The 281,357-nt window shown below is 42.3% G+C and overlaps 18 protein-coding genes and 1 long non-coding RNA gene across 50 annotated transcripts in view; 5 read left to right on the forward strand and 14 right to left on the reverse strand.

Annotated features, from left to right (window-relative positions):
* The window catches only part of crfa4 (cytokine receptor family, class I receptor 4), a 17,615-nt gene extending 16,616 nt beyond the window's left edge, over window positions 1-999 (reverse strand). The window contains exon 1 of the mRNA XM_088998984.1: window positions 865-999. Within this exon, the coding sequence (XP_088855110.1) occupies window positions 865-929 (65 nt within the window). The 5' untranslated portion in view covers window positions 930-999. The remainder of the gene's footprint in view (window positions 1-864) is intronic.
* A 7,775-nt stretch (window positions 1,000-8,774) lies between these two features.
* Window positions 8,775-15,112, forward strand: cybb (cytochrome b-245 beta chain). Its single transcript, XM_088999035.1, has 13 exons — window positions 8,775-9,266; window positions 9,898-9,990; window positions 10,596-10,706; window positions 10,770-10,854; window positions 10,931-11,079; window positions 11,139-11,320; window positions 11,741-11,873; window positions 11,940-12,032; window positions 12,106-12,359; window positions 12,775-12,934; window positions 13,959-14,105; window positions 14,188-14,312; window positions 14,408-15,112. The coding sequence occupies exons 1-13, from the start codon at window positions 9,108-9,110 to the stop codon at window positions 14,523-14,525; spliced, it is 1,809 nt and encodes a 602-aa protein (XP_088855161.1). The 5' UTR covers window positions 8,775-9,107; the 3' UTR covers window positions 14,526-15,112.
* Window positions 15,113-16,438: 1,326 nt separating this feature from the next.
* Window positions 16,439-23,784, reverse strand: LOC148903277 (dynein light chain Tctex-type 3-like). Of its 3 annotated transcripts, XM_088999046.1 has the most exons (6): window positions 22,006-23,784; window positions 21,661-21,702; window positions 17,857-17,980; window positions 17,469-17,579; window positions 16,791-16,868; window positions 16,439-16,716 (listed from the first exon to the last, which is right to left on the reverse strand). In XM_088999046.1, the coding sequence occupies exons 1-6, from the start codon at window positions 22,024-22,026 to the stop codon at window positions 16,643-16,645; spliced, it is 450 nt and encodes a 149-aa protein (XP_088855172.1). In that variant the 5' UTR covers window positions 22,027-23,784; the 3' UTR covers window positions 16,439-16,642. The 3 variants fall into 3 exon arrangements, with proteins under 3 accessions (XP_088855172.1, XP_088855178.1, XP_088855187.1); XM_088999052.1 differs by lacking the exon at window positions 21,661-21,702; XM_088999061.1 differs by lacking the exon at window positions 17,469-17,579 and having other exon boundaries at window positions 22,006-22,056.
* A 1,328-nt stretch (window positions 23,785-25,112) lies between these two features.
* Window positions 25,113-36,002, reverse strand: rpgrb (retinitis pigmentosa GTPase regulator b). 3 transcript variants are annotated; one of them, XM_088999013.1, is made up of 15 exons: window positions 35,906-36,002; window positions 35,429-35,554; window positions 35,220-35,312; window positions 35,073-35,135; window positions 34,846-35,004; window positions 34,314-34,463; window positions 32,441-32,599; window positions 32,211-32,366; window positions 30,735-30,859; window positions 30,488-30,664; window positions 29,380-29,551; window positions 29,110-29,204; window positions 28,974-29,033; window positions 27,091-28,702; window positions 25,113-25,277 (listed from the first exon to the last, which is right to left on the reverse strand). In XM_088999013.1, exons 1-15 carry the CDS (start codon window positions 35,934-35,936, stop codon window positions 25,258-25,260), a joined length of 3,198 nt encoding a protein of 1,065 aa, XP_088855139.1. In that variant the 5' UTR covers window positions 35,937-36,002; the 3' UTR covers window positions 25,113-25,257. The 3 variants fall into 3 exon arrangements, with proteins under 3 accessions (XP_088855139.1, XP_088855147.1, XP_088855131.1); XM_088999005.1 differs by lacking the exon at window positions 25,113-25,277 and having other exon boundaries at window positions 25,291-28,702; XM_088999021.1 differs by lacking the exons at window positions 25,113-25,277; window positions 30,488-30,664; window positions 30,735-30,859 and having other exon boundaries at window positions 25,287-28,702; window positions 29,414-29,551.
* An 83-nt stretch (window positions 36,003-36,085) lies between these two features.
* Window positions 36,086-40,707, forward strand: LOC148903279 (uncharacterized). 2 transcript variants are annotated; one of them, XR_016115353.1, is made up of 3 exons: window positions 36,722-37,370; window positions 37,722-39,555; window positions 39,638-40,707. It is a non-coding gene; the product is annotated as an uncharacterized LOC148903279 (long non-coding RNA). The 2 variants fall into 2 exon arrangements; XR_016115352.1 differs by having other exon boundaries at window positions 36,086-39,555.
* A 250-nt stretch (window positions 40,708-40,957) lies between these two features.
* Window positions 40,958-44,601, reverse strand: LOC148903280 (tubulin alpha-1A chain-like). The gene is made up of 4 exons (XM_088999073.1): window positions 42,729-44,601; window positions 42,378-42,600; window positions 42,123-42,271; window positions 40,958-42,055 (listed from the first exon to the last, which is right to left on the reverse strand). The coding sequence occupies exons 1-4, from the start codon at window positions 42,729-42,731 to the stop codon at window positions 41,075-41,077; spliced, it is 1,356 nt and encodes a 451-aa protein (XP_088855199.1). The 5' UTR covers window positions 42,732-44,601; the 3' UTR covers window positions 40,958-41,074.
* Window positions 44,602-47,313: 2,712 nt separating this feature from the next.
* On the reverse strand, window positions 47,314-58,394 carry bin1b (bridging integrator 1b). 7 transcript variants are annotated; one of them, XM_088999092.1, is made up of 19 exons: window positions 57,957-58,392; window positions 54,689-54,769; window positions 54,530-54,584; window positions 53,693-53,787; window positions 53,512-53,547; window positions 53,213-53,308; window positions 52,720-52,827; window positions 51,993-52,085; window positions 51,430-51,515; window positions 50,985-51,060; window positions 50,843-50,898; window positions 50,724-50,765; window positions 50,239-50,281; window positions 49,634-49,729; window positions 49,361-49,381; window positions 49,010-49,192; window positions 48,247-48,300; window positions 48,081-48,182; window positions 47,314-48,001 (listed from the first exon to the last, which is right to left on the reverse strand). In XM_088999092.1, the coding sequence occupies exons 1-19, from the start codon at window positions 58,044-58,046 to the stop codon at window positions 47,900-47,902; spliced, it is 1,515 nt and encodes a 504-aa protein (XP_088855218.1). In that variant the 5' UTR covers window positions 58,047-58,392; the 3' UTR covers window positions 47,314-47,899. The 7 variants fall into 7 exon arrangements, with proteins under 7 accessions (XP_088855218.1, XP_088855237.1, XP_088855228.1 ...); XM_088999111.1 differs by lacking the exon at window positions 50,724-50,765 and having other exon boundaries at window positions 57,957-58,394; XM_088999102.1 differs by lacking the exon at window positions 53,512-53,547 and having other exon boundaries at window positions 57,957-58,391.
* Window positions 58,395-58,481: 87 nt separating this feature from the next.
* Window positions 58,482-68,986, reverse strand: LOC148903282 (indian hedgehog B protein-like). 2 transcript variants are annotated; one of them, XM_088999158.1, is made up of 4 exons: window positions 68,678-68,986; window positions 66,875-66,952; window positions 63,165-63,426; window positions 58,482-60,355 (listed from the first exon to the last, which is right to left on the reverse strand). In XM_088999158.1, exons 1-4 carry the CDS (start codon window positions 68,975-68,977, stop codon window positions 59,694-59,696), a joined length of 1,302 nt encoding a protein of 433 aa, XP_088855284.1. In that variant the 5' UTR covers window positions 68,978-68,986; the 3' UTR covers window positions 58,482-59,693. The 2 variants fall into 2 exon arrangements, with proteins under 2 accessions (XP_088855284.1, XP_088855293.1); XM_088999167.1 differs by lacking the exon at window positions 66,875-66,952.
* Window positions 68,987-69,309: 323 nt separating this feature from the next.
* On the reverse strand, window positions 69,310-82,282 carry nhej1 (nonhomologous end-joining factor 1). 5 transcript variants are annotated; one of them, XM_088999196.1, is made up of 9 exons: window positions 82,018-82,282; window positions 81,617-81,827; window positions 81,057-81,278; window positions 79,885-80,023; window positions 78,927-78,985; window positions 73,907-74,069; window positions 71,874-71,968; window positions 71,194-71,277; window positions 69,310-69,433 (listed from the first exon to the last, which is right to left on the reverse strand). In XM_088999196.1, the coding sequence occupies exons 2-8, from the start codon at window positions 81,800-81,802 to the stop codon at window positions 71,203-71,205; spliced, it is 939 nt and encodes a 312-aa protein (XP_088855322.1). In that variant the 5' UTR covers window positions 81,803-81,827; window positions 82,018-82,282; the 3' UTR covers window positions 69,310-69,433; window positions 71,194-71,202. The 5 variants fall into 5 exon arrangements, with proteins under 5 accessions (XP_088855322.1, XP_088855314.1, XP_088855339.1 ...); XM_088999188.1 differs by lacking the exon at window positions 69,310-69,433 and adding an exon at window positions 70,583-70,719; XM_088999213.1 differs by lacking the exon at window positions 69,310-69,433 and having other exon boundaries at window positions 70,746-71,277; window positions 79,885-80,002.
* Window positions 82,283-82,545: 263 nt separating this feature from the next.
* On the reverse strand, window positions 82,546-104,271 carry LOC148903284 (receptor-type tyrosine-protein phosphatase-like N). Of its 7 annotated transcripts, XM_088999224.1 has the most exons (22): window positions 104,068-104,271; window positions 99,768-99,818; window positions 98,732-98,842; window positions 98,560-98,656; window positions 98,344-98,473; window positions 95,803-96,142; window positions 94,234-94,377; window positions 94,023-94,057; window positions 93,030-93,166; window positions 92,876-92,940; window positions 92,706-92,764; window positions 90,078-90,293; window positions 89,486-89,761; window positions 88,598-88,745; window positions 88,435-88,508; window positions 88,126-88,203; window positions 84,874-84,993; window positions 84,548-84,714; window positions 84,105-84,158; window positions 83,722-83,786; window positions 83,562-83,635; window positions 82,546-83,386 (listed from the first exon to the last, which is right to left on the reverse strand). In XM_088999224.1, exons 1-22 carry the CDS (start codon window positions 104,144-104,146, stop codon window positions 83,315-83,317), a joined length of 2,592 nt encoding a protein of 863 aa, XP_088855350.1. In that variant the 5' UTR covers window positions 104,147-104,271; the 3' UTR covers window positions 82,546-83,314. The 7 variants fall into 7 exon arrangements, 6 of the variants coding, with proteins under 6 accessions (XP_088855350.1, XP_088855363.1, XP_088855371.1 ...); XM_088999237.1 differs by lacking the exons at window positions 82,546-83,386; window positions 83,562-83,635; window positions 83,722-83,786; window positions 84,105-84,158; window positions 84,548-84,714 and adding exons at window positions 87,400-87,500; window positions 87,666-87,909 and having other exon boundaries at window positions 84,952-84,993; window positions 88,126-88,273; window positions 88,377-88,508; XR_016115386.1 differs by lacking the exons at window positions 82,546-83,386; window positions 83,562-83,635; window positions 83,722-83,786; window positions 84,105-84,158 and having other exon boundaries at window positions 84,577-84,714; window positions 88,126-88,273; window positions 88,377-88,508.
* Window positions 104,272-105,520: 1,249 nt separating this feature from the next.
* dnpep (aspartyl aminopeptidase) lies at window positions 105,521-114,709 on the reverse strand. Of its 2 annotated transcripts, none has more exons than XM_088999276.1 (15): window positions 114,605-114,709; window positions 114,289-114,379; window positions 112,960-113,048; window positions 112,774-112,887; window positions 112,590-112,715; window positions 111,844-111,968; window positions 111,501-111,585; window positions 110,733-110,840; window positions 110,556-110,633; window positions 109,635-109,715; window positions 109,184-109,344; window positions 109,072-109,111; window positions 107,475-107,576; window positions 105,939-106,106; window positions 105,521-105,711 (listed from the first exon to the last, which is right to left on the reverse strand). In XM_088999276.1, the coding sequence occupies exons 1-15, from the start codon at window positions 114,608-114,610 to the stop codon at window positions 105,661-105,663; spliced, it is 1,425 nt and encodes a 474-aa protein (XP_088855402.1). In that variant the 5' UTR covers window positions 114,611-114,709; the 3' UTR covers window positions 105,521-105,660. The 2 variants fall into 2 exon arrangements, with proteins under 2 accessions (XP_088855402.1, XP_088855410.1); XM_088999284.1 differs by lacking the exon at window positions 114,605-114,709 and adding an exon at window positions 114,479-114,586.
* Window positions 114,710-124,848: 10,139 nt separating this feature from the next.
* On the reverse strand, window positions 124,849-148,436 carry tmem198ab (transmembrane protein 198ab). 3 transcript variants are annotated; one of them, XR_016115394.1, is made up of 6 exons: window positions 147,731-148,436; window positions 129,326-129,596; window positions 128,047-128,628; window positions 127,684-127,883; window positions 126,478-126,699; window positions 124,849-126,400 (listed from the first exon to the last, which is right to left on the reverse strand). XR_016115394.1 is itself a non-coding variant. In XM_088999306.1 (6 exons), exons 3-6 carry the CDS (start codon window positions 129,480-129,482, stop codon window positions 126,547-126,549), a joined length of 1,092 nt encoding a protein of 363 aa, XP_088855432.1. In that variant the 5' UTR covers window positions 129,483-129,596; window positions 133,179-133,399; window positions 147,731-148,436; the 3' UTR covers window positions 124,849-126,546. The 3 variants fall into 3 exon arrangements, 2 of the variants coding, with proteins under 2 accessions (XP_088855432.1, XP_088855421.1); XM_088999306.1 differs by adding an exon at window positions 133,179-133,399 and having other exon boundaries at window positions 124,849-126,699; XM_088999295.1 differs by having other exon boundaries at window positions 124,849-126,699; window positions 147,731-148,435.
* Window positions 148,437-148,721: 285 nt separating this feature from the next.
* Window positions 148,722-159,561, reverse strand: cyp27a2 (cytochrome P450 family 27 subfamily A member 2). The gene is made up of 9 exons (XM_088999402.1): window positions 159,061-159,561; window positions 157,015-157,205; window positions 156,509-156,708; window positions 156,231-156,428; window positions 155,164-155,327; window positions 153,654-153,820; window positions 153,442-153,523; window positions 149,843-150,058; window positions 148,722-149,771 (listed from the first exon to the last, which is right to left on the reverse strand). The coding sequence occupies exons 1-9, from the start codon at window positions 159,256-159,258 to the stop codon at window positions 149,652-149,654; spliced, it is 1,536 nt and encodes a 511-aa protein (XP_088855528.1). The 5' UTR covers window positions 159,259-159,561; the 3' UTR covers window positions 148,722-149,651.
* Window positions 159,562-160,094: 533 nt separating this feature from the next.
* Window positions 160,095-173,946, reverse strand: nr2c2 (nuclear receptor subfamily 2, group C, member 2). Of its 6 annotated transcripts, none has more exons than XM_088999362.1 (15): window positions 173,778-173,946; window positions 171,903-171,990; window positions 171,616-171,692; window positions 171,317-171,517; window positions 169,732-169,837; window positions 169,437-169,616; window positions 169,117-169,270; window positions 168,944-169,034; window positions 165,727-165,872; window positions 165,352-165,514; window positions 165,126-165,247; window positions 164,662-164,801; window positions 163,126-163,263; window positions 162,914-163,019; window positions 160,095-162,318 (listed from the first exon to the last, which is right to left on the reverse strand). In XM_088999362.1, exons 3-15 carry the CDS (start codon window positions 171,682-171,684, stop codon window positions 162,144-162,146), a joined length of 1,791 nt encoding a protein of 596 aa, XP_088855488.1. In that variant the 5' UTR covers window positions 171,685-171,692; window positions 171,903-171,990; window positions 173,778-173,946; the 3' UTR covers window positions 160,095-162,143. The 6 variants fall into 6 exon arrangements, with proteins under 6 accessions (XP_088855488.1, XP_088855469.1, XP_088855478.1 ...); XM_088999343.1 differs by having other exon boundaries at window positions 171,616-171,712; XM_088999352.1 differs by having other exon boundaries at window positions 171,903-171,994.
* A 464-nt stretch (window positions 173,947-174,410) lies between these two features.
* b3galt4 (beta-1,3-galactosyltransferase 4) lies at window positions 174,411-177,935 on the forward strand. Its single transcript, XM_088999414.1, has one exon. It carries the CDS (start codon window positions 175,741-175,743, stop codon window positions 176,854-176,856), a length of 1,116 nt encoding a protein of 371 aa, XP_088855540.1. The 5' UTR covers window positions 174,411-175,740; the 3' UTR covers window positions 176,857-177,935.
* A 133-nt stretch (window positions 177,936-178,068) lies between these two features.
* wdr46 (WD repeat domain 46) lies at window positions 178,069-192,917 on the reverse strand. Its single transcript, XM_088999389.1, has 14 exons — window positions 192,801-192,917; window positions 192,431-192,586; window positions 191,478-191,561; window positions 191,294-191,406; window positions 191,131-191,218; window positions 190,912-190,973; window positions 190,496-190,600; window positions 188,981-189,131; window positions 188,217-188,452; window positions 183,400-183,553; window positions 182,907-183,054; window positions 181,390-181,580; window positions 181,191-181,304; window positions 178,069-181,103 (listed from the first exon to the last, which is right to left on the reverse strand). The coding sequence occupies exons 1-14, from the start codon at window positions 192,855-192,857 to the stop codon at window positions 180,984-180,986; spliced, it is 1,779 nt and encodes a 592-aa protein (XP_088855515.1). The 5' UTR covers window positions 192,858-192,917; the 3' UTR covers window positions 178,069-180,983.
* A 6,574-nt stretch (window positions 192,918-199,491) lies between these two features.
* Window positions 199,492-207,911, forward strand: LOC148903291 (cytosolic sulfotransferase 3-like). 2 transcript variants are annotated; one of them, XM_088999441.1, is made up of 8 exons: window positions 199,492-199,638; window positions 201,611-201,755; window positions 202,003-202,131; window positions 202,257-202,357; window positions 202,451-202,577; window positions 202,661-202,758; window positions 206,961-207,135; window positions 207,226-207,911. In XM_088999441.1, exons 2-8 carry the CDS (start codon window positions 201,617-201,619, stop codon window positions 207,336-207,338), a joined length of 882 nt encoding a protein of 293 aa, XP_088855567.1. In that variant the 5' UTR covers window positions 199,492-199,638; window positions 201,611-201,616; the 3' UTR covers window positions 207,339-207,911. The 2 variants fall into 2 exon arrangements, with proteins under 2 accessions (XP_088855567.1, XP_088855574.1); XM_088999448.1 differs by lacking the exon at window positions 199,492-199,638 and adding an exon at window positions 199,758-199,811.
* A 41,712-nt stretch (window positions 207,912-249,623) lies between these two features.
* LOC148903292 (cytosolic sulfotransferase 2-like) lies at window positions 249,624-258,033 on the forward strand. Its single transcript, XM_088999426.1, has 8 exons — window positions 249,624-249,751; window positions 251,561-251,705; window positions 251,955-252,083; window positions 252,207-252,307; window positions 252,401-252,527; window positions 252,611-252,708; window positions 256,899-257,073; window positions 257,164-258,033. Exons 2-8 carry the CDS (start codon window positions 251,567-251,569, stop codon window positions 257,274-257,276), a joined length of 882 nt encoding a protein of 293 aa, XP_088855552.1. The 5' UTR covers window positions 249,624-249,751; window positions 251,561-251,566; the 3' UTR covers window positions 257,277-258,033.
* Window positions 258,034-259,860: 1,827 nt separating this feature from the next.
* LOC148903293 (proline-rich transmembrane protein 3) lies at window positions 259,861-279,899 on the reverse strand. The gene is made up of 4 exons (XM_088999322.1): window positions 279,578-279,899; window positions 264,204-264,942; window positions 263,805-264,119; window positions 259,861-261,898 (listed from the first exon to the last, which is right to left on the reverse strand). The coding sequence occupies exons 2-4, from the start codon at window positions 264,886-264,888 to the stop codon at window positions 259,920-259,922; spliced, it is 2,979 nt and encodes a 992-aa protein (XP_088855448.1). The 5' UTR covers window positions 264,889-264,942; window positions 279,578-279,899; the 3' UTR covers window positions 259,861-259,919.
* Between the last annotated feature and the right edge of the window lie 1,458 nt (window positions 279,900-281,357).

Here is a 281,357-nt window from a genome sequence, read left to right on the forward strand (position 1 = left end):
TTCGACAAACCCATTACAGTGTTAAACAACAATACGTTTTGTTTTCACAAGCAGCACTGTGCCGCTTTGCTTGCACCAAACATCTCATTTTGTAAATATGAGCACCCTGCTGATCATATGACAAAAGGCTCATCATTCTTCCTTGCAGGCTGAAAGAGTGAAGCAAAACATTTTCCGGTGTAGGATGCGCTGAAATAACAGTGACATTTTGATCTTCAATAAATAACTTATGGACCAAGGGTCCCAAATGTGACTTGAAATGGTCCTGAAGGACACAACGGCTCACTCTTTGGGTGTTTTTCGATGGAAGCGGCACAGAGCCGGTGCTGCTCAAAGAAGGCTCGGAACAGTTTATGCATGAACAGAGACCCATGCCCATATACAATTGCCTTGAAATGCGTGGAAAAGCTTCATGTAGCTCATTGTGCAGTAACTTTCAGAAAATGCCATCTAGCTGTGGTCTTCATTCCCCAACTCGCATTTGTGATATATGGGCAGCAAGGACGCTGGAAATGGCAGAGAAGACACCAGGAAGTGCTTAACGCAGTAACCACTCACTCAATTAGGGCTATTGAGAGTAGAAAACTCGTAAAAGAGATGAAGCTCCAAAGCAGTGAGGAGACTTTTAAAGAAGCCACTTTGAGTTGATGACCCACAACCAAACACTTAATCGGCTATGACTCTATAATTGACTTTGAATGATCATTAATGACAACAAACAAGGGGGACGCTAAAGTTACATCATCTTTCCAACAATAGGATGCCAATTGTTATGAATTAAATGTGGCAACGATTCATCTGTTAAGTAACTGTTTTGGGTGATGTTTTTGAAGCAAGTGAAGGACACCAATCAAGTGGACTCACCTGGCCTGTCGAACAATTGGAGAAGCGTCTGTTACCTCTTTGCGGGTCCAAATTCCCCAAGTCATTTCTCCTGTTGATGCAGCGGCAGAGCGGCTCTTGGGCTCGACTCTCCGAGGAGAGGAGCCCCCGCGCGCGCGCCTAATTAACTCTGCTTGGTGAGCTCGTGCTCGTGTGGGCGTGTTCAATGCACCGCAGTTCGACTCATTGGACGCGGCTTAATCGCCTCCCGTCTAAACAAAACCGTGAGGTCTACGTGATTCTCCCGCCTTCCAAAATCACTCCAAGAAGCCGCCCCTCTTATTTTTCAAAACACCAAAAATCTGCCAATTTAAAAGTTGTTTTTACTTTTCATACCACCCTGGATGACTCATCAACGCCAGGGTCAAAAGGACATTGCATAGAAAGTATGATGAAATGAATATTACAAAGGTAACACTTGAAATCCATTTTCTGTACTAACTTCGAGTGTCTGTTCAACAAATGTTTTTAGACAGGAGGGTGAGAGGGGCTACTGAAAAAAAGTATGGCGAATATTTGCTGAGGAAATTAATAGTATTACAAAGGTAACACTTGAAAGCCATTTTCTGTACTAATTTTGAGGGTCTGTTCGACAAATGTTTGGAGACAGGAGGTGAGAGGGGGCTACTAAAAACAGTCTGGGGGCAGGGATGTGAAATATACGGCCCACGGGCCAGAACAGGCCCCCAAGGAGGTTTGATCAGTACCGCAGGATAGATTAAAAGTGGAAAAAATGCAAAAACGATTCATATTTTTAACGAGGTGCAATTCAAGGATTGTCGAATAAGGGGTAGAGTTGTGCTGTTTCAATCAATGTAGAAGAAAACAGCCTCAACCAAGGTCTCTTTTCTCTACCACAGTTTCAACACCCTCATTAGCCAAGATTTAATTATCCAAACAGAGAAAAGTAGATAAGGAGTGTAGAATTTTCAATGAAAAATGGACCACGTTATATTTTTTTTACAGAGATGCGTGGGAAACATTTGTGCTTGGTGTGTTTTCAACAGTGGTTGGCCGTCAGGGCCAGCAAGGCCTTCTCTGCTGGCCTAACATAATCAGACATCATTATCATAATTATAATAAAAGTCAATTTCATTAAAAAAATATTTTTTCTAAATATATATATATATATATATATATATATATATATAATTATTCAACATACTGTTTTCTTGATGTTATATTATATCCATTTGGTTATGCTCCTTTCAGTGTTGTAGTTTTAGGTCAGAGTTTTTAATCCAATCAGAATTCAGCTAGTTTGTGTCGCCAGGCTGTATGAAATCTGACCGACGCCTTCAGAATCAACAGTGAGGGCGTCTGTGCGCTGTACATGAACGGGCACATGTAGTTGATATACAGTTGCGATAGCCAATCAGATCACGAGTTGGCACAGTAAGGCCAGCTAGAGGGCCTCGCGTTGAACATGACGAACGCGTCCTGTGATTGGATACTCACTTTACCTCAGCCCGGAAACCCGGAAACTTTAGCAGAAAAACCAAGTATATCTACTCGCTTTTTTAACCCACAATGGCTGAAGGAGAGGACAACTCGCTGTCGCATGTAGGTAAGCCTATTCTCAAGAACAAATGAAAAATATTTGTTTACTTTTATTTTCAACAAATAGTTTGTTTTGTGAACGTCTTGTTGTTTTTCTTATATTAAACTGACATTTTGTAATTTCGCGTAAAATCTTGTTAAAGATTGCATATTCTTGGTGGACTTCATAAAACTTTGTGGACAAATGATTTTAAATTTCCTTTTATTTTTAAGTGTTTGCAGTATCACGTATAGTGACAAGTTCGAATTGCTGATGCAGATTTATTGATGTGTAATTGCTCCGGAAAATAGCCTGTGTTGTAGACGATTAAGGTGATGCCACACCCAGTACTGCGTGCGTGTGCTTTTGTAAATGATATCTCCAGCCGTTGTGTCATAAATTATGGTATTACGAGGGATATTTGTTCAAGTCGGACTAAGCAGGACTTCACTGAAGGCCTAGGTGTGAAATGCACCGACCGCCACTGGTTTTCAACAAGTATTTAATCAATATTTGGTTATAGAATCGCTGAAAAGGTTTCTTCAGCCGTCATCTGTACTTCTTTGAAGAAACTTCGTCAGCAAACTAAAGTCTTAGTGGTAGTTTAGGCACTATATATATATATATATATATATATATATATATACAGTAAAGTCTCGTTATATCGATATTCAAGGGAGTCCGAAAAAATATCGATATAACCGGGACTATCGATATATCCGATCCTGTGCCGAACTGCATTAAACAAAAGCCGCCAAAAGAGGGCAGCCAAGCGCCATATAAGAAACGGAGCTGGCCATTAGCTCCCTTTTTTTTGGGTCAGAGATGTTCCCCCAATGTTGCCTCAAAATGGCACATATAATTCTTTAATGATTGTAAACATGTATGCTTTAATCTTCAGAACTACAGTGTATTTGAAACATATTCACAACTGGATGTGTAATAAGAAAGCATATTATCCGAATCTGAAGCCATTGTTTGGATTCACAAGCAATGCAAGACGTCTTGGCGTGAAGTCATTTTTATTTGCATTTGAATAAAAAGTGACATCGGCTGTCCTTTAATACACAGTATGGAATGTTAATAATTTTCAAAATCATCGCGCTTCAGCAGACAAAACAAGAAACATTGTTGCAAAAAACGATTGCATTCATATACAGTACAGTGGGCATGTACATAACACAACAGGGAAACTGCAACGCTTACATCTTACTGTATTATGTATACAATTTAAAAAAGTCATCAATCTTCTTCTGCTTCCCATTTTTACCTTTTAACACAAACACTTCAATCTCGTCTGCTACACACGAGCTAGCGTCTGAAAATGAAAATGGCTCTGCTGCACGGGTGCTGGGCACGTAACCAAGTCACCTGACCAAGTCGACCAATGGCGCGACTGATGGCGTGACACGTAACCAAGACACGTGACCAAGTTGACCAATGGCGCGACGGATATATCGATATAAACAACAAAAATGGCCGGCGGGGGATGAAAAGGAGCACCGTAATAACCGGATTATCATAATAACCGGGTATCGTACTAAACGGTACTAATTATACATAAAAAGACTAGAAATGTGCAAGGGAAATGAAAATAGTATCGTAATAAGCGGTACTATCGATATAACCGATATCGATATAACGAGACTTTACTGTATATATATATATATATATATATATATATATATATATATATAGAGTGCTTTGCAACTTTAATCAGTACCTATGCTCTCACCTCGGATGCTGACGATAACCTCAAAGATGCCTTCTACGGATCACTGGATGCAACCATATATAAAACTCCTGCCTCTGATAAACTTGTTCTGATGGGTGACTTCAGTGCCCGAGTAGGTACTGATGCCAGGCTCTGGAAACAAGTAATCGGAAGGCACGGGACTGGGAAAATAAACAGCAATGGCCTCCGACTCCTCACTCTGCTCTGAGCATCAGCTGAATTTAACCAACACTATCTTTCAGCTGAAAAAGAAATACATCACATCATGGATGCACCCCAGGTCCAAATATTGGCACCTACTGGACTACATCATCACAAGGCAACAAGACCAAAATGACATCTGCATCACGCGGGCCATGCGTGGGGCTGAATGCTGGACTGATCATTGACTGATCAAGTCCAGGCTCAAGCTGAGAATTTGACCTCCTCATAAGAAACAGCAACCCCAAAGGTGTTTTAAGTCTAGGGCCCTGGAGTCCCCAGAATGTGCAGCCAGCTACCGCAACAAGCTGGCAGAGGGACTTGCCAGCCTGGACAAGGACACTAGTAACGGTGACCTTGATGTTGAAAGCAGGTGAAAAAAACTGACGACAACAATTCATCAAGCTGCCTCTGAGACCACCGGCTTTACTCAGAAACGTCACCAAGACTGGTTCGATAACAGCTCAGCTGCCATACAGGAGCTTTTGGAAGCCAAGTGCAAAGCCCATACCACACTTCTCTCCAACCCTCACTCTCCACTTCTCCTCTCTCACTACAATGCCATCTGTGGTGAATCACAGAAACTGCTGAGGATTAGGGAAATCAAGTGGTGGCTCAGCAAGACCCAAGAAATCCAGAGGCAGACAACAACAACACACACACCTTCTATGATGCTGTAAAATCCCTGAATGGCCCACAAAGACAATACATTGGTCCAGTTAGATCTGCAGACGGTTCTGTACTACTGAAGGACAAACAGCTAATACTTGAGCAATTAATGATGTTCCGTCTTACATCGCACATTACCGAAGACATCCTGCCAGAGACACAATGCGGTTTCAGAGAGGACCGAAGCACTCTGGACATGATCTTCGCTGCGTGCTAAGTTCAGGAGAAATGCAGGGAACAAAACAAGGACCTCTATATCACCTTCATCGACCTTACCAAGGCATTTGACATAGTTGACCGTGACATTCTCTGGACCATACTGCTGAAATTTGGCGTCCCCTCCAAATTTCTCGGCATCCTTAAACAGTTCCACAGTGGCATGCAAGCAACTGTACTTGTCGGTGGCCAGCAATCTTCCCCTTTCCCTGTGGAAGTCGGGGTGAAGCAGGGCTGTGTACTGACCCCTGCTATATTCAACCTGTTCCTGATGGCAGCTACGCTCCTCTTCCATAAGTCCATCCAGGAAGTTGGCGGCGTACAAATCCAATTCCGCCTGGATGGTAGCCTGTTTAACATCAGACGCCTACAGGCCAAGACCGAGACCCTGATCAGCGGCATCCACGAGTTACAGTATGCAGATGATTGTGCTCTGCTGGCCCACAGCCCAGCTGCCATGCAGCATGCCCTTGATACCAAGTCCTCCATCTACCGATCACTCAGTCTCGTGATCAATGTAACCAAAACGGAGGTCATGGCAAAAGAGAGTTCTCCACGCCCCGTGTTCACCCTCAGTGGCACACCCCTCAAGGTTGTCCAGCAATTCAGCTACCTCGGCAGCACTCTAACACCCTCCTGTCTAATTGATGATGACGCCCAGGCCCGCATCAATCAAGCCTCAAAAGCTTTTGGCATATTGCGTACTCGTGTGTTCGAAAACAACCACTTAAGAACTCCAACAAAAGTCGCAGTCTACCAAGCAGTGTGTGTGTCCACGCTGCTATATATATGGTGCAGAGGCCTGGACCATCTATTGACGCCATGTGAGATGCCTTGATGCATTCCACATCAAGTGCCTCCAACGAACCCTTGGCATCACCTGGCAGGATCGTGTCCCACACACTGACATCCTTCAACGCACTGCCTCCACCAGTATCAAGGCTATACTAGCAAAGAGGCAACTCCGGTGGGTTGGACATGTCATCCGGATGCCTAGCTGCCGCTTGCCTCGACAGGTGCTTTATGGACAACTCTTGTTAGCGAATAGGAAGCCTGATGGTCCCGAGCTGCGATACAAAGACCAGTTTAAACAGACTCTAAAGAAATGCAACATCAATTTAGCAGTTTTTTTGACGATGATACTAGTGCAGCGTGTTCTACCGGAAACAAATTCCTTGTGTGTTCTACATAGTACTTGGCAATAAAGATGATTCTGATTCTGATTCTGATCAAGCCCAGCGATCTGGAGTCTGCTGCAGCTAACAGGCCACTCTGGCGTTCCTTATGCCACGAAGGGGTGATACAACTTGAAGACAAATGCACCCAGGGGAGAATTGTGCGGCACCAGCAAAGACGCCTTTGTGCTGCTCCAGTACCGCCCCGGCAGCCTGGTCCGGGCCTCACCTGTCCTGAATGTGGCAGGATTTGTGGCTCCAGAATCGGGCTTCATAGTCACCTACAGTGGCATCGCCGCCTGCAACAATAACGACTGTCCAATACCCCACACAAGAATGGAAGCTATGTCATCTTCGACTTCGATGGACTACCAAGAGAGATATGTATAATTTCTATACATATATATTACTGCTGTTAAGTGATTCAAAAGTGTAACCTAATCAAGCATGTAATGTAAATCTTTCTAACAAGTACGGCGAAAAAAACACAGTAAAATATTGTATTTAACTGATTTCAAAATAAAATTCCACTTGACTGCAATTTGTCTTCTTTGAACTTTTGTTTCTTCTTGAGACTTTTCGCACGGACTTGTTTTCTCGGTGGTCGGTTAAAGGACAACCGACGTCTCCGGACAAGTTATGTCCATAATTTGTAAAATAGCTTCAAATGACTTCTACTGAGCGTATTTTACAAAGATTCCGCCGCATATAGCTATATTTTACGTTTTAAGACTTGTGCTGAATATTCGGGAAGTCTTGTTTTTGAGTTGGTGACGAGTCCGTACGTGATGTCACTGAAGGAACGCCCCTGACCGAAAAAAAAGGACACATTGTAGCAGTCCTTCCATCACGTCAATGCTTGTTTGGTCTGAAAACCTTGTGTTGTACCAGAAAGAGCCAGAAGAGGGCGTCCAAGCACCATGGAAGGAATTTATCAGCCTGCGGAAACGGGCTGATTAATTCCTCACAGGAGGTCACCATTTTCTGCCTTTTTTTGGGTGAGACATTTCCCCCCAATGTTGCCTCAAAATGGCATGGAATAAATTATTTAATCGATTGCAAACATGTATGCTTTCCTCTTCAGAACTATTTGAATCATATTCATAGCTGGATGTGTAACAAGAAAGCATATTCTCCGAATTTGAAGCCATTGTTTTGATACTCCAGAAATGCAAGACGTCTTCGCGTGACGTCACGAACTGGGGGTGGGATTTTCTGAAAATGCCCAATTCGCAGCTCATTTTTTTGCATATTTTGGACACTTTAAGTCATTTTTATTGGTGTTTTGCATTTGACTAAAAATATACTGCGTGTTTTGGGTATTTTAGATGCTAGAAAACGTTTTTCGTATGTCAGTTAGGAAACAAAAAAGTGACGTCGGTTGTCCTTTAAGAGTACCGATATTTGTTATAATTAACATTAATTCTAATATTTAATGATGAAAACGGAATCGCACAAACTTTGTTGTATGCCGTACACATCTAAAATCGCAAAAATTGTCCAGAATACGACAAAATACGGCCGGTTGACAGGTACTTATAGGCTTATAACTGATATTAATTTGAAAACAAACTTAAAACTTCTCGCTGACAGTCAATTCTGCCACAGTAGTGCTTCGGCTAGAGGGTGCTATAACACCAGTATGGTTGTTTCACGCTGCAATTTCAGTGGGGGATGTGTGTGATGGCTTGTAGATGAGATCAATGTTTTCTAACCCTACGAAACATCTCAGAAACAGAATCATCATTATTGGCCAAGTGTGTAGAATACTAATGCTATAAATGCTAATCTAATCTAATTCCTTAATTTAAACGGTACCTCTCACGTCCTTCTTCAATGCGAAATATGGGGTTGCTTTGTTATTCTGTTCTATGAATGTCAACTTTTTAAAACACAGTTGATAACAAAAAGCATTTAGTTTGCCCTTCAAAATGTCACAGCCATGACTCGTTGAACAAAGATATCAGTACATTATTTGTAGTAAATAAAGGACTTCTAATTAATTATCCCATTGGACGCTGGATGATCACTCATGCTAGTGAACAACTGACATCCAAAATGTGACGGAAAAGAAAGAAACAACAAAACATTAGCAAGGTTTTTTTTTACCTGAACAATCATCGCGGCACGTTATAATTATGTACCTATTTTCTCCACTCAACATTAAATAGAATGACAATCATGCTGAATTGAAATGAAAGGTCACGTTAATAAGATCCCATACTTTGAAACACCAAAGCAATTTAAAGTGGCTGCCAGCCTCTGTGATTTACTGCCCGCATAAATAGAAAAATTACAAAAAAACAGGTGAAATACAGTCTACGTCCTTTGATTGTGCATTTATTGGCATCACTGATGTCTAGGTGCAGCTTGAAACAGGAAACCTAAAGCAACTCTGTGTTTGCTTTAGGTTTTGAAATATTCCACTTCCTCCACATCTTTAACATCCGATGTCACGTTCCTTCTCAACAGTCACTTAAAAGATGACAGCGGACATTCTAATGTGAAGAAGTGGTGCCTAATTGTCGACCTCACACATCAGACACTTAAGGCCGGGTGAAGTTAAAGTCAAAGGAAGCATGTTCACACTAACAGCTCCGAACCTGATCAGTTATGTCCGAGCTGTTCGTGTGTTATGCTGTGGGGGTTGTTACTCTAAATGACTCAGTGAAGAAATCCATCGACTAACATGACATCACTTCAGATCCACTTCCCTAATTGCTCCAAACAAGAGCTGAAACTTCAAGGGTGTGTATTCACTCTCCTGCTTTGCACCAGCACCAAGCTCGCACCCAGACTCAGCATGGGAAACTTGGCGGCCAACGAGGGACTCTCCGTCTTTGTCATTGTGAGAATTCTGCATTCGCTCAAAGGTTTTATGCGCTGTCAATACATTTTAAGATTCATGATTGCCTTCTCGTAGAAGCCTAAATGTTCTGCGTTGATTCCGGCCCATTTACCTCATCTAAGGTACCATTTCTAGGTGAAGAAAAGCAAAAGATCACCTTGAAACAATAATTGTATGGGGGCAAGGGCCATTCTTTGGGGTTCTTCTTGTTCAGATGAAACTCGGAAGGCCCAAGAGCAGTCACAGTCAACGTTAGCACAAAACTGCTTAAAGGACAAAAAAGGGGAAAATATGGCAGGGAGAACGATTGTTAGAACAACGGAATCTTTTTTGAGGCATTAATCAGTTATTTTAAAAGACATGTTCCAACTCAGTTTGAATTTCTTTCATTCTGAACACAACCGTAACCCAGTTATAACACGGGAGTGTGTTTTGTTTACTTATTACAGGCTTTTCCTACAACAATAATGTCGCATGGAACGTGGTATTTGTTCTCAGTTGAAGCAATCACATATTTTGTCTCGAGGCAAACACCAGACAAGCGCATGAACGCAGCCTAATTCATTAAAATTGTTGGAATGAAAGCAGTGTTATCAGATGAAGTCAATGCGTGTGTGGTTGTCTGCTTCAGCTGGTTTGGCTTGCCATTAATGCCTTCCTCTTCGTCCATTACTACATGGCCTTTCTCGTTGACAAATGGTTCTACACTCGTGTGTTGCTCGGGGTGAGTATGGAGCTTCTTCCTATGTCTTCATCCTCAAATTCACTTCAGCTTCACCACCGATATATTTTTATTGCCACATTTAGAACGACCTTGTTTTTTTTCTATTTCCTTTCCAAAATTAAAACAAATGTGAGACGAATAAATTCACTGCCAGACTTGCAAAAATGTGTCCACTCCAGAGTTTTTGTTATTGTCAGTCGAATTCCAGGACCCACAAAATACATATTGAGTTTTAGGACTACACAAACATTCAATGCAGCCTAATAAAACTTACTCACTTCTTTCACCAGAAAAAAAAAAATTAATTCCGAAGTTATATGGGTTTGGAGTTATCTGAGCTTAAAATTTGGACGGCTGTACAAAAGGCAGATGCAGCCCTCTCGTAGGAGGGAAAAACATTGCCAGAGGTCTAACTAGCGCTTTAGGCAAGCAAGAAAAAACAAAACCCGAACAAATTCGGGAATGGCGCTTCATGTCATATTTACAATTCCCGAATAGATTCGGGAATGGCAGTGAATGAGTTGAAAAGTAAATTTAGATCATTTGTCAGCTCAGTTGGTTGTTTGATTCCACTGGAGCTAACAAAAGGCATCTTTAATGTCCAGCAAGCTTTGTCATGGGCCCGAGCTCCAGCCGCCTGTCTCAACTTCAACTGCATGCTCATCCTGCTGCCTGTCTGCAGGAACCTCCTCTCCCTCATGCGGGGAACCATCCAGGTAGAAAACATTCCATCTTTGTTCAGCCTCTCTGAATTTTTCTGTAACCGAATAAGCGTTTAGTTCTGCAGTCGCACAGCCGCTCGGCAGCTGGACAGAAATATCACCTTCCACAAAATGGTGGCATACATGATCGCCTTTCACACAGGTATCGTTGTTGGCGGCTGTGAAAAATGATGTGTCGCGAAACCTCTTTGACCTCACGCTGTCCTCATTTTTTTTAGCCGTGCATATTGTTGCACACTTGTTCAACTTTGAGTATTTCATGGACGCTCAGCTGAACCGCAACGACAGCCTTCTGCCCTTCATTCTGTCTGAAATTGGTAACGGCGACAACGCGTCCTTCCTCAACCCCATCAGGTCCAATGAAACGGTGGGTCAAATGCTTCTCACAAAACGGTGCAGTCCTTAAAATGTACCTTTTTGTTCCAGAACCCAACCATTGTCATGTTCTCCACCATCGCCGGTGTGACTGGTGTGGTCATCACGCTGTCCCTCATCCTCATCATCACTTCTTCCATGGAGGTCATCCGCCGGTCCTACTTTGAGGTGTTCTGGTACACCCATCACCTTTTTGTCCTCTTCTTCATCGGACTGGTCTTCCACGGCTTTGGGTAGGAAGGCACTAAAATCAAATGTTGGCTTTCATGATCCATCCATCTATCATCTACCGGTTATCCGAGGTCGGGTCATGGGGGCAGCAGCTTCAATAGGGAAGCCCAGACATCCCTCTCCCCAGCCACTTCTTCCAGCTTGTCCTGGCGGATCCCGAGGCGTTCTCAGGCTAGCTGGGTGACATGGTCTCTCCAGCGTGTCCTGGGTCGTCCATTAGGGAAGCATCCAGGAGGCATCCTAATCAGATGCCTGAGCCACCTCATCTGGCTTCTGTCAATGTGAAGGAGAAGCAGCTCGACTCTGAGCCCTTCCCGGATGACCGAGCTTCTCACCTTATCTCTAGGGGAGAGAGCCCGGACACCCTACGGAGAAAGCTCATTTTTCATGATGTTCATCAATATTTGTGCTATGCCGATTAGGAGGATCGTGCGAGGACAGACATCGTCTAGCCTGACAACAAACAACCCACGCCTCTGTGCGGAGCAGTTTGAGGAATGGGGAAGAAATGATTCGGACTGCGCGGTTCCAGTCTTTTCCGGAAACCCACCAATGGTACATGACCAAGCCTGCTGACTTTAGACAGAACCCTGTGCCTAATTTCATCCTACCTTTTTCCAGACCTGGAAGTGGATCGTGGGACCCATGATTTTATACATATGCGAGAGGCTTGTTCGAATCTATCGATCCCACCAAAAAGTGGTCATCACAAAGGTAACCACATAGCAAGGAGAAATGTGAAATTGCCATGTCCTCAAAGTCCAATCTGACAATGTGGGGCCTTCAGGTGGTGATGCATCCCTCCAAAACTCTGGAGCTTCAGATGAAAAGGAAAGGATTCCACATGGAGGTGGGCCAGTATGTCTTCATCCAGTGCCCGTCTGTCTCCAGGCTGGAGTGGCACCCCTTCACCCTGACTTCAGCCCCGGAGGAGGACTACTTCAGTGCCCATATTCGAATTGTTGGGGACTGGACACAGTCGTTGTACAAAGCCTGCGGGGGGGACAAAATAGAGCCTCAGGAAGCTTGGAAATTGCCCAAGTATGAAAACACACTCTCTTTTTGATAAAGTGCGTCTGATTATGTTTGATTGCAGCAAGCAGCAGTTGTTGGGGAAGGCATCTAAGGGGCTCATCTTCACTCTTTGCGGCCCATTGTGCCGTTGTAATTCTTCCCGTTTAAAGAGAGCGTACAGACACAAGGGATGCCAGTAACCATCAATAGGAACAACCTGATCTGAGCAGCATCAAATCGGTGTTGTGCCGCAATCCCGCTTGATGACAAAAAAAAAAAAAAAAAAATCTGTTTGGACCAGAAAACATGAAGCATTTAGGCATGCAAAACATCATTCGGTTTTTAAAACGTTTGCACAGAAATACAAAACCAGAAGGATTGAAGCATGTTGATATTTCGTCTGCTTGCCTCAGCTTTAAAGAATTACAGTGGTTCATTCCAGGGTAGCCATCGACGGGCCTTTTGGGACTGCCAGTGAGGACGTGTTCCGGTACCAGGTGGTCGTGCTGGTGGGGGCGGGAATCGGTGTCACGCCTTTTGCCTCCATCCTCAAGTCCGTGTGGTACAAACGCATCCAGGACAAAGACGTCTTTACTAAAAAAGTAAGATGGATATTGCTAAAGTCCACCATTATAAAACGCTTAATACATTACAACAAGCATTCATGTGAGTGATCATTTTGAATTAAAATCAGCTACAAGCAAACAGGAAGATAATTCATGATTGCGAGATCTGCATGAGGGCGGGCTGTGGATTTCATCGCTAGGTAGTGCTACGTCTGAATCAATCCAGACTGAAAAAAAATGTGGCGTGATCTACGACATGTCTACTAGAGGGTACCATTAGCCAGGAAATAACTGACTGACCTAGATGACTGGACACTCTGACGAAGGCGGAAGTAGATGCCGAAACATGTCAGGTATTTGAACACCGACAATACACTGTCTGTAAGATAAGAATCTGTTTTAAATTAACTGACTGACCTTTCTTAATGATGTCTATTTTTTTAATGAAAAGTCGGTCTTGAAAATAGCTCCAACGGTAAATTGGGGGTTGACAAAACTGCAATTAAATCAACACAATGTATTTGCAGCTCACTACCAATAAAGTTTGCTAGCTCTAGGCAGTATGCACTTATCACTAGCGGAAAGTGATACTGAGATTGTCTAGTGACTAGCCAATCATCTGACTAGTTAATCATAATTTGCGAAAACTGACGTTGCCAGCGCCTTTCAGCAGGCCTTGGGTTACCAACTCAAACTCTGATTGGTTAAAGCAACAGCTTCATCGCCATTGATTTTTATGCTCCAGGGCCCGCAGAACTGATTGTGAAGGCATCCAGGTAGATTTCTGACCCCAGTAACAAATGATGACTGAAATGTGATTGGTTAAATGCTTACCGCTAAATCCGAAAACACACGTCTGGAAGCAGTGCAACAGTTGAAAAGTAATGAAAGGAAGCTGAAAGACACAAAATATAATTAACATCAGTGTGTGATTCAGATATTTTTAGGCCAGCAGAGAATGCTTTGCAGGCCTTGACGTCCACCACTGGCATGAGTGGAGGTGCTCGTGAACCTCTGTGAGACTAAGAAGCATAAACATCTCCATCATGTTCCTCTCCAGATCTACTTCTACTGGCTTTGCCCCGAGACTCAGGCCTTCGAGTGGTTTGCGGACTTGCTGCAGTCGCTGGAGAGCCAGATGGCGGCAAAGAGTGTAACAGACTTCTTGAGCTACAACATCTATCTGACCCGCTGGAAGGAGGAAGAGGTTTCTGGCCCCCAGCAATGTTTTCCTGTTCTGCGAAAGCAGAAGTGTTCTTTAAGAAACCCTTTTTTTTTTTTTTTTTAAGGCGGCACATTTCTGGGTACACCACGAGGAGGAGAACGACCCAATCACAGGGCTTAAGCAGAAAACTCTTTATGGAAAACCGAATTGGGACAGTGAGTTTACCAGCATCGCATCCAAGCATCCTGGGTGAGATTACATCTGTCGCTTGAAGGTCATCAATTCATTCTCCAGATTCCAAAATGAGAATTTGCAATAAGCATCTTCAATTTGCATTTCCGCAGAACCAAAGTTGGAGTGTTCCTCTGTGGGCCACCACAGCTGCGAAAGTCACTGGAGAAACAGTGTTTGTCCCATTCTGAGGCTGACGTCAAGTTCATCTTCAACAAAGAAAACTTTTAACACGGCCCTCAACGACTGGGTCAGTTGTCATAAAGATATGTTCGAACATGCCCGTGAATACTTTAATGAACCCAGGTTGCCTTCTCTGGGTATTAAATCGATCACAACTGGATTCTTCTCTTGGATGATGTGATGTTTTGCTTCGAATCTGGGCAGCGACAGCCTGCTGATGTCTTCGATCTGGAACTGGTTCCTGAAATCATAAAGCCCTCTCTGACGCAAGGCTAGAACATCATGTCTTCAAAAATAAGCATATCCAGTTGGGATCTAGTCGATGCCCTGAGAATTCATCTGTGTAAGCTCTCAGTCGTACAGGAGTGGTCCATCGATGAAAAGGTTTCTTCTCTGTGTGGAGTACAGATGACGGCTGAAGAAACCTTTTCATCGATGCCCTGAGAATTGTCTCTGAGGTAGCCTAAAAACGATTCGCTTGCATCAACTTTAACCTGGAGCGTTTCCTGACTACTTTTGACACTGATCTTTTCTTGATATTTTGCGGAAGCTCAGGCATCTAGCTCCCACCAGTTGTTTTGCAAAAAAAAGCCATTGTTGCACAAATGCAGAGCAATAAACTTAGTGGTACTTTCCACGTTGACGTTGTTCTGCTTTAGCACTGCATCAATTGTTGGTTGCACAACGACTTCTGTTTTTGTCATTCATTTGGCTCTCATGCACTGTTACGACTCATTTCTATCTCAGAAGCCATCCCACCACAACTTTCATCTACAAACAGGAAAACATTCATTTCTTCAGACCCAGGTGCAACAGAGTTCAACAATTTGATTGAGCAAAAAAAAAAAAAAACCTGATATCTACAGTTATACCCTATTTTCCGCACTATAAAGTGCACCGAAAAGCCTTCAAATTTTTGCACTTTATAATCCGGTGCGCCTTATATATGAAAATGTTTTAAACTACCGTATTTTCCGGTGTATAAGGCACACCCAAAAGCCTTGATTTTCTTCAAAAGATGACCCTGCGCCTTATATGTGAAGTAATATTGAGCCACCACAGGTCTCGCAACTAATGTCAGCAGCCACAGACTCAATTTCCCCCGGTAAAAGAAGTAGTGTGTACCCTCAGTCTATACTGTAACACGTTATAATGTGGTTTGTCTTATATTTGTATAACTTTTCGATATTTAGATACCTTCTTTCATTCATTGAAAGTGCACTCGACTCCGGTGCGCCTTACACACCGGAAAATACGGTATGTCATTCATTGAAGGTGCACTTTATAATCCGGTGTGCTTTATAGTCCAGAAAATATGGTAACTATGACAAACTGCCTCCAACAGCATCTTAGAGCGAGAGACAAAGATTGATAACAACCCTGGGCAAAATTTGGTAATAAAGATTGTTTTTGTAGTGAACATTTTTCAAAATAATTCTGAAAATAAAAAATGAAAGAAATGTTGGTGTATGGCTGTAAACATGTCAAATCTGCTTGCCAATAGGCCTTTCAAATGTCAAAGTTTGACGCATGAAACAAATAATCTTTTAACATGTTAAAATTGCCACTTTACAGAGAAACTAAATTTGAGTCCCTGCTAAAATCCTTGGGCACTACTTTAAATTGTTCAAAATCATCATGCTTGGAGGATTCAAATTGAATCAAACATTTAATATGATTTTTTGTGTGGAAGATTTTGCATTTTTTTCCCCTCTTGTCTGTTTAGATTACTGATATCAACCTCCAAAAAGGTTTTTAAAGCTGTTAAATTAGTTGAACAGGATCGTTACAAATACAAAAAAAATCCAAAGGAATGGAAACAGTCATTGAACAAATCTAAACCAATACACCAGAGATGCTCGTCCTTTTAATTGTAAACCACATGTCAGAAATAATATTCATCTTGATGCGCAGATGAATATTATTTCTGACATGTCACATGCCTACAAGAGACTAAAGTATAGAATATAAATGTTTTATTGACACTGTTACGTGAACAACAAAATTTAATGTGCTCCTGTACATGATCCCCAATTTTTTTCTCTTCAATATATACAGTACAGTCCCGAAACTTATACCCGTACAGTGCGTTGCCAGACTCTGTATGGACGTGGCACTGGGGAGATCCTCTTCACGTACCCAGAAACATGCTGCACTCTTGCATTCTATGTAGCGGCGACGGCAAAGACGCTGACCACACAGTACATGGTGCGGCTTTCCCACCGCACTGTGGAACTAACTGCAAACACGCAAGGGCATTAGTCAACATGCAAGTGGGATTTAAAATCAGCCTCACTGACGGTTTTAATGTACCGTCCACTGCCGTGTCCCAGTAGCAGGAATTTGCCGTGTGGAGCCCAGCACCAGTTTTCTGCATCAGGGCGCACGTAACTATGGAGAAACAATTTCATACAGTTGAGAACATGTCTCTTTTTTTTCAATCACAAATATGACATGCAAAAAGACAAAAGAGGAACAGGGAAAAAAATCTGTGGTCAATACAGTAGTATTCCAATAAAAGATAGTGTGACCGTGACTTGTACGTTAATTTTGCTGTGTGATGATGCTTGTAACTCAACCATGCAAAGTGTTATTTTCGTTCAAATGTTTGTTGCATTCAGTGTTATGACACCACATTAACGGGACGGGTGCTCTTCATACTTGCAGGTTGAGTGAACGCTAGCGCGTGTGGCAGCCGTTGCTCACCCACAGAACAACTGATCCAGAATTTTGAAAGGCGCTTTGAAATCAAATCAGAATCAGAATCATCTTTATTGCCAAGTATGTAGAACACACAAGGAATTTGTTTCCGGTCGAACACGCTGCTCTAGTATGGTGTATTATTATTATTATTATTATTATTATAGGACAACCGACACTATTCTTTTGGTTTCCTAACTGACATCAGAAAAATGTTTTATAGCATCTAAAATACCCAAAACATGCAGGCTGATATTTTTAGACAAATGCAAAACACCAATTCAAAATGACCTCGGAGATGGCGAGTTTCAGAAGGTCCCGGAGGCGTCGGTTGTCCTTTAAAGGTGCCATATGTCAGACTGCTGTTTGGAGAAATGAATGGTTTGCTGCCCCCATCTTGTGCTGAAATTGTAACTTTTATGCTCAAAAATCAAAGTGGAGAATTGATCGAGTGACATCCTGTATCTTGAAAATGTGCATATCAGGTTATTGAATACTCCCTGTACCACAGTATGGACTTTATCGAACATTTTGGCTTCGGAATGGCGCAGATTTTACACACACCACAACCAAAGCCTCGTCATTTGCTACTATAAATCAGATTGAATAAAATTTAAAAAATCAACCACTCTTGTGCATCATAAATCAAGGTCTCACTACGTTTCCTCATTAAACGCACCGATGAACTTATATTGTTTGCCAAGTTTGACCAGTTGTGTGAGGCAGCGCTCCACGATGGCGGAGGTCCATTTGTTCACCAGATTCTGGTTGTAGTCATCGCCGCCCACTACATTGTCAATACACTGAGAGACATAAGCACACCCACACACAAACACATACATAGATGTCAGATGGCAGCAGAGAGTGTATGACTCAACAGGGCAGATTGAAGCGGCAAACAGAGCGTCTTTTAACACATGCTTCAGGCCCTCTCGTTTAAAAATAAAATCCAGTGATACCTTGGCTTACGAACTTAATTGGTTCCCAGACAGTGTGTAAGGCAAAAAGTGTGTATCCCAAAAGTTAATATATACTTGCGGGTTGAGTGAACGCTAGCGCGTGTGGCAGCCGCTGCTCACCCACAGAACAACTGATCCAGAATTTTGAAAGGCGCTTTGAAATCAAATGGTGTATTATTATTCAGACAGTGTGTAAGGCAAAAAGTGTGTATCCCAAAAATAAATTTCCCATAGGAAACCATTAAAATGAGAATAATCTGTTCCCAGGTCCCCATAAAACATCATTTTCTACTTTCTAATTTTCTAAGCCTTAAAACTACACAAAATATACCTTATTTTATGTATAATAAATGTGCTATTGTATTATAATTAATGAAATAAACTATACAGTATAATAAAGTCGTTTTATTTACCTTTGTAATGGTCATTGATGGCTTGATGGAATGGAGTGGCCGGTTTCATCAGCATCAAACACTTGAGGAATGTAGCCATCTTTTACCATCTTGAGGAATGATCCCATGTAGGTGCTTTCTCTGTGATATTTTTACCTTTTTCCTCATCAATTATGTTCAGTTTAGCTGGGTTGATAGCTTTTTGCATTAAGAGTACAGATGGCTTGTGCGGGTTGTTTGTGGAGCTTGATTGATGGGATATTTTAACCTTGCAGTCTACACTCTGCGTTTGAACTCTCAAAATTGAAACTCATTGTCGTCTGCCTGTCTCTTTAATGTTTAAACCACCTCCCCTCACTGCTTCGTTCTTGACTAATCACGTGGCTTTAACCGAAGACTGGGGGCGGGGAATAGAGGACAAAAACAGTTGGCTGCAATTTTGTTGTTAGAACGGGCTCGTTCGCGAACGACACATCACTCATTGAGACAGCGCCGTGTACGAAGAAAGTTCGCCAAGGTAAAGTTCGTAGGCCAAGGTAATTTTTTCATAAATTTAACGTTCGTAAACTGAAAAGCTCATAAGCCAAGGGGTTCGTAAACCGAGGTATCACTGTAAAATAAAAATTGGCATATAATGGAAAAGGAAAATTAATATGGATGACAAAAGAGTCAAAATTAAACAAATAAAAATGTGAAAAAATTGACAAATAAATACTATGGAATTAGTGTGAAATAAGGTAATATTATTCAATCAAATATCACAGAGATTATTTTAAGCATGACACACTTTTGAAAAATACTTTACATCAAGTCAAGTTTTAATTTCATGATGACCTTTTCCACAATGGCCTTTTTATTTCATGTTTTTTTTTTCCACACAATGACTTGGTTTGTCGAACACATCACATGAGGGGGAGCCAGTTAAATAATTTGCTCATCCTTTACACAGACATGAGAAGAAGCAGTCAGGCCTTAGCGCTCACTAATACAGTAATGTACTGAGAAATCTGAAGGCCACAAGACAGAATGGCTGCAAGAGAGAAGCCAGTTTGAGAGCTATGTGGATATTAACGCATCAGCCTTAGAGCGGATTGAAGCACCAGAGCGTTTTTAATGGAGTGGTGTGTGAAAATTAACATAATAGTCCAGCATCTACGCGCCCAAATGCTAAGTGGTCATTGGGACCAACCTCAGAGGTTCAACCCATTAACTTTTATGGCCAGACCAGGTCTTTGTGCTGAAAAACATCATTATGATGGGAAAAGCCGAAAGGAAAAGAAGATGTAAGAAATACGGCGCTGTGGAAAGGACATTGTGAAAGAAAAATAGACAAAACATTTTATTTAATACATCTTGGAAAATAAATGTTATTTTTAAAACAAATAACAGTGTCAAAATAATCAATATATGACATATATACATGACATATATATGACATTTTGAGTCAAAATAGTGAAGAAGTCAGAACTTCTTCTTTTCCCTTCAGGCGTCGCCATAGCGAATCAGTCTCCTCCATCTAACCCGCTTTTGTGCATCCTCTTCTCTCACACCAGCTACCTTCATCTCCACTATGACAACATCCATAAACCTCCTCTTAGGTGTTCCTCTCAGTCTGACAGTTCAAGGCTCAGCATCCTTCTCCCGATATCGTCACTCTCTCTCCTCTGGACATGTTACATTCGCTGGCATCGGCCAGTCATCTGGAAGGACCTCTTGCCCACCCAGTGCTTGTTTTAACACCTTCCTGAAAGTCATGCAACACTTGCGTTTTCAACTTCCACCATTTTGTCCTCAGTTCTGCCGTTGGTTTCTGCATCTTACTGACTACAAGCGTCATCCTACTCACCACCTCCCTATGCTGTCTGGCTACACTCTCACCAACCACTACATTGCAGTCACTGATTTCCTTCAGATGGCACCGTTGACACAAAATGTAGTCTACTGTGTACTCTTGCCGCCACTCTTATAGCTCACCCTATGTTCCTGTCTCTTCTGAAAGAAAGTACAGTATTCACAATAGCCATTTCCGTCCTCTTAGGCAAGTCAACCACCATCTGTCCTTCAGCATTCCTCATCTGGAGTCCAAACCAGCCCATCACCTCCTTATCATCTTTGTTTCCTGCGCCAACATGTCCATTGGAGTCTCCACCAATTCCAACTCTCTCACTTCTCGGGATGTTCTGTATGACTTCATCAAAGTCCAACCAAAATTTATCCTTCTCCGCCAACTCACATCCTACTTGTGAGGCATACCCACAAACAACATTTAACATCACATCATCAATTTCTAGCTTCAGACTCATCATTCTATCTGATATTATTTTTACTTCAAAAACATTCCTAACAAACTCCTTTTTCAGGATAACCCCAACTTAATTTCTCTTTATGTCTTCACCATGATAGAACAACTTGAACCATGACCCTAAACTACTCGCCTTGCTCCCTTTCCCCTGGTCTCCTGGACACACAGTACGTCTACCTTCCTTCTCTGCATCATGTCAACCAGCTCTCGACCTCTATCTATCATTGTTACTACATTCAAAGTTCCTACTCTTAGTTCTACACTCTTGGCATTCCATTTCTCTCTTTTCCTAAGGGCACACCTCCCTTGTCTTCTTCTTCGACCAACAGTTGGCCATTTTTCACCGGCAGCCTGAAGGTCAACAGTGCGAATGGCGATCGTTAACCGGGGCCTCGGCCGATCCGGTATGAGATTCAGAGGTTTGATTTGCATATTTGATTTGGCAAAAAATTTACGTCAGATGCCCTTCCTGACACAACGCTCTGTCTTTATCAGGGCTTGGGACCGGCACAAAAAGACACTGGCTTGTGTACCCTTGTGGCTACATTGAAGAGTCAGAACAAATGTCATAACAATTTCTTAATTATAAATTAATGGTGACAACAAAATTGGCTGTTGTTTATGACAAAGGTATTTTTTCATAACGTTTATTTAATTTTGATTCGTTTGGGTTTCCATAGATATTAAAACCCAGTGGCAATGTGTTAAATATTGTGTACTGATTGATGCCCTTCCCAAAACAGCTGTCAAGTCTCACATAGTATAATATAGTACTATATACAAAATATTCATGTCTATAAATATCAATAAGGTGTTCAAAATTAAATTACCTCCTTAACAATGTTATCGGCTTCTTCGGTGTTGAATGTGCCCTGAAAACAGCAATATATGATGAATAGTAATTTTCGTGCAATACTGTCGAAAGTATTTTTCTATCACCTTTAAAGACATACGTTGGCCCACTATACATACATAGACCAAAAGCATTAGTAGTAATGTACCCTTTTGATATCCATGCATCAGACACAAAGAGCATGTCATTATTGAAGTTCCATCGAACTATTCCTACGAACTTAAAGGCTGGCTCACTGACATAAGCAAACACGCTTTTAGCTCTTCCACCGCGATAAAGGAATGACACAACTACAAACCTCGTTAATGACACAACTACAAACCTCGTTATGATATTCGTCCATTTTGCCGTATTAGACTCTCAGCGTTCACATAGGAGTTGTTCGTGAAAATTGCAGCAAAGCTACCGGGACTAGTCAACGACTTGCAAAGAAAGAAAGCGCTTTGTTCACTCGTGACACCTGCTGGTTGGAAGACTGTCGGGTGATTTTTTGTTTCGTAACGACTTTTAAAATACATTTACATATCATGAATTCGTAGTTTATTGGTGCAGTCTTCGTCTGTCGCCGCATCTGAGAATACATCGATGCAATCTCAAAACGTTTTCGTGCTTTTATTGCGCAGGGTGACCACCTTCAATCTCATCACATTTATTTAATTTTATGTAAAACAAGATAAGAGCTAATGTTATGATTAAATCCATGTGATTTCAAAGGGTTCACACAAAACGTTTTTCTCAACTGTATACATTTCATGTTTGTCATTCGAATGCTCCACAGGAAAGCCAGAATCAAATCCAACACCTCTATGCTGTGAAGTGGATGGACCAACCATTTAACCACCGTGGGGCGCCAAATAAAGATTTTGAAACAGAATGAAATCAGTCAGGTTGTGCGACATGTTGGTATTTTTTCTGGTTCGTATCAAAATGCTTTGCTGATATTGCCTTTCACCCATTAACAACCATCCACCCGTTTTTTCATATGTGGTGTCACACGTGCGCACCGCGGCGCTGACTTGTGTACGCCTTTCAAGTGCACCTTTCAAGTGCTTTGATGTCTTTCAAGTGCGTCAGCGCCCAGTGCTATAGAAGTAGCCTTTGCGGCAGATTGGACGGAGACAGAATCACACGGACTCACAGAGACCCGCACAGGCGTCAGACGGAAATCACAGCACGGAAGAATGACTTCTACGCCACGATTAAGCTCTGGCACACATTTAGTCTGCATGTCACTTGCCTGGGAGATCTGACAACCAACCTTCCATACCGCTTATTCCTCATTAGGGTCGGGGGGGGGGGGGGGGGTGCTGGAGCCTATCTCAGCTGTCTTCGGGCACGAGGCGGGGTACACCGTGAATTGGTTGCCAGCCAATCGCAGGGCACACAAAGACATACAACAGTCACTCACACTCACACCGAGGGACAATTTGGAGTGGTCAATAACTTCAGATTAAAGAGAAAATTCTAACTCATTACATACATCCCTTCTCTTCATCTAATTCTCACAAGAGTCGGGGGCATGCTGGGACCTATACCAGCTGTCTTCGGCCAGAAAGTAGGGGACATCCTAAACTGGTTGCCAGCCAATCATGGGACGAACAGAAGAACAACCATTTACACTCATAATCACACTTTGGCACAATTAAGAGTGTTCCATTAGACTGCCATGCATGTTTTTACAATGTGGGAGGCAACGGGACAAAATGCAGGCAGGATAACATACAAACTCCATACACCAAGACCATAGGCAGAATTGAACTCTGCATCTCTGCACTGTGAGGTAAACGTGCTAACCAGTCACTGTGGCGCCTGTAACATTGCAAAATAAAAAGATTTGCCAAATTTGACACATTTCAGTGAATAAAACTGCAGCAACAATACACATGCAGCTCATACTAAAAGTGCAAATGTGGTCCAATATGTAAAAAAAATGGCAAGACAATCAGTCTTAAGGCACGAAGACACACACACACGCGCACACGCACACACACAAACACACACACACACACACACACACACACACACACACACACACACACACACACACACACACACACACACACACACACACACACACACACACACACACACACACACTGGAGCTCAGAGGAGATTACAGGCTCCAGAGGACAGTCTTCTTGCTAGGTTTCTTTGTGAGTCAGTACTGCCGAGATAAACAGGCAATGGAGCCTGTCTGTGGTCCTGCTGTGAACTAGAGCTTGACAGACGCCTGAATAGTGACTGCTGAAAGAGAGCACACAGAATAAGAGTCACCTTTTTCACATTGATAATTAACCAATGTCTATATGGAGCGTGTCCTAAAAGTTTTTTAATTTTTTTAAATCGTTATTTGGCTCCTTGTTTATGGAGACAGACGTGAGGCTATCAGTATTTGACAATTTAGGCTTTGTAGTTTTTGAAAACCAATCATCAACTAACAACAGCGCTTCAAAAAGCCCACCGGACAAGAAGTTTTCTCATCCATGATTGCAGTTCAGCGTCAGTTTAAAAAAGATTAGCCTCCGGAGCATAATTTATGCGAGCAAGTGTCTCAAAACATGGTCTGTTCTTGACAAGTCAAGCAGCGGAGGCCTTCTCTGACACCAACACTGATTAAAACACCCAAATTCTAACGCGGGTGTTTTGTGCAAAGTTAATTCGGACGGCCGCACTGGAAGTCACCATGCGCAAAAGCTAGCCTAAGTCGACAGACGACTACTAAAGCTCAATACAATAACATGTTCAATGTGCCCACAATAAATATTTTGTGGTATATGAGTTAAGCAATAAAATCCACTTCTTTTTATCAATCTCAAGGGCGGCCATTTTGCCACTTATTCTAGATTGAAAATACATTTCTCAGGGTTCAGGTAATAACCAATCACAGCTCAGCTCACGTGTCATATGACCAAACTCATATAACAGGTGAGCCACGATTGGTTGACTTTGCCTGGCAATAGCAGGCCATTTACTGTGTGGTTTGTTTGGAGTGGCTTGCCATGGAAGGCGCCAATTGTACACGTGGTGAAGCAACGTGGTGGCCATTTGTAAATCTCAAACTTGGGCCGAATTACAGTTGGGGACAGAAATAAAATGTTTGCCAGGGAGCAATTTTACAACACTGCTTCAATATCAAATGACGTTAAGAGGACAAGGAAATCTGAAGTTAACAAAAAAACCCGACAAATTCTGTCAAATCCTACTAGCATCACACATCTGTCCAAATGATAATTGAATCCAAATCAAAAGGATTTGGAAAGTATTTATACTTTAAGCGTTCACCTTTTTTTTGGTAGAGCCTGACTGGCTCATTGAGACATCTGCCGTCCCATTGGCAGGTTGCACGTCACCAAATATTTTTTCATCGGTATTGTTGTCATCCTCATTGCTTTCTGGTGTCGTGCTGAAAAGCTCCGTCGCTTTGTTCTGCGGCTGTCCAACAGGGGGAAAGTCTTCCGACATCTTGACAACATTCTGCAGAGCTTCCCCCAATCCCCGCACAGGTATTCCTCCTGCATCGTCATCCGGATTAGGCTCATCTTCTTCATCTTCCTCACCTTCGCTGTCACTCTGATCAGAATCTTTGGTGAAGTCCTGACAACAGATTTTGAATCAAACAAAGCACAACAGTTAAGGACCATCTTGCATTTTCAATTGTGTTCTTAGTCAGACAGGGGTGAAGCTATGACACACACACACACACGCGCAGGCACACGCACACACACACACACACACACACACACACACACACACACACACGCGCACACACACACACAGATATTCAAGACTCCAAAGTATTTCTCTACCAAAGCTAATCACAACACAAGTACTGATAGAGTAGCAGCGGTTCACGCTACTGCAGGAATTGAAGGGAAATGACGAGAGGAAGGTGTTGGGATCATCAACAGAAAAATCTGGTTGAAGGAAGAAAACAAGCCCCACCTGCGACTGAATGCGGCCATTCAAAAGGTTCATCCTGCAGCAACGGCGTGCGAGTCCTGATTGAATTTTTACTCTAACATACGGCATGTACACAAAAAACTTCCCAAATCAAAGAATTACATCCACGCCAAGGAGTTGGGGCCTTCAAAGCCTTGGCTGCTGGCCTAAACAGGATCAGAAGCACCGACTGACCCAACATTTGCACGCAAGTATTTCAGGGCATTAAATGCATTTCACCCTGCACACCTTGGTTGCCAAATGATAAGGCGATAGCTGTTTTTTGTTTTCAGAATCACCACTCTCAGCTTGATGTCGATATGTTCCTGTCCTGCGTTGCGATATGCGACCAATCATATTGAAGCAGAATGTGTACAGCCTAGATCAAGTGGAAAGCAATCATAATAACATTCAGGTGAAAAATTATTATGCTTTTGTCATGTTGTTAGCTAAATATTTACAGACGCTCCCCAACTTTCGAACGAGATACGTTCTGACCGGTTGTTCGTAAGGTGAATTTGTTTGTAAGTTGCTTCAGTGCAATATTTTGTATGGAATTACATAGGTATATTTAAGGCTTGTATTAGTAATCTGTATTGGTTTGTACTGAAAAATAAACATTTAACAAAATATGTGCTTTATAAAGATATGTACGTGTACAACTGGAGAGAATACTACATACCGATATGTTACTACAAAAATGTTTGAATGTGCCGTTGTTCGTAACTCGAATGTTCCTAAGTAGGGGAGCGGCTGTATTGTGAATTTATATTTTGTAACATACCAAAGTGGTTTGGAGTTGTTCAATGATTTTTCTTGCTGTAGTAATGATCCATCCTTAAACGTGCAGCGTCCATTTGTGCTTTTTGTATTTAGTATTATTTCACTACTTCGAATATTTTCCGATGTATAAGGCGCACCATCAATGAATGAAAAAGGTTTTCTAAACATACTACATAGATATAAAAGTTTTCCAAATATAAGGCACACCACATTATAAGGCGCGACAGTAGAGGCTGGGTTTGCACACGACTTCTACAGGGGGAAATGGAGTCGGTGGCTGCTGACAGTAGTTGCGAGACCTGTTTTATATTACTTGACCTATAAGGTGCACCTGTGTATAGGGCGCAGGGCTATCTTTTGAAAAAAAACAAGGCTTTTGGGTACGCGTTATCCACCGGAAAATAGGGTAATGGTGGTATTAAAAGTGGAAGAGGATCCCTACGTCCCTAATCAAATCCCAGTACTAAAATGCTGGACCAATACTGAATGTCATATAATAATATAAAAAAGGATCCTTTATTACAAAATGCAGGTTCAAATCAAATAAAGCAGAACAGTTGCTTTGGTTACGGCATGAAGGTTTCCAATCAAAATAGAACAAAATTATTCCGTCAGGGTTATCTTAGGTTGAGGTACTGCGGAAGAACATCATCCCAGAACTCTTCTGACTCGCTAGCTGCATTACCTTTGAATCCGGACCTCGGTGCTCTTTGAGCTTTAGCCCGTTTCTTTTTTACGTCTTCCTCCTTCTCCTCCTCTTCCTCTTCATCCTCACTTTCTTGCTCCTCCGCTTCAGTCTCATCCTCGTCTGCAGTCTCCTGATCTTCACTCTCTTCCCCCTCCTCCTCGTCTCCACTTTCTTCCTCTTCACTGCCCTCCTCCTCCTCATCCTCCTCCTCTTCACTCTCTTCCTCCTCACTTTTATTCTCCTCCTCATTTTCCTCTTCTTCAGTCTTCTCTTCCTCACTTTCTACTGATTCATCTCCACTTTCTCCTTCCTCACTGCTTTCCCCCTCTTCTTCCTCATCTTCACACATGTCACTATCACTTTCCTTCAAAGAACCAGACTCTTCTTCCTTTCCTTCCTCTTCTTCACACATGTCACTGTCACTTTCCTTTGAAGAACCAGACTCTTCTTCCGTTCCTTCCTCTTCTTCCTCTCCTTCCTCTTCCTCTCCATCTTCTTCTTCCCCTTCCTCATTTCTATGCTCCTCCTTTCCTTCAGCTTCTGATTCATGACCTGACTCTTCCTCCCCTTCTTCTGTCTCTTCTTCAACACTCACATCTTTGCTCTCTTGCTCTTCATCCACTCTTTGTTTTCCAGGGGTTTGTGTTTTCTCCTCGTCTTCCTCTTCTTCCTCCTCGTCCTCTTCCTCGTCACCACTTTGGTCTTCCTCCTCCCCATCAGTTCCTGACTTGTCTTCTGGCTTAAGAGTGTCACTGTCATCTTGTTCAGTGACTTTCTCAGAGGTTTGACTTGCCGTCACCTCTCGCTCACTTGCACTTGTCACTTTGCTCATCCGCTCCTCTTCTTCCTCCCATGACTGTCCATCCTGGTCAGTGTCCTCCTTGTCCTTCTTGACTGAGTCCTGCAAGTTTTGTCTTCCTCTTTTGGATGAAGGACTGCTGCTGACGCTCAAGGTAGAGTGATTGCCGTCAGATAGGGTCACTCTGTCAGAAGTGACATGGTGGCTGCTCTCAGACGGTGAAAGCAAGGTGAAAGCCGCCACTTCCTGCCGCAACGAAGCGGCTCCAGAAACCAGGTGCAAAGGGGACGCATCTTTAGCATTTTTCCATTCTGCCTCTTTTCTGTTTCTCTCGTTTTCTGATGTTTGGGGACCTTTGGAGCAGATTTTCTTGGATTTGGTTTTCCCCTTGGGCCGCTCTCGTGGGCTTACTTCAAGCGCATCGCTCAAACTCAAGTCTGTAAGCTGCTTTGTGAGTCGTGGTAGTTTTCCTTTGGTTTGTTTTGAAATGTTCTTTTGTTCCCCTTCGAGTTTCCCTTGCTGAATCCTGGAGGTCGGAATCTGAATCTGCCGTCCGCCCGCTGTTTTCTTGAAGTCTGCTGAATCCTGCTTGGAATCTGCGATACGGTTCTCCTTGTCCTGCTTGCTCCTCTTCTGAGAGCGAACGCTTGAGCTCCTCGTGAGTTTGTTGGGTGCCGCTTTGCGAGCAGCCACAACCTCACGGCTACGGGATAGCGACGTTGAAGAGAAGCCGGGTCGCTCCGAGACTTTGCTCTCTTTTAAAGGTTTCTCTTTCTGAACCGTTAAGGTTTTACCGTGTTTACCCTTCTTCTATACCAGGAACCGGAGACAAAGAGGATAGAAAAGAGGCATGCATTAGCGAGTGAGGAAAGGCAAAACAGAAATATGAACATAATCTCAAGTCATAAATCTTGAGGATGAATAGCTACAAGGTGGGAAAGAGTCAGATGTTCTCTTGGAGCTGACACTGGTCAGTGACAGGACTACGAATTGATCCTCAGCAGAATACGGAAAAGATCTGTTGTATTGGAAGCTCACGTATAAAGACCTAAGAGGGTCACCCAAAAGACGTGTGAGTCACCTTGTGAAGTGGAGAAAGCGTGAGCGTTTTATCACCAGGACCCATCTTCATCAAATGGGTCTGTTTTACCGGAAAACATGAAAGTAGCCGTAAGCGCAAACACCACTTGGCTGATATTTGTTTTTTGTTCACTCACCATGTTGAGGAAATCCGTCGTTTCTCCCAAACCTTTCACACTGTCTGCGTCACTCAGACTCTCCACAACGTCGTCACCCTGGCCTCCAGTCGGTTCTATTCATGGATAACATGGTTTAAGGGACAAGTGTGAAAAAAGTGGTGAATTTCATTTTTAAGGATGTCTCGATAAGTAAAAAATTCAGCATATGTCTAATACTTTCACATTCTTTTTCATATTACTTAGTGTTTGCGGGTCTGTGAACCAGAAAAGATGGAGTGAGGTAGATACCCTTGTTGCCATGTCGATGAGCGCTATGGAGCACCTTTCTGTGGGCCAATTCTGATGAAGGCAGGTTGGGCACGGTGGTGTGGCTGGAGATGGGAGGAGGTGGCTGGAGGTAGCTTGATGTCACCGTGGGGGATGTTCTGGATTTGGTGCCAAACTGCTCCGGTAAATGTTCCTTTGGTGGTGCGATTGAGAAAGCTCAACATGTTGTAAAACATACTTTGCTTCACTAAATGGTGGCCTTCTGTCACTCTTTATAGCAAACTAAAAACTGGCTGAACCACCATTTGCTTGAACTAAATCAGAACATAACCGAATAAATGAATTTTAGCAATAAAGTAAAGCAGATTGTTGTTCGCAAAACCTTATGGCTCACCGTCGCCGACTCATTCACTGCCAGATGTGCCAGGATTTTTGTCATTTGCACTCAAATTCCAGGACCCACAGAATATTGAGTTTTAAGACTACTTAAACATTCAATGCAGTGTAAGAAACCTTAGACTATTTTCTTTCATCAAAAAAAAGTTAATTCCTAAATTATATGGGTCTGGAGTTATCTGAGCTGAGCTTGAAATAGGGGCGGCTGTACAAAATACAATACAGTAAAGTCTCGTTATATCGATATTCAAGGGAGTCCGAAAAAATATCGATATAACCGGGACTATCGATATATCCGACCCTGTTTGCATGTAATTTTCTCCGTGCGTGCATAGAAATAGTATCGATATAACCGGGACTATCGATATATCCGATATCGATATAACGAGACTTTACTGTATATACATATTGATTTATATAGTGCTTCAACAACTGCTGAAGCCGGAACATAGCACTAACATGGACAAAAGGCAAATGCTGCCCCCTTGTGGAAGGGAAATTTTTTAGCAGAGGTCTGACCAGCGCTTTATCGACACCACCCGAAGAAAAAAAACCAGAACAAATTCGGGAATGGCGCTCCACCTCACTCTTTTCAATTCCCAAATAAATTCGGTGAAATTCGGTGAATTCAATATTGTTTTGAGCTCCCTTGTGTGTGAAACACACAATACACTGTAAATAAAACTGCCTTACCATGCCTGAGCACAAGTACAGGTGCACGTGTTCAACCCACCCTTTCCCTGCGGCGAACGCGGGCCGGGTTGGTGGTGTCGCCCAAGTCCCCTAGTAGCTCCACATACGGCTTCTCCATGTAATCCTCAGTAACGTCATTATCTTCCAGCAAGACGGCACCGCAGCTCGCGTCTCTGGGTCGCGCCAGCACGACCATGTGGCAACCGCCGCAAACCGCCTGCAAGCGGTTCCATCATTCCAGCTTTGTGATGTCACATGTGTGAGTTTGTGTGAAGGAAATGACATACTTCCTGGACCTGGCACTTGATGAAGCGTGGACACAGAGTTGGCTTGAACTGGTTGGTGAAGTTTTCTTCACCCAAACCCAGTTTGCCATGTCTGCCGTCACCAAAAGTGTAAAGCAGACCCCCGTCTGAAAGCAGAAATGACCTTTATTTACATGGCACCTGAATGAAATAGGGTGGTAAGATAATAAAAAGTTAATTCATTCCCTACCATTCCCGAATTTATTCGGGAATTGGAACTATGACGTGGAGCGCCATTCCCGAATTTGTTCGGGTTTTGTTTTTTCATGCATGGGTGTCGATAAAGCGTTGTCCATGGCCTCTGGCAATGTTTTCCCTTCCACAAGGGGGCAGCATTTCACCTTTTTCCATGTTAGCGCTTTGTCCTGCTTCAGCAGTTGTTAAAGCGCTATATAAACCAATACTATGTATGTATTGCATTGTATTTTGGACAGCTACCCTCATTTCAAGCTCATATAACTCCACACCCATCTAATTTAGGAATTAACTTTTTTCTGATGAAAGAAGAGAGTCTAAGGTTTCTAATGCTGCATTGAATGTTTATGTAGTCCAAAAACTCAATATTCTGTGGGTCCAGGAATTTGAATGAAAATGACAAAAACCAAAAAAGGCGGCCCGGTAGTCAAGTGGTTAGCACAACGGCTCCACGGTGCAGAGGTTGCCGGTCGCGTCCCGGTCCGGCCTCCCTGTGTGGAGTTTGCCCGGGCCCGCGTGGGTTTTCTCCGGGTCCTCCGGTTTCCTCCCACATTCCAAAAACAGGCATGGCAGGCAGATTGGAGACTCCAAATTGTCCCTAGCTGTGACTGTTGTTTGTCCTTGTGTGCCCTGCGATTGGCTGCCAACCAATTCAGGGTGTCCCCCGCCTCGTGCCCCGAAGACAGCTGGGATTGGCACCAGCAACCCCCGCGACCCTAATGAAGAATAAGCGGTATGGAAAATGGATGGATGGATGACAAAAACCATGGCACTGGAGTGGACATATTTTTGCACGTCTGGCAGTGAATGAGTTAATAAAAATAAATTAATTTAAAAAAAAAGATTGTGTTTGTGCAACTTTTAAAAGGTGCTTAGATAGCTGCCACCAATTGTAAAAAAAATATTTTCCTTTGTTAAACTGCCAAAATATTCTCCTGTTTGTTTAGTCCTCAATGAGAGCAGAGTGATTATCGTTATGTTGAATGATTTTTTTAATTCCTTTTTACTGTGAAACAATGCTGAACATGTGTGCCTTTTGTCCTGATGTGTTATAAAACAAACTAGCGAAGTAAGTGAAACATAATTAATGTATGAAAATAATGGTGTGGATTTTTTTCATTTTTTATCCTGATTAATCAACAGACTCAGAGTAATTGATTATTAAAAGACTTAGCTGCAGCCCTAGTTTCAAATCATTTAAAGTAGTTTAAAATGTTTGCTTTTGCTTTCCATTTAACCGAAAATATGGAACAGAACCAGAACCTGTGATGACCGCTGAGTGGTTCTCGCCGCATGCCACTTGGCACACTCGACCTTTCTTGAAGTGCTCGATCTGGCGCGGCAGCCGTGATTCAAATATAAATGTGCCATGGCCCAGTTGACCAAACTGACCCAGGCCGAAGGCATAAACTCCATTCTCTGGAAGACAGAAAACTTGCGTGCTGCCGAAAATTCTACTCAACACAATGCTTTTGGTTTTTTTTTTTCCTTACCTGTAATGGCCACAGTGTGTCCGCCACCACAGGCCACCTGAGTGACCGGCTCAGGCATGCTCTTCACAATTTGAGGCAATCGATGACGAGCCAGCTGGTCTGTTCCGAGACCCAGTTTACCACTGTCTCGCTCTCCGAATGTGTACAGAGCTCCGTCCGCTAACAGTCACAAATACATATTTCCCCAAAACAAAAAAAACAAGGACTTCATTGACTAAAACACAAAATAGTGTGCACTAAACTACGTGGTAGTTTGCCTGACTGCATTGCTGAATAGACCACATGTAATATACAGGGGGGCCTTGGCTTACGAACTTAATTGGTTCCCACAGTGTGTAAGGCGAAAAGTGTGTATCCCAAAAATTAATTTCCCATAGGAAAACATACAAATGAGAATAAACCATTCCCAGGTCTCCATAAAAATAATTTTCAACTAAATAAGCCTTAAAACTACACACAACATACCTTATTCTACGTATAATAAATGTGCTATTGTATTGTAATGAAAGAAATACACTGCACTGGATAATAACGTCACTTTATTTACATTTGTGATGGTCGTTGATGGCTCTTAATTGAAACCTGTTGCTTTCTGACTTGTAAGGTCTTACGAAACTGAGGCATCACAGTATCATTCATCATGTTGATAATTCTCATAGCCACAGTCTTTTCTGGATGGAACTGTTCAATAAAAGCCTGCACATCACAAATTCTTCCATGCTGCTTTCAAGGATCGAAGGGTAACATCATGCCAAGCGACAAAAGAAGGCGGGCGGGGGCGATCCGTCCAGCCTATCAAGCTAGGAAAAATAAAATGGCACGCGGGGTTGAAAAAAACTCGCGATCCCGGAAAGCAACAAACTTATGCGATCGCGGCTAACAATCACCTCGGGCGAAGCAAACTCTTGTGCTGGCATGTCCAAACACTGGCGCGGCGCGAGGCGTCATAATCATGTCACTGGTGACAGCGACTCGTTGAAATGTGCCAGTATGGGTGACAAGGGGATTGACCGCAGCTGGCGGAGGAAGGGGCGGCAGCCCCACCCCAGCTGTCAACTCACACGTGACAAGTTCTGTGTCATTAGCCACGTGAAATCATCGCGTAAATAACGCCTTTGTGTAATCTTTGTTGTGAAGGATGGTAGCAATGGTGGACTTAGCATATCGGTACCGGGCTCTTTATTTGTAGAATGGTAGTAGCAAGTTACTCTCAGGGAAGTGACACACAGTGTGGGAAATGTGTCAGGCTGAGATTCATGTGAAAGCCGCGGTGCGCACCTGTGACGCCACAAACGCACACCTCGTTCGTGTTTATCAATGATATTCTCCTCGACTGTAATTTTGTTTTGTGTCTTCTTCGGCTGAACACGAGCCTGTGGTGGGGGTTTTTTCGGTCCGATAACAGCAAAAGTATCTGTAAAAAAACCTCTCTCTCTCTCTCTCTCTCTCTCGCTCCTCCCCCCCCCTCCTCTCTCTCTCTCTCTCTCTCTCTCTCTCTCTCTCGACGTGTGCATTCAGATAAAGGGGGTGTGGAAAGGCAGGCCGGCTGGGGCGCTGTTCGGTCGTGTGCTTTGGTGGTCTTCCGCCGAAGATTACTCCGCCAGCCGTGGTGGGGGGTGTGTATCGTGAAAAGTAGGGCTTAATCCAAGGTTTAATGTTCAGAAATTTAACGTTCGTAAACCAAAAAGTTGGTAAGGCAAGGCGTTCGTAAACTGAGGCCCCACACTATATACGTATATACATGTATATTTGTTTCTGGCATTTCCAAAATGTTCAGACAAGCAGAACGCATCCATTCCACCAATCTGCTTCCAAATATATTATTGTTACTACAAATATATTCGAGAAATAGTTTCTAAATAGTTTATCACACCTGTCACATACGCAGAGTGGTAGTATCCACAAGACACCCATGCGATGGGCTGTCCCGCACTGACTTCTTGTGGCGAACATGCATGGCTCTCCTTCCCCAAGCCGACTTGACCCTCTGAGTTGTCCCCCCACATGAACAGCTCACCACTCTCTTGAGATGAGGGAAAAAAAGAAAGACAAACACCATTCATCATGATTTGCTTCACATTTACAGGAGTGAGACAAGGGACGTTGATGTTGGAAGCGGGCCAGTATCATCATGGGAATTTTGCGCAATGTTGTCCTACCACTTCATATCGCCAGAGTTTCTTCCCAAGAGGGAGTTTTTTTTGTTCTCGCTGCCAAATGCTTGCTCATTTTGGGTCCAGTTGGTTTTATTTCACGTATGATGAGTGTGCCTTTTGAATTGTTCCATATGCACAATGATCATCTCTGATCATGGTGCTACGGAAATATCATTGACTTGACTCCCATGAGTCATTGCAGCTGTAACTGCCATCAACAGCTGACATGCCTGTCCTCAAGTGTCTCACCAGTGAGGGCAGCTGATGTGTTTGAACCAGCAGCTAGCATTTTGATTGGGCCGCAGGTATCAAAGAACTTCAGTCTCTGGAAGGATGACCGCTCATCGCAGTCGCCGAGCCCCAGTTGACCTTCACTGTTCCCGCCGGTGGCGTACACATGCCCCTGAGCTAGAGATGAAAGGAAGACATGAATGACAGTGACAAAAAAAACCTCCATGCGATTTTGTGATTTTGACCTGTACAAATGAGCGTATGGTTTCTTCCACAGGCCACAAGTCTGATGTTCTCCGACTTGAGAGCTAAACACAAACAATACACACGAAGCATTAATTGAGTGCACATTGGATCGGTCTGCTGGACACAGTTGGTTGATAAAGGCAGACCTCTGACACAAGTGGGCTTCTTGACTGTCATCTTGGATCCCAGACCGAGCTGTCCCCAATTATTGCTACCAAACATGAATAGTTTCCCATTTTCTGTGAAGATAAACACAAGAGTTTCTACAAAATATTTTCGCTTGTAAACAAAACTCGTAGTATTGTTTATCAGATGCCCAGGATACAATTGTTACAAAGGAGAGACAAGCGGGTACCTGTTAATAAGGCGGTGTGTTCATCACCACAGGCTATTTTTCGTGGAACATCATTTTTCAGCCAAAATTTACTCGGGACGTCGTCTGCAAATTTACTCTTCCCAAATGTGAAAACTGCGCCGGATTCTGCAAAATCATGATAGAGGAAAATGTTTTCGCTTATTTCCTAGTTTTGTTATTTGGCACGAATTCATCACCACCAAATGTTGAACACAAAAGCCAATGCCTATCACTTAGTTAAAACACAAATATTTTTAACAATCACGATTTTAGTTGGAAAACAATGCATCGTATTGAATCAAATGAACCTTACATGTGCGAGTCATTTTCTCGACGTTTCGACTTTAGCGCTGCTTTCAAACTAGAACTTTTTTTTTAAATGTACTGTATACAATTTGGCCGCTGTAATGAACGACGGCAGCTGAGAGGACTTTAAATCAAACACGAGTTAAAATGTAAAATAAGATTTCTATTTACCTGGAATGTGATCCATCTCCTTCCCAGCCATCTCTGCGGGACTTTAATCCGCTTTACTCAGCGCTCTGGGCGTGTTTGCGTCCCTCTTGTTTTCAGCCACGATAACCCGGAAGTAAACACAACATTGCCTTCGCTACACACACGTGACCATTAAAAGTCCAGTACAGCTCACCATTTTTAACGATCGCTGTCGCTGCTGCAAACTTCAAATTGAGCCAGACACAAATAATGTTCATTTTCATAACGCAAGGGGGTTAATTTGATTTCATAAGAAATGATTTTCGGAAGGGTTTATCATGTCAGAAAATGTAACAGTTTTCCTGAGGCGCACCAACACTGATGTTAATGTGTACAGTATTGTCATTGTTTTAATTCATATGGAGCAACTAATTGTGTCGTTTTAACAGAATGGCGGTGTAGTGCAGTAGCTGTAAAGCTTGGTGGTGATAAGATCTTTTAAATCAGATGTGTTGTAGGAGGTTAAACATCTAAAACTGTCAGGACAGGGGCTCTGTACCACTGAACTTTGGCAGACCCACTGTCGTGGTTCATTCTCCAAGTTAAAATTATGCTGTGTTTCGATGGTCTATCTGTATATAATTTATTAAATTATATGAAAACTATAATACATATTTTTTCCCCTTGATGCAATTGAAGTTAAAAATCAAGAGCGTCACACCGATCATGTATCATACTCAAGGAAAAGGGTCCAGTTCTAGATACGCCATCATTTTATACTTCTTCTAGCTGTCCATCATAGGTGATGATGACGCTTGCTCCCAGGGAGAGGATGTTGGGGCGGAGGGGGGGGGGGGGGTAGAGACGATGTCGCTGGTGCCACTTTTCATGGGCATAGAGCCCAATCCTTGAGCCGCAGACACGTCCGCAGATGGAACATGGGAGGCCGGATGGCAGGGGGGTACCAGCCGCCCGCTGGTGCCGTTGAATGCGTCTCTCTAATTGTCTGTCTATGTGGATTTGATGTATTTTAGAGACTATCCTGGCACTAATGGTCTGCCAGGTTTGTCGGTCTGAGGCCAAAGCTTCGAGCTCCGTGATGTTGATGTTGGCTCGTTTGAGGAGGTCCCTGGTGTAGTCCTTGAGGCGTCGCTTTTGCCCCCTTGCAGAGCGCTTCACATCTTTCAGCTGTCCATATGTAACGGAGTTGTGCGCTTAGATTATTAAATTATGGAGGAAGTGACGCAACGGCGCACAGTGTGGCACTATGTCCCGCCCATAGTTTCCAGAACAATCTCGAGGAGATTCAGGGTGAGTCGCAATTTTCTGTTGGTCTTGATTAACGCGCATTTTCATGACAATATCTTATTTTGTTTCCCCTTTTGTACTGTCTAGTGTTATCTAATTAGTTCCCTTATTCATTTCGAGTCCAGATTACTTTTTGTGTCATTATTTACTTCACGTTTTGTCGAGTGGAACTTTGGAGCATATGCGCTTTTCTATCGCAGTTAATCACAAGACGAAACCCATGCGACTTCACCCATCCCTTCTGCCATACTGTGTTGCAGGTAATAATTGTTTCATTTCGTTTTTATTGAACAATATTTAGTTTCTTGTGTCGTGTTTCATTTGCCCGTGAGTGTCCGTGGCTGGTTGAACTGTGCCCCAGCCATTACAAGCGCACCGCGTGTTCTGCCGAGTCTCCGCCCATGATGCGTTCAGGGACATCTTGTAAATAACAGTGAACTTGTGTTGTATTCTCTTTTTCTGTAAATAACCACTATACGATCACACGTTGTTAATTCTGTTTTGTTATCTACAATGTTTTGCATTTCGGAACAATCTCGAGGAGATTCAGGTTAATCACAAGACGAAACCCATGCGACTTCACCCATCCCTTCTGCCATACTGTGTTGCAGAAATAAAAGAAATGAAAAGACACATCCACGCGTCTCGTCTTCATTAATACGGCAGCATCGTGAAGATGAAGACAGTCACTGTTGTGACACCCGTGACATTGGTGCCGTGACCCGGATCACAAGTGACTCTCCACTTCGGACCGGGACCGCGATGCTGCACAATGAAGACGCTGTGCAGTCCCATCACTCGGTGGACGGTGTGTCGACCCCCGTTTTGGAAATACATGTAGAGTGTTAATTGTCTGACCTGCTGTTTTGCAATTAGTGTGGTTTTTTTTTTTCATGTACGTGTTTTTGTGTGTTAAGGCTAAGAATGAGCTCCTTACATGTAACAAGTAGCACACCTTTGAATGAGTGTGTTGGTAGAGGTAGAGGCTTCCCAACCGTGTAACAGTTGTGTAGTGCAATCCAGAGTGGTGTAGGTTGTACAGAGGGGAATGGGCAGGTTCAAGCTGAGGCCACTTATGTTAGTGGGGACAGAGTTCTTTCCCAGACCCAGTGCAGTGCATCTACGACGAGCGCACAGACCACTGATACACCAGCAACAGATACCTTTCTCCAGTCTGTCACAGTTATGTAGTGCTATGCAGGGTGATGTAGTTTGTACAGAGGGGAATGGGCAGGTGCGAGCTGAGGCCACTTATGTTAGTGGGGACAGAGTTCCTTCCCAGACCCAGTACAGTGCATCTCCGACGAGCACACAGACCCTGACACACCGGCGACAGATCCCTTACTCCAGTCACCTGACGTAGTTGGTCAGATGAGTGACATAATTAGACAGCATTTTTGTACATCCTTGCCCGATAACCTTGTCTATTGTGCCTGTTGGTCTTTCTGTTGTCTTCCGTGTGTATGTTGCCTCACTTCTGCATAATTTAAGGGGGGTGTATGTAACGGAGTTGTGCGCTTAGATTATTAAATTATGGAGGAAGTGACGCAACGGCGCACAGTGTGGCACTATGTCCCGCCCATAGTTTCCAGAACAATCTCGAGGAGATTCAGGGTGAGTCGCAATTTTCTGTTGGTCTTGATTAACGCACATTTTCATGACAATATCTTATTTTGTTTCCCCTTTTGTACTGTCTAGTGTTATCTAATTAGTTCCCTTATTCATTTCGAGTCCAGATTACTTTTTGTGTCATTATTTACTTCACGTTTTGTCGAGTGCAACTTTGGAGCATATGCGCTTTTCTATCGCAGTTAATCACAAGACGAAACCCATGCGACTTCACCCATCCCTTCTGCCATACTGTGTTGCAGGTAATAATTGTTTCATTTCGTTTTTATTGAACAATATTTAGTTTCTTGTGTCGTGTTTCATTTGCCCGTGAGTGTCCGTGGCTGGTTGAACTGTGCGCCAGCCATTACAAGCGCACCGCGTGTTCTGCCGAGTCTCCGCCCATGATGCGTTCAGGGACATCTTGTAAATAACAGTGAACTTGTGTTGTATTCTCTTTTTCTGTAAATAACCACTATACGATCACACGTTGTTAATTCTGTTTTGTTATCTACAATGTTTTGCATTTCGGAACAATCTCGAGGAGATTCAGGTTAATCACAAGACGAAACCCATGCGACTTCACCCATCCCTTCTGCCATACTGTGTTGCAGAAATAAAAGAAATGAAAAGACACATCCACGCGTCTCGTCTTCATTAATACGGCAGCATCGTGGAGATGAAGACAGTCACTGTTGTGACACCCGTCACACATAGAGGACTTGGCGGGGCAGGCGGTGATCGGGTATGCGGATGGTGTGTCCAATCCACCGAAGGTGTTTTTTTGCAACTGCTGCTTGCATGCAGATGGATTTCGTGCGCTGAAAGATGTCTGAGTGGGGAACTCTATCTTCCCAGGACAGGCCAAGGATCTTCTGCAGGCTCCGGATGTGGAAGGCCTCAAGGGTAGTTAAGTGCCGGCGGTTTGTGGTCCATGTTTCTGCCCCATAGAGGAGAGTGGACAGACATACTGCGCTGTATACGGCAATCTTGGTTCCAATTCTCAGGTTACGGTTCATAAACACTCTGCTGCGTAAACGTCTAAACGATGATGAGGCTTTATTTATACGATTGTGTATTTCAATGTCAAGGGAGTAATTGGTGGACAAAGTGGAGCCAAGGTAGGTAAAACAATCCACTACATTTAGTGAAATGCCATTGATGTGAAATTTTATACTACTACTACTACTACTACTACTACTACTACTACTTATAATAATAATAATAATAATAATAATAATAATAATAATAATAATAATAATAATACATTTATTTTATAAGCGCCTTTCAAAACTCTCAAGGACACTTTACAGTCACGTTATATTTTTTCTGCGGGTGAGCAGTGGCAGCCACACACGCCAGCTTCACTCAACCCGGAAGTAACAAAGTTTTAAAAAAGTAACAAATAATATGACAACACAAAGACACAGCGAGTCATTCATTCTATAAAGAGAGAGAGAGAGCGAGAGACCTTTGCAGGCGAGATGTGAATATCGATAGATATATTTATAGGTGTGTGTTTGTGTCTGTGCAATGACACATTTCAGAAGACAGCCCTTAAAATGATTACCTCTTCCCCCACATAGCTTAAAAAAGAAGAAAAAAAGACATTGACCCAAAAAAATGTTCCTTGAATGCAAAATTTAAAAAATCAGGTCGTTACCGTCTTTGGAAATGTGACCATAGACAGAGATGATCGCTTCACGTAAATTTCATGTGGCTTTTAAAAGCAATTTATGGGTTTAGGTTTGTTGTTAAAATACCAAAATTGTAAATGCTCTTCACTTTGGAAAATGTTGAGATATTGCAAGCATGTTGTGTAGATAATCCTCCTTTTAAGATAAATGTCATATTTGAACAGGTTTTACTGGCCTCTGTAGAAAGCCAAAACTATAATGTTTTCCATGACAAAAATGAGTTTGAGAACACTTTGTAGTTTGAAAGAATTTATTGGCAAATATAAAATTGTGTTGTGGAATCAAAATACAATCGTCAAAACAATGAACCAATTCATTCAACAAAGTTCTTGTGAGGTCTTAATTGCCGGTCACCAAGCAACAGACTTGTTGGTTCACCTGAGATGTGCTTTAAGCTTCTTGTTATGCAATCTTACAAGTGGAGGGGAGAAGGACAAACATGATATGGTTTTGCATTTTACATCAGGTGAACAGCTATTACTGTATGCCATTCAGTGAAACAAATTTAAAACCAAAGAATCACTTTACATGCGAAAGAACAAAAGCCTGAGAATGTTAGACAGTGAATTATAAATCATAAATAGTGTTGCATTTACAGTTAGTACTCTTCACCTTCTTCCTCCTCTTCATCCCCGATGGTGTCTGTGCCCACTTCCTCGTAGTCCTTCTCCAGGGCAGCCATATCCTCTCTGGCTTCTGAGAACTCACCCTCCTCCATCCCCTCACCAACGTACCAGTGCACAAATGCCCTCTTGGCGTACATCAGGTCAAACTTGTGGTCCAGTCGGGCCCAAGCCTCTGCAATAGCAGTGGTGTTGCTTAACATGCACACGGCTCTCTGCACCTTGGCCAGGTCTCCCCCAGGAACTACAGTTGGAGGCTGGTAGTTGATACCCACTTTGAAGCCGGTGGGACACCAATCCACAAACTGGATGGTACGCTTGGTTTTGATGGTGGCGATGGCAGAGTTGACATCTTTTGGCACCACATCACCACGGTAAAGCAGACAGCATGCCATGTACTTGCCGTGGCGAGGGTCACATTTTACCATCTGATTGGCTGGCTCAAAACAGGCGTTGGTGATCTCTGCGACAGAGAGTTGCTCGTGGTATGCCTTCTCTGCCGAGATGACGGGCGCATAGGTCGCCAGGGGGAAGTGGATGCGCGGGTAAGGCACAAGGTTGGTCTGAAACTCTGTCAAGTCCACATTCAGAGCACCGTCAAAGCGAAGCGAGGCGGTGATGGAGGAGACAATCTGACCAATCAGCCTGTTGAGATTGGTGTAGGTGGGACGCTCAATGTCCAGGTTCCTACGGCAAATATCGTAGATGGCCTCATTGTCCACCATGAAAGCACAATCGGAGTGCTCCAGGGTGGTGTGTGTGGTAAGAATGGAGTTGTATGGCTCCACAACAGCCGTTGACACCTGAGGTGCCGGATAGATGGCAAACTCCAGTTTGGACTTCTTGCCATAGTCCACTGAGAGACGTTCCATCAGCAGAGAAGTGAAGCCAGAGCCAGTTCCTCCTCCAAATGAGTGGAAAATAAGAAAACCTTGGAGTCCAGTGCATTGGTCGGCCTACCAGAAACAAAAGAGTCATGAGTCCAAAAATGTAACTCTGATTAGATTATCCAGAAAAGCTCACCAGTTTTCGAACTCTGTCCAGAACCAGGTCAATGATCTCCTTGCCAATCGTGTAGTGACCTCGCGCGTAGTTGTTGGCTGCATCCTCCTTTCCAGTGATCAGCTGCTCAGGATGGAAGAGTTGACGATAGGTTCCTGTGCGTACTTCATCTACAGTAGAGGGAAAACATTGACATTTGCGTATTTTGCATACTATAAATGACTGGTGGGGTTGTTCTCTTGTGGAACAACTTGCACCAGTCTTGTCTCATCTCACCGATGACTGTGGGCTCCAAGTCCACAAAGACCGCTCTGGGAACGTGTTTGCCAGCTCCGGTCTCGCTGAAGAAGGTGTTGAAGGAGTCATCTCCTCCTCCAATGGTTTTGTCGCTGGGCATCTGCCCGTCCGGCTGGATGCCGTGCTCCAAGCAATACAGCTCCCAGCATGCATTGCCAATCTGAGCCCCAGCCTGGCCAACGTGGACGGAGATACATTCACGCTGCAGAGAGATGTTCAGAGGTCAAGAACAAAAACTAAATTATAAACTGTCGTAAATCTTTTCAGAGTAACACAACTTCAGTTTGATTTATGTGTGAATCGATTGGAATGTTGGTGTTCACTTCTCACCATGATGTGCTGATGTGGTCTCTTGTTCACCTGAGACGAGAGCTTGGGGATGTTGTTTCATCCAAAAGCGGGACGCTGTTTTATAAGTGCCCCGTTGCCCGGTAACAACCTGGTATGTTGTGGCAACCGAACGAGCTACGGAAGCAAACGCTATTGGAGGAGGTGCGCCAAAAGGCTCACACAAGTCTGACCTCTGACAATGGTTGTTGTTAGTAACCAGCAACGAGTGGCCGTGCTGTGAAATGCGACACGCAACTTCTGCATCTCCTTGTGTTTCACATCGTACATACACTTCCCTAGCGAATTCTTCACACTTTGCGTTTAGTGTGTACAAGTTCAGATACTTAATTGAGTAAGAAAAGATTGAAAGACACGAGGCATCATGAAAGGTGTGATTCAACTGAAGCATAAGTAAAAAAGTACAGACTTGTAAGAATAAATATTTACTCTCAATTGTATACGATGCCCGTTTTCATAAGATTGCACAACATCTAACAATGTCTATGTAAATAAACTAGTTACCATCTTGGATTCGTTTCCATCGTGATCATACCGAGAAGAAGAAAAACAAATGTTCCCACTTCCATATTGTTGTTTAGAGCTAGCGAGCATCGGCTCAACAATGTGTCAATCAGCTTTGCTCATGTTGTGAACTGTTATTGTCAATACATGTGGTGGTTAGGTGTTTCCTTTTCTTCATTAAATTATGGACACATTGCGGACAAAGCCCAATCTACAGCCCTTTTAGTTACTTGACATTGCAATGTCCCGTAGGACTTGTACGACTATATTTAGTTAATTTCAAGCTCAGGATGTGGTGAACCAGTCAAAATAAAGACCATCCAATGTTTTCCTCTGGGTAGTTTTTTTTCACGCTGACTGCCACACTTCTTTTTGTCTTCTTGAAACAACGTCTCAATCAATCAAGAACATACATAGTTGCTTTTAACTCTTTCGATCAACAACAAAGAAAAGTAGGTTTGAACGTCACCGCGTTCAGATGTACCTGATGAGAATGTCTATTCTACATGCTCTCTGGACCTTCAAGACTGCTGAAGATGTTTGGTTTTGTGACCATTTCATGTTTACTTGACTTCAGCCTTCCAAGGTTAGCCAGCCGGGTAACAGTCACCATTCAGCTTCCCTGGTTACTTTTTGTTGACTTACACTGAAGACCTCCTTTTGGAGGACAATTCGATGCACCAATCCGTCAACATGGCCGTCTAATTTCACCCTAACTGAAATACTCTCCATTGTCCATCCTTCACAAGGTGGTGGGAACCATTCAATGCGAAGTTCCCAATCCTCCAGGGGCGGTGTAAACACTAACCAACTCTACCCCAAAACAATTGTAATGATAGTTTGGATGAAAAAACAGAAACTGAAGAACTGAGTCACAACATTAGGACTCGTTTGTATCCTGGAAATATGAATTTCATTTTGGAGTTTTGTTTCTTTAAAGGACAACCGACACCTCCGGACAAGTTGTGTCCATAATTTGTAAAATCACTTCAAATGACGTAGACTGAGCGTGTTTTACAAAGATTCCACGGCATATAGCTTTATCTTACGTTCTAAGACTCGCGCTGAATATTCAGGAAGTCTTGTTTTTGAGTTGGTGGCGATTCCTGACGTCACGTCACGGAGGGAACGCCCCTGACCGAGAAAGCGACACACAATGCATTTTGCGGTACTTTGTTTGGTCTGAAAACTTCGTGTTGATCCGTGTTGATGGTGAAATTAGAAAGAAAACGTCTGGGTAAGCTTTCAGACGTAGAGGAGTGGTCCATCAATGAAAAGGTTTCTTCAGCCATCATCTGTACTTCTTTGCAGGTGTCGGACGTTTCGCTTCTTATCCAAGAAGCTTCATCAGCAAACTAAAGTCTAACTGGTAGTTTCGGCCCTATATATATCCCTACTGTCCAGATGTGGCGGTACCGGACTCTGCTATGATTTGTCCCTGCTCTCAGGTTAGGGGGGGGGGGGGCAGAGGACTCATTCCTGCGGTTCCACTGATTACTTCTATTGTCCTGATTGACGGCTGGCCTGATTGCCCAATTTGCCCTTGAATCACCTCATCAGCATAACTAAGCCTATGTTGCCTAAGCAGTCTATTGTACGAACGATCCAAATTGAACCTCAACCCACCATGGCGGAGAAGGGAAGGATTTTGCTGATTTATGAAAAATAGCTTCTTTTACTCCCCTTTCAAACCATCTATTTTCTTTCGCTAAGATTTTAACCTCATTGTCATCAAATTCGTGGTTGCTAGCTTTTAGGTGCAAATGTACTGCCGATTGAGGCCCACTAGTATTATCCCTGCGATGTTGATAAAGTCTTTTTTTGAGGATTTGTTTAGTCTCCCCAATGTACTGTTCTTTACAATTTTCATTATTACAATGTATTGAATAAACTACATTACTTTGTTTTTCATTTGGCAGCCTATCTTTTGGATGCACTAATTTTTGCATGAAAGTGTTTATCGGTTTGAAATAAGTAGGAATTTTGTGTTGCCAAATGACTAGTTTTTCAGAAACTCCTGCAATGTAAGGTACTGCTACTCCTCTCCTTTTAGGATCTTCAGAATTGTTGGTTTCATTCCCTATTCTTTCCTTTTGACATTTGTTAAAAGACCACTGAGGGTAACCACAGTTTGTGAGTGCTCTCCTGATATGTTTTGACTCCTTTTCTCTACCTTCGACGCTTGTTGGTATTAGTTTAGCTCTATGCTGGAGGGTTCTGATAACTCCTAGTTTGTGTTGTAGAGGGTGGTTAGAATCAAAAAGTAAGTATTGGTCAGTATGCGTGGCCTTCCTAAAGACTTCTGTTTTTAGCACTCTGTCCTCTTTTATAATTACTTTGCAATCCAAAAAGGCTAGTTGGTTCTCTTTAATGTCTTAGCAAGTAAATTTAATGTTGATATCTACCGAGTTGTGGTGATCGATGAAGGATTGAATTTCTTGTTTTTTAATAATGACGAAAGTGTCGTCCACATATCTACACCAATGCCTAGGTTTTGTCCCCGGGAAGGATGTGAGGGCCTGTTTCTCCATCTCTTCCTTGTACAGATTAGCCACTATGGGTGACACTGGTGAGCCCATAGCACAACCATGAATTTGTTTATAAACATTTTCCCTAAATTGAAAATACGTAGTATTAAGGCAAATTTCCAATAATTGGCAGATGTGATCCGGTTTAAATTTGGTTCTCTCATGCAGAGAAACATCCGCCAGCAGTCTTGTCCTCACCACTGAGACTGCTGCTAGGGTTGGGACAGATGTAAAGAGAGAAGTCACATGTAAGATGCCAATGTTTCCTCAGGCTCCAATTTGAGGTCTTTGATACTCTCTACAAACCCTGTGGTGTTCTCTACGTGATATTCTGCGTTACCAACCAACGGAGCTAAGATAGTTTTTAAATATTTGGCTACATTGTATGTAGAGGAGTCAATGCGACAAACAATGGGTCTGAGGGGGAACCCTTCTTTATGTATTTTTGGCAGGCCATAGATACATGGCGTGGCCTCTCCCGGGTATAATCTAAAATACATCTGTTTGTCAATAAATTTTCCTTTTTCTAACTTTTTCTATCATTTCTTTCTTGTATCTATTGGAAGGGTCCCTTTTTAGTTGCAACATAGGCTTAGTTATGCTGATGAGGTGATTCCAGGGCAAATTGGGCAATCAGGCCAGTCGTCAGTCAGGACAATAGAAGTAATCAGTGGAACCGCTGGGATTAGTTCTCTGCTCCCCCCAACCTGATAGCAGGGACCAATCATAGCAGAGTCCAGCACCGCCACGTCTGGACAGTAGAAATATATATAGGGCCGAAACTACCAGTGAGACTTTAGTTTGCTGACGAAGCTTCTTGGATAAGAAGCGAAACGTCCGACATCTTCAAAGAAGTACAAATGACGGCTGAAGAAACGTTTTCATCAATTAGAAGGAAAACAGATAAATAACGCGATGGTGAATCCTTGTGTGCTGCACCGAGACTACTATTGACACAGTTGACACAAATCTCCAACAGACAAATCAGCCCATTTCCAATGGAGCTTGGGCGCTATCTTGTGCATTTTCTGGGACGCTACATTGGAGTCCTGACGGCTCGAATTGATACAAAAGGACTTTTTTAATCGATTGCAAACATTTATGCTTTCCTCTTCAGATCTATTTGTATCATATTCATAACTAGATGAGTAACAAGAAAGCATCTTCTCCTAATCTGAAGCCATTGCTTTGATTCTCGAGCAAGGCAAGACGTCTTGGCGTGACTTCACAAACTGGGGGCGGGACTTTCTGAAAACCCCCAATTTGTTGCAGCTCAATTTGTTGCAGTTTGAGCACACTTTAAGTCATTTTTATTGGTGTTTTGCATTTGACTAAAAATATCAGCCTGCGTGTTTTGGGTATTTTAGATGCTATAAAACGTTTTTCTGATGTCAGTTAGGAAACAAACAATGGTGTCGGTTGTCCTTTAAGTCACTCCCAAATCAGCATATTCCCTGACCCAGGTGTGACTCCTTCACGTTTGTCGATCGTCCACCCAGAAGGCTAGACCCTTTTGTAATAAACACACGGCACGATGGGCTTCATCAATCTTTAATGATAGTTATACTGCATAATATGGAGGGTTTGCACCTGGCTGAACATTGCCAAAACATGCTAAAGTCCTTCGAAAATAAAAGATAACGCATGAAAGCAGGCATACTGAAATGACAAACACAATCTTCAAACAAAAGATAGAATATCAAAAGTTGAGGTGAGATTTTCTTTTTTTTGCATCATTGAATGTTCTCAATTATGAGCACGCTGGTCTCCCTCAGGGCTCTGGTTGGACACAAGTCTCTTCATTGTCAGCTCAGTGCGAGCTTATTTGTTTATTTTAAAAGCAAGGTTTAAAGTTTGCCACTGGCACACTCCATAACTTCCTGTTCCGTTTATTGCTAAACAATATGTATGGGTGAATTCAACACGTATAATCATGAAACATGAAGTAGAACTTTAAAAAGATAGATCTATGTTGCAAGATCTAAATATCAGACACACTCAGTTAATATTAATCTTTTTTCCTCAGTTTCTAAAGGACATCGTTTTTCGGACTAGCAAATGAATATTTCATTTTTTGTTCCAAATAAATCTGGAAGTACCTCGATGAAGGGGACATCACCTTCAAAGTTTCTGCGTGAAATTCTCAGGGAAGACCCCTTTGGATGCCATATCTTTGTTTCGTATCCAGAGAGATTCTTGCACGCCCATGAGCCAGCCGTCATCCTACAAAAACACATTTTAACAAATATTAGAAGAGTCACACACGCATCATGTCAAGTGATTGTGGAAAGACATCACTGACTTGCTCGTCGGGGTTATCGAACGCCAAAACGAGCACAATGTCTCCAACATTCAGCTCCAGTTCGTCTCCATCGGTGGCAGCATATTCATGGATGGCTTTGACCTGAAGCAGGACATTTAAGTCAGTACAAAAAGTCACATGTCCCACCATTGCTCCGATATTACACCTTGTAGAGGAACCCAGGAGGGAGTTTGTAATCTGAGCTGTTGGTTTCAGAAACCTGGAAGAAAAGAAAAATAATTGCATTATTTAAGAGTCACCAAGCGCAAGTTTTGCTCTCATACACTAAAAAAGAAAATCGAAACAAAAAAAGTCAAGAAAAGAAACAGATAAAAATATGTGGTAGTAGTAAGAGCAAAAAGATCTACAAAAATTTGTCTCCCACCTCAAAATGCATATTTGTGGTTTGTCAGTTCAAGTTAACATATTTAGATATTTTGGGCGGAACGGGGGAACAGATCGTCTGGAATTTTTATAAATCTTGTTTATTTTTGTGCAAAAGAAAGCCCCCTTTTTTCATTCACATTGTAGAGGAGAAGTTTCATTTGATCAGATTTTTCCCCAAAAATATGATGAACGTTTGTTTAAATTGAGCTCCTCAGCTCACTTTGACACAGTTGCTCGGAACCAAGATGCCAAAAGAAGTCGTCAAAATAATGCTTTTGTTCATGAAACTCCTCAAATCATTTCAACATACTTGTTTGGCAACAAAATGCTGTCAGAAAAAAACTTTTGTCTAAATTAAGCTCCTTAACTCCTTTTAACATTGGTCTTTTATTCGGCCACAACGCAAAAACAATGAAAAGATGAATTTATGAATGGTGAACAGTGACGATGTGGGTCAACACCGTATATGGCTTTTGATCCTTCAATTCCAAGCTGAGTTTAAGAGTCGAGTGAAAGGTAATGCCTGTTTCACGAGTCCCTACCTGCACTTGTTCATCATGATCCCAGCCCCCTTGACCCACATCATAAGACCAAGTGGGCTCATTGTACAAATCTGCTCGGTTAGCCCCACAATTGGTTTGCGTGTCACTCTGGGAGCTTCCTTCATCATTATACCATCCACCCTCAACTGGCTCCTGGGGCTGCTCCTCATCCTGGACAACAGCCTGGCCATGTAATGGGGTCAAAGGTCGTGGAAGAATGTTGGCGGGGTATGTTTAGTGGGTGAGTGGGCAGTATAGCCACGGGTGTCGATATGCAGAAGAGGAGAAAGCAACTTTGAGTCAAAAGCTTACGTGACTTTAAAATTCCAAAGGAAGAAAGACCTTTCTTACCCGTGAGTCCCAAGATGGCACCTTCATGCAGCAGTAAAAACAAGTATAGTAGCTTATTGGCGCGAAATGAGATTCTAATAGTGAGGCTGAAAAGCTGCAACAGGAATCCCAAATAATGTTTGTGTGTTTGTCACAAGGCTTTAACATCGGGCTTGTGTCAAACATCCCAATTCAGCAGCATGACCCATGCGGAGTCCTCACACATACAAACACAGTGACACACGGGGGGTGGTTAGGGTAGGATGCTAAACATCCGTCCAACTATCAGTAAACCTTTGTTGAAGTTGTGGACTCTGTGTTAAGATCAGATGTGTTGTCATCAAGCGGTTCATGAGGCTGGAGAGGTCGGCTGGGCAGCGGGCTTGGCCTCTTCCAAACGCATGTACATGCAGAAGCGCAAAAAAACGTCATCATGGTCCTTTTTGCTTTGTTAGTGTTTTTTTTCTCAGTTTGTCAAGTGGGGGTTCCCTCATGACTCCCACCTGAAACTCATCATCCTCGTTACCCATTTTCCTTCAAAAGCCATGCCATGCCAACAACTGGCTGTCGGATTATTAAGCCTTGCACACGACTTAATTCCCCCCCCCCCCCATTTTTATAGATTCCTGATTGTTTACGGTACGAATTACTTTAAGTCGACTGCCATTAAAGTTTATCAAGCGAGAACAACTACTCGGAGTCTTTATCAAATCATCGCTTGCTGTACATTCATTCAAAAGCTGCGGAGTCTGAGTGTACGACAATACTCACACCTGGATCTCAAATTTTGGAACAAACACTGAAATGTGGTCACTCGTTAATCAATGCAGGACACGTGTCTGATTACGAAGATGGGATGGATAAAATGTGAAGTACGAATGCAGGACTTTGTTGTTTACCGTGGGTGGAGAGCTGGCTGCATGGCTGTGGTTGGTTTCGTCACTGCAAGACAAAGACGGGAGGAGAAAAGTGACATAAAAGGTACAACCTGCAAAATGACATCACACATGCTATGCCTGAAAAGATAAACTGCAGTAATATTAGTTGTTCTTCGCAGAGGATAAAGAATGCATGCTAGTGGGTATTAGCAATTGCCTGTGCACATGTTGCATCGTTTCGGGTTTAAACATTCATTGCTCAGAGGGTTGTAACATCCCCATCAGTGGCATTCTTTAGCTCATCTATAGCATTTTGCTATTCGCTGTTGGCGTTAAGCAAGCAGACTTTCATATAAGGCAACGTTATGCCGTTCTTTTAAACGTTTTATGTTTAGTTTTACATCTAACTTCAACTGAAATCCCTCTGGGTCAAAATCCCAAACGCAAGGACTAAAATGGACTCAGGTGTTGCCGTAATAACATGCAGCAGCCATGCAGCAGGTTACCTCTTTGCGTCGTCACCTGCCTTGGCTGCGACACCGTCTTTTCTACAGTAGGGGGTGAGGGACGTTATTCTCTGGGTTATCCTGTTAGCATGATCGCCTCTAAAATGAGACGGACTTACTTGAGCTGCTTCTGCTCTTCAAGTTTGGTCATGATGTCATTCAGGTTTTGACTCAGCTGAGGAAGAAGGATCATAACGAAGAATGAACAAGTTCATATCAACTCATTAGACATTGAAGTCTGAAAAGTTCAAAGTGACTGACCTTGCTCATCTCTTTGTGGAACTTCTCTTGATGACCCGCCAGACTCTGGAATGTGTTAACATAAATGCCAACACGACTAAAAAAAGGGTATACACACACACACACACACACACACACACACACACACACACACACACACACACACACACACACACACACACACACACACACACACACACACACACACACACACACACACACACACACACACCAAATTGATGGGTTAGAAATACGTACAGTCGTACTTTGACCTAGGTTTTTCCAAATTTACTCAGTTGATTTTACTTAGCTTTTGTTAGCTTCCAAGCTGCTAGCCTAAGAAGGCTAGCAGCTTGGACACTTGCAGTGATTTTGCACTGCTGAAACTTATCCTGTAAAGTATCCTTGAGAGTTTTGAAAGGCGCTTATGAATAAAATATTATCAGTATTATTATTACTGTTTCACCTGTCCCACAGCACTGGAAGCTGGTCTTGTAATTCCACGTTCAATTCTTCAAAAATCTTTTGAGAGCGGCCCAGCTCTTCCTCGGCCTGAATGTTCACACACACACACACGCACGCACGCACGCACGCACGCACGCACGCACACACACACACACACACACACACACACACACACACACACACACACACACACACACACACACACACACACACACACACACACACAAAATCCACAACATCAATTTACTATATTCCACTGATGCATATACAGTAAACGTCTATGCATCTAAATATATAAAGTACCCGTGCATGTAATAACGGACAAAACATGAAAAAAATGTCCTATCAAAATGGGGCGACATCAGGCACTTGAACACCAAATCAGACAATGAAAACTTGCCAGTTGCCAGTGTGGACAAACCTATCAAAGCCTTAAACATTAATGTGAATCTTAAAACCTTTGTAAACAATAGTAGAAAACATTTGGGCTTTTTTGACCCTGAAGTACATGAGACATCCAGGAAAATTGACCTTGATGGGTTTGAATTCAGGGTCAGTCATCACCTGGTTGTAGGAGAGGTTAGTCTGAGCCACCTGGTGGGCTGAGAGCAAACCCTGAGCCCAGCTTGGCGCCGCCATCTCCAACAGAGCCGCAGACTGGCCACACACACCATGCAGACAGAGGGAGCAAGACCGTTTGGGGGTAACAGGAATTGGTGACAACGAGTAAGTGATTTAGGAACAAGACAGAAGGCAACAAAAGTAAATGGGTTTAAACAACAGCAACCTGTTAGTGGGTTTTTGTTCAGTAGATGTAAATGTCTAACAAGACAAAAAGGGAGTGGTCCTTAACCGAGGACTACAACAGGAAATGGCCCTAGGATGAATTTTACAGTGAAATGGTACTCTGAAATTCTATTTTAGGATAGGAATTATTGAATTTACGATGCTGTATGAGACTGTAAATATGAATATACTGACTTGTTATTGGATGAAAAACTCAAGGGAGTGGGGCAGGGTAAGTGAGAGGAACTTTTAGCAACACTTCATCTCGTTTGGTTCATCCCCCAAGGACAAAAAAGTCAGATCGTTCTTCATGCTTCATGAAAGGAATTTCTATTCATTATTGATATCACTTTTCCAGTCATGCTTCAATTCACCCATCTCCTGTCACACTGAATAAGCTGAAGGTAATCACATCTGTTTTGGGGTGAGAGACAGGCCATTTGCAGGACGTCAAACAAACATGCTTTGACGAAGTATTACAAGCATGACAAGCTGACACAGTTACCTTGGCGATCTTGGCCTCATCCTTTTTCTTGCCCTTCTGTAAGGAGGCAAAGTGATGTCTGGCACTGTCAAAGTCAACCATCTTACGGTCCCGCTTTGCAATGCGAGCCTGTAGGGGCGGTGCAGGAGAGTGAACAGGTTCTCAATATGGTGGACTCACTCCTCACTTACTCAATAACACATATCTCATTGATGATGTGTATAGTTAACCCCGGTTTATCCTGAGAGATATGCTACCTGAGGTCAGTACAAATTTCCCCATTGTGGGACTATTAAAGGTTTTCTGATTCTGAATACAGACTGTACCAATGTACGTGGAGATCGACACGTTAACAGTCAATTGTAGTAAATGTAATCATTTTTAACCCAGAACAAAGAATATGTATCCAGAGATTATCGTTGTACTGAATGCCTAAAAATACTGGTGAGACACGTGAAAAAATGTGGTCCAAGGAAAACCAAAGTAACATTGTCACATGTAGACAATCAAACACCTTGACATCAGGAAACTTAGCCAGGTACGAATCCAAGGAGAGCATTGAGCTGTCTGTTATGTTCTGATGGAAGTCCAACCACAGAGTGTCTGTGTCCTACAACAAAAAAAAACACAAACACACACACACACACGCACGCACACACACACGCACACACACCATATGCAATGTAAAAGTGAGTGCATCGAGTGCAATGCAATAGATATTTGCTTTTTCTCATTTAAACGTCAACAAACTATCTGTCTTTCTTTCCCAGTGGTTGGACTTGAATTCTGGTTACAACCACTGGTGTGTGTTACCTCCAAGTTATTGTCCATCTCCTTTTCTATCATCTCCTTCAGCAGGAAGGACACACGCATGCAGTTAAAGCAAAGAAAGTGACAACAGAGTGAAAAAAAATGTGAGGAGGTGCTCAAAAGAAAAAAAGGTGGAAAAGTTCAATTTAGGATAAGGAACCAAGGTCAAAGGTCAGGATCTCACCTCCACCATGGCATCCATCTCCTCTTTGCCGAACCACTCAGGCTCATACATTTCAGCAAGGCAGTCTTGCAGCCTCCGTGATGCATCGTGCAAAGCTGGAACATGTCAAAAAAGATCAAGTGGCAGACTGTCAGTTTATATGATTGTTGATGAAATCACTAGAACTGTGGAGCATAGAGCAGAAGAATAATACTGCTGGATGTACAAAGTGAGATAAACCCAGGGGAGAGTACTGACAATGGTTGACAAGATGGAAGCATCTGCTGTTGACTCGGCTGCTCACAGATCATGTCCGGCAGCAGATGATTGCCAACATGACAACAATGTTGAGGTCACTTGGATAATGTAACACACCTGTGGCCATATTTATATGACTGCTATTCGTATGCAACACTGACATGACAGAAACATTGGTAACTACCTGGAGAAACACATTCAGGCATTAAACGAGTGAAGTCAAAATGTTAAGTTATTTTAGCTATCATGGGCTTTGTTTGTGGTCAACATTATGGCCTGGCTAGCCAATGCTAGCTAACTTGAATTTTAGCATTGGCATTTATTTATTGACTCGACAGCACTAAATTAAATACATTTCCTTTTTCAAAAGTAAATACTGTATGTAATGAAAAACCTGTACTTAAAAAAAAATGAAAAAAGCACTTAAATCATATCACAAAATTACTTTTGAAACTTCAATATGTAAAAGCAAACATCAGCTACAGCACCTTTATGATTTTTATTGAAGTAATATGCTACATGATCATTTTTACTTCTATGAATCTGATTTTTACAAGATTGTCCATGAACCACATTTCAAGAGTGTTTATTTTGACTTACACTTTACAGCGGTCATGTATGTTTTCAGATCCTTCTGCAGCTTGGTGCCTTCTCCCTGAGGTGAAAAAGGTCAATGAGTAAAAGCAAAGTGAAATAATTTCCAATCATACACATGAAAATTGCATGCATGATGTTATGATTGAAAACGTGGGTAATAACCATCTGCTTGTTGAAGTTGGCAACCATCTCCTCAAAGACGACATCTCTAGTCTCGTCAGCTTTGCCAAGTTTCTGCAAAACCTGTAAAGCACAATGACATTGTTTCACTATGTCCAGACCAGCAATGGACACTGAAAAATATTTTCTTGCAGTGTCCTCACAAAGAAGGTTTCATCAATTACAATCATAATTTGTTTATTGTTTTTGAAACGTGGGAAGAAACCTGACCGTAACCCTCAACCCGAACGCTAAACCCAAGCCCTGAACCCTCACCAGAACCTAACCTAAATCCCAACCGCTACCCTGACCCTAAATGCATTAAGTAAACCATGACCCCAACTCCCTCACACCACAGAATCACAACCCAAAATCACAACCTACTAACCTGTAAACCCTAATTTCAATTCTAACCCCAAACCTCAGTCTAAAATCTAGCCATATAATCGTAACCCTAAACCCTTAACATAAATCCCCTGACCCTATTATCCTCAACCCTAACCACTAAACTACTACTACTAAACTAAACCTAACCCTAACCCCTTACCTTAACCCCCCAAACCCTCACCCCAAATTTTAACAACTACAGTATAACCCAAATCGCAAACTCCTAATCCAAACCTCAAACCCATAACTCTAACTCCGAACACCAACCTATGACCCTACTCTCCTCACCCCAACCCTGCACAGAACAACGTCTAACCACTAACCCTAAGCACATAACTTTAATCTGCCCCCGGAGGCCTTTTTAATCACCTATGACCTTAAGATACACCCAGATGTGGTTGATGTAAATGTCATCTACTCACTAATGTAGTCAAATGACCAGACACAGAACAGGGACTTCCCTTCAGCCTGCATACTCATATTTTGTCCTCTATCGCCACCAGGAGGTTTCACCTCTGTGCTACACGGAGCACACAAGGCAACATCTATCCATTATTGATAGTGTTTCTCATCACTTGGGTCATGGGCAAGCTGGAACCTATAGGTGGCCCTCAACTGGTTTCCAGTCAGTCAAAGGGCAGATCTGTGGCTGTAAAAAGTTTGTGATTTGGAGAAAATTCCCCCAAAATTCAATAATCTTGACAGATGAACTTAATTTCACCTTTTGAATGCACATTCCCAAGCAAAGAAAAGCAACATTCAAAGCAAGCGATTGTTGATGATGATGACTGGACCAAGTAGAATTGCTCTTTCAACCATTGGCTTCATCATGCTTTTCACATCTTGACACTGTGAGACAAAAGATAGACCTAATAAGTGATCAATGATACAATAATTGAAGCAGGAAGTGGCCACTGAGCACCATCAACCGGTTGCTATACAGATACCGATACACAAAAACTGGGTGTGTAATACTTCTGTATGTCTTTCTGCAAATTTAGGAAACATTTCTTACACAGCGCAACTCAATGTGCTTCAGTGGTCATATGAAGCCAAAGTTACAGAGGACATTAGGTTCATCTTGAAATTCCAATACCATAAGCATTTTGTGAGTGCATACGTGTATGGCCAAAAATTCATTCATCCATACTGCACATACAATTTAGATTGTTCAGTGAAGCTACCATGAATATTGTTTTTGTATGGGTGGAAGCCGGCTAGATAGTTATGTATGGATAGCTTTCTACCGGCGTTGACTAAAAAAAAGGAAAATGGAGAACATGCAACAACGTCGCAGGATGCTGCCCCACTCTCAAATAAAAACTATTCCATCAGAACCCCTGTATGAGAAGGTTCAATGCTTCACACATGACAGCAATGTGCCGGTGTGCAATTTCAGAAGCCAAAAATACATACAGACAATTTGTGGCTATGAGCGAAATGGGGAAGCAGGGCTTGGGAAGCTATTCATAGACATGCACCTCCTCCTCAACCCCCTTAAGCACTGAAGCATACTGGGAGTCCTACGAGGCAAGAGGGACAGGTGTGCAAACCAAGCAGGCAGGGTGTTCGATTCATGTAACTCATCCCAGAGAGGCTCCAAAGTAACACCTCAAAGACCTCTTGCTTTTCTTTGGCTGCTTCACTCACAAATAAGCAGGCAGAGCCATGACCAATGACAACACATGTGGCTGCAAAGCAACGCCATTGAACAGACAGCTGCAGCCCACACCCAAAAATCCCAACCAGATCGCCGGCCCCCATAATGAGAATGAAACTTTGACCTTCCTCAATACTCCCCACTTCCAAAAAGCTAGTTTCTATCATATCGTTGAATTCTAATCACCCACTTAACAATATGTTTTTGTCTTGTTGATGAAACTACAAATGTGTCATTTATTTGTATATTCAGTAAATGCATTACTAACAAAGGTTGGCCAAATAAAACATGCAAATCTAACCTCTTAAGATGGAGAACACTGATTCGCTGTGGCAACCCCTGAAGGGAAAAGCCGAAAGGAAAAGAAGACTAACAAATGCTCGCCTACCTAGGAAAGTTCATCAATTTCCTTTTCTGACATGTGCATGCAGGTTGGTTAGAAGTGAAAGATCAACAGGCATTAAAAATTAACACTCAGAGATTAAATGGGATGGAAGAACTTCCGTCACAATGAGGATCCAGCACCTTTTTGAAAATATCTTTTGTGGATAAATCAAGTAATCAGTGGCTAGCTAGCTAGTTATGGCTCCGTAAATTGCTACACGGAGCTATAGCTAGCTAATGAGGTAAATCAAAGGAGGTAAATGATAACTACATTGAATTTAGTTATCATTCACCTCCTTTGATTTCTTATTTTAAGTCTTCTTCTGTGTTGACCGTAAAAAAAGTTTGTATATTATAAGACTATGTGAATTACAGAGATATATTTGTGTGAATATTTATGTGAATTACACACTGTATATATTTTATTATAGTCTACTTTCAGACCGATAAACAGCAATACTGTATTGACAAACTAAACTTTTTGAAATTCTAAATTTTGACTGTAATTTCACAACAAACATCACATTTTATTTGTTTTCTTCTCGGTTTTAATCCCTGTACATTTAGAAAACCTGGCGGTTATTTTGGGTTCACTTTCGCCCTCTACTGAAGAACAGCGACCCTGCAGCGTTTAAATGTATTTCTTTTTTTTTTCTCCACACGGGGCCCAAGAAATAACACCCCAAACGGAGGTCATAAACACGTATTTCAAACAGCCTACGTGTATATTGATTTCATTTAAGTAGAATCCAGTAGTTGAAAATAAAATGTGGTCTAAAAAAACTTTCTTGTGAGGAATCCGTTTGTATTAGGGCAAGAGGTGAAATGTTTTGGTCCTACCTTCTCCTGCGCCCTGCTCAGCCTCTTTTGTACCGTGATGGCCAATTTCCCGGCGGTGACCCCCTTCCCACTGTTCCCAGTCTCGGCCATGACTCACTGCGTTCTGGATTGAGGCGGCACCGACACAGTTGTGAGTGACAAGTGTCTCCCGAGGGTACGAAGTGCGCGTAAAAACTACCGGACACCGAGTTGGGTCGTTGCGCGAAACTTTAATCCCGTTGGAGCTTCTTAAAGGAGCAGCGCGTAATTTAATCCGGATTTTGTGAGAGTCCACAAAAACAAGGGGGTTACAGTGGACGGGGAGCCGAACACAGTCTTTCTGTTCGGCTAATTCACGAAGACTTGCACTCCAAATGTGGACCTATTGGGTTTCCTCCTCATCTTGCTCTTAAAGGCGTAGCGCTGGTGGTATTATTAGGCGACACCTGACGTGTGCCGAACGCCTTTGGGGCCTGCGTTTGAGGTGTATTTGTGCACGGACGGGGATCACCACTAGAGAGCAGTCACGACACAATGTTTTTTTTTCACAGATTTATTTCATCAAAATAAATACTCTGCCACCGCAACTTCTTGTTGACTTTCAAGAAAATCTTAAATACATGGTGAATCCTCCTAAAATATATATCATTGTTACTTACACGTTTTACAGAATGAATCATGCTGCATCTGACATGAAGCACGGGCCTTAAAAGTATACTGAACTCAAATTTCAATGAAGCACTTCTCTCTGAAATACCATTGTTGAAAATCTGCCTGATTTGCCTTAGTGAGCATTTCTCTTTTGCCAAAACAATCCCTCCTCTTCACAGGTGTGGCATATCTAAACCTGAATATACAGCATGATAATTGAACAGGTGTCCCTGAGTCTCCCCACAATAAGAGGTCACTCGAAAAGAAGGGTCACCAACGGAAGTGCCGCATGGACCACGCGAGTAGCCCAACAGTATTGTTTGAACAATGGCTTGCTTGTGTTATGACATATGTGATTTTCAATGAATGCTTTGAAAGTTATAATTTGAACATGTAGTCATAAGGCATCCGACGTAAAAACTTGGCCAAAATAAACATGCGGATCAAACCTCTGAAGATGGAGGGCACTGATTCGCTGTGGCGATCCCTTGAAGGGAAAAGCCGAAAGGAAAAGAAAAAGTCATATTGACAAATCAGGCGAATTAGATTTTTTTTGTGCCGGTATTGGGCATCATTTTCACAGCACTGCTTTGTTCAGCGGAAGAGGTCACTGCTATTGGACAGTCTGCGGCTGGATGGATGCATGGCAGAGCTACAATTCATACGTGGAGCTGCCGCAGATTGGAATTGAAGCAGATTTACGTGGGACAGGAGATGTGAGGCAGTCTCTTTTTGTCAATGGATGCTACAGCTTAGTGTTTGTTTTCAACATTCAGCTTGTAGAGACATGCACATTCTGCCATGATGTCCTTGATTCACTGGTGAAAAGGATACTTTGATCTTCTCTTTTATCAAGAATTGCTTCATACAACATAGGGTGCAGAAAGTGCTTTCGATTGAATGACTGTCTGTGTCTTTTATGTTGTCACATTTGTTATTGTTTTTTGTTGGTTTGACTTCAAGGTGGCGCCGCGAGAGTGTCTGCCTTCATAGCACCTCCTGTATTTTGTTTTTCTACTTCTTAAGACTTCTTTTCCAGCATTGCCCACAAGGCTGAGCAGTGATTTAAAGATCCATCACATGGTTCTTTTTTTCCAGTTTTTTCCCTCAACTGTAGGTCAGGCCCAGTGGGTGAAGGAGCCCCGAGTCTAGCAGCATCATCCCCAGCCAGTGTAAAAAATCAGCGTACCAGTGGACCCCATCGCCACGGTAACCGCTGGTGCCAGTCCAGCTGTGCATTAGCCTGAGTGGCAAGAAAGCCCAGTGAGCCAAGGAATGGCCTTCCACCACCGCGTAGCAGGATGCCACCACCCCATCCACCACGACTGTCCCCTGCGCTGTCAAAGGAGCAAATGCCCCCCTCCGCTCTGTCACCGTGACCTTTGTGATGCGGGAAAGTTTCCCCGATGCACCGCCGGCCACCAGTACGCAATGACCCGGCCGGGCGTCACAAGCGTAGACCGTCCTCAAGGAGCCGGGGCTGGCCGGCGCCCCCTCTGAGCAGTTTCCCGGAGACACAAACAGCAAGTGGGCGGCGGTCAGAGAGAGGCTCGCCCCATTTTTCGTCTTTAGGGTGTAGAAGAGCTTGTGCGTCGCCGGGTCGCGATCCAGGAAGGTCAGGACTTGGCTGTACACCAGTTCGGCGCCAGACAGGGTCAGGACTGGCTCGCCAGGGTGCAGGTCACGGATGAACTTCTGGAGGCCGTTTTCGACAGTGACCAAGGCGTTGCCTGGGAAACAACCTCCAGACTTAGCTGCCGCCGAGTGATCTGAAAGACAGCAAGAGTTAAATATCGGATTGGGTTAGCCTTTACGTGCATTTTTATTTCTTTCAGCAAGCTGAGCAATTGACATAGGACCATTTAAACATCACAGAAAGACATCTGTGTAAGCTCTCAGTCGTACAGGAGTGGTCCATCGATGAAAAGGTTTCTTCAACTGTCATCTATACTTCTTTGAAGGTGTCGGACGTTTTGTTCCTCATCTGAAAAGTTTCATCAGTGAACTAAAATTTTGCTGGAAGCTCTGGCCATATATATATATATATATATATATATATATATATATATATATATATATATATATATATATATATATATATATATATATACAGTAAAGTCTCGTTATATCGATATCGGATATATCGATAGTCCCGGTTATATCGATACTATTTCTATGCACGCACAGAGAAAATTACATGCAAACAGGGTCGGATATATCGATAGTCCCGGTTATATCGATATTTTTTCGGACTCCCTTGAATATCGATATAACGAGACTTTACTGTATATCCGTAATGTGGTGATGCCAGACTTCTGCTTTGATAGGTCCCTGCTCTAAGGTTGGGGGAGCAGAGGACTATTCCCTGAAGCTATTCTGGTTACTTCTTTTGTCCTGACTGATTATGTTCTATGAGTGGCCCTGATTGCCCCATTTGCCCTGGTATCACCTCATCAGCATGACTAAGCAGAGGTCTGGCCCCACCACTTCTGGACATAAGGGATATGTATAGGGCCAGAGCTACCAACATAATTCTAGTTCGCTGACGAATCTTTTCGGATGAGGAGCGAACACCTTCTAAGAAGTACAGATGACGGCTGAAGAAGCCTTTTCATCCATCACAGAAAGAGTTAATGCATATATTTGCGAGACCAAGAATCCTCTGACTCGAAACTGACCATTTGTGTCCACTTTGCTTTTGCTTTTGGGGAGGGGAGGGTTGGGGTTATCTGATTTTGACATTGCCAATTTCAGTCCTTTAGACGTATCAATAACATATAATTGACATCATTTGTACCATTGGCGCTACTGTGGCCATTTGAAACCCATAAAAATGACAGTTTTATTTTCTTGCTATTTAGTTGATTTAAAGGCAAAATTTGGCTTGCTCCGTTCATACTGTTGTTATTTTATTTATTTTTTTCTTTGACGATTTAACTCAATTATGAATAAACCAGTCAAAACCAATTCTTGTTTAATATGGTCAATTGGGTGGATTGATCTCAATCTCCCACTGCTGACCCTGAGAAATGTACTGCATTTTAAGTGAAGAACTGCAAGCTCTCTCTGCTCTAGAAAGACAGTTTCAGCAATCCAAGAAAAAGGGAAGATAGTCCTCATTTGAAGGGGTGAAAAAATAAAAATGAATTGATGTTTTATTTTAACTCGTTCACTGCCACACGATGCGCAAAAATGTGTCCACTACAGTGACAGGGGTTTTGCCATTTTTACTGAAATTGCAGGACCCACAGAATATTGAGATTTAATATACATAAATAAATACAGCGTAAGAAATCTTCGACTCTCTTCCTTCATCAGGAAAAAAGTTAATTCCTAAATTATATGGGTCTGTTATTATCTGCATTGAAAGTGGGGGCGGCTGCACAAAAGGTAAATGCTGCCCCCTCGTGGGAGGGAAAAACATCGGCAGAGGTCTGACCAGCGCTTTATCAGCACCCTGCGCGAGAAAAACCAAAACCTGAACAAATTTGGGAATGGCGCTCCACGTCATGCTTTTCAATTCCGAATAAATTCTGGAATGACCGGGAATGAGTTAATGGCAGGTATTTAAAAAAAAACTTTGTAGTCAAGAAAGAACAAGGCGCCAAAATATGTTAGATATAGATGGCCAGGAATGGCCAGGAATGAGCTGAAAGGTAAAATTCAACAAAGCTAAATATTTCATACAATATGGAATCCTCATGTTGTTTGATTTGAAAAAAATCTCTTGCCTAACAAATATTTAAATCACAACTTTACACTAATTGTGGTGTTAAAATCAGTCCTACGAAAGAAGCAGCCCCACATTAGTGATGACACTATGTCTCAAGTAGACAGGGGAGAAAAACATAAATAAAAGAACCTAAAAAGATACCAACTTGACTGGTTGCCCGCGTAATCAGGTCAAGGACTGGGCCCTCGCAACCCGATCTAGGAGGGAAGGAGAGAAAAAGGAGGAAAAGAGGGAAAGAAACGGAGAATCTCAGTTACTACTCAGGGTCTGTCATGTAATTGGACTTTACTGGGTGTGACTACTTCAGCTTTGCAGACTTTTCGCATGCTTGTGTCGCTCACACACACACACACACACACACACACACACACACACACGCACACACACGCACACACACACACGCACACACACACAAACTCACACACACAGACACACTCATTACGCTTGTGTTATTTTAGCAAGACTGCAGCATGGCGAGCAGAATTGTCATGAAGATGCTTGTGGGGTGAAAAACCGGAAAATAGGCAAAGAGACAAACGTGCAGAGGTTTTCATGAAAGCAGGGACGGAATAAAGGAAGCAGAGCTGCAGCTCGTTTTGTGTTGTCTGTCTTTCAAGGTCATTTGTGTTTAAGTCACGGGGCTTGAAGCGACAAGCTTGATAACTATGCCACTTGGAGTGATTTACAGCAGCTGGGGCATTCGTTTTACTTTGCTGTGCAGTATTTTGGGGGTTTAGCACAATAGTTGTCAAACTAACACCGCCAATGAATGGTGAGCCAACATTAGAACGCGGAAGCGTAGTAGGTTCAAAGCGCAACGCTCCTAATGGTGACCCAAAACTCACCCGACTTGACACTGCAGTGGACGTGAGCCTTGGATTCGTAGTAGACCCAGTCAAAGCCCGCCTCCACAGCCAGCCGAGCCAGCATGGCGTATTTGTTCCTATCCCTGTCCGAGGTGGTGATGTCCACTGCCCGGCCCTCATAGTGGAGCGACTCTTCCGAGTGGTGGCCGTCTTCGTCCCAGCCCTCGGTCACCCGTAGCCTCACCCCGGGCCAAAGGTTCATCACGGAAATGGCGAGGGAGTTCAGCTTGTCCTTGCAGCGCTGCGACACATACACACACACAGACACACGTCAAATTTCGCTTAGTACAACCACATGTTGTTCGATACACCGTACCACACGTGTCTAAACCAGGGGTGGGCACTCTTGGTCCTGGAGAGCTACCCTCCTGCATGTTTTCAAAGTCTCCCTGTTACAATACACCTGATTCAAATAATCAGATAATCACCAAGCTCTGCGGAAGCCTTACATTGAACCTGCTCATTTGAATCAGGTGTGTCGCAACAAGGAGACTTGGAAAACATGCAGGAGGGTGGCTCTCCAGCACCAGGAGTGCCCACTCCTGGTCTAAACTAATGGTCAGGGGCCATTTTGGGGCCTGATGTTTATCTTTGAGCGGCTTTTCCTGAAATCATCGATTCACACCGAATAAAACTGTCTTAGGTTCATGTTTGGATTGACAGCAAACCAACTGGTAGTGCCAATAAACATGTTTTTGGAAGAATTGTTTTCTACCTGCCAAAGTGTCAATCCCACAATACAGTGCTTGTATCGAAAGTTTTTGCTCACAAGTCAAAGCAAATAAATGTGGGCAATAGAGGACCAAAATAAGCCGTCTGTCATTTTCTTGTCAGGAGAACGGGCTCGTTCGCGAACGCCACATCACTCATTGTGGCAGCTCCGTGTGTATCCCGAAAAATAGTTCGTATGCCAAGGTAAAATTTTCATAAATGTAACGTTCGAAAACCGAAAAGTTCGTAAGCCAAGTGGTTCGTAAACCGAGGTATCACTGCACGTACTTTTAACCTTTAACAGAAAGCTGGAAGGTAGCAGTTTTTTGAATAAGAAAGTAGTCCATAAGCATGTTTGATATATTCAAAGTCAAGAATGTCAAGATGGCCTTTTGTTTCCTTCTGCATGACCTTCTGGGAAATTACTTTGCCAGCCTTGATATACATGTGGCTTCTCCAATTTGACAGTTCATTCAGCTCGCGGGTCCAAAGTTCATCAGTTTAGCTCTAAAAAAAACATATTTACTGTTGGACTTGATTGGAACCCAATAAAAGAAGTAAGTTGCCGAGTAACGCTTTATGATTGACATTTATATAGGCAGTGTGTGAACTTCTGCTGTCTGGTTAAGCAAACACAAGGTGAGAGGGCCCATTGACCGTCAAGGCTCCCCCCATCACAGTTCCCTCCCGGTTCGGCCCCTTTCCCACTCGTAACGCTGCTAATAAAGTTGTCATCTGAACAGTTCGTCTGGCCGGCCGGTTCTTGAGAACACCTTGACCCGATTGTTCATGCCAAGCGCAGCAAGGTCCATTTCCTTTAAGGTGAGGACGCCATTGGCTTACAGACAGGAAGTCAATTAACCGTTAAAGCAGAAAAAGCTCAAATTTAACTTAGTTAACTTGGGGTGACCTTAAAACATACTGCCATGCAAACACTACATAAAGATGAAGAAATGACTGACAGGAGGAACCAAACGACAACCTGGGGGCCATTTCCAGCCCGCTGTCAATTTCTTTATCACCACTTCCCATACATTAAAATGAACCATTGACATAGCCCATGTCTCTTGTCTGCATGATACTACCGACTCTGAAAATTGCCATCTCTCATTTCCTTGTGTTAAACCCTCACTAAAATAGTACGGGAATTCCAAAATGGTCCAGCCACATCAATTGAGCAACTCAGGAGCACAGTGGGATGACTCCATTACTGTAATGCGTTTTACTTTGGAGTCAGCCAATCCTCCGTGAAGCGTCTCCAGCAGGTCCAGAATGCTGCTGTTCGCCTCCTGACTGGTACTCGTACGAGGGAGCACATACAGTAGCTCCTTTTATACAGTGATACCTCAGCTCATGAACTTAATTGGTTCCCAGAAAGTGTGTGTACGGCGAAAAGTGTATCTTCCAAACATTAATTTCCCATACGAAACCATTAAACATGAGAATAATCAGTTCCCAGGTCCCCATATAACATGATTTTCTCCTAAATAAGCCTTAAAACTACACAAAATATACCTTATTTTATGTATAATAAATGTTGCATTGTATTGTAATTAAAGAAATAAACTGTACTGTATAATAATTAATAAACTAAACTAACTAAAAAATAAAATATTTTAGTTTTTTTGACATTGTTACTTCCGGGTTGAGAGGTTATTTAGTTGTTTTTTTTTATTACTTTGTTACTTCCGGGTTGAGTGAACGCTGGCGCGTGTGGCTGCCGCTGCTCAGAAAAAAATATCCTGCTACTGGAAAGTGTCCTTGAGAGTTTTGAAAGGCACGTATAAATAAAATGTATTATTATTACTTCTACCCTTGCATCCCTTCACTGGCTGCCTATACATTTTAGAGTTCTTTTCAAGATCTCATTTGTCTTCAAATCCTTAAATGGCCTCGTTCCTCCTTACCTCTCCGAGCTCATCCACCTGTACACACCTTCCCCATGCCTCAGGTCTGCTGACCAGACATTATTAGATGTGCCAAAAACCTAATCGGAGGCTCAGACGGGATGGAGCCTTTTCCGTTGCTGGTCCCACTCTCTGGAATGACCTGCCACTGGACATTCGGCAAGACCCCTCACTGCCCATCTTTAAAACCCATCTCAAAACTCACTTGGACTCTTTGGCATTCGACTCAGCATGATTCTGACTTGAGCTTGGTTTTACTCCCTATCTTTGTGACTGCTTTATTTCCCGTATATGATAGTTGTTCATGTTAAACGCTTTGTTACAGCTTCAGCTGTTGTTAAAGCGTATATAAATCTATATGTATTGTATTATAAAGTTTAATAAATAAATGGATCGAGAAAAGTTTTTCTTTCAGATGACACTTGGTCAACTTTGGTTCCAATTTTGTCAAGGGGGGGAGATATACTGTATCAATATTGAACGCAGCACTTTTCTCCTTCATCAGTGCAACACCGGGCTAACTCATGTTTACAAGATTGCCCCATGTGAATTTTATTGCTCTGTATCTGTCTTGAAATATGAACTGATTAGATGGCTGTTTGGGCAGTGTTGTTCGTAACATTTTTTTCCTAACCCTCACTTACTCATTTTCACCAATCCATCCATTATGTTATCCGCTTATCCTCACAAGGGTCGTTAGGTGGGATGGGGCCCTTTTCGGGCAGTAGCCACGTACAACCTGAACTGGTAGCCAGCCAATCGCAGGTCATATAAAGACAAGTACCATTCAAGCTCACAATCACACTTACAGACATTGTAATGTGATGAATTCATCTATCGTGGATGTTTTTAGAAATGTTGGAGAATACGCACACAGGCACTGGGAGAACATCCAAACTCCACTCATGAAGGCCAGAGCTCGGGATCGCACCCATGAAGTGGAGTGTTCAATCAGCCTGTCATGCATGTTTTGGAATGTGGGAGGAAACCGGAGGACCCATAGAAAACCCACACAGGCCAGGGGAGAACATGAAAACCCCACACAGAGAGAACAGGCATTAAACCCACAACCTTTGCACTTGTGAGGTGGACTGGGCAACCACTGTAGTACTGGGTCACCACCACTGCAGCGCTGGTAATCAATTTAACCTGAGCGCAAAAAAACAAACAAACAGCTAATTGGTGTATGTGAATAATGAAAGAAATGTAGAAAAAAAATAATATAAAAAATATGTCAACAAGAAAATTCTTGGTGAATCGCAGATATTCAAGGTAGACATAAAACAATATGTAACTGATGATTTTTCCCCATTGCAGAAAAAAAACCATACCCGCCCCATTTCATATTAACCCATTCACTGCCATTCCCGGATTTATTTGGGAATTGATAAGCATGATGTGGAGCGTCATTGCCATTCCCAAATTTGTTCGGGTTTTAGGTTTTCTTGCGGAGGGGTCCAGATAAAGTGCTGGTCAGACCCATGGCAATGTTTTCCCTCCTACGAGGGGGCAGCATTTGCCTTTTGTACAGCCGCCCCCATTTCAAGCTCAAATAACTCCAGACCCATGTAACTTAGGAATGTACTCTTTTTTTACGATGAAAGAAGAGAGTCCAAGTTTTCTGACGCTGAATTGAATGTTTATGGAGTCCTTAAAATCAATATTTTGTGGGTCCTGCAATTTGAGTGGAAACGACAAAAACCCTGGCACTGGAGTGGACACATTTCACACATCGTCTGGCAGTGAAAGAGTTAAGGTCTTTGTTTCCGCCTGGTCCAATATATTTTTGCTACACGTGAAATCCAGAGCAGGATCCCATTTCATTTATTGTAATTGACTTCTGAATTTGTAATTGTGTAATTGTCAATCTGTGTTTTAACAAAAACTATTTCGGGCAAAGATTACGCTTCGGTGAGCAACACCTCAGGTCCTTAAGAGTGAAAAGTTGAATAGTAGCCAATTACTCGTGATAAGAATAGCCCGCGCCGATGGCCATGAAGTTACCTTTTCACGGGTCCCTTGGATTCGAACATTGGTGTTTTCTCTGCGCGGTCAGACTTCATAAATTAGACGCTCCATTTAGCACACACGCACGGCGGTTTGTGCACTAAACCGCTGGCTGCACAAACATTGCACGCGCGGTCCGACGATCTTTGCGCACCTTCTTTCTGCTTCTGACCAACGCGTCAACGACAGTCCAATGTGTTGACACTTTCTCCTCTGCGGCGCGATCGCGAATTTGACCGCAGTAAAGTTACGCGTTTGTGTCGCCACTGCGCCACAAAAGTGATTAAGTGTGCTTGTGGAACAGGAGCTTCTGTATTCGCAGCGGCGCGCGCAGGGAAAGGGAACAGAAAAATGCACTTTCATTGCGGCTTCAAAGTGGGGCAAGTGCGCTCGCTATTCCTGAGAAAACAAGTTATTCGGAACACGGAACAGTCAAAGCTAAATAGACCACTGTGTCTTGCTGCGCGCTGGAGCTTCGATATTACGCGAACGCGCTTGAAAAAAATATCTACCCTAGGAAAAAAAGAGAAATCATAGTAAGAATACTAAATTCGTGGAAAATTGGGTGGCATAAATATGTCTGTCTTTATCGCCACAGAAACAAATGTGATGGGACCACGTGGGTGCTCTCATCTACAACGACAATTAAAAAATTACTGTAAGGCGCTGTGGGTGGACGAACTCAGGCGACGGCGCGTCGGCGATGCCAGCAAGACACAACAAACACTCGTTCTAGGAAGACCTTGAGTCAACAAGGAATGTGGAGAGAAAAAAGATAAGCGCATCCACGCGTCTCGAGTCTGGTCAAAGTGCACCAAAAAGTTACTTGTAGATCGGAAAGCTGCAATAATTGGACCGGGGCCTCACCTGCGTCATCATGCGATCTGCACCTGTGTTCTCCTCATCCTTGAAGATGATGTCGGGGTTGTAGTTGGGGGTGAGCTCCTTGAAGCGCTCCGAGTTGCGGCTGATTTTGCCTTCGTATCTTCCGCTGGCCCCCAAAGTCTTCTCGGCCACGTTGGGGGTGAACTGCTTGTAGGCGAGCGGTGCCAACTTCCGCGGCGAGCGCCTCTTGCCGTAGCCTCGGCCCGGCCCGCAGCCCCGGCAGCCCGGCATCAGGAGCAAGGCGCACCCGGCGAGACACGCCAGCAGCCTCGGGAGAAGCATTCCAGCCCGGGCCGGTGTCCTCCGCCCCCCGCCGCCCCACGGGTGGGCGGTCAGAGGGTCAAATGCTCTCCGGTCACAAGAACAGTGATGTTCAGAACGGCGGCAAGAGAGCGAGACGCCCCCCCGTGTCCTCCGATGCAGCCATTTCCACGCGCGTAAAAGAAGGTGCGCGCGGACGAGGTGCAAAGTGGGAACCTCCCAGCGCGCTGCCGACGATCGAGTGTCTGGAGGGCACTTGGAGGCAGGGGCATAAATAGGCGAGCTTGAGTTTGTCTTGGCAGGCGTCTTCAAAGCTGTCTCGTAGTGAGACACGGAGGCGCGCGGTGGTCAGAGGGTGTCCCCGCAGCTCAATATTGCCCCGCGGCTGTGCGCGCAAGTGGCATAAAAGGAACCGCCCGACCAACATTTCCTTCCATTGGGGGGCACCGCTGTGCACATCCGAGAGTTTGTCACGAGCTGCAACCGCAGGTGAGGAACACTCCTGACATTAAGTACATAACAGCAGAGACAATCCGAAACGCCCACACCCACCCCGGCCACCACGACCACCATGCAGCCAAGCGACATAGTCTTCAAACAGAAATCCTTGGCTCGTTTCTGTTTGTCATTCAGTCCGTCCGTCTGTCTGTCTCTCTCGAAATGGTGCACCCAAGACATTTGAGCTACTCCTCTGCATGTTTTTGATACATACAACTCACATTTCCCATCATGCCTTCAGACCTCACCCACACTGAGCATCTCTTACTGAGGGCCAATCCACAAGAAGGGGACAAATTCCCCATACAGAAGCAAATGAGTAACATGACATGCCATTTCATGCAGCATTTTTTGGGGGGCGCTGCTCTGTGCAGCCACACATAACAACAATGCCGAAAATCCTCTTAGCCACTCTCCTGTGAAGGCTCGGTCGAAATTGAATTGGACTCTGGCCCCACCTCAGATCCACACAATTGCCCTTGCCTGTAAGTGTATATTGTATAATTATGGTGGTTAGAAGGGGGGAATGAAAGTATCTATCTACCTAGCTACCTACCCATCTAGCTAGCGAACGATCTACCTAGCTAGCGATCCGGCCCATCTAGATAGCTAGCTACAGTAGCGATCTAGCTAGCTATCCATTCATCCATACATGCGCACACATGTACACACACAGACTGTCAACGGGTATAAACAATAGAAATTCATGAATATTATATGAAATTCATGAATATTATATGAATCATATAATATATATTCATATATTACATATATGAATATAGTAATTCATGTAAATTGAAATGATAATTTCAAAAAAGGGCAACCTCTCCCAAAAAAAGTCCTGTCATCAAATCCAACATTGTACCACAGGGGCCATTGTGCTTTTTTGCGCCTGTAATGGGCAGCATCTTCACAGCCCCGCTTTGTTCAGTGGAAGGTCAGTGCTGTTGGCAGTCTGCGGCTGGATGGATGCATGGCTTGAGGAACCCGCAATAAGAAGAAAGGAGCGTCAGCGCAGAGCGCCGATGCGTATGTGGAACTTTTGCGGCTTGGAATTGAAGCAGATTTATGTGGAACAGGAGATGTGAGACAATCTCTTTTCGTCAATGGATGCTACAGCTGCGTGTTTGCTTTCAACATTTAGCTTGTAGTCGACGTGCACATTCCACCATGATGTCCCTGATCCACTGGTGGAAGGACGCTTTGATCCTCTCCTCTTTCATCTAGAACTGCTTCATGTCATCACAAAGAGGGTACAGCAAGTCCTGAAGAATGAATGTCTCTCTGTGTCTTTGTTCTGTCATATTGTCTCTATGCTGTCATATTTGTTATTTAGTTTTTTTTTGTTATTTTGACTTCAAGATGGCGCCGCGAGAGTGGCTGCCTTTCCAGCAGCTCATGTATTTTGTTTTTCTACTTTCATTCCTTTCATCACTTTGCTGCTGTGAAATGTAAATTTCTCCACTGTGAGACTAATAAAGGCATATCCAATCCAATCCAATCCAATCCAATCGTGTTTGGGTTGAGTAGATCCCATAAGCATTTTCCGCAGTTGATTCAGCAAATAAATGGTTTATCTCACAGCCTATTTGATTCACTAGAAAAGTCATTTATTACAAATATAAATTCAAAGATAAAAAGCTCATTTGCCGTGATAAAATCATTAGTCTTTGATTACTGGAGAGCTTAGAATATTAAAATGGATTTATAAGTAAGTCATTGAAAATGCAGTTTCTTACTGGGGTCTCTCATCTGAACAAGCCGACCGCTTTCTTCTTCTTTGCTTTGGAAGGCGCACGCTCAGAACGGCCACAGGTGGTGAGCTGCGGAACATCGACATCGTCAAAAATCAACACAACCTTATTTTCTGTAGCACATGCAAAGAATGGAACAAACATTGAACTCAGCAGGCTGACTTCCGACATGTCCACACGTTGAAGGACAAACAAACATTCAGCCATAAAACTAGTTCCGCACGCACACACTGATGATGTTCCAAAGCAGATGGGTGCAAACCTTTGCAATCAAGGCACAATGATGATTTTAAGAAGCAATAAATGGACATTGTTAAAAAGTAAATGGGGGGATGAGAAATAAAAAAATGGATGTTTACTTTATTTTATTAATCTAATTACATAACATATTCATTCACCTGGATAAATTAATGAAAAAAACCAAGACATACCTATGAATTTATACATTTTAGGGAAAAAAGGGCTCAAATATCAACAAATATTCCAATACTCTTGATAACTGGTCAACAGCAAATTAGAATTAGAATATTTTTCATGCCAATTTCAATAATGTCTTTACTTTATTTCTCGCACATCAGGTTTTTCTTTCTTGAAGGTTCGAAGTCGGTCAAAAAGTGATTTGTTGTTCAATGTGTTTGTGTGGACATGGTCTTTAACTCCCATACTTGCTGTGTTGTGGCTGCGTGGACGATGTGGTGTCCCGCTTCCGCCACTGGACTGGTCTTGTTCTGCTCGCTGTCCGCCTTTCCTCGATCAGCGTCTGAAAGATGCGGTGGCCCGAACACACAAATGTTTCAGGGTTTTACAAATCTTTTGGCTTGCACAGACATTTTTTTATACATTCTAAGTGTCGTTTTTTTCCCTCGTCTGTGTTGATCATAGTCTTTTTCTAGCCATCCGTGGGAGCTTCTGTTTCTTAAAGGACAACCGACGTCACTTTTTTGTTTCCTGACATCAGTAAAACGTTTTATAGCATCTAAAATACCCAAAAACACGCAGTATGATATTTTTATTAAAATACAAAACACCAAAAAAAATGACTTAAAGTGTCCAAAATCTGCAAAAAATTTAGCTACGATTTGGGCATTTTCAGAAAGTCCAGCCCCCAGTTCGTGACGTCACGCCAAGACGTCTTGCATTGCTGGAGAATCAAAACAATGGCTTCAGATTCGGAGAATACGCGTTCTTGTAACACATCCAGTTAGGAATATGATTCATATAGTTGTACTAAGTTCATCCTGTCTACTTGATATTTAATTTAAAGCAGATTCTTTACTTACAGACAGTGTAGGTGTTCAAATACTATATCATAATAATAATATAATGATTCATATAGTGCTGAAGAGGAAAGCATACATGCTTGCAATCGATTAAAGAATTTATTCCGTGCCATTTTGAGGCAACATTGAGGGGAAATGTCTCACCCAAAAAGAGGCAGAAAATGGCGACCTCCTGTGAGGAATTAATCAGCCCGTTTCCACAGGCTGATAAATTTCTTTCATGGAGCTTGGACGCCCTCTTCTGGCTCTTTCTGGTGCAACACAAGGTTTTCCGACCAAACGCATTGACGTGATGGAAGGACTGCTACAATGTGTCCTTTTTTTCGATCAGGGCCGTTCCTTCAGTGAAGTCACGTACGGACTCGTCACCAACTCAAAAACAAGACTTCTGGAATATTCAGCACGAGTCTTAAAACGTAAAATATAGCTATATGTGGTGGAATCTTTGTAAAATACGCTCAGTAGAAGTCATTTGAAGCCATTTTACAAATTATGGACACAACTTGTCCGGAGACGTGGGTTGTCCTTTAAATTAAAATGTATTTTTTCTCTTTGTTGTTTTTGCCTCTGAACTCATTCGCTGCCATTCCCAAAGCATGAAGTGGAGCGCCATTCCCGAATTTATTTGGGTTTTGGTTTTTCTTGCGGAGGGGCGGGGGGTGCCGACAAAGCGCTGGTCAGACTTCTGGCAATGTTTTTCCTGTCCACGAGGGGGCAGCCTTTTGTCCAGCTGCGCCCACTTGCACCTCAAATTACTCTAGACCCATATAATTTAGGAATTAACTTTTTTTTCTGATGAACGAAGAGAGTCTAATGTTTCTTACGCGGCATTGAATGTTTATGTAGTCCTAAAACCCTGGCACTGGAGTGGACACATTTTTGCACGTCTGGCAGTGAATGACTTAATATCGACATTTTTGGATTCATTTGCTGTGGTCAAACATTACATGCCTCTTTTGGAACCTATGAATATTACATGAAACGCTTTAAGTGTCACAAACATAAATGATGAGACCTTGAAGAGAGCATATACGGTACTTATAATTTTCAAGTCCAAAATGAAACAGACTTCATCACGATTGTATGCAAACAATTGTAAAACATGCTTGTCAAGGGATTTTTTCTGACCCTAAAAGACCACGATAAGCGAAAAGTTTCAATTTGATAAAAAAACATGCTATTATTTACATAATTTAATTTAAAGCAGATTCTTTCCTGTAGTGTAGTGTATTATTTACATATTTGAATTGACAACCGAAATTACAAAACTCAACAAACACTTGTATTTACATCAAACAAGTTAAAATGGTTCCAAAAAGGAAGTGAGGTGAAGAAATGGGCAGTTCTCAGTTGCCAGAACATTGGCTAAACCCTAAACAATCTTCTGACAACTCTAATAAAGACATTGGGACCCAAACCTGAGGAAGTCGTGGCGTCTGCAATCGTGGTTACTAACTCATCCTGCTCAGACAATTTGCGTTTGCGCACGTTTCCGTGTGCAACGATGGCAGTGTAAAGCTCCTGGAGGTGGCCTCCGAAGTTGTTCACGCTGTGATGGTCAGAACAAACCACGGCAAGAGTCTGATGAGAAGAGATCACGGGTGGTTTTTGATGTGATGTTACACCAAGATCATCATTATTTCAATACAGTACTTTTTGTGACATTTTGAGGGGGTTGTGGGTGGACTGTGAGACGCAATGTAAAATTTGGATAGGGAAACCCACAGTGTTAATGCAAAGCGAACATACTCATCAAGGCTGCAAGCAGAAGGTGCGCCTCATAATAAGACAGAGAAAAAGACTACAGTCCTTCTTTCCCCCGATGGATAACACACACACTCCAAATTAGCTCCTCAAATATTGACCATCAGAAATTGGTGGTCTTCTGCTCGCTTTCAGGGCAGAGGAGGCTCCTCAGCACACTCTGGTCAAGCTTTGAGGTTTTGCATTGATTTATTTTTGTGATTTGTTTGTTGAAATACGGGGGACCGGGGGTCTTAGTTCTGCTTTGGGCACAGAGGAACCAATGTGCTGAAAGGGGTCAGGGGGGTGCCGACCAAGTAGAAAGCCAACCTTATACTGTATTTTTGTACACAGTAACCCCTCGCCTCACTGGTCGTTCTGTCTTCCAGCCCCTTTTGGATGATCTAAGACGCTGAGCTCCATTTGTTCTGCACATTTCACAGAACTAATACAGACTGGATGATTTTTGCTTCAGGTTTAAATTGAAACAAAATAAAAAATCCATCGCAAACAGTATCACATCAGCGTCCATCTTGCGTCACTCGTTAATCAAACATATTGGTGCTGGATTTAAAGACATGGTTTGCTTCAGTAGCGGTCCAGGGAAGCAAGTACGCTTGGGAATTTGAGGTTCACATTTTCCTCAGACAGAGAATTGATTTGCAAGTATTTTTCTCATCTGGTAAGAGGAATAAGTCCTCTGAGGATGACACAGAGAGGCGGGGGGAGTGCTCACCTGGTAGCCACACCCCCTTAAATCTTGCCTCCTGTGGTGGAGAAGGTGAGGAAGTCTATAGCCTGTTGACGTTTGGCTATTATTAGCAAGTTAGCAGCTCTGATTTTAGAAGCTGTTGTTTTCTTAAGGGGGGAAGTGGGGGGCAGCGGCGGGTTTGCTGGTGCCAGCGAGTCTCACACTCACTCACTTTTTCTCGTCTCTGTTGACGACCTCATGTTTACTTACTCCACACCATGTGACCTCAGCTTCCTGCCCCCAAAATCAAAAAGTCATCTATGGTGAACTGCTTCCTTGAATTAACGATCAAATTTGACAAAGACAAAAATTAACAGACATCTTGTCAACATTTTGCAGACTGGGGACTAAATGCGGAGTTTGATTAATGATGCATAAAGTTGAAAATTTTACCCTGAAATAAAGTATAGATCTTTTTACTACATTGTCACATATACATCAAACATATGGACAAGCATTATGAAAAAGTCAATAGCCCGTTGCAATTTTTTTGGCTTAAGCCAGAACCAACAGCTCGGCCGGAGTCCGAACTTCAGAGGCTCAGTGACGAAATGGCAGACAATCCGGGAAAATCAATAAAAGCAACAAATAAAAAGGTGACGCAGAAAGGTGACATCTAGGGACCCAGCCAATATGGTCTACGGCAGTGGTTCTTAACCTGGGTTCGATCGAACCCTAGCGGTTCGGTGAGTCGGTCTCAGGGGTTCCGTGGATCCTCCACCACAGAGGTCCATCTCTCAACCTAGACTGCAGTTAGTAGGCACAGTAATTGGAAGAAGGATTCGGTGAATGAGCATATGAAACTGGTGGGGTTCGGTGCCTCCAACAAGATGAAGAACCACTGGTCTATGGTGTACCCTGTCAATGCCTAAATTGGGTAGAATCCCTGTTTTCATCACACTGTACAACCCACTGTACTACCCTAACCACTAAGGCGGATGCAAGGTGGGCTGCAAGTGAGAACTACAAACGTCCCCAACCATTGGGCCGCGGACTGGTTCTGGTCTTTGGCAAGATGGAGAGGAGCAAACAACTTTTGGAAATGCCTGTGGTGGTCTTCAAAATTCAGTATCTTGAAGACAGAAAGTACTTAGTTAAAATCTGAAACTGTTGGCCAGACCTAATGGTAGTGGCTTGTGGGATCCCACACAAGTTCATTCTGGTGCCTTTTTCATTCAATGTTTCCATTCAGCCCTTGTGTGAAATGTGTCCTGCATAGACGACATTCAGATTAACATCGAGCTGACAGCAAGGGAATATGGCTATTTGGACTCTTTCTGTCACAGCCTTGAATTTCTTATAACTTCACTTAGATAAGTCTTTGGTCATTGTCTTTGCTGACCAAAGCCAATAATTTAATTTCTCAACATAAAAAAGGTCAAATGGACTTGGACCTAAACATGAAAATCGGCATACTAAATTACACACATCAGACCATTACTATCTAAAAAGTATTGTCGGAATCAAAGGCTTATTGTATAAGGGAGTCATCCATTCATTTTTCTCAAGCAAGTTTGACTACTGTACTGAAAGACAGACTCACTATGCGCAAACAGAAAGTACAATCCTATCTGTCCTGTGCTCAGGTATCTGCAGCACTGCCTTCCTGTCACTATGAGAAGCTCAACATTTGTAAAATTCTCTCCATGGCCTACCACGAGAAAATCTCTAACATGTCTAACATTTTATGAACCCTAAAAACCTCAGCGGCAGGTCCTGTGCTGGTCCTCAGAGTCAGTACCAAACCCGATGAAGCTGAGTTTCAGTACCATGCAGTTAAAACTCTGGAACTGTATTCCTGGCCTCCCTGTGTGGAGTTTGCATGGTCTCCCCGGGCCCGCGTGGGTTTTCTCCGGGTCCTCCGGTTTCCTCCCACATTCCAAAAACACGCATGGCAGGCAGATTGAACACTCCAAATTGTCCCTAGGTCTGAGTGTGAGAGTGACTGTTGTTTGTCTTTGTGTACCCAGCGATTGGCTGGCAACCAATTCAGGGTGTCCCCTGTCTAGTGCCCGAAGATGGCTGGGATATGCTCCAGCACCCCGCGCGACCCTAATGAGGATGAAGCGCTACAGAAAATGGATGGATGATTTTGTTCCATGTAGAGTATTTAAAATAAGGGACATAAGTCTTCTTGTGCCAGTCCCAAGCCCGGATAAATACAGAGGGTTGTGTCAGGAAGGGCATCCGACGTAAAAGCTTGGCCAAAACAAACATGTGTATCATACCTCTGAAGATGGAGGTTACTGATTCGTTGTGGCGACCCCTTGAAGGGAAAAGCCGAAAGGAAAAGAAGAAGTAAAGCAATGTGAATTTCCCTGTGTCTGAATTGCGCTATAAAAAAAATCTGAGACACGCTCCATCTTACCTTGCACACATTTTTTAAGGTTCCATTAAATACTATGAATCTGTTAATGTTTATTAAGGCATATAAATGAGGGAAACTCCAATACTTTGTGCCGCTATATTCAAATCACTTTCAGCACTGTGCAGTGGCGTGCAAAGAATCTTGGCATATGGGAAGCCACCAAGAATAGCAGAGGTATTTCATCCGAAAACAGGAAAAAGAAGCCCCACAAAGAATTTTGTGGGTTGCAGTTGGAGGAGATTTCAAATTGTGAAAGCCGTTGAACAGTATGAGGATGCCATCGTCTTTCAAAGAGGATGCTGTCCCTGGTTTCCGAAAGAGTTGAAGCTGTTCCCAAAAAATAAACCTTTGAAATTGCTGCATTATGGAAGTTGACGTTTAAGAAAGTGATTAACCTCTGTGGTGTGAGGAAGATAACAATGAGGCTTCGTGTGCTGTTTTACACACATTTAGGAAACAAGAAGGAGACTTCAAATCACGATTGGTCACGTTGGCCTTTGAGGAAGCCAATGGAGATAAGAGACAAGCTCGGGCTAATTCAAATCAAGTCAATGTTGACTTGAACAGGTAGGAAGAGGCTTGGGAAGAAAACCACCACTGTTCCTACTGCCTCTTTGTCACCAGGGAGACAGAACTGTGGTGGCAAAGGCCAGAAACACACAAAGAAGACTTTTGTATGGAGTCGGTTACACACCTCTATCATAACTTCAACCTCCTGATGACAACCCAAGTTACGATCAGGCAAAGGTGAGTCAAAGGCGATTCACCAATGATCATAGACTGAATCACAGTTGCGCAAATAACGCTTATAAGGAAAGCGAGAAACAAAAAGGCACAAGCGTATACAGTTGGCCTTGATGAATATTACACACGAACACTAAACGCCTTCACAAATACCAACATACACTCACGCACAGAGCTAAATCTGGTTTGTGGTTCTCACTCTAATGCATCATTTTCGAACAACCTTACGATTTCGGTTGGTTCTGAAGGCGGCCTTGTCACCACTTGGTGGAATTTGCCACCAGAGTCCAAAGACCAAGTCTTTGTCTGTGCCTTCTTCTGTGGTGTTTACCCACCAAGAGTTGTGACGAGCCAAAGGGGGAAAAATAGCCTCCATTGTGCCACATGCGTTTGTCCACCACTTTGGAACCAGATGTAACTTTCCATTATTGCACTGTCAGAAATAGTGCTCGTTTTCAATTTGTCCAAAGACAATCTATTTTCATCTCAGATGAACGACTTGTATCACAACACTCTTTCATTTAAATTATGTGATATTGTTGAAGTGGTAGAGGGACAATGAAACAGCCGGTGACCTGAAATAAACTTGTGATCAAAGGACAGTCAGGCAGACACACCTTGAACATTCCTCAAGTTGATATGAAATGTTTAATCAGTCAGTCACGCACACAAGGAGTCGGGGGTCAACAAAGGCAAAGACACGAAATTCCACATCTCAACACAGTAAACACGGAGCCGCTATAGATTTGAGGCAAGGTTCTTGCCTCAGCTTTATGACGACAGTTTAGTGAAGATCAAAAAATAGCGGGACTGTGCCACGTGTTGGCCTCACCTTTGCCAGGAAGCTGCCTCTGTAGGTGTGTTGGTCAAATATGTCTGTCTGAAGGCGTGCTGCACATGAGAAGGAACATTCAGAGTTAAAAGTGCTCTGACATTTTACAATGACATTGTATACAGCGTACATCTTTATAAACCGTCTCAAAACTCACTTGTACTCTTTGGCATTCAACTCAGGGTGATGCCGACTTGATCTTGGTTTCACTCCCTGGTGCTTTCTACTCACTTTGTGACTGCTTTGTTTCCTGTATATGATACCTGTCAATGTGAAGCACTTTGTGGCGGCTTCAGCTGTTGTTAAAGCGCTATATAAATCAGTATGTATTGTATTGTACATTAGGTGGCTAAAATAAAAACACTTTCCAATGATCCCACGAGTAAACAAATTCTCCGATGGGATTTGCCCGAGACACATCAAGCAAGAGAGAGAGGTAATGACTTGAATGATGATTTGAGTCTTTTTCTGTCCTGTAACAATCCTGCCTCTTTACAGCCTGTTTCCTTTTTCTTCTCCTTCCCCTTCTGCTCCTATATTTCTTATCTTTTATACCTAGGCCTCCTTGCTTCAATGGAGTAGGATAAGTAGACACAACTGTTGAGGTTGTGAGATATGCTGGAAAACACAGTGTCTGTCATTATTTTGTCGTTTGCGTAAACCTTTGTTGTTGGGTGATCTATTCATGCATTGAAAATGATGTCTTATCATCAATGACATAAACGGCATTGAGAGCACATGTTTTGCTCTACTTAAAATTAGGAATACTGTACCATGGTTCTATGCCGCCCAGCCCAGCCGACAGTAGGACTCATAAAAAATTTTGCCCCCCTCCAAAATTTCTGTTACCTATCCCTGATTTAGGCAAAATATGGAAAACAAGCGCAGCATACAGAAATGAACACCAAAAATGAACAACATGAATGTGCGTAACACATTAACGAGCTGTGTGTTGTACCTCTGCTGAGTGTGGCTCCATTTTCCTTATAGTCCTGAATCTCGGCATCCTTGCTGACCAGCAAGCCCTCCAGCTGCTCCACCTGGTTCTGCAGCGTGTGGCTCATGGACAACAACGGCTGCACCAAATGAAGACACACCTGTCAGACAAAGATTTACTTTTATAGACTTTCACGATTACTCGATCAGATGAGCCTTTCGGCTCCCTCACAAGAAATAAATACAATACAATACAATATACAGCGATACCTCAGCTCACGAACTTAATTGGTTCCCAGAAAGTGTCTGTAAGGCGAAAGGTTCGTCTGCCGAAAATTTATTTCCCACATGAAACCATTAAAAGGAGAATAATCCGTTCCCAGGTCCCCATAAAACATAATTTTCTACTAAATAAGCCTTAAAACTACACAAATTATACCTTATTTTATGTAAAATAAATGTGATATTGTTTTGTAATTAAAGGAATAAACTGTACAGTACAATAAAGTCGTTTTATTTACCTTTGTGATGGTCCTTGATGTAGTTGCCTCTTGATGATATCCGAGTGAAGTTGCTGTCCTTTCTCAGCGATAATACCCTCACTCACACGCTCTCCTGCTAGCGGCTTTTCGTTAATCCAAATCAAGTTTTTCAACCTCTTCTATTGCCTTAGACCGTTGCTTAGACAAAACAGAAACACCTTTAATAGCTTCCTTGTTCTTCAGGATGGTAGTAATGGTCGACTTAGCATCATGGTACTGGGACGCTAAGTCACACAAACGCATACCTCGTTTGTGTTTTTCGATGATCTCCTTCTTCTGCTCGACCGAAATGTTCTTTTGTGTCTTCTTTGGCTTAACAATAGACTGTGGTGGGGTCTTTTTCGGTCCCATAATAGCAAAAGTGCGACACTTGATAACAAACCATGTCCGCACTCAAAGAAAGGGGGTGATGAAAACTACTCCGCCAGCCACCGTTGCGCTGTGTGGGCTGGTTCATCCCCCGAAAACTAGTTCGTCACCAGAGACTAAATGCTTTACGTTCGTAAGGCGAAACGTTCGTGAGCTGAAATGTTCGTATGCGGAGGTATCACTGTGTTATGATTTATATTGCACTTTAACAACAGCTGAAGCTGTAACAAAGCGCTTAACATGGACAACTATCAAAACAAATGAAATCAAATGCTCAGCATACCACAGTGATTGGAGCAGGGGTGCAGCGAAATTCCCAATGTAAAGGCAGCCCTGCGAGCTTGCTCTTGAGCCTCAAGCTCAAGTTGCCTCCATCCAGCCGCATCACAGAGATGTTGGCATCACCTTCGGGTGGCTGACTGCTGCCTGACAGATGGGGCCGAACCACCTCGCACAGGTGCGAGAAGAAGGCTTTAACAGGAGCTTGCAGACGCTTGTTCAGCTCCTGGCACAACCGTTTGGCAAAGAAACACTTGTTTCTAAGATGGCAAAAATACTCATTGCAACATCGCGGTTTTATCACCTTTTGCACCCTGTCGTTAGATTGCAAGTTTGTAACTTCGCTCCTTTTTTTTATAAATGAATGTAACCGTATCCAGTTCAGTAGTTTGAAGTTGTCTGAATTAGAGATGAAAGTGGGCTTTTTATTAAATCATATGGTCTATGTATCGCGGTTATTCACAATCAGAAGTGCTTCTAGAGAGTACACCTCACAATAAGATGGGGCTCACAGTAATCATTCTCAATAGTCCTGTGAGCAATAAAACATTTTTCACGGTGTACCTGGGCGCGGGTCTGGATTTCTGCAGAGTGCATGCTCTCCTCCCACACGCAGTGCAGGTCAGTCAGCAGGATATGATACCTCGTCTCCCCAAAGCAGCTCTTAGCAAGAAGGTTGCAACCATCAATGGCGACAGGAACCCATGGATGCTGAAGGAGACCATCATCGGGTGCTCCGGTGGTTTCCATCTCGATCCGCTGGTGTGTTTACAGGCTGCAGGTCAGTGATGGCATTGTTGTCAAGAAACAACAACCATGATCAGACGATTTCAAGTCAAGTTATTTGTAACCAACGTTGCCATGTAAAATCTGACAAGTATAAGACGGTAAAATGCGAACCTGTGACGCACAATAACACACACAAGACACGTTTCCTTGTTTCCAGATAGAAAAGGCATACTTACAGTCCGTGCTGAGGAGGGCAAAACTAACGCTATTTCAAAAAATAAAAAATGACAACTTAAAATGACATGTTTGATGGTTTTAGCTCGCCAATTGCTATTTGTCTTTCATTCGCAGCAAAACTTCCCTATCACATTCGCAAAAGTAGCACATTATTTATTAGAGAAGCTTCTAAAAAATGAGACGTAAAATTTTTAAAAATAAAATGCACTTAAACGAATAAACATCATCCCAGAGCCGCAGGGGCTTCTCGATCCGATGTGTGCGTGTAAATAAAAACACCGATTTGAATCAAGGCACTCGTTAATAGTTCCGCTTTCATTCTCACGCTGAACGCCTATTTTTTTGTTCTAGTTACTAAAATATAGTAGATATACTCTAGTATATAAATCAGGAATAACTTAGAACCCCAAAAAAGTTTCGCGTTTGAATGAAAGCAGAAACCTGTCATGTCTACGTATATTATAATGTTATATCCAAGAGTGGCCTTTTTGCATTGTTAAATCACACAGAAAAAGAAACTATTTGCAGCACTTCAACACGAAAATATTTATTTATAATTCCACAGATATAAAATATCTTCTCATTGAAAGTCATTTCTTTTTTTTGCCATTTTCTAAATTGCGTAAGGTATACGACAATACAACCAATTCAATGGCACACAGAAAAATGTTTCTGCAGGTGTCACGGGTGGGAAATATACTTTCAGCCGGATATCAATGATCGCAGACCACTATCAAGCGTCTTATTTTGTACGTTAGAAGTAAATCATATGACATTATGCATTTTATCAAGCTTCTCTGTATCCAACATACACTTCCTGAGACATAAGCATGATGTATGAAACAGCACAATATACAACAGACCAATACACGAGCACAAGCTGAAGGAATCCGCTTGAGGCTCCCACAAGAAGAACATCACAGCATCTTCAGGTTGGATTTGTGCAGGTACGGGGGATACCGGAATTTTAACTTGTGGTGTAATAACCTATTTCCAAAAAGTTGTGGTTGGGAATGGGGGGGCGGGGTGTTACATGAGTAAGAAACGAGTAGGGACAAGGCATCTTAAAGTGTACATGTCATATTGTTGTTCGGAGTTTACTCATGCAGATATGTTATTATGTGGCAAATACAGTCCACATAATTTATTGATGTGAGCCTGTACAAATACTTCCAAAGAGTACATTTCCAAACTGCTTATTTTTTTACGATGAAACATCACTGTTAAGTTTGAAGGCAAAAGGCAATCAGAGTGAAAAGGAGGTTGGAGGTCATCAAACAGACATTTGGTACTGTTTTACTGAGCTTGCGCTTTAAGGACAGCATTCACTTCCTCAGCCACAGCAGTCAAGGCAAATTCAAACTGGTCCTGAAAAGAGGAAATCGGAGCTTGCTGACTTTGGCTAATTACAGTCACGTTGTGCAAACTGTAAAAATATGATGTTAGGATAACATAACAGACAACATTATCATTTTATTTCCTCTGTCCATTTCTCTCTATGTATATCTTTTTTGCAAAAAATGTCTTATCCACAAATGTTCACCTTTGTGCGAACCATTCCAGGCCTCTGGTCACGAATGTGCTCCAGTGTCGCAGCAATGTCTATTTCCTTCACACCTGCGGAACAAAATAAATAAAAAAGAAAACTAATCTTACTCTTGTCACTTTTAATTGGTCCACGCCTTTTAAAATTGAAAGCTCACCTTTAGCCATACGATTTAGAACCATGTCGATGAGGATGTAAGTACCAGTCCGACCTGTTCCGTTACTATGGAGACAATGACAAAACAAAAAAAAACTATTAGTTCATAGCATTTACTGTCTTTCAGAAACACCTTTACGCACATGCGCATCCTCAATGTACACATGATGAATGAAAAGTAACTCCCTATTTTAAAATGCAGTGCAGTACTTGCTTATTATAATTATGCCCTGGTAGTTGTCTCTTAGCTTTTTATTCGTTCTTCAATGTGAAAAAAGATAATACCCCAAATTAAAATAAATGAATGATATATAAGTACAGTATGTTAAAATAATGAGTTACTTTTCCATCACAGTGTAGGTTGAAATGAACATCATATCAAACCTGCAGTGGATGATGATTGGGCATGCGCGTCCTCGGTAGCATTTATTCACCTTCCTGGGAAAAGACAAGAGGCAAAATGTTCCCCATTGTGAAAGTATGCATGGTCAAAAACAACCAGCATTTTTGTTTGAGTGACGGGGCTCTTGCTGCAGCCACATCAGTCCACGATCATTTTTGTGACTATGCAACTGGACTCAGACTACTAGCTGCAAACCACAAGAATGACACAGACAGATATGTTCAACAATAAACCACTGGCATGACGAGTGTTGTAACTTGCCTTGAAAGTTAACAGTGATGTTTCATCGTAAAAAAAATAAGCAGTTTGGAAATGTACTCTTTGGAAGTATTTGTAGAGGCACACCACATTGTTGTTGTTTTTGGATTCCTATCTTTTCATTGCAGGCTCAATGTCATTCTCTTTGCTGTCTCTGGGGATGTACCTGCGGAAGTCCAGTAGAGGGCGTGTGGAGGGAGGGATCCCATGAGCCGGCCAGCTGAGGAAGTGAAACTGAGTCAGGGTTCGGGTTTCTTGAGATTGAACATTCTTCAGGTAGAAGCTCCGCACTAGGAAATCGTTGCACCAAATGTGCTCTGACACCAGGTTCACCTGCAGATAGCAGTGGTAAGGCGTAACCAAGTACATATGTGCACATCTTTTTGTTTAAACAGAAGTATCTGTATTTCTACATATGTCAGGTGGAGACAGTGGTAGAACAAGTGTGTCATATCACGTATGTGAGGATGAAGATGTAAGCGTTGAGCACACCTCATAAATATGGTAGAGCGAGGAACCTTCATCTGGCCAATAGCGGTCACATTGTTTCTCTCCCTCCTCCACCAGAGCTGTCATCATGACAATCACCGTGCAGCCCGTCTCCCACAACATCTGCACACCAACACGTCACAGGCTCACACTGGTGTGATAACACTAAACCAAGTACATATTTTGATATTAGACTGAAGTATACTTTTAGATATATCTTTTTGAGTACCATATTTCCCGATGTATAAGGCACATCGCAGTCTAAGGCCCACCCCCAATGAATGAATGGTGTATTTTCAAACTTTTTCCATGTATAAGGCGCACCAGACAATAAGGCGCACCTTCAATGAAAGAAAAAAAGGTTTCCAAATATAATATATAAACAGATTAAAGTTTTCCAAATATAAGCAACACCACATTGTAAAGTGCGACAATAGAGCCTAGGGTTACGAAATACTTCTTCTACAGGGGGATTGGAGTCGTGGCTGCTGACAGTAGTTGCAAGACCTGCTGTGGCTTAATATTCATTCACATCTAAGGCACACCTGCGTATAAGGCGCAGGGTCATCTTATGAAGAAAATCAAGGGTTTTGGGAGCACCTTATACACAGGAAAAGACAGTACAGTGGTACCTCGGTTCTCGAACGCCTCACAGTTCAAACAAATCGGAGTTCGAACAAAATATTCGAGATATTCTTGCTTCGTAGTTCGAACACCAATCGGTGTTCGAACGCCAATACGACGCATGAGTGCGTACGCAAGGGTGGGGTGCTGAGCGGCGTATGGGTGTATCGCTCTCTCCGTGACCAACTGTTGTCGCTTGCGGACGTGCTGCGTTTTGCTCTAGCGTTTAATATAGGTGTACGAAGAGTTTGAGCCCCTAATCATGCCTCCAAAGAAAGTAAGTGCTGCTAAAAGTGACAAAAGAAAAATAGTGCGTCTGCTAGATCCTCTTCAGTTTGCCTACCGGGCAAACAGGTCTGTGGAGGATGCAGTCAACATTGGACTGCATCACATCCTCGACCACCTTGACAACACAGGAACCTACGCAAGGATCCTGTTTGTGGACTACAGCTCTGCGTTCAATACCATCATCCCAGAACTCCTCATCCCCAAACTTCTCCAGCTTGGTGTGTCCCCCACGATCTGCCAGTGGACCCTCAGCTTCCTGACAGGACGGACACAACAGGTCAGACTGGGAAATATATCATCCATAACACGAACCACGAGCACTGGAGCCCCGCAGGGATGCGTCCTCTCTCCATTGCTCTTCTCTCTCTACACAAACGACTGCACCTCAATGCACCCAGCTGTCAAATTTATAAAGTTCGCAGACGACACCACGGTCATCGGTCTCATCAAAGACGGCGACGAGTCTCCGTACCGACAACAAGTGGAGCAGCTGGAGCTCTGGTGCAGCCGTCACAACCTGGAGCTGAACACGCTCAAGACAGTTGAGATGATCGTGGACTTCAGGAAACATCCATCACCACAGCTACCCCTCACACTATCCAACTGCCTGGTGTCAACCGTTGAGACCTTCAAGTTCCTGGGAATCACAGTCTCCCAGGACATGAAGTGGGAGGTCAACACCAACTCTATCCTGAAAAAGGCCCAACAGAGAATGTACTTCCTGAGGCTGCTAAAGAAGCATGGCCTGCCACAGGAGGTGCTGCAACATTTCTACACGGCTGTCATCGAATCCATCCTGTGTTCTTCTATCACCGTTTGGTTCGGGGCTGCCACAAAAATGGACAAAATCCGACTTCAACGGACAGTTAGGACGGCGGAAAAAATCATTGGCACCGCCCTACCCACTCTCGAGGACTTGCACACTGCAAGAATCCAAACTAGGGCGCGGAAAATCCTACTGGACCCTCCGCACCCTGCCCACCACCTTTTCCAGCTACTCCCCTCAGGCAGGCGCTACCGATCCATGCGCACCAAATCCAGCAGACATTTAAACAGCTTCTTCCCCCAAGCCATTAACTCTTTGAACTCTTTCAACAGTAGCCAAAATGGAACTGTATAGTGCCACTTAGCAGTTTTTTTTGACAACGATACTAGTGCAGCGTGTTCTACCGGAAACAAATTCCTTGTGTGTTCTACATACTTGGCAATAAAGATGATTCTGATTCTGATTCTGATTCTGAACTATTGCATTTAAGAAAGAAATACAGTAAAGTCTCGTGATATCGATATCGGATATATCGATAGTCCCGGTTATATCGATACTATTTCTATGCACGCACAGAGAAAATTACATGCAAACAGGGTCGGATATATCGATAGTCCCGGTTATATCGATATTTTTTCGGACTCCCTTGAATATCGATATAACGAGACTTTACTGTAATCGCCAAATATGAAGGAGATGTGCGAGTGTCTGATCTGGCGAGGGAATACAGCATGGCGAAATCTACGATCAGTACGATATTAAAGAATAAGGAGGCTGTGAAATCTAGTGATGTGGCTGTGGGAATGAGAGCAAGTGTCATTGGATAGATATTTGAAGAGAAAAGAACATACTGTAGCCGAGTCATCCGTAGCTGTCACGTTCCGAGCGAGAGTGACGTCAGTTGACTCGTCGGAACGTAGTGGAATGTTTGGGATCCCAAAGCAGACACATACTAACCAAGCAGGATGCGTATTCACAAATAAAAGAAAACACAGCGATTAAGAAGGCAGGGGGTGATCCGACCCGCTTACTACGCCAAAAAGCAAATGCCACACGAGGGTGCAAAATTACGCAATCCCGGAAGATGACATAAATTTATGGGACGCAGGGAAAATACCTCGGACCGGATACACTCGCGCATCGAAGGAAGAGTCCAGGTACGGTGGCGAGTTGAGTCAATCATCCGGCATTGGCGAGGTGATCGCGAACCGTATAAATGCCCCGTGTCCGTGATTAGAGAATTGACAGCAGGTGGAGAACGGCCGGGAGAGGCAGCCCCGCCCCCCACACTGTCAACTCGCACGTGACAGGAGCAAAGAGATGGTTTCGGTGTTCGAACAAATCGCTTTTCGAACAGGGTCCTGGAACGAATTATGGTTGAGAACCGAGGTATCACCGTATTTCTTTTTCTGACCTTTTTTAATGAGAAAATTTAAAACAAACATCTATATTTTGTATTACTATTCCATAATTGGCTTGTTGCATTCTTACATTGGCGCAGCATTCAACCATATTTCAGGTATCAATGATGAATTCAGCTCAATTTATGTGAAATGTCAGCAAAGAGTGTCACTGACCTGCCAGAAGTCTGAGATAGTGTGGGACAGGGGTCCCTGGGTGGCGATGTAGGCCGGCATCCGAGGGTCATGTTCAATCTAAAACCAGGGAGGTTGAGGAAGAGGTGATGGGAAAGTTTCCGTGGCAAACAGCTAGAATGATGATAATCTATACAATTTACAGAAATTTGGTTTTTATTAGGTTTTCAGGTGAAATTCCAGCATATAATATCACTTTCTAGGTGACCTCCTTTAAACCTTTTCAGTCTCACCTGAAATCCAAATACCTCTAATTTTATGAGAAGTGTAGAACTGAAAGTAGAGGCTCACAATGGTGCTCGCGTTGATGTAGTCGGATCGAGAAGGGTTGATCTCTGGTTTCAGCTTCACCCTGGTATGATCATCTAGGAGAACCAACATAGGAAGTACGTAAAGTATTTCTGATATAAGGCACATAGCGGTGTGACAATTGAAAACTGTTGCTGGGGCTCACAGGGCAAGGAGTGGTAAAATCGGTTCTTCTTGGTATTCAACTCGCTTTGAGCCACAGTAACACTGTTGGGCTCTGCTTGGTAGGAACACAAAAGCTGCCACTCCTTCAACAGGCGGTCTTTGTTGCTCAGGTGGTCCTCCATGTATGCCTTTTTAAAAACATCACAAGAGTTAGTGACTTTCTTTTTCTTTTCTTTTTTTTTGCTAAAAGTTTTGAACATGGATAGTGTAAGACTGGAAGAGTCGCAGAAAGGTGGAAATATGAACAGCAAGTTGTGCAAAAAGTCAACAAAACATTAACTCATTCGCCGCCATTCCCGAATTTATTCGATAATTGAAAAGTGTGATGTAGAGTGCCATTCGCAAATTTGTTTGGATTTTGTTTTTTTCTTGGGGGTGGTGCCAATAAAGCACTGGTCAGACCTCTGGCAATGTTTTTCCCTTCCACGAGGGGGCAGCATTTGCCTTTTGTTCATTGTTAGCGCTTTGTTACAGCTTCAGTTGTTGTTAAAGCAATATATAAATCAACTTGTATGTATTGTATTTTGAACAGCTCCCATTCCAAGCTCAGATAACTCCAGACCAATATAATAACTTAGGAATTAACTCTTTTTTCTGATGAAAGAAGAAAGTCTAAGGTTTTTTTAACGCTAAATTGAATGCTTATGTAATCGTAAACTCAATATTCTGCAATTTGAGTGAAAATGACAAAAACCCTGGCACTGGAGTGGACACATTTTTGCACATCGTCTGCGAGTGAACAAGTTCAACAATTGGATATTTGCCTTCAAAAGTATAGAGAAGATCAAAATAAGCAGAGGTGGATTTAACAGTGAACTCATCTATGATCTCAAGGAACATGAGGATAAACTTTTAAAGCGTACTGTACCAGAATCATGTGGCCCGTAGAAATGTCAAGGTTAGTTTGTGCAGGCTCTTCACACCATGATGGCGTGCTGCTGTGGGAGGTAGGACTGGGCTGGGCTCCGTCGCTGAACTGGGACGACATGCTGCTCACTCTTGATTCGGCGCCCCCCACTGCCACAGGTCCTCTCCCGGCACCCGCCGCTGCTCCTCCTCCGCTAGGCCCCCCTACGGCGCCCAGGGCGGCGGCTTCCAGGCGTCCGAAGGCACCTTTGGATGTCATGTGCTGGCGACACAGGTCCTGGTGAGCCAGTTATACACGTTTGTTAACTTGATTCGGGTTTTACTCACTTTTCACCCTTGATTCAGCCAAGGTCCCACTAATTTACAAATCAAATCTATGAACATTTTCACTGCATAATATTGTGGTACTCAAGGCTCAAATCAATCAAAGTTTACAATTTAAATACATTTGTGTTCAGCGCTTTGTTGCAGCTTCAGCTGTTATTAAAGCACTATATAAATCAAAATGTATTGTATTGTATTGTATTGTATTGTATTGTATTGTATTGTATTATTTTTTCAAGGCTTCAGCACTCATTCATGGTCTTCCTCACCTGGTACTCTTGGTGGCTGAAACTTCCACCCTCGCCCCCAAGGCCCAGCTTCTTGGCCGCCAGTCTTTGGGCGTGGCGACGCAAGCAGGTCACGCTGAGGCCCGCCACCAGGATGCCCGCCATGCAAGCCAAAGCCACCAGAGAAGAAGAAAGCCAGCGAGAGCCAGGCTGAACTCGAGTCGCCAAGGGCAATACTTTGGCATCGTTCTTCACTTGCTAAGGAAGAGTACAGAGGAAATTGTTTTTAAAAAGATCACCAATTACCTTATTAGCTATTCCTCTATGCTTTTACTGCTTGTTTTAATTTGCAGTTTACTGGAGGTTACCTCAGATTACATCAAGCAAGCGTGGCAGACATCATTGACTGCTCTCAAAACAAACCCTCACACTCACATTTTCAGATACAGTACATGTCTGATCAGAATCAGAATCACAATGATCTTTATTGCCATGTATATAGAAAACACAATGAATTTGTCTCCGGTAGAACAAGCTACACTAGTATCATCAAAAAATTGAGAAAAATGGAGGCACTATACAGTTTCATTTGGGTTACTCTTTCGAGAGTTAAAACCTCAATTAGCTGGAGAAAAGAAAGATTTGAACTTGGATCTCTTGACTGTGATGCACCTATGCTAACCATCATGCTTTTATTTTCCTGGTTGTATTTCATTGCCAGCTAACAATTTGTGTCACTCAATTATTTATTCAATTTTAGGTTGAGAGATACTGTCCACATTGCACATTTGAACCAAAAATCAACTTTTAAGAGGCACATTTAGTAGCTCTAAATCACTGGAGAAGATCGGTTGCTATTTTTCTTTTTGAGAGGCTAACTCAAAATAAACTACCGAGCAAAAGCATGTAAATTGGGATGGGGATGTGTTCAGAATTAACCACTCACATCCAAACTCATATTTAATCGGAGTATGCATTTAAATGGCCTTCTGATTAACACTAAATAACCTTCAGATGTTCTTGTAGTCTTTTCCAGGAATCGATGAAAAGGTTTCTTCAGCTGTCATCTGTACTTTTTTGAAGGTGTCGGACGTTTCGCTTCTTATCCAAGATGCTTCTTCAGCAAACTAAAGTCTTACTGGTAGTATTGGCCCTATATATATCCCTACTGTCCAGACATGGCGGTGTCGGACACTGATAGGTCCCTGCTTTCAGGTTGGGGGGAGCAGAGGACTGCTCCCTGCGGCTCCACTGATTGTTCCTATTGTCCTGACTAACGACTGGCCTGATTGCCCCACTTCCTCCGGTAACACCTCATCAGCATTACTAATCCTATGTTGCCTAAGCAGGCTATTGTACGAACGATCCAAATTGAACCTCACACCACCATATCGGTTTAGTGAAGGATTTAGCTGTTTTATGAAATTTGCTTCTTTTACTCCCCTTTCAAACCATCTATGTTATTTTGCTAATACTTTAACCTCATAGGGCTGAACTAATACCAACAAGCGGCGAAGGTAGAGAAAAGGAGTCAAAACATATCAAGAGAGCACACACAAACTGCGGGTACCCTCAGTGGTCGTTTAACAAATGTCAGTAAGAAAGAATAGGGAATGAAACCAAAAATTCTGAGGATACAAAAAGGAGAGGAGTAGCAGTACCTTACATTGCAGGAGTTTCTCAAAAACTACAGAGTGCTTTGGCAACACAAAATTCCTACTCATTTCAAAACGATTAACACTTTAAGGCAAAAATTAGTGCATCCAAAAGATAGGCTGCCAAATGAAAAACAAAGTAATGTAGTTTATTCAATACATTGTAAGAATGAAAATTGTAAAGAGCAATACATTGGGGAGACTAAACAAATTCTCAAAAAAAAAAAGACTATCAACATCGCAGGGATAATACTAGTGGGCCTCAATCGGCAATACATATGCACTAAAATCTCATTTGACGACAATGAGGTTAAAATCTTAGCAAAAGAACGTAGATGGTTTGAAAGGGGAGTAAAAGAAGCGATTTTTATAAATCAGCTAAATCCTTCACTAAACCGACATGGCGGTGTTTGGTTAAATTTGGATCGTTCGTACAATAGCCTGCTTAGGCAACATAGGATTAGTAATGCTGATGAGGTGATACCGGAGGAAGTGGGGCAATCAGGCCAGTTGTTAGGACAATAGGAACAATCAGTGGAGCCGCAGGGAGTAGTCCTCTGCTCCCCCCAACCTGAGAGCAGGGAGCTATCATAGCAGTGTCCGGCACCGCCATGTCTGGACAGTATATATAGGGCAGATACTACCAGTAAGACTTTAGTTCGCTGAAGAAGCATCTTGGATAAGAAGCGAAACGTACAGATGACGGCTGAAGAAACCTTTTCGTCGATGGACCACTCCTGTACGACTGAGAGCTTACCCAGACCTTTTCAAGGAATGTTTTATCGAATTTCAGGAGGAACCGGGAAGGTTTCATGTGAACACTGACTGCTCTTTCCAGCAGTTCCTGATTGATTGCAGCTTGTGAAAAAAAATTGTATTATTATTATGGGTCAATATTTGTGAATACTGAATCTGTGACTATTTAATTTCACTCATTGGATGAATAAATAATATCCAACTTCTCTACTGAGTTCTCTTTCTCTTTATCACCAAAATGTTTGTTTCTTGTTGTCACCTGGTCGTTGTTGCTTTGTAGAACCTTCATGCTTGTTTGAGGCTCCAGGATGTTCTTATCTGGAACGGACCAGGTGCAGACTTATAACAGCTTTGTAACGATAAACCTTTGTGACTTCGATATTCTGAATACATAGCTATGGCAAACACCTCAAAGTGATTCAATATTACCTTCTTTCTCCGACAGGTTCATTAAGTTTGGGTTGGTCTTGTAGGTTTTCACTGGAACAAACACTCTGGCAAGAGGAAAAAAAGAGCATTGGTTTAGAAAATCATTCTGAGCTGTTTTTTTCTAAAATGATTGCTGTTGACAATGCCATCATACTTTTCCAGTTTGTTCTTTTCCAGTTCGCCCACCATTTCAAACCGAGTATCCTTTTGGGCCTGCATTGGTCTGGAGGACTTGCTGATAGGGGGACTATCTAGGGAAGCCATTTTGTGCTCCATTGCACTCTTTGTGATCTGATGAATAAAATGTACAACAGTCACTTTCATGACCACACACATAATGGGAAAAAGTGAGCTTGTTCAGCATATTAAAGTCCCTGTAAAGCGAAAATAAATGGCTTGTAAATTTGACACATGACAAAGACGTCCGCCAAATGTGAATGAATCAATACCAAGGATTTTAAAAAGTTGGCAGGTACAGTAATTCAAATCAAGCACTACATTTCACTCTCAAATAATGTGATTATGTCCACTAAATGCGCTGTAACTGTGCCCGGCTGAACTGCTAATCAAAATGTCCCTGCTATGTCTTGGTCAGGCATCTTTCTTATGCTTCCACATAACACCACCGCTCGTTCCTACCGACTGCTGTCAGGCTTTGCAATTCTTAATGATCACATGTGGAGAAAAAAAAAAAAAAAAAAAAAACTGGACACTTGTGAATATAGGTTGATGCAATATATCAATATGCCTTTCTTGATACTTGCACTATGTACAGTTTTTTTTAATGAAACGGTTTTGCACATTTATAGTATACAGTTGACATTGTAATTTTGCTATGCTTAGAATATCTTGTTTCTATCGTTTCACCCCACCCCCACCCCATCCCCTTTCAAATTGCTGCTGTGGACTGCAAATGTCCCCATTGTGGGACGAATAAAGGTTTTGATTCTGATTTTCTGAACATATTTGATCTTAAAAAATATTGCAAATCAATTTAAAGCTTTCAGGGATTTGGAGTCAAAATATCACACTAATGTGGGGCCTCCAAAGGGTATTCAAAATCCTACAAGGATTGATCGTGAAATGATTGAGAGACAAGTAATGTATGCACATGCACTATTGTGTTCATGACATGCCTCACGCTTACCTTCTTCCCAGCGCTGACATTTTTCCCAGGGCTTTCTGGAAGGTGAACACATAACAAGATTAGCAATGATTTGTGGAGCTGAATGTGCATTCAATCTATGTGAGCAGGAACACTTAGCAAATGTGAGTGTGCATCAGTATGGCCAATCATCGTGTAGCTTTGGTGAAGTATGACAGTTTGAATTGATATGTGAGAAGCGGGATGCGGAGACCTTTAGTTGTTTCGTGGCTAAAGGAGCTTTCCAGCTGAAGCTGCTTAAGCAAAGCTGGCAGTTTGCCTCTCTGCTCAGGGGACAAATCTTGGACATCTAGACCGTAGTGATCCAGAAACTGAGTCAGACGTTGCACAGAGCGCGCTGCAAAAAAAATTCAACGTTATGCAATATATTACTCATCATATTATCCTCGGTGGGCTGTGAAAATAAATCCAAGGTAAGTTGTTTGGAAGAAAAAAAATCTAACAAAAAGTGTTTTGTATAGTATAATACATTGCACAGTACAGCATAGTACAAAACAAAATATTAAACATTCTTCCACCAGATAACAGAAAATACACAATGAACATGCATATCTACTTTTTGTGAATTACTGTACATAAAATGGTTCTCATTTTTGTTTGTTTGTCCACAATGTTAGCAAAGTATGATATGATCAATATGCAGGTTGATAAGAGAACAAAGTATTTTGTCTACAGAGATATATTTTTAGAGCATTATCAAAATCAGTATTGTGTATAACTGACAGTAAAAAAAAGAAGAAATCGTATTTCCTATTTCCTTTTTTTACTCAACATTTCAAGGACAACCGACGCCTCTGGACAAGTTGTGTCCATAATTTGTAAAATCACTTCAAATGACTTCTACTGGCCGTATTTTACAAAGATTTCACCGCATATAGCTATAGTTTACGTTTTAAGACTCGCACTGAATATTCAGGAAGTCTAGTTTTCGAGTTGATGACGATCCCCAAGTGACGTCACGTTTGGAACGCCCCTGACAGAGAATGCATTTTGCGGTACTTTGTTTAGTCTGAAAACTTCGCGTTGATCCATGTTAATGGCGAAATTAGAAGGAAAACACATAAATAACGCGATGGTGAATCATTGTGTGTTGCACCAAGACTATTATTTGATACTCGCTGACACAAACTCCCAGCAGACAAATCAGCCCATTTACAACGGAGCTTGGGCACCATCTTCTTTTCTGGGTGCTACATTGCTGTCATTGACGGCTCGAATTGATATGGGAGGACTTCTTTAATTGATTATAAACATTTATGCTTTCCTCTTCAGAACTATTTGAATCATATTCATAACTGGATGTGTAACAAGAAAGCATCTTCTCTGAATCTGAAGCCATTGTTTTGATTCTCGAGCAAGGCAAGAGGTCTTGGCGTGACGTCACGATCTGGGGTCGGGACTTTCTGCAAATCCCCAATTCGCAGCTCAATTTGTTGCAGTTTTAGCACATTTTAAGTCATTTTTATTGGTTTTGCATTTGACTAAAAATATCAGTCTGTGTGTTTTGGGTATTTTAGATGCTAGAAAACGTTTTTCTGTTGTCAGTTAGGAAACAAAAAATGGTGCCGGTTGTCCTTTGAATGTGTGTACGTTTCTATTAATATTTATGTAAATGAGCTGTGGTTACACTTTTATGGGGTTTCAGTAGCTTCTACCAGTTAAATGTTTGTGATTATGTTATTTTCACCCAATTCCAATATGACGTTATTGACCCGCACCACATTATTTGGGCAAAAGGATCTATTAATTGAACATTTCTCACCGTCTAATCCTGCCAGAGTGTCATACTTGGGCACTACGTTGCTAAGCGGTTGATTGCTGAGACGTTGGATTTGGGAAACGTAGTCTTGGTCGTAGTCTCGCGGGAAGTCTGGGAAGGAGGAGTCGAATGCAAAAGATTCCAGAGGTGCGCCCCTGTGACGAGACACAGGCTGAACAATGGAGGAGGATGGAAAGGTGAGGTAATAGGACAGCAAGTTCTGGAGAATTTGCTTGTCTCTCTCCATAGTCTTTCCTCTGGATCCGGTGCGAGGAAACAACTGGCGAACAAATGGAGAGGTTGGATTTTCTTCCAGGGAGTTGAGGGATCGTTCTGCCTCATCCTGAAAATAATAATAATCAAGTTTGTGTACGTAGCACCTTTAAAAATATGCTTTTCAAGTGTTTTGACAGGAGAGGAAAGTACACTTAAAACAAAATGCGATTTTATAATGATAAGAATGAATACGCAAACAGACATACAGGCCTGTCAATTCTAACTGTCACATGATCCTTCTCACAAATTGACTTCATTGAGAAATGCGAGAGCCCAACAGATAAAACTGATAGCAGCAGGGCTGGTGTAAATCTACCCTGTTCCAAAATGCAGTGGCGGACCGTGATTTTCATTGCGGGGCCTTCCGTAGTGAAATGTTTGAACCAATTCAGATGAAAATAGTGCGGTGTGATTTACGACAAGTCTACTAGAGGGTACCATGAGCCAGGAAATAATTGTCCGACCTTTCTTAATGATGTCCATCTTTTCTTCAAAAGTCCGCCTTGAAAATTAACTTTAAAGGACAACCGATGTCACTTTTTTGTTTTTTAACTGACACCAGAAAAACGTTTTATAGCATCTAAAATACCCAAAACATGCAGTATGATATTTTTAGTCAAATGAAAAACACCAACAAATGTCTTAAAGTGTCCAAAATCTGCAAAAAATTGAGCTGCGAATTGGGCATTTTCAGAAAGTCCCGCCCCCCTTTTGTGACATCACGCCAAGACGTCTTGCATTGCTTGTGAATCCAAACAATGGCTTCAGATTCGGAGAATATGCTTTCTTGTTACACATCCAGTTATGAATATGATTCAAATAGTCCTGATGAGCAAAGCATACATGTTTGCAATCGATTAAATAATTTATTTGGGCCATTTTGAGGCAAACGGGCGGGGGGGAATGTTTCACCCAATAAGAGGCAGAAAAATGGCGACCAGCTCCGGTGAGGAATGAATCAGCTCGTTTCCACAGGCTGATACATTCTTTCCATGGAGTTTGCCTCCCTCTGCCGGCGGCTTTTGGGTGTAACACAAGGTTTAAAAAAAACTACAGCAAAATACATTGACGTGATGGAAAGACGCTACTATGCGTCTTTTTTTACGGTGAGGAGGCGGTCCTTTTCTGACGTCATGTACGGACTCGTCACCAACTCAAAAACAAGACTTCCTGAATGTTCACCGCGAGTCTTATTAAAATACGCCCAGTAGAAGTCATTTGAAGCCATTTTACAAATTATGGACACAACTTGTCCGGAGACGTCGGTTGTCCTTTAACAGTAAATCTCCAACCAAATCCATTTCTTCTCCTTCTTCAGCCATTGTGGTTTGTCAAAACTGCTATTAAATCAACACTTCTTTGATTACATCAAACTTTATACAGTATTTGCTTATGCAGCTCACTACCGATACAGTGTGCTAGCTCTGGCCAGTATGCTCTTTGTCACTAGCAGCTTGTGATCAGAGCAGAGCTACTCACTAGCCAATCATCGTTTGCATAGATTTCTGACCCGGTAACAAATGATGGCTGAAATGTGATTGATTAAATGCTTAAATACGAAAACACACGTCTGGAAGCAGCGCAACAGGGGAAATGTAATGAAAGGAAGCTGAAAGACAATGTGGAATTATATAATAAGAATTCATGGACAAAATATAATTAATATCAGTCCGTGAATCTGATATTTTTAGGCCAGCAGAGAAGGCTTTGCAGGCCTTCACGGTCCGCCACTGCCAAAATGGCACTCTGATGTAGACTATTGTTTCATCTGTATATTCACAGACCCACAAATTTGAAAATCACTTTGAAAACAAACTAGAAGACAATGTTGCATTGATGCTTAAAAAAGGGAAATACCAAAGAGGAGAGAGTTGCAGTAACGTGGACAGAATTAGAGTATCCATCCTTTGTGGTCTCTTTTAACTCATTCACTGCCATTCCCAAATTTATTTGGCAATTGAAAATGTGACGAGGAGCGCCACTGCCGAATTTGTTCGAGTTTTGGTTTTTCTTGCGGGAGGCGTGGCGATAAAGCGCTGGTCAGACTTCTGGCAATGTTTTGCCCTTCCACGAGGTGGCAGCATTTGCCTTTTGGACAGCCGCCCCCATTTGCACCTCATATTACTCCAGAACCATATAACTTAGAAATCGACTCTTTATTTTCTGATGAAAAAAAAGAGTGAGAGTCTAATGTTTCTTACGCTGTATTGGATGTTTATATATTCCTCAATATTCTGTAACACAACAGCTGACATTTCTTTTTCTTACCCGTTGGTAAATATACGGCCCGTGTATTGAGGAAGAAGAGGGGTCCAGTGCCAGATAGTCTCTGTACTGTTGTATTTTTTGTGGGTCACCTGCCTCCTCTGGTGTCTGAAACCTTCGCTGACTGAGCAGCCTGGAAACATGGGTGTGAATACAAGGATGTAAAAAGGCTACTTTACGATCTTGGTCGGCAGGCTGCGCTGGTGTAACATTTCTTACTGATTGCGCTGGCGAAGCAGCGAGGACCGAATGGAGGGAATGTGACTCAACTCTCGTCCGATTGTCGCCTGAGTGACTTCATCCCTCCACGTCATGCCTGCTTACCCCCGCATGGGGTTTAAGGGTCATTTCAACAATTTTTTTTACAATGAAAGTTGCTGATGAGACCCACCTTGAGCCATCAGGTCTTTAAGAACCTCCTGCAGTTTATGCAAAACAGGTACAGGAACCAGATACTGAACTGGATCGTGGTGAGGAGAACCGCACTGTCCAAACAAACCATCTGCAAAGGAATATAGTCCTTTACAAAATAAGCTGTGTTATACATAAGTCACCACAGAACACATTATTGCTCTGTGGTTGTTTTAAATACACAGGTAGGTCTTTTTGTTTTATCTTTAGTTTGACAGGAAACTTCACCGGGGAGTGGCATTAAACCGCTTAAACTTCCCCATTGTGGGATTATTAAAGGCTTTCTGATTCAGATTTTTAGAAGAATTGCTCACTATAAGCCAAACTGATGCTTCTGTATGCTGTGACATGAGTTGACTTTGCACTTTCATACATATCAACGTGCACTGCAGAGGTGATATGACTCCTGCCTGCGTACGTGTGCCAGTGCGTATGCGCGCACCGATGACTCATCGCATCTCTCCCTCCATCTCTGATCAAAACAAGCACGCAGTCGTACACGCACACACAGGAAGGAAGGAACACAGTTGTCAGGCAGGTGATGTCACTGTCACCATAGTAACATCTTCCACAGCCTGCAATTGGCGGATAGCCGCTGACGGTGGAGACAACGTTCACGTTGCGCTTCCACCCACTTTTATTCTTTCTCTCTATATTTTCCTGTATGCTGAAATGATTATCGTAGACAAAACAATCCTCTTCACAGACATACACTCATGTCAGAGATCCAAACATATACACCTTAGGTATTATGCCGCTTATGGATGATTATTTCGATAGAACTCCAGGAGTGAAAACAGATATATTCAGCCACGCTTTACACTCATCAATTGCACCCTCAAAGTCTAGTGCGGCTGCTTTAACAATGCAGCCACAAAAGCCACAGGTTTACGCTGAGTAGAACGTTGGAAGAAAGCCCATTATGGTTTTAAGAATATGGAGAATGGTTATGATGAGAAAGAAGTATCAGGTTGTCAAAGAAGTGCTCCAAACTGATGGTAGATGGACAAACTCACCGTCGGTGCACAGCTCATCTCTGGGACAAAGCTTCTTCTCAAATAAGCAACCTGTCAACAAGGAACAGACAGAATTCAGTATAGACCTCCCCTGACCCTCCATAATCATAAATTAATTACAACATAAAAAGATAGAACTAGGGTGGAAAGGGTGGAACATTAGTAAACATGTGTGTAATCTCCCCTTGACCTTTCTGAATCGAGGAGGTAAACAGCAGCAGATGGGAAGCCTGTTCTCACATTATCCACACCTGTTTGACTTCATTAAGGTTCTATTCTCATGCGTTGTGTAATTTTTGATGAGTTCCCGAGAGGCGGGGGTGAATCAGCTGACTTAATTAAAAAAAATTGTGAAAATATTATTTTTCTTCCAAGAGAGTGAGTTGATTATTAAGGACACAATGTGGAGTACAAAAACATCACACTGACATGACAAAAAAGAGATGCAACAATCGGCATTCTGTGGCTAAACGGGCTGGAGTAAAGCTACAGGGAGCCACCCACACATGTAACACCACCCACCACACCTGAATGCACCCACTTGACTCGGGCCACACAACTGGATAAATTATAGGAATCTTCTTGGGCTTCTGGTAAAAAAAAAAAAAGATTTGCAAAAATGTCAAGAATTGAACACCCAAATGTGAACTTAACTCCCACCCAAATGTGAACTTAACTCATTCACTGCTAGACGTACAAAAATGAGTCTATTCCAGTGGCAGGGTTTTTGTCATTTTCACTCAAATTCCAGAATATTGAGTTTTAGGACTACATACACAATCAATGCATCGTAAGAAACCATAGACTATTTTCTTTCATTAGAAAAAAAGTTAATTCCTAAGTTATATGGCTCTGTAGTTATATGAGCTTGAAATGGGGGCAACTGTACAAAAGGCAAATGCTTCCCCCTCGTTGTAGGGAAAAACATTGCCAGAGGTCGGACCATCGCTTTATCGGCACCTCTCCGCAAGAAAAACCAAAACCCAAACAAATTTGGGAATGGCGCTGCAAGTCATGCTTTTCAATTCCCAAATAAATTCAGGAATGGTAGTGAATGAGTTAAATATGGACCAAAACATGATGACTGCAAGTCCCATGAAAAAAATCCACCCAAGAAGGATAATGGTTTCGGTGGCGTGCAGCTTGAATTTCAACAAAACTGTGGTGGGTGGGAGAATAGGGCCGGAAAGAGCCATTGAATATGATTACTGCCCAACAGAGCCTGTGTTCTATTCAATGTTTCTTCCCTTGGTGTTTTTTCCCTTGGTTCTCTTGTTCGTGTTGATTTTCTATAATGAATGAACAGGTGTGTTTCTTGACCGTGTAAAATATCTTGAGATAACTTTGTTGACTGGCAAAATACAATGTTTCCTATACATGCAGTTGCTGAGTATTTTGAAAGAGAAACACACAAGACAAAGATGGTCCTTTGCCGAGTGGCAGGTGAGCCAGCAAGTTCAACTTTGGACTCTAGTGTGAGACCAGAATCACTGTGACTGCACAACCGTAAAGAGCAGCCCTAAGCGGCTCAAACAAAGTGTGAGTATTGTTGTTCCTTTGTGAGCACATACAATATTGACTCATTCTCTAATGGACTGCTAAAGGCCTCATTTCCTCCATCATGATCCCGCTTGACAGTAAACTGGGAAAAGTATAGGCATTATTGATCACATGACTATAACATCAGTACAATTAGGGGTCAGTGATTAAAAATATCATCTGGAGGGAATTTCCAGATGAAAAAAATGATAAGAGAGGAGATTCCAGCTGAAAAAATACTATGCTCTGACAGGTGTCGAGGAAGACTCAGATTGGCTTCAGGACAGTAAGAGGAGAAAAAGCGAGTATTTTTAGAGAAAGTTGGCAATGGTCAATCGCTACAGTCATTGGCTTCAATTGTGTATTTAAAGGACAACCGACGTCTCCGGACAAGTTGTGTCCATAATTTGTAAAATGGCTTCAAATGACTTCTACTGAGCGTATTTTAAAAAGATTCCACCGCATATAGCTATATTTTACGTTTTACGACTCGTGCTGCGATATATTCCGAAAGTCTTGTTTTTGAGTTGGTGACGAGTCCGTGACGTGACGTCACTAAAGGAACGCCCCTGACCGGAAAAAAGACACATTGTAGCAGTCCTTCCACACGTCAATGTATTTTGCTGTGCTTGTTTGGTCTGAAAACCTCGTGTTGCACCCAAAGGCCGCCAGAAGAGGGCGTCCAAGCTCCATGGAAGGAATTTATCAGGCTGTGGAAACGGGCTGATTCATTCCTTACAACCCCCAATGTTGCCTCAAAATGGCACGGAATAAATTATTTAATCGATTGCAAACATGTATGCTTTCCTCAGAACTATTTGAACTATTTGAATCATATTCAAAGAAAGCATATTCTCCGAATCTGAAGCCATTGTTTTGATTCTCCAGCAATGCAAGACGTCTTGGCGTGACTTTCTGAAAATGCCCAATTCGCAGCTCAATTTTTTGCAGTTTTTGGACACTTTAAGTCATTTTTATTGATGTTTTGCATTTGAATAAAAATATCATACTGCGTGTTTTAGGTATGTTTGATGCTATAAAACGTTTTTCTCATGTCACTTAAGAAACAAAAAAGTGATGTCGGTTGTCCTTTAAATGACAGAGACGTTCCAACCACCTGGGTCTCACTTTTATCCTTTCATAAAATAAGATAAAGTAAGAAAATCTTTATTGGTCTGACAATAGAAAAATTCCCAATACACAGCAGTGAAGTTATGAAAGGAAGAAGTAGAAGAACAAAATATAGGGGCTGCCATAACGGCAGACATGAAGTCATAATTCTTGCGCATTTTGATTAGCTGTTCCAAAAGTGTTATTACAAAGCTTTTTATCAATTCTTCAAATTTCGAATCGCTGCAAAAACCATCAGTGATCGACCATGAAAACTACTTGCTCAATTCCATGGACCACCCAAGAGTTCATTTAAGTTTGGGCTCTAGAATGTTTACAACTCAAAACAGTGTGACAAATATCAATGTTACTCATGCCGTTGTTCTGTTCCAGCAACGGGTAACCAAACAGCAAGCACTCACATTGCCACTTCAGGATAATTTAGAGTTCAATTAACCAACATGCTTGTGGGATGATGCCCGAGAACCCACAGAAACACACTCAAGCACAGGGAGACCAGTAAACATTACACAGGAATGCCCCCAACCTGAGAATTGTGAATCTAACTAATCATCCAAAAGCTGCATCTCATTGTCTTAAAATTCTATTCAAAATATAAAGGAATAAAATCCCTGTTTCAGTGATGTCGTCTGCCACACAACTGTATTCATAATGCCGGTCATTATAGTGTTTGGTAGAGGGAAAAACGTTTTTTAGGTGGTCTTTAGAGTAAAAAAAGTTTTAGACCCACCGTACTAGAACATAAATCAGTTTCATATTCTGATTGGGGCTGCCAACATAACTCAGCATATAATGCAAAGGTGTCAAAGTCAATGTGTCAGATCCAGCCCCTTTGAATTAGCCTCCGGAAGCAAATCATATGTGTGAACTAGCTAAAATCTGTAACAAAATGTCAAATAATCTTGTGTAAAAAATGTTGAACATTTGCTACCCTGTTTACATTCGCTCACTTGTACTCTTTGGCGTTCGACTCAGCATGATTCCGTCTTGATATTGGCTTTACTCCCTGGTGCTTTGTACTCTTTGTGACTGCTTTATTTTTCCCGTATAGGATATGTGTCCATGTGAGGGGCTTTGCTACAGCTTCAGTTGTTGTCAAAGCAATACAGTATATAAATCAATATGTATTGTATTTGAACAATAATTCACAAACTATTATAATCGATTTGTCTGATTTAAAAATGCGTAATCAATTAATTGTGTAAAAGTCATCATTTTGTGGTTTCACTGTCATAACGGCACTCCGAGTGGAAGGCGTAACTCAAATTTGCCCCGTGACTGAAACGACTTTGACACATCTTTTGAACCGCGACACCAACGGTTCAGATAAAAAATAAAATAAAAACAAACAAGCAAAAACATACTTTATTGACTTATCATATCTGTCTGCTTGTTGCTTCCCTCTGTATCACATTATTATCCACCCGGCCAGCCAGAAGCCATGATTTGCATCAGATGGCGAGTGGACCCATTACATCTCATTATATCGGCCACACGACCATGTACAGAAGCGGTAAGACTCGAAGATAAAGATGTTAATAATGTAAGTGCATAATATGATGAAGGGACGAAATATTCGTTTTGAATCGGGTCGGGGTATTCAAGGGGTGTGCAGAGGAGCTCCTCTTACCGTGTCGGGCGGCCAAACTGAAGGAACAGGAGGCGTTGAGGAGGAGGCATATTGCCACCCATAGCCAACAACGCTTCATGGTCCAGCCGAGATTCACTGGAGTGAAGAGGGAAGGAGCTGCTGACGTTGTAGCCCGGTCTAGCAGCTGTCCATTGTCGAGAAGCCGCTCCAGGCTGCAGCTCGCCAGCCCTACCGTCGTTTCTGCTGCTGGGATGGAGGCATCCAGGCAAAGGGGGCGACGTGTGCGGATCACCACCAAGAGGGGGCGCCAAACAACACAAGATACACGGGAAGTCATTTTCATTCTCAGGGTGATCGCCGTGATTTTTTGTGATTGTGGCTGCCAACATAGCTTTAATAATGATAGTTTCCAGAGTAAGCATCCACCCGTTTTCTAATATATTTATTACCACCGGGGTCTCGGGTATGTATGTCTCAATTAACTTAATTAGTATATGTGGTTCATATATGTGTGATAGAAGGGTTTCATCTAGGATGAAAGGAAAAGTGTATAAAACGGTGGTGAGACCAGCCAGTTTGGACTGGAGACAGTGCCATTGAAGAAAAGACAGGAAGCGAGCTGGAGGTAGCAGAGTTGAAGATGCTGAGGTTTTCTTTGGGAGTGACCAGATTGGATAGGAGCAGGAATGAGTACATTAGAGGGACAACTCATATTAGAGGCTTTGGAGAGAAAGTCAGAGAGGCCAGACTGAGATGGTTTGGACATGTCCAGAGGAGAGAGAGTGACTATATCGAGAGAAGGATGCTGAGCCTTGAACTACCAGGCAGGAGACCGAGAGGAAGACCGAAGAGGAGGTTTATGGATGTGGTCCAAGAGGACATGAAGGTAGCTGGTGGGAAGAAAAGAGGATGCACAAAACCGGGTTAGATGGAGGACATCGATTCGCTGTGGCGACCCCTGAAGGGAAAAGCCGAAAGGAAAAGAGGAAGAGGAGGAGTATATGTGGTTCACATAATTCGCACAAGTAGGGTGAATTAAACACTGCATATCGGTGTGAATGTGAGTCTGTTTCCAATACAATACATATTGATTTATATCGCACTTTCACAACATCTAAAGCTGTAACAAAGCATCTAACACGGACAACTATCCTATCCAGGAAATCAAGCAGTCACACACAAAAATAGTAGAAAGCACCAGTTAGATTGAAGAAGGGAGAAATGACACCTGAATCAACCAACAGCTTGGGTTATGTGGATTATTCCATGGTGGCCCCAAACATAAAGACCCGGCAGAGATTCCACCCACATTCTGAACTAAACCATGTTGCTGAGTCAAAGCCATGTTAACCACATCTGCCACTGCAGTGTTGAAACATTATTGTATTTCAGATGTAATTTCAGTAGAGGCACTACAATCCTACCACATTCCCCCATCACTAGTGGCTGATAGCAAGTAATTGCAACATCTTTCAAAGTAAAGCAAAATAACTTTAGTTTTTCAATGCCCTTTATTGCAAATATTGTGCAATTTCAGGAGGTTGTAGCAAGTGATGACTTTTCTGTATCAACAAGTACCTTCATATATTGAATTAACTCCAACTCATATTGGTTGTTTGCATCCTCCTGTTACTAATCGACCACCAACGTGCTCCTCACATGGGGAAACAACTCAAAGAAAGCCTGCAGAAAAACAAATACCAGCGGGCACTGTCACAGACATTTCTTGATGTGTAGCAGTGAAAAACAAAACGAAAATGCAAAAAGCCAGAAAACTGCACAAATATCAACTATAAAATGTCACATTTTTAACAATACTTTCTAGACAATAAAATTGCCATTTTTTAGGCATCATATTAACAAATATCATATGTTATTGGTTTGGTGTGTTCCACAAAACGGGAGCTTACCTTATAAAGGGTTGTGCTTTGCAATATGCTGGAAGTACAGCACATTTCCCGGATTGAGTGCATGGCAAGCTGGGGAGCACCAATGTCCACCACCGGCACACCGAGTCCAGCGGCCAGGATAGGCCCGATGGTGGTTCCGCATGTGCTGTCGTTACGGACCATCACATCCTGCATGAGGACGAGCCAGAGGTCACACTGGTCACTGAAATTTAGGTGGGCACCGGACAGAATAGGAAATTTCACTGTGATATCACACAGCTACTGCAGCCCTTTTTGGGATCAAAGATGGCAGCATGACCCTGACAACGTTATGTACTGGATTCAGTTAAGTCCAATCGTACTCAATAATAATGATGATGGATGGTGGTGATGATAATGATACATTTCATTTATAATCACCTTTCAAAACTCTCAAGGACACTTTACAGCCACAGGATATTTAAAATACATTTCGCCTGAAAGTACCAGTTTCCAAACATGAAAAAAGTCCAAAATGGCACCCGAGTAGGCAGCTGTCAGCGATTGCTCTCACGAGCCCTGCCTTTTTGTGCTTTTTTTTTGTTGCTTTTTTTGTCACTGTGTTGTTGTGCCTTGTGTGGAACAGATAAAGATTGTTTTTCAGCATTTTTGGCCATGATATTCATCAAGGAGGAGACTGTGCTGGGCGGTTGCGCCTTTTCAGCAGCACAAATATGCCAGCACAGTTTTTGATTGGGAGGAATGTCGGTGCCATTTGACTGTCATCGCTGGAGAGCTCTGGGGCGAGTGTGCTTTTTTTGCGCCTGTAATGGGTTCCATTTTCACAGCGCCGCTTTGTCCAGTGAAAATGTCGGTGCTGTTGGACAGTCAGCGGCTAGAAGGATGCATGTCTTGAGGAGCCCGCAATGAGAAGAAAGAAGCGTCAGGACAGAGTGCCGATGCGTATGTGGAACTGTCGCGGCTTGGAATTGAAGCGGGTATACGTGGGATCGGAGATGTGAGACAGTCCCTTTTCGTCAATGGATGAGACAGCTTAGTGTTTACTTTCAACATTTAGCTTGTAGCAGACGTGCACATTAAACCATGATGTCCCAGAGCCACTGGTGAAAACGTTGACACACTTTGATCCTCTCCTCTTTCATCTAGAACTGTTTTATACAACAGAGGGTGCAGAAAGTGCTTAAGATTGGATGACTGTCTGTGTCTTTTGTGTTTCGTCACATTATTTAGTTTGTTATTTTGACTTGAAGATGGCGGCCCGAGACTGGCTGCCTTTACAGCTGCTCCTGTATTTGTTTTTCTACTTCTTTCTTTCCTTTCCTAACTTTGCTGCTGTGAATTGTAAATTTTTTCCACTGCAAGACTAATAAAGGCGTATCCAATCTAATCCAAATGGTCTACACCTGGCCTGTATTAACACTTGATCAATCAATCAGTAAAACTGCTGAAGAAGGAATGTCCTCAGGGGCCTATAGCTCAGGAGGAATAAAGAATGTGTCGCTGTTGTATATTTCATTTTAAGCAGCTACATAACGGCTACAATAACAATGACGTTACCTGAAGAGGAACGCCGGCCTTGCTGGCAACCTCTCGGACAACAGCGGCCGTCACGGCGGTGGTGGCATAGCGTTGGTTACTGTTGAACTTGATCACAGGACCCTGAAATAACAAGAGCGCAAATGAAGGTCACAGAAACAATTTAGTTTGAAACTCATTTATTCTAATTTCTCCGTTGTGGGACAAGTGCGCCAAATTTTACGTTTTTCACTTACAATGAATCGCTTGGTTATTTGTGGAGGTTGTCCATGCGAAGAATGTAAATGAACTCTTCAAAAGTGGTGTATTTGAACTCATTCACTGCCATTCTCGAATTTATTCGGTAATTGAAAATATGACGTGGAGCGCCATTTCCGAATTTGTTCAGGTTTTATTTTTGCTGGGACTGCCGATATAGCGCTGGTCAGCTCCCCTGGGCCATGTTTTGTCCCTTCCACGAGAGGGCAGCCTATCCCTATTTTCCATGTTAGTGCTTCATTCCAGCTTCAGCTGTTGTTAAAGGACAACCAACACCATTTTTTTGTTTCCTAACTGACATCAGAAAAACATTTTAGAGCATCTAAAATACCCAAAGCATGCAGGCTGATATTTTTAGTCAAATGCAAAACCAATAAAAATGACTTAAAATGTGCTAAAACTGCAACAAATTGAGCTGAGAATTGGGGATTTACAGAAACTCCCGCCCCCAGTTGGTGACGTCACGTCAAGACCTCTTGCCTTGCTTGAGAATCAAAACAATGGCTTCAGATTCAGAGAAGATGCTTTCTTGTTACTCATCCAGTTATGAATATGATTCAAATAGTTCTGAAGAGGAAAGCATACATGTTTGCAATCGATTAAAGAGTCCTTCCGTCTCATTTTGAGGCGTCAGAACTCCAATGTAGCGTCCCAGAAAATGCACAAGATGGCGCCCAAGCTCCTTTGGAAATGAGCTGATTTGTCTGCTGGGAATGTGTCAACTAGTATCAAATAGTAGTCTTGGTGCAACACACAACGATTCACCATCGCGTTATTTATGTGTTTTCCTTCCAATTTCGCCATCAACACGGATCAACACAAAGTTTTCAGACCAAAGTACCCAAAATGCATTGTGTGTCGCTTTCTCGGTCAGGGGCGGTCCTGACGTGGCGTCTGGAATCGTCACCAAGTTGAAAACAAGACTTCCTGAATATTCAGCGCGAGTCTTATAACGTAAAATAGCTATATGCGGTGGAATCTTTGTAAAATACGCTCAGTAGAAGTCATTTCGAGTGATTTTACAAATTATGGACACAACTTGTCCGGAGGTGTTGGTTGTCCTTTAAAGCGCTATATTAACCAAAATGTATGTATTGCAATGTATTTTGGACAGCCACCATCATTTCAAGCTCATATAACTCCAGACCCATATAATTTAGGAATTAACTCTTTTTTTCCGATTAAAGAAGTGTCTAAGGTTTCTAACGCTGCATTGTTGATGTAGTCCAAAAACCCTGGCCCTGGAGGGGACACATTTTAGCACGTATGGCAGTGAATGAGATACTGTGGGACTTTCTGATGTCAATCAAGAAACAACAATCACTACTGGGATTCATTAATATGTCTTGAAACGCCCTACCTTGTGAAAAGCTGGCCGGTGGTTCTCCTCATGCTTTTCCCTGAGAAGACAAGACATTTCATTAATTCATACAAAAACATGTTTTTTTTGCCTTAGTGGTCTGTGATCTGACTGGTAGTTAGGGTGCACAGCATGAGCCATGTCAGCGCTAATCATGAAGGAGAGTGGCACCGCCTGCTGGAAGGCGGTGGGGTTGGAGGAGGAAGAGGCGAGGCGCCTGAGGATGAGCTCCGTTAAATTGGACTCCGCCCCCTGAGTGCTCTTTGAGCCCACCTATAAAACACGGTCACGAGTCAGAGGTTATGTTGCATTATTTCCCCATAAAGGTTAAAAAACGTTGTGAATTTTCCAAACTGGAAAAGCGTCCGTGGTCATTATTGGGATTAAATGAGGGATTTTGATTTGAAGATTCACTCTTTATAGGACATTTAAATATAGTGGAAGGAAATGCTAATTTTAGGGGGTTGCCGGATAACTAAGTCAATCTGGGAAAATGTACATATAATCATAACAACAACAGAGCAGGCAGACAGAGCAGGAAGACCAGTCAGAGGATCACAAACCTCTTCGTTGTCAAAGAACGTCACCACGCGAATGTTGGGATCTTGGCTCAGCGAGTCTCCCAAGCAGGACTCAATCAGACCCTGACACAAGTCAGTAACAAATGGACCACATCAGAAACTGATCAATAATGATGAGTCAGTAGAACGTAGGTCTGGGAAATATGACTATTCAAGTAGAAATCCTCTCTTAATTATTATTATTATTATTAACACAAATAATAATAATAATAATAATAATAATAATAATTAAAAAAGAAAAGATACAGATTTTAATTTTTTTTCTTTAACTCATTCACTGCCAGACGATGTGCAAAAATGTGTCCAGTCCAGTGCCAGGGTTTTTGTCATTTTCACTCAAATTCCAGGACTCACAGAATATTGAGTTTTAGGACTACATAAACATTCAATGCAGCATAAGAAACCTTAGACTCTCTTCTTTCATCAGAAAAAAAAGAGTTAATTCCTAAATTATATGGGTATGGAGTTATCTGATCTTGAAATGGGGGCAGCTGTACAAAAGGCAAATGCTGTCCCCTCGTGGAAGGGAAAACACATTGCTCAAGGTCTCACCAGCGCCTTATCAGCACCTCCGCAAGAAAAAACAAAACCCGAACAAATTCGGGAATGGCGCTCCACATTGTTGTTTGCCACTTTTCAATTCCCGAATAAATTTGGGAATGGCAGTGAATGAGTTAATATCTGGGGCTTTTCAGATCTTTTTTCTGAACACCCCACCCCCCCTGCCGAGTCCATTTAGCACATTTTTTTCTCATACAAAACACATTGACTCTTCAGCAGTCTTTTTTGAAGAATTGTTTAAGACCATCCACCCCTTTTTTCATTAATAATTGGGCTCACTCAGGGTGGGGGCAGCCCACAGGCCACCAATTTCCGAGATTAGCGTTTATGAGTGAGTCGGACCTGCAGGGCACAGTAGCAGCTGTGGAGGTTGTCCAAGCGAGGAGAATAAATAAACTCTTCATACACACCTCCCAAAGCCTGCACATATAGAACAATATCACAGATGGAGAAAATGTTACAAAATAGCTTCCACATTGACAAGCAATTAATATGTAGTTAGCGGAAAGACGGGCTCACCCCTAGCTGAGTGTCTGCCAGACAGAGCTCAAAGTCGAGCAAGGCTTCCGGCTCAACTTCCAGCTCTGAACACAAAATCTTCACCAGTGCTGGGTGATGCTTGTCTGCCTGAATGGGACACAAAACACGATGAAGTCCAGTGTTGTAATTAGCTTCTGATGTAATTTATGAGTCTGGAGTTATCAGAGTTTGAAATGGCGGCAGTTGTATAAAATACAATACATGCATATTAATTCATACAGCGCTTTAACAACAGATGAAGCTGGAATAAAGTGCTAACATGGACAAAAGGCAAATGCTGCCCCCTTATGGTAGGGGAAAACATTGCCAGTGGTCTGACCAGCGCTTTATCGGCACCCCCACAAGAAAAAAACAAAACCCGAATAAATTCGGGAATGGCAGCAAATTAGTTAATGAGGATTATCTTTTTGTAAGCGGTGGTTTTAAAGCTTTGCCATTGGCATTGTCCGCTTCAGGGGTATGTCACAAAGAGGGTACAGAAAGTGCTGAAGAATGAATGACTCTCTGTATCTTTGTGTTGTCATATTATTTGTTATTTAGTTTAGTTTTTTTTTACTATGTTACTTCCGGGTTGGGTGAACGCTGGCGCGTGTGGCTACCGCCGCTCACCCGCAGAAAAAATATCCTGTGACTTTATAGTGTCCTTGAGAGTTTTGAAAGGCGCTTATAAATGAAATGTATTATTATTATTATTATTATCAGGCTGTAACAAGTGCACTCAATATGATATGTCGGTGCCATCTTCACCATGCTGGCAGCGTTAACGGCATCCCCTGATGAAGCGCTGCCTGTCTCCAGCTCTTCCTGGATGGCGGTGGCCAAAATGGGCACACTGAGAGAAAAAGCATTGTGTGAAAAAAACCTCTTCATGGAAATACACAATACAGTGACAAAAATAAACTTAACAAACAAAAACTGTGAGATTTGGTATGTTACAATGCTCATGCCGAAGAAAAACTTCACTTAATAGTTTGGCTTCCTGTTACAACAGGTATTTTGATGGATGGATATTGCAAAAATAACACACGAGGCGACCTGAGACTTTAAGCTCGGGAAAGTACAATTATGGATATCTTTCAAAGTTACTAACAGGTGGTTCTCCTTGTTGGGGCCAAAGGAGTCGTTAATGTCCCTTTGTAGGTGGATGGCCAGGTGAGGAATCCTGAGCAGGGGTCGTGGGACGTGCACCAGGCGATGGAGAAGTCTGCCATCTCTCTGCATGACCACACACATGTACAGCAACATCTCAAATCCCCAAGCACAATATGAGATTTTACGTGGGTTGCAAAACTCTGGGAATTTTCGAGGCTGAACCCTTTCATGAGAATTCATGAGAATTAACAGGATGACTTCTTCGAGCTTTGTGTGTTTTTTTATTTTTTGTGCGCTTTTGTGTTGCAGGACAAAATTTGGTTACAGGCAGTGAGTTTTCGAGCTCTCTGACTTTCTCTCCAAACCATTGCTGGTGTGCAATAGAAAAAAATGCAACAATTCATACTCAGCATGAGACTCTTTTTTTTTTTTTACTGATGTGTGGTTTCCTGTTTTACGTTCAAACTGTATTTATGTGTCACACTTTTCTTCTGCTTTTTTTTAACATGACTGTAATGTCCTCACATTCGGGTATACCGAGCTACAATATTCGGTTTTGTATGGCTGACTGCTGATGACTTAACAAATTGTTGATATTTAGAATGTGATATATTTTATCCGCATGGAAAGTTTCCAGTTTGGGATATTTCTGACACTCTCTCTCGTAACTTGCTAGATAAATTTGCAAGAAGCTTTCTGGAAAAATTCCCAGCACTTTGCACATCTAGAATCTGTTGAGATTACCTTAACAATGACACGGCCCGCAATGGTTAGGTCACGGTCAAACCAGGTGTTCCAGATGCCTCCGCCATAGCATTCCACGCCCACCTGAAGACAACCTTGCTTTGTCCTCTTGGACCTTGGTTTCACCTAAAAAAACGTGTCGGTTGAGTGTGCTTTATACATCATAAATGTGTTGACTTCTCACTCTGAGACACGGGCTGTCTGTGTGGGCTCCAATCATGGAGAAGCCATTTCCCGGAGAGTAACACCCCCCGACTGCAAAGGCTATGACACTGGAGAAGTTCCGGGTCACAAAGTACTACAAAATACACATGATATTCACTCTTAGAAGCTATTATTACCATGACCGCACATGTGCAGGCAACCTTACTTTGTTGGACCTCTGGATGTCCCATTTGTCCTTCTCCTTCAGTTCGACAAATCCTGCCTCCAGGAGACGCTTTCGGCATTCTTCCACCACTGAAGACAACAGACTTGTTTCTTTGTGTTTGCATGGGTTTCGTAATTACTACGATATCACTTCTGAGTATGATTATATGATTTATATTATAGGCGATAGAAGCTAAAGTACAAAAGTGAGAGACGATGAAAGATCCCTGTTATCTTATCTCAAATATGTAGTTTGACCTGTGCTTAAGTCAATTGGTGGATGTCATCCACAAGATTCAAGTTATTCGAGAGTTGTGCCTCTCAACTAGTGTGCTGTTATTTGCAATGTTACAAGTGACTGACATCTATGTGGAATTAAAAAAAGGGATGCAGAACGAATCAATTCTATGTTTACAAAAAACATACATGACCTATTCCACCATACACAAGCTCCAATCGTGTCATTTGAATTGAAATTTTATATTTGAAACACCCTAACTATTTTAATGCGATGACTTCAAAAATCTTTCAGAAGCCTGGTCGTATGACCTTACTGTAGACATTTTTAAGGATACGTTGTTGTCTGCCACTTGGAAAAAAGTTCCCAGAGAAGCAGAGGAAACAAAATAGTCAATGTATGTTAAGAATCACGTACACTGCTTGACTCAAATAGCATTGTGGCTTTGGACCTTTTTATATTTTTTTAAGGGCAAGATCACACAAAAACATTCTCACAAACACACACACACACACACACACACACACACACACACACACACACACACACACACACGCACACACACACACGCACGCACGCACGCGCGCGCGCGCACACACACACACACACACACACACACACACACACACACACACACACACACACACACATACATAACCCTTCAATCAATGTTCGAAATTGTTGGCATGCTGCGCCATAGGCCGTTTTGGGGAAGTCTCATAATACTAAAGATACTAAAGATACTAAAGATCATCATTGATTAGTGTGATTATGACTTACAGCAAATAACGTATTGTAACGTCTGGTGCTTGTAATGTTTGGGGGCTGGACGCCGAAAGGCATGACAGTATATTTGCTCATTTAGTTACGCCAGTAAAGTCTAGTGGAAGACTGAGCAACTATATATGTATATTCAATTGTATAACCTATGGCACATACATAACCCATGTTTTGCAAGACTTCTTTTTAAGAAAAAAAAAAATAACAAAAAAAGAAATGTGTCCACATGGGGGTGAATGTCAAGATCGACAGATGTACAATCTCAGAAGAACTATTTTGAATACACTTGAATGACAATTCATCAGATCTTACCGTGATACGGAGACACGCCTTTGTTGACGAACTGTAAAAACTCTTTAGCTGCTGACTGCACGGCCTCCTTGGAACTCTTCATGATTACAGACTGTGAGAGAAAAAGGGCAAAGACAACTGGTAAACATGAGAAGATACTTTAGATAGGTCAAGCCTAGGTCCAACAATGGATCAATAATTGTTTTCTGACCATTGTTAGTAAACCTACACGCCACTACGACCAAGTGTTGTTGTTTTAATTTAAATCGAGGTTGTAATCTCTGACAAATCACCACTGGCGCATCCCACACTAAAGAATCATTTAAAAAGATCTCACCTGCATGAGTTGGACTTTGAAGCGGTACGAAAACCAGTCAATTGACGCCAACCGCAACGGAGGAAGCAGATTCGTTGACGAAAAACAGAATCGCAGCTGAGAGAAATGGTATGGTGGCAGCGACATCTAGCGCTCGGGAGGTGTTAAAACTTCCAAAAAAGAAATAATCTTTTCCTTTCGGCTTTTCCTTCAAGGGGTCGCCACAACAAATCAGTGTCCTCCATATTAAGAGGTTTGATGTTTTGTTTTGTTTGGCCAAGCTTTTACATCGGATGCCCTTCCTGACACAACCCTCTGTATTTATCCGGGCTTGGGACCGGCACAAGAAGACATATGTCCCTTTGTGGCTACAGAACAAGCAACATTACACACGTGTGTGTGCCGATTACAATTTTGTAATCGGCACAGCAACATTCAAAAAAGCAAAAACTATACTCACCATTTACTGCAATTCCCAAATTTATTCCGGTGCCGATAAAGTGTTGGTCAGACCTCTGGCATTTTTTTCCCTCCCACAAGGGTAGAATTTGCCTTTCGTATAGCCGCCCCAATTTCAGACAACTCCAGACCCATATGATAGAATACGTGACACAAATTTCTAGTGTTATTATGAGGTTTAAAAACTTGTGGGGGCTGGTTGATTTTGGTATGACTTAACTTTTGCTCAGACGTGGGCCGCCAGGGCCTGCAAGGCCTTCTTTTCTGGCCGAAAAATATCTGAATCACATACTAACGTGAATTATAATTTGCCCATGAATTATTTTTAAATCATTACAAATTATCTTTAGTTGCTTTTTCCCAGTTGTGACGCTTCCAGATGTGCGTTTTTGTATTTAAGCATTTAACCAATCACATTTCAGCCAATTTGTTACCAAGTACAGAAATCTACCTGGATGCCTTCACAATCAGTTCTGCGGGCCCTAGAGAATAAAAATCAATGTTGCTTCAACCACTCAGAATTGGAGTTGGCAACTGAAGGCCTGCTGGAAGGGGCTCGGAACGCCAGAGTTTTCGCAAACTATGATTGGCTAGTCACTAGTCAATCATAGTATCACGAACCGTGAGTGAAGAGCACACTGGCCAGAGATAGCACACTGTACGTATCTGGAGTAGCTGCATAAGATAATATATTGTTTTCTTGATTAAATAGTGGTTTTGTCAACACACAGTAGCTGGGGGGGAAAAGAAATGGATTTGGTTGCAAATATACTGTTATTATTTTTAAATATTTTGTTTCTGCAAATTCGGCTTACATTAGCTAGATGGATATCTATTAGCTATCTATCCGGCTAGCTAGCGAGCTAATAGCTGGGTATCTATAGGCTGTCTAGCTGGCTGGCTGTCTATTAGCTATCTATCCAGCTGGCTATCTATCTGTGGATATCTGGTAGCTAACTAGTTGGCTGGCTATCTATTGACTATCTAGCTGGCTGGCTGGCTATCTGTTAGCTATCTATTCGGCTGGCTATCTATCTATTAACAAGCTGGCTGGTTAGCTGGATATCTATTAGCTATCTATTAGCTGGCTGGCTAGTTTGCTGGATATCTATTAGCTATCTATTAGCTACCTGGCTGTCTATCTATTAGTTATCTGGTAGCTGGCTAGGTAGCTAGCTAGTTTTCTATCTATTCAAGTTATTTCCGGGTTGAGAAGACGCTGGCGCATGTGGCTGCCACTGCTCACCCACAGAAAAACGGATCCTGTGACTGTAAAGTGACCTTGAGAGTTTTGAAAGGCGCTTACAAATGAAATGTATTATTATTATTATTATTATTATAAAGCCATTTTCAAGATGGACTTTTCAAGAATAGATGGACATTGTTCAGGTTGGACAGCTCTGAAGCTAGCAAAAATACCAAATAATATTGCAATTTTATGAGGCTGTCATGAATCCACACATTAGTGGAAAAACATTCGGTCAGTTTAATGACAGTATTTCTTCAGGTTCTTCAATTACCAGTTGGTCCTGGTCAACAATACCCTCGAGTGCAGAGGTCCCCAACTCCCGGGCCGCGGACCGGTACTGGTCCGTGGGTCATTTGGTACCGGGCCGCGCAGAAAGAATATATAATTTACATAGTAATTTCCGTTTTATTTATTATCTGAGTCCGAACTATGTTTTATTTTGAAAAATGAAAAGTCACCGCTTGCAACGCATTTCCGTGACAAGGAATGGGTCGCAAAGCTCGCTTAATTATATTCAACCTGCTCAATGAACTCAATCTGTCACTTCAGGGGAAAATGACAACTGTCTTCAAGTTGGCTAATAAAGCCAAACTGGATTTGTGGGGACGGCGCGTGGATAGCAGTGTATTTGACATGTTTCAAACATCGGTGGGGTTTTTGCAAGAGACTGAGCCTGAGCCTTCATTCCCCCAGCTGATGCATGAGCATCTGTCTTTGCTTTTAAAAGAGTTCGAGCGCTTCTTCCCAGCCACAAAAAAACTTCCAAGGAATGGATCCGCAACCCATTTGTCAACAAACCAGGTGAATCCAGCATGCCTGTGCAAGAGGAAGAACAACTGCTGGAGTTCGCAAATGATGGCGGACTTAAAAGTATGTTTGGGATAACACCTCTGCCGGTGTTCTGGATTAAAGTGATGGCAGAATACCGCCACAACAGCACTGAAAACCCTGTTGCCGTTTCCGACATCTTATTTGTGTGAAGTGAGGTTTTCTGCAGTGACATCAATCAAAACAAAACTATGGAGTAGACTGGACATAAGCAAGACACTTGGGGTGTCATTGTCTCCCATTATCCCAAGATGGGACCGTCTCGTTGCAGAGAAACAAGCTCAGGGGTCCCACTGATTCAGTTGTAGTGAGTTGTATTTTTCATTCATTGTACAGTGGGGCTTCGGTTTACGAACACCTTGCCTTACGAACTTTTCGGTTTACGAACGTTACTTTTATGAAAATTAAACCTTGGCATACGCACTATTTTCGCGATACACCCCCCCCACCACCACCACCACCACGGTTGGCGGAGTAATCTTCGGCGGAAAAACACAAAAGCACACGACCGACCAGCCGGCCTACTTTTCCACACCCCCTTTCTATGAGTGCACACGTCGATCGTCTTCAACGATACTTTTGCCGTTATGGGACCGAAAAAGATGCCACGACAGGCTCGTGTTCATCCGAAGAAGACACAAAAAAAATAACAGTCGAGGAGAAGAAGGAAATCATTGAGAAACACGAACGAGGTGTGCGTTTGTGGCGTCACATGTGCGCATGTTCTGCCTTCTTTGGGTGCGACATTTCCCTCCCCTGATGCCTCAAAATGACACAGAATAAATTCTTTAATCGATTGCAAACATGTATGCTTTCTTCTTCAGAACTATTTGAATCATATTCAAAACTGGATGAGTAACAAGAAAGCATATTCTCCGAATCTGAAGCCATTGTTTTGATACTCGAGCAAGGCAAGACGTCTTGCCGTGACACCACGAATATGGGGGCGGGGCCTTCTGAAACTGGCCACTTCCCGTTTGAAATTGAAGTACTTTTTAGACACCTTAAAGGACAACCGACGTCACTGTTTTGTTTTTTAACTGACATCAGAAAAACGTTTTATAGCATGTAAAATACCAAAAACACGCAGTATATTTTTATTCAAATACAAAACACCAATAAAAATGACTTAAAGTGTCCAAAATCTGCAAAAAATGGAGCTGCGAATTGGGCATTTTCAGAAAGTCCCGCCCCCAGTTCGTGACGTCACGCCAAGACGTCTTGCATTGCTGGAGAATCAAACCAATGGCTTCAGATTTGAATGTGCCCGTTTCCACAGGCTGATAAATTCCTTCCATGGAGCTTGGACTCCCTCTGCTGGCGGCTTTTGGATGTAACACACGGTTTTCAAACCAAAACAGTACAGCAAAATACATTGACGTGATGGAAAGATGCTACAATGCGTCTTTTTTACGGTCAGGAGGCGGTCCTTTTCTGACTTCACGTAAGGACTCGTCACCAACTCATAAACAAGACTTCCTGAATGTTCAGCGCGAGTCTTAAAACGTAAAATATAGCTATATGCGATGGAATCTTATTAAAATAGCCCAGTAGAAGTCATTTGAAGCCATTTTACAAATTATGGACACAACTTGTCCAGAGACGTTGGTTGTCCTTTAAGTCATTTTGATTGGTGTTTTGCATTTGACTAAAAATATCATACTGCGCGTTTTCGGTATTTTAGATGCTATAAAACGTTTTTTCTGATGTCAGTTAGGAAACAAAAAAGTTACGTCGGTTGTCCTTCGATGAGAAGGTTTCTTCAGCCGTCATTTGTACAAAAGTGAAGGTTTCGGACGTTTCACCTCCTATCCAAGAGGCTTCGTCAGAGAACTAAAGTCTGACTGGTCGTATCGGCCCTATTTATATATCCCTAATGTCCAGACCTGGTGGCGCCGGACACAGCTATGATAGGTCCCTACTCTCAGGTTGGGGGGGCAGAGGACCCCTCCCTGTGGCCCCACTGATTGTTCCTACATTCCTGACTAACGACTGGCCTATTACCCCCACTCCCACCGGTATCACCTCATCAGCATAACGACCCTCATCAGCATTACGAAAGTTGCCTAACCTGTTTTGCCTAAGCAGGCTATTGTATGAGCGATCCAAATTGAACCTCTATGCATTAAAATATCAGCTCTTCTCAGTAGTGCCAAACTTCCTCCGTCCAACATAACATTAGAAGAGAGAAAGGCGTTAACTACTCTACAAAAAGACAAAAATATTACTATTTTGCCAGCAGACAAGGGCAGATGCACAGTGCTTCTCAACACATTGGATTATGAAGACAAAATAAATAGGTTAATCAGTGATTCTAACACGTATGAGCAACTAAAAAGGGACCCTTCCAATAGATACAAGAAAGAAATCATTGACTGTCTCCAAAAGTTAGAGAAAGGAAAACATATAGACAAACAGATGTATTTTAGATTATACCCGGGAGAGGCCACGCCATGTATCTATGGCCTGCCAAAAATACAGAAAGAAGGGTTCCCCCTCAGACCCATTGTTTGTAGCATTGACTCCTCTACATACAATGTAGCCAAATATTTAAAAACTATTTTAGCTCCGTTGGTTGGTAACACAGAATATCACGTAGAGAACACCACAGGGTTTGTAGAGAGGATCAAAGACCTCATATTGGAACCTGAGGAAACTTTGGCATCATACGATGTGACTTCTCTCTTTACATCTGTCCCAACCCCAGCAGCAGTCTCAGTGGTGAGGACGAGGCTGCTGGCGGATGTTTCTCTGCATGAAAGAACCAAACTTAAACCGGATCACATCTGCCAATTATTAGAAATCTGCCTTAATACTACGTATTTTCAATTTCGGGAAAATTTTTATACACAAATTCATGGTTGTGCTATGGGCTCACCAGTTTCACCCAAAGTGGCTAATCTTTACATGGAAGAGATGGAGAAACAGGCCCTCACATCCTTCCCAGGGACAAAACCTAGACAGTGGTTTAGATATGTGGACGATACTTTTGTCATAATTAAGAAACAAGAAATTCAATCCTTCACAGATCACCTCAACTCTGTAGACATCAACATTAAATTTACTCGTGAGGACATTCAAGAGAACCAACTAGCCTTCTTGGATTGTAAAGTAATTATAAAAGAGGACAGAGCGCTAAAAACAGAAGTCTTTAGGAAGGCTACGCACACTGACCAATACTTACTTTTTGACTCTAACCACCCTTTACAACATAAACTAGGAGTTATCAGAACCCTCCAGCATAGGGCTAAACTAATACCAACTAGCACTGAAGGTAGAGAAAAGGAGTCAAAACATATCAGGAGAGCACTCACTAACTGTGGGTACCCTCAGTGGTCATTCAACAAATGTCAGAAAGAAAGAATAGGGAATGAAACCAATAATTCTCAAGATACAAAAAGGAGAGGAGTAGCAGTACCGTACATTGCAGGAGTTTCTGAAAAATTAGAAAGAGACCTTTGGCAACATAAAATTCCCACTTATTTCAAACCGATAAACACGTTAAGGCAAAAATTAGTGCATCCAAAAGATAGGCTGCCAAATGAAAAACAAAGTAATGTAGTTTATTCCATACATTGTAAGAATGAAAATTGTAAAGAGCAGTACATTGGGAAGACTCAACAAATTCTCAAAAAAAAAAAGACTATCAACATCGCAGGGATAATATAAGTGGACCTCAATTGGCAGTACATTTGCACCTAAAAGCTAGCAACCACTCATTTGACGACAATGAGGTTAAAATCTTAGCGAAAGAACATAGATGGTTTGAAAGGGGGGTAAAAGAAGCGATTCTTATAAAACAACAAAATCCTTCATTAAACCGGTCTGGTGGGGTGAGGTTCAATTTGGATCGCTCATACAATAGCCTGCTTAGGCAAAACAGGTTAGGCAACTTTCGTAATGCTGATGAGGGTCGTTATGCTGATGAGGTGATACCGGTGGGAGTGGGGGTAATAGGCCAGTCGTTAGTCAGGAATGTAGGAACAATCAGTGGGGCCACAGGGAGGGGTCCTCTGCCCCCCCAACCTGAGAGTAGGGACCTATCATAGCTGTGTCCGGCGCCACCAGGTCTGGACATTAGGGATATATAAATAGGGCCGATACGACCAGTCAGACTTCAGTTCGCTGACGAAGCCTCTTGGATAGGAGGCGAAACGTCCGAAACCTTCACTTTTGTACAGATGACGGCTGAAGAAACCCTCTCATCGATGGACCACTCCTGTACGACTGAGAGCTTACACAGACGTCGGTTGTCCTTGTTGACGTGCAGTTGTGACACTAACAAAATAGGTTGGCTTTGTCATTGACCTGGGCCAATGACGGTCTCCCACCTTGGGTTGCCTCCCGCACCAATGCGATGAATGATTGTAGCACTGAAAGGCATTTAAGAGATAGATCCTCATCAAGCCACACATACTGAGACAAGCTGAAGCATGAAAAAGGGTTGAAACAAGTCACGGTTGCTGTGATATTTTTGCCAGCATCTTTACAAGTAGTCTGCAAAAATATGGTGTTCATGCATTCATTTATCACATCAAAAAATCTGATAAAAATCAGAATGGCAGCCTTGGTCACACGCTCCCTAGTATTGTTCCTGGTTTTGTCATTTTCATTTGTTTTTTTGCGAGGGAAGAGTTACTGAGCATTGGGGAATCCACTCTTGGACTATTTTCACCGATGCAACAAAATCCACAAGGTTTTTCGGGGCTGATTGCGAGCGGCGCAGCAGCTATGTACGGAGCTTTGAGACGACGGAGGAGGGGAAAGCGAGCTGACGTGCTCGACAAGTTACGGCAGCGTGGATATCAAACATCGCTCCCATCGATCCATCTCGATAATCTACGCTCACTACCAAACAAGATGGACAAAATTCTTCTCCTCACAAAAAACAATAAAACATTTGCACGTTCTGCTACGCTCGGTGTTGGATTATTTTTTTATCGTTCGCCCTTGGTTCATTGCTTTGACGGGTGTAGATGGAGATCGATGGTTAAATCATCAGGGAGCCAGGTCTTGAACAGAAAGTTGATTTAATTGGGAGAGCACGGGGCATCGCGGTGTGGACGGAGGAGCGAGCATGGAGAGAGAGAGAGAGACGAACGGGCTGCAGGAGTATTTATGCGGCGCATAGTAATGACGCGACAGGATGTGACGTAATGAAAATGCGACATCGTGTAAAGGAAGGCAAGATATGACGTATGAGGAAGTTCAAAATGTAAACAAAGACTATAGAGCGATGTTTAGAGATGTTTGTATGGCGAATTACCCTAACACTCTGCTTCACTGAGACCACGAACTGCACGTGAGACAGCTCTTCAAGCAGCAGAAGATCAAGAAAGCTGCGGGACCTGGCAGAGTGTCCCCCTCCTGCCTGAAAGTCTGCGCTGACCAGCTGGCTCCGGTCTTCACACGAATCTTCAACAGATCCCTGGAGCAGTGTGAAGTCCCATCCTGCTTCAAACAGTCTACCATCGTCCCAGTTCCAAAGAAACCAGCACCATCGGGATTGAACGACTATAGACCTGTTGCTCTGAAGTCTGTGAATATGAAGTCCTTTGAAAGCCTCATGCTGAACCACCTAAAGAACATCACCGGATCTCTCCTGGATCTTCTTCAGTTTGCCTACCGGGCAAACAGGTCTGTGGAGGATGCAGTCAACATCGGGCTGCACCACATCCTCGAGCACCTCGACAACACAGGAGCCTACGCAAGGATCCTGTTTGTGGACTACAGCTCTGCGTTCAATACCATCATCCCAGAACTCCTCATCCCCAAACTTCGCCAGCTTGGTGTGTCCCCCACGATCTGCTAGTGGATCCTCAGCTTCCTGACAGGATGGACACAACAGGTCAGACTGGGAAAAATATCATCCTAAACACGAACCACGAGCACTGGAGCCCCGCAGGGATGTGTCCTCTCTCCATTGCTCTTCTCTCTCTACACGAACGACTGCACCTCAACGCACTCAGCTGTCAAATTCATAAAGTTCGCAGACAACACCCCGGTCATCGGTGTCATCAAAGACGGCTACGAGTCTACGTACCGACAACAAGTGGAGCAGCTGGAGCTCTGGTGCAGCCTTCACAACCTAGAGGTGAACACGCTCAATACAGTAGAGATGATCGTGGACTTCAGGAAACATCCATCACCACAGCTGCCTCTCACACTATCCAACTGCCTCGTGTCAACCGTTGAGACCTTCAAGTTCCTGGGAATCACAGTCTCCCAGGCCATGAAGTGGGATGTCAACACCAACTCCATGCTGAGAAAGGCCCAACAGAAGGATGTACTTCCCGAGGCTGCTAAAGAAGCATGGCCTGCCACAGGAGGTGCCACAACATTTCTACACGGCTGTCATCGAATCCATCCTGTGTTCTTCCATCACCGTTTGGTTTGGGGCCACCACAAAAATGGTCAAAATCCGACTTCAATGGACAGTTAGGACGGCGGAAAAAAATCATTGGCACTGCCCTACCCACTCTCGAGTACTCGCACACTGCAAGAATCCAAACAAGGGCGCGGAAAATCCTACATGACCCTCCGCACCCTGCCCACCACCTTTTCCAGCTGCTCCCCTCAGGCAGGCGCTACTGATCCATGCGCACCAAATCCAGCAGACATTTAAACAGCTTCTTCCCCCAAGCCATTAACTCTTTAAAAAGTAAAATAAATAGAACTGTATAGTGCCTCTTTGCAATTTTTTTATTATTATGCTAGTGCAGCGTGTTCGACCGGAAACAAATTCCTTGTGTGTTCTACATAGTTGGCAATCAAGATGATTCTCATTCTGATAATCCACCTCCCGGGTCTCTTATTGGCATCCCAAATGTAATTAACAAATTATGGTTTTCAAAATGCAAAAGTTCTATGAAAGCAAGTGTTCATTTTTGTTTTGGTACAATTAATGTTCGCTGTGGTCATTCAATACCTTTGGATGATTTTTTTCCATGTGCCAAAGTTATCACCTGACTGGGATGAGTGCACCAATAAAAGAAAAGGGCTGTTTGATTCTCTCCTGTCTCTTGAAATGCTCTTTGAGTTGTGCGGACGATCAGCAAGTCAGTACATTATACAGTACGAACAAGAGTTGTCAAACATTGAGAGGAAAACAATCACGGATAAAACAAGTAACAGTCAAGGGATGTGATCCACATCACCCGAATTTATTATCAATGTGTTTGTGCATATAGCAATGTTTTTTATCTACATATTTCTACATATACAGACAAATTAGAGAACACGTTATCAAGATTAGACAGATTTGAGGAGATTAAAGTGAGTGTATGGGCAGTGGCAAGGTTGCGTCAGAACATGTGAGCAACACATAACGTGCTTGTTTCCTAGAAAACAAAATGTTGGTGAAGGATAACTTGAGTACAGACAGAGGTTTTTGGATTCTAAAGGAAGCCACTAAGGAAGCTTTGTGATTAAAATTAACTAAAGAGGACCATATTTCACACAGTAAATTTTTATGAGATTATCATGGGTTTAGTATAGAAACAGTAATTCTCACTCCATCGGGTTGGTAACGTTCCACAACCCTCACAAAAGTTTTGAAACTCTCGATATTAGAAATACCAGAATTAAATACACTTTTGGGTAGATTTCTTTACAGCATTTATGGTACTTGACTTTTTAAAGTTCTTTAAACACTTAAAATAATAGAAATATGTTTAATTACATAATGTATTGCGAGAGAGAGAGAGAGAGAGAGAGAGAGAGAGAGAGAGAGAGAGAGAGAGAGAGAGAGAGAGAGAGAGAGAGAGAGAGAGAGAGAGAGAGAGAGAGAGAGAGAGAGAGAGAGAGAAAGAGAGAGAGAGAGAGAGAGAGAGAGAGAGAGAGAGAGCGAGATCAATGGATAACACAAAAACATTGTACAGTGTATCAATCCCTCAACATGTTTACAGTAAACAAATGCTGTTTCTTTTTCCAAGCAAATTTATAATCTCACTATATAAATCAATCATCATGCCCATAGCTGTACATTATAAAATTAAACAAGAACCCTCACTTTCGCTTGGGATAAAAATCAGGGTTGAAAGAGACTGACATTCAGTAACACTGGTCAACAGCAAATTTGAATCAGAGATGGCTTTGGGTTCCAAATGTTTTTGACGCTGATTTAAAAAAAAAAAGACTTTCATTTTTTCCTAGACCATCGGGTATTTCAAATATGAATGTTTTGTTTTTATGTTTGACTGAGAAAGTATAAAAGCCGGCGCAATATTTCCCTGTACATTTTATTTTATAGCTGTGATGTTGAAAATCTCCAGTTCCAAACAATTAATTCATAAATATCTTAATATCTATCAATATATTACATATTATTATTGTTAGAATCTGATGATAGAAAAAAACAAGTGCAAATTTGGAATAAATAATAAAACTAATAATTTGGACCAAATTACTTGCATCGTGTAGAAACGATTACTTGCATATATCAAAAAAAACTATTTCACTTGTGTCATTTTCAAGACAATCTGGACTGTGATGAAATACAGCACGTTCTGTTTCATTTTTCTTCTTTCATATGCACACTATATCATTCAAAATAAATGTACTGCTATCTTGTGGTCAACTAACGAGAGTTAGACCTAAATATATAATGTTTTGAACACTGTACAAAAATATCTGTGAAACTGCGCAACCCGGAAACTGGAACCGGCGAAGGAGCGTGGGGGTGGGAGGAGAGATTACTGAAGAGTACGTTTGGTGACATTTCTATTTTGGTGGTGTGCTGTCAGATTTGTTTGCTGATATAAAATAAGCGTCTTGGCACAATAATGATTGGGAAAAACTGAGCTAGAGCATGTGGCGGTCAAACTTATCTTTGGGGTTGTGTAGGGAGTGAGACAAGGTGGCTCTGAATGCAAGTTGCAACAAAACAGCCAACGCTTCCAGCACGCATGCCGGAAGAGTTGCGGCAGGGTGCCACTATCCATATGGCTTTCTTTCGAGCACTGTTGTCGTCTGAACATGCATGGTCACAGGTTCAGGCAAGTTGAAGACAACAAGCCAAGCCCTGAAGCAAATGTGACCCTGTATATGCACCCAAAAAGCGGCAGTCGACCCCTCCTTGGACTCAGGAGGAGCAAGGCACCCGTTAGAGTAAAAATCAACTTGAAGACAAAATGGTCCAGCACCAAGGGGGGCAAAAGCCCATTTGAAAGATGGCAAATAGAATCCAGTTGGCACTCTGGGCCTGCAGACCGAGGATTACTTGTTGTCTGTTGTGAGGATGCCTGTGCCTGAGGTGTTTCTGCATTCTGATCCCTGAAGCGCTGAAACAGATGTCGACCCATCACATAATAGCTGTGGTGTGTGTGTGTTTGAGAGAAATTTGGGGAGTGATGCATGCCTCAAAATAACACAGGTGTGCAGGTGCAAGTACTGCAAATGCGTGTCTTGACTGGGTCCAGATGATGCGTTAGGCTCGTAGCAAAGGTCCTGTGGCCCCGGCGAAGGGCGCCGTCGAGGGCGGGTCGTAGCCCAAGTCCACTGCGGTGTGCGGACCACCGAGCAGCTGTACTGGGAAAGGCTGGGCCTGCACTTGCCGGTCTCGGAAATTCTGGATGTAGCTCTACAATCACAAGATAGGGGATTTCAAGGACAACCGACGTCACAAAAAAGTGACGTCGGTTGTCCTTTAAAGGACAACCGACGTCACTTTTTTGTTTCCTAACTGACATCAGAAAAACGTTTTATAGCATCTAAAATACCTAAAACACGCAGTATGACATCTTTTCCGAATCTGAAGCCATTGTTTTCTTGTTACACATCCAGTTATGAATATGATTCAAATAGTTCTGAAGAGGAAAGCATACATATTTGCAATCGATTAAAGAATTTATTTGTGCCATTTTGAGGCAACATTGGGGCTAAATCTCTCAACCAAAAAAGAGGCACAAAATGGCAACCTCATGTGGCCACCTCCGTTTCCACAGGCCGGTAAATACCTTATATGGCGCTTGGACGCCCTCTTCTGGCCTTCTGGCGGCTTTTGGGTGCAACACAAGGTCCCCAGACCAAACAAGTACAGCAAAATACATTGACGTGATGGAAGGACCGTTAGAATGCGTCTTTTTTACGGTCCTTTAGTGACGTCACGTACGGACTCGTCACGAACTCAAAAACAAGACTTCCGGAGTATTCAGCGCGAGTCTTAAAACGTAAAATATAGCTATATGCGGTGGAATCTTTGTAAAATACGCTCAGTAGAAGTCATTTAAAGCCATTTTACAAATTATGGACACAACTTGTCTGGAGACGTCGGTTGTCCTTTAAGGCAGGTCACTCTCAGGGCATCATTATACAATGACAATTAGACCGTCGGTTGTCTTTAAGCGATTTTCGTTTATATTATCCTTGCCTTTTGCAAGAGCCTTTTGTTTCTCCTGTTTTATCCTGGAGTCTTTATTTATACTTTGTCAATTAAAAAATCCTTGACTTTTTGATTTATCACACCTCAGGACCATTTGGAATTTTTAATTTGAAACCCCAAGCTAAAAACTGTGAGGCAAATTCGCTAAGGGCTCATGTGAAGTCAGTGTATGGTTCTACTTACTGGTGAGAGGACGTCGGTGTCATAACGACGAATGGGATTTGGTTTGCGGCGATAGGCGTGGTCCTGGTGGAGTTGCTTGGCTTGGTTTTGGTTGGAGGAGGAGCCCAAAGGCTTGTTCTTTTTCTTTTTATGGCGGTAGCGGTCATCCCGTTGTCGAATACGCATCACCTGCATCCGCCTCTGCTGACGACTGATGATGACTGGAGTAGAGGAACGAACGGAGGCTCCGTTAGGTGGTTGAAATGAAAATGAAAAGAAGCTAGCAGCAGAAGCACAAAAGGCATTGTAAAAGACTATTTGGGATCAATTTCAGGGAATGTACACTTTAGACAATATTTAGAGTTATGGCGCATGTATCCTCACCCTTGGTATGCGAGTAGCCTTCAGCAGTCACCTTCCACTGGACCACAACGCCCAAGAGGGTGAGGGCAGGCCACACCCCCAGCACTACCCACGTGAGCCAGCAAACCGGCTTCCCGGGGACGGCTTTCATCCGCTCGTACATGTACAGAACAAGCGCAAAGAGCTCCACGAAGTAGTCCAGCGCGACGGTGATGACGGCCGCGCCGAAAACAGCCGTGGACAGCGTGGTGAAGATGCGTTGCCACTGGAGGGTGAGCACGGCAAAGAGCATGCCCAGGCCGAGCAGCACGCCCAGTGGCACCCAGACAGAGCGTGGCGGGCTGTGGGAAAGCTCCTCCATTCCCACCAGGGTAGCCACGGCCACCAGCAGGCCGAGCAGCAAACCCACCATGAAGAGGCCAACGCTGCGAACCAGCATGGTAACCAGGCCGCACAGTGTGCCGATGCCCAGGCCGATGCCCACCGAGGCCTCCACACTCAGTTGGGTGTCCAACACGCGCTCCTTGTAGCAGAGCATGAAGATGACGACGGAGCCGAACATCAGGCCTGTCAGAAACATCACCGCCTTGAAGCAGCGGTAGCCTGCAGGAGGGTCAACCATAAATGGCTTAGACAGAAACCTCTGAGATGCTGTTCGTGGATGAAACTTGATTCATATATTTGCTGTCAAACAGCACGATTTCAGACCGAGTACACACAGGCATTGCCAGTTTGATGCCAAGGAAAGAAACCCTGTCGTCCCTCACAAAGTCCTTCACAAATTCCCCTAGTGTGCATTAGCAATCTTGTAATTCAATGTAGATTGCCTTGTTTTTGTCACGATTCAGTTTGTGACCAACGGGTGGCGGTGTTGGCCACGCCTACAGCTCCACAGGTGTTGGTCCTTTTAATTAGTGGCAGTTAAAAGGACTCCCAGCATGACTATTCGGTGTCGGGTCACTGTTTGTTTCACCCTGTCTTCACCCTGTCTTTCACCTGTGTTTGTTTCATCTTGTCATGTTTTACTCATGGTTTTGTTTGCTACTTTGGACCTTTCTGTCTGGATGACTTTGTTGTTTGAGATTTTGTTCCTGATGATTTTATTTAATACAATTTGTCAAATACACCCTGCTCCTCCCTCCTTCCTGCATTTTTGGGGTCCACCACAACCCCCACCTTGCAAATCGAGACCGTTATTTGATGACATGCCATATACAGCAGCTTCCTGTGACTTTTTTATCTTCACATCAGTGTTAAAAAACAATACTGTGGTGTGAGCTCAACAAAAGTTTCAACTTACCGAAGAAGCAGTAAATGACACCAAAGAGGCAGCACATGGAGCACACTACGGAGGGAACCACCTTGTAGCGGCCCGCCGAGTCTGTGCATTCGTTCAGCAGCCAAGGTTTCAGCTCCAGTTCAGGGTGAGCCTGCAGTGGTTCCAGGGTAGTGGTCATGATGAGCAAAGAGAGGAATGGAGAACCCAGGAAACAGTGGATGAGAGGCGATCAGATGAGAAGCCAAGGAACGGGGAGACTACGGAGCGCCTCCCGGCTGCGTGCCTTCTTCACCTGTGGATGAAATAGAGCAGGCAAATATATATATCATACAGATTTCTTTTGTCGTTGTTTGTTCATGGATGACACTGTTAATTACATTTTTTTCACAAGTAACTGCATGAGTACCTTCACCAAATTACATGTTTTAAATACCCCCCACCCCAACCTTGATTTTAATATTGCATACTTCCCGTTTGACAATGACTTATCACAACTGACAACACAATGAGACAACTAATCACATTAAAAAACATTGTCACAAAGTATAACGTATTTTTTTTAATCAAGAATGTACCGAGTACAAATACTACCTTGCTTAATTTACGGTAAATGTGCATGGCTAGATTTTGCTGCAGCAGTCAATCGTCATTGTGGTGCACAATGCAACGTTTGGATTGATTCCTACGAGCCACTCGGCCCCTTTCATGAGTCTCACGTACACTTTACAGTCACGGTTTAATGTAAATTTACGTTTTGTAGCGTCACATATGTTGTTAGCCTCTTTTGAATCTTTCTTCTGGGCTGAGGTTCTGTGCATCTATTTTGGAAAATTATATGCAATTGGACGACTTTATAACGCTTGCGAAAGTCCGGAAGAAATAAGCAGGCTTCTGATTGGCTGCCGTGCCGAGTATGCAAATTTCACTGCAGGTTGCCGATGTCTGTGTGCTCGGCGACGGTACACGTGTATTGTTTGCGCGTGAAGGCGAGGGCTTTCAGTGAGGAGTTTGTTGAGCGCGCGGTCAGGACAAACCATCTATGATTTGACGGAATTTAACACAAGTAGGTATTATTGAGCTTGAATATTTCGTTGTGGAATAATATGTTTTGAATGTTGAAAGTGATTCCATTTTTCAATAAATGTTGATTTCTTTAACTTTGCCCCTTCAATGAAAACGTATTAAAACAGACGCAATCTTGATGAATCACAGTGCATATGTTATTTTAATCTATTTCCGTTTCCTCCTCCAAGTATCTGTGAAATAGTATGTAAACGCCATATTCCTTGAGACAAATTTATTAACTGATCAGGGATATTTTTCAGATTTGAAAGACAGTTAATAAATTGGGTTCTTACTGTGCTATTGTCACGGTTTTGCGAGGTGGTGATGGCGGGTTCGGATCCCAAAAAGCAGGCAGGAGGGAGCAGGAGGTTGTTTGACAAATTGTATTAAAATAAAGTCAGCAGGAACAAAATGTAAAACATCAAAATGATCTGAATGGAAAAAATACAAAGTAGCAACAGAAAACCAAGTGTAAAAGTCCGCCAAGGTTAAACAAACACGTACACAATGCATGCTGCAACCAAGCAGCAAACAAACAATGAATCGGCACCGGATGATCGTGCCAGGTGTCCCTTTAAGTGTTATTGATTATAACGACCAGCACCTGCGAGGCTGCCGGCAGGGCTGACGTCGCTACCCGCTGGTCGCCAATTTGATCGGGACGACCAGCACCTGTGCAGGTGCAGGCGGGGCCGACAGCGCCCCCCGTTGGTCGCCAACCAGATCATGACAGTACCCCCCCTTCAAGGGGCTGCTTCCAGAAGTCCCAACAGTCTCCCAAAAGGTCCACTCGCCAGGGAACGGTCGGTGGAGAGGGCAACCGCTGCCTCTCCAGCATACGACGGGCGGCGGCCTGATGGGAACGGGACTCGGCCTGGGGTGGACGAAGACGCGGCACGGATCGTCGTGGGCGTGAGTGCGATCCCTCTCGCACGTTCACGCGACGGCGCATGGCTCTGCGTGGACGTCGAACTGCCAGGCGCAGAATGGCACCCCGTACGGCCGTATGGGACCAGGTCTCGGCCGGACGCCGACGTGGGCGTGAACTGCCCGGCTCCGGGGGAACGAGACCAGTCCAGAGCCGCTCCGGGATCCAGCGGTGAGTGGGGTCTCGGACTGACGTTGACGCGGACGTTGCACGGCTCGTCGTGGATGAGACTCAATTCGTCATGCACGACGACAGCGTGGCTGGACGTGGGCGTGCAATGCCAGTCACCCAGTTTCACCCTGGACGGCCACCTGGAAGGAGGTCTCGGCCGGACGTTTACGTGGACGTTGCGGCTCGTCGAGTGACGCAATTCAAACTCGACGAGGCTTGCGCTAACGTGGACGTAGCATTGCCAGGCACAGGGTGGAAATGAGACGGGTCCGATGTACCTGCGGGATCCGATGGTAGGCCGATTCATTCTGTCACGGTTTTGCGAGGTGGTGATGGGGTTAGACAGTGTCTAAGATGGTGTTTCTGAAACGTTGACCTGGATAACATTGAGAATGAATGCAATAACCCATTCAATGCCAGACGTGCAACAATGTGTGCACTCCAGTGCCAGGGTTTTTGTCATTGTCACTTGAATTCCAGGACCCACCGAATATTGAGTTTTAGGACTGCATAAACATCCAATGCAGCGTAAGAAACCTTAAACTCTCTTTCATCAGAAAAAAAAGAAATCCTAAATTATATGGGTCTGGAGTTATCTGAGCTTAAAATGAGGGCAGCTGTCCAAAATGCAATGCAATACATACATATTGGTTTATATAGTGCTTTAACTTCATCAGAAGTCCACGAACATGGAAAAAAGGGAAATGCTGCCTTGTTGTGGAAAAGAAAACATATTGCCAGACGCCATGGCCAGCGCTTTATCGGCACCCAAACAAGAAAAAACAAAACCCGAACAAATTCGGGAATGGCACTACATGTCATATTTTCAATTCCCGAATACATTTGTGAATAGCAGTGATTGAGTTAATATAACCTTGTTGTTCTGATTTTAAAATATTCCTCAACTTGTATACTGGACTGTAGTCAACAGCAACATGGATACATTAATATGAACATTTGGTCAAGGAAAGATCCACACTAGACTGTGTCTGTCTGTCTGTCTGTTTGTGTTTGTGTGTGTATGTGTGTGTGCGCGTGTGTGCGTGTGTGTGTGTGTGTGTGTGTGTGTGTGTGTGTGTGTGTGTGTGTGTGTGTGTGTGTTAGCGTTAAGCCATTATAGTTCCGCAGATGTCAATGTGCTACATCCTCTTCGTCAAATCAAATAAAATCTCACAGCTGATTTTTGATCCTAAACCACAAGACAAACAATCACCACCCCCTCACCCCCTCCACCCTGGTCTGGCCTCTTCCTGTCTGTTGCTAGGACAACGGCAGAATGCTGACAGACGGTATGGAGGCTTGATCTGTCGCTTCCAAATGACACAGTAACGACTGCCATAGCAACAGCATAAGAGCCAATCAGAGGCTTGGCATGCACATATCTATGCGTGCGCGTGTGTGACGGAGTTGGTTATGGCTCTGTCGTGCACATGCTGATCAATTGTATGTAAACAAACATCCGGCCACCCATCCATCTGTCTGCGTTTTGATGATTGAACTACTCCACACACACATACACACAGGCACGTGCAGAGTGAACATAATTCAAGCAAGTGGATCAGATTCTGAAAGACGATAAAAACACAACAGATACTGTATCTAGCACACGGAAGCAATATAGTTTGAAGTGAATAGCTAAAACAAAACCATTTCATTAAGGAGCTCCATGCAATTGAGATTTACTCCAGTATCACCCTTGAATCTACTCACACTGGCCTAACGAGATCTTCAGAGGCTCCGCAGAGCTTATCCTTAAATAACTCAGTGCACGCGGCAACCTCTTTGTCCTGGTCATCAGAAGTCACAGCCGAGCAAATGCTGAGTGGTTTCCTGCTGCTCGCGAGAACTATCCAGAGACCAGGCGGTCGAGATCGATGTGGTGCTTCTGTGTGCACCCAGTGTGACTGGGTGCCTGCACGTGGACGACAGGTCTAAGCGTGACAACAAAGGAAATGGTTGTGCAATCAGTGTGGCAAAATTCAAGGATGCAAATGTCACATGGGAATAAAGGACAAAAGTTAACCTTTTGGGAACTGAAAAATACAGTAATCCTCAAGCCCCCTCCCAGTACAATCTGCATTTCCAGATCACGGTCTTGCTATATGACAATGTGAAAAAGAACGAAAACAGGAAGCACTTTCAGATTAGCCTCATTTTTGCTGAATATTGCACTGATGGACAAATACGTTATTATTATTTTATTAATCAGAGAAGCAACAAAATGAGTCAAAACTGATTTTTTTTTGCAGACATAAGGCCATCTCTGAAATAGTGAAGTACATTCCATGAATCGATGAGAAGGTTTCTTCAGCCGTCATCTGTACAAAAGTGAAGGTTTCGGACGTTTCGCCTCCTATCCAAGAGGCTTCGTCAGCGAACTAAAGTCTGACTGGTCGTATCGGCCCCATTTATATATCCCTAATGTCCAGACATGGTGGCGCCGGACACAGCTATGATAGGTCCCTACTCTCAGGTTGGGGGGGCAAGGGACCCCTCCCTGTGGCCCCACTGATTGTTCCTACATTCCTGACTAACGACTGGCCTATTACCCCCACTCCCCCCGGTATCACCTCATCAGCATAACGACCCTCATCAGCATTGCGAAAGTTGCCTAACCTGTTTTGCCTAAGCAGGCTATTGTATGAACGATCCAAATTGAACCTCACCCCACCAGACCGGTTTAATGAAGGATTTTGTTGTTTTATAAGAATCGCCTCTTTTACCCCCCTTTCAAACCATCTATGTTCTTTCGCTAAGATTTTAACCTCATTGTTGTCAAATGAGTGGTTGCTAGCTTTTAGGTGCAAATGTACTGCCGATTGAGGCCCACTAGTATTATCCCTGCGATGTTGATAAAGTCTTTTTTTGAGAATTTGTTGAGTCTCCCCAATGTCCTGCTCTTTACAATTTTCATTCTTACAATGTATGGAATAAACTACATTACTTTGTTTTTCATTTGGTAGCCTATCTTTTGGATGCACTAATTTTTGCCTTAACGTGTTTATCGGTTTGAAATAAGTAGGAATTTTATGTTGCCAAAGGACTCTTTGTAATTTTTCAGAAACTCCTGCAATGTACGGTACTGCTACTCCTCTCCTTTTTGAATCTTGAGAATTATTGGTTTCGTTCGCTATTCTTTCTTTCTGACATTTGTTGAATGACCACTGAGGGTACCCACAGTTAGTGAGTGCTCTCCTGATATGTTTTGACTCCTTTTCTCTACCTTCAGTGCTAGTTGGTATTAGTTTAGCCCTATGCTGGAGGGTTCTGATAACTCCTGGTTTATGTTGTAAAGGGTGGTTAGAGTCAAAAAGTAAGTATTGGTCAGTGTGCGTAGCCTTCCTAAAGACTTCTGTATGAGCAACTAAAAAGGGACCCTTCCAATAGATACAAGAAAGAAATGATTGACTGTCTCGAAAGGTTAGAGAAAGGAAAACACATAGACAAACAGATGTATTTTAGATTATACCCGGGAGAGGCCACGCCATGTATCTATGGCCTGCCAAAAATACATAAAGAAGGGTTCCCCCTCAGACCCATTGTTTGTAGCATTGACTCCTCTACATACAATGTAGCCAAATATTTAAAAACTATTTTAGCTCCGTTGGTTGGTAACACACAATATCACGTAGAGAACACCACAGTGTTTGTAGAGAGGATCAAAGACCTCATATTGGAACCTGAGGAAACTTTGGCATCATACGATGTGACTTCTCTCTTTACATCTGTCCCAACCCCAGCAGCAGTCTCAGTGGTGAGGACGAGGCTGCTGGCGGATGTTTCTCTGCATGAAAGAACCAAACTTAAACCGGATCACATCTGCCAATTATTAGAAATCTGCCTTAACACTACGTATTTTCAATTTCGGGAAAAATTTTATAAACAAATTCATGGTTGTGCTATGGGCTCACCAGTTTCACCCATAGTGGCTAATCTTTACATGGAAGAGATGGAGAAACAGGCCCTCGCACCCTTCCCGGGGACAAAACCTAGACACTGGTTTAGATATGTGGACGATACTTTTGTCATAATTAAGAAACAAGAAATTCAATCCTTCACAGATCACCTCAACTCTGTAGACTTCAACATTAAATTTACTCGTGAGGACATTCAAGAGAACCAACTAGCCTTCTTGGATTGTAAAGTAATTATAAAAGAGGACAGAGCGCTAAAAACAGAAGTCTTTAGGAAGGCTACGCACACTGACCAATACTTACTTTTTGACTCTAACCACCCTTTACAACATAAACTAGGAGTTATCAGAACCCTCCAGCATAGGGCTAAACTAATACCAACTAGCACTGAAGGTAGAGAAAAGGAGTCAAAACATATCAGGAGAGCACTCACTAACTGTGGGTACCCTCAGTGGTCATTCAACAAATGTCAGAAAGAAAGAATAGCGAACGAAACCAATAATTCTCAAGATTCAAAAAGGAGAGGAGTAGCAGTATCGTACATCGCAGGAGTTTCTGAAAAATTACAAAGAGTCCTTTGGCAACATAAAATTCCTACTTATTTCAAACCGATAAACACGTTAAGGCAAAAATTAGTGCATCCAAAAGATAGGCTACCAAATGAAAAACAAAGTAATGTAGTTTATTCCATACATTGTAAGAATGAAAATTGTAAAGAGCAGTACATTGGGGAGACTCAACAAATTCTCAAAAAAAGACTTTATCAACATCGCAGGTGTCATGATCTGGTTGGCGACCAACGGGGGGCGCTGTCGGCCCCGCCTGCACCTGCACAGGTGCTGGTCGTCCCGATCAAATTGGCGACCAGCGGGTAGCGACGTCAGCCCTGCCGGCAGCCTCGCAGGTGCTGGTCGTTATAATCAATGACACTTAAAAAGATACCTGGCACGATCATCCGGGGCCGATTCATTGTTTGTTTGCTGCTTGTTTGCTGCATGCATTGTGTACGTGTTTGTTTAACCTTGGCGGACTTTTACACTTGGTTTTCTTTTGCTACTTTGTATTTTTTCCATTCAGATCATTTTGATGTTTTACATTTTGTTCCTGCTGACTTTATTTTAATACAATTTGTCAAACAACCTCCTGCTCCCTCCTGCCTGCTTTTTGGGATCCGAACCCGCCATCACCACCTCGCAGAACGCGACAGCAGGGATAATACTAGTGGGCCTCAATCGGCAGTACATTTGCACCTAAAAGCTAGCAACCACTCATTTGACAACAATGAGGTTAAAATCTTAGCGAAAGAACATAGATGGTTTGAAAGGGGGGTAAAAGAGGCGATTCTTATAAAACAACAAAATCCTTCATTAAACCGGTCTGGTGGGGTGAGGTTCAATTTGGATCGTTCATACAATAGCCTACTTAGGCAAAACAGGTTAGGCAACTTTCGCAATGCTGATGAGGGTCGTTATGCTGATGAGGTGATACCAGGGGGAGTGGGGGTAATAGGCCAGTCGTTAGTCAGGAATGTAGGAACAATCAGTGGGGCCACAGGGAGGGGTCCCTTGCCCCCCCAACCTGAGAGTAGGGACCAATCATAGCTGTGTCCGGCGCCACCATGTCTGGACATTAGGGATATATAAATGGGGCCGATACGACCAGTCAGACTTTAGTTCGCTGACGAAGCCTCTTGGATAGGAGGCGAAACGTCCGAAACCTTCACTTTTGTACAGATGACGGCTGAAGAAACCTTCTCATCGATGGACCACTCCTGTACGACTGAGAGCTTACACAGACGTACATTCCATGAAGTGCCATTTAACTCATTCACTGCCATTCATGAATGTATTTGGGAAATGAAAATATGACGTAGAGCGCCATTACCAAATTTGTTTGGGTTTTGCTTTTTCATGCTTGGATGCAGAGATGTAGTCGAGGGTATACACTGGTATACGGCGTATACCCACTTATTTTTCGGTCGGCATTGCGAATACCCACATCACCCCCCTGCCCCCCCCCCATGCGCACTATTCAGTAATATCTAACTGTCAGACTGCACTGCCATTTTTTCCCTTACGGATGGTAAAGCCATGAGCCACCCTCCTCTGCCTTTAATTGGCTGGTACTCGTTGCCTTCAGTAATTAAATTGGTTAACTTTGGGCATGGTGACTGATGAGCCAATCAGAAGCAGAATAAGGGTGGTCATTCGCGCCGCTTAAAATATTGCACTTCAGGTGCCTGTGTGCCACTTGACTTGACTGTGAACGGCAGCAGAGCAGAGGAACAGAAGAAGCAACGTTGAGTTGATGGAATACAACAAGATAACTTTGAGGTTAGTTTTACGGTGTTTTCCAAATGAATCATGGTTTTAAACGAATGGCAATAATAGGTCTGCACATTTAGAGGAGAAGAGATTTTGCCGCCAATAGTAAAACTGTGTGAGTCGGCTAACGTTATGAAACATTAGGGTAAGCTAGCTAGATGCCACGAAAGTAGCCGTAGCAGCCGAACCGCGGCCTCTCCCCCGCAGCCATAGCGGAGCTGCAGCTGCTCCGTACACCGGCCAGGACCGGACAGAACCGCCAGCCGTGACCGGACGGCCGTGACCGGACAGCTAGCTGGCTTGGGCGTTCATGGTCGCTGAAAGGACTGAGCTTGATTCCACTTGATGCCAGACGGCAGCAGCTCCGCTAATGTTCGATGAAGCTGATTATCCCAATGTCTATGAAGCTTGTTATTGTAAAGGTCTTAATTACAACGTTAGACAAGTTACTTAGCCTTAATGAACCTACATGATCTAGTTTAATTTTATAATAGCGAGGCTGGTAGTTGATTTTTAAGTAAGTAAAACACAAGAATGGGACTAATAGTTTGAGATTCAGCCTAAAACAACACTGTGGTCTAACCAGGCTGTCTTTTTTGTATAGGGACAGATAGCAATGAAAAGAAAGAGAAGCATAGCAGACTTTTTTTTTTTATCAAGAGGCCCTAATCAGGCCCAGACCAGGCCCAGGCAGACCCCAGCCCAGAAATGCCCTGGTGTGAGGTGGGGTGATCTTGAATATCTTTTCTGATAATGAGCAGGTAACAAAATGATGGTACATAATTTGATTTCTGCCGAAAGGGCCTGCAGATGCAATGGAGAATGTTATGCTGCCTGCAACATCATTCAGCATGACCGATTTGGCGGTGGGTCAGTGATGCTCTTGGTGCAGTGGGACCTGGGTTCCTCCTTAGGTCCATCCGGAGCCACCAAGTTGCTCCTCAGACTGTCCAGGAGCTCAGTGATGCCCTAGTCCAGATCTGGGAGGAGATCCCACACGACACCATCCGTCGTCTCATGAGAAGCATGCACCGACGTTGTCACGCATTCATACAAGCACGTGGTTTCCACACAAACTACTGAGAATCATTTTGAGTTGCTACAATGACATTTTGGCAAAATGGTCCAGTCTGATGCATCTTTTTTCATTTTCATTTTTGGGGTGTCTTTGATTTCCACTCTCATTAGGGTGATCATTTTAATTTCTATCAAATTATGTAGCATCATTTTGTTACTAGTACATCACCTGCTCATTATCAGGAAAGATATTCCAGATTTCCCACCCATTTAGAGCTGATGTTTTTTCGAAGTGTTCCTCTAATTTTTTAGAGCAGTGCATTTTGTTGAATTAATCTGTTCAGCTGTTGAGAACAAATGTATTTCAATTTTATGAGAGTGCACTTTTAATTTAATTGATTGTTTTTTATGTTTGGAAGAGAATGATTTGTGTTGTATTTTATATTAAATACAGTGGCGGTCCGTGCATTTCACACCTAGGCCTTCAGTGAAGTCCTACTTAGTCCGACGTGAACAAATATCCCTCGTAATACCATAATTTATGACACAACAGCTGGAGATATCATTTACAAAAGCACACGGTGTCATGATCTGGTTGGCGACCAACGGGGGGCGCTGTCGGCCCCGCCTGCACCTGCACAGGTGCTGGTCGTCCCGATCAAATTGGCGACCAGCGGGTAGCGACGTCAGCCCTGCCGGCAGCCTCGCAGGTGCTGGTCGTTATAATCAATGACACTTAAAAAGACACCTGGCACGATCATCCGGTGCCGATTCATTGTTTGTTTGCTGCTTGGTTGCAGCATTCATTGTGTACGTGTTTGTTTAACCTTGGCGGACTTTTACTTTTGGTCTTCTTTTGCTACTTTGTATTTTTTCCATTCAGATCATTTTGATGTTTTACATTTTGTTCCTGCTGACTTTTATTTTAATACAATGTGTCAAACAACCTCCTGCTCCCTCCTGCCTGCTTTTTGGGATCCGAACCCGCCATCACCACCTCGCAAAACCGTGACAGAATGAATCGGCCAACCATCGGATCCCGCAGGTACATCGGACCCGTCTCATTTCCACCCTGTGCCTGGCAATGCTACGTCCACGTTAGCGCAAGCCTCGTCGAGTTTGAATTGCGTCACTCGACGAGCCGCAACGTCCACGTAAACGTCCGGCCGAGACCTCCTTCCAGGTGGCCGTCCAGGGTGACCCTGGGTGACTGGCATTGCACGCCCACGTCCAGCCACGCTGTCGTCGTGCATGACGGATTGAGTCTCATCCACGACGAGCCGTGCAACGTCCGCGTCAATGTCAGTCCGAGACCCCACTCACCGCTGGATCCCGGAGCGGCTCTGGACCCGTCTCGTTCCCCCGGAGCCGGGCAGTTCACGCCCACGTCGGCGTCCGGCCGAGACCTGGTCCCATACGGCCGTACGGGGTGCCATTCTGCGCCTGGCAGTCGACGTCTACGCAGAGCCATGCGCCGTCGCGTGAACGTGCGAGAGGGATCGCACTCACGCCCACGACGATCCGTGCCGCGTCTTCGTCCACCCCAGGCCGAGTCCCGTTCCCATCAGGCCGCCGCCCGTCGTATGCGGGAGAGGCCGCGGTTGCCCTCTCCACCGACCGTTCCCTGGCGAGTGGACCTTTTGGGAGACTGTTGGGACTTCTGGAAGCAGCCCCTTGAAGGGGGGGTACTGTCATGATCTGGTTGGCGACCAACGGGGGGCGCTGTCGGCCCCGCCTGCACCTGCACAGGTGCTGGTCGTCCCGATCAAATTGGCGACCAGCGGGTAGCGACGTCAGCCCTGCCGGCAGCCTCGCAGGTGCTGGTCGTTATAATCAATGACACTTAAAAAGACACCTGGCACGATCATCCGGTGCCGATTCATTGTTTGTTTGCTGCTTGGTTGCAGCATTCATTGTGTACGTGTTTGTTTAACCTTGGCGGACTTTTACTTTTGGTCTTCTTTTGCTACTTTGTATTTTTTCCATTCAGATCATTTTGATGTTTTACATTTTGTTCCTGCTGACTTTTATTTTAATACAATGTGTCAAACAACCTCCTGCTCCCTCCTGCCTGCTTTTTGGGATCCGAACCCGCCATCACCACCTCGCAAAACCGTGACACACGGACGCAGTACTGGGCGTGGCATCACCTTAGGCAGGCAACACAGGCTATTTTCCGGAGCAATTACACATCAATAAATCTGCATCAGCAATTAGAACTTGCCACTATACGTGATACTGCAAACACTTAAAAATAAAAGGAAATTTAAAATCATTTGTCCACAAAGTTTTATCAAGTCCACCAAGAATATGCAATCTTTAACAAGATTTTACGCTAAATTACAAAATGTCAGTTTAATATAAGAAAAACAACAAGACGTTCACAAAACGAACTATTTGTTGAAAATAAAAGTAAACAAATCTTTTTCATTTGTTCTTGAGAATAGGCCTACATGCGACAGCGAGTTGTCCTCTCCTTCAGCCATTGTGGGTTAAAAAAGCGAGTAGATATACTTGGTTTTTCTGCTAAAGTTTTCTGGTCTGATCTGTTGTAGCTTGGTTGATTTGCATAGCGCTGCCTCCGCTGAGGGCTGAGGTAAAGTGAGTATCCAGTCACAGGACGCGTACATGTCATGTTCAACGCGAGGCCCTCTAGCTGGCCTTACTGTGCCAACTCGTGATCTGATTGGCTATCGCAACTGTATATCACCACATGTGCCCGTTCATGTACAGCGCACAGACGCCCTCACTGTTGAATCTGAAGGCGTCGGTCAGATTTCATACAGCCTGGCGACACAAGCTAGCTGAATTCTGATTGGATTAAAAACTCTGACCTAAAACTACAACACTGAAAGGAGCATAACCAAATGGATATAATATAACATCAAGAAAACAGTATGTAGAATAATTTTATATATATATATATATATATATATATATATATAAAATACTTTTTTAATGAAATTGACTTTTATTATAATTATGATAATGATGTCTGATTATGTTAGGCCAGCAGAGAAGGCCTTGCTGGCTCTGACGGCCCACCACTGGTTAAATATGAACAAGAATGCATTGTCAACTTCAGATTTAAAGTATTTTATTGAAATAAATGTTTAAAAAAAACACAATGTTTGCCTCATGATTTTACATTCATTTGTGTGACCAGTAGTAACTAAAAACTGCTCATAATTAATTCATGATAATTTCATAATAGTGAGCGAGTAGAAATGACAAATTTCTGGGTAAATAGAGTAGTCTTACATGTCACTGGTTCTAAAACCGTCTTTTTTTCTGTACTACTTTCTGCGAATTTTTGTGAAATTTTTGAGTATACCCATTTCTCAATGGACCACTACACCACTGCTTGGATGCCGATAAAGCGCTGACCATGGCCTCTGGCAATGTTTTTTTTTTTATTTTCCACAAGGGGACAGCACTTCCCTTTTTTCCATGTTCGTGTTTTTTCCAGCTTTAACTGTTGTTAAAGTGTTATATATTGTATTTTGGACAGCCACCCTCATATCAAGCTCATATAACTCCAGACCCATATCATTTAAGAATTAACTTTGTTTCTGATGAAAGAAGATAGTCTATGGTTTCTAAGGCTGTATTGAATGCTTATGTAGTCCTAAAACTCAATACAGTAAAGTCTCGTTATATCGATATTCTCGGGAGTCGGAAAAAACATCGATATAACCGGACTATTGATATATCCGATCCTGCGGCATGTAAATTTTCTCCTTGCGTTCATAGAAATAGTATCGTAATAAGCAGTACTATAGATATAACCGCTATATATATTTGTTATTTAGTTTTTTTTTTGTTTGACTTCAAGACGGCGCCGCGAGAGTGGCTGCCTTTCCAGCAGCTCCTGTGTTTTGCTTTTCTACATTCATTTCTTTCATAACTTTGCTGCTGTGAAATGTAAATTTCTCCACTGCGAGACTAATAAAGGCAAATCCAATCCAATCCAATCCAATCCAATCGATATAACGAGACTTTACTGTATTACTGTATGTTGGACCTGGAATTCAAGTGACAATGACAAAAACCCTGGCACTGGAGTTTTTTGCACATCTGGCAGTGAATGAGTTAATTTCTAAAATTCCCCAGAAAAGTCTAAAATCTAAATTATTTCCAAACTCCCCATCTTTATCTTACAGAAATTTACAGAAACTGTCCCTCGATTTTTATAACCTTAACGGACAACCGACACCACTTTTTTGTTTCCTAACTGACATCAGAAAAACGTTTTATAGCATCTAAAATACCCAAAACACGCAGGATGATATTTTTAGTCAAATGCAAAACACCAATAAAAATTACTTAAAGTGTCTAAAGACTACTTCAAATTGAACCCGGAAGTGGCCAGTTTCAGAAGGTCCGAACCACTTGTTCGTGGTGTCATGCCAAGACGTCTTGCCTTGCTCGAGAATAAAAACAGTCGCTTCAGATTCAGAAAATGCTTTCTTGTTACTCATCCAGTTATGAATATGATTCAAATACAGTAAAGTCTCGTTATATCGATATTCTCAGGAGTCCGAAAAAATATCGATATAACCGGGACTATCGATATATCCGACCCTGCGCGCATGTAATTTTCTCCTTGCGTTCATAGAAATAGTATCGTAATAAGCGGTACTATCGATATAACCGATATCGATATAACGAGACTTTACTGTAGTTCTGAAGAGGAAAGCATCCATGTTTGCAATCGATTAACGAATTTATTCCGTGTCGTTTTGAGGCATCTGGAGAGAAATGTAGCCCCCAAAAAATGCAGAAGATGGCCGTGGAAATGGGCTGATTTGTCTCCTGGGAATTTTTGTCAGCGAATATCAAATAGTTGTTCGGTGCAACACACAACGATTCACCAGCGCGTTATTTATGTGTTCTCCTTCTAATTTCACCATCAGCACGGATCAACACGAAGTTTTCAGACCAAACAAGGGACCGAAAAATGCATTGATGTGATGAAAGGACTGCTACAGTGTGTCCTTTCTCGGTCAGGGGCGTTCCTTCCGTGACGTGACGTCAGGACCCGTCACCAACTCAAAAACAAGACTTCCGGAATATTCAGCGCGAGTCTTAAAACGTAAAATATAGCTATATGCGGTGGAATCTTTGTAAAATACGCTCACTAGAAGTCATTTGAAGCGATTTTACAAATTATGGACACAACTTGTCGGTCGTCCTTTACAAGTGGAAAAGGCGAATGTTTACTATCCGACACTGCTTTCTGTGTGCTCCATTTGCACTTTGCATAGCTCCAGGTGGTTCTCAGGCCACCCACCACCGTATGCAGACACTCACGACATCGTTAGCACCAACCTCCTCCGACAAAGCCTCCTCTTTTCCTGTCACATCCCAGGATCAGAAAAAAAAAAAAAAACAAGACGCCTCCGTGCAGCATGAGCTGAGGAATGTAAATGATGCTTGTTGCTCCATACAACAGCAACCATTCTCCTTCAGGGGAACTACACAAACAAACAAACAAACAAAAGACGCATGGCTGTGTTGCAAGTAGGTAATGGGAGCAGGGGTAGTGATGACACATGACCAGATTGAAACTAACATGTTGGACATTCTTTTTCTCATGAACTCTCACAGAGCTGTCAGGTTCAATGACTGTCTTGATATCCTGGCCACGTGCACACAAGCCTTCATTGGTCACACGAGAGTGAGGGGGGGGGGGCAACTGGTGTGGCACATGCAGCTTTTAGGGCAATTTTAAAAAATGGTTGCATTTATTTTTAGATGTGCATTTTCCTCTACAATGATGCCCCTGTGCATAGTTGCAACCCTTAATACTCAGCACCCTTTTCACACATTTTTCTTCTAGTTTTATTTCTTGTTTTGTGGGCTGTGGACAACGTGCATTTTTCATGAACATTGCATAGAATTTGGGGGAATTTACACCCCAAAAAAATCCAATGCATTTTAATGGCTGATAGTTGTATTTTGATATCTGCAGAAAAAAATGAACATAGCTGAAAACCCCGGAAAAAAATTACCGTTGTAGAATAGCTTCACAAATACATTTTGGCACAAATAAAAGCATTTGATGAAAATGTGCTTTTCACCATTCTATTTTTATGCAGATTTTGAATGAAATGCAAGACGTAAATTAACAAACTTGGGTACAGACTATATTTGTCATGATCTGGTTGGCGACCAACGGGGGGCGCTGTCGGCCCCGCCTGCACCTGCACAGGTGCTGGTCGTCCCGATCAAATTGGCGACCAGCGGGTAGCGACGTCAGCCCTGCCGGCAGCCTCGCAGGTGCTGGTCGTTATAATCAATGACACTTAAAAAGACACCTGGCACGATCATCCGGTGCCGATTCATTGTTTGTTTGCTGCTTGGTTGCAGCATTCATTGTGTACGTGTTTGTTTAACCTTGGCGGACTTTTACTTTTGGTCTTCTTTTGCTACTTTGTATTTTTTCCATTCAGATCATTTTGATGTTTTACATTTTGTTCCTGCTGACTTTTATTTTAATACAATGTGTCAAACAACCTCCTGCTCCCTCCTGCCTGCTTTTTGGGATCCGAACCCGCCATCACCACCTCGCAAAACCGTGACAGAATGAATCGGCCAACCATCGGATCCCGCAGGTACATCGGACCCGTCTCATTTCCACCCTGTGCCTGGCAATGCTACGTCCACGTTAGCGCAAGCCTCGTCGAGTTTGAATTGCGTCACTCGACGAGCCGCAACGTCCACGTAAACGTCTGGCCGAGACCTCCTTCCAGGTGGCCGTCCAGGGTGACCCTGGGTGACTGGCATTGCACGCCCACGTCCAGCCACGCTGTCGTCGTGCATGACGGATTGAGTCTCATCCACGACGAGCCGTGCAACGTCCGCGTCAATGTCAGTCCGAGACCCCACTCACCGCTGGATCCCGGAGCGGCTCTGGACCCGTCTCGTTCCCCCGGAGCCGGGCAGTTCACGCCCACGTCGGCGTCCGGCCGAGACCTGGTCCCATACGGCCGTACGGGGTGCCATTCTGCGCCTGGCAGTTGGACGTCCACGCAGAGCCATGCGCCGTCGCGTGAACGTGCGAGAGGGATCGCACTCACGCCCACGACGATCCGTGCCGCGTCTTCGTCCACCCCAGGCCGAGTCCCGTTCCCATCAGGCCGCCGCCCGTCGTATGCTGGAGAGGCCGCGGTTGCCCTCTCCACCGACCGTTCCCTGGCGAGTGGACCTTTTGGGAGACTGTTGGGACTTCTGGAAGCAGCCCCTTGAAGGGGGGGTACTGTCATGATCTGGTTGGCGACCAAGGGGGGGCGCTGTCGGCCCCGCCTGCACCTGCACAGGTGCTGGTCGTCCCGATCAAATTGGCGACCAGCGGGTAGCGACGTCAGCCCTGCCGGCAGCCTCGCAGGTGCTGGTCGTTATAATCAATGACACTTAAAAAGACACCTGGCACGATCATCCGGTGCCGATTCATTGTTTGTTTGCTGCTTGGTTGCAGCATTCATTGTGTACGTGTTTGTTTAACCTTGGCGGACTTTTACTTTTGGTCTTCTTTTGCTACTTTGTATTTTTTCCATTCAGATCATTTTGATGTTTTACATTTTGTTCCTGCTGACTTTTATTTTAATACAATGTGTCAAACAACCTCCTGCTCCCTCCTGCCTGCTTTTTGGGATCCGAACCCGCCATCACCACCTCGCAAAACCGTGACAATATTAAGATACTGTGATCCTCATCGGGTCAATGAAACACTGTCGCATGGATACATTTTTGTCCATATTTGAAATGTTTGTGTAAGCTCTCAGTCGTACATGAGTGGTCCAGGGTTCCTTCAGCCGTCATCTGTACTTCTTTGCTGGTAGTTATATATGTATATACAGTAAAGTCTCGTTATATCGATAGTACCGCTTATTACGATACTATTTCTATGAACGCAAGGGGAAAATTACATGTGCGCAGGGTCGGATATATCGATAGTCCTGGTTATATCGATATTTTTTCGGACTCCCGAGAATATCGATATAACGAGACTTTACTGTATATAGAGCCAAAACTACCAGCAAATTTTAGTTCGCTGACGAAGCCTCTTGGATAAGGAGTAGAATGTCCGACACCTTCAAAGAAGTACAGATGACGGCTGAAGAAACCTTCTCATCCATATTTGAAATTGTATTTTTTTTTTGTTTTCATCGAGCTGGTCATGAAGTACATGGCCTTCCAGTAGTACTAATGAAAAATTTTGTGTCCCTCCAGCATTTACATTGCATGAGAAAGAGCATACTGCATTAGTACATGGAAAATAAACTGATACCAAATGCTCAAGTAGTATGTAAACGCCTTCTTGTTGGGCCCTGTGGCTAGTGCTGCACAATCACTATCTTTGCATGCACATTGGCCAAAAATGTTATTAATGCTGCACAGAAATGTTACACAGAGTAGTGGGGAAAATTACTTTAAATAAGGCTGTCGTTCTAGTGCTAACTAACAAGTGCACTACACCTGTTAGGAGACATTTGTACAGCTGCATGGGACTTGTAAATGCAAGTCCGAAGACAGCTGAGATAGGTTCCAGCACCCCCCCCCCCCCCCCCCCGACCCTAATGAGGAATAAGCGGTACGGAAAATGGATCGATGTAATTCAAAGGAATATTTTAGTAGTTCTGAATGGCATTTGTCTAAGTCCGCGTCTCGAATGTGAAATTGAGGTTATTAAAATTGAATAAACGCTGCCTTCAGCAGAGAGGTGAATATGTGCGTGCGGCTGTCACGGACCGGGTTGGGGGAGACGTCAGTGCTGCAAAAAAACCCGTGTTTGTGCCTCGATCACGTTGCACTACCATCCATCCGTTGAGCCTCTCAACGAACACATCGACCGCGATGCGGCCATCCGCGAAACCCCGATCGACCTCCATCCCTGGTTGACCTCAATTCAATGCCGTACATTGCAATTCTTTCTCACAAATGACTTGGCAGCATCAGTTGTTTGACAGCGGGTGGTGCAAAAGATGACCGACGGGGAACTCACCATTATCGCCTGCGACGGGGTGACTCGTCGTCCCTGCGACGTCCTCATGACTTCAGAGGGGGCCACCGCAGACCAGGACCCAACGTGGGCACCCATGGGCACCCAGCCCGCCAAAGGGTGTGTATCGTCCGTCGGCGAGTGGCAAGACACCGAGGCTCTGTCGTGGATCCGGGTGCGGACTAGTCCTCCATGATTGGACCTGTTTCAAATAGGGCGACGAAGAAGAGCACCGCGGGGAGGTCGACTGGTGAAAGTGGAGCGGGCCCGGATGGACGGACGGACATAGGCGGGATATCGTGCTTCCCATGAAGATGCCAGCCGCTCGTTTTCGCGCGTCGTTTGTAATGCTGCCCTCACTGTGTGAAGCACATAAGCGCCACCGACAGGCCAACAGTCGAAAAGCACCCACCTTCTTGATAAAGAAACACAAAAACCCTCTCGAACGTCAGGACACACCAAAAAACACAAAACTACCCTAACACTAACATCCACCAAAACAAACCGCTCCAGTATAAGGACAAATAAAATATTCATATTTTGAATTTGACACGCGAAAAAAATTCTGCCAAAAAGACACATATCCCTAAAAGAAAGGATATACGTTATACTGTGTATTTGAATGTTATTGTGCCGATGGCCATTTTATACCGCATTTAAGTTTACTTCCGGGTTGAGTGAACGCTGGCGCGTGTGGCTGCTGCTGCTGCTCACCCGTATAATTTTTTTTGTTTTTATCCTGTGACTACAAAGTGTCCGTGAGAGTTTTGAAAAGCGCTTTTAGTTGGAATGTATTATTATTATTCCTAACTATACATAAACATAAACTATACATAAACATAAACAGTGCCAACATCTTGGAAAAAAGGAGGGCAGGACATGTACAGGTAATACTCAGAAAATTAGAATATAGTGAAGAAGTCAATTCATTTAAATAATTCAACTTAAACGGTGAAATGAATATATTATTTAGATTCATAACATGCATTGCAAGGTATTTCAAGCTTTTATTTGTTATAATTTTTATTATCACTTACAGCTTATGAAAACCGCAAAACCAGAGTCTCAAAAAATTAGAATATCACATGAAATAAACAGTAAAATGAGTTTAAATAAATGAAATGTTAGCCATCCGAAAAGGATAATCATTTTGTACACAGTACTTGGTTGGGCCCCCATTTGCCTGTATGACTGTTTCAGTGGCGTGGCATTGGATGATATCAGCCTGTGGCACTGCTCAGGATGCTTCAATAGTGGCCTTCTGCTCTTTTGCATTGCTCGGTTGAGTGATTCTCATTTTCCTCTTGACGATGACCCATACATTTTTGATGTGGTGGAGGTCAGGTGAGTTTGCCGGCCAATCAAGCACAGGAATCACATGATCATGTCATGAACCCGGCTTTGCTACTACTACCCTATGCAAGTTTATAAATGAAGGAAAAATAATATTGAGCTGCTTTGTACTGGTGCCATGTAAAATTATAAAAATGTCTTCTGTATTGACAGTAAAGTATGTAAAAGTCAACGACAGTATTTTTGAGACACCTGCAAAGATATATCAATTCCCAAAAACATAAAAACAAAATTCGTCCTTATAGGTTTTGTGGCAGAGGTTAAGCATTAAACAACCGTCTATCAAACTGCCTATCAATTTTAGTAAGGAACATACAGGATGAGATGCCGGCTTTATTTGTGTAATGTATTATTTTCATACACGTAAAATAGTAGTAGTAGTAGTAGTAGTAGTAGTAGTAGTAGTAGTAGTAGTAGTAGTGGAGAGGTTAGCGCGCCAACTTCACAGTGCAGCGGTTCAATTTCTAATGAGAAAACTACTTGAATTAAATAATTTTGTTGTTGTCTCTGTCACCTATTTTACTCCACCTTTTTCTCATGTGTTGAGTGCAGGGTTTTTGGTTTCATTTCCTCAAGCTCTTTGCAGGAAACGAAGGTTGATAGGCTTATCAGGAATGAGCAGCGTCCGCGTTTTGGCCTGGACGGTGGTACGGTCGTCTCCCCTCGGCCGGATCTCAAAGTGCTGCATCAGCTGCCAACAACAAACTGGCATTCCTGACGAGCTCTTAGCGATTTAAAATTCTGATGGCATGATATGCTTACCCTGCAAAGAGCAAAGTACATCTCCATCTCGGCCACTCTCTTACCCACGCAGCCTCGCACACCCACGCCAAAGGGGATGAAGCTGTATGGGTGGTGCCGGAGGGGCCCTGGCGTCACCCTACCGGTGCGAAGCCATCGCTCTGGCATGAACTCGTCTGCACGCGTGAACTGCGTGTGGTCGTGGCTAACGACGTAGTGGCACAGGTGGAACTGAGTCTGGAAGCAACATGGAACAAGTGTGTCCTTTGGATCTCACAGCGGTATGTGAAAGCATTTGACTTCAAATTCAATTCATCCATTCGAACATTTTCTGCAGCCCGATGAGCTGGAGATACAGTAAATGGAAATGCCATTCATCTGTTTCAGCCTCAGCCACTAAAAAGTGTTGTGTCAGGAATGCTGACAGTCTTTCAGACTCCATTTAACAATAGTTTAACTCATTCACGACCAGACAACGTGTCCATTGCAGTGTCAGGGTTTTTGTCATTTTTACTCAAATGGCAGAACCCACAGAATATTGAGTTTTAGGAATACATAAACATTCAATACAACGTTAGAAACGTTAGACATGCTTCTTTCATCAGAAAAACAGAGTTATTTCCTTAGATATACGAGTCTGGGATTATCTGAGCTTGAAATAGGGGCGGCTGTACAAAATACATTTACTGTATATGGCGCTCCAACAACAGCTGAATCTGTAACAAAGCGCTAACATGGACAAAAGGCAAATGCTGGCCCCTCGCGGAAGGGAAAAAATATTGCCAGAGGTCCAGTCAGCGCTTTATCGGCACCCGCCGCAAGAAAGAACAAAACCCGAACAAATTTGGGAATGGCGCTCCACGTCACACTTTCCAAATCCTGAATAAATTCGGGAATGGCAGTGAATGAGTTAACATAATATTTCAAAATAAAGCGGTCTTTTTGCCTGACACTTTTCAGTATGACAGTTGTAACAACAAAATAACATTTTTATAATGCATGGACGTTGTTTATCACCATAATGATAAAGTTTGAGGCCCTGTTACATGAACTGAAACTAGTGAGACACAAGTGAATGCATACTGTACTGACACGCCAGATAACACTCATGTGAAACAAGCGATTGTATTTTTGTTATAAGTTGGCACAAACTCAAAAGTGACTGTATTTCCCGCTTGAAAAGTCTTACTGAAAACATGACTGGACACATTTGTGACGGCTCTCCCCCAGATGGGAATGTGAAGATGAAAATTCCCAGGATGCCTTTCCATCTTCAAGTTGTAAATACTAGTTTCCCTCTTTTATGTATTCCATAATATATAACAGTACTTTGAGTGAATACTTTAGTTTAGGAATCAAGTGTCCTCCTGGATTTCACTCTTTATAAACTCTTATGATTTATAAATTGCAATAAAAGTGACAGGGAGTAGCCAGTGCTGTGAAGTGTTTTTTTTTTTTAGTCTTTATTGCAGATGTAATCTGGAGTTAGTAAATGTGACTGCCTTTGATGATGAAAAGTGCTACTTTTTGAAAAACTGAATTCACCTGTAATAATACAATACATCATAGAACAGTGACGTGCAGTCAGGGGAGGCAGGTGAGGCTGTGCCTCACCTGTCATCATGGAAATATCAAATGACAAAATAAATTAAACAGTTATATTTATTTAGTGATTTGTACATTAGCGGTCTTTTCCATTTAACTTCATCATGTTTGGATTTGTTTTCAAAATCGCTGAATTTTCACATTTACCGTTCAAATACTGGAGAAGTGGAGACGAGCAGTGAGGCAGCAGCCGGCTGAGGCTCACCGTGGATTGCGCAATCACTATGCTAACTGTGCTGGCTTGCTCTGCAGTGAGACCGCATTGCTGTCCCTCTGCATATCGCTATTAAAGTGTTCAAAGGCTTTTCGTATATGAACTAAATTTCTACAGTTTAGCTGGTGTATATGATGTACAGTCACTGTACATTATAAACACTGTACTACAGTGTTTATTTTATTTTTATCAAAACTGTGTGAATAGGTCAGGCACACAGTTCTCCTGCCTCATGACAGGGGGTGCTGGTGATTACAAATCCTTTTTGCGACTCCTCGGCTGCAGAATAATAGAATTAGTGACAGCAAGCTACAGTAAACAGTTCGCAAGTTAAGTGCAACCATCCAGTCATTTTTTTCGTGTTGCTTGGCCTTATTTTCAGAATGGCGGATTACATATCTAAATTGAAAGGCTTTTCAAAACTGGACTTTCAATCGAAGCAGAAGATAATAATTAAAGGAAGACCAACACCGGACTGTAATGCTCACAAACGGTGAGGGATGAATGTAAATCTCCTGGACAGCTTCTCAGCTTTTTGGCCATGAAGGATCTCATTGAAACTATTCCTGAAGAGACAAAGTTGCTCCAGCTCGCGCTCACTGTTCCAGCTACTACAGCATCAGTGGAGCGCTCATTCTCAGCACAAAAGACTAAAAACATACAGTCGGAACAGGACTGATCAAGGACGACTTTCTTCACTGGCAGTGATCTCCATTGAGACAGAGAGACTTGGACTTCATTTATAAGTAAAGGTAACACAATAATAAGTTTTTTTTCATTCTTTTTTCCTATGCCACAGTTTGTATACAGTATATAAAGAATGCTGACATGACATTTTAAACAAAACACGTTAACTGTTGCCAATCAAATGGTGAATAAGCTACTCTGTGGAGTTCTTCTTCTTCTTTTCCTTTCGGCTTTTCGCTTCAAGGGGTCGCCACAGCGAATCAGTAACCTCCATCTTCAGAGGTATGATACGCATGTTTGTTTTGGCCAAGCTTTTACGTCGGATGCCCTTCCTGACACAACCCTCTGTATTTCATGTTTGTAAATCTGACTATGGTGACGTCAGTGCCTCACCAGCCATGAACCTCACCGCACGTCACTGTTATAGAAGTAAATATTATTTGTGAAATTGTTTACTGATACAACAATTTATGTATTTAATTTAAAACAGATTCTTGTCTTAAAGACAGTGTATTGTCGGTGTTCAAATACCTGACATGTTTCGCCGTCTACTTCCGCCTTCGTCAGTGTCACCAGTGTGATTTGAACACCGACAATACACTGTCTTTAAGATAAGAATCTGTTTTAAATTAGATATCAAGTAGACAGGATGAACTTAATGCAACTAATTTATGTTTTTTTTTTACTTCAAGATGGCGCCGCGACAGTGGCTGCCTATCCAGCAGCTCCTGTATTTTGTTTTTCAACTTCTTTTTTTTCTTTCATCTTCCTTTCATAACTTTGCTGCAGTGAAATGTAAATTTCTCCACTGCGAGACTAATAAAGGTTAAACCAATCCAATAACAGTAACTGTAATCCGATTACTTTAAAAATGAAGGCACTAGTTTTGTTGTTACTTGAAAATGTCTGCATTTTCATGTAAAATGTTACTTAGAAATGTGCCATTGACATTGCTGGCAAAATCACACTCAAAGTACCCTCAGTGTATTTTACAGATGCCGCAGGTCAAGATGATCCCCTTACACATTTCGAGACCAACTAAACTGCACATGAGCAAGTGCGAGGAATCCTTCTTTCTAAGGAAGAAACCATGAGCAGACTGCTGACTCAGTACCTTCTTTGGGAACCAGTAGTTGTCTACCACCACTTCATTTTCTGTAACAAAGCGGCCGTTGCCAGGAACAACAGGATACAAGCTGGGGTAAAAGAACATTTCAGAGTAAGCTCACATGAAAGACCAGGACTATAAACGTGTGGAGTGCATAGAGCTCCGAACTTGGTGGGTTGACATATTTGTGCCAAGCGGAGTGAATTAAGAGGGCTCACCGTAACGTCTCTTTGATAACAGCTTTCAAGTAAGGCATAGCTTGAAGGTCGTCCACGCTGGGCTTACGTCTGTCGGCACACACGGCATTTATCTCCCCGTAGAGTCGATCCTGAACTCGCGGATCCCTCGCCAAGTGGTACAAGGCCCAAGACAGAGTGTTGGAGGTCTGTCATCATCATAATAAGTCAACAGGTTCACTTTGGATCACAGTAAAAGACAATGTTAGCATTGGACACAGCCCGAGATACAATATGCTATCTTTGAGAGCGGCTATCCCAATAACACAAATGCATCTCAGCCTGACATGTTGGTTCAGCGAAATTCACGCAGCTACTTGTAGGCACAGCAAGTGTGATTCGGATGAGGGAATCAAACTTACAGCCAACTCAAAACGGGGGGAAGTGATGACAGGTTGATTCCCTAGGGAAAAAAAAAGATCTCTGTCTTTTGAAACCCTGCTCAAAGACAGACAAATTCTCGCTGTGTAAACATCTCCATAATGCTTTACATGAATCCAAAGAGCCTATGCTCAAACCTCAAGTTCCAGGTTGAGTGAACGCTGGCGCGTGTGGCTGCCACTGCTCACCCGCAGAAAAAATATCCTATGTCCTTGACGTTTTGAAAGGTGCGTATAAATGAAATGTATTACGTATTAATATTATTTTTTGTTAGATTCTGTAAAAAATAATAAGAAAAGAAATAATAAAAATAAATACAGAAATGGTCTCAGTCCACTGGCTCTTATTTGATCAAACAGGCTGTTTCAAACAGTTAAATGAATCTGAATTAGATGTTTCCGTTTTGAGTTCTTTTTGATCATCAAGTTCTGAAAATATTACCAGAGAACATATATTTGATTTGTAAATTGTTGGTTTAAAAAATAATAATGTTCTTGTCTTTCTACACTACAGTATACTTACTGTGCCGTTTTTTAAATGTTGCACACAAGAAATGTACAAAATGTTGAAAAAAAATAGTAGAAATTAACCGAATAAGAAGGATTTTGGGTAGATAACTCAATAAAAACAACTGAATATGAAATTAAAATAACTCAAATGAGAAATACAAACTTACTATAACCCTGCTTAATTCAAATGAACCTACTCCCTTTGCACCAAGATGAAAACAAAAACAGCAGACACGTTTTTTATCCTCACATAGGTTACGTATGTGCTGGACCCAAAGCTGTGTTTGGGCAGTAGCCAGGGTACGTTGTAAAAATCAATTGTGAATCAATTCTTCTTTTTCTTTCGGCGTTTCCCCTCAAGGGGTCGCTCCAGCGAATCAGTGTCCTCCATCTTCAGAGGTTTGATTCACGTTTGTTTTGGCCAAGCTTTTACGTCAATTAGTGTTTGTAATTTAAGCCTACCAAATTTTGTAACCCCCCCCCCCAAAAAAAAAAAAAACTCAAAATTGGTTGAGCCTTGATGTGAACAAATAATACATGCTGGAAAGTGCTGAATTGTGGCTGTGCTTGTTCTGTGAATACGTATCAGAAGTTGTTATCACCGTGTCGACTCCGCCCAGCAGCAGCTCGGTCACACTGATGTAGATCTCAGATCGGGTTATCTTGTCGGAGGACAGCAGGTAGGTCAGGTATAAGCCTTCTGTCAGCTCACCCCGCTCGCTCTGGGTTTGGATCTCAGCCAATCTGCCGTCGATGAGTTTCTGCGCTATGGGGTCAAAATGGATTGTGACCTCTTTCAACTTAAAAACGAAAGAAAGTTCACACCCAATGCAGACCCAGTGGTACATGAAACAGTGAAAAAACAGTACAGCAGTACATTTGCAAGTTACAGCTCAGTGTGTAAAGAGGAAGTCAACACGAAAATGTTCTTGATGAGAAAATGTTCTGTGCAGCAGACAGCTTCACCAGTCGAGACACAAAATTGTGGTTAACTCATTCACTGCCAGTCCCGAATTTATTCGACAATTGAAAATGTGACGTTGAGCGCCATTGCCAAATTTGTTCGGGTTTTATTTTTTCTTGTGGCGGGTGCTAATAAAGCGCTGGTTAGACCTCTGGCAATGTATTTTCCCTTCAACAAGGGGGCAGCATTTCCCTTTTGTACAGCCGCCCCCACTTGCACGCCATATTACTCCAAAACCAAATAAGCTAGAAATGAACTCTTTTTCTGATCGAGGAAGAGAGACTAATATTTCTTGCGCAGCGTTGAATGTTTATGTAGTCCTAAATCTCAATATTCTGTGGGTCCTGGATTTTGACTGAAAATGACAAAAACCCTGGCACTGGATTTGCCACATTTTTGCACGTCTGGTAGTGAGTGTGTTAATTTGGGTGTATGAAAAATGTGTTTAGCAGTAAAATCCACCCATTTTGTCCATCTCACGGCATGGCCAGTTGGCCCTTTGCTGACGACTGAAAATGATGTAATAAATTGCTGGGGGCCCAGGTAAAGACCAATCATGGCTGAGCTTCAGAAAACAGGCAGGCCATGATTGAACATCCTATAAAATAACAAAATGGTGAATCTGTTTATTTAACATATCTAGCAAATAAAAAAGAAAAACTTTCCAAAAAGAACAAAACATTGACAACTACTGTTCAAGCCTACCAATGTCATAGAGGTCATCCCAAGCCCGAACAAAGCGTTTCCAGAAAGGAAAGATGCGACGGGTCCAGCGTGGAAAGATGAGCACAATCTCAGAGAGAGTCAGCATGTCGTTGACGGCAGCGATGAAGCGCTCCGTGTCTTTAGGAATGTCCTCCTGGAGGCAGCCCAGCCTGGTCTCAAACAAAATGGAGGAAATAGCTACATGATGGCATTTAGGAGAACTTCAACAGCACCTCAGCTCCACTGTTGCCTCCAACGTAACTGCAGCAGCATCTCACCTTCAAATCCAAACTTGTAGAGCTCCGGTGTCACATCAGAAACAGAAACTTTGTCTTGACTGTGACTGCGCAGAAACTCAATGCGTTTAAGCAGATCTTCAACCACCTGGTGGATGATGGGAGCGTAGGCTGACACTTCCTGCAACATCAGCATCTTTGGGTTCAGAGCACTGCGGATCCTGTACCACTTCTGTCCCTTGCTGAATGGTCAAAATCATCAAAATGTCTCAATTTAGTCTTATACAACAATACTGAATATACTATTAAGACTATGAGAAGGTTTCTTCAGCCGTCATCTGTACAAACTTTTGTACAGATGACGGCTGAAGAAACCTTCTCATCGATGGACCACTCCTGTACGACTGAGAGCTTACACAAACTATTAAGACTACAACACTTGCTCTATTCATCCATCAAAAAATACATTTTCCCAAGAGTTGATAAACATGTGACTGACAAAGCTTATTCACAGAAGATATTTGTACCCAGAAGGTACATGAACTCACTCTACATGCAGCCCGTAGGCTTGTCCCCTCAGGTCCCTGTATTCCTTCCAGTGTGGTAACTCTGCACGCACAGGGTAGCGTCCTTCCTGATAGATCACCTGAGCAATGAGCTCAGGACTGGCCACGTTGACCACATCAAATTGCCCGAACCTGGAGCGCCAAATGGGTCCGTATATATTCTTCTGTACACCCTAGAGAACAAGGTCAGGTGAATTGGGAAATGAACAGGCTCCCATTGGATATCAGTGCTGATTAACAGTACAACATTGACATGTTTGGGCATGCGGTGTAAGAATATGTATGATCATGTAGCACAAAGAAGCCAAGCTTCGTTAGCGTCATACTTACTGGCTTTGGTTTTCATCCAAATATTTACTGAACTCCTCTCAACTGCTTTTGTTTTGCTTTGGGTGGCCTGTCTTATGCCCAGTTGTGTGCAAATACGGAATGGACACTTCTTTCCTGGAGTGTATATTCCAAAATACCAAATTTAACAAATGCTCCTGAAGCTCAAGCAAACAGGTCAGAGCATTCAGAGAATGGCTGCCAGGGCCTAACCTGACTACTATGGCTGAGAAACTGCATTAAATGATTGTCCTCCATCTACCAGACCTTTCTAAAGACATTTTTTAAATGCAAACACCTGGAGACCCTTGAATATGAAGACTGGTAGGTCATTGTACTGATGAAGTATCAATCTAACTCCTTAACTTGTAAATGTAAAACAAATACAGACTATTCTATATAAACGTGGTAAAAAGAGGAAAAAAAAGAATGCCAGATAGGCTCCTTCTGTTATTGACGTACATAGTGCTTGAACAGAGAATGAAAGCTGACAGGTTGTTCAAGATATTAGCTTGACTTTTCAGCTATCAAAACATGAGTTTCAGCCTCTCCCCAGACCTTTGCTAATTCCTTGAAATTACAAAATGAATGAATGACAAAAAAGTATCATTTAGATAAAGCTAACCCCATGAAAAAATGCACCTTAATCTTTTTTAGTGGCAAGATATACAATGAGTTTACCACAAATGACGAGCATTGGTGACACATAGAAAAAGTCTGAAATACACGATTGGGGAATATATGCTTTCCATTTTTTTAATCTGCTGTGTCAACCTGAATATCTAAAAAATACATTAATTACCATGTCAACTACGGTGGACTTTACCTCCATCTATTTGTGATTTCTTTTTTTACATTGTAATAAACAAGCAGCAGCCTTTCACAAAATGTACAATGTTTGTTAAAATGTGGGCTTGGAGTCAAGAGTCGTCGGGATAAAATATTCAATGAGATAAAACAAAAAACTAATGTACAGTACTTGGGTATAGTGTTAGTGTATTCGTTACTTCATGCCACTCTTTGGAGGTTATTGATTCTGAGAGTAGTATTCCACACTACACTACTAGCTGTTGGGGTGAGATAAAGCATCTTAAAGGATCTTAAAGATCCATCTTAAAGATCAAAGCATTGTCATCAAATGGTGAGTATAGTTTAGCTTTTTTGAATGTTGCTGTGCCGACGACCATTTTGTGTTTGGGAATTTTTACTGAGCGAGTTGCTTGTTCTGTAGCCACAAAGGGACATAAGTCTTCTTGTGCAGGTCCCAAGCCCGGATAAATACAGAGGGTTGTGTCAGGAAGGGCATCCGACGTAAAAGCTTGGCCAAAACAAACATGCGGATCGAACCTCTAAAGATGGAGGACACTGATTTGCTGTGGCGACCCCTTGAAGGGAAAAGCCGAAAGGAAAACAACAACTACGAGCTGTCCATCATAGGTGATGATGATTTGTATTCCACAGTAAAGAACACGAATATACCGTGCAAAGATTTCCAGGAATAAGAGTTTCACGAATAACAAAATAACAAAGCATGATTTTTTTATAACTCCGCATTTCAGCATTTCTTTCATCGACAAGTACACAACATGCACTAAAACGTTCAATTATAAATTAATTGCAATGATTTTTTATAAATCAGATTTTTAAAAATAAATCCGTCAAACCCAGCAGGCTGAAGGTCCGGCCCATAGTTCTGCTTACCTGCAGCAAGTGGCTCTTGTCTGCATAGCCTTTGACAAATAACCAGAAAAGAGTTTGGGACAAAGTAGGTCCGTGCAAGTCATCGATGGTCTTCAGTTTAGCCGTTTCAGCCCTTGCTTGTACAAGGCTTCTGGTCCAGAGGCCGACAGAACCTCCACGTCGGCAGAGTGCAAACAGGCGAGGCGTAAAGTGGGACATTTCTTTTCTTGTTGTGAGCGCCCAATTTATTTCGTGAAAATCCGCCGATGGTGTGCTGGAGTTTGTTTTGGTTTGGGCGTCAATCTGTCCACTGTGTGTGCATTTAATGTCGCCCAGTGGGCGTTACGGTGAAATGCATGGCATGTTTTTTTAATCCATTACATAAAAGCATTGGTTCTTAGCCCGAGGGGTTCGGCGAATCGATCTCATAGGGTTCGACGAACGTTCTTTGACGAACCTCTTTCATGGAGGTTAAGACACACCTGACACAAAATGTCAATGAGTTATCAGACGCCCGCTTGGTGATCGTTGGCTGCATTGCTTGTCTGTGCTGAGGGAAATTTAGCTCGCTCGTAATTATCGTGTGACTACTGGGATAGTTGGTCGTGCAATACACATTACGTACATTACAAACATTTTTATGTCTTAATTCGTATAAAAAAATAAAAATCACGACTGGCGGGTTCGGTGAACGTGCATTTGAATTGGTTAGTGTTAAGAAAGTTAGATTGTATCATTTTGTGAAAATGCTGTAATATTGATCTGATCTGGCAACCCAGCCACTATGCGACATCACGTGATTTGACAGCGATCAAACCAGTGTGTGTTTGACTCTTCGTACGACGATGAGAGCGCAGCGGTTGCTCTCTGTGCTCCGGCAAATAAATATCCTACTTGTATGATATAAACAAGAGGACCATCTCGACTCTTTATTCTCCCAAATGCATAACGAAAGCGCTGATGATCTCAACAGTTAGGTTCGGTACCTCTGATACGGTACACCAGGGGCATACTTCTTAAAATAAATAAAAAACGCTGCGGTAGCCAAATGGATGAATAACAGTTTATTTATGGTGTGTGGCTTCGACAAAGCCAGCCTCAAAGACTGGAATGTTAATACAGGAGTTCGGCTAATACAATGGGTTACATCGTCACCTGTGAGGTAGAAATAAGGTTGCTATCACTTCTGGGTAAAACAATTACATGAATTTACCGAAAACTATACATTCGGTGAAAACAAAAAAAAATGGACATACTATATGCAATGAAAATGCTAGCCTGAGAATACTCAAACCAGAAAAATGAAAATAAAAATCACATTTCTTCCAAAGTGAAGGTATTCATACTAATATGTTAAAGCCACACCATTTAAATAAACATATTTCATACAGCATTTAATAAAATGCAATGAGCCACTTCTTCATGCACGATGATGCACTATAAAATGATGGTTAATAAAGCAGACAGCATAAACATTATAAAATTGCTTAAAAACAACATGCACTCATTTTAATGAAATTACATGTACAAAGGTAAATCCCCACCAACAACTTTACAAACAGTCTCAATGAGTATTAAACCCAATTATTACCATTTACGTGCATTCGAACTGGTACGCATGTCCGCTTCACAATACTACAGATCCAGGTTTCAATGTCTTGCTCTGGTCCACCTGTTTGTAGTATGTATGTTCTCCCCATGCCTGTGTGGGTTTTCTCCGGATACTGCGTTTTCCTCCCACATTCCAAAAACATGCATGGCAGGTTAATGGAACACTCTAAATTGTTCTGAGGTGTGATTGTGAAAGTGAATGTTTTTTTTATGTGTGCCCTGTGATTAGTTGGCAATCTGTTCGGGGTAGATCCCCCTTTCAATGCCCGAATACGGCTGGAGTGAGCTCCAGTATGGTACTCATGAAGACAAGAGGCTCAGGTAATGGACTGATAGATTTCCATTCACTTTCATGCATACATTTTCTGACCAATCAGACAAGCAGACAGCAGCTGCATAAAGTCTTCAAGACAAAGCACTTGAGACTGGTTTCCAACAATATTTTTTGTCTTTTGTTTTTTTTTTCCTTCTTAAAATTAGGGAATCCTGCCCCAAATGACTTAAGTACACTTAGTATGCAACAAGCAAAATTCTTCAAAACAATTTGTAGTTTTCAGAAAACATACAAAACGTAAAGAGTGCAGTCAGGACAGATGTGGAAGATTGCCACAAATGCTGACTGATGTGCACAGAGCAAACTTAAGGACAAAAACAGTAGCATAGCTACACTTAAGCAACTGTGTAAAAATATATGTTTTTGATAAATAAACATACAAAATGGAGACAAACAAACAGTCAAACAACAATGACAGGACAGGAAATAAAGAAATTGTGATTGTCATAAAGGGAAAAGTGATGAGGTGATTGCACGGGAGACATTAAACATGAACATGATTCAAGTCCAGAAATATATGTGCATTACAGAAGCACTCACAACATCAGAGATAAAACCAGACAGCGATAAAAATATAAACCTGACATAATTTAACAATTTGGCCAATTGTGTGAAAAAAAGCTATGGAGCTAAAAGCTGGAATACATCAGGATAATATCCATGAACGATGAAAGCACTTTGCTGACAGATTAAAAAGTGAGGTCTGTTCTGCTGCTCTTATGCAAGTACACATATGAATCTGATAAATGGTTTCCTTCCAGTTCTTCTTTGTTCATAGTGAAGAAAAAAATTAAACTAGTGATTAGCAAAGCCATTGCAATGCATATTCATATTCAATGACATTATGAATTGCTTAGACTAAATGCATATGACCAGGTATTAGATACCTGTTTGACACCGCGAGGCAACTCATACGTATTAAAACATACATTTGAAATGCAGCAAAAAATAGTTGGGGTCTTTATTATTTAATATTTATGTCAAATTCAATTTTGAACGATTGGGTTTCATTCATGAGATGTATGCCTCCCAAGCCTTTAGGATTTGTACGTCATGAGGCCACTGTAGGATGTTCAACACAGTTTGAGCAAAGAACTTGGAGCGAACCCCAAGGGTACCAAAAATACCTGAAGTGAAGATTTGGAAATGTTTTTCCCCATCACTCGGCGGAGTCGACATCCTGGCTGTTATACTCAGCTGTTTCCATCTTGAGGATGTAGGGAATTATGCTGTCAATTGAGACGTTGCCGATCAAGCCGGTAAAAAAGAGCTCCTCTGTGATGTTGGAGTTCATGAGGCGCAGCGCCGGAAGTCGCGTCAGGATGCGAGTCAACCTGAAGATGAGTCGAAACGTGCACGCAGACGCAGATGCGCAGACACACACAAAATAAGTGAACCAACCATAAGTGCAGAGTGAAAAACAAAGTCTAGTATTTTTTGGAGCATGACAAATTAGTGATTTGCAAATGTGACAAGTACAATTAGTGGAATGTGGGCTCTCTCCAGTGGTAAGTGAAGTAATCACTCGATTAAATACAAATAAATATGACTTTAAAATCTTGACATTCACAACAAAATAAGAAATTGGTACATATTTCATTTTTAAAATCCAGTGCAGTACATTTTTAAGTATAGTTCAACTATATTTGACTTCTGAATACATTTGCCTTTCAAGTTTAACTGTTTGTAAAATGTAAACTACTGATTTACTGTGAAACTAACTATAAAACAAAGAGAGTTGAGAACCCCGGACATGTCATTTTAGTACATGGCACAGTTTTCATTTCAGGGAATGATGTCAGTTTTTGTTTTTCATTTTCCAAAATGTAAGAGACGCGTTAATATAGCTTTTAGGAATCGAAATATTTCTACATTGAGAACTAAGGATTTTTTGAGTCAATTCACAAAAAGTGGAAATGCCTTTTATACCTGTACGTGTCATCTGGATATGTTTTCTGCACGTAGTCCTGTAGCTCCATCAGGGCCTTTTCTTGAAACTTTTCCACCTGTCCGCTGCAGTCGACACCGGGGTGATCTGTTGACATCAAAGGAATGCATTTCTCTTTTCCTTTTCTGCTTGTGTATTCCTCACATTCAAAACATTTAACTATTGATAGCAGTGGTGTGACAGAACACCCCACCTGGACTGAACAGGACGATGGCCTTCAAGTAGGCGTACTCATAGTTGTCTGTCTCTAATTTTGTCATACTGTTGCAGAACTCTTGGAACTTCCAGATGTGCTCCATCACCTGTTTCAGTCTTTCCCCTGACAGCTTATCTACAGATCACAAAAAAATTCACAGAAACACAAGGTCTGGCTGGATCACCATGAGGTGTCAGCAATCACATATAGTCCTCGGTAATACGGTGGTTCTTTGAGACACAAATGACCTAACGTTAGCATGTTTATTCGACTTTGACTATCAAAAAAAGACTTGAAGCCTTTTGTTGCCACTTGCAGTTGAAGATTACTTTCAAACAAAACAGAAAATACAATAAACATTTGAAACCACCGCATCATTTTACTGCGGTCTGCTAGCGGAATGCTAACACGTAATGGAAAACGCCACAGAGGGGCTAACTGATAGTAGCAACCCGACCCAATTACCCACACGTGACAGCCTGTCAAAAGGCGGAGTCAATTCGGAACAGTCATTTCAAATCAATATAACACAGTAAGAATTTTTTTAATTCGAAAGATGGCTTCCAGAGAAATTTAGTTTTTTTGTGTGAGCCAAAACGGTGATCAATTTTGTTGATTGTCTTTCAAAAAGACAGTCAAACGATGCATTGAAATTACTGTAAATCAGTAGAACTTGATTAGTTCTCGAGATATTCTTTTATGGGGGGGTTTAGAAGTCATTGAAGAGCTAATTCTGTCGTTTTCACAAAAATATCACAAAGATGGCCAGAATATGTCACAATGCAACAATGAGCATCCATGTTGCAGTTATTAGCAACAGATATTTGAACATAAATGTTGGAACAAAACATGTAAACAGCAAATATATTCAGATGCATTCATTCTTTATTCTCTGCAAACAACGAATACTATTAATTGTTGCTGACTGGGGAGCGGAAATCATCTCCATTGGTGTACAACTATGTATAGCAATACATTTTATTTACAAAGAATTTAACTACTTACTCAGACCTTTAACAGGATCGAAAATACATACAAAAGAAAAAGAGATGTATTTTTTTAAATCCCCCCTTTTTTATATTGCCCTGAGAAGGCCATGTCTCTCAGACTAGGTGAAGCACAATGACATCCATTGAAGGGAAGAAAACATTTCTTGACATTAAATTGAGTTGAAAATTTGCCTCCTCTGCCATCACCAAAGAGTGCCATGAAGTTATATTTTTTTTTTCCTGATCGAGTTACTACCAAGTCAGATTAAAAGATTGATGAAGGTGATGTGGCAAGATTTGCAGATAGCTTGAGTTGCAGAGGACAGGTAAAGATGCAATAGAGGAAATCTTCCTACCAAATGCTGACTCACATCTACTTTGCTTTAACCAGTCATCAATAGCATTAAGGCCCAAGGCAATGAAAAGAAGGGAATACACTCTATGACTAAAACATCCGGTGATCCTCACCTGAGAATCGGGCATATTTTAACACTATAAAGGTTGTTTTGTCCTATTGTGAGATGAAGATAGTGGAGACCCATACCATCCTGGATGCTACTTTGAAGGTGGTTGACAATGGCAGCCAAGATGGTGGACAGGTTCATCACATGAGCACATTGAGCGAGACCCAAAGTGAAGAGCTCATTCCAGCAGGCTCGCACCAAATTGGTGTTTTCTTCTTGCCTGGTAAAGATCCATGACAATTAACTAGATGTCACATGCATGCTTTTTACCTCTGACAGCTTGGCTCCAAAAGTTGCTTGTGACATGTGGTTGTTTTCTTAAAAAAGTCATTATTTTAAGGAATTTTACTCCCGGAAGTAAATGCTAATTTCCATTAGCACATCAATGGGATTTTACCTTGACATTACCTGGCATATGCAATGGCAGTGTTTATAAAATGAAAGCATGTTTTGGATTTAAATATAGAATGTGTCTAGTTCTTTTTATTGTGTGTTTCGTGTTATGGTAAACTTGAAAGTCATTAGTCTCCGGGCGGGACCTTACCCAAGAGCTACGAAAGCAGGGATGGAACGTGCCCAGTGCATTGAGAGGAAGAGAAGCCTGGAGGCCGACTCACAGATGTAGTGTACATTCAGGTACTCAGGCATAGGGCTGGGCATGGTCAGCTATAAGGAAGGCATTAGGACAAGTTGTCCAGGTTATTCACAGAAGCGGCCTTTCGGTTCCTTTTTTTGGGGGGGGAAATATACTGTCACTCTAAACCACCCACCTTGAATTTAACATGGCCATCTGAGAGCAGTGGCCCTTCCACTTCAATGATTGGGGTCTCCTGGTCTTGATCAATTAGCTGAAAGGTTGTTTCACTAACACACTTGTCGGTTATGACGCCCGCTTCAGGGGGATTGAGTACTTTGGCCAGGGTGTCAAAGGCACTGTGAAAAAAAAACACAGGCAGGCATGCATAAGCCCGTACATTTGTCAATTCACAGAAAACTTCAGAACACCAATAATAAGTAAGAGATTTAGCAGCAGATGCTGTACTTGGACCCAAGTACCGAGGTCGGGTACTTTTGCCATCTTTGCCCACTTACAGAGTCCTTTTTCATGAAAAGTTAAATCATGACATTTGCAATGCTTTGCTTACCGTGTTATCTCTGTCGTGTTTTTTTCTGTATATTGGCAGTCAGATGAGTCTCCGTTTTTCAAGTTCTGTTTTAAAGAGTCACTTAGGCTGGCCAGTGATGTCACCACATTTGCCAACGTCCCAAGGTCACCATGGCCAGACTCCATCTAAGAACAGATACAATTTTTGTCTGTGTCTTAGTCCATGGCTGTTTGATGCCTGTGAAAATATTTAACTCATTCGCTGCCATTCATGAATTTATTCGTGAATTGAAAATATGACGTAGAGCACCATTCCCATATTTGTTCGGGTCTTGTTATTTCATGCTTGGGTGCCGATAAAGTGCTGGCCATAGCCTCTGGAAATGTTTTTTTTTTTCTTGTCCACAAGGGGGCAGCATTTCCCTTTTTTCCATGTTAGTGCTTTGTACTAGCTTCAGCTGTTGTTAAAACCATATACAGTGAGTGAACTTACGAACACCTTATCTTACGAACTTTTCATCTTACGAACGTCAAATTTATGAAAATTAAACCTTATAATAAGCACTATTTTCATAATACACACCCACCACGGCTGGTCCATCAAGCACACGACCTTCGGATCCGGCGGAGTGATCTTCGGCGGAAGCACACGACCGAACAGCGCTCCAGCCGGCGCTACTTTCCACACCCCCTCTCATTGAATGCACACGTCGATCGCCTACTTGGAGCTTTTTGCTGATAATTTTACTATGATGGGACCGAAAAAAAAAAACACCCCAGGCTCGTGTTCAGCCCAAGAAGACACAAAATAAAATCACAGTCGCTGAGAAGAAGGAGATAATTGAAAAACACAAACGAGGTGTGCGTTTGTGTGATTTAGTGGCCGAGCACGGCTATACTAAGTCAACCATTGCTACCATTCTCCGGAACAGAAAAGCCATCAAAGGTGCGTCTGTTGCTAAAGGTGTTTCCGTGCTCTCAAAGCGACGGTCTCGGGCCATCGAAGAAGTTGAAAAACTTCTGTTAATTTGGATTAACAAAAAGCAGCTATCCGGCGACAGCGTGAGTAAAGCTATTTTATGTGAGATATCGCCATGCGCCAACCTGGAAATTCGGCGCTTAGTGAGGATTTTAAAGCCAGCAACGGATGGTTCGAGAACATCTCAGGGCGAGGAGGAGATGGCTGCAGCATCAAGTGAGTTCATAAAGGCAATGTTGGCAAATTGGAATGATGTGCAGGCTTTTACTGAACAGTTCCATTCAGAAAAGATTGTGGCTCTGACAATCATCAACATGATGAACAATAATGTGATGTCTCAGCTTCGTAAGACCTTACAAGTCAGAAAGCAACAGGTGTCAAGACGTTTTTAATCAGCAAAAATGATGAGGAGTCTCCAAAGAAAAAAGAAGAGAAGCCACACCAGAGGTTAAGTTACCAACAGTCCTTATGGAAGGTGACTCTCTTTCCATAAGCCATCAACGACCATCAAAAAGGTAAATAAAACTTTATTTTACAGCACAGTTTATTTCTTTAATTACAGTCCTCATGTAATGTGCCTCTCTTTCCAAACAGCAATTCCCTTTGACCTTCGACCTCCAACGCCATTCCATCAAGCCATCAATGACCATCACAAATGTAAATAAAGTGACTTTATGATATGCAGTGTATTTCTTTCCTTACAATACAATTACAATACAATAATTATACATAGAATAAGGTATGTTGTGTGTAGTTTTAAGGCTTATTTAGTTGAAAAGTATATTTTATGGAAACCCGGGAACTAATTATTCCCATTTTAATGGTTTCCTATGGAGAATTTTTTTTTGAGATACACACTTTTCGCCTTACACACTCTGTCTGGGAACCAATTAAGTTCGTAAGTTGAGGTCTCACTGTATAAACCAATATGTACAGTAAAGTCTCGTTATATCGATATCGTTTATATTGATAATACGGCTTATTACGACACTATTTTTATTTCCCGTGCACATTTCTAGTCTTTTTATGTATAATTAGTTCCATTTAGTACGATTTGTGGTTTTTACGATAATCCGGTTACGACGGTGCTATTTTTCATCTCCCGCCGGCCATTTTGCTATGTTTATATCGATACAAAAGATATTTAAGATGAATCGATATTTGCTTAGGGGTTCTATACAGTACCACCATTATCGAAATCTGTATCGGTCGCTGTATCGGTCGCGACATTGGTCGACTTGGTCACGTGAGTTTGTTACGTGACCAGCTCCCGTGTAGCAGAGCCATTATCATTTTCAGACGCCAGCTCGTCTGTAGCAGACGAGATTGAAATGTTTGTGTTAAAAGGTAAAAATGGGAAGCAGAAGAAGATTGGTGACTTTTTTAAATTGCATACATAATACAGTAAGATGTAAGCGTTGCAGTTTCCCTGTTGTGTTATGTACATGCCCACTGTACTGTATATGAATGCAATCGTTTTTTGCAACAATGTTTCTTGTTTTGTCTGCTGAACCGTAATGATTTTGAAAATTACTGTACCTTCCATACTGTGTATCAAAGGACAACCAATGTCACTTTTTATTCAAATGCAAAACACCAATAAAAATGACTTCACGCCAAGACGTCTTGCATTGCTTGTGAATCCAAACAATGGCTTCAGATTTGGATAATATGCTTTCTTGTTACACATCCAGTTATGAATATGATTCAAATACACTGTAGTTCTGAAGAGGAAAGTATACATGTTTGCAATCGATTAAAGAATTATATGTGCCATTTTGAGGCAACATTGGGGGAACATCTCTCCCCCCCCCCCCCCAAAAAAAAAAGAGGCACAAAATGGCGAGCTCATATGGCCAGCTCCGTTTCTTATATGGCGCTTGGATGCCCTCTTTTGGCGGCATTTGTTAATGCAGTTCGGCGCAGGACGGATATATCGACAGTACGGTTATATCGACATTTTTTCTAACTCGAGAATATCGATATAACGAGACTTTACTGTACTATGAATTGCCACCCTCATTTCAAGCTCATATAACTCCAGACCCATATAATTTAGGAATTAACTATTTTCATCTGATGAAAGAAGAGAGTCTAAACTTTCTAACGCTGTATTGATTGTTTATGTAGTCCAAAAACTCAATATTATGTGGGACTTAAAATTGAAGTGACTATGACAAAAACCCTGGCAATGGAGTGGAAATATTTTTGCACATCTGGCAGTGAATGAGTTAATGTCAGTGGATTTTTGCACAATCTAGAACACTGAAAGTTACACCTTTGAGTCAGTTGTCAGCATCAGCGTTCCATCACTCTGCACGACAGGCTGTTGGATGTTCACCAGCATCCCCTGGTCCAAAAGGCTTGATCTGCAAGCAACATGGGACCCGCATTGCAGATGACGCCTGTCAACCTGCCAATACTGTGAAGTTACCGTTTGTTTTCACTGACCTGGAACCATCTGTCTCCGTGTCCGAGATGAAGGTTGGCGTGGCGATGAGCGGACTGTTAATGTCCTTGCGGATGTATATTTTTTGGGTTGAGGGTGCGCAGTTGACATGTTTCTCTCTGGGCACATCTGCAGGCTTCCTCTCACTTTGAACAGCTGGGGGCAATGAGCAAAATATGTTCTGAATCAAATTTGTAGTTTCATCATTCAGTCTCCAAAGGTTTGGAGACAGTTTGGGGTCATGGGTGATGTGGAACCAAAAACGAAACCTGATCTGTAATTGTTTGGAGTGTTGTTTTAATGCACTAAATTCTTGACTCACAGTCAGTCTTCATCCCCATGTTGAGACATTTCTTCAACCGGCAAAATTGGCAGCGGTTGCGGTGGTGCTTGTTTATGACGCAGTCCTGTTTACTGCGGCAGCTGTAGGTCAGGTTTTTCCTCACACTGCGCTTGAAGAAACCTTTGCATCCCTCACAACTCATTGCTCCGTAGTGACGGCCTGAACACAAGTAACGTGATTAGACTCATTTTTTTGTGCGTGTGAGAGCAGATTAGGATCCTCTTAATCACAGACGGGAAGAAACAATCCATGACATGACAGTTAATTCAACCACCTGAAGCCTTGTCCCCGCACACCACACAGTACTCAACCATCTGCGGCCGACTCAGATCGCCCGATTGGCCGAGTAACTGCTCCATCGATAGAGGATCTGTAACAATCTGAGAACAAAGTGATAGACATGAACACAATATTTTATTGCCATATACAGTAAAGTCTCGTTATATCGATATTCAAGGGAGTCCGAAAAAATATCGATATAACCGGGACTATCGATATATCCGATATCGATATAACGAGACTTTACTGTATGAACAAACAGATTGTTTTCATGTCGCTCTGGTAAAATGAACACTCAGTTGTTAAATCATCTTGGGGAAAAGGGTGAGGAAGACGCAAGTTTCACGTATCACTGCGTGTGAGTCGGGCATTTAAAGTGGCCCTCCGAGTTGAATGGGAGGCTTGGAAGACCAGCGGCGAGAAATCGTTTACCAAAACTGGCTGTATGCGAAGCGCAACTTCTGCACAAGTCGGCCAATTGATAGATCCTGACAGCGAGCAGTGTGAAAAAAATCAACCATCACCAACAGCTTTGGAAAAGTCGGTTTGCTGCGTGACGGAGAGGACAGCACAAGCTCGGGAGTGACTTTACCGCTGGATGAAAGTGACACTTGACGCGACAACAAAAGAAAGAATGAGAGCGTGTGTTGAGAGGAATGTCTGACGTTATTCCAATCCGACTCCCATAGTTTCAGTGCACAGGAGGAAGATGAGGACGGCTCTCAGCGACTTGCTATGTTTTTGTAACCAGCCCTGTTAGTGAGTGCAAACGTATTTCTTCCGTGTCTCAGTGACTAGGTATGTTTTTGTACCCAGACCTGTTAGTAAGTGCTAACGTGTTGCCCTGTTAGGGCTGTTACTTCCGTAATGCTTGTTGCCAAGTAAGAGGCACTGTTTTGAAAGAAAAGTTAAGGTATATAATCAAAACTTTGAAAACATTTAATAATAATAATAATAATAATAATAATAATAATAATAATAATATGAACCGTCTGTCTTTATATAAACATGCGGCTTATAGACAGGTGCAGTTTATGTATGTACAAAATGCTTTTCCCTCCCAAAACATGACTCGCAAATCATTACTTTTGAGGCTCGGCGTCTCCTTCTCATTTTTGCTCTTCAATGTTGGGCAAAATACACATTTTGATGACTGAGATGCAAAAACGCTTATTTGGAGCCTTGTGTTTCAACTACATTTAGCCAAGAATCTAAACAGGAGTTAGGGAAACTACCTCCCCCGTGTCTATACCTTAGCCTTGCTCTGTAAATTCCTGCAAGAAACGGAACGTCACGTGACCAAACCCAGAAAGCAAGCCAGCAGGCTTCCTATGTAGCTACAATATGGTGTTGACAACATGAAGGTTTCAAGCCGACATTGCTTCAATTGTGTTTCCTTTTTGGCTGACGTTTTCAGACAAAAAGTTGAATACTAATAATAATAATATTCTAAGATTACAGATGAAGTCAATATTTTCAAAGCCTTGTCAACATAGAAAGGAAGGTGGTATTGTATTGTATTGTATTGTATTGTATTGTATTGTATTGTATTGTATTGTATTGTATTGCATTGTTGTCACCTGTATCCTTCCTTGCATCAGACTGTCTGCAGATGTAAAAATTAGCTGCTTTGTCCTGTGGTTGTCTGGAGAGGTGAAAATAACTTTTCCTGCCCCTGAGCTGTCCGATGTGGTCAGAATGAATTGCTGCTTGGAAGCACTGGAGGGGTTCATGGCAGTCACAATATGAATCTTCTGACCACTCTGTCGGTCAGTTACAATCTGAAGAATGAGAGTGACAGTGTAGCAGATATACTGTGCTGTGGCACAGGCTAATATAAGAAAAAACTAGATAATAAGGGAGGTGGAAGATACCATACCTGTGTCCGCTGTGATGTTACTGGAGCCTCACTAGACACAATCTGAAAGCACTTGGGTGACTGACTCATCGCTGAGTCTGTTGGGAAGAACGATAACCTATAATTTGAAAACGTTTTTATGGATATTAATTAAGCAGGTCAGACAAACACAACACACACATTGCCCTGCATAATCCTGTTTACGGAGGAGCATATAAGCCGCTGGCTGTCTCAATTCAGAGCAGAATCAAAATTTCAAACAATGAACAAAAAAAAAAACGTTCGGACAAATTTGAAGCCACACTCACCTCTGCCTCGTAATCAAAGTCCATTTTCTGCTGAGAGAGCAAATTCAGGTTGGCCGTCATGATGATAATGTAAGGTCATGAGTCAGGACTGTCTGGAACAACGGAAAGTTTATTTAATGTTTAATCACACACAAAGATGCATAATAACAAGCGAGCGGATACAATACTTGTGCTGGTGTATCCTGAAAGCTATTCAATATTTTTGTATCAATACAGCATTTTCCTACCTGAGTTTGTAAAATAGTTTCTGAATCAACACATTGAAATGTTGACATCTATTTGACTAAAAATCCCCCATTTAAACTGCGATGGTCAAGAAAATACATTCAGTCAACATTCAAGCCATTTGCCCTGTTCTCTCAATTGACCTGCCTTGGTTGCTTGCTTCCTCCGCTGTGGTGTACGATATGGAAACACTCGTGTCACATTGAAGGGTTCTACATTAACGGCCCACTGCGTGACTTTATGCAGTCACCAAAGGTTCACAGTTCAATAAATAACATTCAAAAATAGTTCAATAAATATGATGAAATCAACACATTCTTCACTTTTGTTTAATGTGAAATATACTTTAGAATTTTAGCCACCTAAATCGATCAACTGTCATTCATAGTTTTACTGCTGGGAGCACGTTTTTTTGCACATCAGAGTAAATCATTCCATTAAGACTGGTTTGAACAGCATTAATGGATTTGAAAACATCAAATGCAATAAAATAAATATGTATGTAATCTGTGACTGTAAAGTGTCCTAGAGAGTTTTGAAATGCACTTTTAAATGAAGTGTATTATTACTATTAATTTTTGTGCAAAAAAACACAACATGCAAAAAAGAACATCGATCCACAGAAGTAATATTTTCTTAAATACCCCAGAATAAACTTGCAAAATATGAAAATTGCACCAGAAGCTGATGTGAAATCAACAAATAAAGGTGCACTAGGATGAATAGTATTGTACTTATTGTATAATGAAAATAAAATGCCTGATAGTTACTGTAAGGCCACTAATACATGGATCATCAGTGCCTGAAAGCACAAGCCTTCATGTAGAATCCTGAAATCTCTCAACTGCACGTCAACATTTTTCTGTTTACAACACACTGGTATTGTCGTCAATTTTACCTCTCGTAAAATACAAATAATCATCGTACTCTAAGGACTATTTTCATATTTTATATATGTGTACATTGGTATGCATTCATGTGGGAGATCACTGCAGATCCAAATATCTTTATGGAGCTCAATCGGTGTTTTTTTTATGGCAATGCAAACGCTTTGGCACCCGGAAGTACGGAACGTCATGGTGAGACTGTCTATAAAGGGAGGGGCGTAAATCTCCAAGTATCGCAACGATTGGCTACGAACCACAACACAACAAAATGGAGAATTTGGCAAGCAGCCAATAACACTGGAGACGAATCTTCACGACGAATACATGTCAGCACATTCATGTTCCCGCACACTAATTATTCAAGGTGGCTCGTGGCAAAAAACTGTTTGGCGATTCAGCATGATGGGGAGAGGGAGGGGGTGTCTCACGACATTTCCGCCACATTTGTGTCGCCGGAATGGCAAAGGTAAAAAGGTCGTGTTGTCTACGGTTAGCTGACCAGGCTAGCATAACACGACCACATCCGCAACGTGTTCATTATTCATTCTACAGTGACATATCAACAGCGTACGTTAGAAACGCTGTACATCATACAAATGCACATATAAACCCAATTCAGAAGAGCCGCTCTGCGCAATGGCCTCCTCGACCGAGTCGCGCGTCGGCTCAACTAGCATACAAACCGGGAGATTAGCACGGCTAATTTATCATGCGCACAGTCTCAACGCTTTTCTGTGCTTTTCAAGTCGAGGCCGACCCTTACCTTAGAAAGTGTGAAAACGGCGATTTGTGAGCTGTCTGATTTTTTACAAAATTAATTGTTTGGATTTTCTGCTGTTAAAGGTCATAGTTCGTGACCCGTTGATGGTTGGAAGTTTTTTCTTTTTTTCCCCTTCTTCCTCCGGAGCGTCCCCGCGCTCCTCCTCCGGGCGCGTGCGAGCCAGACAGGTGTGACGTCATTGTGTCTACCAAGAGACACGTGTGTCTGCATGTGAATCAGGGCGTTCGTTCTTTCACTCGTCGATCGAGAATCCAAATTAAAAACAAGATTAATTGTTTTGTTATTCTTAATGCACATTTATCTCGTGATCACCATATTTTAGTGTTTCTTCAAGTCAAAAACTAAATTATAAACATAATATAACACAACAATTAAGACACTCATTCAATGTTAACCACTTTTCTGCGCCTCCTTGTTGTATGAAGCAGCTATAGATGAGAGTATAGAGAATATTATGAACATTTCCTATTAACATTGAATTCTGTTATTTGCGTGGGCTTGATATAGAAGTGATGCTGAAATAACATTTATAAAATCGTTATCTGACGTATGTACTGATCTCACGTTTTTATACAGAAGTAAATTGACATCATTTGCCCACTGGGAGTTGCTTGTTCTGTAGCCACAAAGGGACATAAGTCTTCTTGTGCCGGTCCCAAGCCTGGATAAATACAGAGGGTTGTGTCAGGAAGGGCATCCGACGTAAAAGCTTGACCAAAACAAATATGCGGGTCAAACCTCTAAAGATGGAGGACACTGGTTTGCTGTGGCCACCCCTTGAGAGGAAAAGCCGAAAGGAAAAGAAGATATGCCCCCGAGGACTGCTACATTCCAGACTCCTCGCTGTGAACCAGCAGGAATTAATTGTAAAGTAATGTGAAGATGAAACAAAAGTACCACAAACCACCGTTTTCCCGATAATGTCGCCCCAAAACCGAGGAAAACTGTTAATAAAAAAACAGGAGTACCGGTAGCTGAAAATGGCATCACTGATGTATGCTTTAGTTCTCTATGATCTAAAGGACACGCGACGATAGACAAAAGCAAACAAAAATCTGAAACTAAACAAAACAATCCCAACAAAAGCGCGTGCACGGGGAAGCTGGTTTGGGCACGCGACAACCGCAACGTCCAATCAGATCACCGGGACGACAGCTCCTTCAAAAATGGGGAAAAAATCCCCAGGTGGTATATTTTTCACAACAAAAACATTGTTTTTCTTCCATTGTCAGAGTACCGGGACAACAGCCCCTTTTAAAAATAAACATTCCTTACATGGCACATTTTACACACAAAAAATATATTCCCCGTGTGATATTATTTCATATCGCGAGAAATTAAAGTAAAGTAAATGAACCGGCAAGCTAACTCAGTTAGCTTGCCGATTCACTTGACAAATGGACAATTAAACTGTCCACTTGACTGACAGGAGCAACGTCCAATCAGATCACCGGGGCGACAGCTCATTTAAAAAATGTGAAGAAAAAAAAACATTCCACGTATTGTACATTTTTTCACAACAACAAAAACATATTTTCTTCCCTTGTCAGAGAACTGGGACAACAGCCTCCTTTAAAAAAATATTCATCACATGCTACATTTAAAAAAAAAAAAAAAAAACATTTTCCCCGCGTGATATTTTTTCTTATCGTGAGGAATTAAAATGAAGTAAATGGACGTGGCATTGGACAGAAACGTGTTCAGGACTTGGATTGACATGTCAGCAGAACGTTTCTCGAGCAACTGTTGAGATGAGCGGGTTTCCGTCACAATTTCCAAAGTCTCATTCTGGTCGAGCTTCTTCATGTCGACGGTGGGGGTGGTGGAGTGCAATGCTCGTTCGATCGTGTCTTGTGCGCAGCTGCGAAGCCCACTTCTCCGCTGACTGGGGCGTCCGCAGTATCCGCAGCGCGAGAGGAGGAGAGACCACCGCGTGAAAGCTACGATGGTCGTTCGTGGGCTGTGGATATGCATACCAAGGTGGGGAAAACGAGGGGGGCACTCTGGCTTCTTGTCGTGCGCTTGCGTAGCCATCATTGGCATTGCCGTCTTCGCTTTGCTTTTTGTGGACCTTATTGAATACTGGATCACGTCTCTTGGAATGAGCGCCGTGCCGGAGCCACATGCCCGCATATTCCCCCCGCAGAACGTCCCTCCTTCCAGACCCGAGGAGTTTTTGCTCATGCCCAGTCCTTTGGTGTGCCAGCGCGCCAAGCCGTACCTCATTACCATGGTTATCTCGGCCCCTGCTCACCACAGGGCACGTGAAGCCATCAGGGACACGTGGGGTGGGGTGAGCAACGTGAGTGGGCTGAGGGTCATGACCCTCTTCATGCTGGGTGTTCCATCTGACCCAGGACTGGCCAAAATGCTCTTTGAGGAGGCTCGGGAGCAAGGGGACTTGGTTCAAGGGCGTTTTCTGGACTCGTACGCCAACCTGACCCTGAAAACTTTAGCCCTGCAAAGCTGGGTGCGCCGCTTCTGCCCCCAAGCTCACTTTATGGCCAAAGTGGATGACGACGTCCTATTCAATCCCAGCGCACTCCTGCACCTACTGAACAAGAACCGCAGCCCGTACCAACAAACTGACTTGTACCTTGGCAGGGTGCATCTCCGCGTGGCTCCAGACCGGGACCCTCACAGCAGGCACTACGTCTCGAATGAAGCCTACCCGCCATCTGTTTTCCCAGACTATTGCAGTGGTACAGCTTATGTTTTATCGCGCTCCGCATTGCTCAAAATATCATTGGCTGCGTTTGTGTCACCCTTATCCACTGCTCAACCTCCTGAAGATGTGTTTGTGGGCGTGTGCGCCCGGGCAGCTGGTATCGTGCCGACGCACTCCCCCCTGTTCTCTGGTGGGCCACCGATGCCGTACGGGCGCTGCTGCTACCAAGCCATGGTGTCAGTGCACCACATTCCACCTCGGGATATGTTATACTACTGGGCTGATACTCACTCATCGGGACAGTGCCTGTGGTTCAGCACGCGAGCATCTTTGGGGATGTGCAAAGTTGGCTCGCTGCTGGGCTCAGTGCTTGGCCTGGGGAAGGAGACGTGAATGGCGCAAAAGTCTACTTTTTTCTTACAAAAAACCGACAGGGGAGATGCAGCCGCCCTCATTTCAAGCTCATATAACTCCAGACCCATATAATTTAGGAATTAACTTTTTTTAATGAAAGAAGAGAGTACAAGGTTTCTTACACTGCATTGAATGTTTAGGTCACAGGTGTCAAAGTCAAGGCCCGCGGGCCAAATCCGGCCCACCACATCATTTTTTTTCGGCCCGCGAAAGCAAATCAAACTTGTTAAATTCCATGATGATTGCTAAAATCTGAGCCAAAATTTCATATTTTTGGATGTCAACCACAATAAAAGTCATTATTCTTGACTTCAGATTTGAAAACGAGTTATTCATTAATTTGCTGTGTGCTCTATATGTAATATTTGAAGGGATTTAAACATTCTAATGGGTTCCCCAAATTCATAACGGCCCTCGAGAGGAAACCATAACTACAATGTGGCCCGCGGCAAAAAAATGACTTTGACACCCCTGGTTTAGGTAGTCCTAAAACTCAATATTCTGTGGGTCCTGCAATTCGAGTGACAATGACAAAAACCCTGGCACTGGAGTGGACACGTTTTTGCACATGTCTGGCAGCGAATGAGTTAAAGAACACTTGTTCAGCTGGTGTAAATGCGTTCTATTTTTTATTCTATCAGTGTTGACACCGAAATGGACTAATTATTGGGCACCATTGCTGTAATGGGGCACATGCAGGAAGTGAGTTCATCAGATATGATCTGGGCATCTTTGCACTGGCACAATCCATTGTCAGACCTGTTTCCCAACATTGATGAGTCAAGGCACATATTTTAAACTAGAAAAAACATGAGCCAGTTTAATTGAATGCATGTTTTCTATATCAATATAAACTGTAGGGCACCCGTGTTTAATTTCTGCCAGTGTGGGGTGTCCACTAGAGGTTGTCGTTGGCCAGGCAATAACTTGAGACTGGAAGAAACCTAAGAAATACTGTCATTAAACTGTTTTTACTATGAACGTGTAGAGTCATGATAACCTCATAAAATTGCGATATTATTTGCTATTTTTGCTAGGAAGAGCTGTCCAACCTTTTTTATGATTTTCCAGCAGTTCATGTATTTCGTTTTTCTACTTTCATTCCTTTGATCACTTTGCTGCTGTGAAATGTAAATTTCTCCACTGTGAGACTAATAAAGGCATATCCAATCCAATCCAATCCAATCCATCTATTCTGAAAAGTCCATCTTGAAAATGGCTTTAACAGTATCTCTGCAACCAAACCAATTTCTTCTCCTCCTTCAGTCATTGTGGGTTGACACAACCGCTATTTTATCAACACAACAATATATTCGCTCATGGAGCTCGCTACAGATTCAGTGTGCTCGCTCTGGCCAGTATGCACTTATCACTACTACTATAATTGGCTAGACACTAGCCAATCATGTGACTAGTTAATCATAATTTGCGAAAACTGAAGTTGACAGCGCCTTTGAGCAGGCCTTGGGTTGCCGACTTGAACTCTGATTGGTTAAAGCAAGTATTTCATTGCCATTGATTTCTATGCTCCAGGGCCTGGAGACCTGTTTGTGAAAGCATCCGGATAGATTTCAAACCTTGTAACAAATGATGGCTGAAATGTGATTGGGTAAATGCTAAAGTACGAAAACACTGCAAGCAGCACAACAGTAATTTCAGTTTTGTCTATTGTCTTTACCCCAAGAAATATTGATACTAAAAATGAATCAATTTTGGAGTGCAGTACTCACATGCAAGGTTTCCCCCAGTGCCACATAATCTTGCCAGGCACGTGTGCGAAGCTCTCCCTCTCTCTCCTGTGTGTGTGCGCATGTGTATTTGTGGCACTTAGAAATTAAATGTATTATAGTGGAACCTCTGTTTACGAACCCCTTGGCTTACGAAGTTTTCGGTTTACGAACGTTACATTTATGAAAATTTTACCTTGGCATACAAACTATTTTTCGGGATACACACGGAGCTGCCACAATGAGTGATGTGTCGTTCATGAATGATCCCGTTCTCCAAACAAGGAAATGGCAGCTTCGGTTAAAGCCACGTGATTGGTCAAGAAACCAGCAGTGGGGGGGGGGGGGGGTTAAACATCAAAGAGACAGGCAGACAGAGAGAGACAAAACACACACACGAAAGGGAGAGGACAGAGCTTGAAACAAAAAAAAGAAAAGGGGGAAAAAAGTAAAATGGTGAGAAAATGGATAGAAAACAGTGGAATTTGGACCCATTCCAACGTTGATAGTTCAAAAGCAGAGTGTAGACTGGAAGGTTAAATATCCTATCAATCAGGCTCCACAAATCAACGCAAGTCATCTGTACACTTGATGCAAAAACCTATTAACCCAGCTACACAGATCACAATTGATGAACTAGATACAATTATCACAGAGAAAGCACCGACAAGTGTTTAATGCTGAGGAAACCGGACACTCCAGAGTTTATTTCTTTAATCATAATACTATAGCACATTTATTATACATAAAATAAGGTATATTTTGTGTAGTTTTAAGGTGTAGAAAATTAGAATGTAAAAAATTATGTTTTATGGGGACCTGGGAACGGATTATTCTCATTTTAATGGTTTCCTATGGGAAATTAATTTTTGGGATACACACTTTTCGCCTTACACACCCTGTCTGGGAACCAATTAAGTTCGTAAGCCAAGGTCCCACTGTATTTTGTTTTTTTTTACTTTATGTTACTTCCGGGTTGAGTGAACGCTGGCGCGTGTGGCTGCCGCTGCTCACCCACAGAAAAAATATCCTGTGACTGTAAAGTGTCTTTAAGAGTTTTGAAAGGTGCTTATAAATGAAATGTATTATTACTATTATTATTATAACAGTTGAAAGACAATAAAAGGAGGCTGAAAGACAATTTGGAATTATTTACGAAGAATTCCTGGACAAAATATAATTAACATCAGTCCGTGCGTGATTCAGATATTTTTAGGCCAGCGGAGAAGGCCTTGCAGGCCCTGACGGCCCTCCACTACCTAAAGGTCAACCTTGGTAGGCAATATTAGCTATTTGACATCCCATCACCGTCATTGTTAATTAGTGCAGAACTGTGAGGAAAAATAACTACAACACAACCCATCCGTTTGTATGGCATGTACTGAGCTTGTTTTATGGTATTTTATTGTCACAATGGTAGTCAATGATAGAAGAAAATGTTTCTTTGCAAATGAAATACCTTACATGTACAAACATGATATATAATTACATGTGCTTTAACAACACTTGTATGTATAACACTTTTTACATAATGCACTGAGTCCCCGTTGTTCCAATTCAAGCAGTATTTATTGCGTTTTATGACGAGAGTAAATATTGACTGAGGGTTGTGCTGATGACATGAGCAAATCTACATAAAGTTTGACCCCCAGTTTGTCTGGCTTCACTCCTCAATCCAATCAAATTTATTCCTAAAAATAAACAGATGTTTTTTTTTACATCTATGACATTACTGTGAATGGAATGTGGGCATTCAATAAAGGAGTCAAAATATTTCCACAATTCCTGTTTTGTTTTACCTGCCATGTTTCAAAACAGTTTGTCACGAGTCAAAGTACGCTGCTGACACCAGGAGAATGTGTGTGTGCATGTGTGAATTTGCATGTAATATTTAACCAGCACCGAGGAACAGGCATCAGGAAGGAGATGAAAGTTGTGGCTATTGTTTTACTTCCTTCTATGTCCCATTTCCAGCCTTTTGTTTCAATTAGTAAAAATTTGTGTGTTTTTATTCTGATGTGACTTGTAGGAGATACTTCAACTGCAGAATACATGCACATTTTGAATGCCATCAAAATATTTTTTTTATATGAAATAACTAAGATGGGGATATCTTTGGGGGGGGGGATATCATTCAAAAGCACAAGTTTGTTCAGAAGCAATTCCCATATTTAAATTTCCCTCTGCAGACAGGATGTGCTTAAGGTATGAAAGAAGCTACACTGCCACATCATTCACCACTGACTACAAACAAACGTCACTCATCAGAAACAATGTCCTCCTTCCCAGGTTAGCGGCAGGACTTGTTTCGACCACACGGGGCGTGCGTCACTCGGAACAAGGATGTCACAGTGTTTGAGGGGCACAATGGCTTCTCTTTTATTTCTGGAATCTTCCAAGAGCTGATTTTTGACTTCTGAGAGCTTCCCTCTTCTTTTCCTTTGCTTTTTGTTCGTGCTCCAGTTTCATTTTGTCCTCCATACTTTTCACGATAAGATCCTGGATGGGGAAAGGAACAAATTAATCGTGACAGATATCCTCAGCAGATGCAATAACAGAGATACCAGCATTTGATTGCACACTTACCCTCTGGTCAATATTAGCAACCTGTCTCTTGCGCCTTTCCACATTGCCCGCGGAGCTACGGCCTTTTTTCTTATGCCTGGGGACAAACTTTTCTCTGGCAAGAGGATCAAAGCCCTAGAGAGACAAAGTGTTATTTTTATACTGTCTAGCGGGGTTTCTTTTAAATTTGAAGCTCAATGACAAGAATTCTCAAACGGACCAGGGCCTCCACTCTGTCTTGGTGCCTTTGTTGGAAGGTGCCAAGATCAACCTTTCCAAGTTGAGTTGGGTCCAAACTGATCAGCTCAGGCTGGACCTTTTCCAGCAGCGCGTTAACTTCCCATTCCTGCCTTTGCTTGGCACTGCGGTATGGATTGGAATCAAGGGCATCAAAGTTGGGCTCGCCCGCACCTGGAAATTAATATGAGGATGAATGTTTTCTTTGAAACATTCAATCACCATCTCAATATTGCAGCTGTTGTGAAAGGTATACAGTGAACCCTCGTTTATCGCGGGAGATACGTTCCAAAAATAGCCCGCGATATGTGAAACCCGTGAAGTACAATGTAGTCAGCTTTTTTTTTTACACAATGCAAAACTGTACATACTGCAGAATGAAACAAAAAATAAAACCTCTTTTTTTTAATAGTTTAAAGAACGGTGTTGTAAAACAATATTTTGCTGCTGCGCCTATTTGTCCTGACTCCGCTGCGCTGTCGCGCCTTTCTCTACTGAAGGAGTCTTTCTCAGAGAGAAGAACATTGTTATCTGTAGTTGTTGGCACTCTTTTTTTTCGCAAGATTTTTATAAACCGACATGGCCCGATTTCTTGAAGCAGAATGCTCCATGAGCTGTTCAAAGCCAGTGTGTTTGATTTTATTATGCTTTGCTTGCAGTGTTGTTTCTTTTACTTTGTTTGTTTGCACATTTGCATGCCATTAATTAATTAAAACAAAGGTTTTTTTCCCTTGAAAAAAAATCGCGACGCACTGAAGCCGCGATAAGTGAACCGCGAAGTAGCGAGGGATCACTGTATAAACACGTGTTATATTGTATGCATACATAGTGGTGCCTTTAAATCTGAGTGACCCAACTTAACTCATTCACTGCCATTCCCGAATTTATTCGGTAATTGAAAATATGACGGAGAGCACCATCGCTGAATTTTTGGGGGTTTTGGGTTTTCATGCTTGGGTGCCGATAAAGCGCTGGCCATGGCCTCTGGCAATGTTTTCCTTTTCTACAAGGGGCAACACTTCCCTTTTTTCCATGTTAGCACTTTGTTCCAGCTTTAACTGTTAAAGCGCGACAAAAACCAATATGTATGTATTGCATTGTATTTTGGACAGCCACCCTCATTTCAAGCTCATATAACTCCAGACCCATATCATTTAGGAATTAACCCTTTTTTTCTTATGAAATTAAAGAGTACGTTTTCTAAGGCTATCTTGAATGTTTATGTAGTCCTAAAATTCAATGACAACAATGACAAAAACCTTGGCACTGGGGTGGACATATTTGCACATATCTGGCAGTGAATGAGTTAAGAGTTATACCTGAGGACGGTCCACTTTGCTTAATACTAATAAAAAACACTCAGGATGGGCTAACAATGGCACCACTGTTGCTCCATTATGTAATATAGACACATTGGACAGACAATAACAACATAGTCAATACGGAACAAACTAAAGTTGTATCTGAAGGCACATCAAAAAATGCCAAATGCTTTCAGACCTGGTACGAGCATGCTAGTGAAGCCTTTCCCGTGCCCGATCCCGAGGACATCCTCGAAGGGGCAAAAGCGTAGCTCACACGCTGCAGCTTGGGCTCTGTGGGCCATGTAGGGTTTTCTCACCGGAGAACTCCAGACATCCCTGTACACCTGCAATGGATGTTTACTGTATATCGTCAGAAGAAACCACAAATATATTTACAGTACTGCTTTTCTCGGGGCTTGTATGGAACATTGAGATAAAATTTGTGACGACACAACCAGGCAAAGTACATTTTACACCTGCCGTTCAGACATGTCATTTTATTAGAGGCAAAATCAGTCATCTTGTAACTTGTCTCAGCTGTGACATGTCCAACATTTTGCTTAGACGATCAGCATCTACGTCTGTTTTCATGCACAATCGATGTTTGCAAGGGAAAAAAAATGTGAGTAAAGAAGACAATTATTATTGTCCAACGCAAATCCTAGTTCATATAAGATGATATGACTGACCTGGACAACGTCTCCCGTGGCTGCAGCAAGCAGCCCCCGCTGGCTCAGTGACAAACAGGAAGCTCCAGCAGGGAGGAAGTAAGAATTGAGGTTCTGGAAAGTTCGGACGTCAAACACCTTCAGCTTTTTGTCCATGCCCGACGTCACCATATATCTGCCAAAACATGAAACGTGAAATTAGGGCCGTGACCGTTACCAGCCGGTGTATCATTTGGTACCGTGCCACACAGAATGAATAAATAACTTGCATTAGAAACTACTTTTTATTTATTACAGAATCTGAATCAGAATCAGAATCATCTTTATTGCCAAGTATGTAGAACACACAAGGAATTTGTTTCCGGTAGAACACGCTGCACTAGTATCGTTGTAAAAAAAAAAAAAAAAACTGCTAAGTGGCACTATACAGTTCCATTTTGGCTATTGTTGAAAGAGTTCAAAGAGTTAATGGCTTGGGGGAAGAAGCTGTTTAAATGTCTGCTGGATTTGGTGCGCATGGATCGGTAGCGCCTGCCTGAGGGGAGTAGCTGGAAAAGGTGGTGGGCAGGGTGCGGAGGGTCCAGTAGGATTTTCCGCGCCCTAGTTTGGATTCTTGCAGTGTGCAAGTCCTCAAGAGTGGGTAGGGCGGTGCCAATGATTTTTTCCGCCGTCCTAACTGTCCGTTGAAGTCGGATTTTGTCCATTTTTGTGGCGGCCCCGAACCAAACGGTGATGGAAGAACACAGGATGGAAAGATGAAAGATGGTAAATGGAAAACTTACTAGATTCCCTGTGACATTCATCGACAGTATGCCACTCTTGACGTAGGTCAAGGTGCATTTCTCAGTCACGTGATAGGTTACCACCAAAATGAAACCCAGGAGCTAGCAAAATGAAATGGAAAAAAGGCCTTTTGGAGTCTTTGGGAAGTTTATTTGGGAATGGGAGAAGGGCCAAAACAGGAGACCGAAGAGAAGCATACGATTTCCAAGAAAAAGAAGGTTGGATTTCATAAGACAGTATCAGGAGCCCTACTTAAGATCGGGATATTATGGCGATTGCTATTTTTCATGCACTTTGCGTTTTTGCCAGATAAGACATTCCTCATGCCATAATTTATGTTTGATATTGATGAGAAATAGCAGTTTTCATGCAGGTCAAATCAGGTTATTTTGTTGTATTTATACACCACACCTCAAAGTCCCTGAAAATATCGTCTGATCTTAAATCGACTGACGTTAAACCGGTCAGGAGAGGAAAAACAGTGTGGGGACCGCAGCCTTGGATAGCACAAGATGGCGCCGATGCCCCATATATTTTGGGTTCATTCCTTCCATATACAGTGATACCTCGGTTTACGAACCCCTTGGCCTCCGAACTTTTCGGTTTACAAACGTGACATTTATGAAAATTTTACCTTGGCATACAAACTTTACCTTGGCATACTTTTTCGTACACGGAGCTGCCTCAATGAGTGATGTGTCGTTTGCGAACGAGCCCATTCTTCACACAACACTTCGGTTAAAGCCACGTGATTGGTCAAGAACGCAGCAGTGAGGGGGGTGGTTTAAACATTAAAGAGACAGGCAGACGACAGTGAGAGAGTTTCAACTTTGATAGTTCAAAGGCAGAGTGTAGATTGCAAGGTTAAAATATCCCATCAATCAGGCTCCACAAAGAATCCGCACAAGCCATCTGTACACTTGATGCAAAAAGCTATGGACTCAGCTAAACAAAACACAATTGATGAGGAACTAGATACAATTATCACAGAGAAAGCACCTACAAGGGATCATTCCTCAAGATGGTGAAAGAAGAAGGCTACGTTCCTCATCAAGTGTTTAATGCTGATGAAACCGGCCACTCCATTCCATCGAGCCATCAACGACCATCATAAAGGTAAATAAAACGACTTTATTATAGCGTACAGTTTATTTCTTTAATTATAATACCATAGTCCATTTATTATACATATAATAAAGTATATTTTGTGTAGTTTTAAGGCTTAGAAAATTAGAAAGTAGAAAATTGTGTTTTATGGGGACCTGGGAACGGATTATTCTCATTTTAATGGTTTTCTATGGAAAATTATTTTTTGGGATACACACTCTGTCTGGGAACCAATTCAGTTCGTAAGCCAAGGTATCACTGCAAATACATTTTTACTGTTTTGTTAAAGGTGTGTAATATCCTTGAAGAACTGGAAAAATATCTGGCAAACGAAACACATAATTCTTATCCCGGTAATTAAAAGAGGTGTGGTCCAGCTTTCATATAAGTCAAAACTATGCCCTTTGGCATCTGAGTTTCAAGGAACCGTGTTCAAGTGACATCTCAACTGAAAGACAAGCACAAAGTATGTGGGAGAGAAGCTCAGTTGAGCTCAAGAGTCATCGGATCATTTCCATATGCATATTAATAAAAATCAAATCCTCTTGAAGCAATTCCTTTTGAGGGATTTTTGACATATGTGAAATAATACTGAACTGTTTTTGATCTGTAATGTGGCAAATTTATGTTTGAAACTATCAAACCGCTGTGGGTGTCATTAACTTGTGATTTTTGCTATTTGCGGAAGGGCTATATTGCAAATACAATCTGTGGAAATATCATTTGGTATACATCAAAATTTAAAAAACACCTGACTGAAGATTAAAATGCTCAGTTACAAGTATACTAGGAAATGGCGCTTATAATGCTTAAAGCAGTGTTTTTCAACCTTTTTTCAACTGAGGCACGTTTTTTTTACATTGGAATTTTTTTGCAGCACACCACTAACCATCTCGTAGGAACGAGGCAATGGTGACGTGTAGCCACACGGCCGATTATTAAATTACACTCCTACTCTTTTCAGCACGGACACCGGACAATGACATAATATTGGCAGAAAATGATTAATAAATGTTTGTAAAATTTTACATTTGAAAAAGGGGCATTGGATAGTTTCTCACGGCACACCTGACAATCTCTCACGGCACACTAGTGTGCCGCGGCACAGTGGTTGAAAATCACTGGTTTAAAGGACAACCAAGACCATTTTTTTTGTTTCCTAACTGACATCAGAAAAACATTTTATAGCATCTAAAATACCCAAAACACGCAGGCTGATATTTTTAGTCACATGAAAAATACCAATAGAAATGACTTAAAGTGTCCAAAAACTACTTCAAAATCAAACTGGAAATGGCCAGTTTCAGAAGGCCCCCTTGTTTGTGACATCACGCCAAGACGTCTTGCCTTACTCGAGAATCAAAACAATGGCTTCAGATTCGGAGAAGATGCTTTCTTGTTACTCATCCAGTTATGAATATGATTCAAATAGTTCTGAAGAGGAAAGCATACATGTTTGCAATCGACTAAAGAAGTTATTCCGTCATTTTGAGGCATCAGGACTGAAATGTAGCGTCCCAGAAAATGCACAAGATGGTGCCCAAGCTTTGTTGGAAATGGACTGATTTGTCTGCTGGGAATTTGTGTCAGCTCGTATCAAATAGTAGTCTTGGTGCAACACACAACGATTCACCATGGCGTTTTTTATGTGTTTTCCTTCTAATTTCGCCATCAACACAGATCAACACGAAGTTTTCAGACCAAACAAAGTACCCAAAAATGCATTGTGTGTCGCTTTCTCGGTCAGTGACAAGATCTAGCGTGACATCACGCTAGGTATCGTCACTAACTAAAAAAAAGACTCCCTGAATATTCAGCGCGACTCTTAAAACGTAAAATATAGCTGCTATATGCAGTGGAATCTTTGTAAAATACGCTCAGTAGAAGTCATTTGAAGTGATTTTACAAATTATGGACACAACTTGTCCGGAGACATCGGTTGTCCTCTAAGGTTCCTTTTTACGATGATTATTTAAACACCAGCACACAATTTTTCCCTGTCTCCAACTTGTGTGATATCAATACGCATCTACAAACAGTTTTGGGTGCTGGCAATCCGTCACAGGTTTTCACTCCTCATGGAAAAGTTTGGACAGAATTCTTAAAGGACAACCGACGTCTCCGAACAAGTTGTGTCCATAATTTGCAAAATGGCTTCAAATGACTTCTACTGAGCGTAATTTAAAAAGATTCCACCGCATATAGCTATATTTTACGTTTTAAGACTCGCGCTGAATATTCAGGAAGTCTTGTTTTTGAGTTGGTGACGAGTCCGTACGTGACGTCACTGTAGGAATGCCCCCTGACCGAAAAAAAGACATTGTAAAAAAAGAAATTGTAGCAGTCCTTCCATCACGTCAATGTATTTTGCTGTATTGTTTGGTCTGAAAACCTTGTGTTGCACCCAAAAGCCGCCAGAAGAGGGTGTCCAAGCTCCATATAAGGAATTTATCAGCCTGTGGAAACTGAGGTGGCCACAGGAGGTCGCCATTTTGTGCCTCTGTTCTGGTGATCGTTTCTTCCCAATGTTGTCTCAAAATGGCACGGGATAAATTATTTAATCGATTGCAAACATGTATGCTTTCCTCTTCAGAACTATTTGAATCATATTCTTAACTGGAGGTGTAACAAGAAAGCATAGTCTCCGAATCTGAAGCCATTGTTTTGATTCTCCAGCAATGCAAGACGTCTTGGCGTGACATCACAAACTGGGGGCGGGTCTTTCTGAAAATGCCCAATTCGCAGCTCAATTTTTTGCAGATTTTGGACACTTTAAGTCATTTTTATTGGTGTTTTGCATTTGAATAAAAATATCATACTGCATGTTTTGGGTATTTTAGATGCTATAAAACGTTTTTCTGATGTCAGTTAAGAAACAAAAAAGTGACGTCAGTTGTCCTTTAAGACAAGAACATTGCCAGTGTGCTTTTTTGTGAGTTTTGACTCACGTTCCTGTTTTGTCCACGGCCACAGAGCGCACACCACCGTGATGACACAGCATCTTGACAAGGGGCTCTTTCTGACTGGGCGACCATAGGGTGACTGTGCCGTTGGAGTGCCCGAGATGGATGACAGCATTGTAGGGGTTCTGGCACATCACGTCCAGGCGGCCCTTCTTGGTGCATATGGCAGCAACCTCTTTTCCCACAGATACATCAAGATACTGCAGGAAACCGGTCATGCTCTAAAACAGAATAACAAAACTCAGTCAACCCTTCCTGTTTATAGCAAAAGATATACTTCAGGCATAGCCACAATCTGTAAGAATCATGCCTGGTGACAATTAAAAGAAACAAGGGGAAAAAAAGAAAAAAAAGGGCATTTTTTATCATGTTACTTCCATCCTATCGTGTCAAGCACGAATTGTCCTCGTTCAGGATGAATTCCGGTAATTACATTTGTTAGGATGAATTATGGCAAATAACAAGAATGACAAAGACAGCTCAATTTGATGCATGAAATTTTCACTGACCATGCCCGTTCCACTGAGTATGGAATATTGTTATGCAAAATATCAGTTTATTTTCGTGGTGCTGGGACAGATTGATGCCAATTATGTTTATTCATGTATGCGTGGTCATAGAACAAAGCGAACTACTTGTAAGTCAATGTGCCGGTATTGCTTGGGATCATGTTGACATAATTAAAAGTGTAAATTGTAGTTATTGCGTATCTATTTCTGACACAAACATTGAAGAAAGTATAAACTTACAGCAGTGGCCAACAAAAAGTGGTATGGCAGAAACTGCATGCGAAGGACATCATTGAACTTGCGGATGCAGTGAAGTTCAATTCCATTTGAGTCATAGATGAACAACCACTTCTTCTGAGCTACTGCAAACATGTTCTCGGTGTGAAGCCATCTGAAATGTGCACATTTGTTTTGAATGCATCATAAATGGAATAACTTAATCCATATTTTATTTCTAAAATTGGTCGGATGTGCCATCACCTGCGACCATTTTGCCAGCCTACTTACTAGCAGTGCTTGGAAGCAACAGTCGTAAAATAAAACTGGTACAAAATAAAGAGAATTACACTTTATTTACTGTCTTGAAAATGTGGGCTAGCTCAATGCTAAGACATAGAGCAAAACAAATGCATTTGTGCACTGCTCCTCTTGGAGGACAAGGCACACATAATAAAAGTAGCAAATATACGCCTCAGCAAGTCTATCACAAATGTGACACTTGTGTACCATTTATTAACTCATTCACTGCCATTCACGAATGTATTCAGGAATTGAAAATATGACGTAGAGCGACATTCCCGTGGTTTGGGTGCCGAGAAAGCGCTGGCCATGGCTTCTGGCAATGTTTTTCTTCCACAAGGGGGCAGCATTTCCCTGTTTTCCATGCTAGAGCTTTCTTCCAGCCTCAGCTGTTGTTAAAGCCCTAAATAAACCAGTATGTATGTATTTCCAGACCGATATCATTTAGGAATTAACTCTTTTTTTCTGATGAAAGAAGAGAGTCCAATGTTTCTTATGCATTGAATGTTTATGTAGTCCTAAAACTCAATATTCTGTGGGTCCTGCAATTCGAGTGAAAATGACGAAAACCCTGGCACAGGAGTGGACACATTTTTGCACACCATCTGGCAGTGAATGAGTTAAATGCTCAAAAAAAAGTTTGTCTTGAACAATATTTGATCGTGTGTATAAAAAAGGTCATACTTTTGAGTAAAAATAATACCATGTAAATAAAACCTTGTGTTTTAAAATAATATGCAAAAATACAACATATTTTAATGAAAGCTGCAGGATGTATTGGCATTATAAAGTATCTTTACTTTGTAAAGCAGACATAAGTACATACATGTTAAGTCTCACAATTTGGTCGGGAGACTCCCGAATTTGACCACAATACTCACTCTATAAAGCAACTACACAATACAGACAATTCATTTGTAAGGTGAAACAAAAGAAAATGTAAAAATCAAAATACATTTTTATACTAATTAAATGTATAAATAAACAATGAAAGCATTTTTTGTGGTTTATTTACTTCTAATTTACATTTTTGTAACACTCACATTATTTTAACATGCACCACAGAGACGCGAGTACGAACATCTCCAGATTTCTGACACTTAACACGTATGTAGGTACAAAAATATAGGTACCAAACTTACACCTGCATGTGATTTGAACAATGTAGTATCTGATTCTCAATTGTAGTCTGATAAGTTTGTGCGTGTGTGTGTGCACGTTGTGTTGGAGGCTTACCGAACATCACGAATGGACTCCATCACGTTTATTTCACACATTAACTGTCTGGATTGCCAGTCGACACATGCTACATGGCCTTTCCTCCCACCGAGGAGTAGGTGACTAAATCAAAACATTGACACAAACTATTAATCCTAAAATAAAAATATTGATACATACTATCCCCATAACGATGAATCTACCATACTGCAATCGAAATTCAACAGAGAGATTTACTTATTTAGTTTTACAGCGTGAATGTGCATTCTGTGTGGAAATGAATGAAGGCGAGAAAAGAAGTTGGAGTAAAGACATTGATTACATCTAGGACATTGATCGCATTGGACTTTACTGTGAAACAGCTTTTATAATTAACAGTCTTAATCAATAACACTAGCGCAATTCAAGTTGGGACAAGAAAGTAGGTCACTCACCGTCCAGTCTTGCTGTAATCCAGTTGGTATGGTCCAAATTGAGACAGATTCAGGTCAAAATACTGAGGACAAAGTCGATGTAAAGAAAAATGTCAACTGTAATAATAAAACTAATTTCTGTACCTATTTCAATCGCAGCAAACTATCAAAGCGGTAATCAGTCCATGTCAAATTACAAGAATGAACAACGGGCTAAGACTGACAGAGAAGATAGCTCACCTTGGTCCCAGATGTTATATCCACAGCATCTGCGATATCTTGCTGTGAGATAGTACACGTGTCCTCATTGTCGTCTCCTTCTAGAAACCTGAGAAAATTCATAAATGAAGTTATAACAGTGTGGCATTTTCAGACAATCTCACCAAAGACATGGATATTTTACCCTGCTTCTTCTGGGAGTAGAAGGTCAAACCGGGCAGCTTGTGTTTGGGCCATTTTTGAGGCTTCATCTGAACGAGCAATGGCTTCTTTCAGCTTGGAGTGGTGTTTGCTGGCCTGAAAAGAAAGACAGAAAAAAAATGCTTTTACCAGCACCATAATATAAATACCGAACGGAAATTGCTGACCTCCACTTTTGTTTCCCTTTCCCTTGCGAACTTCTGCAGCCTGGCCTCGGGAATAGAAGCGGGTCCGGGGAAAGCATCTTGTTTCTATGGGAGTGCCAATAATTGGGTCGGACAAATATCAACCACAGTTTACAAATTTCTTGGTTGGATACTTATTGATCATTGATGGATTATTATTAATTTTAGATTTTTTTTGCAGAGAGTATCTGTATGTTAATACAGTAAAGTCTCGTTATATCGATATCGGATATATCGATAGTCCCGGTTATATCGATACTATTTCTGTGCACGCACGGAGAAAATTACATGCAAACAGGGTCGGATATAGCGATAGTCCCGGTTATATCGATATTTTTTCGGACTCCCTTGAATATCGATATAACGAGACTTTACTGTAATTGTTCCTCATCAGTCATCTCTTTGCTTTTCACAAATGTCGGAATTATGATAGGAGCAACAAACTTGAAAAACTGTTCTTCCCATTTTATGTGATGGGAGAATAAACCTGACACTGTCACACACATTGTCTCTGACCTATAATTGTGTAAATGTTATTCTATACCCCAAAAGTATTTATTATGATGATTCTGCTGTTCTAACTTTTACAGATATTCAAAGTTCATGAGTTTACGAAAATTCAGAAGACCCAGGATGCCACAAATAATAATAATAATAATAATAATAATACATTACATTTACATACATTTTAAGCACCTTTCAAAGCATAACGTGTTTAATTCAATTTAATTCTGAATAGATAAGTCCAGTGCTAATGTCGAGAACATCAATATTGCTACTGTGGCTCCCAATAATATTTAACTGTCTTTTTGGAGATATTCTTATACACTGGTCTCAGTAAGGACGATGGTGTATGGTGAGCATATTGGTGGAAAAAAATGGTCTGGTTAGAACAGAAACGAAGCACTTGATCCGAAATTTTAAATGCGTCTTACCCCAGATTGAAAGTGTTTTTCTAGTCCATGTTCGTTTGTTGTCATCCTCTTCTTAGCTGGATTTTTTGGAGGCATCTGGTGCTGTGCATCAGAATCGGCCGCCGGTTTCCCACTATCTCTTTCATCACTGTTCTCCTGCCAGTAACGAGCTAGAGGCTGTCAGAAGAAGCCATTCATAATCACAAAATTATCAGTGGGCATTCTAAGGCGCGAGTGGCAACAACTTGGTTCGCACGCGTTGATTATAATTCAGTGTCACTGTATGCCTCTTCTTTATAAGTCATGGTTTTCTCGTATTGTCGAGGCCTGCATGAACCGAAAACAAGTCACACAACCGCAGTCGCGTGTTAATAACTTTATAATTGATTACCTTTTTCGTTTTCCCCACGTGTGATTCCTTAGTTGCCTGCTCTGCGGCCGCCGCCATCTTTGTTGTGCACTCTCATGCACTCCTTTTCCTGCGCGTCACTTCCGCGATGAAAGCCAACTGTGTACAAAAGAAATCTCAAACAGTTGTTTAATTGATAACAAAACATATCACCTGATATTAAATGTAAAGTAAAAGTTAAAACTATTTTGCTACTGCTATTAGCACATTTATTGCTACTTCTAATAATGTGTACTTCTTATGTGGGGTAAACAATTAACATGCTTCAGACAATGAAAACTATAACAGTAATTGACGTTGGTTAAAAATATGATATAGTGTATAAAGAGTTTTAAATGAAACACATTTTTCAATAGTTTTAAATGCTGAGAAAAATGTATTTGCAAATGATAATTTTCATTCGTCATGTACACTGTAACTTCTGTTGGTACAGTTGTTCCCTCGTGTGACTTGAAAGCACAGAGCGTATATGATCGGTTCCTACTCTGTGACGGTGTGGAATTGCGTGTGAATGGTTGGCTTTCTCTATGTTAAACTGTAAGCCATTCTACTCGCCAGATGAGTTCTCCACCTTCATACTCGCATCCCACCGCAAGCCAACACAAACACAGCGTAACAAACGCGAGCTGACCAAGTATGCCAACTCGAGCTGAAACATCCAGTCACCCTTTATCATTTTGTGTGATTTTAATCGAGCAAACCTAACAACTATCTGTTACATCAGGTTTTCTGATCACTATTAATTACATTTCAGACTTATATACAGGCGCAGATGCAAATGTGTAAAAGCAGTGTGCCAGGACTGTCAGAGAGTGGACAGACTAAGCAAAGCTGACACGACAAGAAGACTTGTAGTGCAGTTAGTAACTAAGGTGTCTCTGATGCTTCAACTTCAACAAAACACAGACACTGTAATAACATCTTACATCAGTTTCGACGAGGACATGTACCATTCAGGTCTTTGCGCACCTTCAACAATAACAAGCCATGGTTCATTGCCATATCATTTAGAAAAGAGAAAGAGGCCACCCTGAGAAGTGCAAAACAGAGGACTCAATATTTCTTGGACCAAATCATTTGCATGTTTTATTTTTATAAATGAGGGTACGAGGAAGCGAGAGATCGACAGGCGCATTGGTGCGGCGTCTGCTGTGATGCGGACTTTGTACCAATCTGTCGTGGTGAAGAAGGAGCTGAGCCAAACAGCAAAGCTCTCAATTTACCGGTCGATCTACGTCCCAACCCTCATCCATGGTCTCGGGCTATGGGTCATGACCGAAAGAACGAGATCCCGGATACAAGCGGCCAAAATGAGCTTTCTCTGTAGGGTGTCCGGGCTCTCCCTTAGAGATAAGGTGAGAAGCTCGGTCATCCGGGAGGGGCTCAGAGTCGAGCCGCTTCTCCTCCACATAGAGAGGAGCCAGATGAGGTGGCTCGGGCATCTGATTAGGATGCCCCCTGGATGCCTCCCTGGTGAGCAGTGACGTGCAGTCAGGGGAGGCAGGTGAAGCCGTGCCTTACCTGTCATCACGGAAATATCAAATGAAAAAATCAATTAAACAGTTATATTTATTTACTGATTTGTAATGTAGCCACAAGGGGGCACAAGCCAGTGTCTTATTGTGTCGGTCCCAAGCCCGGATAAATACAGAAGGGCATCCGACGTAAAAAAAAAAAAATCCAAAACAAATATGCGAAACCTATGAATCCCATACCGGATCGGTCGAGGCCCGGGTTAACAACGGCCGCCATTGGTACTGTTGACCTTCAGGGTGCCAGTGGAAAATGGACTACTGTTGGTCGAAGAAGGAGAGGAGGGAGGTGTGCCCGGAGGAAAAGAGAGAAATGGAACGCCAAGAGTATAGAACTAAGAGTAGGAACTTTGAATGTAGGAACAATGACAGGTAAAGGTCGAGAGCTGGTTGACATGATGCAGAGAAGGAAGGTAGACATACTGTGTGTCCATGAGACCAGGTGGAAAGGGAGCAAGGCTAGAAGCTTAGGGCCAGGGTTTAAGTTGTTCTATCATGGTGAAGACAGAAAGAGAAATGGAGTTGGGGTTATCTTAAAAGAGGAGTTTGTTAAGAATGTCTTAGAAGTAAAAAGAGTATCAGATAGAATGATGAGTCTGAAGCTAGAAATTGAAGGCGTGATGTTCAATGTTGTTTGTGGGTATGCCCCACAAGTAGGATGCAAGCTGGCGGAGAAGGAGAAATTTTGGTTGGACTTTGATGAAGTCATACAGAACATCCCGAGAAGTGAGAGGGTTGTAATTGATGGAGACTTCAATGGACATGTTGGCGCAGGAAACAAAGATGAGGAGGAGGTGATGGGCAGGTTTGGACTCCAGATGAGGAATGCTGAAGGACAGATGGTGGTTGACTTTCTTTCAGAAGAGACTGGAACATAGGGTGACCTATAAGAGTGGAGGCAGAAGTACACAGGTAGACTACATTTTGTGTCAACGGCGCCATCTAAAGGAAATCAGTGACTGCAAAGTAGTGGTTGGTGAGAGTGTAGCGAGACAGCATAGGTTGGTGGTGTGTAGGATGACGCTGGCAGTGAGGAAGATGAAGAAACCAAAGGCTGAAGTGAGGACAAAATGGTGGAAGTTGAAAAAGGAAGAGTGTTGCATGACATTTAGGAAGGAGGTAAGACAAGCACTGGGTGGGCAAGAGGTCCTCCCAGATGACTGGCAAACTACAGCGAACATAATCAGAGACACGGGTCGGAAAGTACTTGGTGTATCGAGTGGAAGAAAGGTAGATAAGGAGACTTGGTGGTGGAATGGGGAGGTGCAGGAGTGTATACAGAGAAATAGGTTAGCAAAGAAGAAGTGGGACACTGAGAAGATGGACGAGCGTAGACAGCAGTACAAGGAGATGCAGCGCACGGTTAAAGTAAAGGTGGCAAAGGCCAAACAAGAGGCCTATGATGACTTGTATGCTCGGCTGGACAGCAAGGAAGGTGAGACTGATCTTTACAGGCTGGCGAGACAGAGAGACAAAGATGGTAAGGACCTGCAGCAGGTTCGGGTGATTAAGGATAGAGATGGCAATGTATTAACAGGTGGCAGTAGTGTGATGGCAAGATGGAAAGACTACTTTGAAGAATTGATGAATGAGGAAAATGAGAAGGAACAAAGAGTAGAAGACATGACTGTTGTGGACCAAGACGTAGCAAGCATTAGCAAGGATGAAGTGAGGAGGGCGCTGAAGAGGATGAAGGGGGGAAAGGCACTGGGGCCTGATGATTTACCAATCGTGGTATTGGATTGGATTGGATATGCCTTTATTAGTCTCACAGTGGAGAAATTTACATTTCACAGCAGCAAAGTGATGAAAGGAATGAAAGTAGAAAAACGAAATACATGAGCTGCTGGAAAGGCAGCCACTCTCGCGGCGCCGTCTTGAAGTCAAAAGAACAAAAAAAAACTAAATAACAACTAATATGACAGCATAGAGACACTATGACAAAACAAAGACACAGAGAGACATTCATTCTTCAGGACTTGCTGTACCCTTTTTGTGATGACATGAAACAGTTCTAGATGAAAGAGGAGAGGATCAAAGCGTCTTTCCACCAGTGGATCAGGGACATCATGGTGGAATGTGCATGTCAACTACAAGCTAAATGTTGAAAGCAAACACGCAGCTGTAGCATCCATTGACGAAAAGAGATTGTCTCACATCTCCTGTTCCACATAAATCTGCTTCAATTCCAAGCCGCAACAGTTCCACATACGCATCGGCGCTCTGCGCTGACGCTCCTTTCTTCTTATTGCGGGTTCCTCAAGCCATGCATCCATCCAGCCGCAGACCGTCCAACGGCACTGACCTTTCCGCTAAACAAAGCGGGCCTGTGAAGATGCTGCCCATTACAGGCGCAAAAAAAGCACAATGGCCCCTTTGGTGTCCAGCGATGGCAGTCGAATGGCTCCGACATTCCTCTCATTCAAAAACAGTACTGGCATATTCATGCTGCCGAAAAGGCGCAACCGCTCAGCACAGTCTCCTCCTTGATGAATGTCGTGGTCAAAAATGCTGAAAAACAATCTGTATCCGTTCCACACGATGCACAACAACACAAAGTGACAAAAGAAAACACAAAACAAGACAAAAACAACCAAAAAAAGCAAGGCTCATGAGAGCACTTGCTGAGGCTGCCTACTCGGGCGCCATCTTGGACTTGTATGGAAGTGTCTTGGAGAGGTAGCGGTGGTGTTCTTGACTGGGTTATTCAACAAGATCTTAGATGGTGAACAGATGCCTGAAGAATGGAGACGAAGTGTACTCGTGCCCATTTTTAAGAACAGAGGAGATGTGCAGAGTTGTACTAACTACAGAGGAATAAAGTTGATGAGCCATACAATGAAACTATGGGAAAGGGTAGTTGAAACAAGACTAAGGGCAGAAGTGAACATTTGTGAGCAGCAGTATGGCTTCATGCCAAAAAAAGAGTACAACAGATGCAGTGTTTGCTTTAAGAATGCTGATAGAGAAGTACAGAGAAGGTCAGAAGGAATTGCATTGTGTCTTTGTAGATCTGGAGAAAGCGTATGACAGGGTGCCCAGAGAAGAGCTGTGGCATTGCATGAGGAAGTCTGGAGTGACGGAAAAGCATGTCAGAGCGGTGCAAGACATGTATCATGACTGTAAGACAGTTGTGAGGTGCGCTGTCGGTATGACTGAGGAATTCAAGGTGGAGGTGGGACTCCACCAGGGGTCAGATCTGAGCCCCTTCTTGTTTGCTATGGTGATGGACAGGCTGACAGACGATGTTAGCCAAGAATCTCCTTGGACCATGATGTTTGCAGATGACATTGTGATCTGTAGCGAGAACAGGGAACAGGTGGCGGAGAAACTACAGATGTGGAGATATGCCCTAGAAAGGAGAGGAATGAAGATCAGTCGCAGCAAGACGGAATATATGTGTGTGAATGAGAGGGATCCAAGTGCAAGAGTGATGCTACAGGGAGAAGAGATAAAGAAGGTGGAGGATTTTAAGTACTTGGGGTCAACTGTCCAGAGCAATGGAGAGTGTGGAAAAGAGGTGAAGAAGCGTGTCCAGGCAGGCTGGAGCGGCTGGAGAAAAATGTCAGGTGTGATGTGTGATAGAAGGGTTTCAGCTAGGATGAAAGGAAAAGTGTATAAAACAGTGGTGAGACCAGCTATGATGTTTGGACTGGAGACGGTGCCACTGAAGAAAAGACAGGAAGCAGAGCTGGAGGTAGCAGAGCTGAAGATGTTGAGGTTTTCTTTGGGAGTGACCAGGTTGGATAGGATCAGGAATGAGTACATCAGAGGGACAAGTCATATTAGAGGCTTTGGAGAGAAAGTCAGAGAGGCCAGACTGAGATGGTTTGGACATGTCCAGAGGAGAGAGAGTGACTATATCGGGAGAAGGATGCTGAGCCTTGCACTGCCAGGCAGGAGACCGAGAGGAAGACCGAAGAGAAGGTTTATGGATGAAGTCAAAGAGGACATGAAGGTAGCTGGTGTGAGGGAAGAGGATGCACAAAACCGGGATAGATGGAGGACATTTATTATACTGTTATTACGATAATCCGGTTATTACGGTGCTCCTTTTCATCCCCCGCCGGCCATTTTGCTGTTTATATCGATACATCGGTCGCCCCATTGGTCGACTTGGTCACATGTCTTGGTTACGTGACACGTCATCGGTCGCGCCATTGGTCGACTTGGTCACGTGAGTTTGTTACGTGACCAGCACCCCGTGTAGCAGAGCCATTTTTATTTTCAGACGCTAGCTCGTACGTAGCAGACGAGATTAAAGTGTTTGTGTTAAAAGGTAAAAATGGGAAGCAGAAGAAGATTGATGACTTTTTTAAATTGCATACATAATACAGTAAGATGTAAGCGTTGCAGTTTCCCTGTTGTGTTATGTACATGCCCACTGTGCTGTATATGAATGCAATCGTTTTTTTGCAACAATGTTTCTTGTTTTGTCTGCTGAAGCGTGATGATTTTGAAAATTATTAACATTCCATACTGTGTATTAAAGGACAACCGATGTCACTTTTTATTCAAATGCAAAACACCAATAAAAATGACTTCACGCCAAAACGTCTTGCATTGCTTGTGAATCCAAACAATGGCTTCAGATTCGGATGATATGCTTTCTTGTTACACATCCAGTTAGGAATATGATTCAAATACATAAATACATACATAAATATCGATCGTCCGGTTATATCGACATTTTTTCCAACTCCTGAGAATATCGATATAACGAGACTTTACTGTATATATCACCGTGGATTGCGCAATCACGATGCTATTTGTGCTGGCTTGCTCTGCAGTGAGACCGCATTGCTGTCCCTCTGCATATCACTATTAAAGTGTTCAAAAGCTTTTCATATATGAACTACATTTCTACAGTTTAGCTTGTGTATATGATGTACAGTCACTGTACATTATAAAAAAATAATAAAACATTCAATGGCAACACAGCACATAACTAAGCCAGTTCAACATCATTGGCGAGAACTAAGCTCCAAACATCACTTGATAATTATCCTGAAGGCATGCAAACGTCATGTGTCATTCATTTTTATGGTGCCGATTGCTTGTCGAGGTGTGCATATTTGCTTACACGTATGTTTGTCTGTTGTTTTAAAATCTTCAGTACAAACGTGACCATTTTGCATGAAGTGTTTTCCATGAACTGGTTTGCACGTCATCCTTCCACAGAAGAGCGACTGACGCAACATAATTAGTGTAACATGCGCTTGCCTGCATGTTTGAAGAACACTCCCATACTAAACATACATTCTTGAGGATCTACTGTACAGCTCAGTGTGAGTGGCCTTGTGCATTCTTCTTTAATGTGGCTTCTGAATTGTGCAAAGGGAAATATTACATTTGTTTTGTATTTGTTTCTATATTACAGGTGACTTTTAGTTTAGTTTTTGCTGCCATTTCAATTTGTTACACGTCTTGATGTTCCCTAAGAAATTAGGGGAATTTTTAGGTGTGTACTGTTTTGGTGATATAACAAAAAAATGCATCTAATGATATGTTAATGAATGGCAAGTATCTGTGATCATTGAAAGCCTTTTTAGAACATGAATACTTTCATCTAAAAAGAAAGGTGCTAGGGATTACCATAACAATAACAGGTGTAGTGATACAAATCCTAAAAGTTAGGCTCACTCATGTTATTTCTGGAAATTTACCAAGTGTATTGTGTCGTGAAGAAAAATCAAGAACCATACAGCCGAAATTACTTCTGAGTTATTGCTGTAAACATTTTGGCACCATCCCAGGTTGCTCGCAAGATGTTACAGAACAACTGAAAACACGTGGCAAAAAATATACAGTACTAAATATTCTAATACTAAAAATCCTTTATCAGTTTATTTACACACATTAGCCGGTTTATTTGAACACAATATACCTGGATATTATTCTGCTGTATAAATTGGAAAAGTTGGCCAAACAGTTACTTCTTTGAGTCATAAATTCAGTACTCTGCCTCCAATTTAATTTAAAGAGTTTGATGGTTCTCTTTATTTGTAAGTAGGTTCGTTGTCAGATCTCTCAGGCAGGTGACGCGCAGAGCTTGATCGCGGCGTGGAGTCGAGCAAGTCGTGCCGTTATGTCCGTCCGACGCCCGGCGTGAGCCGGGCGCCTGAGCGGGTCTTTGCAAGTGTCTTTGAGTCTGTGAGTCCAAGATGAGTCTGAGATGATTCTGCCCCGTGGTTCGCCCCAATCTCTCTGTCCCGCGACAGCTCCTTTTATACCATTTTCAAGCGTGTGACACGTGTGACGCCACAAATTCACTGCTATCATAGCTAAGATAAGATTAAATGGATTGTCCAGAGTACTCTATTACAGACAAAAATAATAGTATGGATAAAACTGCAGAAATAGCTAATAATGTAATGACTATTTAATACATATCTGCACCAACCGAGGAAAAAAACTGATTGCTTCACTATTGATATAAAAATGGTAAAAAAAAAAATATAGTGTGACCTTCCACATACAAAGTCAATTTGTCATTCCAAACTGGTATCTTTTCATCAAAAAGGAAAAGGTCATTCCAATTCATAAAAGTGGAGATATACATTTGTTTACAAATTATAGACCAAGATAACTATCGCCACAATTCTAAAAATATTCTAAAAACTATTTTCATCAGTTATATTTTTTTCAGAATCATATGCTATTAAGTGAAAGTCAATGTGAATTCAGAGAAAAACAAACCACCTCATCAATCAGAATCATTTGATAAATTTAAAAAAATGGGCTGAAGAATCAGCGTTTAGTTGATAAAATATATTTGATGATACATTTATTAAATATAGTTATATAATGCTACAATCCTTGAGAATACAAGAGAAAATCGACATAAATGTGCTTGAGTGTTAATGTATGTTGTCTCTGTACAAAAAAACTATATAGCTCATATAAAGGTAAAAGCATTTTTATATGAAGACTTTTTCCTTTTGAACATATAATTGTGTTGATTCTGTACCTTTTTTTAATCATTTTACCTACATTGACTTTCTGTCAATTTTATTGCACACATTTATATGTTCAATAAACAATGACCAAAAAAAAAATAATCCCCAAAAGCAAAAAAAGGGCATTATTTAAAATGAGTAGATATTAATTTTTCATGAAAATAAAATGGTAATGTAAAATCGAAATTGATCAATACATGTTACATGTTAATTTCTTACCACCCCGTGGTTGGGAATTCCTGTTCTCGTCTGTTCTCATAAGAAGTAAATAAGGAAAAGTCTTCCTTTTGAATTTAAACAGAAACAGATGGACGCACCAGCCCGACCAGAACTGTTTGACTTTTACGGAGTCTCGATGACAAAATTCTACACTGACAACTGGCAAAATGTAAAGACCTTCAAGGCCAAACCAGATGACATTGTCATAGCCACGTATCTCAAGTCAGGTAAGGTTTTAAGTATTGATACGCAATACTCAGATTCATTGATCCATCTAACAAATAGTCCTGCTTTGCAAAAGCTCATATTGTGCATCAGAATGATTGAAACCTGATCTTAGTTTTACTCCATGGCACTATCTTTGTGACTGCTTTATTTTCTGTATATGATAGTTGTCCATTAAAGCGCGACATAAATCAATATGTATCGTATCGCATGGCATCGTATCGTATCGTATCGTATTGTATACCACAGGAACCACATGGGTCTGCTACCTCCTGGATAGGCTCTATTTTGGAAAGACACAGCCAGAGAATGACACATCCCTCCCTCTGTATATGAGAGTGCCATTTCTGGAGCAATGCATCCCTGGTCATCCCAAAGGTTAAAAAAAAAGAATATTTGTCACTGATAGATTAAATACAATAGACCTTCCATTATGACCTCACACACACTACTAGGTACTTTTAGCTATGAATGACACTGACTGATTTGTCCAATTCATTAAGGAAAAGACCTAGCAGACCAGCTCACAATCACTCCTCGTCTTATCAAAACTCATCTGCCAGTCCACCTTGTACCAGATACATTTTGGGAAAACAACTGCAAGGTAAAAAGTTTGCCATGTCTGCATACAATTGTGGCAGGTGAAGAATTTCAAGCTGAGACACGTTGACTCAATTGTGGATTTCTTTTCATTCAGGTCGTCTATGTGGCTCGTAACCCAAAGGATGTTGCGGTGTCTCACTTCCATTTTAGCAGCATGAACAGCATCCACCCTGCGCCAGGAGACTGGGATGGATTTTTGAAAAGATTCATGGATGGGAAAAGTGAGGTCAAAGTTGTTGAGATTTTGTCAAACGGGCTCGTCCATCTTTCACTCTGTCATGAAAGCGTTCTTCTGTGGCACCAGTGGCTTATGGAGCTTGGCATAAACATGTGAGCGGCTGGTGGGAGAAGAAGCAAACGTATCCAAATCTGCACTACATGTTCTACGAAGATCTGACTGAGGTAAAATGTTCGCAGATTCTTTCCTTGCAAACGCACTCAGTTTCTCTTGATATTTAAAGGACAACCGAAACCATTTTTTTTGTTTCCTAACTGACATCAGAAAAACGTTTTATGGCATCTCAAATACCCAAAACACGCAGGCTGATATTTTTAGTCAAATGCAAAACACCAATAAAAATGACTTAAAGTGTCCCAAAACTACTTCAAAATGACCTCAGAAAGTTTCAGTTTCAGAAGGTCCCACCCCTCTGTTCGTGACATTAGGTTAGGACGTCTTGTCTTGCTCGAGAATCAAAACAATGGCTTCAGATCTGGAGAAGATGCTTTCTTGTTACTCATCCAGTTATGAATATGATTCAAATAGTTCTGAAGAGGAAAGCATAAATATTTGCAATCGATTGAAGAAGTCCTCCCGTCTCATTTTGAGGCGTCTGGACTCCAATGTAGTGCCCAGAAAATGCACAAGATGGCGCCCAAGCTCCGTTGAAAATGGGCTGATTTGTCTGCTGGGAATTTGTGTCAACTAGTATCAAATAGTGGTCTTGGTGCAACACACAACGATTCACCATCGCGTTATTTCTGTTTTTTTTCCTTCTAATTTCGCCATCAACACGGATCAACACGAAGTTTTCAGACCAAACAAAGTCCCCAAAATGCATTGTGTGTCGCTTTCTCGGTCAGGGGGGTTCCTGGCGTGACATCAGGAATCGTCACCAACTCAAAAACAAGACTTCCTGAATATTTAGCGCGAGTCATAAACCGTAAAATATAGCTATATGCCGTGGAATCTTTGTAAAATACGCTCAGTAGAAGTCATTTGAAGGGATTTTACAAATGATGGACACAACTTGTCCAGAGGCTTCGGTTGTCCCTGCAAAGTGAAAACAAAACGTGCTAATAATTATCCATCAATTTTAGCTTAATCCTCATTATGGTCACAAGGGGTGCTGGTGCCTATCCCAGCCTTCTTCGGTAGGGACAATTTGGAGTGTTCAATCAGCCTGCCATGTATGTTTTTGGAACGTGGGAGGAAACCCAGGCTTGGCGAAAACATGCAAACTCCACACAAGGAGGCCAGACCGGGTCTTGAACTCACAACCTCTGCACCGTGAAGACAATGTGCTAACCACTCGACTACCAGGCCACGATGTGTTAATAATTATACATAAAAAAATATCAGCAGGTACTATTTATAAAGTAAGGCTTCAAAATTGTGACGTATCAAGCAACCAAATCATAATCTTTCCCGATCCAAATGGTGGATGCACTTTTGGGGTGAAGGCAAATCATATTTTGGACACTCGGGTAAAGAAAGGGTGCGGAGCTATCAACTAATCCACACCTGGTGGTGAGTTGGCTCTGATGGTGGAGGAAGATGCCAGTCTGACCTGGCAGATCCAAACGGATTGTAAGGATCTGTTGTGAGTTGTCTGTCAGATTCCCTTGTCAGAATGAGTTTCAACTCCCATCTCTGGTTAAGTTTTTCCCACTTCTCATATACATCTCATCCTGTAGACTTGGGCCCCCTTATCTGAAGTCAATTGTCTCAAACTTGGGTCTTAAACTGGACACTGACTTTCAACTTGACTGACAAATTGGTGCTGTCGTTAAATCCGGCTTCTTTCATTTTAGACAGCGGGCTAAAATAAAACCTGTCCTTTCGCATGAGCACCTTTAAGCGCTTTACTTTGGAGTCAGCCAATCCTTCATGAAGCGTCTCCAGCTGGTCCAGATACTGCTGTTCGTCTCTTGACTGGTAGTCATGAGAGGGAAGACAAAACTCCTACTCGGGCATCCCTTCACTGGCTTCCTATACATTTTAAAGTTCTTTTCAAGATCTTATTGTCTTCAAATCTTTAACTGGCCTCACTGCTCCTTACCTCTCCGAGCTCATCCACCCTTACACGCCTTCATGACGCCTCAGGTTTGCTGACCAGACATTATTAGATGTGGCAAAAACTAAACGGAGGCTCCGAGTTGATGGAGCCTTTTACGTTGCTAGTCCCACTTTCTGGAATGACCTGCCACTGAACATTCAAGAAGCCCCCTCGCTGCCCATCTTTAAAGGACAACCGACATCACTTTTTTGTTTCTTAACTGACATCATAAAAACATTTTATAGCATCTAAAATACCCAAAACACGCAGTGTGATATTTTTAGTCAAATGCAAAACACCAATAAAAATGACTTAAAGTGTGCTGAAATTGCAAAAAATTGTAACCGGAAGTGGCCAGTTTCAGAAGGTCCCGCCCCCTTGTTCGTGGTGTCACCCCAAGACGTCTTGCCTTGCTCGAGAATCAAAACAATGGCTTCAGATTTGGAGAATATGCTTTGTTACTCGATTAAAGAATTTATTCCGTGCCATTTTGAGGTATCTGTGGGCGGGAAATGTAGCACCAAAAGGAGGCAGAAGATGGCGACAAAGCTCCGTGTAAGGAATTAATCAGCACGTGGAAACGGGCTTACACGGAGGTTTGTCGCCATCTTCTGCCTCTTTTTGGTGCTACACAAAGTTTTCAGACCAAACAAAGTACAGCAAAATGCATTGACGTGATGGAAGGGCTGCTACAATGTGTCCTTTTTTCGATCAGGGGCGTTCCTTCAGTGACGTAACATGACGACTCGTCACCAACTCAAAAACAAGACGTCCGGAATATTCAGCGCGAGTCTTAAAACGTAAAATATAGCTATATGCGGTGGAATCTTTGTAAAATACGCTCGGTAGAAGTCATTTGAAGCAAATTTACAAATTATGGACACAACGTCGGTTGTCCTTTAAAACCTGTCTCAAAAGTCACTTGTACTCTTTGCCATTCGTCTCAGCATGATTCCAACTTGATCTTGGTTTCACTGCCTGGTGCTTTCTACTATCTTTGTGACTGCTTTATTTCCTGTATATGATAGTTCTCCATGTTAAGCGCTTAGTTAGAGCTTCAGCTGTTTTTAAAGCACAATATAAATTACTATGTATTGTATTGTAATCCTGGGGGAGGTTGAGGTCATGTTTCTTTGTCGTTGAGGCGGCCGATCAAAGTTGTTGCCGTAAGATGGTTGGGGGCTGTCGAGACGTCCACCCCCACACTGGTTGTTGGGGTTGCTGTCAAGCTGAAGGAGGAGTCCTATGAGACTCTTCTGGTCTGTCGGACTCCAGAGGCAGCTAATGAGTACCGGCTGGCCAAGCGGAACGCAGCATCGCGGTTTCCGAGGCATAAACTCGTCGGGCGTGGGAAGAATTTGGTGCCTCCATCTGGGAGGCTACCAGGAAATGTTGGTCCATTATATGATATCCACGGAGGGTGAAGCAGTGCACCTTTTCCACTGTGTACAGAGACACTGTGAGTCAGTGGGCAGAATACTTCGAAGACCTCCTCAATTTCACCAACTCAGTCAGAAAAGGATATAATGGCTGGATGCAAACCCCTGATGTGATTAATCTGCAAAAATTTGCTCCAGGAATGAATTCACCGATAAGCAAAATTGCTCCTATAAAAAAAGAAGACAAAATCAGGAGTGCATTAATTTATTAACCAGTGTAAAACATAGGAAAAGAAACATTGACCAACCCTAACCCAAAAAGTAAAACCAAATGCCAATTTTAAGAACAAATATTTGGAAAAAAAACGGTAATCTGGAAACTATCTCTCATACTGTGCTTCCTTTCAGCATATTTATACAAGGATTACAGCATTATATGTCATACACTCAAGACATTTTAATTTATGTAAACAAAGTTTGCAAATAACACTGCTATAAGATCTTTAAAAACCTGTTTGAAGTTTTCTTAAATTCATTTTTTGGAACTTTTAAAACAAACACAATCTTGATTTTGAAATACAGTAAAGTCTCGTTATATCGATATCGGATATATCGATAGTCCCGGTTATATCGATATTTTTTCGGACTCCCTTGAATATCGATATAACGAGACTTTACTGTACCTTGTTTTTGACAGCACTCATGTCATTTGAGAGCATTAAATTCAACACTGCGTGACTTTGTTCAGTGTATTTTCGGCAACATCGACACTAATGAATCAAACGAGGATAATTATAAAGTTCTAATTTCCCTGTCTCACACCCTACTTAAGCATTGCAGGATCAAGCCAAACCCAAAAGTATTTATTCTTTGCATAACTTTTGTGTGTTGTTAATTGAACGGAAAATATTTTGATATTGATTGAGAAAGTCTTTTGCGTGAGCAGAACTTGGAACGTGAGATCGACAAGCTGTGCAACTTCCTCGGCATGTCTCCCTCCGCCGAGGAGAAAGAAAGCATCATGACTGCCGTGCAATTTGACAATATGAAAGACAACAAATTGACCAACTTTACCAATGTCCCCTTCATGAATCTGAAGGTGTCTCCTTTCATGAGAAAAGGTATGCAGCAAGATGGCCGTGAGTGATTTGCCATTTTTCTAAACTGATGAGGTGGAATCGCATCTGAATTGATCTCTCTGCCATTTGAAGGGAAAGTTGGAGACTGGAAGAATCACTTTACCGTAGCCCAGAATGAGCGGTGTGACGAGCACTACAAGCAGCACATTTCTTTCCCCGGACTGGTGTTTCGCACTGAAGTTTAAGGCTTGAACAGATCAAACAAACTGGTTCTTCCTTGAAGGCGGATGACGTTCAGTCAAACTGCCCTAGCAAGCCTTTCTAGAGTTCACTTCTGGTCATCATTGTCATCCTTTTGGCGTTAATTCGTTCGGGTTATAGAAATAAGTTCACTGCTAAACGGAACCAACTGTGTGTTTTATGTAAATACATATGCGGGCCTTCAAAAACAATAAACATGAATGATGATCACTTTTTTTTATTTGAATCCAGACATTCGGTGAAACAAAACAACAAACGTTAAAGATAATCTGAAAGTAAACAGCTGTAATACTGAATCTATGCATTGAAATAGTGGGTCAGGCACATTTATTTATTTTCTATGGCACGTACACTTTGCAGAGGGAGCAACACTAACCACATGCAGTACTTTTACTCTGGTCTGGAATTCATTGGAATGTAGAGCACAGTACAAGGTAACCTGACAAAAATCACTGAACAAATGAAGCATTGTTCAGAAAACAGGACATCATCCTGTTATGATATGAATAAACGTCTGAAAATCCTGCATGCAGTCCAATAAAGGAAATACACAATGATTTATGTAACTCTTTTGTTCCACCCCAACAGTTGCACATTTTCAAAATCCACCCTGTACACTCAAAATATTTTTTATTAAAAATTATTTGTTTTCTAGTATATTTTAAAAGTGACTCTAAATGTAAATACATATACTCACATCAATATTTCAATCCTCAGCGCCGGTGAGACAATCCTGATATAAAAACAACAATACTGCACAGCCAGATAAAAGCATTTTCGATTGTCTTTCACAGTGACAAATGTGACTAAGTTTCAAAAATATATTGAACACAAAAACAAACAAGTATTTACATTGTTGCCTCTATATAATATAATTCAAAGATACTTCTATCCCGAGTAATAAAATATTTTACTGAAAAGCAAAGTGCTGTGTTTGTGAGTTCATGCCAAGCCAGCCATTGTTTCATGACGCAGTCATAGAAACCTATATATAGCAGGTACAATGTAATTGAAGTCATCAAATACTGTCAATCGCCTACAGTTAAGCTTGTGTAAGCATAAACTGTGTGACTGCGGCTGTAGTTTACGACTTCAATGAGTCATCCGTTCCAAAGAACCTGGGACAAGCGGCAGCATATTAAGAGCTTAGAAATACAGTAAAGTCTCGTTACAGTAAAGTCTCGTTATATCGATATTCAAGGGAGTCCGAAAAAATATCGATATAACCGAGACTATCGATATATCCGATCCTGCGCCGAACTGCATTAAACAAAAGCCGCCAAAAGAGGGCAGCCAAGCGCCATATAAGAAACGGAGCTGGCCATTAGCTCCCTTTTTTTTGGGAGTTGTTCCCCCAATGTTGCCTCAAAATGGCACATATAATTCTTTAATGATTGTAAACATGTATGCTTTAATCTTCAGAACTACAGTGTATTTGAAACATATTCATAACTGGATGTGTAACAAGAAAGCATATTATCCGAATCTGAAGCCATTGTTTGGATTCACAAGCAATGCAAGACGTCTTGGCGTGAAGTCATTTTTATTTGCATTTGAATAAAAAGTGACATCGGCTGTCCTTTAATACACAGTATGGAATGTTAATAATTTTCAAAATCATCGCGCTTCAGCAGACAAAACAAGAAACATTGTTGCAAAAAACGATTGCATTCATATACAGTACAGTGGGCATGTACATAACACAACAGGGAAACTGCAACGCTTACATCTTACTGTATTATGTATACAATTTAAAAAAGTCATCAATCTTCTTCTGCTTCCCATTTTTACCTTTTAACACAAACACTTCAATCTCGTCTGCTGCACACGAGCTAGCGTCTGAAAATGAAAATGGCTCTGCTACACGGGTGCTGGGCACGTAACCAAGTCACCTGACCAAGTCGACCAATGGCGCGACTGATGGCGTGACACGTAACCAAGACACGTGACCAAGTTGACCAATGGCGCGACCGATGCCGTGTCACGTGACAAAGTCACACGGCCAAGTCGACCAATAGCGCGACCGATGGCGGCTCATGTGACCAAGTCGACCAATGGCGCGACCGATGGCGGCTCACGTAACAAGACACGTGACCAAGTTGACCAATGGCGCGACGGATATATCGATATAAACAACAAAAATGGCCGGCGGGGGATGAAAAGGAGCACCGTAATAACCGGATTATCGTCATAACCGGTTATCGTACTAAGCGGTACTAATTATACATAAAAAGACTAGAAATGTGCAAGGGAAATGAAAATAGTATCGTAATAAGCGGTACTATCGATATAACCGATATCGATATAACGAGACTTTACTGTATATCGATATCGGATATATCGATAGTCCCGGTTATATTGATACTATTTCTATGCACGCACGGAGAAAATTACATGCAAACAGGGTCGGATATATCGATAGTCCCGGTTATATCGATATTTTTTCGGACTCCCTTGAATATCGATATAACGAGACTTTACTGTAGTTGACGAGTCACCATATTTGAGATAATAGGCTGCTGGTAGTGTTAGGGTCAAACCGAAAACATTTTCACCAATTGTGAAAGAAAAACACAAAGACGTGAGATGGACTTGCAAGGAGAGTGTTCAGAGACTGTTCCGTAACATTCATCCGACCCACTCTGAAAACAATCTCTGGTCCCCTTGCTTTTATTGAAAGTTTGGGAGTTCCTGGTTACAAGGTCTCAACCGTCTAAAGGGAGGGGGAGCACACCGGTTGAGACTGGCGCAAAACACAAGCATATTTTGAGATAAGCAGGAGACTGTTCAAGGAGACATTCTGTTATTGTGTCTGCACATTCTGTTATTGTCAGCATGGCTAGAGATAAAGATAAAAAGCTATGTGCGTGTGCAAGTAACTTGGATAATACTAAGCAAACTAATTTACGAATATGTGACTACATGATATACAATTTTACTCCAACATTCCCCCCTGTTTATCCAATTTACTTATTGTAGATCATCATTTATTGATCACTTCACAAGGATTTTTGATCATAAAATCATAAACACATAAAAAGTTACACCTAGAGGAAAAGTTGTCACTCATAATCGCCTCGATCTGGGAAAAGATCAAAAATGTTAAAAGATATTTCATTGTCATAGTCAACATCATCTTTATTAACATTAACACTGTTTTCGTCATCGTCATGTTGTGGGATCGCTGACCGCTTTTGGTATTGAAGTGAAACCATGTGTCAGTGAGCTGAGCTGTTTCCTAATCTGAATCACGCTTCCTTCGTAACAGCAGGGGGTACACCCCATTCACTTTAAACGTCGTGGGCGCAACAGTAGTAATAAATTGGACAAGCAGAACTTGGATACAGTGAATGAAGCAACCCCCACACAATGTCCAGAGAGCTGAAAAATAAAATGTAAGCGAAATTAAGACAGACACTAAATTTGTACGTGACAAAGGTCTTCCTCCACAATTCTGACGACAAGGGCGGGTTCACGCTGGAATGATCCATCCAGTTCAGTGTGCGGAGCCCTCCGGGCGAGGTTGAACGTCATTGTTCACCAAACATCGTACACGCTACATTGTTCTCAACCAAGAACACATCGACCGCCAAGCAGTCCCAGAACACCATCAGAGATGTGACTGTCACTCGTTTTGCTTCCAATAGCCCAATAGGGTCCTTCAGTATAATTTGCATGCTTCTGGACACTGTAGTGGAGATAGTCAACACGTGTCATTCACTTTCCATCTGATTCCAAATAAAAATGGATCACTAACGTGCAGCAATCTGGTTAACCAATTCATACTCATCTGGTACGCCACGAGGAACTCCAAATGCACCAATGTTGGTGGAATCTCAAACTCACAGGGAAGTGCCATGTCGGTAAAGGAGAAGCCCTTTCTCCGTCATCGACGATAGCGCATGTGTATCCTCTGCTGCGAACGGAAGCATAGTCATCGGAAAGCTCAATTATTTTCTATATTATTTTAACTCTTATTACATGATAACTCCCCCTTTAATAATTAAAATAATACCAAATAAAATCCTTATCTGCCAATAAAATTGTGAAAAATAAACTTGCACATGTTGCGCTCTCCACTATAGTAAGGGAGATACAGTGTTGTGGGATCCAGAAAAAAAACACAAGACAAGCAATGTGATACGTCTTGACTCAACAGTGGTTTACTTCGAATGCCCCGATCTAATGCAAACGTACGCGCACAACAATTTCCGGTCCAACGATCTAAATCGGTCCGACACGAAACACGAACCGAAGCAGGCGTTCCATGTTTAAATAAACATTTTCGATATATATCATTTTTAAACCAATAGAACTACGCGAATGTAACCAAAATAGGAAATACGATAATTTACAACCTGTCACATACTCCCCCTCAAAATAGATGTTGTCCCCAACATATGTACTAGTAAATACATAACTACGCTGGACGACGTGCCCAAAACAATGACGCACGGTATTATGAACTGCATCCAAATATGAACTATAATAATGAACAGTTTACAGACTGGAACTCTTTTCATACATTCTGTTTACATTATAACAATCAACAATTCACAGACTGGAACTCTTTTCATACATTCCGTTTTACTTATACAGGGCTCATCGGGGTCTTCTTGTTTCCATCTCACTGTTCTATTAAACCGAAGTGTCGATTAACCATTTCTGTAGTATTTCGTGGCATAATAGGGGTGTGCGCCATACATCCAAGGCATTGTCTGTTCACCATGATATGGTACTGTCCCTACATTGTAGCAAGATGGCGAACCAAGGCGATCATACGTGAATACCTTGGGTCTCCTGTGTTCTCGTCGTGGCCGTTGATTTCCCCCAATATCAGGATTACTGGGGGGTGGCTGGGGAAAAGGGGGACACACTGTCACAGGTGGATCATTTTCCGGACCAATGTTGCCCTCCTGAGATTGGTCAACTTCCGCAGCTCCCGGCTCCGTCCCCGGCAGTTCATTCCCCAGTTGATTGTCATCATGGTGGGTTGTCTCCACAAAGCTCACGTCCCGCGGTTCTGGTGAGTCTGGTCGGGTGCTCTGGCGATGCAACACTGGATAATACTCATCCTCCTCATCATCCTCTTCCGGATCCATTTCCGGCATCTTGTTCGGTCGTTGCCGAGTGGACTTTTCCTTGGACTGGGACTGTAGTGAAGTCTCTAATGGCAAATGATCACATGGCAGCAAGAGATTGCGGTGGAGTATCCTAGATCTGCCCTTCCCCCTCTCAGGTTTCAGCTCATAAACTGGAATGTCTTGGCTGACTTGACGAACTACTGTATGAACAACATCCTCCCAGTGGTTTCTCAGTTTGCCTGAACCTCCGCGTGGGGTTAAGTTTCGAACCAGAACACGATCACCGGGCAACAGGGTAGAATACTTCAGTTTACTGTCATATAGTCTCTTACTCCTGGCAGCAGCTTTGTTGTTATTTTCTTGCGTGATCGCATACGCTTCCTCCATGCCCTGTTTCCACTTCTTCACATAGTCCTTCTGGTTGGTTTCACCCTGGTTAGAGTCTGGATTCAAACTAAACAACATATCAACTGGCAAACGTGGTGAACGGCCATAAAGTAAGTAAAAAGGTGAGAACCCTGTCACCTCACTTTTGGTACAGTTGTAAGCATAAACGAGTTTGTTTAGTGAGTCTTTCCAGTTACTCTTTTGTTTCTCTGTCAGTGTCTTTAACATCTGGATCAGTGGTCGATTAAATCGTTCAACCTGTCCATTTCCCTGTGGGTGGTAGGGGGTTGTCCTTGAACCCGCAACCCCACAATATTCCTTCAGTTGAGCAAAAAGTTGATTTTCAAATTCACCACCCTGATCATGGTGAATTCGAAGGGGGAACCCAAACTTTAAAGCATAGTCAATAAAGATTTTGTTTGCCGCTGTTTTGCCAGATTTGGACGTTGTAGCATAAACTTGAGCGGAACGTGTAAAATGGTCTACTAGCACAAGCACGTATTCATAACCACCCTTACATTTGTCAAGATGCAAAAAGTCAACGGAGACAAGTTCAAAAGGCTGAGTAGTCACAATATTAATTAGTTGGACTCGAGTCTTTCCTGTAAGTTGCTCTCTTTCCAGTCCAGATATTTGGATTTCAGCACATAACTCTGACAACTGTCGAAAATTCAGTCCAAATAACTTGCCTTTGATGTCCAACTGTAATTCCTCCAACGCCATTTTCGAGAGGGTAGACGCAGTTCAGCTGGCCGGATTCACTTCAAAGTCTTCCAGTGCCCTCTAGTGGTGGCTGTACGCACAGAGATGCAACTAGAGCACATGTAGAAACAAACCAGTAAACGGCGACGCCACTCCGACTGGGTTGATTGGGGATATTCGGCGCGAGCTTCTACCCACGGCGAGTAGACAACACTCGAACGCAAATATCCCAGCGGTGCCTCCAAAATGTTGCGCTCTCCACTATAGTAAGGGAGATACGGTGTTGTGGGATCCAGAAAAAAAACACAAGACAAGCAATGTGATACGTCTTGACTCAACAGTGGTTTACTTCGAATGCCCCGATCTAATGCAAACGTACGCGCACAACAATTTCCGGTCCAACGATCTAAATCGGTCCGACACGAAACACGAACCGAAGCAGGCGTTCCATGTTTAAATAAACATTTTCGATATATATCATTTTTAAACCAATAGAACTACGCGAATGTAACCAAAATAGGAAATACGATAATTTACAACCTGTCACACACATGACACATCACATCAAAACTTGATTAACAGTAAAAAATAAAAAAAAATACAAAATAATAAACAGTCTAACTTATGGTGACTGAAACACAATAACCTGTGGTATTGAATGGTAACTTATCATAAATGGCATTTTCACCATACCACCACCATATGTCACTTCGTGATAAGGGTGTAAAATGTTCATCAACAGTTTCAATTTCAAAACACTGAGAAGCATTCAATGAACTGTGATATCATGAGAGGCTAGCTCTCAGCGGGACAGGACAAGAAGTGCAATGGAAGGTTTTAATCAAGGATTCCAGGGGGAATTCACAAGCAACAAAGGTTTGAATAGTGTCTTTTCCAATACTTATCAAAATAAAGTCTCTTCTGATACTTAAATCCAACTAAAGTCTCTTTTGCTCCTTAAATCCAAATAAAGTCTCTTCTGAGGTAAAAACTGAAGACGGGGTTCTTTACAAGAGTCTCTAGGCCTCACCCCTCTTGACGTCCTCGTCATGTAGCCTAGCCACCTTAGCTAGGTTCAAATCCAGTGTCCAGTCGTGTGGTCCCAACTGGCAATGAGTTCCACGCAGTAATCAACTTCTCCACAGGGCACAGCAATCGAGCTTGTCTTTCCCCAAGCTCCACACTCAGAGGCTCTCTGCCTTAAGAGCCCTGCTTTCCAATCAAGCCCTGATCAGCCGCAGGTGTGTGGTTTGAATTGCTGTCTTCCACCAGCTGGGGCCAAGACTCTCTCTGGTTGGAGCCATCTTAGAGGGGATGTATTTCCCCTCCAGGACACAGCCTCTCGTGACATCACAGAACCCAATATTGTACCAGTTCCAATCCTGTTGATACACGTGAAATTTCCCATTGCAACTTTGTTAGAAAACAGTGGGTTCTTCTTCTGTGGACCTGTAAGGGGGAATGCTTTATCAGATATGGCACAACTTCTCATGGGGTTGGTCTTGGTCATAACCTGTAAAAGACAACTTTTATTCAAAACAGAGGGAACTATTTGCAGTAGTGGTCATGGTCCCATGCAGACCACACAATCTTGATCAGTGGTGTTTGCAGCCTGTTCCATCCTCTGCTATCCATGAGTAGCCAGTTGTTGTTTTGGCCAGAGACGCCAGTAAAAACTTGGAACCAATCATCAGTAGTTTGAAACACTATTGCTTTAACTCCTGCTCTAATTGTTGCCTTAGTTAATTCTGGTTTCTTTAATTGTACTGAGTAAGTCTGGCACAACTGGATTGGTTAACATGTATCATATCCTGTCCTCCATTGGCACAACAGAAATTCCCAACAGGTGCATTTTAGCCACACACATGAAGTAGTTTGAGGCGGATCTGGGTCTAAGAACTGTCCTAACTTCAGATCTACGGTTAAAATTAAGGTTCTGCCATTGTTTTTCTCTATCAGTGATATGAGTGGCCTTTGATGTTTAGCATATTTGGCTACAGTATATGATGACCAATCATAACCCTGAGGATCTGCCACTAGTATTTCCCAGCCCCCTTTTCTATCGTTAATCATGTACCAAAAACTCATATCTGGTGCGGCGTATACTCCCTTGTGTCGTAACTGAGTAACTGTTAGGGTGATTACTGTGGTTTTATTTTGTGGAATGCATACTCTGAATAGACTAAAATGTTGGTGTTGGCCACAGGCGGGATCTGTGATGTTTTGTTTTATGCTCAAATCAGAGTACCGTTTGTCAGGTTGTTGTAACTGTACATGTTCATGAAATAGTAAACGTTCCTGTGATAATCAGTCCAATTGCGGTTATTATTATGATCGTTACTCCTGATTTCATTTTAACTTGAGCCATGTTTTCAAGTATCCCCTGGTTCCCTCTAAAGTCTCACAAGGCTGTGGACAATCTTCACCGGGTTTGATATGACTACACACTAAAAGTGCAGCCCCCTTTGTAGTCGGACTTTACCTTGCAAGGAAACCCGAGAACCCTTCCAACAAGCCCTTTTATTTATTGTTTTTTTATCTCTATTATAATAAATACCACAACGCTATGGTAATGACGCACATAAAAACTACTACACCGAAATTCACGATCAAAGCAGTTAATTTAGTGAATCCAAGTGTTTTGTTCTGCTATTTTTAAGGCAAACGTAATTAACAGTACTTGGTAAGGACCTTCCCACTTTGGTGAATACCAATGCTTCTTCTTGATGCTTTTAATCAGCACTCAATCTCCTGGTTCGACCAGTTGGTCTTTCTGTGGAGAAATGGATGATGTTTGCTCATCATTATTTGGTTTGTCTAATTTGTTGATATTTTGCAACATCTTTCTCATGTAATCTGCTAAATTACTATCTTCATTTGTTTCCCATTCATTTTTAAAATATGGTAATTGGTATGGTCGCCCAAACATAATTTCATAAGGTGTTAACCCGTTGGTACTAGTTATGTTAATGTGTAATTTAACCAAGTTTAGGCAATGAGTCCATTGTCTGCCTATTTCTTCCATGCATTTCTTTAATCTGTTTTTAATTGTTCCATTTATTCTTTCTACCAATCCCGCGCTCTGTGGGTGATAACCACAATGTCGTTTTAAATCAATATGAAATGCTCTGCCTATGTTGTCTATTATCTGGTTAACAAAATGTGACCCATTATCACTGTATATTTTTTCTGGAATACCATATCTTGGTATAATGTCTTTACATAACGCTTTTGCTACGGTAAGTGCTTCTGGATGTTTTGTTGGAAATAATTCAATCCATTTTAGAAAATGAATCTATGATTACCAAACCAATTTTTATTTTTATTTTATTTATTTATTTATTTATTTATTTATTTATTTATTTATTTATTTATTTATTACCTTCACTTTGATTCAATTCAATAAAATCCATGTGTATATATATATATTGAATAGGGTAACTTGGTTTAAAAACTGACCTATTTGTGGACGTAAATTAACTTGTACATTATATTTGGCACACACTAAGCATGCTCTACAAAAAAATTTTTGAATAAAAATGAAAACCATATGTTGTATAAATAGTTGATATTAAGCCCACCATTCCACCTGTCGAGACATGAGATTTCCCATGACTCAATAATGCAGCCCATTTATACAAATTTTTTGGTAGGATAGGTTTATTTTCTGGACAAAAATATATACCATCATCTAAGCGTGCTCCCTTCCGGAGCCACATATCTGTTTCAGGTTTGGGAAATTGTTGCATATCACGTAAAATGGCCCTATCTAAAGTAGGAAAAAAAATCATCAGAAATAAAGAAAACACGAACAGCGCCAGCAGCAGCTTGCTTAGCAACTTTGTCAACAAAGGCATTTGTCTTTAGACACAGCATCAGTACCGGAGGTATGCGCTGCGCATTTGCAAATGGCTGACATAGCGGGCAATTTAATGGCTTGCAATAAATCAATCAATAAGTGCGCGTGAGTAACAGATTTACCAACGGACGTAACCATACCTTTATTATTCCAATATTGAGCAAATGTGTGTGTAATTTCAAACGCATATTGACTATCTGTATAAATGGTAATACTTTGATCCGTCATCAATTTACAAGCTTCAATAAACACAGTAATTCCAGTTGCTTGTGCAAAATAATGTTGGGGTAAAGCATTAGCTTTTAAAATTCATACGTAACTACAGCATAACCAGTTCTTGTCTTTCCCAGATCATCCTTTCGTGATGAACCGTCCACAAACAAAGTATAGCCTTCAGTTAAAGGCGTGTCCTGTAAGTCTGGCCTACTCTTAGCAGTTAATTTGGTAATAGTAATAGTCTAATTTGGTTGAATAGTATGCTACGGGACGTAACTTACTACCATGCATTTGGTTTAGGACAGATGTCATAAAATGCCCTTTGCAATCGACCATTTGGTGAAAGGTTTTATTATAGTCAGGCAGAGCTAGTGTAGAAGTGCTGACCAATGCTCGTTTGAGATCACAAAAGGCCTTTTCTGCCTCAGGAGTTATTTTTTTTTTCCACTTCTAAATTATCCCCCGGGCCTGATCCAACCTACTTGGGGGCCGATTCTGGCCCGCGCGCCGTATGTTTGACATCAATGGTCTATATCGACCAATGTTTTTTGTTTCCGGCACTTCTCTTGCTTACAACCATACGACCATAATATGCTAAATTTGCCCTTTGCCCAATTGTTATATTTTAATAACGTTTTAATTCAGCCAACATCTCTTTCAGAATAAGGTTATTCACCTCTTTTAATCAACGTCATTTCGACACCTCAGATCGAAGGCAGTTTAATTTTGAATGTCCGAGTAAGACTGACCACATTCCAACACTTCGTCCATCAGAAACAAGTGTGTTGTCAACTTTTATACATTCGGGACGCCCCTAAATTGAGAGCTATGGCTCGAAACGCGCATCGCGCTACCTTTTTTCCCCCTTTTATTGCTTCTATGAATTTGGTCCAATTCTTCAACGCATAGGGCGGACTCTATAACTGGGTTCGTTCAGTAGGACAGCAATTCAAATTTACATTTGTGGTTTCTCCTTCTTCAACCCCCGATCGGGGGAGGAGAACTTGCATATTGCATCCACAAAAGTCTGCTGTTTGAATCCCACTGTATATTACATTAATTACGACACGTTATCACTGTTGTATGTCTTTGTGTGCCCTGCGATTGTCTGGCAACCAATTCAGGGTGTCCCCCGCCTCGTGCCCGAAGACAGCTGAGATAGGCTCCAGCAACCCCCGCGACCCTAACGAGGAATAAGCGGTACGGAAAATGAGATGAGATGAGACGACACGTTATCGCAATTCCAATCATACTCAGACGCACTCACGGCCGAAAACAGCTGGCGCTTCACTCACAGACAGTCAAGCTCACACAGGTGCACACAGGCACCGACACACAGACACAACAGACACAACAGACACACAGACCCACAGACACACAGACAAAAGGGTGATCAGTCCTTGTGTATTTTCACTTCATCGCCCCTGAGATTTTCCTCTTTTGATGGCTTTCTGTCTAACATTTCTCTTGCTTCTCTGTACGGCCCTACATACTCATCCTCCTCTTTTCTGTGAAACAACATGGTTGTTTTATCTCACTCCCTACATTCTTGTTCCTGTTTTCTATCTCTTTCATGTTGCTGCCTCTCCTGTTCCTCTTTTTCTATTTTAACTTGCCTTGCTCTTTTTTCACCTGCCTCTCTGTCCTGCTATTTCTTTTTTTTACATTGTTTACTTTGCCCTTTTCCCATTTTGGTAATTTGGTCCCAACTATGATGAGTGCTCCCAGGGAGTCCTAATAGTTGGGGATGTTCTTAGTGAGGTGGTGATCAATGCCTTATTGTGGTAATTGTCAAGCTTCTACCCCGGTGAGGGCGGACAATTCTTGCCTCTGCATCCACAACAAGTCACCACTTACAATCTCACTGTTTAATATGGAGTTGGAAACCTAGTGGTAATCTTACTCCCATTCACACACACATGTTCACACACTTTTAACGCGTTTTCCTATTTTGCCAGAGGACGCCGCCGCCCTTGCAGAATTTAACTGTATTTATTTTGCCAGAGGACGCCGCCGCCCTTGCAGAATTTAACTGTATTTATTTTGCCAGAGGACGCCGCCGCCCTTGCAGAATTTAACTGTATTAACAGGCGAGTCTGCCCTCGCGCGAACTTTAACTGGTCAACAGGCGAGTCTGCCCTCGCGCGGACTTTAACTGGTCAACAGGCGAGTCTGCCCTCGCGCGGACTTTAACTGGTCAACAGGCGAGTCTGCCCTCGCGCGGACTTTAACTGGTCTTTCCTTTTACCTGATAGAGTCTAGAATTGTCAGGGTTTTACACTTTGCCTAACTCGTCTCCCTGAATACCGGTATTTTTATTTCTCTCGTCTCTCGTATTTTTATTTCTCTCGTCACACATACATTCACACATTATTATGTGTTAAAGTCCACGCGAGGGCAGACTCGCCTGTTGACCAGTTAAAGTCCGCGCGAGGGCAGACTCGCCTGTTGACCAGTTAAAGTTCGCGCGAGGGCAGACTCGCCTGTTAATACAGTTAAATTCTGCAAGGGCGGTGGCGTCCTCTGGCAAAATAAATACAGTTAAATTCTGCAAGGGCGGCGGCGTCCTCTGGCAAAATAGGAAAACGCGTTAAAAGTGTGTGAACATGTGTATGTAATTTCAAACGCATATTGACTATCTGTATATTACACATACATTCACACATTCATTCTTTAAATAAAATATTTTACTCATGTCTCCGTGTGCCTGGGTCTCCGTTAACCTTCGGATCCCAGCCCGAGAGGGAGGAACCAGTCCCGAAAAGGGTATTAGTTGCTGTGGCCACAGACTTGCCTGGATCTCTCTCCCACGCTGGAATCGTCAGGTTTCTTGGAATCCGGCTCGAAGGACCAATTTAATGTTAGGGTCAAACCCAAAACATTTTCACCAATTGTGAAAGAAAAACACAAAGACGTGAGATGGACTTGCAAGGAGAGTGTTCAGAGACTGTTCCGTAACATTCATCCGACCCACTCTGAAAACAATCTCTGGTCCCCTTGCTTTTATTGAAAGTTTGGGAGTTCCTGGTTACAAGGTCTCAACCGTCTAAAGCAGACATGGGCAAACTACGGCCCGCGGGCCACATACGGCCCGTTAGGCTTTTTAATCCGGCCCGCCGAACTTGCCCAAAGTATAGTAAAAACAGTGTCTGAAACTCATGACAAAAAGTTAGCAGATAACAGGGCAGGTAAGTGAAAAGTTGCCTGCCCCATTTTTCACAACTTAAAAAACAACGAAACAACAAATCACATTAAAAACATTGTCACAAAGTATAGTTTTTTTAAAATTAAGAATGTACCTACTACAAATGCTACCGTGCTTAATTTACGGTAAATGTGCATGGCTGCATATTTTGCTGCAGTAGTCGATTGTCATTGTGGTGTGATAGAGTGTTTATGCACATTAGTAAACATATTACGTTATTTCATGTTTAGATTAAGTAAACATATGTTTTTTCATGTTTAGCTTAGTATATATTATGAATTGTGCACGTTTAATTTCAGTCTAATTTAGTTAAATAAAACTATCAGTCTTATTAGTCAATAGTCGTGGAGAAAAAGCAACAGCTCCAACTTCAATCTGAGACCCGCCCAACGCTGAATTGCTCGTAACCGATTGGACGGGAAAGGTCGACTTCTTCGCAACTGATTGGACAACAGATCGCCACTCTGTATGTTTAAAAACTTGTCAGAGCGGGAGCTCTTTCTCTTTGTTCTTTGTGCTCTTGTGCTCATGTCTTCGTCCCACCGAGACGAGAAGTGCTTTCTCTGTCTCATTAGAATAAAGTAGTTTTTTGTTCACCATCTATTGTACTTGCTGATATTTTTATCAAGTGAACTCCAGACAATGCGCGAACCAGGAAAGACAAACGAAGTTTTAACCGGACATGGTGCACAATGCAACGTTTGCATTGCTTCCTACGAGCCACTAAGCCCCTTTCATAAGTCTCACGTACACTTTACAGTCACGGTTTAATGTAAATTTACATTTTGTAGCGTCACATATGTTGTTAGCTTCTTTTGAATCTTTCTTCTGGGCTGAGGTTCTGTGCATCTATGTTGGAAAATGACATGCAATTGCACGACTTTATAACGCTTGCGAAAGTCCGGAAGAGAGAAGCAGGCTTGTGATTGGCTGCCGTGCTGAGTATGCAAATTTCAACTGCAGGTAGCCTCCGTCTGTGTGCTCGGCGACGGTAACGTGTACTGTTTGCGCATGAAGGCGAGAGCGTCAGTGGAGAGTTTGTTGAGCGCGCGGTCAGGACAAACCAACTATGATTTGGCGGAATTTAACACAAGTAGGTATTATTGAGCTTGAATATTTCGTTGTGTAATATGTTTTGAATGTTGAAAGTGATTCCATTTTTCAATAAATATTGATTTCTTTAACTTTGCCCTTCACATGCAGAAGATTGCGCCCAAGCTCCATTGGAAATGGGTTGATTTGTCAGCTGGGAATTTGTGTCAGCGAATATCAAATAGTTGTCTTGGTGCAACACACAACGATTTACCATGGCGTTATTTATGTGTTTTCCTTCTAATTTCGCCACCAACACGGATCAACACGAAGTTTTCAGACCAAACAAAGCACCCAAAATGCATTGTGTGTCGCTTCTCGGTCAGGGGCGGTCCAAACGTGACGTCACATGGGGATCGTCATCAACTCGAAAACAAGACTTAGTGAATATTCAGCGCAAGTCTTAGAACGTAAACTATAGCTATATGCTGTGGAATCTTTGTAAAATATGCTCAGTCGAAGTCATTTGAAGTGATATTATAAATTATGGACATAACTTGTCCGGTGACGTCGGTTGTCCTTTAATGCTTTAGGTTTAGTATTTCCGTCCCAAACACTCCCTCCAAATGCTCCTGGCCCGGCCCCTCTGTCAAATTTTAGAACCCAATGCGGCCCGCGAGTCAAAAAGTTTGCCCACCCCTGGTCTAAAGGGAGGGGGAGCACACAACCAGTACAAGCACAGAACAAAGTAAAATAATGTATGGCACATCTTTACATGACAGAGGGAAAAGTCTCAGAATCACATGAAGAAATGAAATAAGTCACTGTTGTTGATATACACACAAACACCGAAACAAAAGCACACTTTATCTTTCACCAGTAACAATGTTACCAGTAACAATGTTGATGTTTAGTGATGTTACCAGGCCACTGTTTGATGATCTGGTCACATTTTATTTGGATGCTGAAAGAGCCACCATTACATATCAGCAAACACCTACCCAGAATCCAAGCCTATAACCAGAATGTTCCATGATAAACAAGGAGTCAGAAAAAGGTTGACATCAATTCACAAGTCAATCATTTTGGAGAAACGTGTTGAAATAACCTCCGTTTTCTATAGATTGTGGAGAAACAGAGCAAGTTTTAATATGAATGATTTATTGAAACAGGTCTATGTCTCGGTCTCTTCCTGCAATTAGTGATGAGCTCAGACAGGGCATAATTTCCACGTTGGATAATGCCACCGGCCCAAGCGAGGCATGTTGCAGCGTGAATTTAACTCCAGACTTGAAATCGGTTGCATAATAAACCAAAAGTGTTCAACTTTATAGTTTTCCAAGATAATTGCTTTTAAATTGAGCCAACTGACTTGAGACACCCTGTATGCTTTTTTTTTATCGTGTTGATTCTTGACAAGTTCACAGACCAGGTATATACAGTATTTTCCATTTTCACACACAAAAAGACAATGTGCGTATCCTTTTAGGTTTTATTGTTTGTTAGCATGATGGTCTACCGGTAAGCAAGTGTGTCCCATAGTTCTGAGGTTTGAATCTCAGTTCCTACCTCCCAACACTCTTCCAGATATCATGTGGCTGATTTGTTATACACCGCAGTGCTGCTGGTAATCGCAATATTAGTATTTGTGTGGGTTTCCTCTCCCAACCTTAAAACATACATGTTGGAATCATTGCTGTTTCTTCATGGCCCATAGTTGTGTGAAAGCTCGTTTGTCGAAATGTGCTCTGTGATTAGCTGGCCACAAGTATGGTGGGATGGGGTCTAACTAACCCGATAGTAAATAGAAATGGGGATATATATATAGTTGAACTATAAAGCATCCATCCATGCCTTTGTTTTCTGGAGCATTTCTATTTACTATCGGGTCAGCCGACGTGACGACTCTGTCAGTGTGAGCAGTGAAATCATTGATTTATGAAACACCTTTTAGGCTTGAGAATATATATATATATATATATATATATATATATATATATATATATATATATATATATATATATATATATATATATATATATATTCTAATGTCTCATTAGAATAAAGTAGTTTTTTGTTCACCATCTATCGTCGTTACTGATATTTTTATCACTGAACTTCTGATATATATATATATATATATATATATATATATATATATATATATATATATATATATATATATATATATATATATATATATATATATATATATATATATATATATATATATATATATATATATATATATATATATTTGTCTCTGTATCTGTTAGATCTCTTGATGCATTTGATCTATGTAAGCCTCTGGTTCTCAAGCCTAAATGGTGTTTCATAAATCAATGATTTCACTGCTCACACTGACAGGGTCGTCACGTCGGCTGACTTCCAGGTAACTGCCTGTACCGACGGGCTTTGTAGCCATCCCCCGCCCCCGCTCAGAGTCCGGTGTGATGAAAGGTCGTGTATCATCCACTATATCTTCCCCCAGATATCCCGTTGATGTCCTGGTGGGGTGAAATGACACAGGGCAAGAGACTGACGAGGGGACATTTCCCGTTTCATTACTAGCCCACCTGTGACCTTGGTGAGATGGTGTGGAGGGAGTGGTCACCTGCCTGCTCGGGACACTGCTGAGAACACTGCCCCCCAGAGGCATGGAAAACTCAGTCGGAGCCTCACTACTTTCCGAAAACTGAGAATCACTGTTTCTATGCAGCCAAAGCCCCGGACTGACTCCAGAACCTGGGGAAGGCGATTGCAAAGTTTGGTTAAAAGGATGAAATAAACTACTGATAGTGTTTTATGCACATTAGTAAACATATTATGTTATTTCATGTTTAGCTTAGTACACATTATGATTAGTGCACGTTTAATTTCAGTCTAATAGCATTATCAATCTTTTTAGTTCAATAGTCGTTGCAAAGAAGCTCCAACTCCAATCTAAGACCCTCCCAACACTGCGTTGTCCGTAGCTGATTGGACAACAGATCGCTGCTGTGGACATTCAAAAACTTGTCAGAGCGGGAGCTTGTTCTCTTTGTTTCCTATCTTTGTCCGTGTGCTCATGTCTTCGCCCTTACTTAGACGAGAAGTGCTTTTTCTGTCTCATTAGAATAAAGTAGTTTTTTGTTCACCATCTATCGTCGTTACTGATATTTTTATCACTGAACTTCTGACAAAACCGAACCAGGAAAGAAGAACAAGAATTTAATTCGAACATTAATTGATGCCAAAACCCGATGCCAGTCTGCCAGCCTTGGCGTGAGGACTACCACCTGGGCGGCCCAGTAACGAGAGACGGGAAACAAGCTCAAAAAGCTCCCGGTGGTTTAGCCTGTTTTAAATTTTAACAGGACACGAAGCGTAGGGACGCGCGGCGAACCTGCTCCTTGGCTGGCGCCAACCTACGGAAGAAACGAAGATTTTTTTCGCTCTTCGCTGAAGCCTGCTTGTGCAGTCCGCACGAGAGACGGAAAGAATATCACTCCTTTCCGGTGGCGGTGGGGCTCCTAACGTTCTGGCTGGAGGACAACACGGCTGTTTTTTCAGAAGTTCACTAAGTAAGTACCGCGCTAGCTAGCAGCCATTATTTGAATGTATTGTGAGACTTCTCCTGGCCAGAGGCAGTCTTTTCCACTTGACTCACGTACGAACCGGTGTAAAGCGATTTTCGTTAGGCGAGGTGGCCAAATGAGAATCCGTATACCGGCGGAGATAGTGCATATTAATGTGCACGCGGCATATTTGGTTGTTTTTATAAACTAAATGTGTCCGGTTTGGGTTCCACACGCCGATTTGTGATTCGGAAGTGTTCCAGTGAAAAAAAATATTGATCACAAGGTGGTGATAAGCTGGGATTCAGTTTGTGTGAGGGCCGCTTTAATTCTGAAAAGCGGACGTTATAAAGGGCAGCTGCTACAGTACAGAGTCAAAAGGAGAGAAAAAAATACATTCTTAAAATGGTTTGTTCTATGCTAGAATAGTGACACAGAGAAGGTTCTTTGTCTCGGAGGAAAAAAAAGGGTGGGGGCGAAGTCATTTGAGCCGTTAGTGTGTGTGTGTGTGTGCGTAAGAGCATTCATTGTGTGTGTGCGTGAACGCGCATCCTGGCTGAGGATTGGCGCGAATCACGCCCTTTGTTCTTGGGTTTGAATCAACATCGCGAGGTGTGCTTCTTTTCTGGTGATAGTTAAAGAAGGAATTTGTTGTTGCAATAGTGAAAATGGGTGCTATTTTTTCTAAAAAGACCCCAATTCATAGGGACGTAGAGTTTATGTCCAAAAAGTTTCCAGGAAGTGAACTTTATTGCAAGAAGTGGATGGAATGTAGTGGATTCTCTGGTGGGTTGCAAGTACAACCTTTGAGAGAGATCATGTTTCGGTTAAAACTTCAGGAAGCATCCGCGATGAAAAAATCTCTTGGAAAGATACATGCCGAGATAATTGCCTGTGAAACTTGGATTGCACAAGCAAAAATCAGGGAACGGGAAATTGAAGCCAAACGAATGAAAAAAGAGGAGAAAGCAATGGTCGCGATGTCTTCCAAAGTGAGCTCTGACGATGAGACTGTGGCTTCATCTGTTGCACGTCCTAATGAAAAGTTAGTGGAAAATGGAAAGCAGCCATTGTTTCAGTCTCCAGAAGTCCCCCGTGACAGACAAAGAGGAGGGAGTGGGGGCTGCCCCGGGCGGGCACCCAACCCCTCCTCCTCCTCCTCCTCCTCCTCCTCCTCCTTCTACCCTTCCTCTGCGGAGCTGAGGAAAGGGGGGGACGCCATCTGTTCAACCCCTGTGGGGCGGGTGGCCCACCCTGTGATGACTCCAGATGTCTGTTGGGCAGACCAGCAGAATGGAGCGCTTATGACATCTACTGGAGGAATACGAGGATTACAACCTGATATAGCAAATCAGATTGCTGCTGATTGTGTCTCTTCGCGTACAAGGAGCAAAGCAAATTGTTCTGGACAATTGTATCCGTTTGAAGAGTTGAATGAAATTAAAATGAATAATGAAAGCGATTGTGAAGCATTCCCACTTATTCAGGTAGCAAACCCTAATTCTTCAAACATACATGATCAAACTATCTTGGTTTATCGGCCATGGGGCGACAGTGATGTCGCAGAGGCATGTAAAGGATTAGGTAATGTTGAAAATGCGGAAAGTTGGACTGAGAATTTTGAGGAATTGTGTGCTTCTTACCAGTTGAATGGACAAGAAACACTTAAGGTTCTCAGGAGATGCTTGGGACACCATTGGAACCAGGTGAAAGGTGACTTTACTGGGAAAACATCGATGGGAACAAACATGACGTATGAGGAAGTGACAACCCAACGGAGATTGATTTGTGAAAACATCCGAACATTATGGAAAAAAACACCAAACTTTGGCATGATTCAGAATTGTAGACAGTTACGTGGGGAAGATATTAACATTTTTCGAGGACGCTTGGAAAATGTTTTTCGAAACCACTGCTGTATTCCTGAATCTGCTGATGAGAATTCCATATATGTCAACCAATTCAAGCAAACATTTCTCCAGAATTTGACGCCGGAAATTGGAGATTTCATTCGCAAACATTATGTCCAACACCGGACTGGAAGGTTGGTTGATCTCATGGAGTGGGCAATACACGCCCAAGAGGTGGTGAGAAAAAAGTGGGGAAATGGTGCAAATTCGCCGATGGAACATGTGATGGCATCTACCATGGGTAACATAATGGAGAACGTGTTATACCAGGATCGGGTGAAAAGACGGATGCCGCACAATGATCGATGCTACAGTTGTGGCAATGTAAGGCATATTGCTCGCCACTGCAAAAAGAAACCTATACCGAAAAGGAAACATGGGAAATCTTACAGACCTCCACCATATAATACGCGATATGGTGAAGGACAAAAAACAAAACATTCAGATTGACGCGCGGAACCCCATTTCAACACTGATGACAACAAGCACAACAGTGGGAAATGGGAATCAATAAAACCAGTTGAAATCTTGGATTTGACAAATGTCTTTGCCTTGACTTTGCCGGAAAATGAAAAGCCTTATTATTGGCTAAAAATTGGGAAAAAGGATGTAAAATTTCTTTGCGATAGTGGTGCATGCAGATCAGTGTTAAGAGACACCATTCCAGGTGTCACTCCAAGTCGACAATAAATTTCTGTGGTATCTGCAGATGGGAAAGTGACATTGTTACCGATTTCCAAACCAATAAAAATTTTAGATGAGGGACTAACTCCATACAAGGTCACTATGGTCTTGAGTGGAGATTGTCCTATAAATTTGTTGGGGAGAGACCTGTTACAACAATTACAAATAGCTTTAATACCAACAGAAGAAGGGTACAAACCCAAAAAAGTGAACTTTCTGGAGTCCTTCGTAGTTGACGCTATGGGGGACCCAGTAAAGGTCGATTCATTAGAATTATGACTAATGGCCATTTTAGGGGCGGAGGACTTTCCAGACGTCCCTGCCACCCTTTGGTCATCGGGAAAAACTGATGTGGGCTTACTTAAAAGAGCAAAACCAGTTGAAGTATTGCCTAAAACGACTTATCCACCAAGACTTAAACGATATCCATTAAAACAGGATGCTATTATTGGCATCACCCCTGTAATGCGGGATATGGTGAAAGCTGGTATTTTGATTGAAGACCCAACTTGTGAATGTAATACACCGATATTTCCTGTCAAAAAATTGAAATCTGGAGTTTGGAGAATGGTGCATGATTTGCGACAGATAAATAAATCCATACAATCACGTGCTCCGTGTGTGCCAGACCCACACACATTATTGAACAGTTTAAAACCTGAAAAAAAATGGTTTACAGTAATTGATTTGAGCAATGCCTTTTTCTCCATTCCGTTACACTAAAATTCACGTCATTGGTTCGGATTTACATTTAATGCAAAAAAATATACATATACAAGATTGCCACAAGGGTTTACAGATAGTCCTACAATTTTTTCACAGGAAATGTCTTCGTGTATTGCTGATTTTAAACATCCTGAATCTTCTCAGATTCATTTGTATGTTGACGACATCTTAATTGCTTCACCGACTGAAGATGAGAACAAGACTGTATCAATAGCTTTGTTCCAATATTTGGCGAATACAGGTAACAAAGCTTCTTTGGATAAATTACAGTTTTGCCAAGAAGAAGTTGTTTTCTTAGGACATCTTTTGTCAAGAAAGGGAAGAGAGTTGACAACTAAGAGAAAACAGACAATTTTGCAGGTTCCTCGACCTAAGACGAAAAAACAGATGATGACGTTTTTGGGACTGTGCAATTATTGCAGAACTTGGATTCCGCATTATGCACAAGTGACCCAACCATTATTGACACTTATATACCGAGACGAAATGGCACTGAAAGACTCTATTCAGTGGACTGAAGAGGGCAGTAAAGCATTTACAGAATTAAAAAATTTGATAGCAAACACTAGTGTTTTAGCTTTACCTGACTATAACAAACCTTTTGTTCAAACAGTTGACTGCAAAGACAAATACATGACTTCAGTCCTGTTACAAAAGCATGGACAAAAGCTGAGACCAGTTGCATTTTATTCTAAAAGACTGGATCCAGTAGCTGCAGCTCTTCCAGCATGTGTTAGAGCAGTGTGTGCCGCAGCGTTGGCAGTTCAGTCGTCAGCTGAACTAGTACTTTTTCATCCCACAACGCTGATGGTACCACACTCGGTTGACTTATTAATTACAGGCACGAAAATGACCTTCTTGTCACCAGCACAACATTTGTCTATCATGACAACCTTGCTAGAACAACCACATATAACTGTTGAGAGGTGCAATAGCATTAATCCAGCGACACTTGTACCTCTACCTGTTGACGGAGAACCACATCCATGCGTTGACAGAATAAATGAGAACTGCAAACCACAACCAGACTTAAAAGACATACCTTTACCTGACAGCATCTACCTGTACGTTGATGGCTCTGCGTCTAGGTCAGATGCAGGGGCTAACAGGGTAGGCTATGCTGTTGTGACCGATGTTGAAATTATTGCTGATGGCTCATTACCAAAAACGTATTCAGCACAAGCAGCAGAAATTGTTGCATTGACTGAAGCGTGTAAATGGGCGGAAGGGAAAACAGTGACGATTTTTACGGACAGTCAATATGCGTTTTCCACACTTCACTGCTTTGCAGCTCAGTGGAACCGCAGAGGAATGACTACATCGAAAGGAAAATCTGTCGAACATGCAGATTTATTGAGAGGCTTATTGAAAGCTATCCTCCTTCCAAAAAGTGTAGCTGTATGCAAATGTGCAGCGCACACGAGGGCTAAAGACAGAATTAGTCAGGTAATGCAAGAGCAGATGCAGCCGCCAAGCCGCTCAGACTACTTTCAATTTGGTAAATCAAGAAATGCGTGAATTAGTGCCTACACAAGTTTTGAAGGACATGCAAGCGTTAGCTACAAAATCCGAAAAAGATTTGTGGCATGCCGATGGTGCTAAGCTCGTCGATGAGCTGTATAAAATAGACAACAAACCATGTTTACCGAGAAACATGTTCCCTATGGTGGCTCGATTGAGCCATGGCAGTTCACATGTATCAACAGCGGGCATGGTGTTTATAGCAGGGAAAGTATTCCATTTAAGCAGAGGTTTCAACTCGTATGCAAAAAACTTTTGTCGGAGTTGTTTGATTTGCTGTAAACACAATCCACAAGGTAACATGCGACCAAAAAGAGGAACATTTCCACAAGGGTCACACCCCTTTGAAGTGGTCCACATGGATTTCATTGAACTAAGCACAAGTAATTCTTATAAATACTGTTTCGTGTTAATTGATTCATTCACCAAATGGGTGGAAATTGTGCCTTCAAAGAAATCCGATGCATTATCTGTTGCAAAAGCATTATGCAAACATATTATTCCAGAACATGGCATACCAAGAATAATTTGGAGTGATAATGGACCACATTTTGTTAATGACGTAATCACCAAAATCTCTGAACATTTGGGTATTAAATTAAAGAACCACTGTGCATATCATCCACAGAGTGCAGCATTGGTTGAAAGAACGAATGGCACAATAAAAAATCGACTCAGAAAAACCATGGAGGCAACAGGCAAACCATGGCCTGAATGTCTGTTTTTGGTTAAATTATACATGAGAATAACACCCACTAATAACGGCTTAACGCCTTTTGAGATCTTGCATGGCAGACCTTTCATCCTCCCACTATGGGAAGGTGTGCCCTGGCAAGAAAATGAATCAGATCCAGGCGCTTTGTTGGCAAAATGGTTGTGTGAAATGTTTACAACAAAAGAGGTCCAGTCAGCCTGTGTACTGCCGCAGTCTGTCCTGTTGTCTCCACAGGAGCAGAGACTGCTTCGACCCGGAGACCAAGTGCTGATCAAGGCGATTAAGAGGAAGTCCTGGTCGGCACCAAAGTGGGAGGGGCCATTCACCGTGCTGATAACCACGCCAACTGCCATCAAGATCGCCGAGAGATCCACCTGGGTGCATCAAAGCCACTGCAAAATCGTTCACCAACCAGATCCGGAGCAGGTGGAAGAGAGACGGAGCCAAACTACTCAATAGCCATGGGTTTGGTCCACATCATCTTGCTGTATGAATTAGTGGAGGCAATCCAGATGACGCACGTAAAGCCTCCCATTCCATCAGCCTGCCAAACTCCACCCTTGCAACCAACGATGGCAGAAAAGTGCCCAAGCTTGACACATCCTGTAGCCTGCTTTCCACTCGAAGCTGCAGGAATTGTGTCATTTCCCCTTAGCATCCTCGTGAATGAAGAACGACAAGATGGTAGCAATTATCCCCAAGAGTTTTGGTACGCTCGTATCAAGTCAGGGAAGGCTTGGACCACTGGTTGGGATTCCGTTGTGGTCCGTTCTAAGCCTAGCACAGAATGGGTTCGAAATAGCTGTGCCCAAGAAGCAAAACGAATCGTCGTCAAGATAGCTCGAGGGAACTGGTTAGGAACAGGAACTGGAACTGGTACAATGACTGATATCCAACTTGCTATTATAACTCATGATGTTGCAGGATGCCTGGACTTGAGACTCTGTCCTGATTCTCGTGAACATCACACTGGTTTTCCCGTAACTATATGCATCTTGTCATCTTTGACAACACCAGTCGTGACATCGCCGTTCAAAAATAAACCGCACATCAGACTGACAGCCTATGTTGAAATACCTGCCAAAAAAGCCCAAAATTCAGGTGTCATGGACGCATTATATCAACCATTTGCAGGAGAAAAATATGATTGGAATCCATTGTTATCAAACACGTGGTATCGTTATGCTACATTAATTGCTAAACAAAATAGGAAAAGTAATTGCTTCGTTTGTTCTTTTATGCCACATTCTGTAACGCAACAAAGAGTACATTCAATGGTATTTGGAGATAAAATGGCTCGAGCTGCGTATATGTTAATATCTTCGCATAAACCTGATCAACATTTTCCAGTTCTTCGCAATGCTTCGAGAGGAGAGATTGTTCCAAGTTTAGACACCATTTTGGAAACTGAAAATCAGGTTATGACCGAGAGCGGATTGAGATTACCAGTATGCTTTGCAATGTACGGTACAGGTCAAAATTTAGGTTTTATAGATGAGAATAGATGTTTATATGTGCTACCGTTAAACACCAATGTCACCATTTTACCTGTATCTTCACATCTTTGGTGGTTATGTGGTTGGAAAGTATATTATTTTATTCCTCCGAGAGCCTACGGTATGTGCGCACCTGTTACTGTAACTGACAATACTTTCATCGTTACCAGTCGTCCAGCGCACCATCATGTGAAAAGAAGAGTGTCGTTTAAGCCCCATGATTCGATCTGGGGAACTGATGTTCCAGAACAATTCAAACACCGTAGCACAGGAAGTAAGGTAATGTTAGCTCTTTTTCCACAAATTGGAGTGGCTAAAAACATGCTACGAATTGAAACAATTGACTACAGATTTCAAGTGTTTGTAAACGCCAGTTTGGAAGTAGATGAAATGCAAAACACTGAAATTGCAGCAATTAGACAAATGGTGCTGCAAAATAGAATGGTTTTGGACGTTTTGACAGCCCCACAAGGGGGCGTCTGTGCTATGGTGGGTGACACTTTGTTGTTGTTGTACGTACATACCCGAAGAAGCGAATTCCATAAACATGACTGATGCTTTGTCTGTTGTCAGGGATCTCAGAGATGCCATGGCCCAAGATCACCGGCCTGATCACCCGTGGATCTTTGACGGGCTCTTTGGGGGCTCTTGGTATCGGACTTTGCTCAGAATGTTTATCCCATTCGCAATTGTGATTGTGTCTTATTTTCTTAGTCATTGGTTGTATTATTCCATGCTTAAGAGCAATGCTAATGAATATGATAACTAATTCCCAGGTGAATTACGCAAAGGTTTTGTATCAACAAATGCGTGAAGGCGACCCAGTGTTGTAGCTAGGGGTAGTACACAAAGGCCAGAGTGTGGTTGCTCCAACGAACAAAAGCAAAAAGAGAAACGGAGAGCCGAGAAGGAGTTTTCCTCATTAAAATTTAAAAACCCTCAAAAAATTGTGATAGAGGTTTTTCGCCTTCTCCATGGTTAGTTAAATAATATTAGACGTTGGATAGATTAGATTAGTATGGTTCCCTGTGCAATTAGTATGACGTGCATGCATGAAAACTTTTGGAAATGTATGAACTGATGTTTAAATGTACAACAGGAGGGAATGATAGAGTGTTTTATGCACATTAATAAACATATTATGTTATTTCATGTTTAGCTTAGTACACATTATGATTAGTGCACGTTTAATTTCAGTCTAATAGCATTATCAATCTTATTAGTTCAATAGTCGTTGCAAAGAAGCTCCAACTCCAATCTAAGACCCTCCCAACACTGAGTTGTACGTAGATGATTGGACAACAGATCGCTGCTGTGGACATTCAAAAACTTGTCAGAGCGGGAGCTCGTTCTCTTTGTTTCCTATCTTTGTCCGTGTGCTCATGTCTTCGCCCTTACTTAGACGAGAAGTGCTTTTTCTGTCTCATTAGAATAAAGTAGTTTTTTGTTCACCATCTATCGTCGTTACTGATATTTTTATCACTGAACTTCTGACAAAACCGAACCAGGAAAGACGAACAAGAATTTAATTCGAACACTACCCCCTTCGAGTAAGTGTTCTCGGTGCAGGGCCTCATCAATGCTACGGGTGAGGTTAATGGGAGACGGGGGCCGAAGATCAAACTCGCACAGGGAGAGAGAGGTGTCCCTATCCAGCTCCAGACTTCCACTGACTGAGCGCTGTGGTGTCAGTCCGAGTGGTTGCAGTCTCAGCAGGGAGCTGGCGGAGCTATCAGATGTGATGCGTTCTGCAGAACGGCCTTTGTGGTTGCGTATTCGGTTGCTATCTTTGAAGCATTGCGGTTGGGCAGCTGCTTGATCATGATTATTGTTCCTGATGAGACTCTTTGTGATGTCAACTCCAGAACGTTCTTGGCCAGCCCAATTGTTGGGAACCTCCGCTTGACCTCCTGCTGCAACACCATTACTGTCAGACTTTTTGCAAGGTTTCCCCGTCAGACTCTGGACAATCTTGGACCAGCATGTGTGTCTATGGGAGGAGCCTCCAGAATGGCCAGGCGATGGCATGTCTCGTGTTAGTCTTCCTTCTCCTGTTCCTCCCTCATTTCTTCCTCTGCAACACTGAGGCCTGCAGAACACCCACGAAGCCAAGAGAAGGAGGCATAACCCCCAGGTGAGTTCCAGGAGTCTGGCCCAGAAATGGACAAGCCACCAGCCCCAGTTGAACTCATCCAGTCCCCAAGAAGTCCATAGAGCCAAAGGGTGGCATGAACATATAGCCCACAGCACAATGCTCCAAGGACCGCACAAACCGCCAGCACCTTTCCAAGAACCATCCCTTCTCTCCTGCTACCTTTCCAAGCCTTTCGCCTAGCCTCTTCAGCGACTCCAGAGTGAGGAATGGAAGGGCAACGTATTCGCGGAAAGACATAGAAGAGGAATCCCAGACAGAGACCTAGACCAGCCACTTCTGCTGTGGTTCGGTGGTACATCCCGTGTAGGGGCTTTTCCTCCCATGATTGTCCCTCTTCCAGCACCTCATGCTCTGTTCCCCATTGTCTGAGACATTCTCTGAGTACATCATCCGTTGGAGCCTTCTCTTTGATGTATTCATTGAGCTTGGATGTTTCATCCTGGACAGTGGCTCTCACACTCACTAGTCCCCGGCCTCCTTCCTTACGGCTTGTGCACAGTCTCAGGGTGCTGGACTTGGGATGGAACCCTCCATGCATGGTGAGGAGTTTTCGGGTCCTAACATCCGTGGTCTGAATATCTTCCTTTGGCCATCTTATTATTCCTGCAGGGTATCTGATCACTGGCAGGGCATAGCTGTTTATTGCCCGGGTCTTGTTCTTGCCATTGAGCTGGCTTCTGAGGACTTGCCTCACCCGCTGGAGGTATTTGGTCGTAGCCGCTTTCCTTGTTGCTAATTCGAGGTTGCCATTGGCCTGTGGTATACCGAGGTACTTGTCGCTGTTTTCAATGTCTGCTATTGTTCCTTCAGTGAGTGAGACCCCTTCAGTGTGGACTACCTTGCCCCTCTTAGTCACCATCCGACTACATTTCTCCAGCCCGAATGACATTCCGATATCACTGCTGTAGATCCTGGTTGTGTGGATCAGGGAGTCTATGTCCCTTTCGCTCTTAGCATACAGCTTGATGTCATCCATGTAGAGGAGGTGACTGATCATAGCTCCATTTCTGAGGCGGTATCCATAGCCTGTCTTGGCGATTATCTGGCTGAGGGGGTTCAGTCCTATGCAGAACAGCAGTGGGGAGAGTGCATCACCTTGGTATATGCCACATTTGATGGACACTTGCGTTAGTGGCTTGCCATTGGCTTCAAGTGTGGTTTTCCACATCCTCATCGAGTTTGCAACGAAGGCTCTCAGGGTCCTGTTGACCTTATACAACTCCAAGCATTCATTGATCCATGTGTGTGGCATCGAGTCATATGCTTTCTTGTAATCAATCCAGGCTGTGCACAGGTTGGTATGTCGGGACCTGCAGTCTTGAGCGACTGTTCTGTCAACCAGCAGCTGATGTTTGGCACCTCTAGTATCTCTACTAATGCCTTTCTGTGCTTTGCTCATGTATTGATCCATGTGTCCACTTATCTTAGCCGCAATGATGCCTGACATGAGCTTCCATGTTGTGGAGAGACAGGTTATTGGCCGATAGTTGGAAGGAACTGCACCCTTTGAGGAATCCTTCATGATCAGGATTGTTCGCCCTTCGGTTAGCCATCCTGGGTGAGTCCCATCCATCAGCAGCTGGTTCATTTGTGCTGCTAGACGCTCGTGGAGAGCTGTGAGTTTCTTTAGCCAGTAGGTGTGGACCATATCCGGGCCTGGTGCCGTCCAGTTTTTCATACCTGAGACTCTTCCTTGTATATCTGCCGCTGTGATGGTAACTGGGTTCTGTTCAGGGAGGTTGCTGTGCTCCTCTTTCAGAGTCACCAGCCATTGTGCACTGCTGTTATGTGTGCATATGCCTTTCCAGTATCTTTCAGTTTCCAGCCTTGGAGGGTCTGCTCTGCTGTTAGAACCCTGCCACTGAGCGTACACTTTCGCAGGTTGTGTTGCGAACAGCCTGTTTATTCTTCTGGCCTCATTCTCTTTCGTGTACCTCTTTAGGCGACTGGCCAAGGCCTGGAGCCTTTGTTTGGCAGTTTCGAGTGCTTCAGGTATGGTTATCTGCATGTACCTCTTGGGTATTGGCCTTTTATTCACACCTCTCTGGGTCTCCGTCAATTGACTCACATCTTTCCGAGCCGCCTTGATCTTGGCCTCCAACCGTCTTTTCCATGGTGGGTAATGAATCTCGTGGCTCTCATGGTTGCTCTTGTAGCCAAGCATGTCTAGGATCACTGATGCTGAGGTGTATATCAGCTCATTGATTTCCGTGATCGTTCCGGTCGGGATTTCTCAGTGCTGCATTCACAGTTTCCATGAGACTTTCAGGTGGTACTTCACATAGCCGTTGTAATCGGTGCCTTCGTTGCCCAGTTTTCATTCTTGCCATGATCTTATCTCTCAGGTCATTTGCTGCCTCGCTCAGCATTTCATTTATTGGGGCTGGCTTCCCAATCTCATTATTCATTGGGGCTTGCCTCCCAATCTCTGGTTGAACCTCTTCCTGTGATGTGGCAGCCTGGGGCCCTTCACCTCGGAATTTGTGTTGTACCTCATCAATCTCAAGTTGTGATAGCAATTGCCGTTTGTGGATATTGGAACACTGAGCTACTAGTTGTTTCGTGGTCAACCGTGACTGTGGGTTTCGAAGTAACCATTCAGCCCCCATTCTCCGCATGTAACCCCTCTGACTAGGGTTGCTTGAGTAGTAGCATTCCAACAGAGCCATGTTATCGCATCTCGTCCATCTCCGCTTTGTTCCAGTAGCCCATTTTTCATCAGGGTGCTCTGGTTCCCCAGCACCTGACGCAGACCTTGTTTGGCCGGGCGCCGTCTGAGCCGGCATGTCATTCCATTTATTGTCTCTCATCATTGTATGAGGTAGGCATTAGCGTGAAGGGTCTTGCCCAAGGACCCACACTGGATGATGTCATTGTGCTCATTTGTGCTCATTTTCTCTGCCACAAGTGGGATTCGAACCCTCGTCTCCCATATGCCAAACCGATGCCTTATCAACTGAGCTATCCAGCCGCTTGAGATATATATATATATATATATATATATATATATATATATATATATATATATATATATATATATATATATATATATATATATATATATATATATATATATATATATATATATAGTGACTGCCTTCATCTCCACGATGCTGCCGGCTTGATGAGACCAGACGCGTGAATGTGTCTTTTTATTTCTTTTATTTCTGCAACACAGTATGGCAGAAGCGATGGGTGAAGTCGCATGCTAACAATGAACTTGTGTTGTATTCTCTTTTTCTGTAAATAACGACGATACGATCACACGTTGTTCATTCTGTTTTGTTATCAACAATGTTTTGCATATTGAGAACAATCTGAAGGAGATTCATGTTAATCACAAGACGAAACCCATGCGACTTCACCCATCCCTTCTGCCATACTGTGCACCTGAAGGCGAGGGCGTCAGTGGAGAGTTTGTTGAACGCGCGGTCAGGACAAACCATCTATGATTTGGCGGAAGTTAACCAAGTAGGTATTATTGAGCTTGAATATTTCGTTGTGTAATAATATGTTTTGAATGTTGAAAGTGATTCCATTTTTCAATAAATGTTGATTTCTTTAACTTTGCCCCTTCAATGAAAACTTATTAAAAACAGACGCAATCTTGATATATCACAATGCATATGTTATTTTAATCTTGTCACGTCACTTGAGGCTCGAGGGCTGGGCTCGAGTGACGAAAGGAAAGCGGGGAGTGTGGATCCAAAATACACGGCGAGACAGATACTCGTATACAAAAGTCTTTACTGAGGCACGCATGAAAAAATGACAGCAGGATGAGGTGAGTGAGGGAGATCGGTGACAGCTGATCTGACGGCACGGAAGTAGCTTTCAGAATACTCCGACGGAGACTGTATAGCACCCAGAAAATGCTGAAGATGGCGCCCAAGCTCCGTTGGAAATGGGCTGATTTGTCTGCTGGGAATTTGTGTCAACTAGTATCAAATAGTAGTCTTGGTGCAACACACAACGATTCACCATCACATTATGTGTTTTCCTTCTAATTTTGCCATCAACACGGACCAACACGAAGTTTTCAGACCAAACAAAGTACCGAAAAATGCATTGTGTGTCACTTTCTCGGTCAGGGGCGGTCCAAACGTGACGTCACACGGGGATCGTCATCAACTCGAAAACAAGACTTCATGAATATTCAGCGCGAGTCTTAAAACGTAAACTATAGCTATATGCTGTGGAATCTTTGTAAAATACGCCCAGTCGAAGACACTTGAAGTGATTTTATAAATTATGGACATAACTTGTTCGGAGGCGTCGGTTGTCCTTTAATTTTTTAGGTTTAGTATTTCCGGCCCAGACACTCCCTCCAAATGCTCCTGGCCCGGCTCCTCCGTCAAATTTTAGAACCCATTGCGGCCCGCGAGTCAAAAAGTTTGCCCACCCCTGTTCGAGAACAATCTGGAGGAGATTCATGGTGAGTCGCAACTTTCTGATGGTCTCGATTAACGCGCATTTTCATGACAATTTCTTATTTTGTTTCCACTTTTGTACTGTCTAGTGTTATCTGATTAGTTCCCTTATTCATTTCAAGTCCAGATTACTTTTTGTGTCATTATTTAATTCACGTTTTGTCGAGTGGAACTTTGAAGCACATGTGCTTCATAGTGCTTTTCTGTTGCGCAGTTAATTACAAGACGAAACCCATGCGACTTCACCCATCCCTTCTGCCATACTGTGTTGCAGGTAATAATTGCTTAATTTCGTTTTTATTGTACAATATTTAGTTTCTTGTGTCGTGTTTCATTTGCCCGTGAATGTTCGTGGCGGGTTGAACTGTGCGCCCTTGCAAGCGCACCGCGTGTTCTGCCGAGTCTCCGCGTATGATACGTTCAGGGACATCATGTAAATAACAATGAACTTGTGTTGTATTCTCTTTTTCTGTAAATAACGACGATACGACCACACGTTGTTCATTATGTTTTGTTACTTACAATGTTTTGCATATTGAGAACAAGCTGGAGGAGATTCATGTTAATCACAAGACGAAACCTACTACTGACGCCCTCGCCTTCAGGTGCAAACAGTATACATGTACCGTCGCCAAGCACACAGACAGACTACCTGCGGTTGAAATTTGCATACTCGGCATGGCAGCCAATCAGAAGCCTGCTTCTTTCTTCCGGACTTTCGCAAGCGTTATAAAGTCGTGCAATTGCATGTCATTTTCCAAAATAGATGCACAGAACCTCAGCCGAGAAGAAAGATTCAAAAGAAGCTAACAACATATGTGACGCTACAAAACGTAAATTTACATTAAACCGTGACTGTAAAGCAGGGGTGTCAAACTCATTTCGCATCGCGGGCCACATACGGCCTAGGGGAGATGTCCAGTGGGCCGGACCATTAAAATTATACCATACTCTGCTAAAAATAGCAAAAATATCATGTATTTCCTTTGTTTCGGTGTAAAGAAGCACAAGAACATTAGGAAAATATTGACATTTAATGAACTATCCTTTTACAAAAAATTTCATGAAACACCTCATATTTCCTTAGACAAATGTGCAATTTACTTTTATCATTCACAAATATGCATTGCAACTGATCCCACTGATTGTACAAAGGCACAAAACTTTAATTGATACTGAAAAATATAGTAATGCACTTTAAGATTAAATGACTTTTAAACAAAGGGAATTTTTAAACCACTTACACATACGCATATAAAATCTAAATGTAATCCCTGCGTACACCTTACAAACTAAGGAGAGTGATTTTAAATGTGTAATGAAGAAAGTGTTCACCTGTCCTGTAAATCTGTAAACTTCATACATGAAACATACATACACATACAATACATACTGAAATTTTATGGAGTTGTATGAACAGTAGAATTCCATCACAGAACTTTTGTTTTGAAGCTGCTGACTAACATTAAAGTGTGGTATGGCGCTGTGGGTAATGTTGCTGTCGCTGAGAAGTTTGTCAAACTGACGATGGTTCACCTCTGGACCGGATGAAATTTACAGTGCGAACAACCACCTCCATGACGTGGTCCATTTTCAACGACTTGCAACACAACGCCTTCTGGTGCAAAATACAGTGAAATGTCCACAAACGATCTCCTCCATTAAGGGCTTGTACTTTGTCTTTGAACTTTGTTGCGACACCTGCTTTCTTTCCGACCATGGATGACGCGCCGTCTGTAGCGAGGCTGACAGCGCGGGACCGGTCCACTCCAACTCTGTCCAATACAGCAACGACAGAGCCGAAAATGTCCTCGGCAGTTGTGGTGTCCAACTTAAGAAACTCTTCAGTAACAGTCAATGTTTCATCAACTCCTCGAATAAATATGGCCAGTTGGGCCCCGTCTGTGATGTCAGTGCTCTCGTCAATTGCCACGGAAAATGCAATAAATCCTCTCTGCTTTATAATTCCTCGTCAGGCTAATATTGGTAAAAGCTTGTAGCTTCTCGCAACATACAAGTTCAGCCGCCTTCATCGTGCATCGTTTAACAAAGTCACTGTCGAAATACGGCTTCGATGCTAATGCTATTTCGCTAGCAATTAGGTAGCTGGCTTTTACCGCTGCTTCATTGACTTCTCAGCTCCGAATGAAAGTTGACTGCTGTTACCTCAGACACGCCAGCAATTCGTTAATCTTTTCTCTTCTCGGTTGTCCTTGCAACCCGTCATATTATTCGCTGTGATGAGTCTCGTAGTGGCGTCGAATATTATATTCCTTCAATACCGAAACTTGTTGCAAACACACCAAGCACAAAGGTTTTCCGTGCATCTCTGTAAATAAATAGGACGTGGTCCATTTTTCTTTGAAAATTCTACACTCCTTATCTACTTTTCTCCGTTTGGATAACGACATTTTGGCTAATGAGGGTGTAGCGGAGAGGCAGAGATCAAGGTATTAACAACGTCGTAACAAGCAGCAGATGGCGCATTGACACCGTCTGCTGTTTTCTGTCTGTCTCAGTGATGCGGCGTGTCTTCTACTCTGATGGAACGAGTGCGCCCCTTTGAGGATAATCCATGAATTGCAGCGAATTAAAAATATCAATTCCATGTCTTTTATGCATCTTTCAATTTTCTAATTATCCCGCGGGCCTGATTGAACCTCCTTGGGGGCCGGTTCCGGCCCGCGGGCCGTATGTTTGACACCCCTGCTGTAAAGTGTACGTGAGACTTATGAAAGTGGCTTAGTGGCTCGTTGGAAGCAATGCAAACGTTGCATTGTGCAGCACAATGACAATCGATTACTGCAGCAAAATCTACAGCCATGCACATTTACCGTAAATTAAGCAAGGTAGCATTTGTAGTCGGTACACTCTTGATTTTAAAAAAAACTTTATACTTTGTGACAATGTTTTTTAATGTGGTTAGTTTTCTCATTGTGCTTCAGGTTGTGAAAAATGGGGCAGGCAACTTTTCAGTTATCTTCCTTGCTGTCCGCTGACTTTTTGTCATGAGTTTCAGACACTGTTTTTACTATGATTTGGGCAAATTCGGCGGGCCGGATTAAAAAGCCTAACGGGCCGTAGTTTGCCCATGTCTGTTCTAGAAACTATGGGCGGGACATGGTGCCACACTGTGCGCCATTGCGTCACTTCCTTCATAATTTAATAATCTAAGTGCACAACTCCGTTACATACACACACATATATATATATATATATATATATATATATATATATATATATATATATATATATATATATATATATATATACAGTAAAGTCTCGTTATATCGATATTCAAGGGAGTCCGAAAAAATATCGATATATCCGACCCTGTTTGCATGTAATTTTCTCCGTGCGTGCATAGAAATAGTATCGATATAACCGGGACTATCGATATATCCGATATCGATATAACGAGACTTTACTGTATATATATATATATATATATATATTACATTTCATTTATAAGCGCCTTTCAAAACTCTCAAGGACACTTTACAGTCACAGGATATATACTTTATCTCTTCATCTTGTACCGACAAGATGGAGCCGCGAATGGCAGCCTCGGTCACACGCTCCCTAGTATTGTTCCTGGTTTTGTCATTTTCATTTGTTTTTTGCGATCCTACGCGACTCAGTTACACGAGGGAAGAGTTACTGAGCATTGGCGAATCCACTCTTGGACTAATTTCACCGACACACCAAAATCTACAAGGTTTTTCGGGGCTGCTCGCGAGCGGCGTAACAGCTCTGTACGGAGCTTTGAGACGCCGGCGTAGGAGGGGGAAGCGAACCGGCGTGCTCGTCAAGCTTCGGCAGCATGGATTTCGAACGCCGCTCCCATCGATCCACCTCGCTAATCTACGCACACTACCAAACAAGATGGACGAACTTCTGCTTCTCACAAAGACCAATAAAACATTTGCCCGCTCTGCTGCGCTGTGCTTCACTGAGACCTGGCTCAGTGACCGCCATCCGGATTCCGCGCTACACCTACCCGGATTCCGTCTCCTTCGGGCCGACCGTGACACGGAGCAATCAGGGAAATCCAAAGGCGGTGGACTATGCTTCTACATCAACGAAGAATGGTGCACCGATGTCACGATGCTCGACGCACACTGCAGCCCTGGCTTGGAATCGCTGTCTCTCAACTGCAAGCCAATCTACTTGCCACGTGAGTTCGCTTCCTTTATTCTCGTCGCCGTGTACATCGCGCCACAAGCTAATGCTAACGCGTGTATACAAACGCTAGCAGAATGTAGACCAACTCGAACTAAAATATCCAGAACCACCCCTGATCATTTTGGGCGATTTTAATCAAACATGTTTAAACCGTGAACTTCCCAAATATAAGCAGCATATTGACTGTTTCACCAGAGGAGAAAACATTCTAGATCATTATTACACAGCACTCAAAGGCGCAAGTGTCGGGGGTTAGAAACGACCTCTGTTATTGTATGTTAGTCGATTAGACTACCAAGTCAGGAGAGGGCGCTACGCGCCTGTGAATGAAACAGAGGAAGGCGATGTAGGCTCAGCTCACGCATGCGCAGTTGTCATAAATGCCGTTGTGTGAAGCTGATTAGCACGGTTGTCTCGTGTCGTCTTTCCTCGTCGTTCACAGGTATTCAAAATAATAAGTGTTAGACATTCTCAAGATGTTAAAGTAATTGAGGACTTATTGGGCGATGCTAGATATGATATTGTGGCTTTGATGAATATTTTGTGGCTTTGATGAATTTGGATTTTTAGATGTCAATTGTAGTTCCCAGTACAACACACACGAGCGGGCAGACGTGCATAAGCATGTGCGAATGTGGAGGATACATCCAATGTATAGATGTTGAATGTATAGATCTACACATGAATGTATTCTGATATTGAAATTGCTGAATTGATGTTTTGATGAGTAATGTCATAAATGCCGTTGTGTGAAGCTGATTAACACGGTTGTCTCGTGTCGTCTTTCCTCGTCGTTCACAGTGCTACCTGCCTGTGAAGCGCTTTGGACCGACCCAGGTATCCCCTCGGCCTGAGGCCCGCTACACATACCGGTCTGTTGCGCATGCAGCTTTGGGTCTTTCTGACCACTATTTAATCCACTTAATTCCCACATACAAACAGACTCAAACTCAAATGTGTAAAACCGGTAGTCAAGACAGTTAAAAAATGGACAGATGAAGCAAAGTTAGCGCTACAAGAATGCTTAGACTGCACTGATTAGAGCGTCTTTGAAACTTCAACGGGCACATTGGATGAATACACAGACACTGTAACATCATACATCAGTTTCTGTGAGGACTTGTGTGTACCAACAAAGTCCTTCCGCTCATTCAACAACAACAAGCCATGGTTCACTCCCAAACTCAGGCAGCTTAGGAAAGAGAAAGAGTGCGCATTTAAAAGCGGGGATCGAGCAGTTTACAAACTCGCCCGAAACAAGCTGACGAAGGAAATTAACATTGCAAAGAAAAGTTATGCGGAGAGGCTTAACAAACAGTTCTCCACAAATGACTCTGCATCGGTGTGGAATGGCCTGAAAGCAATAACAAATTATCGTTTACCTTCCCCCCAAGCAGTGTACAACAATGGCATGGCTGATGAGTTCAATACATACTTTTGGCGATTTGAAAATGACACCTCCATTTCCCTGGTCTGCCCACCATTACCAGAAACTACCGTATCAACGCCCTCTGCCCTACAGATCCACGAACTGGACGTTAGACGGCTCTTCAAGCAGCAGAAGATCAAGAAAGCTGCGGGACCTGACAGAGTGTCCCCCTCCTGCCTGAAAGTCTGCGCTGACCAGCTGGCTCCAGTCTTAACACAAATCTTCAACAGATCCCCGGAGCAGTGTGAAGTCCCATCCTGCTTCAAACAGTCTACTATCGTCCCAGTTCCAAAGAAACCAGCACCCTCGGGATTGAACGACTATAGACCTGTTGCTCTGACGTCTGTGGTCATGAAGTCCTTTAAACGCCTCGTGCTGAACCACCTAAAGAACATCACCGGACCTCTGCTAGATCCCCTTCAGTTTGCCTACCGGGCAAACAGGTCTGTGGAGGATGCAGTCAACATCCGACTGCACCACATCCTCGACCACCTTGACAACACAGGAACCTACGCAAGGAACCTGTTTGTGGACTACAGCTCTGCGTTCAATACCATCATCCCAGAACTCCTCATCCCCAAACTTCTCCAGCTTGGCGTGTCCCCTACGATCTGCCAGTGGACCCTCAGCTTCCTGACAGGACGGACACATCAGGTCAGACTGGGAAATACATCATCCACAACACGAACCACGAGCACTGGAGCCCCGCAGGGATGCGTCCTCTCTCCATTGCTCTTCTCTCTCTACACGAACGACTGCATCTCAACACACCCAGCTGTCAAATTCATAAAGTTCGCAGACGACACCACGGTCATCGGTCTCATCAAAGACGGCGACGAGTCTGCGTACCGACAACAAGTGGAGCAGCTGGAGCTCTGGTTCAGCCGTCACAACCTGGAGCTGAACACGCTCAAGACAGTTGAGATGATCGCGAACTTCAGGAAACATCCATCACCACAGCTACCCCTCACACTATCCAACTGCCTTGTGTCAACCGATGAGACCTTCAAGTTCCTGGGAATCACAGTCTCCCAGGACATGAAGTGGGAGGTCAACACCAACTCTGTCTTGAGAAAGGTCCAACAGAGAATGTACTTCCTGAGGCTGCTAAAGAAGCATGGCCTACCACAGGAGATGCTGTAACATTTCTACACGGCTGTCATCGAATCCATCCTGTGTTCTTCCATCACCGTTTGGTTCGGGGCCGCCACAAAAATGGACAAAATCCGACTTCAACGGACAGTTAGGACGGCGGAAAAAAATCATTGGCACCGCCCTACCCACACTCGAGGACTTGCACACTGCAAGAATCCAAACTAGGGTGTGGAAAATCCTACTGGACCCTCCGCACCCTGCCCACCACCTTTTCCAGCTACTCCCCTCAGGCAGGCGCTACCAATCCATGCACACCAAATCCAGCAGACATTTAAACAGCTTCTTCCCCCAAGCCATTAACTCTTTCAACTCTTTGAACTCTTTCAACAGTAGCCAAAATGGAACTGTATAGTGCCACTTAGCAGTTTTTTTGACGACGATACTAGTGCAGCGTGTTCTATCGGAAACAAATTACTTGTGTGTTCTACATATTTGGCAATAAAGATGATTCTGATTCTGATTCTGTATAGTAGGTAAATATAGATGCATACCATGTGCTTTTACTTTTTAATGCCGCTTCAGACTGTTTATTCATTCATTCATTCATTCATTCATTCATTCATTCATTCATTTATTTGGTTAGTTATTTGTGTTTTTTTTTTTTATTGTTATTGTATTTATTTTTTTTGTCCAATATGGCTCTTTCACCATTTTGGAGAGATGCACCTGATGATGGAAGAAAATCTTTGAAGATATTGAGAGAATATTATGCCGGGAAAGGAAAACCGCAGATAATAAATCTGTACACCACGCTCACGTCGCTTCAAAAGAGGAATGATGAAAGTGTTACAGACTATATCATCAAAGCCGAAACCGCCATCACAGCACTCCGAAATGCAGGTGAAACTTTGGGAGATGGACTACTTGTTGCCATGGTATTAAAAGGACTACCAGCAAGTTTCAAGCCATTTGCAATCCATGTAGCGCATTCAAATGATGAAATCAAGTTTGCAGATTTCAAGACGAAGCTACGGAGTTTTAAAGCCACTGAGAAATTGAACACTGAGTCAGGGGACAGTGTGATGAAGACATAGGGTCGGAGTGGACGACAAACCACCAAAACCAACACCCGTGACCAGCACAGTGATGACACAAGCATAGTGTGTTTCAAGTGTGGGATCAAAGGCCACAAAGCAAGAGAATGTCGACAGAAGACATGGTGCAGTCATTGCAAAAGCAAGACACATAAAGACGCAACGTGCAGGCGTAAGGACAAGGACAGACGAGATGACGCCAGTAAAGCGTCAGAAGATGGCGACACCGACAACGCGCTCAAGATGAAGGACGGCGAGGCCAGATCCAGGGAGCAGTTGGGTCACGACATCAGAGAGCGAGGATTGGTGGTGGACACAGGAGCCACTTCGCATATCATCACCGACGTGACCATGTTCAAGAATTTCGACAGCACGTTCAGACCGGAGAGACACTGCGTGGAGCTGGCGGACGGCACACAATGCAGCGGAGTCGCACATAAAAGGGGAGATGATGAGGTCTCTTTGATAGACATCAAAGGACAAAGACATAAAGCAATGCTGAGAGACGCTTTATACATTCCTTCATACCCCCAAGACATTTTGTCTGTAAAGAAGGCAACCACCAACGGGGCAACAGTGATATTTAAAGAAGATAAAAATTCACTGATTACAAAAGGTGGGACAAAATATCGTATACATGTGTATGGAAAGTTGTACTATTTGCATATTGAGAAAGAGACACAGATAAATGAAACAGATGAAAACACATATTATGGCATGAGATTACAGCCTAAGACTAGTGAGGTCTTTCAGGAGCCTAATAAAAGAGCCTAAGAGTCATGTGTACAAGACAGGGATGCACGCGAAAGTGCAGTCACAGAGCCAAATGAACATAAACTCATACGACAGAGTGACACAAATGATGAACCTGAAAATAGAAGGTATCCTACTAGGGAAAGAAAGAAACCTAGTCACTTTGATGATTTTGTGATTGAATATAGCGATAACGATGGGGCACACACCACAGTAGATTACTGTTACAGAGCTGTGTGTGGTGTTCCGCAAACATATGCAGAGGCTATGAGATCAACTTATTCACAAGAATGGGCAAAAGCCATGGATGAGGAAATTCAGTCATTAAATGACAACAACACATTTACTGTGACAACCCTACCTGCGGGGAAGAAAACAGTGGGGGGTAAATGGGTATATGCTATCAAACGTGATGTAGATGTCAGAGACAAATATAAAGGACGATTTGTAGGGCAAGAGCCAGGTGGAAAACAGACTATGGAGAGACATTTTCACCAACAGCCAATCAAACAGGTATAAGAGTGGTGCTTCAAAAAGCAGCTCTGGAAAATGAGGAAAGATTGATGGTCTAGTTTACAAACTAGAAAAATCACTTTACGGTTCCAAGCAATCTGGCCGAAACGGGAACAAGGTCTTACATGATTATTTAACCGATAATGAGTATAAGCAAAACCCAGGTGATTATTGTATGTATGCCAAAGAGTCAAGAAGTGACAAGGTAATCAAAATCATATGGGACGGTGTTTAAATGTGAAATGTGTAAGACAGAGTTCACATGTGTAAGACAGAGTTAACATTGTTCTGTTTGTCTTGGTTTACATTACAGCAAACTGAGTATAAGTGGGGGTGTTGAGAAAGTTAGATTGTATCCTCATTTTATGTAACGCTGTAATACTGAACTGATCTGGCAACCTAGCCACGACGCGACATCACGTGACTTGACAGCGATAAAAGCCAGTTTGTGTATGTATTTGTTTTGGACTTCTCGTACGACGGTGAACTAAACAAGAGGACCTTCTCGACTCTTTATTCTCCCAAATGCATCGCGAAAGCGCTGTAGATCTCAACACGCTCGCTCGCAGCAGACTACCGTAATGCACAATGTTGACAATCGAAGTGGCGGCTCACTTGACTTCGATTTTGTGAGTCAAGGCTGGCTTGAATGCAGTACCATGTTGGGGTGTTGTTCGCCTTTTACCCAAAGTCAATACGTCACATCACAGAGATCATATAGGTTTGATGGTGGGCTGCGGCTGTGTAAAATTTGAATATTCTCCCGTGTCTCATCTGCGTGTCTTAAGTTTTCTCATGTACTCCGGTTTCCGCCCACATTCCGCATTTTCAAAACCTGCGTCGTCGGTTAATTACTGCCGATGCGTTTCCTGCGATTGGCTGCTGGCGACTCGCCAACTGCTTGAAGCCAACTGGGATCAGCCCCAGCATGCCGGCAACCCTCGTGCGGATACGCGGTTCAAATAATGCATGGTTTTACATTGTTGTACACAGAGAAGTACGTTATCATTCGCATAGAGCGTAATCATCGTTTACGAATAAAAATACAATTTCTACTACGAAAAAACAGTTTGTTTTTGAGTCTCGCGTTTTCGAAGTGTGCCGGATTTTCAAGTCTTTCTGGAATTATCATCCACAAGGGGGTAGTATAAAACTGTGACCCGAACGGTAGAAGATCATCCTTTTACATTCAACAGCTCGTGATGTTCACAATAATCTCAGACTGAGTTAAAACACCGCACAGTGTCCGAGAACGAACAAGTAGCCAGATAATAAAACATTCAATGGCAACACAGCACATAACTAAGCCAGTTCAACATCATTGGCGAGAACTAAGCCCCAAACATCACTTGATAATTATCCTGAAGGCATGCAAACGTCATGTGTCATTCATTATAATGGTGCCGATTGCTTGACATTTGTAGAGGTGTGCATATTTGCTTACACGTATGTTTGTCTGTTGTTTTAAAATCTTCAGTACAAACGTGACCATTTTGCATGAAGTGTTTTCCATGAACTGGTTTGCACGTCATGCTTCCACAGAAGAGCGACTGACGCAACATAATTAGTGTAACATGCGCTTGCCTGCATGTTTGAAGAACACTCCCATACTAAACATACATTCTTGAGGATCTACTGTACAGCTCAGTGTGAGTGGCTTTGTGCATTCTTCTTTAATGTGGCTTCTGAATTGTGCAAAGGGAAATATTACATTTGTTTTGTATTTGTTTCTATATTACAGGTGACTTTTAGTTTAGTTTTTGCTGCCATTTCAATTTGTTACACGTCTTTATGTTCCCTAAGAAATTAGGGGAATTTTTAGGTGTGTACTGTTTTGGTGATATAACAAAAAAAAAATGCATCTAATGATATGTTAATGAATGGCAAGTATCTGTGATCATTGAAAGCCTTTTTAGAACATGAATACTTTCATCTAAAAAGAAAGGTGCTAGGGATTACCATAACAATAACAGGTGTAGTGATACAAATCCTAAAAGTTAGGCTCACTCATGTTATTTCTGGAAATTTACCAAGTGTATTGTGTCGTGAAGAAAAATCAAGAACCATACAGCCGAAATTACTTCTGAGTTCTTGCTGTAAACATTTTGGCACCATCCCAGGTTGCTCGCAAGATGTTACGGAACAACTGAAAACACGTGGCAAAAAATATACAGGACGGAATATTCTAATACTAAAAATCTTTTATCAGTTTATTTACACACATTGGCCGGTTTATTTGAACACAATATACCTGGATATTATTCTGCTGTATAAATTGGAAAAGTTGGCCAAACAGTTACTTCTGGCATTGAGTCATAAATTCAGTACTCTGCCTTCCACTTTAATTCACTGCTATCATAGCTAAGATAAGATTAAATGGATTGTCCAGAGTACTCTATTACAGACAAAAATAATAGTATGGATAAAACTGCAGAAATAGCTAATAATGTAACGACTATTTAATACATATCTGCACCAACCGAGGAAAACAAATTTCTGATCCAATAAACTTGTTTGAAATAGACAGAAACATGAAAAAAATCTTCTACAATGTTCATTACTGCTGTAAACAATAGAAGTATTAAATATTGTAGGAACATTTACAAATAAAAAGTCAACTGATTGCTTCACTATTGATATAAAAATGGTAAAAAAAAAATATAGTGTGACCTTCCACATACAAAGTCAATTTGTCATTCCAAACTGGTATCTTTTCATCAAAAAGGAAAAGGTCATTCCAATTCATAAAAGTGGAGATAGACATTTGTTTACAAATTATAGACCAAGATAACTATCACCACAATTCTAAAAATATTCTAAAACTATTTTCATGAGTTATATTTTTTTCAGAATCATATGCGATTAAGTAAAAGTCAATGTCAATTCAGAGAAAAACAAACCACCTCATCAATCAGAATTATTTGATAAATTTAAAAAAATGGACTGAAGAATCAATGTTTAGTTGATAAAATATATTTGATGATACATTTATTAAATATAGTTATGTAATGCTACAATCCTTGAGAATACAAGAGAAAATCGACATAAATGTGATTGAGTGTTAATGTATGTTGTCTCTGTACAAAAAAAACTATATAGCTCATATAAAGGTAAAGCATTTTTATATGAAGACTTTTTCCTTTTGAACATATAATTGTGTTGATTCTGTACCTTTTTTAACCATTTTACCTACATTGACTTTCTGTCAATTTTATTGCACACATTTATATGTTCAATAAACAATGACCAAAAAAAATAATCCCCAAAAGCAAAAAAAAGGCATTATTTAAAATGAGTAGATATTAATTTTTCATGAAAATAAAATGGTAATGTAAAATCGAAATTGATCAATACATGTTACATGTTAATTTCTTACCACCCCGTGGTTGGGAATTCCTGTTCTCGTCTGTTCTCATAAGAAGTAAATAAGGAAAAGTCTTCCTTTTGAATTTAAACAGAAACAGATGGACGCACCACCCCGACCAGAACTGTTTGACTTTTACGGAGTCTCCATGACAAAATTCTTCACTGACAACTGGCAAAATGTAAAGACCTTCAAGGCCAAATCAGATGACATTGTCATAGCCACGTATCCCAAGTCAGGTAAGGTTTTAAGTATTGATACGCAATACTCATAGATTCATTGATCCATCTGACAAATTGTCCTGCTTTGCAAAAGCTCATATTGTGCATCAGAATGATTGAAACCTGATCTTAGTTTTACTCCATGGCACTATCTTTGTGACTGCTTTATTTTCTGTATATGATAGTTGTCCATTAAAGCGCGACATCAATCAATATGTATCGTATCGCATGGCATCGTATCGTATCGTATCGTATTGTATACCACAGGAACCACATGGGTCTGCTACCTCCTGGATAGGCTCTATTTTGGAAAGACACAGCCAGAGAATGACACATCCCTCCCTCTGTATATGAGAGTGCCATTTCTGGAGCTCTGCATCCCTGGTCATCCCAAAGGTTAAAAAAAGAATATTTGTCACTGATAGATTAAATACAATAGACCTCCCATTATGACCTCACACACACTACTAGGTACTTTTAGCTATGAATGACACTGACTGATTTGTCCAATTCATTAAGGAAAAGACCTAGCAGACCAGCTCACAATCACTCCTCGTCTTATCAAAACTCATCTGCCAGTCCACCTTGTACCAGATACATTTTGGGAAAACAACTGCAAGGTAAAAAGTTTGCCATGTCTGCATACAATTGTGGCAGGTGAAGAATTTCAAGCTGAGACACGTTGACTCAATTGTGGATTTCTTTTCATTCAGGTCGTCTATGTGGCTCGTAACCCAAAGGATGTTGCGGTGTCTCACTTCCATTTTAGCAGCATGAACAGCATCCACCCTGCGCCAGGAGACTGGGATGGATTTTTGAAAAGATTCATGGATGGGAAAAGTGAGGTCAAAGTTGTTGAGATTTTGTCAAACGGGCTCGTCCATCTTTCACTCTGTCATGAAAGCGTTCTTCTGTGGCACCAGTGGCTTATGGAGCTTGGCATAAACACGTGAGCGGCTGGTGGGAGAAGAAGCAAACGTATCCAAATCTGCACTACATGTTCTACGAAGATCTGACTGAGGTAAAATGTTCGCAGATTCTTTCCTTGCAAACGCACTCAGTTTCTCTTGATATTTAAAGGACAACCGAAACCATTTTTTTTGTTTCCTAACTGACATCAGAAAAACGTTTTATGGCATCTCAAATACCCAAAACACGCAGGCTGATATTTTTAGTCAAATGCAAAACACCAATAAAAATGACTTAAAGTGTCCCAAAACTACTTCAAAATGACCTCAGAAAGTTTCAGTTTCAGAAGGTCCCACCCCTCTGTTCGTGACATTAGGTTAGGACGTCTTGTCTTGCTCGAGAATCAAAACAATGGCTTCAGATCTGGAGAAGATGCTTTCTTGTTACTCATCCAGTTATGAATATGATTCAAATAGTTCTGAAGAGGAAAGCATAAATATTTGCAATCGATTGAAGAAGTCCTCCCGTCTCATTTTGAGGCGTCTGGACTACAATGTAGTGCCCAGAAAATGCACAAGATGGCGCCCAAGCTCCGTTGAAAATGGGCTGATTTGTCTGCTGGGAATTTGTGTCAACTAGTATCAAATAGTGGTCTTGGTGCAACACACAACGATTCACCATCGCGTTATTTCTGTGTTTTTTCCTTCTAATTTCGCCATCAACACGAAGTTTTCAGACCAAACAAAGTCCCCAAAATGCATTGTGTGTCGCTTTCTCGGTCAGGGGGGTTCCTGGCGTGACATCAGGAATCGTCACCAACTCAAAAACAAGACTTCCTGAATATTTAGCGCGAGTCATAAACCGTAAAATATAGCTATATGCCGTGGAATCTTTGTAAAATACGCTCAGTAGAAGTCATTTGAAGGGATTTTACAAATGATGGACACAACTTGTCCAGAGGCTTCGGTTGTCCCTGCAAAGTGAAAACAAAACGTGCTAATAATTATCCATCAATTTTAGCTTAATCCTCATTATGGTCACAAGGGGTGCTGGTGCCTATCCCAGCCTTCTTCGGTAGGGACAATTTGGAGTGTTCAATCAGCCTGCCATGTATGTTTTTGGAACGTGGGAGGAAACCCAGGCTTGGCGAAAACATGCAAACTCCACACAAGGAGGCCAGACCAGGTCTTGAACTCACAACCTCTGCACCGTGAAGACAATGTGCTAACCACTCGACTACCAGGCCACGCTGTGTTAATAATTATACATTAAAAAATATCAGCAGGTACTATTTATAAAGTAAGGCTTCAAAATTGTGACGTATCAAGCAACCAAATCATAATCTTTCCCGATCCAAATGGTGGATGCACTTTTGGGGTGAAGGCAAATCATATTTTGGACACTCGGGTAAAGAAAGGGTGCGGAGCTATCAACTAATCCACACCTGGTGGTGAGTTGGCTCTGATGGTGGAGGAAGATGCCAGTCTGACCTGGCAGATCCAAACGGATTGTAAGGATCTGTTGTGAGTTGTCTGTCAGATTCCCTTGTCAGAATGAGTTTCAACTCCCATCTCTGGTTAAGTTTTTCCCACTTCTCATATACATCTCATCCTGTAGACTTGGGCCCCCTTATCTGAAGTCAATTGTCTCAAACTTGGGTCTTAAACTGGACACTGACTTTCAACTTGACTGACAAATTGGTGCTGTCGTTAAATCCGGCTTCTTTCATTTTAGACAGCGGGCTAAAATAAAACCTGTCCTTTCGCATGAGCACCTTTAAGCGCTTTACTTTGGAGTCAGCCAATCCTTCATGAAGCGTCTCCAGCTGGTCCAGATACTGCTGTTCGTCTCTTGACTGGTAGTCATGAGAAGGAAGACAAAACTCCTACTCGGGCATCCCTTCACTGGCTTCCTATACATTTTAAAGTTCTTTTCAAGATCTTATTGTCTTCAAATCTTTAACTGGCCTCACTGCTCCTTACCTCTCCGAGCTCATCCACCCTTACACGCCTTCATGACGCCTCAGGTTTGCTGACCAGACATTATTAGATGTGGCAAAAACTAAACGGAGGCTCCGAGTTGATGGAGCCTTTTACGTTGCTAGTCCCACTTTCTGGAATGACCTGCCACTGAACATTCAAGAAGCCCCCTCGCTGCCCATCTTTAAAGGACAACCGACATCACTTTTTTGTTTCTTAACTGACATCATAAAAACATTTTATAGCATCTAAAATACCCAAAACACGCAGTGTGATATTTTTAGTCAAATGCAAAACACCAATAAAAATGACTTAAAGTGTGCTGAAATTGCAAAAAATTGTAACCGGAAGTGGCCAGTTTCAGAAGGTCCCGCCCCCTTGTTCGTGGTGTCACCCCAAGACGTCTTGCCTTGCTCGAGAATCAAAACAATGGCTTCAGATTTGGAGAATATGCTTTGTTACTCGATTTAAGAATTTATTCCGTGCCATTTTGAGGTATCTGTGGGCGGGAAATGTAGCACCAAAAGGAGGCAGAAGATGGCGACAAAGCTCCGTGTAAGGAATTAATCAGCACGTGGAAACGGGCTTACACGGAGGTTTGTCGCCATCTTCTGCCTCTTTTTGGTGCTACACAAAGTTTTCAGACCAAACAAAGTACAGCAAAATGCATTGACGTGATGGAAGGGCTGCTACAATGTGTCCTTTTTTCGATCAGGGGCGTTCCTTCAGTGACGTAACATGAGGACTCGTCACCAACTCAAAAACAAGACGTCCGGAATATTCAGCGCGAGTCTTAAAACGTAAAATATAGCTATATGCGGTGGAATCTTTGTAAAATACGCTCAGTAGAAGTAATTTGAAGCAAATTTACAAATTATGGACACAACGTCGGTTGTCCTTTAAAACCTGTCTCAAAAGTCACTTGTACTCTTTGCCATTCGTCTCAGCATGATTCCAACTTGATCTTGGTTTCACTGCCTGGTGCTTTCTACTATCTTTGTGACTGCTTTATTTCCTGTATATGATAGTTCTCCATGTTAAGCGCTTAGTTAGAGCTTCAGCTGTTTTTAAAGCACGATATAAATTACTATGTATTGTATTGTAATCCTGGGGGAGGTTGAGGTCATGTTTCTTTGTCGTTGAGGCGGCCGATCAAAGTTGTGGCCGTAAGATGGTTGGGGGCTGTCGAGACGTCCACCCCCACACTGGTTGTTGGGGTTGCTGTCAAGCTGAAGGAGGAGTCCTATGAGACTCTTCTGGTCTGTCGGACTCCAGAGGCAGCTAATGAGTACCGGCTGGCCAAGCGGAACGCAGCATCGCGGTTTCCGAGGCATAAACTCGTCGGGCGTGGGAAGAATTTGGTGCCTCCATCTGGGAGGCTACCAGGAAATGTTGGTCCATTATATGATATCCACGGAGGGTGAAGCAGTGCACCTTTTCCACTGTGTACAGAGACACTGTGAGTCAGTGGGCAGAATACTTCGAAGACCTCCTCAATTTCACCAACTCAGTCAGAAAAGGATATAATGGCTGGATGCAAACCCCTGATGTGATTAATCTGCAAAAATTTGCTCCAGGAATGAATTCACCAATAAGCAAAATTGCTCCTATAAAAAAAGAAGACAAAATCAGGAGTGCATTAATTTATTAACCAGTGTAAAACATAGGAAAAGAAACATTGACCAACCCTAACCCAAAAAGTAAAACCAAATGCCAATTTTAAGAACAAATATTTGGAAAAAAAACGGTAATTGGGAAACTATCTCTCATACTGTGCTTCCTTTCAGCATATTTATACAAGGATTACAGCATTATGTCATACACTCAAGACATTTTAATTTATGTAAACAAAGTGTGCAAATAACACTGCTATAAGATCTTTAAAAACCTGTTTGAAGTTTTCTTAAATTCATTTTTTGGAACTTTTAAAACAAACACAATCTTGATTTTGAAATACAGTAAAGTCTCGTTATATCGATATCGGATATATCGATAGTCCCGGTTATATCGATATTTTTTCGGACTCCCTTGAATATCGATATAACGAGACTTTACTGTACCTTGTTTTTGACAGCACTCATGTCATTTGAGAGCATTAAATTCAACACTGCGTGACTTTGTTCAGTGTATTTTCGGCAACATCGACAGGAATGAATCAAACAAGGATAATTATAAAGTTCGAATTTCCCTGTCTCACACCCTACTTAAGCATTGCAGGATCAAGCCAAACCCAAAAGTATTTATTCTTTGCATAATTTTTGTGTGTTGTTAATTGAACGGAAAATATTTTGATATTGATTGAGAAAGTCTTTTGCGTGAGCAGAACTTGGAACGTGAGATCGACAAGCTGTGCAACTTCCTCGGCATGTCTCCCTCCGCCGAGGAGAAAGAAAGCATCATGACTGCCGTGCAATTTGACAATATGAAAGACAACAAATTGACCAACTTTACCAATGCCCCCTTAATGAATCTGAAGGTGTCTCCTTTCATGAGAAAAGGTATGCAGCAAGATGGCCGTGAGTGATTTGCCATTTTTCTAAACTGATGAGGTGGAATCGCATCTGAATTGATCTCTCTGCCATTTGAAGGGAAAGTTGGAGACTGGAAGAATCACTTTACCGTGGCCCAGAATGAGCTGTGTGACGAGCACTACAAGCAGCACATTTCTTTCCCTGGACTGGTGTTTCGCACTGAAGTTTAAGGCTTGAACAGATCAAACAAACTGGTTCTTCCTTGAAGGCGGATGACGTTCAGTCAAACTGCCCTAGCAAGCCTTTCTAGAGTTCACTTCTGGTCATCATTGTCATCCTTTTGGCGTTAATTCGTTCGGGTTATAGAAATAAGTTCACTGCTAAACGGAACCAACTGTGTGTTTTATGTAAATACAGTAAAGTCTCGTTATATCGATATTTAAGGGAGTCCGAAAAAATATCGATATAACCGGGACTATCGATATATCCGACCCTGTTTGCATGTAATTTTCTCCGTGCGTGCATAGAAAAAGTATCGATATAACCGGGACTATCGATATATCCGATATCGATATAACGAGACTTTACTGTACATATACGGGCCTTCAAAAACAATAAACATGAATGATGATCACTTTTTTTTTATTTGAATCCAGACATTCGGTGAAACAAAACAACAAACGTTAAAGATAATCTGAAAGTAAACAGCTGTAATACTGAATCTCTGCATTGAAATAGTGGGTCGGGCACATTTATTTATTTTCTATGGCACGTACACTTTGCAGAGGGAGCAACACTAACCACATGCAGTACTTTTACTCTGGTCTGGAATTCATTGGAATGTAGAGCACAGTACAAGGTAACCTGACAAAAATCACTGAACAAATGAAGCATCGTTCAGAAAATAGGACATCATCCTGTTATGTTATGATATGAATAAACGTCTGAAAATCCTGCATGCAGTCCAATAAAGGAAATACACAATGATTTATGTAACTCTTTTGTTCCACCCCAACAGTTGCACATTTTCAAAATCCACCCTGTACACTCAAAATATTTTTTATTAAAAAATATTTGTTTTCTAGTATATTTTCAAAGTGACTCTAAATGTAAATACATTTACTCACATCAATATTTCAATCCTCAGCGCCGCTGAGACAATCCTGATATAAAAACAACAATACTGCACAGCCAGATAAAAGCATTTACGATTGTCTTTCACAGTGACAAATGTGACTAAGTTTCAAAAATATATTGAACACAAAAACAAACAAGTATTTACATTGTTGCCTCTATATAATATAATTCAAAGATACTTCTATCCCGAGTAATAAAATACTTTACTGAAAAGCAAAGTGCTGTGTTTGTGAGTTCATGACAAGCCAGCCATTGTTTCATGACGCAGTCATAGAAACCTATATATAGCAAGTACAATGTAATTGAAGTCATCAAATACTGTCCATCGCCTACAGTTAAGCTTGTGTAAGCATGAACTGTGTGACTGCGGCTGTAGTTTACGACATCAATGAGTCATCCGTTCCAAAGAACCTGGGACAAGCGGCAGCATATTAAGAGCTTAGAAATAGTTGACGAGTCACCATATTTGAGATAATAGGTTGCTGGTAGTCACAACCAGTACAAGCACAGAACAAAGTAAAATAATGTATGGCACATCTTTACATGACAGAGGGAAAAGTCTCAGAATCACATGAAGAAATGAAATAAGTCACTGTTGTTGATATACACACAAACACCGAAACAAAAGCACACTTTATCTTTCACCAGTAACAATGTTACCAGTAACAATGTTAATGTTGAGTGATGTTACCAGGCCACTGTTTGATGATCTGGTCACATTTTATTTGGATGCTGAAAGAGCCACCATTACATATCAGCAAACACCTACCCAGCATCCAAGCCTATAACCAGAATGTTCCATGATAAACAAGGAGTCAGAAAAAGGTTGACATCAATTCACAAGTCAATCATTTTGGAGAAACGTGTTGAAATAACCTCCGTTTACTATAGATTGTGGAGAAACAGAGCAAGTTTTAATATGAATGATTTATTGAAACAGGTCTATGTCTCGGTCTCTTCCTGCAAATAGTGATGAGCTGCCACCAGCCCAAGGCATGTTGCAGCGTGAATTTAACTCCAGACTTGAAATCGGTTGCATAATAAACCAAAAGTGTTCAACTTTATAGTTTTCCAAGATAATTGCTTTTAAATTGAGCCAAATGTCTTGAGACACCCTGTATGCTTTTTTTATCGTGTTGATTCTTGACAAGTTCACAGACCAGGTATATACAGTATTTTCCATTTTCACACACAAAAAGACAATGTGCGTATCCTTTTAGGTTTTATTGTTTGTTAGCATGATGGTCTACCGGTAAGCAAGTGTGTCCTATAGTTCTGAGGTTTGAATCTCAGTTCCTACCTCCCAACACTCTTCCAGATATCATGTGGCTGATTTGTTATACACCGCAGTGCTGCTGGTAATCGCAATATTAGTATTTGTGTGGGTTTCCTCTCCCAACCTTAAAACATACATGTTGGAATCATTGCTGTTTCTTCATGGCCCATAGTTGTGTGAAAGCTCGTTTGTCGAAATGTGCTCTGTGATTGGCTGGCCACAAGTATGCTGGGATGGGGTCTAACTAACCCGATAGCAAATAGAAATGCTCCAGAAACCAAAGGCATGGATGGATGCTTTATAGTTCAATATATATATATATATATATATATATATATATATATATATATATATATATATATATATATATATATATATATATATATATATATATATATATATATTTGTCTCTGTAAGATCTCTTGATGTAAGCCTCTGATTCTCAAGCCTAAAAGGTGTTTCATAAATCAATGATTTCACTGCTCACACTGACAGAGTCGTCACGTCGGCTGACTTCCAGGTAACTGCCTGTACCGACGGGCTTTGTAGCCATCCCCCGCCCCCGCTCAGAGTCCGGTGTGATGAAAGGTCGTGTATCATCCACTATATCTTCCCCCAGATATCCCGTTGATGTCCTGGTGGGGTGAAATGACACAGGGCAAGAGACTGACGAGGGGAAATTTCCCGTTTCATTACTAGCCCACCTGTGACCTTGGTGAGATGGTGTGGGGGGAGCGGTCACCTGCCTGCTCGGGACACTGCTGAGAACACTGCCCCCCAGAGGCATGGAAGACTCAGTCGGAGCCTCACTACTTTCTGAAAACTGAGGATCACTGTTTCTACGCAGCCAAAGCCCCGGACTGACTCCAGAACCTGGGGAAGGCGATTGCAAAGTTTGGTTAAAAGGATGAAATAAACTACCCCCTTCGAGTAAGTGTTCTCGGTGCAGGGCCTCATCAATGCTACGGGTGAGGTTAATGGGAGACGGGGGCCGAAGATCAAACTCGCACAGGGAGAGAGAGGTGTCCCTATCCAGCTCCAGACTTCCACTGACTGAGCGCTGTGGTGTCAGTCCGAGTGGTTGCAGTCTCAGCAGGGAGCTGGCGGAGCTATCAGATGTGATGCGTTCTGCAGAACGGCCATTGTGGTTGCGTATTCGGTTGCTATCTTTGAAGCATTGCGGTTGGGCAGCTGCTTGATCATGATTATTGTTCCTGATGAGACTCTTTGTGATGTCAACTCCAGAACGTTCTTGGCCAGCCCAATTGTTGGGAACCTCCGCTTGACCTCCTGCTGCAACACCATTACTGTCAGACTTTTTGCAAGGTTTCCCCGTCAGACTCTGGACAATCTTGGACCAGCATGTGTGTCTATGGGAGGAGCCTCCAGAATGGCCAGGCGATGGCATGTCTCGTGTTAGTCTTCCTTCTCCTGTTCCTCCCTCATTTCTTCCTCTGCAACACTGAGTCCCGCAGAACACCCACGAAGCCAAGAGAAGGAGGCATAACCCCCAGGTGAGTTCCAGGAGTCTGGCCCAGAAATGGACAAGCCACCAACCCCAGTTGAAACTCATCCAGTCCCCAATAAGTCCATAGAGCCAAAGGGTGGCATGAACATGTAGCCCACAGCACAACGCTCCAAGGACCGCACAAACCGCCAGCACCTTTCCAAGAACCATCCCTTCTCTCCTGCTACCTTTCCAAGCCTTTCGCCTAGCCTCTTCAGCGACTCCAGAGTGAGGAATGGAAGGGCAACGTATTCGCGGAAAGACATAGAAGAGGAATCCCAGACAGAGACCTAGACCCCAGCATATGGAAAGAACCTGGAGGGTGACTGGTACCACAGGTGACAGAGCTGGTGAAAGCAGATCTGCTGCCACCAACAGAGTGCACTGCAAGACAGCCAACACGGCCACCAGTGGAGGACGCTCCAATGTTGAAGGTAAAACTGTCACTCCGGCCACCCTCATGGCCATTAAGGCCACGGCAGCGAGCGTCCACACCAGCAAGTGTAGCGGCAAATTGTAAATAGCCGCGACTGCAGAACGAGGGAGAATTCTCTGTGTGCCGTATGGATCAATTAGAAAGAGAGCGGCCCTAAGTCCTCCGACCAGAAACAACAGGGCGTTGGCCAGAGAAAGGGCCCCCCGATGAGGACAGTTCGAACACGGGGACAAGATGAGTCCGAGAGCAGACCCAGCAAACAAAAGCAGGAAAAGGGTTGCTGACCCATAGATATGCAGTTCCCAGGCAAATGTCAAACTCCGACTCAGGTCACCCCAGTAGATAAGGCTTCTATTTGACGAAGCCTCAACGTTAGCAGACGGGGACAACTTTGACGCTTGATAAGGATCCGATAACAAGATGGAGCCATTCTTCTGATCAGTGAGGCTTGTTGGCTTGACTGGTGCAACACTGGTAGTCAGGAATGACAGATTAGCTGCAAATAGTAAGAAAAAATAACCACGTTAAATACAGTATGTATCATTTATAAAATTGGAATATGTTCATATCCATTTACTAAGAATATAATTAGATTTGTAACAGTTATATGTGAGGATGAGGAAATATACATTTTTTCCCCTTGTCTTTTGGAGATCGGGTTATGAAGTTGGTGTAGGACCAAGCAAGACTGTGGTTGAAGTGGAGGCGCCGTTTATATGAAGCAGATGATAACTGCCTGATCATGTGTCTACATATGGCCTCGCTTCAGGCGAAAGAGGCAGACACTTCTTAGCAGCAGCCATCCTGCTTGTATTTGAACTGCCTCTTGATGCAAATTTTTATGAAATTGTATCTCTCAATATTATTCAACCAACTGAAGGATTAACATGAACATATTATCATCCTGTTAATTACTGCAGGGGATCCTAAGAAGAAAACATTTTAAATGTGGTGCGGAAGCCGCGAGTGGGGGGTGTAGTTCAACATCACGGTAACAAGCTATGGGGCCATCTGGTCCATTCCCGGCCTCATTGTGCGGCTAACTTGTTATGCAGCTAATCACCTGAGGTCTAAATATAATTTTGACCAAGTATGATAGCGAAGTAATCTAATGAAACCTCTAAACTATGATTGTGAGCATCATGACATAAGCTGCAGCACTGTAAATACCTCCTGCATGAATCCGAAAGTACCCGTTAACAGGGTCAAGAGAATAAATTTGAGCCACTGAAGGAACTACTGGGACATTACAGTTAAATCATTTCTTATGTAATTCAACTAAAATGGCGAATCATCAGCCGCATCACCTCAGTTATAACATCACAAGGATAATTCTCATTAACACACCACTCATAATGCAAAGCAAGTCATATTTGAAAAAAGTAGCAATTAGGTTTCTTAATGATATTAGATTTATGTAATTAATAGCAAAGTACACGTTACATAACACCATAGAGCATTTCAGTGGAACGAAGAACACTGACATATTATAGGATTATATGGTATATTACATCTCAATCTGTTTTAATCATGTTTGAATTCATAACACTTCATTTTTTAGCTACTTTCGACACAACAGATGTGCAATATCAAGGGCAAATTGATGGCAGTGTAAGCCTCTGGATGTTTGATGGATGGCGGCATTAATAGGTCCAAGAGTAAGAGTTTCTTAACTTGGCCACTTTGAGCCTAATGAGGTATTGTTCAACGTCAAACTTTTCGTTTACTTGAAAAACTCAGCAAACTATGAGGCATATTTCTTGGTATATTTCAAAGTATTTGACTTCCTTCCTAGCAAAATTTCCTTACTGGGCAGTGATCTGGACACATTCCACAATGCCCAGCTGGGTATGCTTAACTTACCTCCAGCCTGGAGTCTTCCTTATGCCACATGCACCGTTGGAGTGTACTGAATGCACACATGTGGCAAGAGACTAATAGAAAATTCTCCAAAATGTCTACGCCAAGTCACTACCATACTGTGTTGTCACCTAACAATGTTTCACATGTTCGCTTTTCCGTTTCCTTTTCCGCAAATCCGGATTCAGTTTTCTATACATCTGCTTTTCATTACCAACTCTGAGTTTCTATCGCTTTTTTTTCTTTGCCACACATTCGCCCAACCCAATGCTTCTGTATCAACAGTCTGTTTTTTTTCTGAACCCACTTTCCACTTGTATTATTGCTTGCCAGCGATTCCCGTTATTTCCCGCCCTCGCTTCCTATCCTGCTGCCTCCTGCTCATACTTTCTACCATCTGGGTGAACCTCCAACAAATGATTTTTCACATCATTTGGAATATTACTCTTGCTTGTCACAAAATCAATTTGTTCATCAATATGTATGAAAATAGCCAAATAAGTTAGACCAGCCAGTTTGCTTCAAGTACATTCTTCAAGTACCTGTTGGTGTTTCTTTCATGGCTGTCCTTGATTTGGTTCTCTCCAAATGAGCAGTTTTGTTGTGTTTATTCATAGCTTTGATTGTTGTTATCTGATCCAACTCAGTAGTAAGGTGCATATTAATTACAGTTGTTCCAGCTATTTTCTCTGTCATGATTTTTGGAAGTGGAATCTTCTTGCTTTGATTGATGACAGGCTGTCTGGTAGTCTGTTGTTGATTTCCACGAGAGACGACTGTGGTGGCAGTGGAGTGCCGGTTCAAAATCACTGCAGCCTCCAACTCATTCTGTCTGCCAATAACTAGGGTCAAATCACCTGAGAATTGGAAGAAAATACAATAACTATGAAGCACAAGTGTTGATTGTAAAGTATAAGGCAAAAGAGAATCAAGTTCCTCACTTGTTGATGTAATGGCAAGAGGAGTGGCATGTGTTGCTACTGGAGATAAAGTTTGTGTTGTCAGTGCCAGCACTTGAGGCTCCATAGCCCGAGTGTCCACTGATGAATTGAGCATATCGGCTATTTTATTCCGTGCTTGTGGTTGATACTCTGCCAATGTATCAGTAGTCGTTGGCACAGGAGTGAGCAATTCCTCCTTTTCAGGCGTCAGTGTTGCACTACCTGATCCGGTTCCCTGCATACCCTTTGTCCCTTTCAAAAGACTGCTAGCTGTTACAGATTTGCCAGCAGAGGGTAAAGTGAGCACAGATGTCGTCAATGCTTTTTCCCTCTGCGTCCCACGTCGTGACGGAATAGTTGAGTCCATCTTGGGCCCGGTAACACTGGGCCAACTCTTGTTTGCCCCATGGCTCGGTGTCTGAGAAGAAAGGGTTGACGTTGTCGAGTGTATTCTTGGTTCTTGTTGCTCTGCATGTGTTGTTGTCATGCGACCCCGCACTGTAACCTTAGCTGGCATGGCAGTGCCTCCGCTGGGAGGCAAAGAAGAGTGAGACCCATCTGTCTGCTTGGTGGGTTGAAGATCCGGAGGAGAGGAGGAGGGTGAGGTGCCAATGATGACTTGAGCATCAGATGGATGGAGTGAGGTGATGAGGAAGGTTACTAAAAGGAGTGGTATGGAAGCCATGGCCTTAGTAGTTAGCTGTGCCTCTTGCTGTTACATCATCCTCACACTGGTATTCTGTTGATTAAAAAAGGGAAACATTTACCATATTTGCTGGTGCAAAAATATGTCATAACCCATAAGAAATTAATTTCGAACTGTCCATTGTTATACAATAGTGCTTAGCAGCACCGTACCAAACCGCATTGGGCTAGCTTGAGAATTTTTTAATGGTCTTTTTCTTTTCCTTTCGGTTTTTCCCTTCAGGGGTCGCCACAGCGAATCAATGTCCTCCATCTATCCCGGTCTTGTTCTTCTTCTCACACCAGCGACCGTCATGTCCTCTTTGACAATATCCATAAACCTCCTCTTCAGTCTTCCTTCCGGTCTCCTGCCTGGAAGTTCAAGGCTCAGCATCCTTTTCCCGATATAGTCTCTCTCCTCTGGACATGTTCAAACCATCTCAGTCTGGCCTCACTGACTTTCTCTCCAAATCCTCTAATCTGAGTTGTCCCTCTAATGTACTCATTCCTGATCCTATCCAACCTGGTCACTTCCAAAGAAAACCTCAACATCTTCAGCCCTGCTACCTCCAGCTCTGCTTCCTGTGTTTTCTTCAGTGGCACTGTCTCCAGTCCAAACATCATGGTTGGTCTCACCACTGTTTTATACACTTTTCCTTTCATCCTAGCTGAAAGCCTTCTATCACACATCACACCAGCCATTTTTCTCCAGCCGCTCCAGCCTGCATGGACACGCTTCTTCACCTCTTTTCCACACTCTCCATTGCTCTGGACAGTTGACCCCAAGTACCACCTTCTTTATCTCTTCTCCCTGTAGCATCACTCTTGCACTTGGATCCCTCTCATTCACACACATATATTCCGTCTTGCTGCGACTGATCTTCATTCCTCTCCTTTCCAGGGCATATCTCCACATCTCTAGTTTCTCCGCCACCTGTTCCCTGTTCTCGCTACAGATCACAATGTCATATACGAACATCATGGTCCAAGGAGATTCTTGTCTAACATCATCTGTCAGCCTGTCCATCACCATAGCCAATAAGAAGGGGCTCAGAGCTGACCCCAGGTGGAGTCCCACCTCCACCTTGAATTCCTCCGTCACACCGACAGCACACCTCACAACGGTCAGGATATATGTCTTGCACCGCTCTGACATACTTTTCTGTCACTCCAGACTTCCTCATGCAATACCACAACTCTTCTCTGGGCACCCTGTCATACGCTTTCTCCAGATCTACAGACATAATGCAATTCCTTCTGACCTTCTCTGTACTTCTCTAACAGCATTCTTAAAGCAAACACTGCATCTGTCGTACTCTTTTTGGGCATGAAGCCATACTGCTGCTCACAAATGTTCACTTCTGCTCTTAGTCTAGCTTCAACTACTCTTCCCCATAGTTCCATTGTATGGCTCATCAACTTTATTCCTCTATAGTTCGTACAACTCTGCAGGTCTCCCTTGTTCTTAAAATTTTTTTAATGGTCATTTATGTAATTAAAATCAAGTCAATTATGACTAGTTACTGATGATATTCTTGCTATTTTAAAGAGACGAGACATTGTAAAAAGCCAAATTAGAGCTAAACTACTTCGACTCGATTTTGAATTCATAATTACAGCAAATATTTGGATGGGTAAAAAAAACATGTCTATATCACCTTTATCATTTTATTGTGTTATTCTGTGGATTTGCTACGCTGACTGAGAGGTCACATTATGGTGAGGTCAGTGAAACTCCCGTCAGGGGTTTTGCACAGTCAGGCACGTCACCAGCATTCACACAGTGATGTGTCAAGGGTTTGCTTTCAAAATACACAGCACGGCGAAACAAGCAGAAACATACACAAAAGCGTTGACTCCATGAAAACTGCCTTTCCCAAAAGTGTCAAAACAAAACGTTTTAAAATTCAGAATTTATTGTCCAGCAGGCACAAGCTCTTTATAATTCACATTTTTGTAGTACGGAATTATCGATGCTGTTTCTTTATTATCACTATCACTTTTAGTCCTCTTGTTCGTCATTTTGACATACAGTAAAGTCTCGTTATATCGATATTCAAGGGAGTCCGAAAAATATCGATATAACCGGGACTATCGATATATCCGACCCTATTTGCATGTAATTTTCTCCGTGCGTGCATAGAAATAGTATCGATATAACCGGGACTATCGATATATCCGATATCGATATAACGAGACTTTACTGTATTTCATCACATATATTGAAATAACCAAATGACACTCAGAAACACAGCACTTCAAGCCAAAAGGATTACACAATCCCCAAGTACCAAACAGATACTGGTTACCCCTTCCTGTTCCCAAAACGAGTGTCTTCCTATTTTAGCACATGGCTTACGTAAACCTTTCTTGTTCACACTGGCCTCTTTCTGTTACTCACAATGGGAGAAACCCCCGAGCGGCAGAGTCAAGACCACGCTGAAACTTCAACATGAAACATGAGCAGAAATCAGTGCGCGTATATTGTGTGTGTGTGTGTGTGTGTGTGTGTGTGTGTGTGTGTGTGTGTGTGTGTGTGTGCGTGCGTGCGTGTGAATGTGTGTGTGTGTGTGTGCATGTAGGCCTGTGGGAGAACTCATTCTGTCACCAATGACTCAAGAGGGCTTCATTCACAGCTGTGGCAATTTGCTTGCACCTTTGACGCTCATGAGCTCATTTAAAATTTTGTTTTTTTTGGTGGGTGGAGGGGTAAATATTCCACATTGAAAAATAATGAAAGCCCCCACAGTCACCAAGCGATAATTTACAGACAGTGGTCAGAAAATCCCAATGACCTATGGAGAGGAATTAACAGCAATGGCTACTTTACCCAATTTTCCCAGTTTGTCCTCCATCACCGGCCCTTTGTCCTTTGAGTGATCTTCGGCGGAAGCACACGACCGAACAGCGCTCCAGCCGGCGCTACTTTCCACACCCCCTCTCATTGAATGCACACGTCGATCTCCTACTTGGAGCTTTTTGCTGATAATTTTACTATGATGCGACCGAAAAAAAAAACCACCACAGGCTCGTGTTCAGCCCAAGAAGACACAAAATAAAATCAGCGTCGCTGAGAAGGAGATAATTGAAAAACACGAACGAGGTGATAGATAGATAGATAGATACTAGGAAGAATTTTTTAGTTCGCTGACGAAGCCTCTTGGATAAGAAGCGAAACGTCCGACACCTTCAAAGAAGAACAGATGACGGCTGAAGAAACCTTTTCATCGATAGCTTAGTTTTACACTATTATTTGCCGAATTCGTCTCGGAATGCAGTGCAGAAATGTAAGTGTGCCGCATAACAGTAGCCTCAATGTTTATTATTCTTCCTGTCTCAGTCACTTCTTCTACTTTCAGGCTCATTGGCTGGTGCCCAGTTTAACTCCCTTCCTTTCCTCTCTCCCGTTTCTCTTCCCCTTAACTTGAATAATTCTAGCCTAGCGATACAGCACACACCTATATTATTGTTGAATTGGGCCAGTGAACATAGCGCAGCAGAATACATGCAATTTGAACAAAGTGGAGTAACTTTCACGGCAGGGGAGCATAGGCTGATAAAGCAGCAATGTAAAAACTGAGAAGGGAGAGAAAGCGAGTGATGAGATGAAGTGACAATGGAGAGGACCGAGGCGGGTTGGAGGGACAAAATCCTAGTGCGGAGAACAAGTGAAGGTTTAAGTTTAGAGTCCAACCATATAATCCTACAAGACTTCAAGCTAGCGGAGATAGGCTGTATAGAGTTAGCTAACATTGATAGCTTCACTTAATAGGATCAGGAATGTGTATATCAGAGGGACAACTCAGATGAGAGGATTTGGAGAGAAAGTCAGTGAGGCCAGACTGAGATGGTTTGAACATGTCCAGAGGAGAGAGAGTGACTATATCGGGAAAAGGATGCTGAGCCTTGAACTTCCAGGCAGGAGACCGGGAGGAAGACTGAAGAGGAGGTTTATGGATATTGTCAAAGAGGACATGACGGTCGCTGGTGTGAGAGAAGAAGATGCACAAAACCGGGATAGATGGAGGACATTGATTCGCTGTGGCGACCCCTGAAGGGAAAAACCGAAAGGAAAAGAAAAAGACCATTAAAAAATTCTCAAGCTAGCCCAATTTCTCTACTGCGAGACTAATAAAGGCAAATCCAATCCAATCCAATCTAAGGATACTGAGCCTTGAACTGCCAGGAAGGAGACCGAAAGGAAGGCCCACGAGGAGGTTTGTGGTTGTTATCAAAGAGGACATGAAGGTAGCTGGTGTGAGAGAAGAGGATGCATAAAACCGGGTTAGATGGAGGACACTGATTCACTGTGGCGAGCCCTGAAGCCAAAATGAGTAGAAGAAAGAAGCAGATAGCTTAACTTGGGAGTCACGCCACTGTTGCGACGTACCCTCCCTCTGCAGTAACATGAGTTTGTCAGGAAAAAAATCGCTGCGAGGCAAAGATTCTGCTTCAACCTTTTTTTTGCAATTTTAAATATTCTATTATTTGTTTCAGCCCATTACAAAAACATTTCAACCCACCAGGTTGAAATGATGGAAAAGTGGGAATTTTTTCCCCCGTATTGCGTGAATGAGGAAACCCTGTCCCTTCCATTCGGTATCTGTTCTAGTGCCGCTCAAAAGTGTTTGACGGGGTTCAAATCAGAGCTCTTACGTTCTTTTACACAATACAGTACTAACTCAATGAATCCGAGCAGCTTTTTTACACTCGGGTGCTATCATGATGGAAAAATACCAATATGGTTTACCTCGTAGGTGTCAAATTCAAGGCCTGGAAGCCAGATCCACCCCATACCAGACATTTGATATAGCCCACAAAAGCAAATCATGTGTCAACTTTTGTGGTCCTTGCTCAAATCTATATCAATATTTTTTGTGTCTTTTAAACTAATTGAACTATCATGGATGTAATATTAGCTAGTAAACTACTTTTGTAATTTTACAACATCCAGTCCAAGTTGTTGTTTGAATGTAATCATATAATGAAACGGATAAACACAGTATTTGGTTTCACTGCCAAAATGGTTCTCTGAAGAAAGCTGTAACGACAATGTTCTGTTATAATTCTAGATGTTCCATTTCGACTTTTCACTTGGATGAGGTTTCCATTTTGCCACAGAGAGGCTGCAGGCCAAACATCAACAATATCACCAGTGAGGAGTGGCTTTTAATGAAGACGTCTCTCATATGAGTGAGATGAATGCGCCTTGAAAGAAGTAAGACTTCCTTGAATGTTTTTGTTTAGATCGAATGGCTTAAAATCAGACAACTTTGTATGATTCTGAATGCATTTAATCCCCAAAGAGAAAGAACTGTCACATTGGCTCCCGATGTGGCTGTCCATGGGGAGAAGGCAGATGGGTGCAGCCAGTCTGAGTATTTTCATCACGTTAGGTCGCCCACCCCCAACCACTCCCCTCTCGCCAGGGGCCATAGGACACATCATTCTGCTCATTCATTGCAGATGAGTGTACATGTTGTGGAGATGTCGTCACTCTCTCGTATACAATATGTCCTTTCTCCAGAACAGGAAATGCTTTCGGCCACGGAATAGTATAGCAACGAAACATGGAAGACACATGCCCATACATGGTCGCTTACTTTATCACATGACTAAGTGTCACAACTGGAACCAATCGCTGAAACCAACCCGGTCCTTTCTGAGTTAATAAATTAACATGAGCAGTCTAGTGTCGGTTGGTTCATTTTAAACTGTACAGACAGGGCGGTGGGTGTATGTGGAAGATTTTGGAGATTTTTTTCCTCCTTCTGTGCCAGCATCCAGACAGCTTGGCAGCTAAATGTTTCCTTTCATTCCAGAGAAAGTTCAGTTCTAAACGGCGCTATTACTGGAATTGTTAGAAACAAGATTTACAATTTTGAGCAGAAAATGACAAAACATACCTGGTCTTTATGAAGTATTGGACAAATGTGATGTTTAATGTTACATTTGAATTTTAGCAGCATATTAAGTAATTTGGTTCCCCAGAGATGAGATGTCAATCAGAGCTAAAGTAAATGCTAGAACAAAAGCTCATAGAGTCACACAGAAGCAGATGCGTGGTGCTATTTTATTTAATGAATAACACTGTTTCATGCAACACTGAAAAATTTCCGAGTAGTCCCCCCTCCTCCAACAGTGTGTCCTAAACTGAGCAAAGCAATGCTCCGTTCCACACGATGTACAGTACGAAATGGAACAGCATTCAAAGAGAAGAAAGCAGCCTGAGCTAAGGCCAGATGGAGAAACATTTCACCCAAAAAACTTACAGGAAAGATATCACATTCAATTTAACCTTTGCATGCTTTTATTTCACCTCCTTGACTCTTTGAATCTCTTTTGACACATCCATTACTGTTTGTGTGCCACAGTTAAACAATTCGTGATTTCATCAGAGTACCCATCCCCTAAACTGACTTCACACCCTCTACATTATCAAAGTGACACTGGAATTAAAAATCACACCGGTCCCAAGCCCGGATAAATACAGAGGGTTGTGTCAGGAAGCGTATCCGACGTAAAAGCTTGGCCAAAACAAATATGCGGATCAAACCTCTAAAGATGGAGGCCACTGATTTGCTGTGGCGACCCCTTGAAGGGAAAAGCCGAAAGGAAAAGAAGAAAACTCTTAGAAGAAGCTGAGAGGTAAAGCTGCTCCACAGAGGATGGGCAGGGATTTTCGAGGGCCCTTGAAAATGCAACCCCAAACGTATCGAGTGAAAATCTGAAGGAAGCATTAACAGAAAACAAAACTGGATGAAATACGCTGTGTTAAACTGTTTTCTATACAGTAAAGTCTCGTTATATCGATATCGGTTATATTGATCGTACTGTATATTACTATACCATTTTCATTTCCCAGCAAATTTCTAGTCTTTTATGTATAATTACAGTAAAGTCTCGTTATATCGATATCCAAGGGAGTCCGAAAAAATATCAATATAACCGGGACTATCGATATATCCGACCCTGTTTGCATGTAATTTTCTCAGTGCGTGCATAGAAATAGTATCGATATAACCGGGACTATCGATATATCCGATATCGATATAACGAGACTTTACTGTATTTCCGTTTAGTACGATACCGGGTTATTACGATAATCTGGTCACTACGGTGCACTTTTCATCTCCCACATTTTGCTCTGCTTCTACCAATACAAAAGCAGTTTACGCTGAATCGATATTTGCTTAAAGGACAACCGACGTCTCCGGACAAGTTGTGTCCATAATTTGTAAAATGGCTTCAAATGACTTCTACTGGCTGTATTTTAATAAGATTCCACCGCATATAGCTATATTTTACGTTTTAAGACTCGCGCTGAACATTCAGGAAGTCTTGTTTTTGAGTTGGTGACGAGTCCTCACGTGACGTCAGAAAAGGACCGCCTCCTGACCATAATAAAGACGCATTGTAGCGTCTTTCCCTCACGTCAATGTATTTTGCTGTACTGTTTTTTTTTAAACCGTGTGTTACAGCCAAAAGCCGCCAGCAGAGGGAGTCCAAGGTCCATGGAACAAATTTATCAGCCTGTGGAAACGGGATTCATTCCTCACAGCTCGGTGGCCATTTTCTTGTCTCTTTTTGGGTGAGACATCCCCTCCCGCCCGTTTGCCTCAAAATGACGCAAAAATGTATGCTTTCCTGTTCAGAACTATTTGAATCATATTCATAACTGGATGTGTAACAAGAAAGCATATTATCCGAATCTGAAGCCATTGTTTTGATTCTCGAGCAAGGCAAGACGTCTTGGCGTGACGTCACGAACTGGGGGCGGGACTTTCTGAAAATGCCCAATTCGCAGCTCAATTTTTTGCAGATTTTGGACACTTTAAGTCATTTTTATTGGTGTTTTGCATTTGAATAAAAATATCATACTGCGTGTTTTGGGTATTTTAGATTCTATAAAACGTTTTTCTGATGTCAGCTAAAAACAAAAAAGTGACGTTGTTTGCCCTTTAAGGGTTTATATACAGTACCACCATTAGCGATGCCTCGGAACGAAGTACAAGGCAATAGTGGCTGTTGAGGAGAATCCAACACGGAGCAAATCCTTCATCGCGAAGGAGTTTGACGTGCCACAGAATACTTTATCAACGTAAGTAATGTAAACGTTGCAGTTTTTGTTTTCCATACATGTATTTATTTGTATTGTATTCAGATGTCTTTATCGCTTACAATGATCACTGTTTTTCATACAGTATGTACATGCTGGCATTCGTGGTTTCTCTCGTGTCTACAGAACAATGAGTGCTACACAGAGTCACGATTGCAAGAGTGTGTTATGGAAATAATAAATGAAGTTTTTATTTAAAGGACAACCGACGTCTCCGGACAAGTTGTGTCCATAATTTGTAAAATTGCTTCAAAAAACTTCTACTGAGCGTATTTTACAAAGATTCCACTGCATATAGTTATATTGTAAGCTTTAAGAGTCGCACTGAATATTCCAGAAGTCTTGTTTTTGAGTTGGTGACGAGTCCTCAACCTACGTCACTGAAGGAACGCCCCTGACTGAGAAAGGACATACCTTGCATCACCTCAATGCATTTTGCGGTACTTTGTTTGGTCTGAAAACTTCGTGTTGATCCGTGTTGATGGCGAAATTAGAAGGTAAACACATAAATAACGCAATGGTGAATCTTGTATGTTACACCGAGACAACTCTGATATTCGTTGAAAAAAATTCCAAGCTGAAAAATAAAACTATTTCCAACGGAGCTCTGCCGCCATCTTCTGCATTTTCTGTGACAGTACACATCAGTCTTGAGCCATCAGAATGACCCAGAAAAGCTTCTTTAATCGATTGCAAACATTTATACTTTCCTCTTCAGAACTATCTGAATCATATTCATAACTGGATGTGTCACAAGAAAGCATATTCTCCGAATCTGAAGCCATTGTTTTGATTCTCGAGCAAGGCACGCTTGGCGTGACGTCACGAACTGGGGGCGGGACTTTCTGAAAATGCCCAATTCGCAGCTCAATTTTTTTTGCAGATTTTGGACACTAAGTCATTTTTATTGGTGTTTTGCATTTGACTAAAAATATCAGCCTGCGTGTTTTGGGTATTTTAGCTGCTATAAAACGTTTTTCTGATGTCAGTTCGGAAACAAAAAAGTGATGTCGGTTGTCCATTAATGCATACGTTTATTTTTCACTTCACTACAGTACAAAAGCATGCTAGATAGGCAATCCATGAACTCAAGGAGAAAATTACTTGCCATATCAAATATCCCCCATTTATTGCCCCCTTTTAATGCAGTTCGGCGCAGGATCGGATATAGGGATAGTCCGGTTATATCGATATTTTTTCCGACTCCCGAGAATATCGGTATAACGAGACTTTACTGTACTCCTGCTGTAATATCAACTCTACACAGCAATTTACTGTATGGCATGTTTACATTGCCTCATATACTGTAGGGGGACACATGAGGCTGTGAAGCAATGTATGCATAGTGAGAAACTGGTAAATGGGAGGGAGAGTATACGTGGTTATCTTGGTATGTGGGTTCGTGGGGGGAGGTTGTGGGTATAACCGTTCAAAATTCCACACCTTAGAATAAACGTGGATTGCCTTCATAATATTCTCCCACATCTCCTATTCAGTTGACAGATTTGCTAATCTAAACACAGCTAATAATTCAGTTTACGTTATGCTGTTTTAAAAACTCGGAAAACAAACAAGACTGAAATTCATTCTAGTAAAGTGTTGAGAGCCAACCATCCCCAAAGCTGCCCACTGGGCTTTTAAGACATTCCAAATCTGGTTAAAGATGGCTGTCTTGCGCCTGGGAGAGGTACAGAATCTGCAACCTCCCACTCGGCAAGGTCGCTCCGTTAGAAACGAGGATACTGCATACAAAACGAATTGTAGTTGCTTTTGATCACCATTCCAAGCGGATGTACATCTGAAAGGTACTAAGCACATCTTTGACTGATGTTGCACCCGCTGATCAAAGGCGGAAGGTTGTGCAGGGTGGGGTGTTTTGAGGACCCACAAATACAAATACAAATACAAATACAAATACACACTACACAACCTTCAAATATTGATTCATGCTAGTGGTCATATGAGGATTTTTTGGGGATAGAGAGTAGGAGGCAAAAGAGGGGGGGGGCGGAAATCTCGGGGGTGAGGGTAGGAATAAAACTGTACATAATGGTCATCTACGCACATTAAAGTGTTCCTCTCTATAGTGGCCAAAGAATTAATTTAGCAAGCTCTGACTGAGGTGAAACACAAGGGCAGCAAAGTGCAAGTAAAATTGCAAACACAGCAATGCTTTGAGGTATGAGTTGAAATTTTCCCGTAAAAATGTTCATGACTCAAAGCAATCGTACACTGGAGCCTCGGTTTACAAATGTAATTGCCACAAGCGAACAGGCCAGGTAGGAATAGATGGGTGTCATGTTTAGGTATAAAAGCAGCCTCCCTGAATTCACAAGACGGATGAGGTACACTTCTTTGTGAACAATTCCATGACAAAATAATTTCAGGAAAACAATGCCAAACGGCATTCTGTCATGTTACAACAGTCAACCTTTGTAGTTAAAGAGCATGGGTCTGAAACTGGCCTGCCTGCAGTCCAGACCTGTGTCCCATTGAAAATGTGTGTTGGAGAAGCTGGACTGTTGAACAGATTAAGTTGTCAAAGTCAAAGTCAGCTTTATTGTCAAATATGCTAATATGCATGACATACAGCACAGATGAAATTACTGTCCTCTCGGACCCAGCATTCAAGGCGCTTATAATGTATAATGTTGTATGTCAACTATGGGAAAGATTTCTTCCTACAAAGCTACAATACTGTACCCTTGGTTCCCAAACATTTATTACATGATGTTATAAGAAAAGGTGATGTCACTGTGGTCTCAGCTTTTTGGAATGCTTTGCATCCATAAAATTCAGTTAATGATTATTCGATGAAAATCAACAGTTTATCATTTTCAACATTAAATATACTGTCTTTGTAGGGTATTCAATGAAATGTAGTTTGAATATGATTTACAAATCATTGTATTTTTGTTATTTTCATTTAAGACCCAACTTCATTAGAATTGGGTTTGTATGATATCCCACGTCCCATATTTGACAGCAACATTCAGCTAACTCAGGAAAGCTCATGAAATGTTTTGCCTTTTCGGACATGTTTTGTGTCAAAGAATAACCAAGTTGTTCCCAAAGCCACACATTCCATATATGCAACAGAAATCAGTAGTATGTTCAAATGCCCAAAGTGTGGCCCTACATTCCCAGCGACGCATCACAAGTGGCTGAGCGGGGCAGGTGCTACATCATGTGTAACAACCAAACACACCCCGGCAAAACACAGAAGGCACATCACAAGTCCCCAAATGTTGACATACAACAGAGAATAAAGCAAATTTGTGAGGTGAAATCTTATTCTTCTCCTGGTTCAGTTCTTCATTTGTGTTGGTCTAAATATTCAATCAGCAGGAAGCAAGGTGATATACAAAAAAATAATATTTATTTATCAGGCAGCTAGAGAATGCTCTTGACGGGAGAGGGAAGAAAGCCAGAGAGAGAGAGGCAAGAGGCGGGGGGGGAGAGCTCGTCTCCAGCAGATATAGACGACAGGAGTGATGTCACTTTGAAAAGGACCTATCATCTGCTAGATACAATCATGAATATTATATTAGACTGAAACAGGTTAGCTTAAGGTTTTAATTGAGCTATGTACATTCATACTAAACTAACATATACAAATGCAGTAACTAAACTACATACATATATTGACTAACTTACGGATAAGAATAAGTAGAAATGAAATAACATTGGATGTTTTTAGGATGTGTATATAACTAGTTCTAACAAAAAGTCTCACTTTGTTGCAGCTGGATGCTATAAAAGTTGTTTGACAAACACTTGACAGTGAAACATTTGTGATTCATCTACATGTCTATTTCATGCTTATGGTACAAAGCTGTTTGGAGCCCACAATTGTTTTGAATGCAACTTGGTATTGTGCTATTTTCCTATGGAGTTGTGAAAAATGTTTTCTTTCTAAATCGTGACATCCTAAGGCTGGGAGTTCTGACAAGACAATCTGCTGGAGTCTGCAAGAAACTATTGAAACTATACCGCTCAGTTAAAAGCTTCAAGGTAAGCCATTATTGCAGTAAAAAACGCATGCAAGTCCATAAAAAGGTCTATCTTCTGTCTTCTTAAAGCCTTTACGCAAAAACCAACTTTTCCATGAGAAGGACTGTGGGACAGACTGTAAATCTTTGTTGAGCTGTGTTGGCGGAAAGATGAAGCTATTTTGTCCTGCCAATGGACCGGGGTGTGTTGTTTTTCTTCTGAATGGAGTTCATCTGGCGGCTTCTGCTTGACGTCCAGTAGCACATTGGCCCAGTTTCCTCTCCCTGCCTGATGTATTCACATTTTGCTTTTATTGCAACTGTACACAAACACAACATGCTGTACAACAGCTAGTGTGAAAGAATTGCAGAAACACTACTGAACTAGTTTAAATTTCCATCCTCTGTGTTCTAATGCTGTTTCAATTTTCTGGGTTATTGTTTAGGCTAATTTAGTTCCTGCTCCAGTCTAATGAAACTCAAGGACATGATTGTACAACAGATAATTGGTAGAAATGTGACCATGGAAACAAACATGGAAACCTCATTGTACTCTGAACTAATAGAGTATTTGTAATCCTAGCTCTCCAAGTACTTGGCACTGCTTGACAACATCTACCCATGGTTTATTTTCAAGTTTATTGGGCTCTCAGAATGAACCTATACCAAGTCCCTTCACAGCATTTTGGGTGTGCGATGTTTCACTTCCCAATATTCTGCCGATTTGATTTCAACAAGCCCAAGTATGACTATGTTGCAAACCAACACCTTTCTCACACTGATAAAGCACAATAAGACTGTGAACAAAAACCTACTGAAAGGTCCATTGTAATCATGGCGCAACACAAATACAAAATGCTTTGCACAACATGTCCATACTATCCATTCATCCATTATCCAAACTGCTTATGTTCACTCATGTCATGAGGGTGATGGAGCCAATCTTGGCTGTCTTTGGCATTAGGCGAGGGAAACGCCAAAATGGTTGTCAGCCAATCACAAATCACACATAGACGAAGTACAACCATTCGATGCTCATAATCACAGCCAGGGACAATTAAGTGTCCAATTGACCAGCCATGCTGGTGTTTGGAATGTGGGATGAAACCAGAGGATCCAGAGAAAACTCTCGCAGACATAGAAAGAATATGCAAACTTGAGACAGGAAGGCTTGGATTCAAAGTTTGGACCTCTGTACTGTGAGGCATATGCACTAACCGGTTGCCACCGTCCATATTATCCAATGTGCAATATATATCCTTTCAGAAATAGATTATTTTATACAACATCAACAACAGAAATACTCTGTTTTCTCAAACCTTTTACAGCAATAACATTTTTCCAAGGACTCTCACAGAATTTCATTTCATACAACTGTTCTTGGGCGGCCCGGTAGTCGAGTGGTTAGCACGCTGGCTTGGCAGTGCAGAGGTCGCTGGGTCGCATCCCGCTCTGGCCTCCCTGTGTGGAGTATGCATGTTCTCCCCGGGCCCGCGTGGGCTTTCTCTGCGATTGGCTGGCAACCAATTACGGTGTCCCCCGCCTCGTGCCCAAAGAGAGCTGGGATAGGCTCCAGCACCCCCCGCGACCCTAATGAGGAATAAGCGGTATGGAAAATAGATGGATGGATAACTGTTCTTTCCCATTTCTGGGGTTTTAGTCACTGATGTGGATAACCAACATCCATCCATTCACCTCGTGTTTTGAAAACAAATTTAAAAGTCAACATTTTTCTTGACAATTATATTCCCCTTTACCCCTGTTTTCGGAGTTTGGTCATGTGACAACGGTCTGCCTTCCGAGATGGATAAAAAAAACATGGATTTTGCTGCTAATCATATTCCACTAACTCAATAATGAAACAGAAAATACTGTGTTTAGACTAGTAGCACCACATAGAACATATTACTTGGAAAGAAAATGCCTCACTTAACTGCCCCTTTAAATATAAGGAAAATAATATTTCTTTTTCAATCAAGAAAATGACATTTTGCACAATATAAAACTGATGCATACATTGTGTACATAATTCTTATTTTGTTTGGGGTGTGAAACATTCATTTTGAGACATTTCAATGAAGAAAAAAAATACTTTTTTCAAAACAATGAAGTGGAACAACTCGTGTTGTTCCACTACATTTAAAATTTATTAATGAATTTTCCTGCTCCATTAAAAATTCATTGATTAAAACAATGTTCTCCATTGCCAATCAAGAAATTTGGGCCACTGCACATCCCTAATAATAATTTCGATTGGATCAATATCTAATAAAACCATAATAATGTCATTAGTCACCATTAAAATGTTATGTCAGCATGGTTACAATTTATCAAGACCCTTACTTCTTCCAACTCGACTCATTCACACGCTGCAATGTTTTCCCTTTAGAAACGGGAATCGACTCAGAGAAACAAGTGTTATAAAAAAATTAGTTGGTGCTGTCGTGAGAAATGTACATGACCTGCAGTAGCCTCACTAGCCCACTGTTATGGCCACGACTCTCGTTCACGTTACATTCTATCACTGCGCCAAGTGTGACGCCGTACCGCAGTCTCCACGAAAAAAATATTGGACGTACCTGCTGGTTATGCGGCTCCTCTGCGCCAGTTAGGATGCGCTCGCTGCGGGACAAGTGTCCATAGCCCCCCGACGGTTACTGGATGAAGACGAAGAGGAAAGTGAATTCACACTCCTGTATGCGCTGCTGCAACCAGCCGGCTCGACAGTGAGGACTGGAGAGAGAGGGAGACGCCCCCCTCACGGCCTGACTGACCGCCGCGTCTCTCTCCACGTCCAACTGTCGTCTCATGTCCCCCAATAACCCAGCTAGTGAACGCGACAGCTCACCGCGGAACCCGCAGCCATACACATTACACTACCGCAACAACCACGCACGCACGTCCTAAGCTGGAAAAGTAGACCGTGACGACACACATTCAGTGGTACCTTGATTTACGAATTTAATTCGTCCCGTCGACATATCTCAAAATTCTCTTATCAAATCACCGTTTGCTTCATGTCATTGTATATCAACCACACTGTATCTTATGTTACGCTATTGTTCTCACCAAAGCTGAATTTTAGCCGTTACTTAGTGCTTTTCAGCATGATTAAAATGTATCAATCAAAACTCCCGCCTTTAGTGTGGCTTCTTCGTAACCTCTTGCGATGTGCTCATATCCAAGATAACATGACAACACCAGCGTAAAGAAACATTTTAGGTCAAGTGACACCATGCCAACAAACTCCAAGTCTCCACACTTTAGAAGCTCACGGCAACAAACTACAAGCGATGCCATTACTGCAAATACCTTTCAGTCACTAAATTCAACGCTGGCTGTTTTTTCCCTACACCACTTTATTCTAGCAGCACTGACTATGGCACTGCAGCATAAAGAAAAAAATGATGTGATTACTCGTATCATGAAGGTATACAGAACTCTTGGGGAATTTATATGCCAAGGTACCTCATTGTACTATACTGACATCATCCCACCGCACTTGTGAACCCAACAGTGCATATAAATGCTATATTTAGGTGAAGAGATAGCTGATACCATATGTAGGCATCAGCAGAGGATAAGGTGGAAGATGGGTTGACCTCCATTTTACTGCATCATCATGCTGCACCTTGGCCCTGTGCCTGCATTTTAGCGCCCACCTGCCTGGCTTCTGGGCAGCAAGAACACTCCTGCTGGGTCACGCTGCTGTGCTGTCACTGCGGGAACAAACGCATATATAGTGACAAAGACCATATATGACAGTATACACCCAGGAGTGACATATTATGTAAGTGGTGAATACTAGCACAATATAGTAACTTATAAGAGCTGTAAATCCTCTTATTCCTTTCCTTTCGGCTTTTCCCTTCAAGTGGTCGCCACAGCGAATCATTGTCCTCCATCTTCAGAGGTTTGATTCGCATGTTTGTTTTGGCCAAGCGTTTTTTTTCCCCTTCCTGCACCCTCTGTATTTATCCGGGCTTGGGACCGGCACAAGAAGACACTTGCTTATGTCCCCTAGTGGCTACAGAACAAGCAACTCTATGAAGTTAATAAAGATGCAGATGCTCAGTAATAGGCTCCCAAACACAATATGGTCATCGGCACAGCAACATTCAAAAAAGCGCTAAACATAAACCCCTTAAAAATTTGGTTTGATCTCTTGTTCATCCAAATTTAGGCTTTTCATTTGACACAAGCTGTAAATGATATGCATTAAATTTTCTTTCGTTTTACTTTCAAGATACAGAAGTGGTCAAAGAACACAGAACATGGAGGGACCCAAGCACCTACCCTTTTTTCTTCTTTATTTATCAATATTTTTAATTTAAATGTAATTTAAATTAAACAAATAAA

This window comes from Hippocampus bargibanti, linkage group LG01, assembly GCF_051943395.1.
Source record: "Hippocampus bargibanti isolate YZ-2025 linkage group LG01, ASM5194339v1, whole genome shotgun sequence".
Classification (NCBI taxonomy): Eukaryota; Metazoa; Chordata; class Actinopteri; order Syngnathiformes; family Syngnathidae; genus Hippocampus; species Hippocampus bargibanti.

Excerpts from the sequence above, each read along its gene's own strand:
- LOC148903284 (XM_088999224.1), bottom strand. The coding sequence starts at position 104,146 with ATGAAGCGTTGTTGGCTATGGGTGGCAATATGCCTCCTCCTCAACGCC. Across the intron at positions 94,058-94,233 it reads TAGCCACGAAACAACTAAAG|AAAGCCCTGGGAAAAATGTC; the intron begins GTCTCCGCATCC and ends TTCACCTTCCAG. Across the intron at positions 93,167-94,022 it reads ATGTCAGCGCTGGGAAGAAG|ATCACAAAGAGTGCAATGGA; the intron begins GTAAGCGTGAGG and ends TTTATTCATCAG.
- b3galt4 (XM_088999414.1), top strand. The coding sequence starts at position 175,741 with ATGGTCGTTCGTGGGCTGTGGATATGCATACCAAGGTGGGGAAAACGA.
- LOC148903277 (XM_088999046.1), bottom strand. The coding sequence starts at position 22,026 with ATGGACGAATATCATAACGAG. Across the intron at positions 21,703-22,005 it reads TGGACGAATATCATAACGAG|GGCACATTCAACACCGAAGA; the intron begins GTTTGTAGTTGT and ends TGCTGTTTTCAG. Across the intron at positions 16,869-17,468 it reads TGAAACTCGCCATCTCCGAG|TTACGTGCGCCCTGATGCAG; the intron begins GTCATTTTGAAT and ends GTTTCTCCATAG.
- cybb (XM_088999035.1), top strand. The coding sequence starts at position 9,108 with ATGACATCACTTCAGATCCACTTCCCTAATTGCTCCAAACAAGAGCTG. Across the intron at positions 9,267-9,897 it reads GACTCTCCGTCTTTGTCATT|CTGGTTTGGCTTGCCATTAA; the intron begins GTGAGAATTCTG and ends TGTCTGCTTCAG. Across the intron at positions 12,935-13,958 it reads AAGACGTCTTTACTAAAAAA|ATCTACTTCTACTGGCTTTG; the intron begins GTAAGATGGATA and ends GTTCCTCTCCAG.
- nhej1 (XM_088999196.1), bottom strand. The coding sequence starts at position 81,802 with ATGGAAACCACCGGAGCACCCGATGATGGTCTCCTTCAGCATCCATGG. Across the intron at positions 80,024-81,056 it reads CCCCTGCTCCAATCACTGTG|GTGTGTCTTCATTTGGTGCA; the intron begins GTATGCTGAGCA and ends TTTGTCTGACAG. Across the intron at positions 74,070-78,926 it reads GAGGCAGCTTCCTGGCAAAG|ACTCTTGCCGTGGTTTGTTC; the intron begins GTGAGGCCAACA and ends TCTTCTCATCAG.
- LOC148903282 (XM_088999158.1), bottom strand. The coding sequence starts at position 68,977 with ATGCTTCTCCCGAGGCTGCTGGCGTGTCTCGCCGGGTGCGCCTTGCTC. Across the intron at positions 66,953-68,677 it reads CAGATCGCATGATGACGCAG|GTTAAATTGATTACCAGCGC; the intron begins GTGAGGCCCCGG and ends TTTTGCGCTCAG. Across the intron at positions 63,427-66,874 it reads TCCACCTCACAAGTGCAAAG|CGCTGCAAGGACAAGCTGAA; the intron begins GTTGTGGGTTTA and ends TATGTGTCGCAG.
- LOC148903293 (XM_088999322.1), bottom strand. The coding sequence starts at position 264,888 with ATGGCTTCCATACCACTCCTTTTAGTAACCTTCCTCATCACCTCACTC. Across the intron at positions 264,120-264,203 it reads TCTTGCCATTACATCAACAA|GTGATTTGACCCTAGTTATT; the intron begins GTGAGGAACTTG and ends TCCAATTCTCAG. Across the intron at positions 261,899-263,804 it reads CATGAAAGAAACACCAACAG|CTAATCTGTCATTCCTGACT; the intron begins GTACTTGAAGAA and ends TACTATTTGCAG.
- tmem198ab (XM_088999306.1), bottom strand. The coding sequence starts at position 129,482 with ATGACCACTACCCTGGAACCACTGCAGGCTCACCCTGAACTGGAGCTG. Across the intron at positions 127,884-128,046 it reads AGGCTACTCGCATACCAAGG|TCATCATCAGTCGTCAGCAG; the intron begins GTGAGGATACAT and ends CCTCTACTCCAG. Across the intron at positions 126,700-127,683 it reads ACACCGACGTCCTCTCACCA|AGCTACATCCAGAATTTCCG; the intron begins GTAAGTAGAACC and ends TTGTGATTGTAG.
- LOC148903280 (XM_088999073.1), bottom strand. Across the intron at positions 42,272-42,377 it reads CTTGGAGCCCACAGTCATCG|ATGAAGTACGCACAGGAACC; the intron begins GTGAGATGAGAC and ends CCTCTACTGTAG. Across the intron at positions 42,056-42,122 it reads TGGACAGAGTTCGAAAACTG|GCCGACCAATGCACTGGACT; the intron begins GTGAGCTTTTCT and ends TGTTTCTGGTAG.
- cyp27a2 (XM_088999402.1), bottom strand. The coding sequence starts at position 159,258 with ATGTCCCACTTTACGCCTCGCCTGTTTGCACTCTGCCGACGTGGAGGT. Across the intron at positions 157,206-159,060 it reads ACAAGAGCCACTTGCTGCAG|GGTGTACAGAAGAATATATA; the intron begins GTAAGCAGAACT and ends CTTGTTCTCTAG. Across the intron at positions 149,772-149,842 it reads TGTACTTTGCTCTTTGCAGG|CTGATGCAGCACTTTGAGAT; the intron begins GTAAGCATATCA and ends TGTTGTTGGCAG.
- bin1b (XM_088999092.1), bottom strand. The coding sequence starts at position 58,046 with ATGGCCGAGACTGGGAACAGTGGGAAGGGGGTCACCGCCGGGAAATTG. Across the intron at positions 50,766-50,842 it reads GAAGAGCAGAAGCAGCTCAA|AAAAGACGGTGTCGCAGCCA; the intron begins GTAAGTCCGTCT and ends CCCCTACTGTAG. Across the intron at positions 48,002-48,080 it reads TCGATAACCCCGACGAGCAA|GATGACGGCTGGCTCATGGG; the intron begins GTCAGTGATGTC and ends GTGTTTTTGTAG.
- dnpep (XM_088999276.1), bottom strand. Across the intron at positions 110,634-110,732 it reads TGGCAGACACTCAGCTAGGG|GCTTTGGGAGGTGTGTATGA; the intron begins GTGAGCCCGTCT and ends CTATATGTGCAG. Across the intron at positions 107,577-109,071 it reads ACCGGCCAGCTTTTCACAAG|GGTCCTGTGATCAAGTTCAA; the intron begins GTAGGGCGTTTC and ends TTGTTATTTCAG.
- nr2c2 (XM_088999376.1), bottom strand. The coding sequence starts at position 171,962 with ATGACGGCCAACCTGAATTTGCTCTCTCAGCAGAAAATGGACTTTGAT. Across the intron at positions 169,838-171,316 it reads TGATGCAAGGAAGGATACAG|ATTGTTACAGATCCTCTATC; the intron begins GTGACAACAATG and ends CTTTGTTCTCAG. Across the intron at positions 163,020-163,125 it reads CATCGTCCTGTTCAGTCCAG|ATCACCCCGGTGTCGACTGC; the intron begins GTGGGGTGTTCT and ends TGATGTCAACAG.
- wdr46 (XM_088999389.1), bottom strand. The coding sequence starts at position 192,857 with ATGGCGGCGGCCGCAGAGCAGGCAACTAAGGAATCACACGTGGGGAAA. Across the intron at positions 191,219-191,293 it reads CTACTCCCAGAAGAAGCAGG|GTTTCTAGAAGGAGACGACA; the intron begins GTAAAATATCCA and ends GAATTTTCTCAG. Across the intron at positions 190,601-190,911 it reads GATTACAGCAAGACTGGACG|TCACCTACTCCTCGGTGGGA; the intron begins GTGAGTGACCTA and ends GTTTTGATTTAG.
- LOC148903291 (XM_088999441.1), top strand. The coding sequence starts at position 201,617 with ATGGACGCACCAGCCCGACCAGAACTGTTTGACTTTTACGGAGTCTCG. Across the intron at positions 202,358-202,450 it reads TTTGGGAAAACAACTGCAAG|GTCGTCTATGTGGCTCGTAA; the intron begins GTAAAAAGTTTG and ends CTTTTCATTCAG. Across the intron at positions 202,759-206,960 it reads TCTACGAAGATCTGACTGAG|AACTTGGAACGTGAGATCGA; the intron begins GTAAAATGTTCG and ends TTGCGTGAGCAG.
- rpgrb (XM_088999005.1), bottom strand. The coding sequence starts at position 35,936 with ATGGCTGGGAAGGAGATGGATCACATTCCAG. Across the intron at positions 35,005-35,072 it reads CCATACGCTCATTTGTACAG|CTCAGGGGCATGTGTACGCC; the intron begins GTCAAAATCACA and ends TTTCATCTCTAG. Across the intron at positions 32,600-34,313 it reads CCACTCTGCGTATGTGACAG|CGGACGGAGCTCTGTACACA; the intron begins GTGTGATAAACT and ends TGTGACTGTTAG.
- LOC148903292 (XM_088999426.1), top strand. The coding sequence starts at position 251,567 with ATGGACGCACCACCCCGACCAGAACTGTTTGACTTTTACGGAGTCTCC. Across the intron at positions 252,084-252,206 it reads CATCCCTGGTCATCCCAAAG|GAAAAGACCTAGCAGACCAG; the intron begins GTTAAAAAAAGA and ends CAATTCATTAAG. Across the intron at positions 252,308-252,400 it reads TTTGGGAAAACAACTGCAAG|GTCGTCTATGTGGCTCGTAA; the intron begins GTAAAAAGTTTG and ends CTTTTCATTCAG.